General features: G+C 37.0%; 3 protein-coding genes and 3 pseudogenes across 12 annotated transcripts; 4 read left to right on the top strand and 2 right to left on the bottom strand.

Moving 5' to 3' along the window:
- The first annotated feature begins 3,856 nt into the window (after positions 1 to 3,856).
- On the top strand, positions 3,857 to 30,109 carry TMEM19 (transmembrane protein 19). 4 transcript variants are annotated; one of them, XM_037847184.1, is made up of 7 exons: positions 3,857 to 4,185; positions 4,445 to 4,595; positions 6,319 to 6,432; positions 25,819 to 25,956; positions 26,356 to 26,610; positions 27,413 to 27,622; positions 28,943 to 30,109. In XM_037847184.1, the coding sequence occupies exons 2-7, from the start codon at positions 4,466 to 4,468 to the stop codon at positions 29,104 to 29,106; spliced, it is 1,011 nt and encodes a 336-aa protein (XP_037703112.1). In that variant the 5' UTR covers positions 3,857 to 4,185; positions 4,445 to 4,465; the 3' UTR covers positions 29,107 to 30,109. The 4 variants fall into 4 exon arrangements, with proteins under 4 accessions (XP_037703112.1, XP_037703109.1, XP_037703110.1 ...); XM_037847181.1 differs by having other exon boundaries at positions 3,857 to 4,250; XM_037847182.1 differs by having other exon boundaries at positions 3,857 to 4,302.
- A 17,675-nt stretch (positions 30,110 to 47,784) lies between these two features.
- LOC119542647 lies at positions 47,785 to 59,317 on the bottom strand (annotated as a pseudogene).
- A 63-nt stretch (positions 59,318 to 59,380) lies between these two features.
- RAB21 (RAB21, member RAS oncogene family) lies at positions 59,381 to 103,262 on the top strand. The gene is made up of 7 exons (XM_037846145.1): positions 59,381 to 59,808; positions 70,832 to 70,891; positions 71,426 to 71,533; positions 74,862 to 74,925; positions 84,766 to 84,820; positions 85,321 to 85,409; positions 98,724 to 103,262. The coding sequence occupies exons 1-7, from the start codon at positions 59,656 to 59,658 to the stop codon at positions 98,864 to 98,866; spliced, it is 672 nt and encodes a 223-aa protein (XP_037702073.1). The 5' UTR covers positions 59,381 to 59,655; the 3' UTR covers positions 98,867 to 103,262.
- Positions 103,263 to 147,200: 43,938 nt separating this feature from the next.
- On the bottom strand, positions 147,201 to 179,035 carry LOC119542646 (annotated as a pseudogene).
- TBC1D15 (TBC1 domain family member 15) lies at positions 179,004 to 266,293 on the top strand. 7 transcript variants are annotated; one of them, XM_037845671.1, is made up of 19 exons: positions 179,004 to 179,063; positions 196,208 to 196,306; positions 196,737 to 196,811; positions 211,331 to 211,469; positions 217,732 to 217,942; positions 219,974 to 220,033; positions 225,239 to 225,341; positions 226,214 to 226,264; positions 226,562 to 226,759; positions 227,862 to 227,990; positions 228,532 to 228,635; positions 229,563 to 229,657; positions 233,914 to 234,030; positions 250,420 to 250,520; positions 253,975 to 254,074; positions 254,427 to 254,524; positions 263,149 to 263,265; positions 263,788 to 263,874; positions 264,876 to 266,285. In XM_037845671.1, the coding sequence occupies exons 1-19, from the start codon at positions 179,034 to 179,036 to the stop codon at positions 265,092 to 265,094; spliced, it is 2,133 nt and encodes a 710-aa protein (XP_037701599.1). In that variant the 5' UTR covers positions 179,004 to 179,033; the 3' UTR covers positions 265,095 to 266,285. The 7 variants fall into 7 exon arrangements, with proteins under 7 accessions (XP_037701599.1, XP_037701598.1, XP_037701595.1 ...); XM_037845670.1 differs by lacking the exon at positions 179,004 to 179,063 and adding an exon at positions 180,391 to 181,253 and having other exon boundaries at positions 250,480 to 250,520; positions 264,876 to 266,293; XM_037845667.1 differs by lacking the exon at positions 179,004 to 179,063 and adding an exon at positions 180,394 to 181,253.
- LOC119541587 lies at positions 206,422 to 206,771 on the top strand (annotated as a pseudogene).
- Positions 266,294 to 281,568: the final 15,275 nt, after the last annotated feature.

The raw sequence follows: 281,568 nt of genomic DNA, 5'->3' as shown, positions 1-281,568 counted from the left end.
GAAACAAGATTATGTGATTTTTTTCTTCACAGAAAAATACTGTTTTTTTAATACTTTAAAAAAATACTATCTCAACATTTACTAAGAGACATTGAGGAAACTTGCATAAGCCATACATACATGGTCCCTGTCCTTAAAGCTATTGGAAAAAAATATTCCATTTGTTTATTCTCACTTTCACTGCTCCCACCCTCCCCCCATGACCCTTTTAGAATGAGTTGTCTAATACAACAAACTAGTCTTCAAATTCCTGCATAGTCTTAAAATTTGTGCTACAAAAGTTAAAAACAAAACAACACAGAAAAACTGGGTTTAATTCCAGGAAGGCAGATGTGTTCATATCCACTAGAACAGATTTTTCAGCTTAACAAACTATTTAGCGAATATCCCATCCTTTTTATCGATAAGTCTTCCCCATACTCTTGAACTTTCTGTTTTCATGCTCTTCTTAAGCCCCAGACCTTTACAGATACCCTTCTCTAGTTTGGTCACTTATCAAACTTCTCATCATCTTTAAAATCTTAGCTCAGATGCTCCCTTTCTCAATTGTAATGCCTAAACATTACAAAGTGACAATAAATGTTTTTCTCTTTGAGTACTGCTTTATACATAACTTAGATAAAGTCATCTAATTATTATGTAATTGTCTACATGTCTGTTTTCATCTTCTGTGTTCCTTCAAGGCAGAGTCTGGATTTCTTTTTCATTTTTGAGTCTACAGAGCAGACATGTTAATAGTAGCCAATCAAATTCTTTTTTGAATAAATCGTTTCACCTCAGCAGAGTACAGAAACGCTACAAGACTAGCAATTCTAAAACTTGAGCTTTCTGAGGGAAAGGAATTTGTGGTAAGAGATTTAACTGTTGGAAAGAGTTAAACGTGTTCAAGTGCAGATCTTAACTGCAGTTCTCTCAGAGCCTTTATTAATACACTCTCACTGCCCTATGAAGGTACAAAATTTCTCAAGCTTTTTTTTTTTTGGGGGGGGGGGCAATACCTATTACTATCTTGAGGAATATAGTTTAGGAAATGCTTAACCAAAAATTCTCCCCTAATAGAAAATGACTTTTAAACTAAACACAAAAACAGTCTGCTGAAATTTTTAAGATTTACTGGCAAAATCTAAAAGTTACTGGACTTTAATATCACTTTTTTTTTTAGGGAATAAATATATTTTAACTGCATTAATTCCCCCCAAATTATTTCAGCCTTAAACTAAAATGATTTGTTTTTCAGAGAACAGCAATAACTGGATGTTGAAAAAGTAATGGAAGAGAAATATTCCATTGAGTGGTCAGTTCATTGGCAGTTTTATTTAATATGAAATTTTGTCAGATCTGTACTGAGAAAGAGAAAATCATCACTGACATCCAGAAACTGGCCTGACAAAACTAGGCCTCAGTGTTTTAGGAGATGGCCTGACACAGCCAGGCCATGTTTTTCTGTTAGGCATAAAAATCTCTGACTGTGATAAAGTGGGGGTGGGGGTGGGTGGAGAAGAAGAGACTACTGCATAATTGTATCTAAGCACAAACAAAAACAAGGTCAAGGGCAAACCACAAAAATACTACCTTTAATTATTAAAAATAACTTTCCAAAGAGTCTGGTATTGAAATTGGCCAGTCAGGTTTGTGAGAGAATCTGATTATTTACCTGTGTAGAATAGAGACAGAAGTAGGCATATAATAAATTTCTGCATAAAGGCCATATATGTATATAGTCTAGTAAGATAAGGCTACTAGTATCTAGTCCTCCTGCACAGATCTAATTAAATGCCTATCAAAGGAAAGAGCATTTAAGTTGTCTTGGCATGTGTTTTGAAACAAAATAATGTGACTTTTTAAAAGTAATTACTCTTGGAAGGTTAAAAAGCATTTGGATACTATGTCTAAAAATTGTTTGTCTCCAATTCTTTCACTGTAAGCAAAGTTAAGGAAATAAAATGTAACTTAACTTCAAATTGTGAAATCAACCACAAGGCTCAGATTTTTAATGCTAACAAGACATTTTGCTTTCTAAATGAATTGGCTAAATTCACAGACTTTAAATATGAGGGGTGTGGGGACAGGTGTTTCCACAGTGTAGGTGTTATCGTGACAATAATTATTTGAGAGCTCAATAGCAGGAACTATGTCTAGCTTTATTATCTCCAGCAGCCAGCAGAGTCCGGAACATTATGGTGTTGTCTTAAATGAATAATTTTCTAAATAATAAAAAACCATTTTTACAACATAATATATGCCCCTCCACCCCCTACCACCATTCATAATTTTATATGGCATGAACTTTTTTCTTTTTTTCATGCAATTTTATTGAGATATAATCACATAACAATCATTCAAAGTGCACAATCAGTTGTTCACAGTATCGTCATTGTGTGCTTTCATCACCACAAACTGAACATTTTCATTACAAAAAATAAAATGAAAATTAAAATAAAAAAGAATATCCAAAACATCCCATTCCTCTCCTCCCCCCATTGTTCGTTTACTTTTTTTAATACAGTTTAATTGAGATATAGTCACACACCCTGCAGTCATCCACAGTGTACAATTATTCACAGCACCATCATACAGTTGTGTGTTCATCACCAGAATCAGTTTTTTAAACTTTTCCTTACTCCAAAATAAAAATAAAAGCAAAAAAGACTTAATTCTTTCCATCTCCACCATCCCACTCTATTTATCTAATTTTTGTCCCCATTTTTCCACTCATCTGTCCATATACTGGATAAAGGGAGTGCAAGCCACAAGGTTTTCACAGTTACACAGTCACAGTATGCAATCTACATAGTCATACAACCTTTTCTAGAATTAAGGTCCCTGGGTTGCAGTTTCACAGCTTCAGGTATTTCCCTCTAGCCACTCCAACACACTCAAGACTAAAAGGTGATATCCATATAACTCATAGCAATACTCTCCAGAGTGACCTCTTGACTCCATTTGAAATCTCTCAGCCACTGGAACCCTACTTTGTTTCATCTCTCTTCCCCCTTTTGGTCAAGATCTTCTCAATCCCACAGTGCCGGGTCCAAGCTCATCTCCAGGAGTTATTTCCTGCATTACCAGGGGGATTAACACCCCTGGGAGTCACGTCCCAGTAGGCGGGAAGGTAGTGAGTTCACTTGCCAAGAGGGCTTACGGGGGGAGCGGGGAAACATCTAAGCAACAAAGAGGCTCTCTTGGGGGGACTCCTGGGCACAACTGTAAGTGGGCTTAGCCTCTCCATTGCAGCAACTAACCCCACAGGGGAAGGCCCCAAGATGAAGAGCTCCGCTCACTAAATTGGCAGTCCTCAAAGTTTGCCGGAAAATCAGCAATAGCCCAGGTGGGGAAGTCCAACACTTCCGCATTTCTCCCCAGCTCCTAGGGGCGGGGCGAGAAGGGGAGGGGAGGGCTGGGGTGGGGTGGGGTGGTGGACCAGCAAATACACTTTTACTCTCTGCCTATATCACTCTGGATGTGTCAAGATTTCACCCCAGCCTGTAGGAACTCACCAAATCCCACTTCTATATGTCATGAACTCTTCAGAAATTAAACAACATTCATATTATGCTTGAAATAAACCTACTGGGTTTAAGTACACTTGCATTTCTTTAATCCGTTAATACTCTTGTGTTGGTTTCATTTTTCGGCGTTTGGACATATATATGTTACATACAGACCAGAGATCTGTATTCTGAGGAGGACTACAAAACTACCACACGCGGTCTACTGCTATGCCTGATCTAAATAACTACTGCGAGCCCAGCTGCCAGCCGCCTGCCCGGGGTGACGCCCTTTAACGCCCACGTGAACGAAGCGACGTCCTCCAGCCGCACAGTGGCCAGCTGCGGCGCATGCGCGCGAGGGGCGGAGTCGGGGACGCAGTGCGTCGTGTTATGAGCTCCCGGAGTCTTGCCCCTCGGCTGGCTGGACCTGGACTTCGGGGTGATGCTGCCTGCGGTCCGGACGAGACCGTGCTCTACCCTGAGGGTCTGGCTGCTCAGACTCTCCCGGGTTCAGGTCCAGCACCTTACGTCTTCGCGGCCGCGGACGCGCCCCTGTTGGTGTGTGGGAAAGCTTGAGCGGCGGTGAATCGGTGCCCTGGTGCTTGCAGGCAGCTGGGAGCGGAGCTCGCCAGCCCTGGGCTCGCCGATTGGCTGCTTCCGTTTCCGCTTTTACCTTCTTGGCCTCGGAATTCAGGTGTGAAGTGCCAGGCGGCTGGGCGTCTACCCTGGAAGCTCTCAGAGGATGCGCTTTGCTCTCCAGTGAGACATTAACCTCTCCTTTACAAGTTTGAGCTACTCGGCAGCAGTTTCCGTAAATAGTTAGGATTTATATTATTTTTTTCTTTTTTCTCCTCGGCGGAACATGTTGATGTCTATGATTGCCTTTAAGCGATTGTTGTGCTGACAGCTTAAATGACTTTTTCTCAGAAAGGCTATATTATTTTCTCCCCCAGGTGATCATATCCTTGTTTTCCATGAGGGATCTTGACGACAATATATGCAAACGATATATCAAAATGATAACTAATATCGTTATATTGAGCCTGATCATTTGCATTTCTTTAGCTTTCTGGATTGTGTCTATGACTGCAAGTACCTATTATGGTAAGTATGAATATTCTGAGTTGTTTTTCTGTAGTCTGTTTGGGGGAATTTTAAATTACACCATTGCAAATTCAAAGTCTTATCCTCCGAATAGTTATAAGTGGTTGTGTTTACTTAACTTCCACAGACTTAATTTATCCTACCAACATGAAAGCATAAATAGTGCCTTGAAATTTCAAAGCCTTCAATAATGTTTGGTGTGATGATACTAGTTATACCTACTTCAGAATATTTTTACATTTTATGTAATTATTACATCTAATGTTGGTGTAAGGATAAATAAGGTGAAGAGTAGTCTTGTAAAGCGATTATAGTGATGCTTTTAATTTTGAATGAGAATATTAATAATTAGTTTCACGTGTCCTGTAAAAATAACAATGAAAATAAAAGTATAATATTTATATTTGGAGATTTGGAGGATTTGTCTGCAGTCTGGTTACTTCTGAAGAGCAGATTCCTTTTAAAGCCTGGAGCCACTTAGCATAAATATGAGGTACTTATGGCTCAGATCTTTAAGGTTTCAGAGTTGTCTTAGAGCATAAGTATGTCTTTACAGAAACTCTCTTGGTAGGCAAAAGTGAAAAGGAGAATGAGAAAGTTCACTTTTATAAATAGTTGTATCTTAAGTGATGGCCGTTTTATACTTGCCTATTTGCAGAGATAGGTGAATAATCTTGGTTGTTCTCCAAGGGTACAGAAGCTTTCAGGGCTTTTCCTTCATGTGATTCACAGCAGAGAATAGGGGCTGCCAGAGGCAGGAGGCAGCAGGAGAAGTTTCTGGTTAGTGTTAACTGTGACTTGAACTAAAAAGAATAAACTTAGGGCCAGGCAAATGAGTAAAGCTGTCCATTTCTTTGTGTATTAAACACACAGAAATAGTTTTCATGTCCAGAATAGGATTTTTCCCATTTTATGTTAGATGTTTGTCCATTTTATCTTTCATTTTCCCATTTTTGGCAGAGATATGGGCACAAGTGATAGTTCACGTTTTTCTTTACTAAGGAGACCATGCAGAGCTTTGGTGTTTAGGAGTCTGAGGGGGAGCAGTGGGGACTTCTCCCTGGAAAGCCATGGTTTATCTAAAAGAGGCAGCCGCTCTTCACATTCAGTCAGTTCTGCTATGTGTGTGTAGGGCAGAGTTTCCAGTTTTTAAAACAGAAACCAAGAATCTGGATTTTCGTATGAAAGCTCCTAATCTATAAAAATTGACCCAAATTGTTTGAAAGCACTATGCTAGGCAAACATCTATGAACTGGATGCAACCTTTGGAAGAAATCAATTGCTAATCATGAGATCAGACATGTAGTTGTGAGAATGTTACTTAAAAAAAAAAGAAAAAAAAAACTGTGAAAGAGAGAATTAGATCCTTGTTAAGAAAGGAGTCTGTTCTGTGTAGTTGTTGAAGTGTAATACCTGCTTACTTTTAAAAAATGTGCAACTAAAGATTCATTTCATATCTCCTATATGTTTAATATGTATAGAAATACACATTATTATAAATACCTGTAGATGGTTTTTAAAACTTTGACAGGACTTATTCATAGAATTGCCCCTCTGAAAATATGCAGGTCTCAGTGTAAAATTTTAGTTTGTTTACTTCATCTCAGTTTCTTAAACTAATTATGGCAGTATTTTAATCAAGAATGTAGTTATCAAAGCTTAATGCCAAGACCAACCTATGCAGGCTTCACACAATTTGTTCTGTGCCTTTATAATTTTTCAGGAAATTTACAGCCTATTTCTCCTTGGCGTTGGCTGTTCTCTGTTGTTGTTCCAGTTTTGATCGTCTCAAATGGCTTTAAAAAGAAGAGTCTAGATTACAGTGGGGCTTTGGGAGGTATGTTTTTATTTGGAATGTTTAAACTAGCCATATACTGAGTGCTTGCTTGTATAGTTTAAACTCATGTTTTCTAAATTTTGAATATGAGACAACAAATTGTCATGTTATATATTTTAGACCATGATAAAGTTGTACATCACTTACCATTACTAGTCTATCAAAATTGTAGATACTAACATGCATTTTTAGTGTATACATACAAATTTAACTTTGTAATTGATTTCAAATAAATTAATAGGGTAAACTTTTGAGGACCTTGTCCATTCTACTCCATTAGTTGGATTAATTGATCTCCTGCTACCAGAAACATTGGAGCACTCCTCCCTCATAGGTGTAAAATAGAGGAGCAGTTACAAAGCGTAACTCTTGGAAATTGCCCTTAATAACCTCTGACTGAGCAGTCCAAACTGAGTGTTCTAGACTAATTCTTCAGAATTGACTTGAGTACAGGACTTTTTCTCATTTGTTTAGTAAATATATATTGAGTACTTACTGTGTGCCACTGTTCTAGGAGTTGGGGATATAGCTATTAACAAGAAGGATGAAGTTTTGGTTCTCATGGACCTTTCTTTAGAGCAGATAGATAATAGGTAAGATATGAAACATTGCAGATAATGATAAATTTTGTGAGAAAAATTAAAGTATGTATATTGAGGCATGGAGGACATTCTTCTATAGATAGGGTCAAGGATAACCCCTCTCTAAGGAACAGTTTGAACTGGCATCTGAAGAAGCCAGCAGTGAGAAGATCTGAGAGAAGCATGTTCCAGGCTGGTAGAAGAGCAGGTGCAAAGGCCCCAGCATATTAAAGCCTGGCGTATTCAAGGGTGAGAATAAGGCACATTTGACTGGAAAATAGTAAGAAAAGGAAAAGTAGTGAGAGAGAAAGAAATTGGCAGGAGCCAGATTATGTGAGGGCTTGTAGACCACAGTAAGGATTTTATTCCAAACTAGGTGGGCTAACAGCTGAGAGGAGGCATGATTAATGAAATTCTTAGTCCCTGCCATATGTGGGTACCATTAAGTTCTTTGATTGTTGGGTCAAATATTTAGAAGCACTTTCAGTCAAATAAAGTTTGATATAAAAAGGCAGCACAGCATATTGCCAAGAGTGTGAACTCATGCCTATTTTTGAATCACTTACTAGTTAGGTGACCATGGGCAAGTTACATAACTTTCCTTGCCTGTGTAATAGGGTTAATAATAGTATCTACCTCATAGGGTGTCACAGGGAGTAAAGCACTTTGAACAGTGCCTGGTACGTTATAAGTGTTCAGCAAGTGTTAGATATTCAGATTTTTATTATTTTTTTATGCTATCATCACATGCATTAATGGAGAAGTATATAGTTATTCAAAGGTTAATGAGACAGTTGGTGGGTGTTCTAGTTTGCTAATGCTGCCAGAATGCAAAACACTAGAGATGGATTGGCTTTTATAAAAGGGGGTTTATTTGGTTACACAGTTACAGTCTTAAGGCCGTAAAGTGTCCAAGGTAACACATCAGCAATCGGGTACCTTCACTGGAGGATGGCAAATGGCGTCTGGAAAACCTCTGTTAGCTGGGAAGGCACGTGGCTGGCATCTGCTCCAAGTTCTGGTTTCAAAATGGAGTTCTCCCAGGAGGTTCCTCTCTAGGCTGCAGTTCCTCAAAAATGTCACTCTTAGTTGCACCTGGGGTATTTGTCCCTCTCTCAGCTTCTCCAGAGCAAGAGTGCTTTCAACGGCTGTCTTCAAACTGTCTCTCATCTGCAGCTCCTGTGCTTTCTTCAAAGTGTCCCTCTTGTCTGTAGCTCCTCTTCAAAACATCACTCACAGCTGTACTGAGTTCCCTCTGCCCCTCAACTCATTTATATGACTCCACTGATCAAGGCCCACCCTAAATGGGTGGGGCCACACCTCCATGGAAATATCCAATCAGAGTCATCACCCACAGCTGGGTGGGGCACATCTCCAAAGAAACACTCAAGGACATCTAATGAAAACTGATAATGTCTGCCCACACAAGATTACATCAAAGATAATGGCGTTTGGGGGACACAATACTTTCAGCTGGCACAGTGGGGTAATGGGCAATGCAAGCTGCAGAAAATTGAAGTTAACCCTCCTAAAGTAAGATTAAATGAAATATTCTCACTTACAAGGTTATATTGTTCTAGGCTTCTTAGTGCTTAATGAGGCGTTCATATCAGATAAAGTCATTACATTGCTAGCAGCCCCCTATTTATGCTCCAGTTTGATGGAGTTTATCAAATGCAGTAGTAGATGGAACTATGTTGTTAACTTCCTTTTCGTCAGTAACTGGTGGTTCTAAAGTCAAGAAGCAAAAAATAATATGTATGCTTCTAAAAAGATATTCGGATACTGCAATACTTTGCTGGAACTGTTTCAGCATAAACAGTTGACACCTACTGGATTACAAACTACTTGAGGACAGAGAGTGTATATTACGCTTCTGTGTCCCATGCTTTTTTGAATAGTGCTAGATAACTAGTAGGTGCTTAGGAAATATATTTATATTGAGTTTTAACACCTCTGCTCTCTTCCTAAGTGCATTTCATTCTATGTTGGTATCATTTTGCTTGGAGCTTTTTTTTCTTTCTTTAAGAATAAGAAAATGTATTGCTGATTGAAATTTAACAGTCATTAGGAATACGACTGCAAGGCACTTAGACTCTCAATGTTGTTAATTTTCCCATCTGTAAAATGGGAGGGAATAACAATATCTTTAGCATTGGGTTATTGTGAGAGGAGGCATCCTTGTAAAATGCTTAGCACGGTGCCTGGCAAACATAATTAGTACTCCTTAAATGTAATTTATTATTGGTTTCCTTCTACTACTTTTCAGTCATAAGGAATTTTACTATCATTTGCCACATCTTGCCTTTAGTGTGCTTAGAATTGAGAAGTAAGAATTACAGAACTTTGGGGGTAGACAATACAGAGTTAATGCTTAAAATGTACAGAGTTTGTTTTTGGGATGATGGAAAAGTTTTAGTGATAATGGACAGTGGTGATAAAATAGTTACAGAACTTTTCTCAGGATCTGGATACTTGTAGAGTCCTCCTTGACACAGGGTAATATACCTCGGTGATGATAGAAAGGGAAGAGGGATGGGGCAGTGCTTAAGGGAGACACTGAATTGGAGGGCTCTAATCTCCTGGAAAGAGAATATTCAAGAATAAGGAGAGGGTCACAGGAGGGAATGTGAGAAAGCGCTTGCAAACTGTAAAGCGCTGTGAAGGTGACGTTCTTCAAATAAGTGTTTGTTGGATGTGCTCCTTTGAATATTTGTACATGGACATTTTGTCATCATGCTTTGACTTGGCAGGTTAAAATTTTTTTTTAATATTCATTTTACTGAGATATATTCACATACCATGCAGTCATACGAAACAAATTGTACATTTGACTGTTCACAGTACCATTACATAGTTGTGCATTCATCACCAAAATCAATCCCTGACACCTTCATTACCACACACACAAAAATAACAAGAATAATAATTAAAGTGAAAAAGAGCAATTAAAGTAAAAGAGAACACTGGGTGCCTTTGTCTGTTTGTTTGTTTGTTTCCTTCCCCCATTTTTCTACTCATCCATCCATAAACGAGACAAAGGGGAGTGTGGTCCTTACGGCTTTCCCAATGCCATTGTCACCCCTCATAAGCTACATTTTTATACAATTGTCTTCAAGATTCATGGGTTCTGGGCTGTAGTTTGATAGTTTCAGGTATCTACCACCAGCTACCCCAATTCATTAGAACCTAAAATAGGGTTGTCTAAATTGTGCGTAAGAGTGCCCACCAGAGTGACCTCTTGGCTCGTTTTGGAATCACTCTGCCACTGAAGCTTATTTCATTTCCTTTCATTTCCCTCTTTTGGTCAAGAAGATGTTCTCCATCCCATGATGCCGGGTCTACATTCCTCCCCGGGAGTCGTATTCCATGTTGCCAGGGAGATTCACTCCCCTGGGTGTCTGATCTCATGTAGGGGGGGAGGGCAATAATTTCACCCTTCAAGTTGGCTTAGCTAGAGAGAGAGGGCCACATCTGAGCAACAAAGAGGCATTCAGGAGAAGGCTCTTAGACACAATTATAGGGAGGCCTAGCATCTCTTTTGCAGCAACTTTCCCAAGGGGAAGTCCTGTGGTAGAGGGCTCAACCCGTCAAACCACCAGTCCTCTATGTCTGTGAGCACATTAGCAACCATTGAGGTGGGGGAGCCCAACACCCCTGCATTCTCCACCAGCAACTCAAGGGGGCTCTGCATATTTTTTCCTTTTTTTTTTTTGTTTGTTTGTTTTTAAACTTTTTTTTTTAAATCAACCATATAAAAAATTTAAAAAATAAAATTAAAAAAAACATACAATAAAAGAACATTTCAAAGAGACCATAACAAGGGAGTAAGAAAAAGACAGCTAACCTAAGATAACTACCTTACTTCTGACATGTTCCTACTCTACCCAAAGAAAGTAACCTAATATAGCAACATTTCTGTGAACTTGTTCCTACTATACCCATCAGAAATTAACAGCCTATAGTCATTCCTAGGCATTCCCAGAACGTTAAATTTACCCAGGATAGCTTATCTGTTCTTATTGAATTATCATTCTCTCTTCCTTAATTGCTCTCTATAGCTAGTTCCCCTACATTCTACATTATAAACCATTTGTTTTACATTTTTCAAAGTTCACATTAGTGGTAGCATGTAATATTTCTCTTTTTGTGCCCAGCTTATTTCGCTCAGCATTATGTCTTCAAGGTTCGTCCATGTGTATATACCACATTTTATTTATCCACTCATCTGTTGAAGGACATTTGGGTTGTTTCCATCTCTTGGCAATTGTGAATAATGCTGCTATAAACATTGGCATGCAGATATCTGTTCGTGTCACTGCTTTGCGATCTTCCGGATATATACGGAGAAGTGCAATCGCTGGATCGAAGGGTAACTCTATATCTAGTTTTCTAAGGAACTGCCAGACCGACTTCCAGAGTGGCTGAAGCATTATACAGTCCCACCAACAATGAATAACAGTTCCAATTTCTCCACATCATCTCCAGCATTTGTAGTTTCCTGTTGTTTAATAGCAGCCATTCTAATTGGTGTGAGATGGTATCTCATTGTGGTCTTAATTTGCATCTCTCTAATAGCTAGTGAAGCTGAACATTTTTTCATATGTTTCTTGGCCATTTGTATTTCCTCTTCAGAGAACTATCTTTTCATATCTGTTTCCCATTTTATAATTGGGCTGTCTGTACTATCGTCATTGAGTTGTAGGATTTCTTTATATATGCAAGATATCAGTCTTTTGTCAGATATATGGTTTCCAAAAATTTTCTCCCATCGAGTTGGCTGCCTCTACCTTTTTGACAAATTCCTTTGAGGTACAGAAACTTCTAAGCTTGAGGAGTTCCCATTTATCTATTTTTTCTTTTGTTGCTTGTGCTTTGGGTGTAAAGTCTAGGAAATGGCCGCCTAATACAAGGTCTTGAAGATGTTTCCCTACATTATCTTCTAGGAGTTTTATGGTACTTTCTTTTATATTGAGATCTTTGATCCATTTTGCGTTAATTTTTGTGAGAGTGTGAGGTAGGGGTCCTCTTTCATTCTTTTGGATATGGATATCCAGCTTTCCCAGCCCCATTTGTGAAAAGACCATTATGACCTAGTTCAGTGACTTTGGGGGCCTTATTCAAGATCAGTCAGCCACAGATCTGGGGGTCTATCTCCGAATTCTCAATTAGATTCCATTGATCAATATGTCTATTTCTGTGCCAGTACCATGCTGTTTTGACAACTGTGGCTTTATAATGAGCATCAAAGTCAGGGAGTGTAAGTTCTCCCATTTCGTTTTTTCTTTTTTAGAGTGTCTTTAGCAATTCGAGGCATCTTCCCTTTCCAAATAAATTTGATTACTAGCTTTTCCAAGTCTGCAAAGTAGGTTGTTGGAATTTTGATTGGGATTGCATTGAATCTGTAGATGAGTTTGGGTAGAATTGACATCTTAATGACATTTAGCCTTCCTATCCATGAACATGGAATATTTTTCCATCTTTTAAGGTCCCCTTCTATTTCTTTTAGTAGAGTTATGTAGTTTTCTTTGTATAGGTCTTTTACATCTTTGGTTAAGTTTATTCCTAGGTACTTGATTTTTTTAGTTGCTATTGAAAATGGTATCTTTTTCTTGAGTGTCTCTTCAGTTTGTTCATTTCTAGCATATAGAAACATTACTGACTTAAGTGCATTAATCTTGTATCCCGCTACTTTGCTAAATTTGTTTATTAGCTCTAGTAGCCATATCATCGATTTCTCGGGGTTTTCCAGATATGAGATCATATCATCTGCAAACAGTGACAGTTTTACTTCTTCCTTTCCAATTTGGATGCCTTTTATTTCTTTGTCTTGCCGGATTGCCCTAGCTAGCACTTCCAGCACAATGTTGAATAACAGTGGTGACAGCGGGCATCCTTGTCTTGTTCCTGATCTTAGAGGGAAGGCTTTCAGTCTCTCACCATTGAGTACTATGCTGCCTGTGGGTTTTTCATATATGCTCTTTATCATGTTGAGGAAGTTTCCTTCAATTCCTAACTTTTGAAGTGTTTTTATCAAAAAGGGATGTTGGATTTTGTCAAATGCTTTTTCAGCATCTATTGAGATGATCATTTGATTTTTCTCTTTTGATTTGTTAATGTGTTGTACTACATTGATTGATGTTCTTATGTTGAACCATCCTTGCATGCCTGGAATGAACCCCACTTGGTCATGGTGTATGATTTTTTTAATGTGTCTTTGGATTCGATTTGCAAGTATTTTGTTGAGGATTTTTGCATCTGTATTCATTAGGGAGATTGGCTGGTAGTTTTCTTTTTTTGTAGCATCTTTGCCTGGTTTTGGTATTAGATTGATGTTGGCTTCATAAAATAAGTTAGGTAGTTGTGCCGCTTTGAATGTATTATGTCCCCCAAACACCATTATCTTTGATGTAATTTTGTGTGGGTGGACCTATCAGTGTTAATTAGATTGGAATTCTTTGAGTGTTTCCATGGAGATGTGCCCTACCCAACTGTAGGTGATAACTCTGATGAGATAATTTCCATGGAGGTGTGGCCCCACCCATTCAGGGTGGGCCTTGATCAGTGGAGCTATATAATGAGCTGACGGGCAGAGGGAACTCAGTGCAGCTGAAGAGGAGCTATAGCCAAAAGGGACACTTTGAAGAAGGCACAGGAGCTGCAGATGAGAGACAGTTTTAAGACAGCTGTTGAAAGCAGACTCTTGCTCCAGAGAAGCTAAGAGAGGATAAATACCTCAAGTGCAACTAAGAGTGACATTTTTGAGGAACTGCAGCCTAGAGAAGAACATCCTGGGAGAAAGCCATTTTGAAACCAGAGCTTTGAAGCAGATGCCAGCCACGTGCCTTCCCAGCTAACAGAGGTTTTCTGGACGCCATTGGCCATCCTCCAGTGAAGGTACCCGATTGTTGATGTGTTACCTTGGACACTTTATGGCCTTAAGACTGTAACTGTGTAACCAAATAAACCCCCTTTTATAAAAGCCAATCCGTCTGTGGTGTTTTGCATTTCACCAGTATTAGCAAACTAGAACAATAGTGTTCCATTTTCTTTGATGTTTTGAAGGAGTTTAAGTAAGATTGGTGTCAGTTCTTTTTGGAAAGTTTGGTAGAATTCCCTTGTGAAGCCATCTGGCCCTGGATATTTATTTGTGGGAAGCTTTTTGATGACTGGTTGGATCTCTTTGCTTGTGATTGGTTGGTTGAAGTCTTCTATTTCTTCTCTGGTCAGTCTAGGTTGTTCATATGTTTCCAGGAAATTGTCCATTTCCTCTACATTATCCAGTTTGTTGCCATACAATTGTTCATAGTATCCTCTTATAATTTTTTTAATTTCTTCAGGATCCGCAGTAATGTCACCTCTCATTCATTATTTTGTTTATATGGGTCTTCTCTCTTTTTGATTTTGTCAGTCTAGCTAGGGGCTTGTCAATCTTGTTGATCTTCTCAAAGAACCAACTTTTGGTGATATTTATCCTCCCTATTGTTTTTTTGTTCTCTGTGTCATTTATTTCTGCTTTAATCCTTGTTATTTCTTTTCTTCTACTTGGTTTAGGATTGGTTTGCTGTTCATTTTCTAGCTTCTTCAGTTGATCCATTAGTTCTTTGATTTTGGCTTTTTCTTCCTTTTTAATATATGCGTTGAGTGCTATAATTTCCCCCTCAGTACCACTTTTGCTGCATCCCATAGGTTTTGGTATGTTGTGTTCTCATTTTCATTCGTCTCTATATATTTAGCAATTTCTCTTGCTATTTCTTCTTTAACTCACTGATTGTTTAAGAGCGTGTTGTTTAACCTCCCAGTATTTGTGAATTTTCTAAGTCTCTGATGGTTATTGACTTCTAGTTGTATTCCATTGTGGTCAGAGAATGTGCTTTGAATAATTTCAATCTTTTTAAATTTATTGAGGCTTGTTTTATGTCCCAGCATATGATCTATTCTGGAGAAAGTTCCATGAGCACTTGAGAAGAATGTGTATCCTGGTGATTTGGGATGTAATGTTCTATATATGTCTGTTAAATCCAATTCATTTATCAGATTGTTTAGGTTTTCAGTTTCCTTATTGGTCTTCTGTCTGGTTGATCTATCTATAGGAGAGAGTGATGTGTTGAAGTCTCCCACAATTATTGTGGAAACATCAGTTGCTTCCTTTAGTTTTGCCAATGTTTTTCTCATGTATTTTGTGGCACCTTGATTGGGTGCATAAACATTTATGATTGTTATTTCTTCTTGTTGAATTGCCCCTTTTGTTAGTATATAGTGGCCTTCCTTGTCTCTCATAACATCCTTGCATTTAAAGTCTATTTTATCTGAGATTAATATTGCTACACCTGCTTTCTTTTGGCTGTAGCTTGCATGAAATATTTTTTCCATCCTTTCACTTTCAATTTCTTTGTGTCCCTGTGTCTAAGATGAGTCTCTTGTATGCAACATATTAATGGTTCATTTTTTTTGATCCATTTTGCAAATCTGTATCTTTTAATTGGGGATTTTAATCCATTTACATTCAGCGTTATAACCGTGACGGCATTTCTTGAATCAGCCATCTTATCCTTTGGTTTATGTTTGTCATATATATTTTTTCCCTCTCTCTATTAATATCCTTTAATGTACCATACTGAATCTCTTTAGTACTGAACCTTTCTCCATGTCTCTCTCTCCTTTCTTTGTTTCTTTGTCTGTAGGGCTCCCTTTGGAATCTCCAGTAGGGCAGGTCTCTTGTTAGCAGATTCTCTCAGCATTTGTTTGTCTGTGAAAAATTTAAGCTCTCCCTCAAATCTGAAGGAGAGCTTTGCTGGATAAAGTATTCTTGGTTGGAAATTTTTCTCACTCAGAATTTTAAATATCTCATGCCACTGCCTTCTCACCTCCATGGTGGCTGCTGAGTAGTCATTACTTAGTCTTATGCGGTTTCCTTTGTATGTGATGAATTGCTTTTCTCTTGCTGCTTTCAGAACTTGCTCCTTCTCTTCCATATTTGACAGTGTGATCAGAATATGTCTCAGAGTGGATTTATTTGGATTTATTCTATTTGGAGTTCGCTGGGCATTTATGATTTGTGTATTTATGGTGTTTAGAAGATTTGGGAAGTTTTCCCCAACAATTTCTTTGAATACTCTTCCTAGACCTTTACCCTTTTCTTCCCCTTCTGGAACACCAATGAGTCTTATATTTGGATGTTTTATTTTATCTATCATATCCCTGAGGTCCATTTCGATTTTTTCGATTTTTTTCCCCATTCATTCTTTTGTGTTTTCATTTTCCATTCTGTCATCTTCCAGGTCACTGATTTGTTGTTCAACTTCCTCTAGTCCTGTACTATGAGTATCCAGAATCTTTTTAATTTGGTCAACAATTTCTTTAATTTCCATAAGATCATCTGTTTTTTTATTTACTCTTGCAATGACTTCTTTATGCTCTTCTAGGATTTTCTTGATGTCCTTTATATCCTGTGCCATGCTCTTCTTCATATCCTTTATATCCTGTGCCATGGTCTTGTCGTTCATCTTTAGTTCTTTGATTAATTCCTCCAAGTACTGTGTCTCCTCTGATCTTTTGATTTGGGTGCTTGGGCTTGGGTTATCCATATCGTCTAATTTTTTCATATGCTTTAAAATTTTCTGTTGTTTTTGGCCTCTTGGCATTTGCTTAACTTGATAGGGTTCTTTTAGGATTTGTAGACCAATTGAAATCCTTATCTGTAAAATGTCAGATCTACAGCTTCATGGAGTACACTTTTTGTAACTAACCAGCAGGTGGCGTCCACGAGCCACCTGTTCCCCTCAAGCCAGTTCTCCCCCACTTTGTCTTTGTGGTGAGTGGGGGGTGAGTCTTGTGGGGTCCAATTGGTGTACCAAGCTTGCGTATATAGTTGGTGTTGCCCTCCCTGTATATGGGGCGTGTGTCTGGGCAGTCGGGGGGGGGGGGGGAGCGGCTCTAAGAATCAAATCTCCCTGGTGTTCCTGGAGTTTTAAAGCTGCTGCAATAGTCTAATCCTTCAGTTCAGTCCTGCCACATTTTGTCTCTGCTGCTGACCCACAAGTCCTTGGTATTGGCGTATGGCCCCTGAGACTTGCGAGTGGGTCCCTTTTCCAGGCCGTGCACCCCCAGGTCCTTGTTGAAGGATGACTGTGCTGTGTCACAGGTGAGTGCCTTCTCCCCAGGGCGGGTCTGGGCTGCAGGGCTGTGTAGGGAGTCTCCCAGTCTGATGAAAGGATGGCTGAATGGGGCATGTTAATTCACACTGCTCTGCCTTCCCAACTCTGGGACAACCGGCTAAGGGTGCAGGGAAGGCTAATGTCCACGCCCGATTTTGTGGTATGTGCGTGTTTATATGTGTTATTGGAAGCACTTCCATCACACTGGGTTGTCTGGGGCAGCTCTGGGCTATGGGGCCGGCGACTGGTAGGAGTATTCCCTGTCCACCAGAATGATGGCTGTGAGAGGACGCCCCCCTTTTCTTGGGAAGTTGTGGTGTTTAATGAATTTTCTCAGCCACTGGATTATTGCCTTTTGTCTCAGAGCTCTCTTAGTTCTGCTCTTGTCTTGACCTGCCCAAATTGCAAGTCTTTGAGGCTTTCTTTATTGGGGTCTTAGAGTAATTGTGTTAGAAAAAGATAAAAAAAGATTAAAAAAAAAAAAAAAGGGCCCTCCTCACAGATCTAATGGGCTATTGAAATGCTAAAAGACAAAGCAATTAGAGCTATTAAGGAAAGATCCAGGGGGCAGAGAGATCGGTTTTTCTTCAGGATTTGCATATGAGCCTCAGGGCCTGAGCTCTGCCCTTCCCCTTTCTATGTTCATCAGAACTCCAAAAAGCCTCCACTTTTATTTTTGGGTTTTTCTTGCTGTTTTTGCTATCCGTATCTCCTCTCCGCCTGGCTGGCTGCTCCCCGATTCTCTGATGTCTGGTCTCAGTCTGTCTATGATTGGAGTTTGGATTAGTAGAATGAGTTTCCAATAAGAGCCGCCACTGCAGTTCTCCCTCCTCATTCCCAGCGCTGACGGCCCCTCCTCCCATGGGACTGAGCCTTGCAGGGAGGGGCGCAGGTCCCCTGGCTGCAAAAACTTACAGATTTCGCTGATCTCAGCAGTTCCATGTGTTCATGAGTGTTGTATGAAGTATGCCCAAAGTCAAATTGCTCTGCGGTGTCCAGTCCACGCAATTCCTGGCTTTCTACCTACTTCCCTGGAGGAGTAACTAAAACATACAACTCACCACTCCGCCATCTTTCCCCGCCTCTTCCTCTGCAGGTTTAAATTTAATTTCACTTGCCAGTGCTCTTAGGTTTAGTGGTTTATCATTATTTTATTCATTCAGCACATATTTAGTGAGGGTCCCCTGTGTGTTAGACACTGTCTGGACACTTAAGATTTAACAGTGAACAAAATGGATAAAAATCTCACGCTCATAGAGCTTACAGTTCTAACCAGGGGAGACAGATGATAAACAAAATGTGTTTGAGACAGCTAATCCCCAGAAAGAGTTGTTATAAGTGTGCTGGGAACAGCAACATGTGATGTTGCCAGAACAAGTCAGCCAGTTGTGCTCCATGTGTTCTCGTGAGGGCTGCTTTACCTCTTTTGGTTACCATGGTTCAGGTCTGGTTTTCAGTCTTACTGGAAGAGAAACCTCACTCTTTCAGGACCTAGAGTTGATCAGAGCCAAGAGCATTAACACTGCTCAATGTTACATAAGGGAAAAAATATGAACCCAAATGCCACTTTGTTAATCTGGTAAAATTACAGAACTACCAGACAGACCATAATACACACATCATGTTCAGGCATGTGCTATTCTTGTGGTCAGGCCACTTGAGAAGTCAGATTATAATTAGAAGTTTGCTTTGGTGTAAGTACAGAGTCTGTAAAACAGTAATGCAAGTCCACAGGTAAAAGGGTCCCTTCTCTGACATTCCATAATAAGCAAGAGATTAGATTTGAATTTATTAAATTACTATGAAATTCCAGTCTTGCCTTTCCCTTTTCTGCCTCCCAGAAACTACATCCATGTCACCTTGGTTGGAATTTGGGGTATAACTCTACTCTTACAATCAGAAACATTTGTAGACAATGTTGGTTTACTCCTTGGGATGGCTATTTGCATCTGTTAGGTATGGAACTTAAGCAGCAGCCATAATCCTTGAGTCTTCAGGTTCTTTGAGAGCACCCTATGGTCATGCCCATGAACCCCTTAGTCACTTTGGGTGGAATAAGCGTGAACAATAGAGAGCAGTTATTAATCTAAAAGAGTTCAAGCATAGCTGCAAATTGCCAAAAATTTTCCAACATATTTTTAGACTACGTGAAAGAAACCGTTTCTTCAAAGCATGTTGACTTTAATTTATTTGCTTTCATTGAACCTGCCAGCAACATGAACATGGTCGCTTAATGTGGTATTTTAAGGTGGTTGAAGTAGAAAAGATGTAGGTGCCTTTTGCAGCATTTAAGTGTAGGTGGTTGTCTTAAGGACCTCCTGCTTTGGGTTTGTGGAAGGCTGTATACTTTAAGTGCAGTGTCTTTGAGTGATGATTAGTAAATGTGAAGAAAGTGCTGGCATTGGACAATCAGCATTGCAACCATCATAGTAAAGATTAGATCAGGCAAAAATCATAAGTAAATATGAAATCTAGGTGCATATTATGAGGAGGAGCAGGATATTTGTATGGCCTTAAAGTGCTTCCAACAGATTGCTTCTGACTGTAAATAGAAATACAGTAATTAAGTAGTATAGAAATCAAACAATACCTTGACTGAGTGATGAGAATTAATACAGTATTACCAAATCACAATATTCACAATATTACTCACCAAGAAGAGGATGGACATCAGGTGCCTCCAGATGTGACACCCTCAGAAGGACGCATCACTTATATAGTATCTGAGCCAAGAATGCATAACCTGAATCTAATCATGATAAAACTTCAGACAACCCAAGAGGAGGAATATTCTGATTTTTTAAAAATGGGGGGATTGTATTTCTTCAGAAATGACAGTGTCAGAGAAGACAGAGAAAGGCTTATAGAAATCATCCATGCTAAATGAGGCTAAAGAGATGTGGCAGTTACCCAAGGCTGGATCCTGTACTGGAGAGGAAAATGCTATAAAGGACATTATTCAGTCCATTTAAAAAATTGCAATAGAGGTAGATAAAAGTATTGTATCAATTGGAAATTTACTGAAATTTATAACTATATTGTGATTATGTAAGCATTTATCCCATCATGAAGGGCCATGATGTATATAACTTATCCTCAAATGGTTCAGAAAAATATATTTTACAAGTAAATGTATAGTTAGGAAGTATGTGCATAAATTATAAGGTATATGGCTCTTCTTTCTACTATTCTTATTCCTGCAGCTTTTCTGTACACTTGAAATTATTTCCAAATAAAAACTTTAAAATTTTTTTTAAAAGGTTAACTTGGTAAGCATAAAGTCAGAATGAGAAGAGTTAACTAGATAAATTTAATTTCCAGAGACATTAAAACACTGTCCACAATAAATTTGTACTTGATAAGTAAGTCAGATATTGAAACTGGTCAAGCCACCTTGACTACTGGACCATACTTAAGGCAAAATGACAAATTGAAGCTCCTATTTTGTAGTTGCTTTCCAGATTATCTCAATCTGTTAGTAAATTCTTTCTTCAAATTGATGTGATGGTCAAGTTCATGTGTCTGTGAACTTAACCTCAAGCTATGGTGTCCAGTTGTTTGGTCAAGCAAGTGCTGGCCTGATTGTTACTGTGAGGATATTTTGTGGATTGATTGCATCATCAGTAAATTGATTGCATCTATGACTGATTACGTTTGCAATCAACTGAGGAGATTGCCTTCAATGATGAGAGGAGTCTCATCCGATTAGTTGAAGGCCTTAAAAAGGAGAAGGGATGATTTCAGCCGTTAGAAAGGAGGAATTTCCATCTTTACGTCAGCCAGGCAGCTTCTCCTGGGAAGTTCAACGAAAACCTTCCTCAGAGTTCCCAGCTCGTGACCTGCCCTATGAAATTTGGACTTGCTCATCCCCACAGTTGTGTGAACCAATTCTTATTTTAAAAATCCCGTTACATTTAAATCATATAAATATATATATATATATATATATCTTGTCAGTTCTGTTTCACTAGAGAACCCTGACTGATATACTAAGTATAGTGTTAAAGATATTGTTAGGGACAGTCACATTCAGGTCTGACTTCCTGGGGTCACCTTCAATGAATTTTGTGTATTCTGAATAGAATAGTCACACACTTATCTTGTGTGTGTGTGTGTGTGTGTGTGTCATTTTTGTCATTTTACTAATTTCACTCATTATATTATGACTCTAGTTCATTTTTTTTCTTTTTAATTTTTATTGGGATTGTTCAGATACCATACAATTATCCAAAGATCCAATGTTTACAATCAGTTGCCCCTGGTACCCTCATACAGCTGTGCATCCATCACCACACTTAATTTTTGTTCAATTTTTAGAAACTTCATTACTCCAGACAAGAAATAAAGTGAGAGATGAAAAAAGAAAAAGGGGAAAAAAAAAAAAAAAAGGAATCTCGAATCCTTCCATATCCCTAACCAACCCCCCTCAATTGTTGACTCGTAGTGTTGGTATAGTACATTTGTTACTGTTTATGAAAGAACATTGAAATACTACTAACTGTAGTATATAGTTTGCAACAAGTATATATTTCTTCCCCATATGCCCCTCTATTATTAACTTCTAGTTGTATTGTCATACATTTGTTCTGGTTCATGGAAGAGTTTTCTAATATTTGTACAGTTAATCATGGATATTGCTCACCGTAGGATTCAGTTTTATACGTTTCCATCTTTTGACCTCCAACTTTCCTTCTGGTGACATATATGACTCTGAGCTTCCCCTTTCCACCTCATTCACGCACCATTTGGCACTGTTAGTTATTCTCACATCTTGCTACCGGCACCTCTGTTCATTTCCAAATATTTAAGTTCATCCTAGTTGAACATTCTGCTCATACTAAGCAACCACTCCCCATTCTTAAGCCTCATCCTATATTTTGGTACCTTATATTTCACAACTATGAGTTTACATATTATAATTATTTCTTATCAGTGAGAACTGTAATATTTGTCCTTATGTGTCTGGCTTATTTCACTCAGTATATTGCCCTTGAGGTTTGGTCATCAACCCATTTTTTTTTTTAAGATGGTTTTGTTCACACACCATACATTCCATGCTAGGTAAACAATCAATGGTTCTCTGTATGGTCACATACTTATTTGTTCACCACCTTCACCAGTGTCTATATAAGGGCATCTACATTTCTTCCACAAGGCAGGAGGGACAGTCAAAGAGGGTAGAGAGGCAAAAGAAAGAGGAAAAAAAAATGACAGCTAGGAAGTAGCAAAAGAAAAAGTAACCTTAAATCAAAGTAGAGTAAAGAGTCAGACAACACCACCAATGTCAAGTGTCTAACATGCCTCCCCTATCCCCCCCTCTTATCTGCATTTACCTTGGTATGTCACCTTTGTTACATTAAAGGAAGCATAATACAATGATTCTGTTAGTTACAGTCTCTAGTTTAGTTGATTGCATCCCTCCCCCAATGCTTCCCCATTTTTAACACCTTGCAATGTTGACATTTGCTTGTTCTCCCTCGTAAAAGAACATATTTGTACATTTTATCACAATTGTTGAACACTCTAGATTTCACCAAGTTACACAGTCCCATTCTTTATCTTTCCTCCTTTCTTGTGGTGTCTCACATGCTCCCAACCTTCCTCTCTCAACCGTATTCATAGTTATCTTTGTTCAGTGTACTTCCATTGCTGTGCTACCATCTCCCAAAATTGTGTTCCAAGCCACGCACTCTTGTCTTTTATCACTCTGTAGTGCTCCCTTTAGTATTTCCTGTAGGACGGGTGTCTTGTTCACAAAGTCTCTCATTGTCTGTTTGTCGGAAAATATTTTGAGCTCTCCCTCATATTTGAAGGACAGCTTTGCTGGATATAGGATTCTTGGTTGGCAGCTTTTCTCTTTCAGTTTCTTAAATATATCACACCACTTCCTTCTTGCCTCCATGGTTTCTGCTGAGAGATCCGCACATAGTCTTATTAAGCTTCCTTTGTATGTGGTGGATTGCTTTTCTCTTGCTGCTTTTAGGATTCTCTCTTTGCCTTTGACATTTGATAATCTGATTATTAAGTGTCTTGGCATAGGCCTATTCAGATCTGATCTATTTGGAGTACACTGCACTTCTCGGATCTGTAATTTTATGTCTTTCATAAGAGATGGGAAATTTTCATTGATTATTTCCTCTGTTATTACCTCTGCCCCTTTTCCCTTCTCTTCTCCTTCTGGGACACCAATGATACGTACGTTCTTGTACTTTGTTTAATCTTTAAGTTCCCAGAGACGTTGCTCATATTTTTTCATTCTTTTCTCCGTCTGCTCTTTTGCGTGTAGGCTTTCAGGTGTTTTGTTCTCCAGTTCCTGAGTGTTTTCTTCTGCGTCTGAGATCTGCTGTTGTATGTTTCCACTGTGTCTTTCATCTCTTGTGTTGTGCCTTTCATTTCTATAGATTTTACTAGTTGTTTTTTTGAACTTTCGATTTCTGCCTTATGTATGCCCAGTGTTTTCTTTACAGCCTCTATCTCTTTTGTGAAATATTCTCTAAACTTTTTGAATTGATTTAGCATTATTTGTTTAAATTCCTTTATCTGAGTTGAAGTGTACATTTGTTCCTTTGACTGGGCCATAGGTTCATTTTTCTTAGTGTAGGTTGTAGTTTTCTGTTGTCTAGGCATCTGACCTCCTAGGCCACCCCAATCAGGTTTTCCCAGACGAGAACAGGTTCAGTCACAGGAGGAGGAAATATTCAGTATCTGGTTTCCCTGATGGTTTTTCTTAGAGGATTGATACACCTGTGCTTTTCTGCCCGGCAGGTGCACCTGTCAGCCTGTCATCAGCTGGTGTAAGAGGGTGTGGCCTGTGGCTCTCCTCCCCCAGGCTTTGGGGTCTGGATCCAGAGAGGCAGGCAGTAGAGCTCCCTTTCCTCTTGGGAAGCTATGCCCCCTCCAGAGAGGTATTCTGCATATCAATAAGTTCTTTGTTTCTCTGACTCTGCTGATCAGAGTGTTTTGATTTTAAAATGGCTGAGGCTTTCTTTACTGCAAAGCGCTGTGGGCTGAAAACGGCTGAGGTTTTCTCCACAGAGAGAGAAAGAGGTTCACCCATCAGCCAGAGATAGCACCTGATCCTCTGGGCTCCCCATCCTGAGACAGATAATGTCCCCCGACTCTCCCAAGGTCAGTTGTCACCAAAAGCCTCTGCCTGCTTGTTGGGGATTCGCTATCTGTGTTGAGCAGTTAACATTAAAACCCCAGTTGGAGGTGGGCTGAGACAGTGCTGTTCTCTAGCACCGCGAGACTTCTGTGAGGGAGGGTCTCTCGGCTCTCAGCTCTCGGCGCGGGTCTGCAGTTTTACTTACAGATTTCATGCTGTGATCTCGGGCATTCCTCCCAATTCAGGTTGGTGGATGATGAGTGGACAGTCACGTTTGTCTCCCCGTTGTTATTCCAGGTTATTTACTAGTTTTTTGGTCATTTATGAATTGTTCTGGGGGGACTAACAGTCTTCCACTCCTCTCTGTGCTGCCATCTTAGTTCCTCCTCTAGTTCATTTTTGAAGGATTAATTTCAGTCCTTGGTGATAGGGATGAGGGTATTTTGCTCTCTCTACCACTCAGTTCCACTCACAGTACATTTTTCATTATTGTAACAAAAGGCCTTTAAGGATTGAAAAAGCCCATTCCGGCATATTTTTACGCTTTCTCTATAGAATTACATAGAGAGAAGCTTTGTAACTTCTTAGTAATACATATGAAGTTATTTTAAGAATCAAGCATTTTTGACTGATTTAGCAGTTGATGTCAGTTGCCTCTTTCCACATTGCTGTGATATCAAGAGAGAACATTTTTCCTTTTTTAATCTATTGTCTCATGAAATTTAAGCTCTCCTCTTATCTATTTTCCTGATTGAACTGCAGGTTTTATAAGCCTTTCTTGAAAATGGGTGTTCATTGAAAAATGAAGGAAGTTCCCTTCTTTTTTGTTTGCCCAAACGCAATCTAAAGAGAAAACTAAAATTGTGTTCACAGAACATAGTCCATTTTTAGTTTTCACATGAAAGAATGTAAAATAATCCAGGATTAGTTTTCATGGATTTTATGAAGGAAAACCTAGCTAAGAAAAACCGTCTCCATCCCCCTCACATAGTTTGTGGGGCTCAACAAGAGAACATGTGAAAGATTTCTGAAGAACATAAAAAGCTTATCCTTTTTTGAATTTCCTAAAAAATCCCAGGCTATGGGGGATGGGGGATGTAAAAAATAGAAACTGAAAGACTATAATCTTACTTCCCCAGAGAGAAGAGTTACTTTGGAAATTCTTCAGACATCTGTCTAAACATTATGTATAATGCATACTGTTTAATACAAATGAGATCATTACTGTTCATACAGTTCTGCAACTTGATTATGAAAAGGTTGTCTAAAATAATATATTCATATAAAATTGCTTGAAAGGAGAACAAATATGGGACAAATGCATGTCTCAATTTAATCAAAATGGCATTCAGTTTACTGATGGATAATATCTTAGTTGGTAGAATTGTAAAGATATTGGAAATATGCATTTCAGGTTGTAATGTAAAAATAAAAAATTCCACCGTGTGTGTGTGTGTGTGTGTGTGTGTGTGTGTGTGTGTGTATTTAACAGCATTGGTGTATGAATTAAGTATAATTCTGTGTGTATGTGTGTTTCTTTCAGGTCTAGTGGTTGGATTTATCCTAACCATTGCAAATTTCAGCTTTTTTACCTCTTTGCTGATGTTTTTCCTTTCTTCTTCAAAACTGACTAAATGGAAGGGAGAAGCAAAGAAGCGTCTAGATTCAGAATATAAGGAAGGTAAAATGAATTATGTTTGACATTACTTAAAATAATACATTTTGTTTCACCCTAAAGTTATCATAAGGTTTTAATTAGAATGTGTTGTTTAAACTGTTGAATTGTAAATTTTATTTGAAAATTACTTGAAGTAGTACCCTAATTTAGTTTATTATCATTTCATTACAATAGCAAGTAACAGCAAAATTTTAGAAACGCTAAAGTCTATCATTAATTCTTAAACATTTATTAATAACAGTACATAATGTGGGCAAAGATGCCAAACCACTTTTAGTCTTTTGCTTTGTTTTAGTCATTTTTTTCTTTTCTAAAAATTTAAAGCTTAAGTTCCTATAACTATGTATTTTCCTTCTGAGGGGAAAATATTTCTTGTCCTTTTATCTGCTTGTTTGTTTCCAGGTGGGCAGAGGAATTGGGTTCAGGTATTCTGTAATGGAGCTGTACCCACAGAGCTAGCCCTGCTGTACATGATAGAAAATGGCCCCGGGGAAATCCCAATAGATTTTTCCAAGCAGTACACTGCTTCCTGGATGTGTTTGTCTCTCTTGGCTGCACTGGCCTGCTCTGCTGGAGACACGTGGGCTTCAGAAGTTGGCACTGTTCTGAGTAAAAGCCCACCAAGGCTGATAACAACCTGGGAGAAAGTTCCAGTTGGTGAGTCCTGATTTAAGTTTCTCAAAAGAACAAAAGCAAATAAAAAACCTCTTGATATATTGTATATCTTATTTAAAAGCCTTCTAAGAATTTTACTTAGTCTCCTTTACTGGAAAATTGCTAAAGGCTATGAAGTTGGTAATAATAAGTAATATTAAAATAATATTTATCTAGGAAATGTCCTAGGTAAGTGATACAGAACACAGAGATTGACCCATGACCATAACAATGACGAAGGTAAAGGAAGGGGCCAATAGAATACTTATGGAGGGCCTGTTATGTGCGTAATGCTGTAACATATTTCAATTCCCCATTATCATTTTCATCAACTACTATACTGCTACTTCTTTTTCTTCTCCTCCTCCTTTTCCTTCATCATAACTGCTAACATATTTTAAGCAACTATTAAGTGTAAAGCACTGTTCTAACTGCTCTACGTGGATTAACGTTTAATAATCATAATAAACATATAAATTGGTTCTTCTGTTATTTCTGTCTTAACAAGGAAACTAAGGCACAGAAAAGTTAAGTAACTTAAACTCAGTTATACAGCCTGGAAGTCAAAAAACAAAGATTGAAACTCAAGCAGTTTGGCTCCACTGACCATTCCTCTTCATTGCTTAGAATGTCAGAAGTTACTGAGGAAAAAATACTGTTTTCTAAGTAGACCATGGTCTTTGGATTGCATTTTTTTCCTTTAAACTCGGTCTTGATTGGATAGGTACCAAAATTGTTTGCTTTCCTTGACCTTAGGTATTTGCTATTTGTTAACCATATGATTTTGTGCTTGTCTCTTCTTCAGGAACCAATGGAGGCGTGACATTAGTGGGCCTTGCCTCCAGTCTCCTTGGCGGTACCGTTGTGGGCATCACATACTTCCTCACACAGTTGGTTTTTGTGAGTGATTTAGACATTTCTGCTCCCCAGTGGCCAATTATTGCATTTGGAGGTCTGGCTGGATTGTTAGGATCAATTCTGGACTCATATTTAGGAGCTACAATGCAGTTCACTGGTAAGAACATTACCTTATTATTGCAGCTTACTGATATATTTTTTTAATAGGGAAGAAATATGGAAAAGAAAAAAAAAATGTGTCAAGGAAAACAAACCCAAAGATGTAGGAAATTGAGGGACCAGGAATCATAGGGCAACATCTCCTCTGAAATTTTAATTTTCTGATTCTTTTGTAATAAATTAATTGAAAGAGGATTAGTCCTGTGGAGCATTGAGTAAAAGTTGTGTGGGGAGGATACGATGGTGCAGGGAAGAGATGCTTCTTTTTATAGGCCTTTACCTAATCCCAGGAAAATAAGACATTTGGAATCAGATCATTTTAATGTACCCTCTTCCATACATTTTCTAAGTCCAATTAAGAGATACTTATTCCTTTCACCTGATTAACATGCACATGACCTACTTTTCTACATCATGCTTACCCTCCCCCCTTCTGAGTTTTTAGCCCCACCCAAGATATGTAGGACAGTCTATTTTCCTCAAAATTTCCTGTGCTTTGCTTCTGAAGTTCTCCCATCTTGACATATTCTTTTAGGTGTGTATTGGCTCCACACTCTTGTCAAAACATGTTTTCTCCTTTGTTTAACATCCTGAAGAGGCTAGGAGCTTGGAGAGATGCTCCCTGAGCATAGTCCTCCCAATGTTCTCCATGCCCCCAAGATGATCTGCTTGTCCTTCTACAGAATGTTTGTTCTCTCAGTTTCATTAGCCTCATCCAGATACTGAGGAGAAAGAAGTCTGATTTTAATTCACATTAAAAAGCCAATAATTCTACACACAAACAGTATACATGTTTTTAATAGAGCCTAGGTTTTATTCTAAATTGGACTCTAACTGGGTAAGTTTTTGATCATATCGAATGACTTGAAAAAACGCGAGCATTAGGAGATATTGATTTATTGATTTTCTGTGGGCCTTTGTGCCAACACAAAGCTGGGCCCTTGATATCCAGTGCTGGGATGACAAAAATGATCCCTACTCTCAGGGGCCTCACAGGTTGATCCAGGAGGAGAACCACTAGAAAGGCAGGCCCAGCCTGCCAGTTCCATGCCATCTCTGCTTTTCACGCTCTCCCTTCTACTTCTGAAGGAACTACAGAGGTGTTGAGAGTACAATAGTGAGATGTTGTGAAGCCCATTTATTCAAAGAGGTTATATGTAATTAGGGGGTTCCATATATAACACCATATAAATTATTCACTAGAGTCATCTACTTTAATAGATGGTCTCCTTTGGAGGAGAAAAGCTAATTTGCTCTCTTTTTTTTTTTTAATCAAGTCATTTGGATTTTCTGCTCATTTGCTCCCTTTCCACTCCAGGTTTGGATGAAAGCACTGGCATGGTGGTCAACAGTCCAACCAGTGAAGCGAAGTACATAGCAGGAAAACCCATTCTTGATAACAATGCAGTGAATCTGTTTTCTTCTGTCCTTATTGCCCTCTTGCTCCCAACAGCTGCTTGGGGTTTTTGGCCCAGGGAGTAAATCCTACTTCGTTTCCATAGGCTGAAACCTAAGTGAGTTCAGCTAAATTTGCAATTCCAAGTTCAATCTAAGAATAATTTTAATCACGTAAGTAGAAATACCAGCTCCTCCCAGATTCCATTATGATAGAATTCCACAATTTTCTTTTCATCATCTCCCTTGTAACAGCTAACATCTTTCTAGAGAAAAAGAAAAGTGCATAGAATTTATACATATTTTTCTTTTGATGGCTCTTCTTGAGCAGTGAAACTATATTGTTCCCCCCAGAACTGAAAATTATACATGGTAGATAGAAGTTTTGTTTTATTTAACAGTGTAGGCACTAAAAGTGATGGAATTTTAAAATAGTTCTCTGTTGTGGCAGAGAAATGCCACTGTGCCAGCTTCCCAAATGTTGTATCTGTTTTCAGTGGCTTAAATTGATGTGTGTGGAAGCCTAAATAAGTGTAGTATCCTGGACTTTTCCTGTTACTTTGCCATTCTCAATTGTGAAAAGTGTTAAATTTGTTTCCTAGTAAGCTATGTAGCCTACTCCATGCTTGTTCTTCCTGCCTCAAGGTTAGAGGTGGTAAATGTCCTTTTCATATGACTGTTAGAATTTGTGAAAAATTATTTTTAAATAAAAGCAAGAAAGATTTATCTTATGTCTAAAAAAATCTGTACTTTCTGTATATTTCAGCTGCTCTCTGAGCACAAACTATCTAGAATTTAATATTTTGATTGTTTTCTTGAAATACGTATAGGAATCTGGTTGAACATTGGCATCCTGAACAGTTAAAAAGTCACTGGAAAATTATCAGGATTATTTTTTATTTGCTATCCTAAAAGTCACTGGAAGATGTTATGATTTCCTATTATATACCTTCTAAATTGTGCTGCCTTTAAATTGTAGCTTGTATAAAGTGAATTTACTTTTCAGTCTTGTTCTTCACTGTCATTTACTGTATGCTAAAGAAGTTTTGACATGGTGTGGATTGTTTTACTAAAAGTGTTTTAAAGTGTTTATCATGTGATTTCTATCATTCTCCCTCCTTTTTTTAATTAACTTTATCAAAAAATTAAAAAAAATTGAAACGAAACAAAGGAATAAGAAAAACAAATATCCTAAAATAACTTCATTACTTTCAATATATTCCTATTGAAAATTAACAAACTATAATCATTCCTGAGCATTCCCATATCATTAAGATTATCCTCAATATCTTATCTGTTCTTCTTAGAGTATGATTGCCCCTTTCCTGTTCTTAAATTAGAGAATGATTCCATGAATAAGCCCCCATCAGATTGGGTAAAGCTTAGACTTTCTTATTGATGACTCAGACTGTATTACAGTGATAATCTAGGACTGACTTGGTTCATGAAGAAGAAAAACAAAACAAAACAAACAAAAAAATGTGACACCCTTAATCCTTAAACCAAGCAATTAACTGGATCTGAACCAGTGGTTTTCAACTTTGGCTGCATATTGGAATCATCTGAGCATCTTTAAAAAAAGTAATTTTGTCTGGGCCCTAAAGATTCTGATTCATATGGTCTGGAGCACATTCTGGGTTTTAGCTCTTCGTAAAGCTTTGTCAGTGCATTAGAATCACCTAGGGATTTTTTTTAAAACACTTGCCAGAGCCTCTCTAGAGCAACTAAATCCAAATGTCTAAAGGCATGGCCCATGCATGGGTATTTTCAGAAGTTCTCTGGGAGAGTCTAATGTTTAACTGGCTTGAGAACCACTGAATAAGAATATCCTACAGCATTACACTTAAAAGAAGCTTCAGAAGAGGGGGACTTGTCATTTTTAGGCAGACAACTATTAGTACTAGCATGACACACTCTCCATGGAATCTGTTAGTTATGCAATATCTTGTAGCTATATCACTTGCCAAATAATTCCTGTGGCAGTTTTTTGTGCAGCCTGTTTATTGTTGCAACTGTTGTAACATGCCTTTTCTCTTTTCCTGGGGACTCATCCTCATATCACACTGTGGAACAAAAATATATTTATTGGTACCATCTTTGGTTGGTAGAAACACCATAATCATTACTAGTTCAGGGAAATACCATTTGACAATCCTGTATTTGAAAACTCAGGGCTAGTTGTGTTTGGGAATCAAAAATTTTCAGATTTTAGAAAAGTTACAGGGTACATATAACATGCTTTAATTAAAACTCTCAAAATGGTATAGAGAAACACCTCATGTTCAAACATACTGTCATTTCTGTGATGAATGTAGGAATAGCTTCACTAAATGCAGTAACTAAAGACACATAAAGAGTGTCCGATCAGGTCAGGTTTTGCCTATAGATAAGCCTCCATTGAACGTATGAAGAAACTTTATTTTCAGAGCTTTTTGAGTATGAGAATTGCAAATAAATTGTGGCTGTGTCCTTTTTTCCTTCTTTTTAAAATTTTAGATGTATTTTACTGTAACTTCTTTTGTAATTGGATATTTAACTACTTCAGCCATGTATTCCTTTTTGCAAAGTGAGCACTTTATGTAAAAAAAAAATACTTTTTATAGAAAAATCCTTGGAACAGTATAATAAAACAATATGCACTGCCCACATAGGCAGCCTGAAGGGGTATGGTGTCTTATCATGCTGTCACACAGTAGAGGAGAGCAAGAGGTATGTGGCTCAGGGCAGCTCCTAAAGGAGACCTGAAGACTTGAAGGAGTGGCATGTTGAAGGAACATCAAACCCAGCACTAGGAGAACAATGATCTGATACAGCAGATCTTTCCATTCTTAGCATTTCTCATTTCTTGGGTGAGTATATGCCTCAGCTGAGGGCATGTATCTTTTTTTGTTTGTTTGTTTCTAACTTCTATATATATGTAGGATGCTGGTTGCAGAAATACCAGCACCACTCCAACTAGACTTAGGCCTAGTAGAGAGAATCATCACATGAGATGAGATATTATAAACTCTGCCACATGCCTGCAAATATGAACAGCTGCTGCTGCTTATGCAATGAGTATTCTGTGGCCCAATTACAACTGGTTTTATCTGATGTTCCTGGTACCATCACAATGAGAGTGAACTGTACTAGCATCCTAAAAGTGCCATCAAATCCCAGGTGAATTGTGTGTGCTTTAAAAATGAAAACACAATCATGCAGCTTAATTATGTAATCTCCTCATGGAGTATCTGTTGCTGTAACTCCAAGTGGTCCTGAAATTTTTATAATACATAAGGGTTCAATATGTGTTTGTTGAATTAAATGAGTCTAATCATTGTTTTAAGAATCACTGAAAATTGATAATGGGGAACATATTTCTGAAGGGAAATCAAAAATGAAAAACTAGTTTGACTATCTGAATTTTTGAGTACTATGATGAATCCAACATTTCTCAATCATATGATGAAGTATTAATGGTATTTGAACTGATAAACTAGGAAATGATTGTAAAAGTAAGGGAGAGGCCATTTGTGGGGCAGTGCTTCTGATATTATTTTCCCTGCCAAGACTAAACATGTTAATTCTCTACTGTTTATTATAACCAGCCCCATAAAAACTTTTTTTATAAATGTAAGGACTCTCTTATATTTGGATTTTTTCATTTTTATTAATGTTCACTTGAGTAATACACTGAATCACTTCTTCTTTTTTAAAAAATTAGAACATTAGCGATAAAGCTAAAATATCCTTTTGTCCTACCTCTTCTAACCTCCCCAAGATAACTACTGCTATAAATTGGGATATTTTTACATAATATATGCTTTGAATATGGTATCTGGTATGATTACAGATGATTCTTATTTTTGTTAAAAAAGTCTATGGTATGTAAATATGTCTCAACAAAGCTGTTATGAAAAATATGCAAAAATAATTTTAATTTTCTGAAAAATCAACACTTGCATTTCATTTACAAGTCAAAAAAATGCGCAAAGTAAACAAAATAATCTCTGGGAAGACCCCTCTTCCCTATCTCCTCCCCACACCCCCAAATCATTGTTTTAAATGGTCTTCCTTCTCTTTATAAGCATCTTTTTAGCAATGAACTAAAAAAGTAAAATAGGGCTTTAGTATCAAGGGGAAAATAATGACAAGTAACACCGTGTGTACTCGGAGGAATCTTTTGATACATACTTTTGGAACCTTACCAAATTAATATAATTATCATAATTCTTCATGAATGTGATATTGTAGTGAATCTTGTTTGAGACTGGATTATTGGCATATTTTGCAAATTCTTCTAAGCTTGCTTAACTATTTGCATTTAGAATTATACATGGTAAACATTACATGACAAAATTATCAATACATTGTTACAGAATTCTAGAACAAAGGACCTTAAGGCATCTTCTCAGCCTACTTCCCAGACTTGGAGTTAAAAAACACATATACCCTCTTATATGAGTGCATATAATCTTTTCTAAAACTCTTTGATGCCTCCCCACTTTTGCATGCACTGTCCCCGCTGCCTAGAATTCCCTCCCTTTCACCTCATTGATCCTTCAAAAACCAACTCAGCAGCACTTCCTCTTACAGGCTGTCTCAGACCCTCTCAGATTGTATTAGCTAACCCTTTAGCTATACTTGAACTATTATGGTTATCACACAATGAGTGTTTGTTGAATAAGTGCCCTCTAAATTAATACCTAAGGTAGTTCTTTAAACTGCAGATCTCCCTATTATACTGCTGGGTGGCAATTGTAGAAAGCACTCTGAACATTTCTTTGGGACTAAATACGGTTTTAAAGTCCATTTGGGTTGCCATAGTAATAATAGGGATTCTTAGTTATTTCTTCTTTGTTTCATCAAGCTATAATTTTTAAAATGATGATACTATATAGTATTACCAAAGAATAAACTGATTAGAGACTGTATGCTGCAGATACAGGTCCCCACATTTCTGTTGTGATCATCTGTGTGAATGTTGGCATGTACCCAATGTAGTTCTAATAAAATTCAATCCTAAAATCAGTCTTTATAATGGACTAATATGATATCACTGAACAAGACAAATTCCTCAATTTTCTCTTAAATCGATACACTAAATTATTTTGGATCTAAACACTGGCCTTTCACCACTGTGCTTCCTAAAAGAATGACAAGCAACTTTTCTCATAGTTATATACCCTATGATCTGTCATATGTAGAAATAAATTTTAAAATACCTTTCTAATTTTTAAAGTAATACATTCAGTCATAAATAAAGAAGTAGAAGCGAAAAAAGATTCATATCCTTACCATTCAGAGACCAGAGACAAGCCTAGTTCATATTCTAGTATAAGAATTTTTCCCATCTTTTTACTTTTTTTTTTTATAATTGGGATCACACTGTAATTAGTTTTACATCCTGTAAAATGCTTATGGTATAAGCGTTTTCTCTTGCCGTGAAAAATTATTTGAAAACATTACTAATGGCATTTCCAGTTTAGAGATCTCTGTACTTTAATTCCTTATTTGGAGGCTTTCAGTTTTGTTTTTTCCAAATGTGTTATAATAAAAATACAGTGATGACTACCTTGTTCAAGGTCTGATTACTCTGTGCAACTACTGGGTTAAAGGCTATTGAGAAACATTGCCTAATTGCTCTTTGGAAAGATTTTTACATTTTCTAACACCACTACCAGCGTATAAGAGTGATAGTCTCCTGAACCCCCTGCAGCACTAGGTATCACTAGTTCCTTAGTCTCCATCATTTAGGGAAAAAATGGTGTCTCACTATTTTAAGGTATAAGAAATGAATCTTAATCTATGTAGTCTTCCAGAGGGAAAGCATTTTGGAAATAATGGTAGTTTATTCCTTGCCAGAGACTGTGTGTGCATTTCCTTCCTTCCTTCCTTCCTTCCTCCCTCCCTCCCTCCCTCCCTCCCTTCCTCCCTTCTTCCCTTCTTTTCTGTTTTATTAGGGAAGTTGTGAATTTACAAAATAATCATACATAAAATACAGGATTCCCATACATCACCTGTTCCGGTTTGCTAATGCTGCCGTTTTGCAAAATAACAGAAATGGACTGGCTTTTATAAAGGGGATTTATTAAGTTACAAATTTACAGTTCTAAGGCCATAAAAGTGTCCAAACTAAGGCATCAATAAGATGATACCTTCAATGAAGGATGGCCGATGGCCGTCAGGAACACCTCTGTTAGCTGGGAAAGCACATGGCTGGCATCTGCTGGTCCCGTGTTGTGTTTCAGCTCCTGTGCGCTCTGGGTTCTTTCTCCCAGGATGTTTCTTTCTAAGCGCCTGGGGGTCCTGTCTTAGCTTCTCCCCAGCACACAGGACTTCTCTTAGCATAACATCTCCAAACATCCTTCTGTCATCTCCAGGAATCTCTTAAGGGTCAGCATCAGCAAGCATCTGGGCCTGTCAGCCCCTTTTAAAGGACTCCAGTAAAGTAATCAAGACCCATGCTGAATGGGCAGGGCCACACCTCCATGGAAACAATTCAATTAGAGTCATCACCTACAGTTGGGTGAGTCACATCTCCATAGAAACAATCAAGAGGTCGCACCCTAATCAAAAAGATTAATCAATCTGCTCCCACAAGATTGCATTAAAGAGCAGGGCTTTTTCTGGGGGCCATAATATATCCAAATTGGCACACCACTCCACCACCAACACCTTGCATTGGTGTGGAACATTTGTTAGAATTGATGACAGTACATTTTTATAATTGAACTATTGATTAAAATCCATGGTCTAACTTAGGGTTCACTGTGTAGTGTAGTTCCATGGATTTTTAAAATTTTTATTGATATGTATATATAATGTTTCTCCTTTTAATCATATTCAGATATATTTTTCAGTGCTGTTAATTGCATTCACAGTATTGCCAGTACTGTTTTAAACACTGCAGATTTTAACTCATTTAATCCGCAGAACAGCTCTGTGTGGTAGGTACATTATACTTTTTGTTCCAATTAAGGAAACAGCTCAAAAAGGTTGTGACAAAGTCGAGGTGATAGACAAGATTAACTAAAGATGGAAGAGAATAGTAAAGAGTTTGGGGAATTATTATTCATGCTGTGATAACAAAGCTACAGCTTGTTCAGCCAGTGTGGTAAGATTCTTGAAGGGAAAGAAGAAAACCAATCGGGTAGTTGTGCTAAGTGGAGTAACAGGAGAGTTGAGCTTTTGCCAATCAACAGCCACACCAATTGCTCTCTGAAGTTCTTGTTTTTTCTAAAGTGGTTGGCAACAGGTTTAAAAACTTTCACATATGAGATTTGTGAGTCTAAAGTTACACATCTTTTTAGAAGAGGAAAGGCCATGAAAAAGCCAATAAATGTCAAAATAAATATATCTTGGGCAAGTGTAACATAAAATGGAATACTATTTAGCTATTAAAATGTTTTAGATGCATATTTGTTGATACCAAAGATATTCATGATATTTTAAGTGAAAAGCAGTTTAAAAACCAGAATTGATAGTATGGCCACATTTTGGTTTGAGAAATATTTAAGTATATAGCTATAGAAAAATGTCAGGATGTACATACAATAAAGTGTAAATAATAATTATACCTGGGAGGTGGGATTGTTAGAGTTTTAACATTTTTATTTTCAAAACCATATTTTTAATCTGTAATGAATATACTTGTTTTTAAATTAAATAATGTAGTTATTTTTGTTAAAATCAGGGAGGGAGAAGGAAAGTAGTCATCTGATTTATCACAGTACAGTAAAGGGGTCATGGTGATCTTTTCAATAAATGGTGCTGGGTCATTTGATATCCATATGAGGAAAACTCTATCTTGACCCCTTCCTCATGCCATAATAAATAATAAAAATCAATTCCAGATGGATTATAGATCTAAATGTGAAAGATTAGACAGTAAAGCTTTTGGGAAAATCATGGAACAACTTTGTGACCTTGGAGTAGGCAAAAAATTTCTTAAATAGGACACAAAAGTGTTAATTGGAAAAAAGAACTGTGGACTATATTAAAATTTCTTTTCATCAAAAGACTATTTGGAGTGAAAAACAACACACAGAGTGGTAGAAGATATTTGCAGGATATACACCCAACAAAGGATTCATATTAAGAATATAAAATAAACATCTACAAGTCAATTTTGAAAAGACAGAAAACCCAGTAGAAAAATGGGCAAAACACTTAAACAGTCACTTCATAAAAAAGGATATCCAAATGGCCAAATAAACTCCTGAAAAGGGGCTTAACTTCTTCAGTCATCAGGGAAATGCAAATTAAAACCACATTGGATACTAGACCTACATGAATGGCTAGTGTGAAAAGGACAGAAAATACTAAGTTTTAGAAAAAATGTAGTGCAGCTAGAACTTTTGTACTGCTAGAGGGAATATAAATTGGTACAACCACTTTGTAAAAGTGTTTAGCAGAAATCTACTGAAGATGAACTTACACATAATTTGACCCATTAATTCCATGGCTATGCATATACCCAAAAGAAATATTCACAGCAGCTCCAAACTGGAACCTACCCAAATGCCCCTCAGCAGAATAGATAAATCGTGGAATATTCCCACAGTGGGAAATACTGTATAAAATGAAAATGAACAACCTACACCTACACCCAATATGGATGAGCCTCAGAAACATAATATTGAATGTCAGACACAAAAGAGTACATACAGTATAATTTCATTTGTATGTGGAACAAAAATGTATAAAACCCATCTATGTTATTAGAAGCCAGGAATTGTGGTTACCTTCATGGTGGAGAGTAATGAGTAGAAGTTTCATGAGAAGAGTTTCTGAGGTGCTGAAAATATTTCCTGATCTGGGTGCTGGTTATGTGGGTGTGTTCGGTTCTGAAAATATATTGAGCAGAACATTTATATGCATTTCTTTCAATAAAAAATTACAGGTGAAATAAATATCACAGTGAATTAAGTGTTCTATTTGATTATTACTACATTAGAAAGGAGGAAAGAAAATATTTAAATCCTGTTGTGAGTCTATCAGGGTGCAGAGGAAACCATGATTGCTGAGGGGTCTGGTGCCAGGCATACCATTATGTTTAATGTTTCTCACTATTTTTTTTTTTCCTTGTCCTGTATCTGAAGAGTGAAATAATGTGATGGAAAGAGGGTTTACTCCTGAGGGTAGGGAAACCTTAGGTTTAGTTTCTAGTCACCCAGTAAACATTGATTTGGTGCCTCTAGCTTTAGGTACTGCATTCTGAAGCTGGTGATACAAAGATGAAGAAGACAAGGACATTGATCCCCTGGTCTGAGAGAAAAAAAAGGAAAAGTGGTGAAGACAAATGTGTGTAACTGGCATGTTGAATAAATATGATATGTTGACTGTGATTTTTAAAAGTGACTTTGTTTTTAAATTTCCCATGTCCCCTAAATAAACACTCCAGCAAGCCCCTGATTTTTCTGCTTACTCTTAGAAGCTGGTGGGAGAGGAGGTGAGCTATGAAAGAATAAGAGAACCATGTTCCCCCTTCTCATATACAGGCTTCCAGCTGGAAGTAGGCCCAAACCGAGCCAAGGGAGAAGACTAAGTTAAATTTGATGTGTTTCTTACTCAGGATTGGCTATTATAAATGCTAAAGTGCTCTGTCGATGATTTAAATGTTTTGCGTTAAGTGGGAAGGGAGATGGAAGCAGGAAGAAAAGAGATAAGTAAAGGTGGATTTGGTTCTCTGGCCATGGCAGATGATTAAAGCTAATCTTGGATGGACCTGATAGATACTGAAAACGGGGTGCTTTTGTGGGCTCTGTGAAGATTTGCTGAACTGCTCCCCACAGTTCCCCTTAAACCAGTAGATGCAGCTGTAGTCCACCTGCCTGCCTGGATAACTTTCTCTTTTAATGTAAGCCACCCCCAAACTTAATGGTTTAAAGCAAAAACCATTTATTTGCTCACAATTTTGTGGTTGGCAGTTTGGGCTGGGCTTAGTCTGGGCAATTCTATTCCATGTGTTTTCAGCCAGCCTCACTCACTCAAGAGTTTACAGTCAGTTGGCAGGTTAGCTGGGCTGCTGGTCCTGTATTACCTCATTCATATTTCTTGAGATGGATGCTGGTTGTCAGCTGGGCTCTCAACATGACCTATCTGTCATTCTCTTATTAGGCTACACTGGGCTTTTTACCTGATGGCACAAGTGTTCCAAGAAAGCAAAAATGGAAGCTGCCAGTCCTCTTAAGCCTAGCCTCAGAAGTCTCATGTGTCATTTCTGCTGCAGTTATTGATTAAAATAGTTACAAGACCAGCCAGATTCAAGGGGTGGGGAAATATGCTCCACCTTTTAATGAGAAAAGTAGCAAAGTTACATTGGAAAGGAGAAATGAAACAGGGATGTCTGATACAACCCAGGCCATTATTGTAACAGTCTATCACTCTGCTTACTTCCTCAGTGTTGGGGCTTCTATTCTCTTTCTGCTGAGATCTCAAACCTGGTGAACAGAATTCAAGACAACCTCATGATAGGGCTCCCACGGGTGGACTACACATGCTCCATGGGAAAACTCCCTCATTTTGACAAGTTTCCCTTTAACAGGAGAGCAGGAAAAGCAACTGACTTAAGAGGACATATGGTTTCGTGAGCCATCTTTGTGTCAGGCTTGCTATCCCACTTGCCCTAAGAGATGGAGGTGGTTTACCAACTTTATACATAACTAATATGACAGGATAGAATGGGCTGGAGGATTTTCTCACTACTTTTCCTCCAGATTTGTGTCTAACCAGTTGTAATCAGGTTTGTTGAGATGACCTGACCTGTTGTACAATGCATAATGCAGCCTTCAGAAGATAGATAATCTTTTAATTAGCATTGTAAAATAAAAGAGAAGATACTCTTTTACACAAAGGAATTGGAAGCTTATTACACAAAACACTTTGGTTTTAGGTTTGTTTGTTTGACTTTTTATTGTGGAATTTTAAAACATATACGAAATAAACAGAATAATAAATAAGCCTACATGTATCCATCAGCTAGCTTCAACAATTATCAATGTTCTGCAATTCTTGTTTCATTTATACTGCTACACATTCCCAACCCCACTTGATTTATTTTTTTTTAGTTCTATTTTTTGAGGTACAATTGTCATACATTGGAATACACAATTATTTTTAACTTGTACAACATACAATTAATGGTGCAACACAAATGATGCACCTGTGTAAAGCACACCCCAATCAAGATATAGAACATATCCATCACCCAAGAAATTCCTTTGTATCCCTTCCCTGTTAATCGTGACCCTTCCCAGTTTAGCTAGGGTTTAGCTGTTAAACCAATAACCATATATAAATACATAATTACAAATTGTGATAAAGTGCTATGATGGAAACAAAAGTGTTGATGAATGATTGTGGCAGAGGGATCTGATTTCACTGGTGGGTCAAAGGATATTTTTCTGAGGAACTGAGAGTAGACAGTGGTCAGGTAGAGGGTAGAGAGGAGTAGAGAGCAAGGAACAGCCATCAGGAAAAGCTCTGAAGCAGGAAAAGACATTGGCCAAATAGAAGCTGGCTTGACTGGAGCCTAGTGAGCAGTGGAGAGGGTGACACAAAGAGGCTGGAGCAGCAGACAGACAGGGACCCCAAAGAGCCTTGTCTTGTCAGAATTTGAGATTCTATCTTAAGTACAAAGGAAAATCTCTGAAAAGTTTTAGCAAATTCCCTTGAATGTAACATTTAGCCTTACTCTCTGTCCTCTCCTTAAAATCTGCTTCTGCAAGCTCATCTAAAATGACTAAAATGCAGGAATAGATTAACAGGAAACACAGGATTTTATCTGGTGTAGGGGTTAACAGTGGTTGTCACCCATGGCTGCAAAGTAAATCACCTGGGGAGTTTTTTGAACACTCCTACTCTCTTGGGCCCCTCTCCAAAATTTTCTGACCTAACTGGTCTGGGGTATGGCCAATTGTTCTATAATCATTTGTTGAAGAGACCAATATTTTCCCCACTAAATTATTTTGCCATATTTGTCTAAATTCATTAAATCTTTAAGTCTGTGTCCATTTCTGGACTCTATTGTTTTCCATAACATGGATATGAAAATAAAGGAACTAACTATTCATCTTAGGAAATTGTAAAATTAACAAAATAAAATAGAAGAAAAAAAAGCAATTTAAAAGTTGAAATCAATGAGGCAGAAAGCAAATAAAAAGAATAGAAAGTAAACATAAATAAATAAGCTGGTTTTCTGGAAACAAAATAGATAACATGAGTCTGAGTAAAAAGAGCAAAAACAGACAAAATTAGGCATGAGTCGTGAACTTTATTTTGGCAAATAAAGTTACTTTTGGAAAAAACTACATCTTTTTGAGATTTGATTTTAAGGGTTTTAAGGTGTGTCTAAAGTAGCCATTACTGTAAAACTAATTTAGCTCTACTACTAAGCTGTGACCCTTCTGGGATCTCTACTGAATGACACATATATTCAGTGAGGTCTCTCCACTCTGTCTGATGGGCACTAGAATGATGCCCAGGCTTGTGTGAACTCAAGGAATTTTCTAGATTACAGCTCCTCAGTAACTGTTCCATCCTCAGCAATTATTTTTTTGTCTGGACTCATTTAGTTTCACCCTTCATACACACAGATTGGAATTTAGTCTCTAAGACTCAAAGGATGGACTCCTAAGCAAATTTCAGGAGTTCTGTTTCTAGTTCCTGCCTCTGCTATTTACTGTCCTACAAATTTTAGCTGCCTTGGCATCCTGAACTTCAATCTCTGTCTTCTCATCTCACTGAGACCTGTAGGCTTTACTTAGATTCCCCTTACTGCACTGTGATCTGGAAATTGTCTCCAGGAAGAAAGCTGGGGATATCATAGTGCTCATGTAGTTCATTTCCCTTTATTCACAGATTACGGTCCTGTGCCGCCGGCTGTCCAGTTGTTTCATTTTTTTCTCAGTTTTGTAATTGTCTATAGTAGAGGAAAATAAGTTCCAGAGCAGTCACTCCTTCATGCTTGGAAGCAGAAGTCCTACCTTGTTTTAATAATCAAGCTGATTCTTTGTGGCAACCCTCATGTATAGTGTCAGCAGCTGAAAATGCTCAATAAAAGTGTCTTTGTTCCTGAATGTGGAAAAAGCATGAGGATAGAGGCAGTAAAGATGCTATTAATGCTATCCAACCCATAGTTCACTGAAAGTTGTTTTTCTAATGAAAACCACACCAGGGAATTACTAAAAGGCCACAAAGAAGACAAAAGGGGTCCTCTTGGGGAAGAGAAAAATGGTTGGGTCTCAGCTAAGCTTCACCTCCTTCTTAATCAATAATCAATAATGTAGTTCATAAAATCTGTGCCTCTGAGAGGTTTTTTGTTTGCCCATGTAGAAGTGGCAACAGATATTATAATCATTACCAGTAAACGGCTTTCAATTATTCGCTGATTTAACAAAATATTTTTTGAATGCCTATAATATGTCAGGTATTATGATGGGCACTGGGTACACAAAGATAAACTAGAAACAGTCTCTGCTGTAAGTGGCTTATGAGACAGTGAGCAGACAGGTTCCTGAATATTTAATTATGATACATTATATAACTGCAAAAATAAGACTATGGTTGGGCACAGTGGGAACATGGAGAAGAGATACCTAATCCAGCTCAGAGGGCAGAGGTTTTTAAAGTCAAATGCAGGAGAGAAGGCCAGAGAGATAACTGAGAAATGTCTACTGGATTTGGCAATATGAAGATCATTGTTAATTATACCCAAGTAGAGCCATGGAAGCAGATAGCAGTGATTTGATGAGTGAAAAAGTAGAGACATTGCACAAACCCTTATCCTTCTTGAAATGTGGGTTGGAAATGGAAGAACCCTTTAAAAAGCTAGAGAGGAAATACAGTGTGAGATTAATGTCTGTAGCCATACGGCTTGGATTGGAAACCTGGTACTAACATTCCTTAGTGTGACTTTGGGGAAGTTACTTAAACTTTTTGTACCTCAGTTTTTATCTGTTAATTGGGTGGTGATACTAATAGTACCTATTTCATACATTGTTATTAGGATTAAATGTTAATACATATAATGAGAAACCTGGCACTTAGAAAATACTTATAATTGTATCCATTACCCTTATTATGAGGTAGGAGAGTTGGAAGCTGAGGGAGAACATACCTATTTATCTAGATTTTAGTGATCTAGGAGGCAAGGTCACCTACTGCGAGTGCATGTTGTGGGTTTAATTAGGAGGAGGAATACCAATTAAGAAAGAGATTGTCAGACTGGATAAAAAAGCAAGTCTTAATCGTATATAGGTTGGAGACAAACCCACAATTGTGGGTGGAGACTACAATATTCCTCTTTCAAAAATTTATTCAAGTTAGAAAGATTAGCAATATTTTTTTATGATCAAGTCCTATTTTAGAAACATAAACAGTGGAAATGGGAAAGAGTGATGAGGATGGGGCCCCAATTCCCTTGACAAGGCCAGACCCAGACCCATAGCCTCCCCCCCGGCCCCGCGTTAGCAGGCTATGTCTGTCTGTGGGATCAAGGCTGACCCAGCAGCCTTGGTCAGCCTTTTCCTGCCAGGAGAGCGTATGGGGACAACCTGCGTAGAGGAAACTCATAGGTATGATGGATTAAAAGTAAAAGGATGGAAAATGATAAACCATGCACAGAGTAATAAAAAACATTATCAAATAGCTAAATTAACATCAGAAGAAGTAGACTTCAAAACAAGGAATAATATCTGTGAAAAAGAGGAAATACATAATAATACAGGGGTCAATTCATGAAAAAGACACAATTCTAAATGTGTATGCATCTAATGACAGAGCTTCAAAACTCATGAAGCAAAAACTGATAGAACCAAAAAGAGTAATAGACAAATCCACAATTGTGGTTGGAGACTACAACATTCCTCTCTCAAAAATTTATACAAATTAGAAAGATTATCGATAAAGATATAGAAGATCTGAATAACTATCAATCAACTTGACCTAATTGGCATTTATAGAAAATTTGAACCAACAACAGAATAAAGATTCTTTTCAAATGCACATAGAATATTGACTAAGATAGATCATATTCTAGGCTATGAAACAAAGTAACAAATTTGAAGAATAAAAATCATACCAATATATGTTCTCAGGCCATAGCAGAATTAAATTAGAAATCAGTAGCAGATATATATCTGGAAGATCTCCAAATATTTGGAAACTAAATGTCACATTTGTAAATAACTATTAGTTTTTTATTGCTGCTGTAACAAACAGCAGCTTAAAAGAACACAAATGTGTTATCTTACAGTTACGTAGATCAGAATTTCAATACTCACCTTACTGGGCTAAAATCCAGGTGTTGGCAGTGCTGCATTCCTGTTCTAGTTTGCTAATACTGCTGGAATGCAAAACACCAGAAATGGATCAGCTTTTATAAAGGGGGTTTATTTGGCTACAAAGTTACAGTTTTAAGGCCATGAAGTGTCCAAGGTAAGTTATCAACAATCAAGTGAAGGCCAGTGGTGTCTGGAAAACCTTTGTTAGCTGGGAAGGCATGTGGCTGGCATCTGCTCCAAAGTTCTGGGTTCAGAAGGCTTTCTCCCAGGATGTTCCTCTCTAGGCTGCAGTTCCTCAAAATGTCACTCTTAGTTGCTTTTGGGGTGTTTGTCCTCTCTTAGCTTCTCCGGAGCAAAAGTCTGCTTTCAACGGGCGTCTTCAAACTGTCTCTCATCTGCAGCTCCTGTGCTTTCTTCAAAGTGTTCCTCTCAGCTGTAGCAAGCTTGTTCCTTCTGTCTGAGCTTATATTGTGCTCCAGTAAACTAATCAAGGCCCATGCTGAATGGGCAGGGCCACACCTCCATGGAAATTATCCAATCAGAGTTATCACCTACAATTGGGTGGGGTGCATTTCCATGGAAACAACCTAATCCAAACATTCCAACTTAATCCCCGCTAATATATCTGCCCCCACAAGATTGCATCAAAGAACATGGCTTTTCCTGGGGGGCATAATGTATACAAACCGGCACAGTTTCCCTTCTGGAAGCTCTAGGGGACAATCTGTTTCTTTGCCTTTTCCACCTTCTATAGTGCACCCACATTCCTTGGCTCACGGTCCCCTTCCTACATCTTTGAAGCCTGCAAAGGTGGATCACATCACTCTGACCTTATTTCTGTCATCAAAGTTCCCTCTCTGACTCTCACTTTCACTTTTAAGGACACTTGCAATTACAATGAGCCAACCTGGATAATCTAGGATAATCTAGGATAATCAGCTCATTGGCAGCCTTAATTCCATCTGCAACCCCAATTTCCCTTTCCATGTAACCTAACATATTCACCAGCTCTGGGGATTAGCATGTAGGGATCCTTGGGGTGTCATTATTCTGCCTACCACAATAACTCATGGGTCAAAGAGGAAATCTAAAGGGAAATTTTAAAAAATATTTCTAACTAGTGAAAGTTAAATACACTATACCAATATTTGTGGATGCTGCTAAAGCAGTGTTTGGGGAAAAACTTTGGAAATATTTAGGGGGAAATATTTATAACAGAAAAGAATAAAGAACTCAAATCAATAATATAAGCTTCTATCTTAAACTAAAGAAAAGCAAATTAAACCCAAAGAAAGCAGAGGCAGAAAATAATAAAGATAGAAATCAATGAAATTGAAACAGAAAAATAATGGAGAAAATCAATAAAACTGATAAAAAATCAATCAGATTGATAGCCAGACTAAGAAAAAAAGACAGGGCATAAATAACCAAAATTAGGAATAAAAGAAGGAATATCACCATAGACCCTCAGGCATTAAAATAATAATAATGAAATACTGTGAACAACTCTGATTAAGACCAGAAGTAGACTGAGGAAAGCTTGTAATAGTGGTAAATGGAAATGGGAGAGGAAGCTGAAGCAGAAACATAAAGGAACTAACAGGTAATCATGAGAATGAAGTTGATGGCTTTGAATCTAGGCAGCTTGGAGACTTTTTTCCAGAGACTCACTTGAAGGTTGATGTTCTGTGATGATTCAGTGGAAATATAAGGGTATAAGAGAATCAAGGATTCTGGTGAGAGAGAGTTTAGATGCTCAACATGGAGTCGAAACCTGGTGGAGCTAGAAGTTGGAAAGATGGAGAAAGATCAAGAGAGGGCTAATAGATGGACTGAGGGGTAGACATTCAAGGAATTGGAAGTTTCTATGAAGACAAAAAAAAAAAAGGTATTGAAAATGAAGTCATAAGAATGCTTATACTTTGGAAGTTTGGTCCTTAATTTTGTATCTACAATATACCAAGCATTATTCTAGACAGAATATACAATAGGAGCAAGGCAAACAGGAGTCTACCAGCAGAGAGCATATAGCTTTAGTACTGATAAATAAATAAATAATTGGATAATTGCAAGAAGTACTTACAAAGTGATACAGAGGTGTGGCATGATTTTAAATGAGAACGTTGTCACCCAGTAGGAAAATACAAACAAGTGGCACTGAATGCTAAAATCCTCATTACATACCTATATTTACAAACTTCCCCTTAGAGGATCCACAACTATCCAAAAGCTCTCCAATCTCAGCATAAGAACTCTCAACCAAATTATTTCACCAGGGCAAAGCAAATTCTCTGTTTAGAGAATTTTCTGTCCTCTGCACTTACTGATCTCTCAAGAGGATGGAAAAGTATAGTCATTCAGGCCTAGTTTAGTTGACAAATCTCTCTAGAATGTCCAGTTCCGTGAAACTATTGGCATCTGGTTTTAAAAAGTGGGATACAGCACAAGCTGACTCAGTGGGACAGTTCCCATTCTGAACTGAAACTTTTCAGTAAAATATTGCTGGTACACAATCCTATTGCCAATCATGTCAAGCATACATTTCTATCTGTAACAAACAATTAGGTCTTACGTGCTGGTTATTTCAAAATACAATTTATAAATAGAAATATAAAATACACATTTTACAATTAAACAATTTTTGGCTTCTTTACTTCTCCTGCCTTTTTTATGCTTGGCCTTTTTTACCATACTTTTAGTAGAAATTGTGAGTAAAGTCTGAGAATCTGAAAGTTTGGCTCCAATTCTTTCTTTGACAAGAATGTGTAAGGTTTCTTAAGACACTTTTAGTTAATATCTATCACCTTAGTCATAAATGGCTTGGGAACAGCCCCCAACCCTGCCCCCCAATGATCTCTTGGAGTATTGTTTTCTACAACTCAAAAGAAAGTCTTCTAATAGTTTCGTTTTCTTTCTTTTTTCTTTTTTTTCTTTTTTTTCTTTTTTAATGCAATTTTATTGAGATACATTCACACACCATATAATCCATCCAAATATATAATCAGTGGCTCACAGTATCATCACAGAGTTGTGTATTCATCACCACAATCAATTTTAGAATGTTTTCATTACTCCAAAAAATAAATAAAAATAAAAAAGAAAACCCAAAACATCCCATACCCCTATTCCCCCTATTATTTTCTTAGCAGTTCTATTCATGCACCGTACAATCCATCCTAAGTGTACAATCAGTGGCTTTTGGTGTATTCACATAGTTAAGCATTCACCACTACAGTTAGTATAAGAACATTCTCATTTCCTGCAAAGGAAAAATTCCCATACCCTTATATCCCCCCTATTATTGCCATTTAGCTTTGGTATAGTGCCTTTGTTACAATTAATATAAGAATATTACAGTGTTACTGTTAACTATAGATCTTAGTTTACATTAATTGTATTTTTCCCATATACCACCCTATTATTAACAACTTGTAATAGTGACGTACATTTTTTCTAGTTCATGTAAGAACCTTCTTTTATTTATAAAATTAACCACCATCACTGTCCCCTCTAGGTTTTGCTAAATTATACAGTCCCAGTTTTTATCCTCTAGCTTTCCTTCTGGTGCCATACACGACTCGAGCCTTCCTCTTTCAACCATATTCACACTCAGCTTTGTTAACTACACTTAACAGAATTGTGCCACCATCATACAGTATTGTGCTGTCCATTGCCAGACCTTTACAATCAACCTTATTAAACATTTTGTACTCCTTAAGCATCTACTGCCCAATCTCTTCTCTCTTTCTATCTCCTGATAACCTATGCTTTCTACTTTAACTCTCAAGTTTTGCTCATTACAGTTAGTTCATATTAGTGAGATCATGCAATGTTTGTCCTTTGACTTCTGGCTTATTTTGCTCAACATAATGTTCTCGAGGTTCATTCACATCATTGCATGCCTTACGACTTCAACAGGTTAGTTTTTGACTGATAGTATTAACTCTTTTAAGGATGACTTTTGTTCTTTGGAGGCCCTGACTGCTTTCCCCTTCTCAATTACTTGAACAGCTCTCAGCAAACCATCCTGCAGAGCCTGGTTCTTTATCATATTAGTGATCATGAAAGTGACATCCCTGATGTACATCTGTCTCACTTTAGCAGAATAGTGTTCTGCTTTGTTACCATGTGCAATAAAAAAAGTACGAAGTGCTATGATATCTCCTTCTTGCAGCCCAAACTCCTCCAGGGCAGACTCCCAGACAACTCTAATGCGCTTGTTCTTGACTTTTCATCTAAGGACAGAAGCTACAGTGGGAAGACCTCTCACAAGATCTGGCAACTTTTCAAGCACACGAGTGTGCAAGCAAATGAGTACTTCAACAACGTAGCTGTATAAAATATTCAGTTCCATTGAAGTGAACTTAAGTGCTAGAACTGCTATCCATATCTCATCTTGGGCTGCCTGGCTTGCCAAAGTCTTGCTGTGTTGTTCAAATTTCTGTGTTAGGTTATCCTTGGTGGAGTCCAGTTCTTTGAACTGTGCTTCTAAAGCTTGGAGTTTGTGATCTACTCTTCACTGGAGAATGGCCATTGGCATCCAGAAAACCTCTGTTAGCTGGGAAGGCACATGGCTGGCATCTGCTTGCTCCCAGGTTGCGTTTCAAAATGGCGTTCTTCAGAATGTCTCAGTGTCAGCTTCTCAGGGCAAACTCTGGGCTAGTACCTCCAAAGCATCAGGGAAACTCTGCTTTCAACGGTCATCTGTGGAAATCACTTTGGTGGTTCAATGTTCGCTGCGATCTCAGCTTTTCCTCCAATTCCAAACTTGTGTCCAATGTGTGACTGGTTACTGGAGACCCCGAAAACACTGTTTCATATAGTTCTTGGGTAATTGCCAGCTGCTCTAGGGGAGAGACGAAATTCTGCTCCTCGCCACTCCACCATCTTGCCCCGCCTCTAGTTTCGTTTTCTTTGTAGTGTTACACAGCCTTGAATGAGCACTGGCTAAGTTTCATTGAGTTGTTGGTGCCTCCGTGTGGCCACTGCTTTCAATTACAGCTCAGTTTTGTCTGCCAATGAGAAGCATTTGAACTGCTTGCTCAGATGGCAAATTGTGCTTTCTGAAGGCTGGAGAGAATCGTAGGGAGATGAGGTCAGAAACCATATGGGCTGCAAGGGAGAGAGTGGATCCCTGAGCAGTAACCAGATTCTGATTAAAAGAAGAAGGGGGGGTGGATGCTGGGTTTGCATCAGACCATGACCACTACACAGTACAATATTGTAATTGATTCTGTGTTGCCTCCCACACTAGAATGAGAGCTCCATGAAGGCAGAGACATCTTTCCTGGCACTCAGCAAAAGTGGTTGGATGACAGTGAATAGAGAAATGAAAGGGTTTGGTTCATAGAAAGTGTGCAGTAGAAAATAGCTATTATTCTTTCTGTGGTTAATTAGTCATATTAGATGCTTGTGATGGAAGGTGCTTTGAGTAAATCTTATTTAACAAAGCCCTACATGCTCAAGAGTATTTCTCAAACTTCGTTTCTAATACACAGAATTTTATAGACTTAGCAGCATTCATTCATTTTTGATTAATAAATATTAATTGAGCACTGCATTCCAGGGCCTGGAGAACCAAAAATGTGGTTCCCAGAGGAGAACATAACAGACTATATAAAAAATCCCTGCCTCACTGCCAAGCCCCAAGTTTTAGCTCCCTCCCCTCTGGCCACTGCAGGAGTCATATCTTTAGTTCCTCTTCATCTTCCTTTATCTTGCTCAGTCTACTCCTGTTTTTGTTTTTTTTTTAAATCTACTTTATCTCCTAATACTCAATTTAGTTTTTTCAAATGATTGCACATTACAGTACATTCAACCCAGACCTCTTATACTTGTAAAAAAAAAAAAAAAAAAAAAAAATCAAACAAAAACCAGCTATACAGAAACATTACATATGCAAGTATCAGAATTTATCATAAGTGGTTATAGAGGTGTTTTTGAATTCTCTTTTCATCCCTAGGGAGAAACCTAATTAGAATAAGAATGTATTCCCTGTTACAGTTGCTAAAAGGACCAATGTTCACTAGAGGATTATAAATGCCTTGGGGATATAAGATGATTGTACATGGAGAAAAGGAGTTGAGAAAATATTTAAATGATTATTTAAAAGACATACATAGATAAAAGTGGTAAAGTTGGAAATAGTATTTCTTGAGCTCTTGAATTTCTCATTCTCTTATTACTTGTTTAGCCATACCTTCTGGCTTCTATTACATACCCAGGGAATTTATAATTATGATGGGCTTCAAAAATACATACATTTTATTAAGCTGTGTGCTGGTTTGAATCTATTATGTACCCCATAAAAGGCCATGTTCTTATAATCCAGTCTTGTGGGGGCAGACCTGTTGTGGGTGGAATCTTTCGATTAGGTTTTTTCCATGGAGATGTGACCCTGCCCAGTCAAGGTGGGTCTTACTCCTTTACTGGAGTCCTTTAAGAGAGCTCATGAGGAGAGAGAGCTCAGAGAAGTTAAGATATGAAATCCAGAGTTTGCCCCTAAGAGAAGAATTAAGGACCCACAGGAGCTAAGACAGAAGACCAGAGACTTTTGGGAGAAAGCCACTGAAACTAGAAGCTAAACCTGAGAGAGAAGGTTCAGCAGAACTAGCCATGTGCCTTCCCGTGTGACAGAGGAACCCTGGATGCCATGGGCCTTTCCTCAGAGTGGGAATCTACCTCTTGATGCCTTAATTTGGACATTTTCATGACCTTAGAACTGTAAATTCTCAAGCTAATAAATCCCCATTGAAAAAACCAATCTACTTCTGGTATATTGCATTTTGGCAGCTTTAGCAACTGAAACAGACTAGATCAGGGTTTCTCAACCTTGGCCTTGTTGACATTTTGGGCTGTATAATTCTTTGTTGTAGGGGGCTGTTCTGTGCACTATAGAATGTTTAGAGGCATCTCTGGCCTCTACCCACTAAAAGCTAGTATCATCCCTCCCCATTAAGTGTGGTAACCAAAAATGGCAATGGATATTGTCACCTGTCCCTTGGGGAGCAAAATCACCCCTGGTGGAGAACCACTGAACTAAATAAACTGTCTTTCATACTTATTTCTATTTATTATTTATTTATTTCAATCCCTACCACCCTATTGAAATTGTTCTAACCAAGGTCTCCAATTACTATCTAAACCAATAGACACCTACCAGTCCTTATTTAACTTGAGCTCTTAACAGCATGTCATGACCCCCATCCCGCCCCCCCCCCACTTTTTTTTAAGATGTTCTCTTCTCCTTGACATCGACTTCTCTTGGTTTTCCTTCTACTTCTCTGGGTGTCCCTTGGCAGCCCCTTTTCCTCTGTGCATCTCTTAAAGTTGGTGTTCTACAGGGCTCTGTCCTGGGCCCCCTTACTCTCTTGCTTTGCACACTCTCCGTTAGTGATCTCATCCACTTCTGTGGCATCAAATTCCCTCTCTCCATTGATGAATCCCTGGTCCTTTTCTCAAGCCCAAACCCTCTCTCCAAAAAGACAATTGCCTACTAGACATTTTCACTTGGGAACCCTTTAGCACTTCAAAATAAAAATGTACAAAACTAAAAATATACAACCCCAAACTTTCTTTTCCTGTGTTTCCCATTTCAGTGAAAGGCATTACCATTTGCCAGTTGCCTAAACCATAAACATAGGATTCATTTTAGATTCCTTCCTTTCTCTCTCTCACCTACAAGTCTTGTTAACTTTATCTCCTCAGTCAGTGTTTTACAAACTTTAGTATGGATAAGAAATACAAGGAAGGCTTGTTAAAATGCAGATTCCTGATTCCACCCCAGAAATTCTAATTTAACACGTCTGGGGTGAGGGGTGAGAATCTATCTTTCTGATATGCTCCTAGCACTTGGCTTTGCTGATCCCTACTCTTTCTTCAACTTTCAGATTGTATATTTATTTTATAGAGGTTACAAAATCTTGGGTCACAAACTCAGATATGTGAGAAACTTCATTTTTCTAAAATTTGAACTTAATTTTTTTGCTCATTCCATTGGGTAATAGAAATTAAACTTCAGTTTGGGTATTCAGTCAATCAGAGTCCCATCGACATTTTTTATCCAGGTTGTGTCTATGTTTGCAGGGACATAAGAAGTTCTAAGATGCTGGTTAGTGGGGGCTCAGCTGTTATCATCTATACTACTGACATCCACCATCTATCCACACCTTCCTACCCACCTGCCTTCAGTGCTTCCATGTCCTTGTCTTACCAACAAAGCCTCAGAAAACTGTGTACCCTCCTTGTCCCAGTACTAAGGTCCCATCAAGTATGGTGACCAACTCTCCCGCTTTGCCTATGACTGAAGGTTTCCCAGGAGCAGGCCTTTCAGTGCTAAAATTGGGAATGTCTCAGGCAAACTGGGATGGTTGGTCACCCTTCTTCCAAGACAACTTCTTCTTCAAATCTTTATCAATGCTTCTTTTCAGTTAGTGAGAAACATTTTAAGAGTCTCTGTAGCATTGGCATGAGGGAAACTTTGTAAGTCTATTTCAGACTTTCTTCCTGGATACTCCATCCAGTCCCCTCTACCCTATGGCTCCTGGTCCATGTAAGACACAGGTGAACATCACAAGGTTTGCTACCTTCTTGGAGTTCATTGGGGAAGGGAGAAATGTTTCCTTTGGCCTTTGATGCCCCCAAACTCTCTGGGCTACTATCATTATGAATATATTGGGCTGCAAATAACAAGACAATTCTACTACAGTGGCTCAAATAAGTTAGATATTTGTCTTACCCAATAAGTTCAGGGAGATGCAGTCCAGGATTAAGCTGTCTACTCAAAGATTCTTCTTTCTGTTTTCTTGTCCTGCCATCCTTAGCATGTGATTTTTATCCTCATAGTTGCAAGATCACTGCTGTAATTCCAAGACAATGAATTCAAGTGCTTCTCTTTTTACCTCTATAGTAGACGAAAGCAAAACGGAAGAGGTTGGAATCTGCCACAGGAACACTCACCAATGTCTAGCTCTCTTGATTTCCCTCTAATTCTCCTTAACTAATATTTATTAGTGAAAGAGTTACTCTATCGTTTATATATTCCACCAAATGTATGGTTTGTGTAAAAAAATGCTTTAAATACAGATGTCTTGGGCTTCTGAAAATCAAAACCCCAAAGCTAACATCTTTACTGCATTCTACCATAACAATCCTCTCTTGATACAAAGGATGCCTCATGGTTCGTGAAGTAATAGGGAATACTGAGGGAAATCCCTTCGGTTAATATATCAAAATATTATTCCATAGCAATTCATTCAACTATTATTTATTGAGTGCCCATTATGTACTGGATACAATGCTAGCCCCTGGAGACTCAAGAGTGTTCCAGACATCAAGACATCTGTTTTCACAGAGTTTATAAACATGGGAACAAATAAATGTTAGGAGTGTGATAAAAAAGTGTGATGAGATCAAAGTCACTTTAGCAAGTGTGGGGAGAGTAGCATTTCTGAGGAGGTGATATTCAAGCTAACATTGAAGGATGAGTTTGAATCAGCCATGAGAAATGCTGAGGGTAGAACATACCAGGTAGAAACAACTACACAAAAGCCTAGAGGAGGGAAAGGGCAAGTCACATAAGAGGAAGAGAATGGAGGCAGGTGAAGCTGGCATAGTGATGGAGGGGGAGAATGGTATGATGTGGAGGTGGAAAGAAAGGAAACATCCTGATCATCCACGATCAAACATCCTTTATAGGCCCTGGTAAGGAATTTGTATTTTTAATTTTATTTTAAGAACAATAGGAAGCTATAGATGGATTATTTTAACCAATGCAGTTATATGATCTGATTTATTTTAAAAATCACTCTGGTTGCTATTTGGAGAATAGATTGCAGGTATAATGGGGCAAAAGTGGAGGTAGGCAGGTAAGTTAGAAGGATAGAAGCCAGGAAAGAGTTGATAGTGGCTTGGACTAGAGTGGTGGTGGAAATGGAGAACAGTTAATGGATTCAAGTTCTATTATGGTAGAATTTAATGGGCAGGATGATGAATTGTATGTTAATAAGAGAAAATGAGGACTGAAAGATGTCTGCTAGATTTTAGCTTCAGCAAATAGATATACAATAGGTTTTTTAATATAGGGAAAACCAGAAGAACAGCTTTTAGAGGGAAATTGAGGGATCCATTTAAAATACATTGTGTTTGAGATGTCTATTTGACATCTGTGCCGGTTTGAATGTATTGTGTCTCCCAAATGCCATTATCTTTGTGGTCTTGTGGGGCAGACGTTTTGGTGCTGGTTAGATTTTCTTGGAATGTGCCCCACCCAGCTGTGGGTGATGATTCTGATGAGATGTTTCCATGGAGGCGTGGCCCCACCCATGCAGGGTGGGCCTTGATCAGTGGAGCCACATAAATGAGCTGACTCAAAGAGAGGGAATGGAGTGCAGCTGGGAGTGATGTTTTGAAGAGGAGCAAGCTTGCTAGAGAGGAACGTCCTGGGAGAAAGCCATTTTGAGGCCAGAACTTTGGAGCAGACGCCAGCTGCCTTCCTAGCTAGCAGAGGTTTTCCGGACGCCATTGGCCATCCTCCAGTGAAGGTACCCGATTGCTGAGGTGTTACTTTGGATGCTTTGTGGCCTTAAGACTGTAACTGTGTAGCGAAATAAACCCCTGTTTTATAAAAGCCTATCCATCTCTGGTGTTTTGCATTCTGCAGCATTAGCAAGCTAGAACAACATCTAAGTAAAGATGTTAAGTGGGCAGTTTCCTATACAAGCCTGGTGCTCTTGGGAGAGAGCAGGAATGAAAAAATAAATTTAAGAATCATTAATATGTAGAGGATGTTTAATGTCATGGGGCTTAGGCAGAGAATTTTATTGAGGAGAGAACTGAGATTCTCTAACATTTGGAAGCTGGGAAGGGGAGGAAGATTTAGCAAAGAGATGGAGAAGAAGCAGCCAATGATACAGGAAAAAAGTAGAAAGTTGTGATGACCTGGGGGCCAAGGGAGGAACAGTTGTTATGAAGGAGAGAGTAGTCAGCTGACTCAAATCTGTTGAAATATTAAGAAAATTAAAGACAAAGGAGTGTGTCCATTGGATTTGACTTATCTTCCCCTGGAAAGACTGGGTTAAGTGCTACTCCTATGTGATGGTATAGTTCCATGTACATGTTTTATCATGCCATTTACTATTTTCTATTGTAACTGTTTTAATTATCTGTGACTCATATTAGATTATCTGCTCCATGAGGGCAGAGGCCATGCTTGATTGGATCACATTTGTAGCACAGTGCCTGACATACAGTTGATGCTGAATAAATATTTGTTCATTGATGAATGAATGAATGAAAAAAATATGTACAAAAGGCCATTCACAAACCTCTCCTTCCCAAACGAACAAATAAGCATTACCTGACTCCTCAACTCTGGATGATTCATCAAAATTCAACAATTGAGAGGGAGACAGTCACATTGGAGATCATGAGATTGGTCTTAATTCACAAAAATGGTGATAGAATAGGGGGAGAAAAGGAGGGGTGATTCAAAGTGCTAAGACTCACATACATAAAAATTAGTTGATAAACCTAAACTTATAACCTCTTCAAAACTGGAAAGATTGCTCTTCCTCTCCTACATATGCTATGGGAGCTGCACATTACCTTCCTGTGGCAGCTTTTCCCATTTGAACTGTGCTACATGCTTATTTTTAACTTGATTTCACCTGTATAATTATACTTGGATTTTGGGGGAAAGGGGGTTGTTTTGGGGGGAAGGAGCTACATGCATTGGAATTTGTATACTACAATGCTTCAACCCTCATCCATCAGGAATCTATCTTTAGTTATCTATTCACTGAAGAGTCTTCACATTTTTGCAGCTCTTCTTATCTAAAGAGTAATTGAAGTTCCAGTTCTTTGTGGCATTCCCTATCAAGTTTATCAGATTAATCACAGTTGACTCCAAGACTGACCTAACCCTTTAAAAGTATAGAGTCTATCCCAGAATTGGCCTGAATTTCTTTCATTACTTGGACTAAGGCAGGCTCCATTTTTCCCCAAATATACTTATGTATGAGTTTCCTATGGCTGCCATAGCAAATGATCACAATCTTGGTGGCTTAAAACAACACACATTTATTATCTTCCAGTTCCAGAAGTACAAAATCAGTTCCACTGGACCAAAATCAAGGTGTTGGCATGGCACCACTCCTTGCAGAAGCTCTAGAGGGAAGTCCATTCCTTGCCTCTTCTAGTTTCTGGTGGCTGCCGGCATTCTTTGGCTTGTGGTTGCATCATTCCAAGCTCTGTCTCTGTGGTCACATTGCCTTCTCCTCTTCTGTGTATGGAGCATCCCCTTTCCTCTCCCTCTTATAAGGACATTTGGATTGCATTTAGGGCCCAACCAGATAATCCAGGTAATATCATCACAAAATTCTTAATTGATTCACATCTGCAACAGACTCTTTTTCCAAATAAAGTAATGTTTATAGGTTGCAGGGATTAGTTCCTGATAATCTTTGGGGACCCTTATCAGCCTACCACAATTTACTTCTAGATTTACCTATTCTGTCTCAAAACTAGGCCAAACTGACTTACTACAATACATGCAAGTTTGCAATACTTTTCATAAATTCCAATGTAAGATAAACCTGTAAAATTGTTAAAAAGTTTTTATTTTTCAATTAAAACATTTAAAATAGATTTTATTCAGGACAAATGCAAAGGTTCTAAGATGACCAGTTATTAAGTGATCTTCAATCCATATCATTTGAACAGTGGTTGAAAGGATTTGCTGTAATGACCTGAAAAAGAGAAGGTCTAAAGAGAGATCATATAGCTTTCTTTCTATGTATAAAGGGATGTCATAGAGAATACAGATTAGATACCAGCTGTTCAGTTGAATCAGGAACAATTAAATGTAGGTGGACAGAGGCAGATTTCAGTCCAATATGAAAAAGAACTCAGAATGGACCTCCTCAAAATGAGGTCCATTCCTAGCTTTGGAAGTGTTTATAAATATTCAGTGGCCCTGAGGGGAAATGCAGAAGGAAGAGGTCAAAAATATATCCTCAGATAACACATTAAGGAGTATATTTTATAAAAACATAGTCTTTTTAGTGGCTGCTTCTAGATAAATCTAAGTAATATCTTTCCCCAAATCATTTTTCAAATTACAGTCAGAGTGATCTTTTAAAAATGCAAATATGATATGTCCTTCCCTTGGATTGGCTTCATTTGCAAACCCTTCATTTACTTAAGGGTCCTTTCAAGCCTGACCCCTGACTCTGAGCACTTTTTCAAGATTTTGATGAAAGCATTCATTGTACTATCAACTATGTCTGTTTTCCCTGCTAAAATATAAGTTCTTTGAGGACAGAAACTGCATGTCCTGTTCACCACAATATCTGGCAGATGTTAAGCACACTCAAGTATTTGTTCAATGAATGAATGGACTGTCTTTTTAAAAATCTGGTTTGAAGCATAAATGGAATCTGATGAAAGAGAGTATGTTTGTGGAGAAGCAAGGCCTTCCTGTAATTGTGCCTGACAGTCTCCTCCTGAATGCCTCTTTGTTGCTCAGATGTGGCCCTCTCTCTCTATCTAAGCCAACTTGCCAGGTGAAATCACTGCCCTCCCCCCTACGTGGGATCTGACACCCAGGGGAGTAAATCTCCCTGGCAATGTGGAATATGACTCCTGGGGAGGAATCTAGACCCAGCATTGTGGGATGGAGAACATCTTCTTGACCAAAAGGGGGATGTGAAAGGAAATGAAATAACCTTTAGTTGCAGAGAGATTCCAAAAGGAGCCAAGAGGTCACTCTGGTGGACACTCTTACGCACAATATAGACAATCCTTTTTCGGTTCTGATGAATTGGAATAGCTAGCAGTAAATACCTGAAACTATCAAACTACAACCCAGAACCCTTGAATCTTGAAGACGATTGTATAAAATTTTAGCTTATGAGGGGAGACAATGTGATTGGGAAAGACATATGGACCACACTCCCCTTTGTTCAGTGTATGGATGGATGAGCAGAAAAATGGGGGCAAAACAACAACAACAACAAAAGCACCCAGTGTTCTTTTTTACTTTAATTTTTCTTTTTTACTTTAATTTTTATTATTATTTTTGTGCGTGTGGTAATGAAAATGTTCCAAAATTAATTGTGGTGATGAACACACAACTATATAATGGTACTGTGAACAACTGAATGTATGCTTTGTATGACTGCATGGTATGTGAATATATCTCAAAACTGAATTTAAAAAAAAAGTGAAATAATACCCCCCTCCCCTTAAAAAAGAGAGTATGTTTGCCTGACACCAGATTTTTAGTTTCAGAAACTACCAGAGTAGATTTCATGAAAGAAATGGGAGGCAGATGAGCAATCATCAAACACGGCAGGTCTATCAAAGTGGAAAGTCAGAAGCTTCGTGGACGACAGAAAAACTGGCGAGTCAGGGCATGCTGCCTTAAGATGCGTCATTTATTCATTCATTCCCAAATAATTATAGGGTGCCTATTATATGTCTGGCACTAGAGGCTAGGAATTCAAAGACAAGCAAGTCAGACACAATCCCGCCTACAACCTTCAGCCAAACGAAAGGAGACAAATACTCAGCAAAGCACCTTCCATGACTTGTAGTAAGCGCTGTTCAAGAAAATACCAGTGTATTTTAGCTAGCTTAGTTGGACAGGTGGAGGACAACGTGGAATTGGTTGGTCAGGTCTTTCTGGTTTAAGCTAAGAACTGAAAAATGTGTAGGAAACGGCAGTCTGAAGAACTGAAAGTTCAGTAGCTATGATTTGGGTTCCTACAAGAAAAGACACACCGTCGAGAGATTCAAGGGCACCTTGGCAGGCTTGGTTTTCAGTGACCTAGTGTGGGAGGTCATTAGCTTACGTTTCAACTTTCCACCTGAGTTGGGTTTGCTTCAAATTACTGGTTCTTTATTCCTGGAGGCGCGCACTAATTGTACAGTGGCGGTGGCCCGCAGGCAGCCTCAGTGTCTTGAAGATTGGGGGTAGGCGATCTACTCGCATCAATCTCCTGCCGCGGAAGAGGCCTCAAAGCCCCGCCCATCTCCAGGCAGTCTTCAGGCCCGGGACCCAGGGGCCGCCCACGGCCGCGGCGATCACGTGACCCGAAGTGTGACGTCGGAGGAAGGAGACGCCATTAGAGGGAGGCGGAGAACGAGTGTTCTTCTTTTCTCTGGTTCTTGACGTGGTGGCTGGGGCCCTTCATTCTCGGACTTTCCCTCGGTCTTTCCAGGCCTCACCCAGTGGAGGGAGTGGAGGCGGCGCCCGGGGCAGGCGGTGCCTGTGCGGAGGGGGCTGCGCCGGCCTCTGTTGTGAAGGTGTTGCGGCGGCTGTGGGGACCTCGGCGCGGCTCTAGGGCTCCGGCGGCCGGGAAGCGACGGGATGGCTGCGGCCGGCGGCGGCGGCGGGGCGGCGGCGGGCCGAGCCTACTCGTTCAAGGTGGTGTTGCTTGGGGAAGGCTGCGTAGGGAAGACGTCGCTGGTGCTGCGCTACTGTGAGAACAAGTTCAACGACAAGCACATCACCACCCTGCAGGTGCGGACCTCGAGAGGGCGGGCCGCAACAACCGCGGCGGCCCCGGGGAACCGGAGGTGGCGCCTCTGCGGCCCGTACCCCTTTGGAGCTGGGAGGACTTTGCTACCCTCGGTCCTTAGAGCTAGGTTTGCAAATCTCAGACCGGCCACATCTGTTTCCGGATTGCCTTTCCGAATTCACCCTGGGGGCGCGCGGGGTTGGCGACGCTTGTCCCGGATGTTGGGAGGGGAGTGGAAGGGCCTTAAAATCCCCAGTGTTCTCCGTGGTGGCTGCGTGCGTTGTGGGGAATCCCCATCGGTGGGCTAGCTCTTCCCCTTTGATGCACTTCTGCCTGCGCCCTAGGTGCCTTCACTCTGACGACACTGCGTGTCGGCCCTTTTTCTTTTCCGGAATTAGGAACTTAGATGCGGATTTGATTTCGCGAACTAGGTGGTTTATAACTTCAGCGCTTACTGATGACTAAGTGTTTATGGAAGTTCCATTTTGTCCTGTCTTCCAGTAACATTCTGATTGGCAAAACATTCGTCTCTGGAGGGTTTTTGAAATGACCGCTTGCTGGTGCGGGTTACTCAGTTTCTTTGCTGCTTGCGTGGATCTGGCTTGTGGGTCACTTATTTTCTGCGAGGTCGGTCGACCACATGGAAACGTCATGTAAATACTCTCCAACAATTGGTCCTCCAAATAAAAGCTTGGCTACTTTGCTTCCTTTATCTGTAATACAGGGCCCGCTTTCTTCTGCACTTACTTTATGGTTAGTCCAAAAAGTGTTAAAATCGGAGTTAATTGGGAGTGAAGCCAGGACATCGAGGGAGTTGTACTCTCCCCCTCCGCCCCCAAGAAATCAGTTTTCACAGGTCAGAAGAAAAAAAAATGCTAATATTCTGACTAGATCACAAAGACAGTAAAGTCTGGTGAATTTTTGAGTCTCACTGTCTAGATTCAAATCCCACCTCTATCGTTTAACCAGCGGTGTGATGTTCGGCCAGTTACTTAACCTCTCTGTGCCTGAGTTTCTTCCTCTGTTAAAATGGCGATAATAGTAGTGCCTAAACTCATAGGGCTGTTGTCTGGATATATGTATATGTAAAAACACTTTAAGGAGTTTTTCCAGTGTAAACTCTGACTTACTATTACTGCTCCAAATTGCACAATAGATTTTAATTAGTGGTTGTGTAGTGTGTTAAAACATAGACACTTTAATAGAATATACAGTCTCCTAATTGTGACATTAGATGTTTTGTGCTATTATTAAATTACTGAGTCTGGAATTGACAAAGATGCTCTGGTTCTGATTCCATGTTCTATTTTTACTCCTCTGTTTCTACTCCTCCAGTGTAAAAGCATGACATCTCCAACAATGAATGTCAGGACATTGGTTTTTTTTTTTCTTCCTTAAATGCTTGTCCAAGAGCACTCAAAATTTCTTAATAATGTGTTGTCATTGTTGAGTATGGCTAGTGAGAGAATCGTATGTTTCGGTTCAAGGAATTTTATAGAAGAAATACCTGTGATCGTTTGGAAACTCAGAATTTCATTTAGGAAAAGCAATAACAATGACTAAGATTTAGTGAATTCTTACTGTGCTAAGCATTGTACTTCTGTCATTTAATTCTTACAGCAGCCTTTGAAGTGGATTAGCTCCTTTTACAGGTGAGGAAACAGGCTTGGTTGAGTTGAGTAATTTGCTGGCGGTTGTATTGCCGCAAGTCATAGTACTTTGGCTCGATTTAGGGTTTGAACCCAGGTCTGACTTCAGATCTTGAGCAATTGTCACACTGCTTTGGGATATTGGTAAACAACCCTTTTGGTTTCCTTTGTTCTACAGATCTAAGGTAAGAGAGAAAGCATTGTAATTGAACTCTTAATGCATTCTTTTAAAGATAATTTAGCCCTTCAACCTAAAAATTACACTTTTATTGTAACTTTCTAAAACATCCTTAAAGCTAAAAACAGGGTAAAGATTTTTAAATATCTGAGAGAAAACTCTGACAGCTACACAAGAGAGGGTGAAATTATAATAGATCTCTGGTATAAAAAAGCAAAGCAGTCCTAGTTTTAATATTCATATAAGTCATCACAAACACTATTTGGCTTATATTACAGAATTGAGGATTTTGTTGCATACCAATGTATGGAAACAGCACCAGATCTAAGCTCTAAGTTCATCTCGTCTTTCCTAATCATTTTTTTTTTTTCAGAGAAATTTAACTTCCTTGTGACTTGTAAGACTTAACCTTGTATCCTTTTATTTCCAAATGAAGGGGCGATCTGTTCTGTATCATGCATCAGAATATATGAGAGGAAGAGTTCTTCTATTTTCTCGTTAACAAAACTACTCATCTTTGTAAAATACGTTGTGTTTCTCAAAGTACACTTTCATACATTAGTAGTTCAAAGAATCGTAGGGCTGACAGGAATCTGAGATAGTTTATGGTTCACTGCTTCAGTCTTTTAATATCCCAGTTAAGTGATTGTCCACTTTTGTTTGAACATCTTGTAGGTGAGATCAATTGATCGCATAAGAAATAGAAAACTCACTATGTTCTGATTGTGCCCATTTCATTTTTAGGCAGGTCTAATTTCCAATAAGTTTTTCTGTGAGTAAAGCCAAAATCTTTTTCCTGTCATAGTTCTGCCCTCTGAATCTTGGTCTCACATGACATCCCTTCTGATAGTTGAAGATAGCTATGACATCCCCTTGAGTCTCTTCTTCTCTTGAGAAAGCAACTCTTGTTTAACTTGGATCTCCTATGACATTGTTTAAATCCTTTCACTTTTCTGACATCTCCTTTCTAGAGACTCTATTTAATTATTGTTCTTTTCTTAAAGTTTGATGCTCTGAACTGTGGAAATGATTCAAGGTGTGGTTTGAATGAGCAGAGAAGTACATGCTGTCACCTCTTCCATTGAGAATCCTTTTCTGATGGTTAAGTAGAGAAGATTCTGTGAGCTTTTTGGTTAGATGTCACACTGATGAATACTGGGCTTGCTGTCAATTAAAACATCTTAGTCTTAATTGCTTCCAAAAAAAAAAAAGTGTTACATCCCTCACATTCTCTTCTGATTGTTGCAGTTTTTTTCCCCTCATGTTTTTGATCCATTAAACTTGGCCTTGCTAGATTTGATCTAACAGATAATCCCGTTAATGTCCTTTTAAATCTTATTTCTGTATTTCAAAAAACATTGATTGAGTTTCTGTAGGCCATGCACTGGCTTGGGTCCTGGGCATGCAGAGAACAAAGCATGGTTCCTATTGTCTGGATTTTAATTTTGTCACCTGGGAATTTGCTAAGAAAGCCTTCAGTATTATTAATAAAGATACTGCAAGAAAAGGGTGATGGCCAAGTACAGAGCTCTGCAGCAAGTCTCACTGTAGTTCAGTGATGCATGACCAGAGGTGCATTTTTTTCCTTGGGAGTGCAGAAGCTTAGAGTGGGGTTTTTCAGACTATGCATGGGTCACAGTCTATCACCTCCTTTCTCCCCCTGAGTGAGAAACGCTTAACACTTAGTGTTGTTCATATTAATGATGTGGAAACAGAAAACAGCTTCAGATTGACTATAGGGGCACTACCTAGTGGACACAGATCCTAATGGTTATTCCATTATAACAAACTCTCCTAACTTTTTTTGCCCTAGTCACATCGGTCTTGCTTGTAGGGGATACCATGAGATGCTTTGCAGAAGATAAGCTGTAATATATTTATGCAGTATCCGTATCTATTAGGGGCCTGTATGATACGGTAAAAAGAGAAGAGTACTTAGAAGTTAGACTTGGTTTTGAAATCTGACTCCCAATTCATAGGCTTAATGATCTTGGTAAGTTACTTAAATGTCTATAAACTGGATCCTTGTCTGTAAAATGGGAATACATCTCATAGGACATCTATGTGGATTAAATAGAGTACGGTCATATGTAAAGCCCTCACACAATGCCTGACACATGTTTGTTAATAAATGTTTGCTGTTGGATGAATAGGTTGTGCTTAATTTGTTTTTTTTCCCCTATGGTAATTAAGCCATAAAAGGCATTGAGATTAATTAATTTGACATGAATTGTTTGAGAATCCATGCTCAGAGTGATCATTACATTTTAAAATTCCTTAGTGACATAATTTTTTTAAAAAAAATTTCCATTCTAGACTTTTGTCTGGAATTGACATTTCTAGACTTCAGCTTCTTTTTTGAAAAACTGTGACATGAGCCATCCTTTGGTGTTTTAGTACTGCCACTTTTCCCAGAGTTCCCTTTAGGTTATTTACAGTCTAGAGTAATCTTGTAGGTAAACTCTCTGTTGAACTCAAGATCTTTTACCTGGCCTGGGAAAGTAGAACTTATATAAAGTACTCATACCTTCTTGTGTGATTTACCCTCCAATTTGAGGCTTCAATAAACTTGGCAGAGACAAGAAAAACAATTGGAGTGAGGAAATTACTGCTTTTTCTTTGACATTTATTAAGGCCATTCTTGAACCAAGCAGTTAAATTGAAGAAACATTTATTTCTTACCTGTTATATATCAAGCCTTGTGCCAGCTGGATGATATAAAGATGTGTAAGGTACTTCCCTTGCTTTCAGGGGGCTTTTAATGAAGGCTGACAGTTTAATAGGGGCACTGGACTGCTTTAATCTTTTGGTTATGAACATTACTTGGAGGGGCTTTTGTTCATAATTTATTCTATCATTACCTTACTTTAGCCATTGGTTTGCTTTTCTGACTTTATTCTTAAATAATTGTGTCATTTGGATTGTCACCACTCCTGTCTTTTGTGTGTCCTTAGATCTCTGCTCCTGTGCAGGTCACTTCCGCCTCTTTAGATGTACCTCTTTTTTCCTTATTTAAAGTGCTTTAAGATTATGTAGTCATATTTAAGTGCATTCTAATCCTTTTGACAGTTTCCTGTATAAAATGGGAAACCAACAATTGTTTTTCATTTTAGAGTTATATCTGTAGAATTCTACCTGTCTGCCTCCTGAAGTCTAGGGTAGGTGCCTGTCATTTGATTAGCAAAGCAGTGCTGTAAGGTTGGCTGGGCAGGTAGTTTGGCAAATGAGGAAACTAAGACGTAGATTAAATTTCTGAGGTCCACAAGTAGTTATGGTGTACCATTTTCTTAAGCCAAGTCTGCTGCCTTTTTTTTTTTAAACACGTTACTCTCCCAAGCAAAACCTGGCATTAAAGGTTCTAGGAGTTGATTTTATACCTTGTGTCATAGTCTTTGATTTAGGAATCTTGGTTTCCTGGTTTTTAGGATTATTAGTTTGAATGTCTGAAATACCTTCTAAATAGCTCTGGAAGCCTGTAAGTGTTGACTCAACCAATTCATTACAATATCTTTAAAATGCAATAGGTGAAATTTGCAAGCATCTCTTCACCACCCCCCCACCCTCCCCCCAGTACTTTACTAGCTTGGCTGTACATCTAGACTATAGAAGGTAGGGTGGCTTTTAAAGAAGAGTTTTTCTTAATTGTGGCTGTGAATCCCTAATATGTTAGTATTCTGTATCTGCCATTTTTTGTTTTGTGCGATAAGCTACTGGTTAGAAATGATTTCTTGACTCTTCTTTTGAAAGTTTTTGTTTGGACGCTAAACTGATTATAATCCCTCTTTTTTAGATACTAAGGACAAGAAATGTGGATGAACTCAAGCACCAACTTGGTTTTCTGATATTATATTTTTATTGCCTCAATACAGAAAACAATTTTATAAAGTATCTGCTTGAATCCTGTCATGTCTTAAGTTTAAAAGTGGTACTAGATACTTTTTAAGCCTGCAGCAGTGTTAGTGAATCTAGCAAACATATTTTAACTAAGCACACACACACAGACACCCCATTGATGAAAGCTTGTTGAACTTAGTCCATATTAGAAAAATCAGGAAAGTATTTTTCCGTAATTCATTTACAGTGTTGTTTTCAACAGGTTCCTTATAGTTATAAGAAGCTGCCTTAGTTTGTTTTGCCAGTAGTTAGCAAGTACAGCAAGTGATTCTGTTAACAAAGAACCAAAGTTGACTAAACAAACAATGAAAAGGCTTTCATTTGGCAGATATAATTTGTTCCTATTAATTCCTATAATCTTGTTTTGATTTTTTTGAACAGTTTTTTTTTAGTCATCCGCTATAATTTCAAATAAGATGTTGGGTAAACAAGCATAGGTGCAAATGACAAATAATAGCGTGAACCAGTAAGATTGTTGGTTTCTTTAAAAGTACCCCTAAAGTTTGGAAGATGAAATCATTAGGATTAGAAGAGGTAGTGGTGCCGTTTCTTAGGGTTTGTAGAAATAGGGTAGAAAACATATCATTACCTGATCCTCGTTACTTTGTACCTTTCTTGAGAATATTTTGGGAGGTGACTTGGTGTCCAGAACACTTGCTGTCCCGGTGGAGAAATGTCAGGTTAGGAAATGGTGCATTGTTTTGGAATAGGTAGTTTGGTGCAGTGGAAAGATTGCAGCACCCTCACTGTAACACCAGACTGAGCTGTCTGACCTTGGGGGAGTTACTGAATATCTTCAAGCTCCAGGTTCACAACTTATGGAGTGAATTGCTCACTTCACGGGGTTGTGAGGTTTAAGTGAGAAAGCCCTAAGCACAGTAGTTGGCCCATACTGTTTTTTTCCTAGAACCTTTTGAATTAATATATCAATTTAATTGATACAAAAATGCCATTTTTACCTTCCCTTTCTAGACTGAGGGGTTTCTTCACTGGGAGGTTGGCAGGGATTTTTAAATCCCTTGGGAATGTGTGTATATTGTTTTTGATATATGCATGAGCAGTTTTCTTGGGAGTAAGTTCGTTTATAGCTTTCATCAGATTCTCAAAAGTGTTCATCATCATCCCCTACCCCCACTACCACGTAACAGAATTAAGAACCATCGTCTCAGAGTAAACATTATAATATAACTACACATGGTCTCACTAGTCTGGCCAAATTAATTAGGGGTGATTAAAAAAGAAAAGACATTTCGGCCTTTTGATTGTTTGCTACTATCTTGATGTTCTATAAAATCTTCCAGCCCTATTCTCTAGTATAATTGTATTTTTTAAAAAAACAGAAGATTTTTGTCCTTAAGAAAATATCTATAAAATATTTAAAACTTAGGGTGTAATATAAAATGAGATGATTTTTTTAATAGGAGGAATTTTTCCATAAAGTTGGGCTTAAATTTTTCATTATACAGAGGGGAAAAAAAACATTTAGGAGGGATCGTCCTTTGATAATGTGCTTTACCAGTGCATCAGATATTTGAGTTAAAACAATTTGGTTTATAAGGAAACTTTAAGGAGCATATCCCTTACGTAAATTGATATTATGGATGAGTTTATTTACAATAACAATATTTGAGTGTCTGCTATGGGCAGGAGCACTATGACTATTCCGTTCCTTTCCCCTTCTGCTAGAGAAAAAGTATTAGAAAGCTCAGAGCTCAGTCTGGGAGATACTGTAGCATAGTGATTATGAGTCATGTCTGGAGCCAGACCATCTGGATTTCATATCCCACTCTATCACTTACTGTGTGATCTTGGGCAAGATCCTTAACCTCTCTGTATCTCACTTTCCACATCTCTAATATTTGGATAATAAATATATCTGCTTCACAGGGTGTTATGAGAATTAAATAAGTTAAAATTTGAAAAGTTCTCAGAACACTGCCTGACTTGTAAGCTCTATGAAAGTGTTAAATATATAAGAAAAATGTAATCAATTTGAACAGAAGACTTATACCTCTGAAAGATAATTTGCAGTACAAGACAGTATATACTGTGTATTACAAGATTAGGGTCCCTAAAATTCTTCAGGATAGAGAGATTCAGTGTGGATTGTGTAGGTGGTATAAGAAAGCTTTAAAATTCAAGGAATAAAAAAAGGGCATGAGCTGGACTTGGATAGGTGGGATTCAGAAAGAGAAAACAGAATAGGGTCCAGTTAGCTTGGAATTTTATGAACAAACATATATTGGAGGAAATGTGAATAGACCATATAAGTTGGAGAGTAAGTAGAGAAATAGTGGAAGCTATTTTAGGAAGATAGGCACAGCTTATATTGTGGAAGTCCTTGGATACAGAGATAAAGCTTTGAGACTTCTTTGTGGCTTAAGATTCCCCAACTTTTACCCACTTAAAGGAGAAGCTTATGAATGGTTTTCTAAAAAATACTTAACACAGTATCTGTCACAAAGTAAGCATTCAATAAATGTTAGCTACTACTAGTAGTAGTAGAAATAATAGCTGTATGTTGTGTCACTGTATGGATAGGTGTATTTGTTTATTTTTAACTCAATTCCATATTGATTCCCTATTTTAATTCCCTATTGCTGCACACCTTTATTTATTTATTTTATTATAATTAACACTGTGAAGAGCACCTTTAACACTGTGAAGAGCACCTTTCTATCAGATCGTTTTGTACATCCATGGTTCCCTAGGGAGACTTAACACTGTCCCTTAAACTCACCATGGGATAGAGGGTAGGGATAGGTTTCAGAGGGGGTGGTATATAGGAAGTAAGGGAACCTTACTAGCTCTGATGTACTCCTCTCTGCTGAGAAATCCTTACAACACTCATAACAAAAAGATTATTATGGTAGTAGCTGCCAGCAGGGATATTGTTCATATACTTATTAAAAATTATAACTTTTTAGAGAACCCGTATATGCGAGTAAGATTTTTTTTATCAGGGAGGCTTTGGGCGTTGAGATGTTAATTTGGCATTGGGGCAGAGCAGTGTGTGAAAGGAGACTAGAAATTTTTACATTATGACATAAATTGAGACTGTTGGTGATGGAAGCCTAGAGGAAATATGGAAACTAGACAAGTTTTGTGGGTTTGGGGGGCTATGGAATGACAATATAGGAAGAAGACTTGATGGACTTTCTAAGACTTTAAACTTGAATGACTTGGAGAATGTGATCAAAATACTGAAGGGAAAGTCACTTTTGGAGGGAAGGTCAGTTTAATTTTAAATATGTTTGAAAGAAGAGAGGCATTTAAGTTAACCTATCCATTACATATTTGGATAGGATTCAGATTTTGATTTTCTTGTGTATAGCATTGTTATTGAAACCTTGAAAATAGTGGAGGTCAAATAAGTTACATAGCTAGCAAATGGCACAGCTGAGATTCAAATCCAGTTCTGTCTGCTCTAGAGTGCATATTCTTGGCCCCTATACTATAATGAGTGGGAGAAATCCTTTATTCACATTTATCATAACATATATTTGATCTTCTCATTTTCCAAATTATTTTTTTTGCTATTTAATTTATCTTTTACCCTTTCTTTGTTTCATTTAATAAAATATCCTGAGCTGGTATACTTTGGACCTTGAAGGCAGACATTCCTGGATTTGATCCTAGCCCTGCCATTTTTTATTTCTCTCTGAACACTAGTTAATCCCTAAATCCTGTGGCTTTTTCTTAGTACTAATTTTCTTTAGTGTGCCCATAGCAAAAAGCCCTTTCTAAAGTCTAGCTTCCTCTGTGTTTCAGTAGTAATCCACCATCCTAGTTTTTCATGTGTTAACTTCTTTGCACTTTCTTCTAACAGATACATCTAAATATGACTATCTCTACATAACTCGGAATTTGGCTGTTTTTTCTTTTTTTTTTTTTAAAGACGTCAACTGACTATTGAGAATCTGACATTTCCTCTTTAATAGCTCTTGATTCGTTTCCCTCTATTCCATCTTTGTGGTCTTCAGGCCCTTTTGTTTTTCTTTTATCTTGTAATAGCATTGTGTCTCCTGGGTTTAGTCCTGGCCTTTCAGGTTCAGCCTCTCTTCCTTTCCCAGAGTCATTCCCCTAAAATAAAAATCTTAAAAACCTTAATGATTCTCCATACCAACAGCAGTATTTCTTAATAGTTCTTTAGTATGTAATAAGTATTTCTCCAGGGAAAAAGATGCTCTGTGATCAAATGAGTTTGGAAAATATAAACACAATTAGTCAGGCTTCCTTTTGGTAGACCTGCACAGAACCTCGATGTGCTGATGTGCATTTTTAATTTACAAAGGGGTTACAAAGCAATAGGCAGTATTTCCCGAATGTATACCTGACCATTGTACACTTTTTAAAAAAAAATACATGTATCTTGAAACAGGTTTCATTAAGACCCACAAGGTAAAGTCCATGCTTGTAGACATGGAATTCTAGGACCTTTTTGAATTGGCCTTTGCCTATCTTTGTGGTTTCATCTCTGGCACTGACTATACCAACTTGGAGTTCCCCATAGGGTAGCAACAGGGTAGGATGGGGTGGGGTGGGATGGGAGAGTATGTATTTCAGGTTTCAGTGGTTTCAGCCTCTGTCAGGAAAACCCCCATTACTCCTAAAGGGGAGGTTATCACCTCTCTGAAACCTTTGACTCATCCAGGCAGGCTTTGCACCTCCTTTCTCAGCACTCTCCTTACAGTATACTTGGCAGGACCCTCCATTTTAGCAAGTATTATGTGATATTGTAATTCTCTTTACATTTTATTTCTCCAGTAGACACTAAGCTCCTTGAAGGCTGGAGTACTTCCTTTCATTTCTGTGAATTAATACCTAGGATAATTATTAAATATGTTAGACAATTGAATTATAAAATAATTGCAGAAACATTTTGAATAATATTGGCATTCATACAGTTAAATAATCACCAGTAAATATTTCTTGTTTCTTAGAAATGTCTTAGAATTTTTCTTTTTATAATAAGTTCATAAGGTGGCATGAAATGAAATGTTCTAAGAAAAATTTTGTTTCACATATATAGGGAGAGAACTAAGTAAAAGCACTTAATTACCATTTTTCTTCATATTTTTCATGAGGTGTGTTCATAAAACAAAATATCTTTTTCATAGATAAGTAAATAATATTCTGTCATCAATGAAAATAATGCTTGGTCATTCATAAAAACTGAATGATTACTTTCTCTTCCAAATAACTTTATTTTCCCATTGAGATGATTTGTTCATATATAGTTGTCAAGATAAAAAACATTATTTTATGTGAAACTCCGTTTAACGTATCTTTCTCTTTTCTTAGGCATCTTTCTTAACAAAGAAGTTAAATATTGGTGGGAAAAGAGTGAACCTTGCCATATGGGTAAGTTAACCTTTTCAATTACAGGAGTGGAGGCCTTTGCCTCTTCTTGGTGGTCTAATAATTAATAGACTCAGGGAATACAGAGCAATAGGCAGTATTTCCTGAATAAAGCTGACCATTGTACACTTCTTAAAAAATACATGTGTATTTTTTGAATTTGAATATTTGGATTTTTCACTTAACTGAAGGTTAGACAAACTTTTTTTTTTTTTTTAAAGCATTTTTTAAAATCTGGTTAAGCATTGTATCTTGAATACAATTGAATACTTGAATATTGCTATCATAACTTTTCAGTTGGGGAAGGATTAAACTCAGTGGAAGGGGAGAAGTGACATTTGTATCACAATGGAGCATTAAATTTCAATTATACTTTGACTTTTTAAAAAGTTTGTCCTGTTCTGTTCCTTTTAACTGTATTTTGGGGTTATCTGTGACTCCATGCTGCACTTCTCAATTAATAAAAAGTTCACTGTAGTTGCAATATCAGATGTATTTTTTCCTTCTGATCTAATATATGTTCATTGCTTTATTTAGGACACAGCAGGTCAAGAGAGATTCCATGCATTGGGTCCAATTTACTACAGAGATTCAAATGGAGCTATTTTAGTTTATGACATAACAGATGAAGATTCTTTTCAAAAGGTATTGTTTGCTTATGGGTAGATGACTTAATCAGAAGAACACTGATTTTTCAAGTCTCCATTAACATGTCTTTGTTCACTGAAGTGATTAGTATTGGTTTTAAAGGTAAAGGTAGTAGCTGGTGGTGGATACCTGAAACTTTTAAACTACAACCCAGAACCCATGAATCTCGAAGACAGTTGTATAAAAATGTAGCTTGTGAGGGGTGATGGTGGGATTGGGAATGCCATGGGGACCAAACTCCACTTTGTCTAGTTTATGGATGGATGTGTAGAAAAGTAGGGGAAGCAAACAAACAGATAAAGGTACCCAGTGTTCTTTTTTACTTCAATTGCTCTTTTTCACTCTAATTATTATTCTTGTTATTTTTGTGTGTGTGCTAATGAAGGTGTCAGGGATTGATTTAGGTGATGAATGTACAACTATGTAATGGTACTGTAAACAATCGAAAGTACAATTTGTTTTGTATGACTGCGTGGTATGTGAATATATCTCAATAAAATGATAAAAAAAAAAAAGGTAAAGGTAATAGTTTTTGCATAAATGGTGACTACTCATATTTTTAAATGGAGTATTTCATTCATATTAGGGTTATTAATAGTTTATCACTTGGGTTTCTCTGATAGTACTAAAGAGAAATAATCATATTTAGAAGTAAAGCTTCAGAAAAATGCACAGGCTTTTTTCCTCCCTTGAAGGAAAATCACATCCATTTCTTTGATTCAGTACCACTGGGTACCTGAAAACTTTGTGTGACTACATGGGCTTCTTTATTATGAAGATGAAAATGGAAGAACTGAGTCAAGTTTAAACTCTTTCTCCTCATTAAATGTTAAGTGTACAATGTACATTTAAAAAGCACAGGCTAGGTAGTTGTTTTAAAGCTCTTGCATTTTTTTGCCCTTCTTCCAACGTACACCTTCTTCCAGTACTTTTAAAGTTTGTTCGAGACCAAAAATGAATTGCCATTAAAATTATCTCTGAATTCTCATCACAATCAGAATCAGTTGATTGTTTCTTTGACCTTTCCTCCTAAAGCCCCTCTTGGAATAAATTTGTCAGAGATGTGTAACTAAAGGTGTAATTTCCAAGACAGAAACTTTTCTTGCCTGAGTTGCAGGTCTGTGCATGTTGAAATAGCTTTTTTAGTTTTTTTCTTTTTTTTCTCTTCATGTTTTTTTCCAGTTGAATATAGTGAAGCCAGTACAAAAGTTAGTCCTTGGATTATAAATGATATGAAAAAACAGTCCAAGGAATAGGAAAATGAAATGATAGGTAGCTTGCAGATTTAATAATTTTTAAAAATATTTTTGGAGTTGCTGTTTGCTGCCTTTTTTTTTTTTTTCATAGAAAGGAATAGTATAAATATTTTATTGATTAAAAGAAGGAGGATTCTTTTAGTTTGAAAAGTGATCAGTTATATATTGCTGCATAACAACCCCCCCCCCACACACATACACACACGAAACTTGGTGGCGTAAAACAGCAATTTATATTTCTAATTATTCTGTGAGTTGACTGGGTATGTCCTTTGCTCTATATGGTGTCAGTGGGGTCACTTGTGCAGCTGCATTGAACTAGAAGCTTGGCTGGGACTGGAATGTAAATGAAGGCCTGGTTCCCCATGTGGCCTTTCACTCCATTTGGTGTCTCATCTTCAAGGGACTCCCTCCTCATGCTTTCTTGTTATTCCATATCTAGCTGAAGCTTCTTATATAACAACAGGAGCTCAAGAGTGTAAAAGTAGAAGGTAAGGTATCAGGCGTTGTTAAGACTTAGGTCTGGATCTGCATTGCATCACTTCTGCTACATTGTCTTGGTCAAAGCAAGTTACAAAGCTAGCCCAGATTTAAAGGGAGGGAGAATAGACTCTACCTCTTTATGGGAGGAGTGGCAAAGAATCTGTGGCCTTCTTTATGGCATCACAAAAAGTGTGGTAAATAAGATGCCTGTTAAGGGAAATCTAATTGGAGATTTTTTTTTTTTTTAATGATTAGATTAGGAGGTTGTGGTACAGGGAGTAGAGTAATACATCATTGGATTCTGGCATTTCTTTTGAGCTGATGAGATGTACATTTTATACCAATACTGTCAAAACTATATGTGAAATCAATGAGGGATAGAAGTGAAACGGTTCTCTGAAAACTCTATACGTACATGTAAATGAAGCAAAAGGTGGGGCTGTACTGAGAAAACTTTGATTCATTGCTTCTGTAAAGTTAAGGTGGTGGTACTGATCATCTTTGCTTTTATAAGGATTTTGGATTTACTAAAGACACTTCCTCTGCATTCTTGCATAGCATAGGAGTGTGGAACTGTTACATTTGTACCATAGAACCAGATGCACAGTAAGTGCTTATGACCACACGTCTATTGTGGTTTTTGTAATTTGCAGATGTGTGTATTTTTTTAGGAAGGTACGTAAGTTCTAGGAAGGTATGTAAGTTCTATCTGATTTGATTACATACAAGTTAAATTCCATTACAAAAAAATGAAAAGCGTCCAAGTTTTTTCTTTATCCTGGAGTTTTATTATACTCAACATATTTAAAATCATTAGTTTGAAAGATCAGTTTACTTAATCACCGTTTACTCCTAACTGTGCCTGGTGGTATGCTTGGTCCATAATGGGAATCAATTTGTTAATGGAGATATCGTATACCAGCAGTTCTCAACCAGTGAGTAATTTTGCCTCCCAGTGGACATTGGGCATTCTGGAGACATGTTCGGTTGTCTAAACTGGAAGAGTGCTACCGGTATCTAGTGAATGGAGGCCAGGGCTGCTGCTAAGCATTGTTTCTTGCACAGCACCATCCCCAAAACAAAGAATTATCTGCGCCAAAATGTCAGTAGTGCTACAGTTGAGAAACCATGTTGAACACTAAATGATGAAAACGTCTTTTGCCACTCTTTTTTGGTGCCCACATATAGGACACAGAAGCTCATATATCCTGTAATTAGGGTTCAAAAGATTGTTTTAAGTCCATGAGTTCCTAAATCTGAAGTGACTATACAAGCATCTCTTATGCAAAAGCTTTGCTTGGATCTATAGAAGATTTATGAAGATACATAATTAGAGGTGTTTCTGTGTATACCCATATGGAGATAGAGATCTTTTCATTGTGTGTGTGTGTGTGTGTGTGTGTGTGTGTGTGGTTTGCAGTATGATCTGGCAATAAATGATCATACAGCAAATCGTTACTGGTAATAACTAAATATTTGGGCTGTTAGAAAAAATTCTGAGGTATTTTGACAGTGTTAAGTTTTTGGATATTGTAATGGTACACATAACAAGATTTGTCTTAATTCTTGTTCTTTTGCATACACAGGTGAAAAACTGGGTCAAAGAATTACGGAAAATGTTGGGAAATGAAATCTGTTTATGTATAGTTGGTAAGCATCATTACTTTTTAAAAGATCATCTTTTGTTTTCTGAATGTTTTACTAAACAAATAGTAAACAAGTAATTCTCATTTTGAAGTTAAATGAGAAAGGAAGAATGGCATTTAATATTTTAGAAGACTTGACGATTTGGAAAAGATCTTCCAGGAGAGTCAAACTCTGTACTTCACAGAATGCCTTGAGAAGCAAGGAGGAAGCTAAAATTGTGAGGTTTCAAGTCCTATAGACTCATTTCAGTTGGACTTTTTCACCATAAGATTTATTTAGGAAAAAAAGAATTCAGGAACTACTTTAAAATAAAATTAAAACCAGTGGGACTTAAGCCAGTGCTCTTGTTCTATATAGTTGTTCACATTTTTAAGTCAAGAACAAATTTGACCCCAAGGATACAATTATATCATACACTAAGTTGAGGAATATTCTTAATGGGAAGAATAAAGGAACTCGAGAAGTCATCCTTGAACTTCTGGAATTTCTCTTTTTTCTTTATTATTTCTATAATATAACAATTAATTATTGAGCAATAAAAGTGTAGTAGACAGTGTACTGTGTACTCAACAGACATTATGTAACCCTTTTAGGGCTTAGTAGAGGAAGCTGCACCTTGGAGATACTTAATAACTTGCCCAGTATCAGACGGCTATCAGAGATGGGATTTGAACTGAAGTCAGTCTGACTCCTCTGCCTGTATATGTATTTTTTAATTAAATTCAGTTTTATTGAAATGTATTCACATACCATACAGTCATCCATGGTATACAATCAGTTGTTCACAGTACCATCATATAGTTATGCATTCATCACCCCAGTCTATTTTTGAACATTTTCTTTACATCAGAAAGAATCAGAAACAGAATAAAAAATAAAAGTAAAAAAAGAACACCCAAACCATTCCCCCATCCCACACTATTTTTCATTTAGTTTTTGTCCCCATTTTTATACTTATCCATCCATACACTAGATAAAGGGAATACGATCCACGAGGTTTTCACAGTCACACTATCACCCCTTGTAAGCCACATTGTTATACAATCATCTTAAAGAGTCCAGACTATTGAGTTGACGTTTGATAGTTTCGAGTATTTACTTCTAGCTATTCCAGTACATTAAAACCTAAAAGGTGTTAGTATAGTGCATAAGAATGTCCACCAGAGTGACAGCTTGACGCCATTTGAAATCTCTCAGCCACCGAAACGTTATTTCATTTCATTTCTCCTCTCTCTTTTGGTCAAGAAGATACTCTCAGTCCCATGATGCTGGGTCCAGATTCATCCCTGGGAGTCATGTCCTGCGTTGCCAGGGAGATTTACACCCCTGGGAGCTCTGCCTATATTATTAATCCTTATGAAGTATATTGCCTCATACTGTCTTCTCTCCTCCCTAGTAAGAATAGCCTTGGGGAAACCAGGCTAGTGGAGGATGAAGATGGCATTTGGGGAAATTAAAATTCTGCTTTTTAGCCTTAAGAATGTTTGTTTCTTGCATCTTGTCACCATTAGATTGGTAAAATTTACAGTATCAGATCGGGGTGCCAAGTCTAGTGGAGCAAAGGCCAAGGAGATGATTTGGCTTTTTAGTATAGATGCTGCAAGGTGTTAGGCTTGATGGAGGGAATATTTCTTACCAGAATACTAGGCCAATACTTCAGTAGTCATTTAATGAGTTTTACCTGGCTTTGTCTGGTTTCTGAGACTTGCTGGGTGTGGAAGGGGCCACAGTAGGTGAATGACTGAAGATTTGATTATTTTGGATTCTGATCATCTCTCAAAAGAGAAAAAGAAAAATGACTAACATTACTTGAGAAAGTTGAAGTCTCAGGGCCTTGTTACTTGACTAGGGTCACAAAATAACATTAAAAACTTAGCTGTGTTAAATAAGCTTACGGATTTTACTTTAATCTTCATGTTTCTTTACATTTAAACTTCATATTCTCCATGTTCATAGTATAAAAAGGTTTAGGAATAGCTCTCAAGTAGGGTCAAATAATCCTCAATTTGTTTAATGTGTATTAATGATTAGTAGAAGTATGAACAGCTCTCTCTCACTCTCTGTTTCTATTGGCAAGTATAACATGGAATTTTAGTTTCAAGTTGGAGTAGGAAGTAATTTGAGAGCTCATTTTAGTTCATTGTTCCCAAACTTAACTGATTGTAAGGATAATGTAGAGAACTTAAAAAAAAAAGTTTCCCAGGCCTCATCCCAGGTATACTAAATCAGAATCTCTGTGGATGGGACTAGGAATTAATCACTTCTCTCTTTTCATTCCACCTTCCTTCCTTTCACATATATTTTTGAATGGCTCCTTGATGCCAGGCATTGTGCTGTAATGCTGATGTCTAATGGTGTTTGGAAACAACTTATCTAGTTTAATGTAATGCAAGAATCTCATTTAGGTCATCATGTTACTGTTGAATGAAGGCTTGTACTGTCTTGACTCAATGTTTTTGCCAGAAAGGTTGCTACACTTAAAAAAAAAAATTACTGTGGTAACATGTATATGTCCTAGAATTTGGCATTTTGATCATTTTTAAGTATATAATTCAGTGGTATTAATTGTGTTTACAATGGGCTACCATCAACACTGTGTATTACAAAGTGTTTTCATCGCCCAAACTGAAACGCTGTATCCATTAAGCAATAACTCCCTATTTCCCCTCTCCCCATCCTCTAGTAACCGCCAGTTTACTCTATGACTCTACAAATTTGCTTTTTCTAGATATTTCATTTACGTGGAACCATATTTGTCCTTTTGTGTCTGGCTTATTTTGTAATATAACATATATACATAAAAGTGTTAACTTTCCAAGTACAATTTAACAAGTAGTTAGCAAATTTCAAAGAATATTATAGGTTACAATTGCAGTTTCAGTTATGTTCATGTTGAAAATGTCTAACTTACTTTACTTAGCATAATATTTTCAAGATTCATCCATGTTATATCATGTATCAGACATTTATTCCTTTTTATTGCTGAATAATATTGCATTTTATGTTTACACCATATTTTGTTTATCCATTCATCTGTTGATGGATATGTGGGTTGTTTCCTTCTTTTGGCTATTGCAAATAATGTTAAGAACATTGGCAGTACAAGTACTGTTTCTGAGTACCTGCTTTCAGTTCCTTTGGGGATCTACTACTTAGGAGTAGAATTGCCAGATCATATGATAATGCGATGTTTAAATTTAAAAAGAAAAAAATTTTTTTAACCAGAAGTTGTAGATTTACAGGAAAATCATGCAGAAAATACAGAATTCCCACCCCCCTCTATTATTAACACTATGCGGTAGCGTGGTACCTTTGTTAACAATGGATGAAAAAATATTATAATTGTATTGTTAACTATAGTCCATTGTTTACATTAGGGTTCACTATGTTACAGAGTGTGTGTTTTGGTTTTTTAAAATACTTTATTTCTACTAACACACAACCTAAAATTTCCACTTTTAACGACATTCAAATATACAATTTGTTAGTGTCGGTCATATTCACAGCGTTGTGCTACCGTCATCACTATCCATTACCGAAACCACAAACAGAAATGCTACGCTGGTTAAGCATAACTCCCCATTCCCTAACCGCACCTAACCCGGATTCTAATTTCTGACTCTACAAATTTGCTTATTCTAATTATTTCATATCAGTGAGGTTATTTATTTGTCCTTTTCTGTTTAGCTTGTTTCACTCAACATGATGTCTTTAAGGTTCATCCATGTGTTCACATGTATCAGAACTTTATTTCTTTTTACAACCAAATAATATTCCATTCTATATGTATGTCACATTTCGTGTGTTTATCCATTAATCTGTTGATAGACACTTAGGTTGCTTCCATCTTTTGGCTACGTGAATAATACCACTATGACCATCAATGTGCAAATATCTATTTGAGTTTGCCTTCAGTTCTTTAGGGTATATACCTAGAAGTAGAATTGCTGGGTGACATTGTAATTAAATACTTAATTTTCTGAGGAATTACCAAGCTGTTGTCTGCAAAGGCTTCACCGTTTTACATTCCCACCAACAATAAGTAAATGTTCCTATTTCTCCACATTCCCGCTAACATTGTTATTTTCTGTTTTTTAAGAGTAGCCTTTCTAATGGGTGTGAAATGATCTTATTATGGTTTTGATTTGCATTCCCTAATGGATAATTGTGCTGAGTATCTTTTCATGTGCTTATGAGCCATTTGTGTATCTTCTTTGAAGAAATGTCTATTCAAATCTTTTTCCCATTTTTAATTGGTTGGTTTTTTGTTTGAGTTGTATGATTTCTTTATGTATTCTGGATACTAAACTCTTACTGGATATGTGGTTTCCACATATGTTCTCCCGTTTAGTAGGTTGTTTTTGTCTTTTACTTTCATGATAAAGTCCTTTAATGCAGAAAAGTTTTAAATTTGGATGTGGTCCCATTTATCTATATTCAGTTTCGTTGCTTGTGCTTTAGGTGTAAAGTCTTAAGAAACCATTGTCTAACGTAAGGTCCTGAAGATGCTTCCCTACATTTTCTTCTAGGAGTTTTATAGTTCTGGTTCTTATATTTAGGTCTTTGATCCATTTGAGTTAGTGTGAAAGAGTCCACCTTCATTCTTTTGCATATAGACCTCTGGTTTTCCCAGCATCATTTGCTGAAGACCTTTCTTACCCTATTAAGTGGACTTGGTACCCTTGTCAAAAATCAGTTGGGCATAAATGTGAGGGCTGCTTTCTGAACTCTCAGGTCGATTCCATTTGTCTACCTGTCTGTCCTTGTGTCAGTACCATACTATTTTGATTACTGTGGCTTTGTAATAAATTTTAAGATTGGAAAGTGATTCATCTAACTTTTTTCTTCTTTTTCAATATGGCTTTGGATATTTGAGTCCTTTACTCTTCCAAATAAATTTGATGATTGGCTTTTCCATTTCTGCAAAGGTTTTTGGAGTTTTTATTGGGATTGCATTGAATCTGTTATTTACTTTGGGTAGAACTGACATCTTAACAAAATTTAGTCTTCCAGTTCATGAACTTGGAATGCCCTTCTATTTATTTAGGTCTTTTTTGATTTCTTTTAGCAGTGTTTCGTAGTTTTCTGTGCACAAGTCCTTTACATCTTTGAATTTATTCCTAGATACTTGATTATTTTGGTTGCTATTATAAATGAAATTTTTTCTTGATTCCCTCTTCAAATTGTTCATCACTAGTGTATAGTAACACTATTGATTTTTGCATGTTAATCTTGTACCCCACCACTTTGCTGAGTTCATTTATTAGCCCTAGTAGCTTTGTTTGGGATTTTTCAGGATTTTCTATATACAGGATCATGTCATCTGTGTTAGAGAAAGTTTTACCTTTCCTTTCCAGTTTGAATGCCTTTTATTTATTTTTTTACTTAATTGCTCTGGCTAGAACTTCCAGTACAACATTGAATAATAGTGGTGACAGTATGTATCCTTGTCTTGTTCCTGATCTTAGAGGAAACACTTTCAGTCCTTCACCATTGAGTGTGATATTAGCTATAGATTTTTCATATATGCCCTTTATCAAGCATATATTCCTTCCATTCCTGGTTTTTAAGTGTTGTTATCAAGAAGGGGTGCTGGATTTGTCAAATGCCTTTTCTGTGTCAGTTAAGGTTTTTTTCCTTCATTCTATTAATGTGGTGTATTACATTATTTTATATATATAGAGAGAGAGAACCACCCTTACATACCTGAGATAAATCCCAGTTGATCTTGGTGTATAATTCTTTTAATGTGCTGTTAGATTCCTTTTGTTAGTGTTTTGTTGAGGCTGTTGTATCTATATTTATAAGGGATATTGGTCTGTAATTTTCTTCTGGTATCTTTATCTGGCTTGGGTATTAGGTTAATATTGCCCTCATAGAATGAGTTAGGCAGAGTTCCCACCCCTTCCATTTTTTTGGAAGAGTTTCAGCAGAATTGATGTTAGTTCTTCTTGAAATGTTTGGTAAAATTTGCCAGTGAGGCCATCAGGTCCTGGGCTTTTCTGTGTTAGGTTTTTGATTGATGTTTCACTTAAGTCTCTGTTGAGATTTTTCTCTTTCTTTTTGAGTCAGTGTATGTAGTTTGTGTGTTTCTAGGAATTTGTTTCTTCTAAGTTATCTAATTTGTTGTTGTGGAGTTGTTCAAAGTATCCTCTCTTAATCTTTTAATTCTGTGGGGTCAGTAGTAATGCCCCCCCCATTCATTTCTGATGTCAATTATTTTTGTCCTCTGTCAATCTAGCTATAGGTTTGTCTGTTTTCTTCATCTTTTCAAAGAACCAACTTTTGGTTTCATTGATTCTCTGTATTGTTTTTTGTTTTTGTTTTTGTTTTGTTTTGTTCTCTCTTTCATTTATATAATCTTTATTTCCTTCCTTCTGCTCTGTTTGGGTTTAGTTTGCTCTTCTTTTCCTAGTTCTTCTAGTTTTGAAGTTAGGTCCCAGATTGAAGTCTTTCTTCTTTTTTAATGTAAGCTTTTAGAGCTGTAAATTTTCTTCTCAGTACATCCCTTGCTGCATCCCCTAAGTTTTGACATGTTGTGTTTTCATTTTCATTTGCCTTAAGGTATTTCCTAATTTCCCTTGTGATTTCCTCTTTACCCATTGGGTGTTTAAAAATGTGTGGTTTAATTTCCACGCATTTGTGAATTTTCCAGTTCTTGTGTTACTGATTTCTAGCTTCATTCCATTGTGGTTGGAAAAGATATATTATTTTTTAATTTATTGAGACTTGTTTCTGACCTAACATACATTCTATCCTGGAGAATGATCTGTGTGCACTAGAGAAGAATATGTGTTCTCTTGCTATTAGATGATGTGTTTTGTGGGTTTTAATTCTCTCATAACAGTATTGCTTTTCCTTTGATCAGTCACTGTGATGAGTATGGCTGATATTAATAACTGTTCTTTATTTAATATGTGCTATAGCCAGACCTTTTACAGATGTTGTATCTTATTTTCATATCAACCCTGCAAGGTTTGTTAGCTACAGCTTTACATAAGCGAAGCTAAGAGAGGTTAAGTAATCTGTCCAACATCTTACAGCTATGAATGAAGTGGGTCAGATTTAACAAGTTTTGTCAGAGGTAAAAGCCTGTTGAAAGCTTCTTTCTACTGTGCCAGTCTAAACCAAATATGCTTCTCTTTATCACTATTATACTGTTTGCCCTTATGCCCTTCTCAACGGGCATGTTCCTTTCATGTTCCTAATGCAAATGTATATTTTTACAGAATATAAACTTTTTATTATTTTTGGGCAGGAGGTTTAGCCCCATGCCTCCTCCCTACGCCTCTTGCCTCAGCCTGTTTGGCTTGTTTATAATCTTCAGTACTTACTATACATTCAAGTTGGGCCTTTGATGGTTGTTCTTGTTTTCAGGTGTTTAATACCTATCAGAAATTTCCCTATGTATTTGCATAGTAGTATTGAAACAGATTTGAGCCTCAAAGCTCCCTTAACTATCTTGCTTTTAAAAGAATATGGGAGCTACACTAAGTTTATGCTTCAGAAACTTAAATCCTCCTGAGAGCTCCCATGCCAGCTAAGCCCCTAAACCCAGAGGCAATAGCCTCTTCAAGAACATTAACCAGATGCATCCCCTTTTCCCATAATGAACACCCCTTTTCAACATGAACAGTTTAGGGTGGTCACTGGCTAGACATCCCTGAAGATTGGAAAAGTGATTAAACTAGAGGAAGGGGTAACAAGACAAGATAGAATTTAACAAAGGATTAAGAATACTGGATCTCTATAATTTTCTTTTTCTTAGTTAGAATAGCTAGAAGGAAATACCTGAAATATGGAACTGTAACCCATAACATTCCTGGAAGTTTCCTGTATAACTACTTGTTAAATCGTACTTTGAAAGTTATCACATTTTTGCATATATGTTATGTTTCACAATATGGCAATAACTGAAACTGGAAATGTAGCTCCTAACATTCTTTGAAATTTGCTAACTAGTTAAATTGTACTTGGAAAGTAATTACTTCTATGTTAATATGTTTTATTCCACACACACACACACAAGAATACAGGAGCTAATAAAAGTTTTTGAGCTTCAGAAGGATGTCCATTTACTAATAGGTTAGTTTTCTGTGACTTTGTTGGTGCTAACAATCTGTGTGAACACTGGTTTGTACAAAGAAGCACTAGTTAAAATTTAGTAGACGAATTAAAAAAATTTTTAATAGAATAACAGTTGTTATTAAAAGAGCTATTTAATAACCTAATAACTTATTAAAATAGTTAAATTTAAAATATTATTAAATAATTTGTTATGTCTGAATAATTTCCGCTAAATGTTCATTTGAGGCAGTAAAGTGATTATCTACTTTCCCTATTGTCATTCTTTTTATAGCTGATTCTGGTGGAATTTTGAAAAAGAGGAATTAAAGATCTAAAAAAAAATTTTTAATAGGGTTTTGGTTAATTCGAACAAAAATCTCCTTGCTATTTATAAGGGGCAATTCTCTTTTACCTCTTTTAGTTGCAATATATTGTGCCTCAGTCTGCTCAAGCCACTGGCCACTAGGTGGTGCTTTTTGCATTCTTTGGAGCATAAAACAATCTGTTTTTCCTCTGGTGACTATCAGAATTGACTGTAATATTTAGCAAATTAAAAATTGAATTGGAAAACTATAATGTAGGAAATCAAAACTAATATGGAACTTCTTGCTGAGAAAAACAAATAGATGTTTAAAAAAGGAAAAGTTCATTACTTAATTTGCTGGTACACACTGAGTTTTAGTATAGTCTGCTTTCCTCTCTGTCATCCTGAGACTATGGGTTTTCAAATAGTTCCTGCAGATGCTAGCAGTTAGTTGCTGAAATTATTTGAGGTCTTTAATTTACAGAACCTCTGGGTTCTTTCATTGGGTGTTTACTCCATTGCTTTAGGAAATGTATATATTTGAAATGGTCTTCTAGATTCTAAGGACTCAAGAAAAAAATGACCTTATTTACAAGGTTTCTTTTTCTCCCTATAAGTCATAATAGAAGAAAAATAAATATTTTCTTAAAATGTCTTTCCCTAGTGTATTTCTCCCACATTCCTATCTGTTACTTCCATTACCTTGAGCAGTCTGTATTTTCAGCCAACTCACCTTAACTTCTGTCCTGTATTCCTTAAAGAATCTAAAAGCAGTTTCTTCATTTTTGTTCTGCTGGCTTTTTAGTGTAAACCCAGTTTGGTTCCATTGTTTAAGGCGAACGAAAGTTATTTGCTGTAATCTTGAATGTGCATGCTGTAAAATATTAAGTTCTCTTATGTTTTTAAACAAACAGCACAGTTTTCTCCCCATGGTGGTGGAGTACTTAATCCATACATTCTGATTCTTATGTTAATCAGTATACGTCAGTCAGGAAACCAAAATATTCTTAAGATCCAAGAGACTAACCTAATGTATTTTAGTAATAAGTAAGATAACCTTTCTCAGTTATTGACTATCTCTTAAGTTGATTGTGAACTATGGAAAATTTTGCTGTCACTTTTGACCATTTAAATTGGTGAAGAATTCCCTAGGGGTTCGTTGTCCATAGTGTGTACCCTAAATCAAAGAATATTGCCCTCTTTGGAAAAGTTGTTTTCTCTGACTGAGGATGCAACTTCAGGGGGGATAGGCCTTAAATCATTTGAGGGAGGATGAGACATTCATCTTGACAGCTATGATCAACCCTCATATCATAGGGATTAGCCTTATAGTTCTAGGACATTTATAAGTTGAACAAGGATTTGTAATATTTTTCTTGGTGATCAAAATGGTAATTGTATATGGTGAGTTGGCTTAATTTTGTTATGAAAATGAGTCTATTAAAAATTGATATTTATTTTTTCCGAATTAGGTAATAAAATAGACTTGGAAAAAGAGAGACATGTTTCCATTCAAGAAGCAGAATCGTAAGTGTTATGTTCCCCAGTCATTCCCTGGTAGAAATTAAGATCTTCCTGTTTGTACAGCATGCTTCACCATTTAGATATTATTCCAACCTCTTAATGTAGACTGAGCTATTGGATTCAGTGAATCAAATTTTACGTCGGTAATTTCTGGGTTTCTAACATATTTAAAGACATTCTACTCTCACCCTTTTTTATTTCAGTAAAAAATATATGAGTGATATTAAACTGTGATGATTAAATAGGCAGTCACAAAAACTTTTAAAAGTATTTGAGCTCCATATTAACCTGTAAGAACTTCAAATCTTGTTAGATTTGTATTCTTACGTAAAATTTGATTCAATGTATAAAGATATTAAGCAGCAATATAATCTTAATTTCACTAAACTTGGGTTAATTCATAATCAGTCTCTAAAATTGCTACTATAAAAAAATTCAAATAACGGTCATGACAAAAACATGAAAAATTTTTATATCAATCACTAATGTTCCATTTTTTTTAGGTATGCAGAATCTGTGGGGGCAAAACATTACCATACTTCAGCCAAACAGAACAAAGGAATTGAGGAACTCTTTCTTGATCTTTGTAAAAGTAGGTATATTCAGATCTAGTATGTTTCAGAATGGCTCCTTTTTAAAATATTGGCGATATTTATAAAGTAATGTTTTACTAATCCTTGTTAATGATCACATTGATCGATTTTTACTTAGTGTCTATTAGAATCTATGATTATTTACTTCACAGTGTAAAATTACTCACTTTAAATGTGAGGATCACTTTTTAAAGCTTGAATAACTTACTTTAGCCCCTGTTTCAAGCAGTAACTAATGGCTATGAAATCATATATATATATACTATGTTCTAAATACACATTAAAATAAATGCAAAACTATTAAAAGTAAAAATGGAAGTAGAACTTATAGACCAAAACACATTTTAGAGATATAACAACCTGTTGCAATCCATGGACCTTATTTGGATCTTGGTTTGACAAACCAGTCAAAAGAACATGTATGAAACAATTGAGAATATATTAATGCTTACTGTATATTTGATATGAAGAAATTATTAATTTTTTAGGTATGATTTTGGTATTGTGGTTATGCTTTTTTAAAGAGTTCTTATCTTTTAGAGGGACATATTAAAATAATTTTCAAATAAAATTAAATGTGTCTGGGATTTGCTTCAAAATAATGCTGTGGGTGTATGGGTGTAGAGAAATAAGAATTTGATGAAACTGGTTTTTCTCTCCAGAAAAATGTACATATACACAAATTTTGGAGTAAATTATAGGAGTTTTACAAATTTCAGAAGGTAATTCATAAGTCTTGTAGAAAAGTGAATCTCAAGGTGAAGTCCCCTGAACCAGCAGCATCAGCATCACTTGAGAACATGTTAGAAACGCACATTCTTCAGCTCTCCCCCAAACCTACTGAATCAAAATCTCTGTGGGTGGTGCCAGAATCTGTGTTTTAACAAACCCTCCATATGATTCTGATGCAAGCTAATATTTGAGAGCCACTGCTGTAGATCATTGCTTATTCAACTTTAATGTACATGTGAATCACTTGGAGAACTTGAAATGCTGATTTTGCTTTAGTAGGTCTGGTGTGAAACCTTAGAGACTCATTTCTATTAAGTCCCAAGTGGTGATGATACTGGTTCTCAGATCAGATTTTGAGTAGCCAGGCTCTAGATTAGTGATCTCCAGATGTCAATAAATCTCACATCTTCACTGAAAATTTTTTGAGTATTCCCTAGATTTTATTAAAAATTATATAACTCATACAAGTATTAATTTATTTTGTACCTGTGAAATATATATAAAATCAGAAATTTTGAGAAAAAATTTCATCACAGGGGATTACACTGCACACTTCAATTTTTAAAAACCATTGTTTTAAACAATGTTTTAAGATGTTTTAAACAGTCTCTGTACCCAAATTTAAGAACCCTTGTTCTGTCTTAAGTACTTCTTTTCCTCTGTATTTTTTTGTTTGTTTGTTTGTTTTTCCATTTTTTTTTATTGAGATTGTTCACATACCACACAACTATCCAAAGATCCAAAGTGTGCAATCAGTTGCCCATGGTACCATCATACAGCTGTGCATCCATCAACACAATTTTTTTTTCAATTTTTAGAACATTTTCATTACTCCAGAAAAGAAATAAAGACAAAAAAGGAAACTCCAATCCTCCCATACATCTAACCACTCCCCCTTCATTATTGACTCATAGTTTTGTAATAGTACATTTGTTACTGTTGATGAAAGAATGTTAAAATACTACTATCTGTAGTATATAGTTTGCAATAGGTATATATTTTTTTCCTATATGCCCCTCTGCTGTTAACCTTGTAGTTATAGTGTCATACATTTGTTCTAGTTCATGAGAGGAATTTCTAGTATATGCACAGTTAATCACAGACGTTGTCCACCACAGGATTCACTGTTTTATACATTCCCATCTTTTAACCTCCAGCTTTCCTTCTGGTGACATATGTGACTCTGAGCTTACCCTTTCCACCACATTCACACACCTTTCAGCACTGTTAGTTATTCTCACAACGTGCTACCATCACCTCTGTCCATTTCCAAACATTTAAGTAAACCCTAGTTGAACATTCTGCTCGTAATAAGAAACCGCTCCCCATTCTTTAGCCTTGTTCTATGTTCTGGTAGCTTATATTTCAAGTCTATGAGTTTACATATTATAATTAGTTCATATCAGTGAGACCCTGTAATATTTGTCCTTATGTGTCTCTTATTTCACTCAGTATAGTGCCCTCAAGGTTTCTTCATCAACCCATTTTTTTTTAAGATGGTTTTGTTTATACACCGTAGATTCTGTCCTAAGTAAACAATCATTGGCTCCCTGTATAGTCACGTATTTATATATTCAGCACCATCGCCACTATCTATATAAGGACATCTCCATTTCTTCCACAAAGAAGGAAGAAGAGTCAAAGAAGGTAGACAAAAGAAAAAGAAAAAAGAAAGAGAAAGAAAAAAACATGACAGCTTGAAAGCCACAAAAGGAAAGATAGCATTAAACTAAAGTAGAATAAAGAGTCAGACAACATCACCAATACCAGGAGTCCCATACCCTTCTCCTATGTCTCCCCCCGCCCCCATATGCATTTAGCTTTGGTATATTGCCTTTGTTACATTAAAGGAAGCATAATACAATGTTTCTGTTAATTATAGTCTCTAGTTTGCATTGATTGTATTTCCCCCCCAATACCACCTTATTTTATTTTATTTTTTTAAATCTTCATTTTATTGAGATATATTCACATACCATGCAGTCACACAAAACAAATCGTACATTCGATTGTTCACACTACCATTACATAGTTGTACATTCATCACCTAAACCAATCCCTGACACCTTCATTAGCACACACACAAAAATAACAAGAATAATAATTAAAGTGAAAAAGCAATTAAAGTAAAAAAGAACACTGGATGCCTTTGTTTGTTTGTTTGTTTGTTTCCTTCCCCTATTTTTCTACTCATCCATCCACAAACTAGACAAAGGGGAGTGTGGTCCTTATGGCTTTCCCAATCCCATTGTCACCCCTCATAAGCTACATTTTTATACAACTGTCTTCGAGATTCATGGGTTCTGGGTTGTAGTTTGATAGTTTCAGGTATCTACCACCAGCTACTCCAATTCATTAGAACCTAAAAAGGGTTGTCTATATAGTGCGTAAGAGTGCCCACCAGAGTGACCTCTTGGCTCCTTTTGGAATCTCTCTGCCACTGAAGCTTATTTCATTTCCTTTCTTTTTTTTTTTTTTTTTTTTTTAATCTTCATTTTATTGAGCTATATTCACATACCACGCAATCATACAAAACAAATCGTACTTTCGATTGTTTACAGTACCATTATATAGTTGTACATTCATCACCTAAATCAATCCCTGACACCTTCATTAGCACACACACAAAAATAACAAGAATAGTAATTAGAGTGAAAAAGAGCAATTGAAGTAAAAAAGAACACTGGGTACCTTTGTCTGTTTGTTTCCTTCCCCTATTTTTCTACTCATCCATCCATAAACTAGACAAAGTGGAGTGTGGTCCTTATGGCTTTCCCAATCCCATTGTCACCCCTCATAAGCTACATTTTTATACAACTGTCTTCGAGATTCATGGGTTCTGGGTTGCAGTTTGATAGTTTCAGGTATCCACCACCAGCTACCCCAATTCTTTGGAACCTAAAAAGGGTTGTCTAAAGTGTGCGTAAGAGTGCCCACCAGAGTGACCTCTCGGCTCCTTTTGGAATCTCTCTGCCACTGAAGCTTATTTCATTTCCTTTCACATCCCCCTTTTGGTCAAGAAGATGTTCTCCGTCCCACGATGCTAGGTCTACATTCCTCCCCGGGAGTCATATTCCATGTTGCCAGGGAGATTCACTCCCCTGGGTGTCTGATCCCACGTAAGGGGGAGGGCAGTGATTTCACCTTTCAAGTTGGCTTAGCCAGAGAGAGAGGGCCACATCTGAGCAACAAAGAGGCATTCGGGAGGAGGCTCTTAGGCACAACCATAGGGAGGCCTAGCCTCTCCTTTGCAGCAACCGTCTTCCCAAGGGTAAAACCTGTGGTAGAGGGCTCAACCCATCAAACCACCAGTCCCCTATGTCTGTGGTCACGTTAGCAACCATCGAGGTGGGGTAGGCGAATACCCCTGCATTCTCCACAGGCTCCTCAAGGGGGCACTACATCTTTTTTTTTCCTTGTTTTTCTTTTTTTTTTTTTTAACTTTCCCTTCTTTTTTAAATCAACTGTATGAAAAAAAAGTTAAAAAGAAAACAAACATACCATAAAAGAACATTTCAAAGAGACCATAACAAGGGAGTAAGAAAAAGACAACTAACCTAAGATAACTGCTTAACTTCCAACATGTTCCTACTTTACCCCAAGAAAGTTACATAATATAGCAACATTTCTGTGAACTTGTTCCTACTATATCCATCAGAAATTAACAGACCATAGTCATTCCTGGGCATCCCCAGAATGTTAAATAGCTTATCTGTTCTTCTTGGATTATTGTTCCCCCTTCCTTAATTGCTCTCTATTGCTAGTTCCCCTACATTCTACATTATAAACCATTTGTTTTACATTTTTCAAAGTTCACATTAGTGGTAGCATATAATATTTCTCTTTTTGTGCCTGGCTTATTTCGCTCAGCATTATGTCTTCAAGGTTCATCCATGTTGTCTTATGTTTCACGAGATCGTTCCTTCTTACTGCCGCGTAGTATTCCATCGTGTGTATATACCACATTTTATTTATCCACTCATCTGTTGAAGGACATTTGGGTTGTTTCCATCTCTTGGCAATTGTGAATAATGCTGCTATGAACATTGGCGTGCAGATATCTGTTCGTGTCACTGCTTTCCGACCCTCCAGGTATATACCGAGAAGTGCAATCGCTGGATCGAATGGTAACTCTATATCTAGTTTTCTAAGGAACTGCCAGACTGACTTCCAGAGTGGCTGAACCATTATACAGTCCCACCAACAATGAATAAGAGTTCCAATTTCTCCACATCCCCTCCAGCATTTGTAGTTTCCTGTTTGTTTAATGGCAGCCATTCTAACCGGTGTTAGATGGTATCTCATTGTGGTCTTAATTTGCATCTCTCTAATAGCTAGTGAAGCTGAACATTTTTTCATGTGTTTCTTGGCCATTTGTATTTCCTCTTCAGAGAACTGTCTTTTCATATCTTTTGCCCATTTTATAATTGGGCCGACTGTACTATTGTCATTGAGTTGTAGGATTTCTTTATATATGCAAGATATCAGTCTTTTGTCAGATACATGGTTTCTAAAAATTTTTTCCCATTGAGTTGGCTGCCTCTTTACCTTTTTGAGAAATTCCTTTGAGGTGCAGAAACTTCTAAGCTTGAGGAGTTCCCATTTATCTATTTTCTCTTTTGTTGCTTGTGCTTTGGGTGTAAAGTCTAGGAAGTGGCCGCCTAATACAAGGTCTTGAAGATGTTTTCCTACATTATCTTCTAGGAGTTTTATGGTACTTTCTTTTATTTTTTTTTTTTTTTTTTTTTTTTTTTTTAGTTTTTTGTGTTTTTTTTTTTTTTTTTTTTTTTTAACTTTCCCTTCTTTTTTCAAATCAACTGTATGAAAAAAAAAGTTAAAAAGAAAACAAACATACAATAAAAGAACATTTCAAAGAGACCATAGCAAGGGAGTAAGAAAAAGACAACTAACCTAAGATAACTGCTTAACTTCCAACATGTTCCTACTTTACCCCAAGAAAGTTACATACTATAGCAACATTTCAGTGAACTTGTTCCTACTACATCCATCAGAAATTAACAGACCATAGTCATTTCTGGGCATCCCCAGAACGTTAAATAGCTTATCTGTTCTTCTTGGATTATTGTTCCCCCTTCCTTAATTGCTCTCTACTGCTAGTTCCCCTACATTCTACATTATAAACCATTTGTTTTACATTTTTCAAAGTTCACATTAGTGGTAGCATATAATATTTCTCTTTTTGTGCCTGGCTTATTTCGCTCAGCATTATGTCTTCAAGGTTCATCCATGTTGTCTTATGTTTCACGAGATCGTTCCTTCTTACTGCCGCGTAGTATTCCATCGTGTGTATATACCACATTTTATTTATCCACTCATCTGTTGAAGGACATTTGGGTTGTTTCCATCTCTTGGCAATTGTGAATAATGCTGCTATGAACATTGGCGTGCAGATATCTGTTCGTGTCACTGCTTTCCGACCCTCCAGGTATATACCGAGAAGTGCAATCGCTGGATCGAATGGTAACTCTATATCTAGTTTTCTAAGGAACTGCCAGACTGACTTCCAGAGTGGCTGAACCATTATACAGTCCCACCAACAATGAATAAGAGTTCCAATTTCTCCACATCCCCTCCAGCATTTGTAGTTTCCTGTTTGTTTAATGGCAGCCATTCTAACCGGTGTTAGATGGTATCTCATTGTGGTCTTAATTTGCATCTCTCTAATAGCTAGTGAAGCTGAACATTTTTTCATGTGTTTCTTGGCCATTTGTATTTCCTCTTCAGAGAACTGTCTTTTCATATCTTTTGCCCATTTTATAATTGGGCCGACTGTACTATTGTCATTGAGTTGTAGGATTTCTTTATATATGCAAGATATCAGTCTTTTGTCAGATACATGGTTTCTAAAAATTTTTTCCCATTGAGTTGGCTGCCTCTTTACCTTTTTGAGAAATTCCTTTGAGGTGCAGAAACTTCTAAGCTTGAGGAGTTCCCATTTATCTATTTTCTCTTTTGTTGCTTGTGCTTTGGGTGTAAAGTCTAGGAAGTGGCCGCCTAATACAAGGTCTTGAAGATGTTTTCCTACATTATCTTCTAGGAGTTTTATGGTACTTTCTTTTATATTGAGATCTTTGGTCCATTTTGAGTTAATTTTTGTGTAGGGGGTGAGGTAGGGGTCCTCTTTCATTCTTTTGGATATGGATAGCCAACTCTCCAGCCCCATTTGTTGAAAAGACCATTATGACTCAGTTCAGTGACTTTGGGGGCCTTATCAAAGAACAGTCGGCCATAGATCTGAGGGTCTATCTCTGAATTCTCAATTCGATTCCATTGATCTGTATGTCTATCTTTGTGCCAGTACCATGCTGTTTTGGCAACTGTGGCTTTATAATAAGCTTCAAAGTCAGGGAGTGTAAGTCCTCCCACTTGGTTTTTCTTTTTTAGAGTGTCTTTAGCAATTCGAGGCATCTTCCCTTTCCAAATAAATTTGATAACTAGCTTTTCCAAGTCTGCAAAGTAGGTTGTTGGAATTTTGATTGGGATTGCATTGAATCTGTAGATGAGTTTGGGTAGAATTGACATCTTAATGACATTTAGCCTTCCTATCCATGAACATGGAATATTTTTCCATCTTTTAAGGTCCCCTTCTATTTCTTTTAGTAGAGTTATGTAGTTTTCTTTGTATAGGTCTTTTACATCTTTGGTTAAGTTTATTCCTAGGTACTTGATATTTTTAGTTGCTATTGAAAATGGTATCTTTTTCTTGAGTGTCTCTTCAGTTTGTTCATTTCTAGCATATAGAAACATTACTGACTTATGTGCATTAATCTTGTATCCCGCTACTTTGCTAAATTTGTTTATTAGCTCTAGTAGCTGTATCGTCGATTTCTCAGGGTTTTCTAGATACAAGATCATATCATCTGCAAACAATGACAGTTTTACTTCTTCTTTTCCAATTTGGATGCCTTTTATTTCTTTGTCTTGCCGGATTGCCCTGGCTAGCACTTCCAGCACAATGTTGAATAACAGTGGTGACAGCGGGCATCCTTGTCTTGTTCCTGATCTTAGAGGGAAGGCTTTCAGTCTCTCACCATTGAGTACTATGCTGGCTGTGGGTTTTTCATATATGCTCTTTATCATGTTGAGGAAGTTTCCTTCAATTCCTACCTTTTGAAGTGTTTTTATCAAAAAGGGATGTTGGATTTTGTCAAATGCTTTTTCAGCATCTATTGAGATGATCAATTGATTTTTCCCTTTTGACTTGTTAATGTGTTGTAATACATTGATTGATTTTCTTATGTTGAACCATCCTTGCATGCCTGGAATGAACCCCACTTGGTCATGGTGTATGATTTTTTTAATGTGTCTTTGGATTCGATTTGTAAGTATTTTGTTGAGGATTTTTGCATCTATATTCATTAGGGAGATTGGCCGGTAGTTTTCCTTTTTTGTAGCATATTTGCCTGGTTTTGGTATTAGATTGATGTTAGCTTCATAAAATGAGTTAGGTAGTGTTCCATTTTCTTCAGTGTTTTGAAAGAGTTTGAGTAAGATTGGTGTCAGTTCTTTCTGGAAAGTTTGGTAGAATTCCCCTGTGAAGCCATCTGGCCCTGGGCATTTATTTGTGGGAAGATTTTTGATGACTGATTGGATCTCTTTGCTTGTGATGGGATGGTTGAGGTCTTCTGTTTCCTCTCTGGTCAGTCTAGGTTGTTCATATGTTTCCAGGAAATTGTCCATTTCTTCTGCATTATCCAGTTTGTTGCCATACAGTTGTTCATAATATCCTCTTATAATTTTTTTAATTTCTTCAGGATCTGCAGTTATGTCACCTTTTTCATTCATTATTTTGTTTATATGGGTCTTCTCTCTTTTTGATTTTGTCAGTCTAGCTAGGGGCTTGTCAATCTTGTTGATCTTCTCAAAGAACCAACTTTTGGTGATATTTATCCTCTCTATTGTTTTTTTGTTCTCTATGCCATTTATTTCTCCTTTAATCCTTGTTATTTCTTTTCTTGTACTTGGTTTAGGATTGGTTTGCTGTTGATTTTCTAGCTTCTTCAGTTGATCCATTAGTTCTTTGATTTTGGCTCTTTCTTCCTTTTTCATATATGCGTTTAGTGCTATAAATTTCCCCCTTAGCACTGCTTTTGCTGCATCCCATAGGTTTTGGTATGTTGTGTTCTCATTTTCATTCGTCTCTATATATTTAGCAATTTCTCTTGCTATTTCTTCGTTAACCCACTGATTGTTTAGGAGTGTGTTGTTTAACCTCCAGGTATTTGTGAATTTTCTAAGTCTCTGATGGTTATTGACTTCTAATTGTATTCCATTGTGGTCAGAGAATGTGCTTTGAATAATTTCAATCTTCTTAAATTTATTGAGGCTTGTTTTATGTCCCAGCATATGATCTATTCTGGAGAAAGTTCCGTGAGCACTAGAAAAGTATGTGTATCCTGGTGATTTGGGATGTAATGTCCTGTATATGTCTGTTAAATCTAATTCATTTATCAGATTGTTTAGGTTTTTAATTTCCTTATTGGTCTTCTGTCTGGTTGATCTATCTATAGGAGAGAGTGATGTGTTGAAGTCTCCCACAATTATTGTGGAAACATCAATTGCTTCCTTTAGTTTTGCCAGTGTTTCTCTCATGTATTTTGTGGCACCTTGATTGGGTGCGTAGACATTTACGATTGTTATTTCTTCTTGTTGAATTGCCCCTTTTATTAGTATGTAGTGGCCTTCTTTGTCTCTCAAAACATCCCTGCATTTGAAGTCTATTTTATCTGAGATTAATATTGCTACACCTGCTTTCTTTTGGCTGTAGCTTGCATGAAATATTTTTTTCCATCCTTTCACTTTCAGTTTCTTTGTGTCCCTGTGTCTAAGATGAGTCTCTTGTATGCAACATATTGATGGTTCATTTTTTTTGATCCATTCTGCGAATCTGTGTCTTTTATGTCTTTTAATTGGGGAGTTTAATCCATTTACATTCAGTGTTATAACCGTGGAGGCATTTCTTGAATCAGCCATCTTATCCTTTGGTTTATGTTTGTCATATTTTTCCCCTCTGTCTATTAATATCCTTTATTGTACCCATACCGAATCTCTTTGGTACTGAACCTTTCTCCAAGTCTCTCTGTCCTTTCTTTGTTTCTCTGTCTGTAGGGCTCCCTTTAGTATCTCCAGTAGGGCAGGTCTCTTGTTAGCAAATTCTCTCAGCATTTGTTTGTCTGTGAAAAATTTAAGCTCTCCCTCAAATTCGAAGGAGAGCTTTGCTGGATAAAGTATTCTTGGCTGGAAATTTTTCTCACTCAGAATTTTAAATATATCGTGCCACTGCCTTCTCGCCTCCATGGTGGCTGCTGAGTAGTTTCTACTTAGTCTTATGGTGTTTCCTTTGTATGTGGTGAATTGCTTTTCTCTTGCTGCTTTCAGAACTTGCTCCTTCTCTTCTGTGTTTGACAGTGTGATCAGAATATGTCTCGGAGTGGGTTTATTTGGATTTATTCTATTTGGAGTTCGCTGAGCATTTATGATTTGTGTATTTATGTTGTTTAGAAGATTTGGGAAGTTTTCCCCAACAATTTCTTTGAATACTCTTCCTAGACCTTTACCCTTTTCTTCCCCTTCTGGGACACCAATGAGTCTTATATTCGGACGTTTCATATTATCTATCATATCCCTGAGGTCCGTTTCGATTTTTTCAATTTTTTTCCCCATTCTTTCTTTTATGCTTTCATTTTCCATTCTGTCATCTTCCAGGTCACTGATTCGTTGTTCAACTTCCTCTACTCTTGTACTATGAATGTCCAGAATCTTTTTAATTTGGTCAACAGTTTCTTTAATTTCCATGAGATCATCCATTTTTTTATTTAGTCTTGCAATGTCTTCTTTATGCTCTTCTAGGGTCTTCTTGATTTCCTTTGTATCCCGTACTATGGTCTCATTGTTCATCTTTAGTTCTCTGAGTAGCTGCTCTTGGTGCTGTGTCTCTTCTGATCTTTTGATTTGGGTGCTTGGGCTTGGGTTATCCATATCGTCTGGTTTTTTCATATGCTTTATAATTTTCTGTTGTTTTTGGCCTCTTGGCATTTGCTGAACTTGATAGGGTTCTTTTAGGATTTGTAGACCAATTGAAGTCCTTATCTCTAATTTATCAGATCTACAGCTTCGTGGAGTACACTTTCTCTAACTAACCAGCAGGTGGCGTCCACGAGCCACCTGTTCTCCACAAGCCAGTTCTCCCCTGCTTAGCCTTTTTTGTGAGTGGGGGAGTGAGTCTTGTGGGGTCCAATTGCTGTACCAAGCTTGCGTGTGTAGTTGGTGTTGCCTGCCCTGTATATGGGGCGTGTTTCTGGGCAGTCAGGGAGGGGGGGTGGCCCTAACAAACAAATCTCCCTGGTGATCCTAGAGTTTTAAAGCTGCTGCAATAGTCTAATCCTTCAGTTCAGTCCTGCCACAGTTTGTTTCTGCCACTGACCCACAAGTCCTTGGTATTGGCGTATGGCTCCTGAGACTTGCAAGTGGGCCCCTCTTCCAGGCCGTGCACCCCAGGTCCTCTGTTGAGGGATGACTGTGCTATGTCACAGGTGAGTGCCGTCCCCTCAGGGCAGTTCTGGGCTGCTGGGTTGTGTAGGGAGGCTCCCAGTCTGCTGAAATGATGGTTGTATGGGGCTTTGTTAATTCACACTGCTCCACTTTCCCAACTCTGGGACATTCAGCTGAGGTTGCAGGGAAGGCTAATGTCCACGCCCAGTTTTGTGGTGTGTGCCTGTTATTTGAAGCACTTCTGTCACACTGGGTTGTCTGGGGCAGCTCTGGGCTATGGGGCTGGCGATGGGCAGGAGTGTTTCCTGTCCACCAGGATGATGACTATGAGCGGACACCCCCCTTTTCTTGGGAAGTTGTGGTGTTTAGTGAATTTTCTCAGCCACTGGATTATTGCCTTTTGTCTCAGAGCTGTCTTAGTTCTGCTCTTGACTTGACCTGTCCAAATTGCAAGTCTTTGAAGCTTTCTGTATTGGGCTTCTTAGAGTAATTGTTTTAGAAAAAGAAAAAAGGATTAAAAAAAAAAAAAAAAAAAAAAGTGCCCTCCTCAGAGATCTAATGGGTTATTGAAATGCTAAGAGACAAAGCAACCAGGGCCATTAAGGAAAGGTCCACAGGGCAAAGAGATCAGCTTTTCTTCGGGATTTGCATATGCGCCTCAGGGGCTGAGCTCTGCCCTTCCCCTTTCTATGTTCACCAGAACTCCAAAAATCCTCCGCTTTTATTTTGGAGTTTTTCGTGTTGTTTTTTTTCTATGCCTGTCTCCTCTCTGCTGGGCTGGCTGCTCTCAGATTCTCTGGTGTCTGGTCTCAGTCTATCTACGGTTGGAGTTTGGATCAGTAGAATGAGTTTCCGATAAGGGCTGCCACTGCAGTTCTCCCTTCTCCTTCCCGGAGCTGACAGCCCCTCCTCCCACGGGACTGAGCCTGGCAGGGAGGGGCGCGGGTCCCCTGGCCGCAAAAACTTACAGATTTCGCTGATCTCAGCAGTTCCACATTTTCATGAGTGTTGTATGAAGTATGCCCAAAGTCAGATTGCTCTGTGGTGTCCAGTCCACGCAGTTCCTGGCTTTCTACCTACTTTCCTGGACGAGTATCTAAAACATACAGCTCACCAGTCCGCCATCTTGCCCCGCCTCCTTCCTCTGTATTTTGCATATAATTTCACCCAATTTGTTTTACATTTTCATTTTTCTTAACATTGTCTCTCAAAGAGCAGAAGTTTTCAATTTTGATGAGGTCCTATTGATACATTTTCTTTTATGATACATGTTTTTTTGTGTCTTATATGAGAACTCTTTGCTTGACCCAATGTTGCAAAGATTTTCTCCTAGAAATTTTATGTTTTAGGTTTTTCATTGAGGTCTATAATGCATTTTTGGTTAATTTGTGTATATGGTGTGAGGTATGAGTCAAAGTTTATTTTGGCATATAGATGTCCAGTTCCAGTAGTATTTCTTAAAAATATTGTCCTTTCTCTATGAATAACTGTAACATATTTGTCAAAAGTCAAATGATCATACATATGTGGGTCTATTTCTGGACTCTGTTTTCTCTTCCACCAGTCTCTGTGTGTCTCTCCTTTAATCATTACCCACTGCCTTGATTAGTGAAATTTGATACTATCTTAAAATCAGATAGTAAGAGTCTTCTAGCTTTGTTCTTCCCTCATCTTAAATGCTTTCATTCTTTTCAAATAACATTTACTTAAAAGTGTTAAATTTCTGGTAGAAGAAAAAAAAAAATTCTGAACCCTAAAGTCACTTTTAGCTTGGACTTAAAAAATCATAATGATTAAATGTCTGTACTGTTGTTTGTTAAAAGCAAAAATTATTGTTCCATATTGATGTCACTGTGGCCATTATACTGTTGGATAAATACACTTGCTGCTTGATACTAATTTTTTGAAACTTGCAAGTAAATCTATTTAGTGATTTGACAAAATGTTTTTTACATGTAGTTTCTTTGCTGGTTGACACTCAGAAATATCTACTGTTGTGCTATATTGAAATAGAAAGAGAATACTCAAAGATTATGGTACTAATAATTTCTGGTTTCTCCTTCTTGCAGGGATGATAGAAACAGCACAAGTGGATGAAAGGGCAAAGGGCAATGGTTCCAGTCAACCAGGAGCTGCAAGGCGAGGTGTACAGATTATCGATGATGAACCTCAAGGCCAGAGTGGTGGTGGAGGGTGCTGTTCTTCTGGATAACTATTCATGCATAAGAAATTTAAAAAAATCAAAGATAAAAGAAAAGAAAAAAAATACTGTGGATCATTGCTGTCAACATGAAGACTGCCATATTCCAAGTCACATTGTTTTACCAATGGAGTTATAGAATTAACAGTATTTTAAATTACGTTTATAACACTGCAGAGACCTTAAGTGCTAAACTTAGTGAGTTTGTGACCAGAGAATTGGCATTTTCTACGGATGTTAAAGCAATTACCAATGGCCTTTTTACATATTTTTTTTCTTTAATGAGGAATAATATGCATGTAGAAAAGACCTACTTAAAGGCTTCATTTATATTCTTTTAAATCAATTCTTTATTTAATAACTTATATATGTTGTTGAATGGTATACATTTTTGCAGCCCTTTGTATTTTGTGGTAGTTTGAATTGTATCACTTCTAAACACAAACTTTTTTTTTTATTTTTAATTAGCAGATACCTGAAGTACTATTTTTGCAGGGTTTGCACAGGTCCCTAACTGTCTACTACTTTGATATAATCTATATACATCCTGTATGCTAAGCTGGTAAAATACAGTGTAAATTACATATTAAATATTTTATCTGCTTTTCCAAGCGCAAGGTGCAAAAATATATACAATAGTCTTATTGATGACTGTAAAGTGAATTAACATTCAGTGATAATGCCTAAGCTTTTTGATTCTATCTGATAAGATCATAAATCCCCTTCACTTTTGTCTTAACTTGAAAGTGAGTGTGTTTAAATTTCCACAAATACTTTACTTGAACTACTGCTGTTGTCACATTTTTTTGCCTCTGTAAATCCATCTGATGACTGGGTAGCAGCATTTGCCTTTTTGGTTGGGTTTTTGTTTTTTGGGGGAATAAAAGAGATGACTTTTACAATGGTTACGTTAGAAGTTTTTAAGTGGAGCATGCTGAGTTTCACTTCTGTAACAGCTTCAGTTTTCTTTTAGGCTTTATATGAGATGGGTTCACTGGTGTGAGGAGAGAGAAAGAGGTCCTGCACTCAACCAAGATTCATTCATACAGTATGTTAGTGGTAGCTTATGCTCCTGAGGCAGCACTTTTACATCTTTTTGTAAGCAAGTGGTGTTTGTTCATTGCTTGCCAGAGATGAACACAGAAGTTTTGTTTCATTTTGTTTATCCTTCTGAGTTTTTATGAAGGGAAGCAGTTCATGTAATGCAGTTAAAGCAAACACTGGAAAGATTTATTATAAAATTATATTCTTGTATACTTTGTAAATTAGTCCCTCTTTTTTTAAAGCATAGGACTGAACTTTAATTTTAGTAGAATCAGGCACTGCTCACAGAAGGAACACAGATTGTGGAAATTAACAGAAATTGTTCTTGTTGTAATATATATATTTTTCCATTTTCTGTCATGCCTGGAAATCTAGTAAATGTTATATCTAAGATAAAGTGGAATGGTCCCTGGATTTACTTGTTATAAAAAACAGTAGTATGCAAGAAAGCTGTTAGCATGAGTAATTAGGAGGTTAAAATTACTGAAAAGGTATTACCATATTTTAGAAGTAATAGCTTAAACTTTCTCAAATGGGTTAAAAGTTAAATAGACAACCTTGGTGTTATGATGTTAGAATTTCAACTTAGTATTAAGTGTTCCATAAGCCCTTACTTTACTTTCTTTAAGTATTGTCCTTGCCAAACTTAACACACTGACCTTTCTAATTTTGGGAGGGTGGGTGTGGAAAGAGTTAGAGAAGGTAAGTTAAAATTGTCTTCTTTTATGGGATGACTGTACTCTGCATAATCTCTTGGTTTTCTGTGAAGTGGGGTGGGGGAGGGGGAGGCAGCAAGCATCAGAAGTACAGAAACAGAAACTGTTTTACCCTTCTGGTTCTTTCACAGAGAGAAAAGAGTTTTGCTAATCCTTTTGGTATAGGTGGGAAATAAGCTCTTCTCCACTGGAGTGAAATACATTTTTTATAACAAGTTAGAGATGAAATTGAGCTTTATTCCAAAAAACTCATGGAACCTGAAAGTTGGAGAGCTGTACACTCAATATTTGACCCTATTTTAATGGTATAAAGTTCAAATAAGAGACTCTGCTCCAGAGGTGCCTGATGATTATTGGTGGGGCCCAACCACTCTCCATACATATCCATATTTTTTCTTTACTCTACGTTGGATTCTGTGTATCTTAACCTCAAGGATTTCATTCTTTTTTCTTCACCTGTAATTTAGGCTAATTCGAGAGCACCAGTACATAATATGGTATACCTGTTGTTGCCATGAGGCTCAAATTTCAGGTCTTTAGACAGGAGTATGACAAAAGGGTACTGAAAGAAAACCAATCAACTGTAGTATATAAACAAATGATAAATATAAACCATGGCTGAGGAAAATTTTCTGATACTTTCTTCAATTTAATGTGTGTTTTGTGTTTCTGTCCTTACAGTTGTGCTATTAGAAGACACAAATTGCTGTGTTTTGTAATATAGGTAGTAAGTAGTTAGGTATTTTTTTCAGCTATTAACTGTATACATTTAACATGTATTATTGAAAATTGGTTTAAAGTTGTCTTTAAAAATACTGAATAGTACTATGTTAAAATTACGCAATCATTGCTTCTGTAATGATGGTGGGTATTCTGCTTCTTGTTGGGCTTTGTGATTACATGGGAAGATTACTGTTTTAGAAAATGTATATTGCAACAATTTGGGGGTAAAACATAATCCTAAAAAAAAAGCATCACATTATTCTATGAAATATTTGTGTTTGAATTTGTTTTGTTCTAGGGTATCTCCCTAGAATACTCTAAAGCTGTGGCTGTTACAGCAAAATTGAAATCCTTTAATATTAGCCATATATTATTAGTGGAGTACTTTTAATTTGGCATTAAAGTAAGGAAGAGGAATGATACTTAATGTTTAGGTTTGCATTGATAGATAAAATTGGGGAACTAAGGAAGGAGGATAGTGAGGAGTGGAATGAAAGGTCAGTATAAAACCTTAGAAGCTGGCAATTATTCTTAATGCTTTGAAAAATACATTGCTTTTATCAGATAATTTCTAAATAAGACAAGCTATGCATTGTGCCAAATATTTAGAACATTTCAAAAAAATAAATTGTGATACTCATATATTATTTGTAATTTTCTATATTTAAATGCCATCAGGAATCTGGAATGTTGATCTTATGTCTTGATAATGTAATTTACCCTTATAATTATCACTTACATTGTCTCCAGAAGTAGTTTGATTTATGCCTCCAAGTTTTGAAATTTGTCTTTTGACTTCTGTTGGTCATTTGAGAATTTTCAGTTTTCTTTATAGGTATAGTGTGACAAAGAGGTAATATGTAATTTGTGCCCATTTGAGATGCTGAGATCTAGCAAAGGGTTTAGGTAGTAGTGATCAGCAGGAACTTCACATTAATGTCTAAAGATAGACTGAGGAGGTCCTTAAGGACTCTTTCTGAATTACAAAATATATTATGTAAATTTTAATCATTAAAAGCCAGAATTCATTGAGCATATACATTTACTTGATTTCATAGTAGGCATTGATTCTAGTATGTTGATGATCTGTTATTTTTAACCAGCTATAGCAGAGTAATGTATTAGGTGTTGTGGACCAAAATTCATGCTATACATGTGTCTGATTTTGACTTTTCTTTTTTCAAGAAGACAAGTTAATCACATATTTAGAGCAAAATTTTAGTATTATATGCAATAAAAAAATGTAGAAATACTCTTTTTAAAGAGTTTCCAATTTGAAACAGAAATGCTTCTCTTCTAAACAAATACTGCTTTCATTTGATAGACCTTTAGTGCTGCTTTTCTGTCCAGGATTTTTATATCACTTCTTTTCTGAAGAGCTCAGTGTGCCTTTGAATATTAACTTTTCTACTGCAACATTTTCTTTGCAGTAGATAAATGTGAACATAGCCAAGTTATTGTTACACAGCACACCCATCAAGAACCTTACTCATAAAGCATCTTATTCTCTTCAGAATCGATACATATTTCCAAATATATCACATTAAAGACACAAGTTAGGAGATAGGGCTTAAATGGCCTTTATTCCTCCTATACCAGTTCTCACCACTGATTTTGAAACTTTCTGGCAACTCATAACTTTCTGAGTGTTATGAAGCACTCAGAAAAGCTAATAGGATTTCCTTAATTTGAACATGTATAGAGCAAAGAGAGAAGGGTGTGGGATAGTAGAGATAAAAGGATGATCATGTTGAAATTTAAACAACAGTTATGTTTGCCAAACTTCAGTAGCAAGCTATTTTAAGGAAACCATCACATGTTAGTACTTCCTAGAAATGTAAAAATTCCTAATTTTATATTTAATTGTATAAGAAAAAATAAGACTAGAAAGAAAATAAAGATATTCTAAAATTGCCCCCTCCTAATTGGTGGCTATTGTTTTCTGATACACTTCAATTACCTTTTTTCTATGTATTTATATTCATATATATTTGCATATGAAAATACATAGTTTTGCAGGGTTTTTTTTTACATAAACTGTGTCTTACTATGCATATGATTTGCAAGTTGTTTTTTTTCTCTTGCCAACATGTTGAGGAACTCTGTTAGTAAATACAGACTTTTTCATTTTCTTTTCTCTCACATCTCTTTGGGTGTTTTATTTTTTGTTTGTAATAGCCTCTGACTCTGTATGAAACCTTATCAAAAGGAACCCAGTCCTGCATTCATTTCCAGGAAGAAAATAAAAGAAAAAAGAAAAAAAAAAGGATCAGTCGGGTGGATTTCAGTAGTAGTATTTAAACGCAAGCCAATGCTTAGCTTCGAAAGAAATCAGGAACTGTCTTAAGCATGTGAATTGAGGAAACTAAGGCATTTGCTTACAGTTCATTTGAAGCTCATTACTTTTGGTCTACTGTTGACTGATTGTAAAATCCAGGGATTAGCTTTAGCAGATTCTTTATTCAGAATAGGTTTTTATTTTAAAAAAATAAGGAAAAAGAGGAAAAGTGTAGTTGATGGATAAAGAGGTTCAGAGCAAACTAAAATGAAGTCTTCATACAACTTTGAGTAGTCATAACTGTTACATAACAATGGACTTCATGCTACCAAAACTTCAAATTTCTATTTGGTTTGTGCCTTTGATGTAGAGTAAAAAAGATGAAAGTCCCTTTAACAATTTTCCTCTCTCCCAGCATCCCACATCCCGCCTAGTGGTAATATTGCTAACAATTTGGTGTGTAATCTGTATCTCCATTACATATAAATGTTTTATGCTTGGCTTCTGTAGTTTTTCAGTTCCCTGAAAGAAACTTCTACCATGTATTAAATTCCATCCTCAATCAGCTGACCACTTTACCAAGAACAAACTGGAATCATACTTCTTTAAAGAAAGTTGAATCAGTGGTGACTAATCTGGAACTAGAAGTTAACTCCCTAACTCTTAAGATGTTTTTCATTGATCATAAATCAAGCTTAAAGAGTAATTATAACATTTTGGGAAAGTTAAATCAGGCTTTTTTTTTTTTTTTTTCCATTTTTTAAATTGTGGAATACAACATATATAAATAAAAGTGATAACTTTCCAAGTGCAATTTAACAAGTAGCAAATTTCAAAGAATGTTAGGGTTACAGTTCCAGTTTCAGTTATTTCCTTATTATGAAATAAATACACAAAAAGGTGAAACTGAAAGTATGATTTAACAAGTAGTTATATAGGAAATTTCAAAGACTATTATGGGTTACAGAACCATAGTTTAAGTTATTTCCTTGTTGAAATACATACAAAAAGGTGATAACTTTCAAATTACAATTTTAACAGGTAGCTATATAGCAAATTGCAAAGAATGTTATGAGTTACAGTTCTACCACTTCAGTTTTTTCCCTCTAGCTATTCTAATACCCTAGCAACTAAGAGAAAGAAAATTATATAGAGATTCAGTATTCCTAATTCTTTGTTAAATTCTGTCTTGTCTTGCTACCCTTTCCTCTAGTTTAATCACTTTCCTGATCTTCAGAGATGTCTAGCCAGTGACCACCCTAACTTGTTCATGTTGAAAAGGGATGTCGACATTATGGGAAAAGGGGATACATCTGGTTAATGTTCTTGAAGAGGCTGTTGCTCTGGGTTTTGGAACTTATCTGGCGTAGGAGATCTCAGGAGGATTTAAGTTTCTGAAAAATAGTGAGTGAAACTTTTATAGATTCTCAGGGACCTGAGCATTCTTTCAGGTTTTCAGGACTACTGTTGACTTGGGCTTATCATACTGTGGTCATTTGGCATATCTAGCTGAAGCTTGCAGAGAAGTAACCTCCAGGACAGCCTCTCGAGTCTGTTTGAAATCTCTTAGCCACTGAAACCTTATTTTGTTGCCTTTTCCCCCTTTTGGTCAAAAAGGCATTGTCAACCCCTTGATGCCAGGGTCAGGCTCATTCCTGGAATCCGTGTCCCATGTCACCAGGGAGACTCAGCTCACCTGGGGGTCCTGTCCCATGTCACGGGAGGGGTTGATGAATTTATTTGCAGACTTCTCTCTCTAAGCCCAAGTCTGCAAATAAATTCATCAGGCTTTTAAAAAAATTTTTTTATTAGAAAAATTGTAGGTTTACAGAAAGATCATGCAGAAAATACAAAGTTCCTTTGTACCTGCTCCCATTTTTAACATTTTACATTAGTGTGGTAACTTTGTAACAATTAATGAGAATATTATTATAATGTACTTCAGTGGTATTTCTTAGACTTTGCTAATACAAATTCTCTGAACTCTTGTCTGAGCTTTGGGCACACAGCATCCTGCCAACTGCTCAACTGCTATTGTCACCTCTCCATCCCTCTGTCAACTTGCTATCCATATAGCTTTAGAACCTGAATTATCTTTCTAAAGCCTCAAGCTATCTCACAGTTTGTTCTTTACCATCCAGTGTCACGACTAGCTTTCAAAATTGACATTCCCAGTCCTGGTTCTACTTTGCCCTTTTGACACTCACCAACATCCTCAATTCTCTATTAAAACATTCCTCTTGCTAATCTCTAACTCCAAATCAGTGATTTGTCCAGTTCTTTTTCTTCTACTGTTAAGTTGATAGGGTTGCTGGAAAAAATCCTTCAATAATGAGCCATATTACAAATTTATGACAGGAAATCTTAACCTAGCTTTTGATGCTGTTTGGTAGTTCTTTCATTATCCTATTCCCCATAGCTTCTGTTCCAAATCTTTATACTCTTCTCAAGTCCTCTCCCTTATCTGTGATGTCTTCATTGCCAGCAAAGTCCTATCTTCTAATTCTCCCAGAAAACAGAATCTAGGCTGTTGGTTTTTATTCCCTGTAGAAATGGGGTTGGGAAAGAGGAGAACACAATTCCAAGCTCCTTAATCCCCATGTAACTCTGGCTTGGGCTCTTTCTCTTGGCATATTTTCCTATCCAGGAAGCATTGCAGTCTCCCCAACACTTTTTAGGTGCTTCTCTATACTCTCAAGGCTATAGCTTAGTATATGAGAGCTGTGACACTAAGTTAAATATGTGAGTCCCAGGATAAATACATCTATTCAAATTTGACTTTTAATGAGAATTCACAGAGCAAGTTAAGCACAGGATTACATTATTTTGTTGCTTCTGTATAGTCCTTTAAAGAATGTAAAACGTCTGTTCATTATGACTACTGTTTATCAATTTCACTCATTAATTCATTGTCTGCTATGTGCCCAGGGCAGATAAACAGGGGAACCAGACAGCCAAAGTACCTTTTTATATAGGTAGAGCTTAGAGATGGAGAACTGACCACTACCCAAGATGTAAGTAGTTAGAAGTAAAATCTTTATCTGCACATACAGTCAACTGTGCATGCATATTCCCATTCTGTATTTGATCAGATATGTACCAGTGAAAACTTCAGGGGTGATGGTAGTTAGAATGACAATAGTTAAAGTTAACAGTGAATTTGAGGGAAAGCTATGCAAAATGTTTTTGAATCTTGCAAATAAATTTCCAAGCCAGAGTAAAACAAAATAACTGTATTCCAGCTTTAAAAGGCAATTAAGTGATTCTCTAGCTGAGACTGTTTTCCAAATTTTATGGGAGCAGTGAAGAAATAGATGACTTTTGCTTATTTAGATAGCTGTTTGTTTTTTAAACATATTTGTACCTTTTTATTACAATTGTTGAGCACCCTAGGTTTCCCTGAGTTACATAGTCCAGTCTTTATTCTTCTTCTTTTGTTCTGGTGTCCCACATGGTCCCAACCTTCCTCTTTCATCCATACTCACAGTCATCTTCGTTCAGTGCACTTAACATTGCTGTGCTACTATCTTCCAAAATTGTTTTCCAAACCTCTCATTCCTGTCTTTTCCTTTCTGTCTGCAGTGCTTCCTTTAGTGTTTCCTGTAGAACAGGTATCTTGTTCACAAATTCTGTCATTGTTTGTCTGAGAGTGTTTTAAGTTCTCCCTCATATTTGAAGGACAGTTTTGCCCAATATAGGATTCTTGGTTGGTGGTTTTTCTCTTTCAGTATCTTAAATACTTAATACTTAAACTCCACTTCCTTCTTGGCCTCCATGGTTTCTATTGAGAAATCCACACATAGTCTTATCAAGCTTCCTCAGTATGTGATGGATCACTTTTCTCTTGCTGCTTTCAGGATTCTCTCTTTATCTTTGATGTTTGATAATCTGATTATTAAGTTTCTTGGCATAGGCCTATTCAGATCTATTCTGTTTGGAGTACGCTGCGCTTCTTGGATCTGTAATCTTATGTCTTTCATAAGAGATGGGAAATTTTCAGTGATTATTTTCTCTATTATTGCTTCTGTCCCTTTTCCCTTCTGTTCTCCTTCTGGGACACCAATGACACATACATTCCTGATTTTGATTTTGTCTTTAAGTTCACAGAGACGTTGCTCATATTTTTCCATTCTTTTCTCTATCTATTCTTTTGTGTGTAGGCTTTCAGGTGCCTTGTTTTCCAGTTCCTGAGTGTTTTCTTCTGCCTTTTGAGATCTGCTGTTGTATGTTTCCATTGTGTCTTTATCTCTTGTGTTGTGCCTTTCATTTCCATAGATTCTGCCAGTTGGTTTTTCAAACTTTCAGTTTCTACATTCTGGATACCTTGTGTTTTCATTATATGGTTCATCTCTTTTGCCATATCTTCCCAAAACTTTTTGAATTGATTTAGTATTAGTTGTTTCAATTCCTGTATCTCAGTTGAAGTGTAATTTTGTTCCTTTGACTGGGCCATAACTTCATTTTTCTTAGTGTAGGTTGTAGTTTTCTGTTGTCTAGGCATGGTTTCCTTGGTTACCCCAATCAGGTTTTCCCAGACCAAAAAGGGCTCCAGTCTCAGAAGGAAGAACTATTCAGTATCCGGTTTCCCTGAGGATGTGTCTTAGAAGATTGGTACACCCTGTGAGGCCTTGGATCACTGTACTTTTCTGCCCAGCAGGTGGTGCCTGTCAGCTTGTAACTCCAGACTGGTGGAAGGGGGTATGGCTTGTGGCTGTTTTCCCCCAGGCTCTGGGGTCTGGTTCTGAATGGAAGGTAGGTAGTAGAGCTGGGCACCACTTCTTTCCTCTTAGGGAAGATAGACCTCCTAGGGAGAGGTCATTAGCATTTCAGTGGTTTCTCTCTGCCTGTGCTATCTCCACCCTTGTCTGGGTCAGAGCACTGATAACTGAAAATGGCTGAGGCTTTCTTCACTGAGCCAAAACAGGAACGGAAAGTCTCCTTCAGGGCCAGTCTGCTGCCACCCTCCGGCTCTCCAAGTTCAGTCTTCACACAAAGTCTCTGTCTCCTTGCTGGCGATTTGTATTGAGCAGTCCACGCTTGTTAATTAAAACCCCAGTTGGAGCTCAGCTAACTAACCAGCAGATGGCGTCTGCAAGTCACCTATTCCCCTCAAGTCAGTTCTCCTTTGTCTTTGTGGTGTGTGGGGAAATGATTCTTGTGGGGTTCAATTGGTGAACTGAATTTGGGTGTGTTGTTGCTGTCCGCCCTGAATGTGGGGCATGTGTCTGGGTGGTTAGGGAGGCAGGGCAGCTTTAATAATCAAACCTCCCAGGTGTTCTGGAGATTCAAGGCTGTTGCAAGAGACTAAGCCTTCATTTCAGTTTTGCCCCAGGTTTTCTCTGCCACTGACCCACAAGTCCCTGGCATTGACGTAGCATCCCTGGGTTTTCCGAGTGGGCCCCCCTTCTCAGCTGTGATCTTCCAGGACCTCTGTTGAGGGAAGGCTGTGCTAATGTCACAAGTGCATGCCGTCCTTCAAGGGAAGCAGACGCTGGGCCATGCAGGGGCGCTCCCAGCCTGATGCAAAAATGGCTGAGGAGCATCTCAACCCCTCCCCTGCCTTTTCGCACAGCTCCACCTTCCCAGCTCTGGGACAACTAGCTGTATATGCACCCAAGGCCACTGTCCACAACCAATATTATGGCGTGTGCATGGTGCCATGGGATACACCCCCCATCACACTGGGTTTCCTGGCGCAGCTCTGGGCTGTGGGTATGGCCCCGGGCAGGAGTGTCTCCAGCCCGCTGGGGAGCCAGCTGCAAGCAGTATGGTTTCTTTCTTTCTCCTTTTGGCTTTCCCCTCTGCCCCCCTGGTCCTGAGGGAATCAGTAGCGGTCTATCTTCCACGCCAGACACCGAGAGGTTGGCACAGCCCACTCCTGCCGTGTTTCACTGCACGGTTCTCACTGTCATAACTGCAGCCGCTCCTGGGTTTTTTTTTTTTTTTTTTTTTTTTTAAAGAACTAGTCCATCTCCAAATGCCAACCCCCAGTTTCCCCACACTGCAGCGTGGCCGCAGGACTTTCAGCCGGCTTACTCACTTGTTTCAGAATTCAGACTCCCGGTTTCACCAAGTGCATGGTCCCTGTGGTTTTAGCAGACCTTGTCCAGCTGGTGCATCACTGAAACTGGTGTTCTGGGTCACTTTCTGGTTTTTATCTAGTATTTTTCACGGAGATGTTTCTTTGCCCTGTCTCACCTAGCCGCCATCTTAGGTTCTCCTGTAATAAGTTTTAAAATTAGGAAGTGTAAGTCCTCCATTTTCATTCTTCTTTTTCAATGCAGTTTTGGCTATTGGGGGCCCCTTACTCTTCCATATAAATTTCATGGTTGCCTTTTCCATTTCTGCAAAGAAGGCTGTTAGAATTTTTATTGACATTGCACTGAATCTGTAAATTGCTTTGGGTAGTATTGATATCTTAAAAATGTTAAGAGTTTCAATCCATGAACACATATGTCCTAGGTCTTCTTTGATTTCTTTTAGTGCTTTCCATTTTTTAGGTCTTGTTTGATTTCTTTTAACAATGTTTTGGAGTTTTCTGTGTGTGAGTCCTTTACAAACTTGGTTAGATTTATTCAAAGATATTTGTTTCTTTCAGTTGTTATTGTGAATGGAATTTTTTTCTTGATTTCTTGTTCTGATTGTTTATTGCTTGTGTATAGACATACTACTGATTTTTGCATGGTGATCTTGTACCCTGCCACTTTGCTGAGTTTGTTTATTAGCTCTAGTAGCTTTGGAGTGGATTTTTCAGGATTTTATATAGGATCATATCTGCAAATAGGGAAAGTTTTCATTCTTCCTTGTCAAATTAGATGTCTTTATTTCTGTTTTTGGCTAATTGCTCTGGCTAGAACTTTCAGTACATCATTGAATAACAGTGGTGACAGTGACCATACTTGTCTTATTCATGATATTAGAGGGAAAGCTTTCAGTCTTTCACCATTGAGTATCATGTTAGTTGTTGTACTTGTAACAAATTATATCTTTATATATTGTATGTCCCAAACTATAGATTTATCATTCATTTTAAGCATTTGTATTTTAGAACCTGTAAGAAGTAAAAAGTGGAATTGCACACTAAAAAATACAGTGCAATATTACATGACATTTTTAATACCCATATGGCAAGTTTTACTGGAGGTCTTTTTTTGTCAACAAATCACAATATTTGTAATTGTGCTACAATAAGAAAGGAGCCCCAAGCTAAGAACTCCTTTTTAAAAAACCTTGTATTAAATAACTTTTGCTCTACCATTTTAAGTCAGCTTAAATATCATTAGGGAAGGTTAGGATTGGTTCTATGACTAGTCATGTAAGTGTAAATATTTCTTTCAGAGTCAATGAAACAAAAAAAAAAATGGGCCTTATTCTATTATTAACAAATTATACAGAAGCTTCTACTTCCTGCATTTATATAAAGAATTCCAACTCCTTCATTTGCCACAATTTTTGCTGAATTCCCTACCATCTTTGCTCTCTGAAACATTATCTAGGTAACTGGTATAGTTTAGAAATATTTTAATAAGTTTCATAACTCTAATGTAAGGAGACTGATTTTCTTGCATAGTTTATAGAATTCAATCTTCTATTTCATGCATATAAAAAGATTTGAGTTGGGTTTTATTTCATTTTAAGCTTTAATGGCCATTTCCCCCCTCACCTTATGCCTAATGTTTGTAATTTTAAAATGAAATCATAAATAGCTTCAGGAAAACTGCTATGGACAATATATGAATGTCACCAAGAATCCTTTAGCAAACATGAAGACTAAAAATTTTAGTTTTTGCATATAATCTCATGTAAATATTAAGAAAACCTTAAAAGCTACACAGCTTATTTTGTTGTAAAATATGTATATGACAACTTAAAAGATTGTATTGTGAGAAGGAAAAATAATTAGATGCTATGAAAGCATAGAATAGATTAGTCTCTTTTTAGAAGAAAATCATTTTGGGATGGAACCTGACTCATACTATAAATAAAAGAATCAGGCAAATTCAGAACTTAGCAGGCACTTGTGTTTCTATTTTCATATAGGGGTTAGTCATAAATCATTCTGTGTAGAGCATTTTAATAGGGCATTTTAAAAAATAAACTAATTCATGTCCTCAAGGAACTTAAAAACCTACAGAATTATTTGAAAGATATGAGATTTTCGAGGTTCTAAAAATGGAGAGGAGGAGGTAAAATCTCTTAAAACTCATAAAGATACTGGGTATAAATTTAATTACAGAAAACAAAGTGCACCGTTTGCATAAAAAACAGCGATTTAGAAGATATAGTGGAAGAAATAAGTAAAAACAAAGGAGAGTAAACATCTAATAATAAACAAGAAATATACAAGTCTCCAAAGAGAAAACTTTATATTTCTCCTGAAAAGAAGGTTCAAATACCTGGAAAGGGACATCGTATTCTTGGATAGGAAGATTCAATGTCATACAGATGCCGATTCTTTGTAAATTAATCTATAAATTTATGGCAATACCAATAAAAACATCAGGATTTTTAAGCCTAGAAACCAGATTCCAAAGTTCCTATGAAAAAGAAGCAAGTCTAGCCAGGAAAGTTCTAAAAAAGCAATGAAGGCAGACTAGGCTTATGAAATATTAAAATAGAAAACTACAATAATTAAAACAGTTTGGAACTGGCATATGTTTAGACAGATTATTAGAATATAATGGAAAGGTAAAAAATAGACCCAAATATGGGAGTTTAGAATAAGATAAAGATAATATTTCAACTCAGTTGGGAAAATATGATTTCTCCATTAAAAAGCATTAGGACACCTGGATAGCTATTTGCAGGAAAGAATAAAGTTGGATTCATACCTCATGTTATATCAAAATAAATTCCAGTTCTAAAAATTTAAAAGTAAAAGCTGAAATGTTTAAAGTACTTAAAGAAATCATGGGAGAATTTTAAAGAATTTTAGTGTGATGAATGGCTTTCTAAATTTGATATAAAATCCAGAAACAATAAGAAAACATAAATTTCACTATGTAGAAATAAAATATATAATCATGGCAAAACCCACCATAAGCGAAGTCTAAAGAAGACTGAAAATTTTGGAAAAAATATTTGCAAATCATAACACAAATTGCTTAATATATAAAGAACCCCTAGAACTCAGTAACAAAAAGTTAAATCCAAAGGAAAAAGACCAAAACTATAAACAGAATTTTCATAGAAAAAGATACAAATGACTCAAATTGGAGGGAAGAAATACCAAAAAACTCAACCTCACTTTTAAGAGAAGTTTAAAATAAAACTATACTGACATTTTTAACTCATTAATATGTCCAAAATATTTTTTTAATGGAACACAAGTTCGGAAAAAAGGATTTTTGCTGTTACAGATATAAATTGAAAGAATCAACAAGGATGGTGTGGTATGTATTCTGGATTTACTCACTGTTTTGGTTTGCTAAAGCTGCTGAAATGCAATATACCAGAAATGGGTTGGCTTTTAAATGGAGAATTATTAATTTACAAATTTACGGTTCTAAGGCCATGAAAATGTCCCAATTAAGGCATCAACAGGATGATACCTTCTCTGAAGAAAGGCTGCTGGTATCCAAGGTTCCTCTGTTAGATAACAAGGCACATGGATGGTGTCTGCTGGTGCTTCATTCATGGGTTTTGTTGCTTTCAGCTCCTGATTCCAGTTGCCTCGTTCTGTGGGTCCTCTCTTAGCATCTTGGGCTTTTCACTCTCTGCTGTCTCCAAACTTGTCTGGATATTTCTTTCTGAGTTCTCTGGGCTTTTTCTGTCTTTTATCCTCATAAAGGACTCCTAAAAGATTAAGACCCACCTTGAATTGGATGGGTCACATCTCCGCGGAAACAACCTAATCAAAATGTCCCACCCAGAATAGGTCTGCACCCACAGGAATGAATTAAAAGAGCATGGCATTTTCTGGGTACATTACAGCTTGAAACCAGCACATTCACTCAACCTCCAATCTACCCTCTATCTAGTTGAAAAGATTGGAAAAGAAATATCACATTTCCCAGATTTTTTTATGCAGCTAGGTTTCTGGATGCTAATTAAGTTTTGCCTGTTATATCCTCTCCTCGTGATTTGAAAGGCAGATATGAGGCAGACATCTTGTAGTTCTTGAATATTATAAAGTTGTGGGAAACATGTTTCCATGAAGCAGTGATGAAGTGTCCCTCCTCCAGTTTCCTGGGTATGGAGAAGCAGTAGTACTGGCAACAGTTTCTTAATCTGCCTTTTTAATTCCTGAATTGCAGCTTTGGGTATCCCTTCTCCAGCTTCCCAGGAGTGAGAGGTCATGATGGTGGCTCTGGCTTCTAGTGTGACTCCATGATGGCCCCAGAAGTAGAAGCTCCCCTAGTGAATCAGTATGTATCATTGTGAGAATCACTCCAGGAGGCTCAGTCTAGATTCCTAGACCCTGCCTTTTCAGCCCTTCTAATGACTTTGTTAGCACCAAATTCCCTATTATGATTGCCTTCCTGTTGAAAATATTTAGAATATTTTGTTTCCTACATTGAAAATTGACTACTCTAGGGAGCAATTTGGCAATAGGAACCAAAATAGGAAATGCATTTCCTTTTGACTTAGGAATTTTACCCCTAGGAATATATCCTATAGATATGTTTACATATGAGGGAAATGAGTATGCATAAAGCTTTTCAATACAACGTCATTTGTAAATTGGCATCAAAAGAGGAATAGTAAAAGCAATTATAGTGGATGTATATAATAGAATCCTGGGTAGCAATAGAAAAGAATGAGAAAACTCTATGTTTAAAAGAAATATTCAACAAGGTATATTAAGTTAAAAAAAAAAGCCAATGTATATACTACTTTTTTTAAAAATTTAACAGCTTTATTGAAGTATAGTAGACAAAAATAAATTGCACATATTTAAAGTGTACAATTGGATAATTTTTGACATGTGTATACATCTGTGAAACCATCACCACAGTCAAGATAATAAACATACCCATCACCCCCAAAGGTTTCCTCGTGCCTCTTCTTAATCCTTCCTTCTTCCCATCCCTGCTTTCCCTTACTAGGGATTAGTTTTTATTTCCTAGAATTTTATATAAATGGAATCATTCAGCATGTATATGTTTAAGTCTGATTTCTTCCACTCTGCATAATTATTATAAGATACAGCAGTTGTTGTGCATACTGACAATTCATTCTTTTTATTTGCTGACTAATATTCCATTATATGGATATACCACTTTTTGTTTATTAATTCACTAACTGATGGATAGTTTGGTTGTTTTCAGTTTGAAGCTATCATAAAGCTGCTGGGAACATTTGCATACAAATCTTTGTAAGGACAAGAGCTTTTATTTCTCTTATAACTACCCAGGAGTAGAATGGCTGATTATTTGGTAGGTGTATGTTTAAGTTTTTAAGAAACCGATAACAGTGTTTTCCCAAGTAGTTGTACCATTTTACATTCCCACCAGCAGTACGTGAGAGTTTCTGTTCCTCCACATCCTCACTAACACTTGGTGTGTTCAATCTTTTAAATTATAACCATTCTAATAGGTGTGTATCTCATTGTGGTTTTAATTTGCCTTTCTCTAATAACAAATGATGTTGAACATTTTTTTCATGTGCCTAGTTGACTTCTGTATATCTTCTTTTGCCCATTTTTATTGTTTTTTTAATTACTGTTGAGTTTTGCACATTCTTCATATTTTTTGGATACAAGTCCTTTTTCAGATATATGATTTGCAAATATTTTCTCCTTGTTTTCCTTTTCTTTTTGTCTCTTAACAGTCTTTCAAAGAGCAGAAGTTTTAAATTTTGAGGAAATACAAGTTGCCACAGTTTTTCTTTTATGGTTTGTGCTTTGGTGTTATTTCTAAAACATCTTTGTTTTAGTTCTTAGTTACAAAAATTTTCTCCTATGTATTATTCAAAAAGTGCTAAGTTTTAGGTTTTACATTTAGGTCTATAATTCATTTTGAGTTATTTTTTGCTTATGGTGCAAGGTAAGCATTGGAGTTAAATTTTTGTTTTTGTTCCAGCACCCAACATTTGTTGTAAAACTATCTTTATTTACTTCATTGTCTTTTCATCTTTGTTAAAATTCATTTGTACATATACCAGTGAATTCTAATTCATTACATTGATTTATTTGTCTATCTTGATGTCAGTACTGCACTGTTTTGATTACTGTTGCTTTAGAATGTGTCTTGGCATTGGGTAGTGTTGGTTCTCAAACTTTGTCCTTTTAAAAATTGTTTTGGCTATTACAAGTTTTTTTCATTTCCATATGAATTTTAGAATCATTTTATCAATTTCTACAAAATAATAAAAAGATCTGCTGGTATTATGATTGGGATTGCATTGAATCTATAGATAAGTTTGGGGAGATTTGACATCTAAAAATATTTAGTCTTCTGACCTATGAAGACAGTACAGCTTTCCATTTATTTAGGTCTTCTTTAATTTCAGCAATGTTTTGTAGATTTAGTGTACATTCTGCACATAGTTTCTCAGATGTATTTCTAAGTATTTCATATTTTTGGTGTTATTGCAAATGGCATTTTTAAACTTCAGTGCCTGGATGTTCATTTCTAGTATATAGAGATATAATTGATTTTTGCATATTGATTTTGCCTCCTACAACTTTGTTAAACTCACTTATTAGTGTTAGTAGAATCTTTTAGAGTAAATAGAATTTTTTACTTAAAAATCATTATTCACAGAATCAGTGAATAATGACAGCATGAATTTTTTTTTCTAATTTGGATGTGATTTGTTTCTTTTTCTTGCTTTGTTGCACTGGCTATAATCTCTAGTACAATTCTGAATAAGGGGTGATGTGAGTGAACATTCTTGTCTTATGTTTTTTTTTTTTCTTTTTTGATTATGTCCTTATTTGGTTAAAGTATATATTACATGTGCTTTCTGTGAAAGAGTACATAGGAGGTAATTTTTCTTTTTTTTAATTTTACTGAGATATATTCACACACCATGCAAACCATCCAAAGTATACAATCACTAGCTCACAGTATCATCACATAATTGTGCATACATCCCCATGATCAATTTTAGAACATTTTCATTACTCCAGGACAGAAATAAGAATAAAAAACAAAACCTTAATCCTCCTATACCCCTTCTCTCCCCTATTGTCAACCCATGGTATTGGTACAGTAAATTTGTTACTGTTGATGAAGGAATATTAAAATATTACTATTAACTACAGTCCATAGTTTGCAATAGCTATGTTTTCCCCATATACTCCTCTATTTTTTAAAATTTGTGGTATTTCATGCAAGAACTTATTTGTATTTGTAGTGTTAATCATTGACATACATGATTTTAAACAACCACTTTGAATCAAATTCAACTGCAGTATGGCACTATTACTTATATCCCAATAATAAGCAACCATCAGCTCTATCCATTCCCAAACATTTAAGTTAAAACTCATTAAAAATTCTGTACATATTAGGTAACTGTTCTCCCTCTTTAGTTTCTGTCTATCTCTAGGTACCCTATATTCTACATTTTAAGACTCTGAGTTTAAATGTTCTAGTTAGTTCATGTTAGTGAAACCAAACAATATCTGTCCTTTTGTGTCTGGCTTATTTCACTCCACATTATGTCCTCAAGGTTCATCCATGTTGTCACATGCTTCAGGACCTCATTACTTCTTACTGCTGCATAATATTCCATTGTATGTATATACCACATTTGTTTATCCACTCATCTGTTGATGGATTCTTGGATTGTTTCCATCTTTTGGCAATTGTGAATAATGCTGCTATGAACATTGGTGTGCAAATGTCTGTTCGTGTCCCTGCTGTCAGATCTTCTGCATATATACTGAGTAGCAGAACTACAGGGTCATAGGGAAACTCAATATTTAGTTTTCTGAGGAAACTCCAAGCTCTCTTCCACTGTGGCTTTACCATTTTACATTCTTACCTACAGAGGATAAGTGTTCTTATTTTTCCATATCTTCTCCAACATTTCTTATCTTTGTTGTTGTTGTAGGAAAAAAAGGATAACTCGATGTACATATTTGCTTCTATAAACATAGACTATTTCCAGAAGGATACATAAAAACTGATTATATTTATTGCCTCTGAGGAAAGAAATAGATTTGGATGGAGGAAAGAGGTGGAGAGCAAAATTCTCATTGGATACCTTTTTCTATTTTTTGAAGTAGGCACTGTGGTGGTTTGAAGCTGTATGTAACCCAGAAAAATATGTTCTCAAATTTAATCCATGCATGCGGGTGTATACCCACTGTAAGTAGGACCATTTGATGAGGTTACTTCAGTTAAGGTGTGTCCCACCTCAATCAGGGTGGGTCTTAATCCCATTACTGTAGTCCTTTGTAAGAGAATGAAATTCAGATACACAGAGAGAAAGTCACAGGAAACAAGAAGCTACATTAATGGAACCCGGAAGAAAAGGGATAGAACAGGAGATGCCACCATGTACCTTGCCATGTGACAGAGGAGCCAGTGATGGTAGCAGCCAGCTCCAGAATGCCATAGTCTTCAGGGAGAAAGAATTGCCTTGATGATGCCTTGATTTGGATTTTCTTTTAGCCTCAAAACTGTAAGCTAATAAACTCCCATTGTTTAAGCCAACTTATTTCATGATATTTTCTTGAACAGCCTAGGAAACTAAAATAGGGACCATGAAAACATATTGCCTTTTCCAAAAAACAATTATAAAAGGAAAAAGAAAACCTAAGTGTGCAGACAGAGCACACACTAAATAATGGAATTTTTTTTTTTTTTTTTGGAAAGAAACATTTCAAGAACATGGGACACAAGTGATCACAAAGTAAGAAGTTAAATGTAGATTTAATAATTTAAGAATACATGGGAGTAGGAAGATTTGCAATGGATTTTGAAAGGGGAGAGACACGAATTGAGGGCTGAAGTAGACATTTCAAGAGAAAGGTATATGCAAAGGCATGAAAATGAGAAATGGCGAATTTTTGTAAGCAAATTAACTTGTCTGGTGCTTTGGTCTTGGCAAGGGAAATCATGAAAGGTAAGATGGGGTGAGTGATTTACAGAGATTAATCTATGACAATTTCGTATCGTTCAACCTAATACCTCAGGCGCATTGTTCTGGTTTGCTAAAGCTGCCAGAATGCAATATACCAGAAATGAACTGGCTTTTATTAGACTACAAGTTACAATTCTAAGCCATGGAAATGTCCAAATAAAGGCATCAACAAGACAACAACTTTTCTGAAGTTGTTACTGGTGACTCCTTCTTCACATGGGAAGGCACATGATGACATCTGCTCAGTTTCTCCTGGGTTTTGTTGCTTTAGCTTCTTGCTTTTCCATCTGTTGCTTTTCCTCTAAACTTCTCTAGGTGTTTCTCTGTGAGCTTTTCTTAATTTCATCTCTTATAAAGGACCCATTAAGGAGATTAAGACTCACTGTTCTAGTTTGCTAATGCTGCAGAATGCAAAACACCAGAGATGGATAGGCTTTTATAAAACGGGGGTCCATTTCACTACACAATTACAGTCCTAAGGCCACAAAGCATCCAAGGCAACACATCAGCAATCGGGCACCCTCACCGGAGGATGGCCAATGGCCTCCGGAAAACCTCCGTTAGCTAGGAAGGCAGCCGGCATCCGCTCCAAAGCTCCGGCCTGAAAACGGCTCTCTCCCAGGACGCTCCTCTCTAGCAAGCTTGCTCCTCTTCAAAACATCACTCACAGCTGCACTCTCTCTCTTTGAGTCAGCTCATTTATATCGCTCCACCGATCAGGGCCCACCCTGAATGGGCGGGGCCACACCTCCATGGGAACATCTCATCAGAATCATCTCCCACAGCTGGGTGGGGCACATTCCAAGCAAATCCAACCAGCACCAAAACGTTTGCCCCACACAAGACCACAAAGATAATGGCATTTGGGGGACACAATACACTCAAACTGGCACACCCACCTTGAATGGGCTGGGTCACACCTCAATTGAAACAACCTAATCCAAAGGTCCAGCCTACAAAAGGTCTGCACCCACAGAAATGGATTAAAAGAATATGGGAACCTAACAGCTTCAAACTAACGCACACACTTATTTACCTTCAATTATCTTAATTCAATCAACAGATTTTTACTGAATGCCTTTGTTCACCAGGTACAGCACTAAGTGCTGCAAATGTACATGGTGGTGAACAAAATGGACACAGTCCCTGACCTGGTGGAGCTTTTAGGCTAGTGGGCACCTCTGGGCCTCCATAAAATGAGAAACTTTCATATTCTCTTTTGGTTCAAAATTCTGGCTACTTACACAGTCTGACAATTTCTCTGAAAATCCCTAACCCTTTGCCCATCCCTAGACACTTCCACCTTAATAAAAATTCAAGCCATTCCTCAAAACATTTGACCTTCCTCCTCTCCCTTTGCTCTTATCAGTATGGCATAAGAATTGAGATTGAGGACTCTTAGACCAGATGCCTGGGTCTGAAATCTTACTCCGCAGTTTTCTGCATGACTTGGGCAATTTGCTTAATTTTCTGTACCTCAGTTTCCTCACTTATAAAATGGGGATAAGAATAGTATGTACCTTAAAGTTGTGGAGAATATTAAATGTTGTTACTTATAAAGTGATTATTTAGAACACCCTGGCACATAGTAAGTGCTTAATAAATGTTAGCAATTACTACTATGACTATTAGCAGAAGATTTTGGGTTATCCCTTTCCTTTAGGCTCATGCTTCCCACCACTTGCATTTTACGTCCTTCCACCTGGTGATCTTTTTATAGATGATTTCATTTTCCAAACAACATTTTCTGTACTGGCCCTTTTCCTTGATTTATAGACATGATCAAGTTCCTCCCACTTAAAATAAAATCCTTCTTAAGCCTCTCTTCTTTCCCCTTTTCATAGTAATACTTTATTTAAAGTCTACACTGGTCCTTCTATGTTCTTCTGTTCCCTTTACTCCTCAATCTACCGTGATCTTCCACCCATGCCATCACTCCACTAAATTGCTTTTACCTTGGTCCATTACAACTTCTTTTTCTGAAAATGCCTCTCCTATGTCTTCCCATTGTACCCCAGGTCTTCTTGTCCACCCTTCTTAAAATTTTAACTCCCTCACCACTTCCTGTCCTTTCTAGCAGACTACAATTCTTATTTGTGTTTAATTTTCCTGGTTAAAATGTAAAATCAGAGAGGACAGGGATTTTTTTCTGCTTTGTTCACTGCTGTGTTCCTAGCATCTAGAACAATGCTGGGCACATCATAGGCACTCACTAAAGGTTTGCTGAATGAATGAACACTGAATTGTAATTTATCTATTTTCCTGTCTTCTACATTAGACCAAGAACTTGAAGGCTAGACCTGTTATTCTTATCTCCTTATTTCCTGTTAGCATAGAGCATGGGTAGTCACTACAGTACCAGTACTATAAAATGTTACATCAAGGCCTGAGAAAGTGGATTTTAAATTGTACTCTGCAACCCTAGAGGTCCAATGGGCCAATTCTTCAATTTTGCAAACAATGGAGATTTTGTGTGCATAATGAAACTGTCTTTCCCTTTACTTTGTATTAATTTTTGGGGTTCTTGGAAAGATTTCTGCTGCTAAAATAAGTTTGAAAATGATAGGCATAAACCAAAGATAGGGGAAGAAAAGTGTAAAGAAAGAACACAGGGCATAGTTTTCACTTCTGCGTTCACATTAGAATCATTTGGGAGTTTCTATACCGATACCTGGATCCTACCCCCAGAAATATTAATATTAATCAGGGTAAGGGACTGAGAATAACTTTTTTTTATTCATGTTATTGAGATATATTCACATACCATGCAGTCATACAAAACAAAGCATACATTCAGTTTTTACAGCACCATTATATAGTTGTGCTTTCATCACCAAAATTAATGTTTGACATTTTCTTTACCACACACATAAAAATAATAAGAATAAAAGTTAAAGTGAAAAAGAACAATTAAAGCAAAAAAGAACACTGGGTGCCTTTTTTTTTTCTTTCCCCATTTTTCTACTCATCCATCCAAAGGGGAGTGTGGCCCATGTGGCTTTCCCAATCACATTGCCACCCCTCATAAGCCACATTTTTATACAATCGTCTTCAAGATTCAAGGATTCTGGGTTGTAGTTTGATAGTTTCAGGCATTTACTGCTAGCTATTCCAATTCATTAGAACCTAAAAAGGGTTGTCTAAAGTGTGCGTAAGAGTGCCCACCAGAGTGACCTCTCGGCTCCTTTTGGAATCTCTCCGCCACTGAAGCTTATTTCATTTCCTTTCACATCCCCCTTTTGGTCAAGAAGATGTTCTCCATCCCACGATGCCGGGTCTAGATTCCTTCCCAGGAGTCATATTCCACATTGCCAGGGAGATTCACTCCCCTGGGGTCAGATCCCATGTAGGGGGGAGGGCAGTGATTTCACCTGCCAAGTTGGTTTAGGTAGAGAGAGAGGGCCACATCTGAGTAACAAAGAGGCATTCGAGAGGAGGCTCTTAGGCACAGTTATAGGCAGGCCTAGCCTCTCCTTTGCAGCAACAGTCTTCCCAAGGGCAAGTCCCATCAAACCACCAGTACCTGATGTCTGTGAGCACATCAGCAACCATCGAGGTGGGGAAGCCCAACACCCCTGCATTCTCCACCAGCTCCTCAAGGGGGCTCTGCATTTTTTTCATTGTTTTTTTTTAATTAACTGTTTTTTTTTTTTAAATTAACTATATCAAAAAAAATAAAAAATAAAAAAAAACACATACAATAAAAAAACATTTCAAACAAACCATAACAAGGGAGTAAGAAAAAGACAACTAAGATAACTACTTTACTTCCAACATGTTCCTACTCTACCCCAAGAAAATAACCTAATAGAGCAATATTTCTGTGAACTTTTTCCTACCATACCCATCAGAAATTAACATGACCATAGTCATTCCTGGGCATTCCCAGAACGTCAAATTACCCACGATAGCTTATCTGTTCTTATTGGGTTATCATTCCCCCTTCCTTAATTGCTCTCTATCACCAGTTCCCCTACATTCTATGTTATAAACCATTTGTTTTACATTTTTCAATGTTCACATTAGTGATAGCATATAATATTTCTCTTTTTGTGCCTGGCTTAAAAAACATTCTTTAGATGATTCTAACGTGCAGCCAGGTTTGGGAATTGATAGAGAAGGGTAATCCTTGAGAAAATGGGATGGGCTACAAGAGAATACAAAAGTAATCTGGGAGAGAGGTAGATAGAATGTCCTCAACAATTGATTAAGGTCCTCTTAGAATACTGGGCCACAGACGATTGTTGTTATTGGTTTGTAGCCACGACTTGTAATTGGATCCAGACACTTGAGGGGATGGAAGAGCAAGACCAAGTGCTTAATGGTTAGATTATGGGACAATAATAGCAACTAAAAAATCAAAAAACATCCATATTCCTTGAAGCTTTCTAAAAGGTTAATTATCAACCAGCTCTTCCAACCTTTAAATTACTTTCTGTGAGTGAATTAGAAAGAGGGGCCTGGAATTCTATTAGGAGATTGTGGTACCACTGTAGATTAATGCTTATTAATGGTACTCTGTTGTTCATTTCTCACCACAAAGAGCCTAACTTAATCCTTGTTCTGAGAGCTTGCATATTGAGCAATTCTGGATAATTGCATGTAGAATGATAACCTTTATAACAGGCACAATCCAATACAGAAAAAAATACATTCTTAGAATGCAATTTCAAATTCATAAAGTGAAACTTATTGTCTTGAAAAGAGAGGATATAGGTTTCATGGCTCAGTATTATTATTCCCAAGGGAAATTTACAATATTATGCAGTTCAATACAGACTCAGAATAGATATCTGCTACCAGTACTACTTGAGGCATGCTAACAACTTAGCCACATTGGACTTGATAGCAGATAAGTATGATTAGTCAAAGCTTATATAATTTTGGTCACAGTTGCCTTGCTTTTGTTAATGTTCTCTTTATGAAGAATACCTTTCAACAACAGAAAAAATCACCATTTAACGAACATTATAATCCAGTTCTTTTAAAAGAGTAAAGCTGGTTTAATAGGATATATTGGAAGTTCTTTTTCCCCTTCAAATTAACTAATCCATATGAGTAAATCTGATGAAATGGTTTACAACAAGTATTGCTTTTTACAGAACAATCATGCATAAAATACAGGATTCCCATACACCACCCCACAACCAACACCTTGCATTGGTGTGGAACATTTGTTGCAATTGATGATAGCACTTTTTAATAATTGTACTATTTTCTTTTAATAGTAGTAGCCGAAATTTATTGAGAGATCCTATGTTCTAGGCACTGTGTAAAGCAATTTACATGGATTATCTCATTTAAAACACCCAATACACAGGCTATGAAATATGTCCTATTATTATTTTTTTAATTAGAGAAGTTGTAGGTTTACAGAAAAATCATGTAAAAAATACAGTGTTCCTATATTCAACCCCCCCTCCCCCCCATTTTTAACACTTTGTATTAGTCTGGTACCTTTGTTATAATTGATGAAAGAATATTAAAATAGTACTAGCACTAGTCCATAATTTACATTAGGTGTACTTTTCCCCCATATATCACCCTCTTATTAACACCTGGTTTTATTGTCGTACATTTGTTATAATTCATGAATGAACAGTCTTATACTTGAACTATTAGCTATTGTCCATCATCTACAATAGGGTTCACTGTGTTATACAGTCCTCTGTTTTATCTTTTAATTTTTAGTTTAGTAACTATATGACCTAAAATTTCTTCTAACCACTTTTCTGGCTTGCTAAAGCTGCCATTGTGCAAAACATTAGAAATGGATTGGCTTTCATAAAGGGGATTTATTAGGTTACAAATTTATAGTTCTAAGGCTGTAAAAGTGTCCAAACTAAGGCAAGAACAAGAGGATACCTTCACTGAAGAAAGGCTGATGGCATTTGGAACATTACTGTCAGCTGGGAAGGCACATGGCTGTGTCTGCTGGTCCTTTGCTCCCAGGCTGCATTGTTTTCAGCTTCTGATTCCTGTGGCCTTCTCTTTAAGTGTCTGTGGGTTCTCATTTAGCTTCTCTGGGGCAAACTCGGGGCTTCATCTCTTAGCTTAGCATCTCCAAACGTGTTCTTGTCTGCATCTGCAAGCATCTGGATCTGTGTCAGCTCTTAGCTTGTCTCAGGGGCAAACTCTGGATTACATATCTCAGCTTCTCTCCAAAATGCCTCTCAACTTCTTTGAGTTCCTTCTCTCTGTGAGCTCTCTTAAAGGATTCTAGTGGATCTAATCAAGACCACTTGGAATGAACAGGGTCACACCTCCATGGAAATGATCTAATCAAAGTCTCACCTATAGTTGGGTGGGTCACATCTCCATGGAAACAACCTAATCAAAAGATCCCACCCTAATTAAAAGACTAATAAGTCTGCCCCACAAAATTGCATTAAAGAAAATGGCTTTTGTGGCAGACATAATAGATTTAAACCAGCACAACCACATTCACATATATAATTCAGCACTATTAATTACACTCACAATAATGTGCTACAATCGCCACCATCATTTTCCAAACCTTTACAATCAATTAAATAGAAATTCTGCACAAATTAAGCTTTAACTCCTCATTCTCTACCCTCAATCTATCCCCTGGTAACCTATATATTATATTCTAACTCGACATTTACTTGTTAAAATTAATTCATATCACCTGATACATCTCAAAGTAATTTGGGCAGAGAATAACAATATATATGCAGGGGCCCTCTGAGGAACTGGGGAAAAATGTGGAAATGTTGGACTTCCCCACCTGGGTTATTACTGATATTCTCACAAACAACAATTTAGTAGGCTGAGCCCTCAATCTTGGGGCTCGCCCTTATGAAACTTGTTGCTGCAAAGGAGAGGCTAAGCCTACTTATAATTGTGCCTAAGAGTCTCCCCCAGAGAACCTCTTTGTTGCTCAGATGTGGCTCTCTCTCTCTCTAAGCCCACATGGCAGGTGAACTCATTGTCCTCCCTGCTATGTGGGACATGACTTCCAGGAGTGTAAATCTCCCTGGCAATGTGGGACATGACTCCTAGGATGAGCCTGGACCCAACACTGAGTAATCGTGGGATTGAGAAAATCTTCTTGACCAAAAGGAGGAAGTGAAATGAAACAAAATAAAGTTTCAGTGTCTGAGAGATTTCAAAAGGAGTTGAGAGGTCACTCTGGAGGGTGTTCTTATGTTACTATATAGATACCCCTTTTTAGTTTTTAGGGTGTTGGAATGGCTAGAAGGAAATAACTGAAGCTGTTGAACTGCAACCCAGGAGTCTTGATTCTTGAAGACAATTGAAAAACTGTGTAGCATACATGGTGTGACTGTGCAATTGTGAAAACCTTGTGGCTCACACTCCTTTAACTAGTGTATGGACAGATGAGTAGAAAAACGGGGACAAAAATTAAATGAAAAATAGTGTGGAATGGGGGGATAGAATGTTTTGGGTGTTCTTTTTTACTTCTATTTTTTTTTTTTTTGGAGTAAGGACAAGGTTCAAAAATTGATTCTGGTGATGAATGCACAACTATACGATGGTACTGTGAATAATTGATTGTTCACTGTGGATGATTGTAGGTATGTGACTATATCTCAATAAAACTGTATTAAAAAATTAAAAAAATAAAAAACTAGTTCATATCAGTTGTTCTGGTTTGCTAATGCTGCTGTTATGCTAAATACCAGAGGTGGATTGGCTTTTATAAAGGGGATTTATTAGGTTACAAATTTACAGTTCTAAGGCCATAAAATTGTTTACACTAAGGCATCAACAAGACGATACCTTCACTGAAGAAAGGCTGATGGTATCTGGAACACCTCTGTCAGCTGGGAAGGCATGTGGCTTGTGTCAGCTGGTCCTTTGCTCCTGGCTTCTGATTTCTAAATGGATTTCTCCAAAATGTTTCTGGGCTTCTCTCTCTCTTAGCTTCTCTCAGTTCTCTGCTTGGTTCTCCTGGGGTGTTTCTCTCTAATCATCTGGGGGTCCACTCTTAGCTTCTCTGGGGCAAACTCTGATCTTCATCTCTTAGTGTAGTATCTCCAAACATCTTTCTGTCTGCATCTCCAAGTGTCTCTGAGCATTTCTGTCGGTTCTGGCTCTTGTCTCTCTTCCTGAGCATTTTAAAGGACTTTGGTGATCTAATTAAGACCCACCTTGATTATTACTAAAACCCATACTTCATGGAAATAATCCAATCAGCAGGTCACACCTTAATCAAAAGACGAATAAGAGCAGATGTATTTAGGACTAGGGCAAATCTGGTCAAACGGTAAAGGACGATACTGACTGCATTTTAAAACTTCAAATTCCATGTGAGACCAACAGAAGATGTGTTTAGTGGGTGCAAGATCTATATTTCCTAAACAATTTAACACATACAGTTTGTTCAAATACCATAATTACATTGAACTTTTAATAGGAAGTGAGACCTGGTAGGTTTGAGTAGGTTAGTGTGAAATAGAGACACATACTAAAGTAATTTGGACAGAGAATAAATATATATATATGTAGGGACCCCCTGAGTTGCTGGGGGAAAATGCAGTGTTTTTTCCTGGATTTTTGCTGATGTTCTCACAAACATTGAGGATGGGCAGTTTGATGTGCCAAGCCCTCTATCATTGGACTTGCCCTTATGAAGCTCTTTACTGCAAAGAAGAGGCTAAACCTGCTTATAGTTGTGCCTAAAAGTCTCCCACTGAGTACCTCTTTGTTGCTCAGATGGGCCCTCTCTCTGTAGCTAAGCCAACTCAGTGGATGAACTCACCGCCCTCCCCTCTACATGGGATCTGACTCCCAGAGGTGTAAATCCCCCCTGGCAAGGTGGGATATGACTCCCAGTGATGAATCTGGACTGACACTGTGGGATTGAGAATGTCTTCTTGACCAAAAGGCAGATGCGAAATGAAATGAAATCAAGTTTTGGTGGCTGAAAGATTCCAAATGGAGCCGAGAGGTCACTCTGGTAGGCATTCGTATGCACTATATAGGTAACCATTTTTAGGTTTTAATGCATTGGAATAGCTAGAAGTAAATACCTGAAACTACCAAACTTCAACCCAATAACCCAGTAGCCTTGACTCTTGAAGATGATTGTATAACAATGTAGCTTACAAGGGGTGACAGTGTAATTGTGAAAACCCTGTGGATCATACTCCCTTTATCCAGTGAATGGATGGATGAGTAGAAAAATGGGGACAAAAAACTAAATGAAAAATAGGGTGGGATGTGGGGGATGATTTGGGTGTTCTTTTTTACTTTTTTTTAATTCTTATTTTCACTTTTTCTGGTACAATGAAAATGTTCAAAGGATAGATTGGGGTGATGAATGCACAACTATATGATGGTACTGTGAACAACTGATTGTACACTTTGGATGACTGTAAGGTATGTGAATATATCTCAATAACATTGAATTTAAAAAAAAAAGACTAATAGGTCTGCCCCCACAAGATTGCATTAAAGAACATGGTTTTCTGGGGGACATAATAGATCCAAACTGGCACATCAGTGAACTCATACAATTTTGTCCATTTGCATCTGGTTTCTTTCCCTCAGCATAATATCCTCAAGTTTCATACATGTTGTAGCATGCCTCAGAATTTCATTCCTTTTTTTGGCTGGAAAATATTCCATTACATGTGTATACTACATTTTGTTTATTCATTCATCAGTTGATGGACGCTTGGGTTGCTTCTGTCTTTTGGTAAATGTGAATAATGTTGCTATGAACATTGGTATGGAAATATTGTTCAAGTACCTGGTTTAAATTTTCTGGGTATAGACCAAATAGTGAGATTGCTGAGTCATATGGTAATTCTATACTTAGCTTTCTGAGGAACTGCCAAATTTTCTCCACAGTGGCTGCACCATTTTACATTCCCACAAGCAATGAATGAGTGTTCCTATTTCTCCACATCCTCTCTAACACTTGTAATTTTCTATGTTTTTTTAAAAAATAATAGCCATTCTAGTGGGCGTGAAGTGATATCTCATTGTGGTTTCAATTTGCATTTTCCTGATAGCTAGTGATGTTGAGCATCTTTTCATGGACTTTTTAGCCATGTTTATATCTTCTTTGGAGAAATGTCTATTTAAGTTTTTTGCCCACTTTTTAAATTGGATTGTCTTTTTATTGTTGGGTTGTTGGATTTCTTTGTATGTTCTAGATATTAAATACCTTATTGGATATGTGGTTTCCTAATATTTTCTCCCATTGTGTAGACTGTCTTTTCACTTTCATAAGTATTGCTTTCTAAGTTCTAGAACAAAAACATTAAATGAAAATTAACTTTAACAGGAATACATACTGTGTTATGTCTTCTGCATGTGCCTGAATTTTATTTGTGATGATTTGTGTTCCTTGATATGCTTTATCTCACGCTTCACTGATTACAAGTGTGAGGGGGGTTAAATGTATTTGCTACTGGCAATTTTGTATTAATTGTAATTCACTGTAATCCTAATTACAATCTGTCATTTCTAGTCAAATTGTGAAGCACTGTAATTGTATTTTAGAGTTTTATTGCCATTGATTATAGCTACCTCATTTGTGTTTTAATATACCATGACAAATTTGTGAATGGAAAAACAATCTTGTAACAAACCAGGAAACCATATTGTTCTTCCTATAGTAAGAGCTAGAAAATAGTTCCTTAACGAATGAAAGGAGAAGAAGATAAGACAGTAAAGAGAATTCACGAAAAGATGAAATAGTCAACAAAAAGAAGAATTCAATTTTCTAGCAAGTGCATAAAAATAAATGAACCATGGATTTAAAACAAATATTTTTAAACAAAAATTACAAAAATATTTTTAAAATAAAATTATTTTAAAAAATCTATCCATACTGGTACAAATAGCTCTAGTTTATTCACTTGAATTGCCAAATAGTATTCTAGAGTTTATTTGTCCATTCCCTTCTTGGTGGTCACTCAGGTTGTTTATAAATTTTCACTACCACAAATAACACTGCAGTGTATGTGACTCTTCATAGAAATACATGACTCTTTCCACTTCTAGGGAATAAACTTAAAAGTGGGATTTCTGGGTTGTAGTGTATTCATAACCTCAATTTTACTTGATGTTGCCAATTTGCTCCCCAAAAGGTTATACCAATTTATACTTCACCAGAAGTATAAGAGAATTAATTTCTCCAAATCTTTGCTTTAGTCAGATTTTAAATATTTACCAATCTGATGGCTGTGAAATGACATATGGTTTTGGATTTAATTTGCTTTGCCTAATTACTAATGAGTTTGAACATATTTTCAAACATTTATTGGCCATTTAGGTCTCTTCTGTGAATTGCCTATTATATTTATATTCTCTTCCTATTAGATTATTTGCATATCTTTTTTGATTAGTGAAAGTCTTTTATCATTTCTGGTACTAATCCTTTGTTGGTTATGTATATTTTAAGTATATATTCATTCAAATCATTTATTGTGCTCCTATTATCTACCAAGTTCTGATTTAGGTGCTGGGGACACAGCAATTAAACACAAAACAAACAGAATCCTTGCCTGTCTGAATTTTACAGTCTAATTGGTGTGACAAACTTAATAGAAATATAATATGCAGATAGTGGTATAAAGGAAAATTAACCAGGTCAAAGGCAATTGAGATTGATAGAGTAAATAGGAAAGTTCCCTTTAAGGAAGTGACCTTTTGTGTAGAGACCTGAATACAGTGAGAGAATTAGTTATGCAACTATCTGAGGGACGTGGACTCCAGGCAGAAGGAACAGTAAGTTGCAGAGCAGGTGTTGGGACATATTTAACAGATTTGAGGAACTGCAAGAAGGTCAGTGTAGCTCTCAACCAATGAGCAAGAGGGAGAGTGATAGATGAATTTGGAGAATGAGCCAGGTGAGAGATATACTTAAGAAAATGGCAAGGAATTGGGACTTTGAGTGTAATGGGAAGTTCTTGGAGATTTTTGAGCACAGGAGTGGCAAGATTTGTCTTATATTTTAAAAGGACCTTTCTGGCCTATATGGAAGCAAGGCAGGAATGGCAGTAGAAAATGGGTGAGAGACTATGATACTTTGAATTAGTATGGTGGCAATGGAAGTGGTGAGAAGTAGCTAGTCAGAATATATTTATTTTGTAGTAGAGCCAACAGGATTTGCTGATGGAAGGGATAAGAATCATGAGAGGAAGAGTAATATAGGATAACTCCAAGGTTTTTGGCTTGAGCAGTTGCATGAATTTTGGTCCTGGAAATATACCATATTTCATCTATTGAAAGACATGCATATTTTCTCTGAAATTGGAAGGCATCTTACAAATGATGGTGACTTACCATTGTTGTCAGCCAGGTGGTAATACCGTATCGTTGATTGTGTTTGTGTGAGTTTAGTTATGGCTGCTTACATGTCATCACTTGGACTGAGTTATGTACCTCATTGTTATTACAAATGTTGAGTTTAATTGCTATTTAAATGTCTTTTTAAAGGTGTGCTATGACTCATCATTGAAACTAAAAGTGATTTGGTATCTAGGCTCAGAAACAAGTCAATGAGGCATAAATTTAATATTATTGAAGAAGATATTTACTCTTGTAGGACTGATAATTCTATATTTTCTCACAAAACAAAAGCTAAGGGCTTTATAGAGATCTAAGAAAGGAAGTACCCACAAGGGGATGAAGTTGTGTTATGTTTTGTTTCTGAAGTATGGGCTCAACATTTGCCTACCATATGCCAAATTATACAACTGAAGGTGGAAGATATTGATAGAGTGGTGGGAGAAAAAGCAGGACTGTGGGGTGTCTTGGGAAGCCAAGTGAAGACAAGTGTTTCAAGGAAGAGAGAATGATCAGTTGTAGCAAGTGCTGTTGGCAGGTGGAGGAACATGAGGATCCAGAGTTGACCATTTAATCTGGTAACATGGAAGTCACTGGTGGTCTTGACAAGAGTGGTGCAAAGGCTATGGGTTAAGAGAGAGCATGGCAAATTCAAGATTTATATATTTGAGACACAAGACCATTTGGCCTTCTGATTTCTAGACCTTATTAATCAAGATCTCTCAGGGTTGAAAAGGTCCCCAGAGATCTTCATTAACAACCTTTGGTTTTCTGTCTTTGAATTAGTCTGGGATCTTTGCCTTGCCTGTGTGGCTTTTTCCAGGTCCATTGCTGTTCATGTTCTGCCACAATAGTTTTCAGTCGAGCTCTTTCATAGATGTGACACACTATTGATTTAGAAAATCTGAAAAACATGTACTGCCTGATTAGTTTTAATGTGTAGAACATATTCAAGGATAATACTAATATACAGGAGGAGACAAAAATTAAATGAAAACACTTTACCTAAAAGATGCTATGTTCAAAGTGTATAAAATGTAGGGATGACAATAGAGGAGCACACTGCCCTGAGTAGAGCTGACCATTATTTTCTAAAAGCCACATCAGGCCTTTCCCTCTTCTTAAAATTGTCAAAATGGAGATAAATAGGTTTTAACTTTTGAGGTCTTCATAATCATGTTATGTTATCTTAGTGATTGTTTCAATGAGTCTCTTTCATCCAGACAGCTTTATCAAGCTGAATCAGAGTGGTAGAATATTATGCTTCTATGCTCAGAAACTGTTACCAAGGTTCAGAGGGAAGTGAAAAGATTCCAAATGGCACATCCGCTGAAGTGGAGTGACAGAGCTGCCTTTCAATAGACAAATGCAATATAAAAAAGATAATAATCCAAGGTTACTACCCCTAATTCTGTGTGCAAAAGCTCCAGTTTTCTTATTTATCATTATGACTGGAATTGCAAAATCATTTAGATCATGCTTTATGTAATAAGGGTTTTAATCAATCTGATGAAAAATTTCAATGTGACTACAGAAGCAAGAAGAAAAATGGTTGAAGATGAATAGATTATGTGTTTTATAACAAAGTAGAATTTATTCAAAACCCAACATAAAAAAAGAGGAAACAATGGAAAGCCCCTTTCAGAGAGTAACAGTGGATCAATAAGTAAGTCATTGTAACAATAATAATCATAACAGGACATTAAAAATCCATTTTAAGAAGACAAAGTCAGAAAATTTCATCATTTTTCAGAGTTGTAATAAACAAAAATAGCAAGTTAATAAAAATACACTCAGTTTATGGAAAGCCTTGGAGGAAGAAGTATTTATAATTTCACGATCAACATTTATTGAGTGCTATGTGGGTACAATGTTAGGCACTAGTGGTATTAAAATTTTTCTACCATTGAGTATTTTATAAATCAAATAAGATTTAAAGATTCTAGGCATCTGGTTCATTTGACAAATACTAAAAAACTCAAATGAGGTTTGAAGGAAGTGGTTGTATCTTTTTTACTTCATTAACAAGGTATTCATGAACTTTGAAACACACATAAGAGATATGACAGTGTCTGTTCTCCTTGTGGTAATGAAATAGCAATCGAATATGTTTGCACATCTCCAATGATAGGAAGAAAGCTTTCTGCGATCAATCCACAAAAATTGAACCAATGCCTAACAGAATTTCTCTGAGGACTACCTCTATATACCCTTATGGAGTGAGCACCAGGATATATTATTAAATGAAAAAAGCAATTTTTAGAGTTGTATGTATAGTTGCATATTCTCATTTTTAAAACTAGAAGCATGAACAAAAAAATTTTGTTTAAATATTTATCCATAGGAGAAGGAACAGGATGAGAACAGAAGCTAGAATTTTCAGAATTTATCTTGATTTATAATCTGCAACTATGTAAACAGTTCAGGTAAATCTAAAACAAAATAGAAAAGATTTAAAAAACCAATACCCAAACTGAAACCAAAATGAAACAAATGAAGAGAAGACAAAGTAAATTGATTATATGTTCCTAGTGGGAAAATGCAAAGAAATCTTAAACTGTTTTCATAAGTGATAATGTTGATAGTGTTTTTCTGAAACTAGGATATATTTTCTAGGATAAAGAATATAGGTAACTATTTTCATGATGTTAGGAACCAAGATTTTTATTATAAGAGAAAAGATACAAATATAAAATTAAAGAAGTTAAATAGAAACTCTGGAATAGTAAATTTGAATGGGAAATGCCAGTGTGAACTCATGGTGCTATTATCTTAATTCCTAGCTCTGTCCATTGAAAAGGCATAGAAATAATAATGATCAACTAAGTAGCAATGTGTACCCATAGAATTGGTGGTCTATAAAAATATTCTTTTCCTCTAAAATGAGCCAGAAGTACTTGGAGAAAAGGTTGATTCCAGGCTTAGGTCAGAAAATGTACAAGATAAGCCTTGAACATCTTGTTATCGAGAAAGCAAGAGAGTGAACAATAACTGCTTAGGGTTATGTCACAAGGATTCAGGACACAACTTGAAGGGGCTCTTACTGGCCAAAGATGGGAAAAGCTGAGCCCCAAAATGAATAACTGCAGTGGACTGAACCACATGTAACATGTTAAAGCTCATGAGTTAATAAAAATAGACAACAAGGAAAAAAAAAAGCTAATTGCCACATTTGGAAGATAATAGAGAATCAAATCATAATTCTGAAAATTGGGTAATGCAGGAGTAGATTCAAGCATATATCCTCCTTTCTTGAACAACCTCACAGGATCTAAAAATTTGGGGTGTGCTAGTTTGGATGCATTCTGTCCCCTAAAATACCATGTTCTTTGATGCAGTCTTGTGGGGGCAGATGTATTAGTGTTGATTACGTTGGAATCCTTTGATTGAGTGTTTCCATAGGGATGTGACTCAATCAACTGTGAGTGAAACATTTGATTTGATACTTTCATGGAGATATGGGCTCTGTCCATTCAGGGTGGGTCTTGATTTAATCACTGGAGTCCTATAAAAGAGCTCACAGACAAAAGGACCTCAGAGCAGCTTAGAGAGACATTTTGGAGATGGCTATTGAAAGCAGACTTTTGCTGACAGTTTACTCCGGAGAAATTAAGAGAGGACAAAACACCCCAAGAACAACATTTTGAAGAATGCTCAGGAGCTGAGAGAGGAGGTGGAACACAACCCGGGATCAGCAGACATCAGCCATGTGCCTTCCCAGCTAACAGAGGTTTTCTGGACAACCTTGGCCTTCATTCGGTGAAGGTATACTTGTGCTGATGCCTTAATTTGGACATTTTCATGGCCTTCAGACTGTAAATTTGTAACCAAACAAACCCCCTTTATAAAAGCCAATCCGTTTCTGGTATTTTGCATAATGGCAGCATTAGCAAACCATAATAGGGAGTGTTACAATTGGGTGTACAAGACCAACAACAAGGGAACTCACCAATCAATCTTAATCTCACAAGAGTGACAATAGACATTAAGTACCTCCTGATAGAAGTATAGACAAAATTACCTATGGTATATTCTTGCCAAAAATTCAAACCTAAATCTTACCAAACATGTCTATGTATCCACCAGCTACACAAAATTCAGGGGATAGATACACATTATGAGTATGCGAGCTGTAAAAAACAGAATGTAGAAAAATCTACAGGATAGAATATTGGTTTCTTCAAAAAATGAGTAGCAAGTTAAAAAAAAAAAAAGAGGAAGGAGGAACCTATACATTAAAAGAGATTTAAGAAATGTATCAACCAAATGCAAAATGTGGATCTCATATATAGATCATTTTTTTTTGAAAAATGTAAAAAAAAAGATGAACAATTGGCATATTTCAAAATTAACTCGATATTTTATATTAAGGACTTGTTAATTTTTAGGTGTAATGATACTGAAACTATGTTAATATAATAATTTTTAATTTAATTAGACGTCATGAGTTGCTCAAAGAATAAAAAGAAAAAACCTAGTAACTAGATAGGGCATAGAAGAAATATAGCATTTTTGTATCTAACCAAAGGTTGGTAGATATAAATTAAATATATATTAGAGCTGTTCAACAGACAGGATGCATAAATTTCACATTATGCAATTATGAGTTAAAGCCACAAATAACTATCACTGATATTGTAACTGAGAAATTAGGATTTAAGGACCGATTATGATTACTGAATCATTATATTGATATTCCTTTTTACTTTCTGGTATATTAAAGTAGACAAAGGGAAATACCTGGAACCTGAATTGTCATCCAGCTGCCTTGATCTCTCATAATGATTGTATAGCCTTTATCTTGTGCCCTTGTGATCGTAAAAACCTTGTGACTAAAACCTTCACTTGTACCCATTTATCCATTTGTTTTACTTCAAAGTCTTATGACTAAAGACAGCCCCTAGTGTTTATTAATGAAGGGTCTTGGGTCAGCCCAGAACTAACTCACCCCAGGTCCAAAGTTATCTTGATAACCGAAGCTGGATCTAACCAAAATGGGCCCGCCTGACATGTGCAGTAGGTTCGACTTTAACCTACAAGTCACCTAAATCTCATTATAATACTAAAAATCATGCCCATCATCATATTAAGGCCTCCATTTTCTTACATATGTTCTGTGACTAAGCATGTAATCAATCTGTGCATGTTCAATAATTAAATCACTTCTAATTACATAATCTGGGGACATTGTACTCATTATCCCATAACCTGTCCTTCTTTTGATGCTTTAAAACTATCAGAATAACTGTAGTTTAGGGAGACAGATTTGGGACCTGTGCTGGTTTGGATGTATTATGTCCCCCAAAACGCTGTTATCTTTGATGCAGTCTTGTGTGGGCAGGAAACATATTGGTGTTGATTGGGTTGAAGACTTTTGATTGGATGTTTGCATGGAGATGTGATCACTCAACTGTGGGTGGGGTCTTTCATTGGATACTTTCCATGGAAGTGTGTCCCCCCCCCCCATTCAGCATGGGCCTTGATTAGTTTACTGGAGCAGTATATAAGCTCAGACAGAAGGAGCAAGGTTGCTACAGCCAAGAGGTACAGTTTGAAGAAAGCACAGGAGCTGCAGATGAGAGATAGTTTGAAGACGGCTGTGGAAAGCAGATTCTTGCTCCAGAGAAGCTAAGAGAGGACAAACACCCCAAGAGCAACTGCGAATGACATTTTGAAGAGGAGCTGTGGCCTAGAGAGGAACATTCTGGGAGAAAGCCATTTTGAAACTAGAACTTGGAGCAGACGCCAGCCACGTGCCTTCCCAGCTAACAGAGGTTTTCTGGACTCCATTGGCCATCCTCCAGTGAAGGTACCCGATTGTTGATGCATTACCTTGGACACTTTATGGCTTTAAGACTATAACTGTGTAACCACATAAACCCCCTTTTATAAAAGCCAATCCATTTCTGGTGTTTTGCATCCTGGCAGCATTAACAAACTAGAACAGGACCGACAGGCCGTCTGTTCTCCTGCTTCATGCCTAGCAATAAAACTCTTTCTCTTTTTGAAACCCCGATGTCTCAGGAACTGGTCATTTGAGTGCATCAGGCAAAAGAATCCACCATATTGGTCTGGTAACAGTATGCTGGAACATTTGCTCACTGTGTATTAAAGGCACAATTTTTTACAATTCAACTTGTACAAACAGGAACAACCTCAGACTGAAGCAGCACCTTATCATATAAATTTTATGTAATGACTATCTGTGTCAAATTCTTTTCTTTTCCATAATGTAAGTTATTCAGGCTCATGAACCCTGAACATTGATTCACCATTATGTGTCTTGTATCATCTTTCCACTGTTATGGTTCAGTGACAAATCTAGTTCCACAGTATAATTGTCTTTGGGTTCTCTCTTTGCTTTTCATATTTGTTCTATCTTTTTTTTTTTTTTTGACTTTTGGTCTGTTTTAATATGAAGTCATCCATTCACTCAACAACTATTTATTGGATGGTACTATGTATTAGGTGCTGGAGATAAAGCAGTGATCAAAATTGATTGGATCTGGCAGAAAGGAGATAGACAATATATTCACAAATAAATAATAATGTCAAGTGGGATGAGGGAAACAGAGAAAGACAGTAAGGAACTGTTTTTATATAAGGTGGTGAAAAAAATCCTCTTGATAATGTTACATTTTGAGTAGAGACTTGAAAGAAGGGTACAAACCATATGAATATATAAAGAAAGATCATACCATGCAGAGAAATTAAACAATTTCAAAGGGCTTAAGGTGAGTGCATGCTTTGTATATTTGAGGAATATAAAGGAGACCAGTATGGCTGGAGTGAATTGAGAAAAGAATAGAATTGCATAAGATGGTCAGAAAGTTAATAAATATGTTTATAAGCATCTAGCTTTCAGCAGATTTTAAAAATAAACTTTTTGGTTTTGAATAATTTTGGATTTACAGGAGAGCTACAAAGATCATATTCCTGCATACTCCATACAGTTTTCCCTAATGCTAACATCTTACATTATCATGGTACATTAGACAAAATCAAGAAACCAACATGGGTGCATACTATTAACGCAACCCCAGACATAAATTGGATTTGACCAGTTTTTCCACTAATGTCCTTTTTCTGTTCTGGGGTCCAGTCCAGGATCCCACATTGCATTTAATCATCATGTCTCAGTCTCTTCTTGTCTATGACAGTTTCTCAGTCTTTCCTTCTTTCCCTTGACTTTAACAGTCTTAAGGAGCTCTGCTGTTTTTTTTTTTTTTTGAAGTTAAATTTTTTTTTTTTAGTTTGCCATCACATTTAACAAATCATTGTGCATTTTCCTGTTACACTTTTTTTTTTCATTTTTATTGAGATTGTTCAGATACCATAAAATTATCGAAAGAGCCAAAGTGTACAATCACTTGCCCCTGGGTACCCTCATACAGCTGTGCATCCATCACACTTAATTTTTGTTCAATTTTTAGAAACTTTTCATTACTCCAGACAAGAAATAAAGTGAAAGATGAAAAAAGAAAAGGAAACTAATCCTCCCCTATCCCTAACCAACCCCCCTCAGTTGTTGACTCCTAGTATTGATATAGTGCATTTGTTACTGTTTATGAAAAAATGTTGAAATACTACTACCTGTAGTATATAGTTTGTAATAGGTATATAGTTCTTCCCTATATGCCCCTCTATTATTAACTTCTAATTGTATTGTCATACATTTGTTCTGGTTCATGGAAGCGAATTCCACTGTTTGTACAGTTGACCACCATAGGATTCAGTTTTAAACATTCACATCTTTTGACCTCCAACTTTCCTTCTGGTGACATATATGACTCTGAGCTTCCCTTTTCCACCTCATTCACACACCATTCGGCACTGTTAGTTATTCTCACATCTTGCTACCAACACCCCTGTTCATTTCCAAACATTTATGTTCATCCTAGTTGAACATTCTGCTCATACTAAGCAACCACTCCCCATTCTTAAGCCTCGTCCTATATCTTGGTACCTTATATTTCATGTCTATGAGTTTACATATTATAATTAATTCCTATCAGTGAGACCCTGCCATAATTGTCCTTATGTGTCTGGCTTATTTCACTCACTATATTGCCCTCGAGGTTTTGTTATCCACTCATTTTTTTTTTTTTAATATGGTTTTGTTCACTCACCATACATTCCATCCCAAGTAAATAATCGATGGTTCTCTGCGTGGTCATACATTTATGTGTTCACCACCTTCACCATTATCTAAATAAGGGCATCTACATTTCTTCCACAAGGCAGGAGGGAGAGTCAAAGAAGGCAGAGAGGCAAAAGAAAGAGGGAAAAAAAAAATGACAGCTAGGAAGCAGCAAAAGGTAAAATAACCTTAAATCAAAGTAGAATAAAGAATCAGACAACACCACCAATGTCAAGTGTCTGACATGCCTCCCCTATCCCCCCCTCTTATCTGCATTTACCTTGGTATATCACCTTTGTTATATTAAAGGAAGCATAATACAATGATTCTATTAGTTACAGTCTCTAGTTTATGCTGATTGCATCCCTCCCCCAATGCCTCCCCATTTTTAACACCTTGCAAGGTTGAAATTTGGTTGTTCTCCCTTGTAAAACAACATATTTGTACATTTTATCACAATTGTTGAATACCCTAGATTTCACCAAGTTACACAGTCCCAGTCTTAATCTTTCCTCCTTTCTTGTGGTGTCTCACATGCTCCCAACCTTCCTCTCTCATCCATATTCATAGTTATCTTTGTTCAGTGTACTTACATTGTTGTGCTACCATCTCCCAAAATTGTGTTCCAAACCACGCACTCCTGTCTTCTATCACTCTGTAGTGCTCCCTTTAGTATTTCCTGTAGGGCAGGTGTCTTGTTCACAAAGTCTCTCATTGTCTGTTTGTCAGAAAATATTTTGAGCTCTCCCTCATATGTGAAGGACAGCTTTGCTGGATATAGGATTCTTGGTTGGCGGTTTTTCTCTTTCAATATCTTAAATATATCACACCACTTCCTTCTTGCCTCCATGGTTTCTGCTGAGAGATCCACACATAGTCTTATTAAGCTTCCTTTGTATGTAATGGATCGCTTTTCTCTTGCTGCTTTCAGGATTCTCTCTTTGTCTTTGACATTTGATAATCTGATTATTAAGTGTCTTGGCGTAGGCCTATTCACATCTCTTCTGTTTGGAGTACGCTGTGCTTTTTGGATCTGTAATTTTATGTCTTTCGTAAGAGACGGGAAATTTTCATTAATTATTTCCTCTATTATTGCGTCTGCCCCCTTTCCCTTCTCTTCTCCTTCTGGGACACCAATGATAAGTACATTATTGTACTTTGTTTCATCCTTGAGTTCCTGGAGACGTTGCTCATATTTTTTCATTCTTTTCTCCATCTGCTGCTTTGCATGTAGGCTTTCAGGTGTTTTGTTCTCCAGTTCCTGAGTGTTTTCTTCTGCCTCTTGAGATCTTCTGTTGTATGTTTCCATTGTGTCTTTCATCTCTTGTGTTGTGCCTTTCATTTCCGTAGATTCTACTAGTTGTTTTTTTGAACTTTTGATTTCTGCCGTATATATGCCCAGTGTTTCCTTTACAGCCTCTATCTCTTTTGCAATATCTTCTCTAAACTTTTTGAATTGATTTAGCAATATTTGTTTAAATTCCTGTATCTCAGTTGAAGTGTACGTTTGTTCCTTTGACTGGGCCATAACTTTGTTTTTCTTAGTGTAGGTTGTAATTTTCTGTTGTCTAGGCATGGTTTCCTTGGTTATCCAAATCAGGTTTTCCCAGACCAGAACAGGCTCAGGTCCCAGAGGGAAGAAATATTCAGTATCTGGTTTCCCTGTGGGTGTGTCTTAGAAAATTGCTCCACCCTTTGATGCCTCGGGTCACTGTGCTTTTCTGCCCAGCAGTTGATGCCTGTTAGCCTATAATTCTTGACTGGTGTGAGGAGGTATGGCCGTGTTCCCCCAGGCTCTGGGGTCTGGTTCTGAATGGAAAGGGCCCCACCCCTTTCCTCCTAGAGAAGACAGAGCCCCCAGGTGGAGGTCATTAGCATTTCAATGGTCTCACTCTCTTTCTGCTTGTGCTGTCTCCACCGTTCTCTGAGTCACAGCCCTGGAAACTGAAAATGACTGGGGCTTTCTCCACTGAGCCAAAAAAAAAACAGATAGTCCCCTTCACACCCAGTCCAAGGCGACCCTCTGGCTCTCCCAGGTCAGTAATCACCCAAAGCCTCTGTCTGTTTTTGGGGGATGCGTACCTGTAGTGAGCAGTTCACACTCACTACTTAAAACCCCAGTTGGAGCTCAGCTGAGCTATATTCGCTTGCTGGGCGAGAGCTTCTCTCTGGTATCATGAGGCTTTGCAGCTCAGGCTATGGGGGAGGGGGTCTCACGACTTGGATCCGCAGGTTTTACTTACAGATTTTATGCTGTGTTCTTGGGCATTCCTCCCAATTCAGGTTGGTGTATGATGAGTGGCTGGTCTCGTTTGTCCCTCCGCAGTTATTCTGGATTATTTACTAGTTGTTTCCGGTTTTTTGTAGTTGTTCCAGGGGGACTACTTAGCTTCCACTCCTCTCTATGCTGCCATCTTTCCCCGCCTCTGCTCTCACTATCTTTTTATAAAGATATTTCTAGGTAAGTTCAGCTACATTTATTCATTAATTCAATAAACATTTACTGTGTGCTATTTAAAAGCACACACTGGTTTAGGTTCTGAAGTTTCTGTGGTGAAGAAGGCAAAGTTTCTGCCCTTTAAGAGAATATAATTCTAATGTGGAAAGGCAGAAAAGTAGTAAATTAGCAAATCAACAAACAGGGTAATGACAGAGGATGATAAGTGCTACAGTGTGTAGGTGGCAAGTGGTAACAAATAGAGGAGTTGGAAGAGGGTTGGTCTTTAAGATCGAATGGCCAATGGTGACATCTCTGAGGCGTTAAGCATTTATGCTGAAGCCTTGATAATGAAAGCGAACCAGGCATGAGGTGAGCCAGGGGAAGAAAATTCTAAGCAGTAGGAATTTCAATGCAAAGACTTCAAGATGGAACAAGAAACTGAAAGAACGCCAGTGCCCTGGAGCATCTTGAGCAAAGGGGCAAGTGGTAGGAGATAAGAACAACCAAGATCAGAGCAGTTGAAAGAAGTTTTACTTTTATTCCAAGGGCAATACAAAGTCTCTGGAGAGTTTTAAGTGGGGGAAGGACATTATCTTTTTTACATTTTTAAAAGACCATCTTTGTAGCTGTGTGGAGGATAGAGTGAATGAGAGCAAGAATGCATCTGAAGACAGGAAACTATTACAGTTTTTCCTTCAACTAGGATGGTAGCAGTGGACATGGAGAGAAGTGGATGGAGTCGAGATACATTTTGGAGGTAGAATTGACATGAACTGATGATGGATTTGATTGGGAGAGAGTGAAGGAAATGGATCCTCTATTTCCTAAGGAACTTCTAGGCATTATTAAGCTGAAGTAGGGCAATATCCCTGCAGATGGAATTTTATGATTTAACCCTTCATGGTTCCTTAGATTTGTGTTTATAGAACAGGTTGTTTTAAAGGTTATTCCACAAAAAGTAATTTTTATTTTAATGATAACTGGTGGTTTGCCCTAACAATATATAGCAAAAGCTACAAAGAAGCTCAAAAGATGTAAAAATTCCTTTCAACAGTGGCAAGATGAATTATGGAGAGCAAAAGGGAAAGAATTCAACCCTGCTCCTCATTTGTCTTCCTCCTCCAACCCACCTTTAGCTTGACATTCACTGCAGGTATTCCATATCCTATATTCATTCTCAAAGGTTTTGTCAAAAGCTTGTAGTATTCCTCCAAGAAATCCAGAATGTACTTCTTAGGAGAGAGAGTTTTGCAGTGCTATAAGGAGAAGCCATTCAAAAAGAAAACTGGTATTCTACTCCCTTACTTTGCCCGTGTTCCATTTTACCTTCTTTTATATCATCTTGACTTTCAGAGATCAGAGAGTGGGTGTTCTAATTGCCTGCAAGAGTAAGGAGAACAAGAAAACTGATAGAAATCAAGAGAAAATATTGAACATTTTTCTCAGCAACTTTTTCACATCAGGGAAAGTGAGCAGGCACTATTAAACCAGAAAGGCTATTAAACAGGAACTTGAAGGTTTACAGTGTAATGCTGATGTGTAAAGGATGCGTGAACTGCTGTGAAGTGGCTGAGGTATATTTTTATTGTCACCTCCTGGGCCTTTGACATATCTAAACCTACAGATTGCTGCAATCATTTTTGTTCTATAAAACTGGCATTCCAGTTCAAATGCTATTCTATAAAATGAGAGTTTACTATGGATTTTATGAGGTAATCTTAGTGATTCTAAGTGTGTCAAGTATCAAAATTTTTGGAGCATGGGAAGACTCAATAATTGTCCTTTATTTCTGGTCATCAAATGTTACTCAACTCTGGACACCACAGAAGATGATGGTGAAAGGAAATCTATGAGGGTAATTGTAGAAAAATGTAGTCCAACATTCTCATTTAAAACAACAACAACAAAGACCTAGAGAAATAAGCTCTTTGATCAAGGTCTCAGCTATTATTCAATTCTTTTTTTGGAATGAAAGATATTCATAAATAGCCAACCCTCTAGATGGTGGCAGAGCTGGGACCACGATTTAGGTCTTTTAGTTTCAAGGGTAAGCTTCTTTGCACAACATCACAATAAGTTATTCCTGCCATCAAAACACTCATGCCCTGAAGGTGAACTGGAGGACAACATAATAATTAGATTGTCTCTGTACTCTCCTACTGTATTGCGCTGATGCCTTCAGTAGAGAAATTCTACAGCCAAGAAATAACAAGGCTGGACCATATGTAATTTTAGTTATGTTATAACTTCCATACGGTATTACTTAGGACTCCTTGGTTCCAGGTGGAGGGGAGGGATCATCTCAAATTGTTAAACAAAAATGATAATTTGTAGGTTTATATAATTGAGAAGCCCAAGGTCCCCAGGATCTGGTCTTTCTCCATCTCTCATATCTGACCACCAGTCTGGCTTTATTCTTGGACTGAGCAGCCATGGTTCTAACCCAATTTTCAACAGATTCAAATTCAGCAGAAAAAATTGGGCGTCTTCCCAGTTACACTTACACCAAGTCTCAAGAGTCACTCTGTTTGGGCAAAACTGATTTATGGCACATAACTCATCTATGCAAAAAATCCTCTAATAGCTCCTTATCTTCTTGAGAACAAAAGCCAAAATCCCTATAATGGCCTACAAAGTCCTACAAAATCTGACACCTCAACATTCTCTGCACTTATCTCCTACTATTCTCTCCCTTGCTCTTTCTACATAGTCACATTTGATTCCTTGCTATTCCTCGAAAATACCAGACATATGTCTGCTTTATAGCCTTTGTGCTAGCTATTACCTCTATCTCTTTCCTTAAATATCCAACAGTTATTGCCCTAGAATATCTGGCCAAAGAAGAGATGCTTTTTCACTTTTCTCTATAGTTGTAATATCTCTTCCAGGCTCTTACATTCAGCCTCCAAAACCCCCAAGCTTGTCAAATAAACTTTTGGATGTTTGGTTCAAGTAGGTTTTTTCCATGTGTAATGAGTGTGTTCATGAACCACTGTTCCAGCTTGGGGTCTTTGGCTTGCTTAGTTCAAGCCTCTTCCTTACCACCCTGCTGAGTATCCTGAATCATGAGAGGTCCCCACATGGGATAGACCAACACAGAAATAGCAAGATCCTGTTGTCTCACTGGGCAGTCAGCCAGCAATTATGTGCAACATAATTCTCCAAATGTTAAGACTGACAATGATATGGCCTAGGCTCATGGTGCCTCAATGGGAGATTCTCACGCAAATGAAACCTCAATCATCCACTGGTGTGGACTGCAACTAATTAGCACATTTCACCTGGCACTTTCTGGGCAGTGTACCTCTTTGTCTTGGGCAATTTTGTAGGATCTATTTCCAGGTTTAACTATCTGCAACCATGCCCTCGCTCACCCCTACTTCAGTATTCTCCTGAGGTCTTGCCCCACAGCGTCCTTATTTTTATCCTGCAACACAAAAGCCATATGCTTGTCTTTCCTTATAGATCTTGAAGGTCCATTAAAGCCAGAATCTTGTCAACTTCCCCCAAAGACCTATTGATTAAGCAAAGTCAAGTTTATTACGTTGCAGCAAGGGAGGCTACTGCCTTTATAGAGTCATGGTAGGATCTTCAGAGGGAGAAGCTGAAGGTAGATGTTTTTAGTTTGGGGAGTCTAGTGGGGTCTTCCCTGGGATTGGGAAAAATTCATATTATAATAGTTTAATATTGGTAGACACAGCAAGGTGAGGGTTTTGAAGGGGGTCTTAAAAAGTAAATAGTAGTTTGTTAAGTGAATAGGTTGTCAAGATGAGCATCTTATGATCCCAAGAGAGGGTTTGTTGAACAGTCTACTGTTGCAGTTCTTAACCCTATTAAGTATATGGTTGCAGGCAAGTTGTTTTCATTCCAAATCTTCAGAGACTCAAAATCCAAGATCTTTTTTGCAGGAAAGACTTAGCCTTCAAATCGTCTGTGGTGGATTCAATTTTGTACATGTTTAGACATGTTCTTGATCTTGGTCTGCATTTCGGTGGGTGCGGAACCCCTGTAAATAAGATCTCTGCAAGATGTTACTTCAGTTAAGGTGTAGCCCAACTGAATCAGATTGGGCTTTAATCTGGATTACTGGAGTCCTTTATAAACAATGTGAAAGTCAGATGGAGAAAGAAATCATGGGGAGTAAACAGAAGCTGGAAGTCAATAGAACCCGGAAGAGAAAGAAGACACATCCATGTGCATTGTCATGTGATGAAAAAGCCTAGGAAGCCTCAAAGATTGCTGGCCAGCTGGAGATACTGACTGTGGGAAGAAGCAAGCCTTCTAGTCAATAAATTCCTGTTGTTAAGCCAAATCACGGGATGGTATGTGTTTTAGTAGCTGAGAAACAAAAATATCTCCCTTGGAGAAAAGATGCTTGCATTTTGGAGGCTGTGTGTAGGGGATTAGGTGTCCCCCTCATAAAGAAAGGGAAAGGGGGAAAAAGGTAAATTTCCCATATTAAAAATGGGACATAGGTTAAATTTATATTCCACTATACATAACTGAAATACGACCATAATGATTGTCCCCTAAATAAATGCTAACAGTTTATCTCTGGGAGATTTTTTTTTTCTTTCCTTCTGTTTTTGTTTTTTTTTTTGAAGTTATTTTTATTTTATTTTATTTTTTAACTTTAAGCTTGCCAACTGCTTCCTTCCTTTAATAGCATTTGTCTTCTGTTTGATACCTAGTTGTACTAATATTAGAAACTACTTAGTAATTCCACTTTGAAATTATAACCATATGATTAAAATGTTTTGAGGATATGCCTGTACATATATACCAGATAAATTTAGGAGTTCTTAACGTCTCTTTTTTTAAAAAAAATTTACCTCTATCTGGATATGGTTGGGTTGATCAAAAAAAATTAAGGGCTAAGGATCAGAAAATTAATTTCCTTAAATGAGACAAAATGAAAGGCTTTTCCAACTACTTCTGTACAATAAGAAATCTTTCTTCTAAATATTGAAACAATTTCCTTGAGTGTTCAATGAATTCTAATTTGAAGAAGTGTTTCAACTGTGATATAGTAAAGATATGATAAAATGAAGATAATATGAAAACAGTAAATGGAATAAATAATTAAAAAAATAGGCTAAAAGAAAATTATACCCATAATGGGTCTGGTAATTGGTGTATAATAATACATTTAAATTTTACTTTACATACATAAGATCAGAGTCAAGGAGTTTAAACACAATTTAAAATTTTATCACCAGCTACTTTCACTATTTCATCACATTTGAACATCTTCATTCATCACTTCACTTCAAGCAGTGACTTATAAATTTGGTAAGACAACAACAGTAAATAGAGTACCTTTTCTATTTTTTTTTCTAAGGTAATAATTTTTAAAAAATGATGTGCTGAAGGTAAAATACCACCTATAAGTATTTCACCTTTGGATTACGGTCTTTGCTTTGAAGGTCTGTAGGAATTTTTCCAATTAGCTTTCAAATCTTCCCAACATCTTTCTGTTTAAAGAAATATCATATTTGAAATAATTTATTTTGAGTGACTGCTTTACAAATCGAAAGTTGATACACAAGTTCCTATTACCACAATTGTGAAGTAATCACTAATTTTAATAAGTCCTCTTAATATGTTCTGTATCAGTTGTCTTGATTTTAAGACATCAATAATATGGAAACATTTTTAATAATATACCAGAACATTTAATTACACCATTTTCCCATCAACACACCGAAGTTATTTAATGATGATTCTATTGGCCATTTCCACTGATTGGTGGGAGTTTCTTCCACTAAAGGCTCCCACGGTTTCTATTGTTCATTTTTCTCATCAGACTTAGTTCACTTTCAGCCTGAAGAGTCACCTCTTCTATTTGACCACTCTGAAACTGGTCTTCTAATTTTTTGACATCTGGTTCTGCTTTAACAAAACCCAGCTTCTCATTTTTAATCTGTTCTGTATACTTTCTATATGCTGCATTTTTAGGGATTTGCTCAAGAACATTAAGGATCTTTGTGTACAATATTCTTAGCCTCTCAAGTGGACTATCACTTACAGCCAATACCACAAGGCCAATGGCCTTCTTCAGCACACCCGCCGTGAGAGCGCAGATGAACCAAAGGCTCCTTTATTTTCTTTTTTAACCTCTCAAGCCTTTTTCAAAATGTCTACAAATAATATTCATCACTCTGGGAATCAAAACAAACTAACCAAAGAGAATTTCTATTTATTACTATAGTTGATTTGTTCACAAAATTTAACAAATCTTGTATGACTGCTTCTCCTACTGTAATTACATGTTCTAACTGAGTGGTTACATATTGTAACTCTGAAGACATTCATATAATTGAATACAGAAGAAATTACCTTTCAAAACTGAAGATAATATATCCTTTTCTCTTATCTTCCCCATCACTCTCATTACCAAACACAATATGCAAAAATATGCGAAAAGAATTTTAGAAGAAGTAGAAACAAACAAGCAAATAAATCAAAATAAATAAAACCACAGTACGACTTTGCCTTTGGCTGTCCCAGAGATGGCAGTAGAGGAATAAGGACAAATTATGGGAAACAAGAACATTTTCCTTTTGGATCTTAACCTTTTATGTCAAATCTTTAAAAGTATTTGTTTTTTATATGTATTCTACTAATTGAAGGTTACATACCTGGTAAGGCTTTAAAAAGTATTGTTCCAGAATAATAAGACCAGATGGTTATAAAATATGTAGTGTCCTCATGATGTTTCTTCCTCATTTGTTCTATTAGTACTACTTACTTACACTAGAAGAGTAGTTAAGAACTACTAATTTCCTTAATATCTGGCCCAGGGGTAACACATTTTATCAGCAATACATTTTTTTCATTATTCATTTACTCAATATTTCCAAAAAGGTATTCATGGAACACTTTTTCTATGGGATGCTAAGGGATATTCCATAAAGAAAGTTTCCTACAGAATTTTTTCAGTGCATAGTAAATCTCTATGGCAGAAATAGTGTAATAAGAATTTCCCAAATTTATTTGACCACCAAACACTAGTGTTAGTGGAATACATTATGGGAAAATGTGTTTCTCTGCACCGCTGATAAAGATTTATTTTTTCAGTCAAGCACTTTTTATCTAACACTTAATTCCCAACATAACACTGCTTATACAGTAACTGCTTATCTGTTACTCAAAGTCCTCCTTAATCTTGGCCACTGTTACATGTGGATAGTGAAGAAGAGAAAAATTAACCAAGAACCCCAAATTGCTGCAACTGAGACTAGAATTACAGTTTTCTATCCAAAATGGCCATTAAGGTATACATTTTCTTAAATCAATAAGGCTTTAAATCATTTTATTTTTCATAAACTTTTGCTAGACCTTACATGGGTTGGGGGCAGCTGCCTTTGCAAAATAAGGCCACTGCACAAAGGCACATGGCCAAGGACATAAGTAGGGGCTGAAAAACAACTTGCATTCTGTTCACTTTGCTCTGTTCCCTGACTTGGAGCTCCATGTCAGGGAAATGCAATCTTCTAATATGCATCAAATCACTATATGGGCTAGCAGCAGCACAGTCTCAACTGGAATAACAAAATCTAAAAAGTACTGGATTTTATTTTTAAGTCTTGAGAGAAAATAAACTGTTAATTGAGAATTATGTATTCATGAAGAATGAGGGCAAAATAATGGCAAAAAACATCGAACCAAAACCAAATCAACCAACCCAAAAAACAACAAAGAAACCACAAGCACAATAAAAGAAAAAGACAAACTGGAGAAAGTGTTTGCAACTGACTTCACAGACAAAGGTTTAATATCCCTAAATATAAAATGTTTCTAAAAACTGTGACAACAAAGGCTAACCCTATTAAAAAAGCAGACAGAAGATTTGAATAGACAGATCATAGAAAAAGAAACACAAATGGACTTTAAACATATTGAAAGATGTTCAACCTCATTATAACAAGAGAAATGCAAATTGCAACTATACTTGGATACCATTTCTCTTCTATTAGACTGGCAAAAATTCTAGATTGACAATTGTGTGAGTCAGGGTTCCATGGAGAAACAGAACTAGTAGGATATGAAAATGATTATGAATATATATTATGGAATTTATTGCAAGGGATTGGCTTACATAGTTGTCAAAGCTAGTCAGGCAAGTCTAAAATCTATAAGGCAAGCTGTCAGGAAGAACAGGTTGGAAATTCTTAGTGGATGTTGCAGTTCACAGGTGCAATTTCCTTTTCCTTAATGCAAACTTCAATTCTGTTCTTAAGGTCTTTCATCTGATTGGATTGAGCCCAGCCAGATTATCCATGATAATCTCCTCTACACAAAGTCAGTCAGATGATTATAGATGTTAATCACATCTGCAAAATATCTTCAAGGCAACAAGTAGATTAGTGTTTGATCAAATAACTGAGTATTATAGCTTAGCCAAGTTGACACACAAAACTGACCATCACAACATATACTGTTGGCAAAGTTATGGGGAAACAGGCATTCTTATATATTATTGGGAGGAATACAAAATGGTATAAGACCCTTATGAAGGGGAATTTGACAAATTCTAATGGAATTACATATTATTTACCTTTTGATCTAACAATCCCACTTCTGAGGTTATATATATACCAAAGACACAATGGCAAAAATATAAACAAGATGTAAGCCCAAGGCCATTCAATGCAGAACTATATATAATAGCAAAAGACTTTAATCAATCTAAATATCCATCAATAGGGGACTGGTTGAATAATGATAAATAATGGTATCTACAACATGGAGTATAAAGGGATGATGACGACGATGATGTCTTAGAGTTAAAAAAAAGAAACAATTGAAATATTGACAAACAATATGTGAATTGTCGGGGCGGGGGTTGTGGTGATTTGAAGCTGTTATGTACCTCAAAAAAGGCCATGTTCTTTTAATCCACTCCTGTGGGTGCAAACCTGTTGTAGGTAGGACTTTTGGTTAGGTTATTTCAATTGAAATGTAACCAAGCTCATGCAAGGTGGGTCTTACTCCTTTTACTGGAGTCTTTTTTGAGAGGGTAAAACACAAACAGAAGCAAAGAGATGAATTTTAAGAGAAGCTCATGGAGAAAAGCCCTGGAGAAAAGCCCTGGAGAAGCTAAGAGAGAACCCATAGAAGCTCAGAGAGGAAGCCACTGGAACCAGAAGCTGAAAGCAATAAAACCCAGGAGCAATGGGCCAGAAGGTACCAGACATGTGCCTTCCCATGTGACAGAGGTGTCTTGTATGCCAGCAGTTTGTCTTTAGAGTCCAGGTACTGTCCTGTTGATGCCTTAAGTAGGACATTTTCACAGACTAAGAACCCTAAATTTTAAGTTAATAAATCCACATTGTAAAGGCCAACCCATTTCTAGTATATTACATTCTGGCAGGTTTAGCAAACCAAAACAGGGGTCAAAGATGAAGTTTTCTGAAATTCCAGTAATGCTTAATTTTTGACTCTGTTAAGTTAAATATGCATGGTAAAAGTTTAAGGGTAACCAAAAAAAAAAAAAAAAGTAGTAAAATGTATAACTCTCAAACCAGTAGAGAGAAAAAAAGCAAGGGAAAAAAATTAAAAAAAAAAAAAAGGACATGGCAAGAAAGGAGAAAAAAGAAACAAAAAAGCAGTACAAATAGAATTAAGAAAATAAGACAGTAGAAAAATGAACTAACCTTGCCATTTAAAAGACAAAGATTATCAGATTGATTTTTAAAAATTAATAAGCCACATTTCAATTATAAGATACATATCTAAAGCATAAGAGTGCAATAAGTAAAGAAAAAAGTATGAGAAAATAAATATCTAGCAAATACTGAACAAAATGAAGCTGGTATATGCAAATTAATATCGAGAAAATAGATTTTAATACAAAGCACCTTATAGAGAGGATCATTACATTTGGATAAAAGTTCAAATAAGCAAGAATATATATTTATCAATTTTAAACATAGGTTCAAACCTAATAAAATAACCTCAAATATATATAAATAAAAAAATTATTAGAACTATAGAGAGAAATTGACGAGCCAACCATAAAAAGGTAGTATTTCAATTACTGGTAGGTCAAGCAGACATTAAAATATTAGCAAAGTTTCAAACACACAGTTAATATACTTGAACAAACGAAATGACACAGAATTCTGCATAATTAGGGAAAGCACATTTATCTCAAACATACAAGGGGCATTTGCAATAATTGGTTATGTACTATGTCAACCAATTTCAAAGGATATGTATCAAAGACACTATGTTTTTGACCATAACACAATCAAAATAGGCGTCAATAGCAAAAGATAATATTTTAAATGCAAAATTTAAAAACACATGCAAAATAATTCATGTGTCAAAGAAGAATTCATACTGGAAACTAAAATTAGAACTGAATGATAAATAAAAAAAAACTGCATATCAAAACTGGTAAGATGCAGCAAAAGTGGTTCTGGGAATTTATGGCTTTTAAGTATATATTAGAAAAGAAGAATGGCTGAATATTAATGAGATAAGGGTTTAACCTGAGAAATTATAAATACAACTCCAGAATAAATACCAAGGTAAGAAGAGGGATGGAGATAATAAAAATAAGAACAGAAATGAATGAAAGCGAAAACTAAGGTACAATAAAGAGAGGCAAATTCAGAAGTTGGTTCTATGAAAATATTAACAAAATAAACAAACTTTTGGAAAAATTGATAAAGGAAAAAAGAAAGCACAGATAAACTATATAAAGAATGAGAAAGAAAACCACCTATGTCAACTTGACTTGGCTGTTGGTTCCAGGAAATTTTGCCTGTAAAGGATAATACTGTAATAAATAAATAACTTCACTGTTCACTTAAGAAAATTCCCACAGATCAATTTATCTGACACAACAGACTGCTTTCATAGGCAAGTAGCTTGTGGGTACCAACCACAATTTACTTCCCAAGTAAATTCAAGATCCTCTCTTCTCTGTACCCACCAATCCGAAACAATTGTTATCACACACTTTGCCCAATACGTCAGTTTCCTGCCTTGAAAGACCCATCTTTTTTTTTCACTTCCAAAGCAGTTAATGTGTATATTTGTGACTTTTTTTTTAATTAAATTCAGTTTTATTGAAATACATTCACGTACCATACAATCATCTGTGGTATACAATCCACTGTCCACAGTATGATAACATAGTTATGCGTTCATCACCACAATCTATCTCTGAACATTTTCCTTACATCAGAAGGAACCAGAACAAGAATAAAAAATAAAAGTGAAAAAAGAACACCCAAATCATCCCCCACATCCCACCCCATTTGTCCTTTAGTTTTTATCCCCATTTTTCTACTCATCCATACACTAGATTAAGGGGGTGTGATCCACAAGGTCTTCACAATCACACTGTCACCCCTTGTAGTCTACATTATTATATAATTGTCTTCAGGAGTCCAGACTGCTGGGTTGGAGTTTGGTAGTTTCAGGTATTTACTTCTAGCTATTCCAATACATTAAAACCTAAGAGGTGTTATCTATATAGTGCGTAAGAATGTCCACCAGAGTGACCTCTTGACTCCATTTGAAATCTCTCAGCCACTGAAGCTATTTCGTCTCATTTTGCATCCCCCTTTTGGTCAAGAAGATACTTTCAGTCCCATGATGCCGGGTCCACATTCATCCCCGGGAGTCATATTCTGCATTGCCAGGGAGATTTACAACCCTAGGAGTCGGGTCCCACGTAGGGGGGAGGGCAGTGAGTTCACCTGTCGAGATGGCTCAGTTAGAGAGAGAGAGGGCCACATCTGAGCAACAAAGAGGTACTCGGGGGGAGACTCTTAGGCACAATTATATGCAAGTTTAGCCTCTCCTTTGCAGTAACGAGCTTCATAAGGGCATGACCCATGATCGAGGGCTCAGCACATCAAACCGCCAGTCCCAATGTTTGTGACAACATCAACACCAGACCAGGTGAGGAAGTCCAACACATCTGCACCTTCCCCCAGATCCTCGGGGCTGGGGAGGGGGGAGGCTGTAAATATATTTTTTATTATCTGCCCAAATTACTCTGGGATGTGTCACTATGAAAGACCCATCTTAAACCACTTGAACTCAGACTGGAAAGCCATATAAATATTCCACTCCTGATTTCCCCCTTCTGAGACACTGCTAAGATTTTGTCAAGGTAGTGTTCCTGGCTGCAGTAGGTTCTAATAATAGCTTTGCTTTAGTAACAGTTCTGGGGATATTTGTAGAATTTCAAAAGGATAAATTCCCTCTTTTTTTTTTTTTTTTTAACTCATTCTATTAAAAAAAGTTACTTAAAAAAGCTTGTTATACATTTTTTATATTTAAATTATATTTATATTTAAACATAAAGGTTTTTATATTTACCTTTTCTAGTGATCTTCAGCTTTTCTGATGCAGTCTATTTATCGGCCAAAGCTAGACCAGATTCAAGAGGTAGGGAAATAGATTCCACCTCTTGAAGCAAGGAGCTGCAAAGTCGCCTTGCATAAAGGGAAGGATAGAGAAGTGTGGCTATTTTTGCAATCTACCATTGGAATGGAGCAGTCATCTAACTCAACCTCTGTATTTCATGGGTGAAGAAACTGGAGACACTAAATTAGATGTTAGATGATTTGGTAAAGGTTATACAAGAGTTAAATGGTAGTGCCTCTTAAGTATCGTCCTAGGTGTTCTGATAACCTTTTGAGGGCTTTTCCCACTTCACAGATGTTCTTGACTCTCACACTTCCTGGCACAGTGTATTGACGCAGTAGGCACGAAGCAATTATAGAATTAATGAATATCTACATTTTTTGGGGGAAGGACTAAATCAATTATTTATAAATTCTTACACCAATATCCCACTTTCCATGTATAATATAATATAATTGAATCCCTCACTTGTCCTCATAAAAGAAGATGTAAATAAGTATGTGAAATGATGCATTAGTGATTAGGGAAATACAAATCAAAACTACAGTGAGAAACCACTTCATACTTACTAGGATGGCTATTATTAAAAAAAAAAAGTAAATGTTGGCAAGGATGTGGATAAATTGGAGTCCTCATACATTATTGTTAGGAATGTAAAATGGAAAACAGTCTAGCAGCTCCTCAAAAAGTTAACCATAGAATCACCATGTGATTCAGTGATTCCACTTCTAGGATTATAACCAAAAGAACTGAAAACTGAGACTCAAGCAGATACTTGTATGCCAATATTCATAGTGGCATTATTCACAATAGCCAAAACAACCCAAGTGTCCATCTGCAGATAAATGGATATTCAACAAAATGTGGTATATCCCTAAGTAGAATATTATTCAACCATAAAAAGGAATGAAGAGCCAATACATGCTATGACATGGATGAACCTGGAAAACACTATGTTGCATGAAATAAGCGAGAAACAAAATGATAAATACTGTATGGATTCAATTTATATGAAAAATCCAGAATATGTAAATTCACAGAGCTAGAAAGTAGATTAAAGTTTACCAAGGGATGGGGAGAGCTGGGAGGGGGAATTATTGCTTAATAGGTACACAGAGTTTCTGTTTTGGGTGATGAAAGTTTTGGTAATGGGTGGTGGTAAAGGTTTCACAACATTGTAAATGTAATTAACACCACCAAATGACACACTTAAAAACGGTTAAAATGAGAAAATTTATGTTCTATATTTAACAATAAAATTTTTAAAAGATGACAGAATCACCAAGTATAATGTCTTTAAAATATTCTGATTATCTGATAATTTTGAAAGTAATATAGAGCTAGTGCCATAGGGGAGAGCTAGATTCTCCCCATCCTGTGACTCTGTGGGAGCCTGGTGGGGTTTCTGAAGGAAAAGCCAGCAGGAAGGTGGGAATCCCCCATGGCTGTGGCCCCCAGGGGCTTTACACTCTGGAGCTGGTCCACTCTGTGCCTCCAACAATTCACCAAGATTTCTAGTTCTGTCTTCCTACTGGCTTGTGTAGCAACTGGCAGCTTCTGCCAGGTTAAGCTGCCAGCCTCCTGACTCATAAGAACAGAAGTTCAGGCACGAATGGAGATGAAGTTTCTGACAAGCTGAGGAAATAGAAATTTAGGCGAATTAGGTCACCTCCTAAGTGTTATTGCCGGTGAGGAGTCATCCAAGATTGTCTCCAGATACCATACTCTTAATTACCACCCTCCGCTGCCAGTATGAACCAGATTTTAGTATAATACAAGGAAGAACTTCCTAACAATGAGGGGAAAGTAATATAGACTGTTAAAAGTCTAGACAAATTGCCTAAAGTAGAGAGTGGAATTATTCTTACAGTGTTAGAATTTGTTTGGTGTAGAATCTACCCTGTAGATTCTTAGTTGTTGTTATTTTTTCTTTTATTCTGTTAACAGGAAGGATAGCAAATAGGCTTAAGTAATTGGCTCCAAAGCAATCTTAAGTTCCAACAACAGGATGAGAAAGCACGATTCCTGAATCTATTAGCTAATTGCATCAGGTTCCATGAGGACTGTTCATTGCTCATCTTAATATTTAGTATTGGCTCAAGGTTCGGGGTGTGAAGTAGGAGAAACTACCCTACTTACATATGTACATACCATTATGTAGGGAGCTTTCACATATAATGCTTAAATAGCTTTATTAGGAAAACATGCCCCCTCAAACTTTGGATGGAGTGATTAGACTAACAGCCGTTATTTTCAAGCGTTTGACTTATGCAAATATTTGAATTTGCTAGTTTTCTTTTCCATTAACATCATCAAAAGATGAAAGAGAATGCTGTAGATTCATGTCAACATAATTTTAAATGATTATTACATTGATATTCCTTTTTCTCCCCAAATAGCTTATAAATTTCTTTCTTCATTTTATGAAAAGTGAAAGAAAAAAAAGCATTTAGCATAAAGCTTCATGGAACACTAAAAGAGAGAAAAATGTGAGTGGGTAAGTAATGAAGCTGAGAAGGAAACATTTGATACTAGGGAATATATGCCTTGATAGAAGAAAACAAGAAAACCTCCTCAGGCTTCAACAATAACTCGATTTCTCAATAGTTAGCTATGTTATGATTCAGAGATAAATGGAAACATTTCATGAATAATCAGCAGTTTGGGAAGCTATTTTTTACTATTTGCCTAACAGGACTTTCATTTCCAAAGCATCACAGCCTCAGAGAAATAAAAATATGGTATATACAGACTGTCACTGAGATACAAACAATTGACATTCAAAAACTCCCTACATACAACTATGCCTTGGGTTTGGAGTTTTTGATTATTTGTTTTTTCAATAGCTCTTTATTGCTTCTGTAGCTCACTCCTACAATACTCATACTATAGACTTTTTGGCCTATCATGACTATGATGCTTGAGGTATATAGGATGGAGTATCTTTCCTCTTCTGGGAAGGGGAGTAGAGATGATGAAAGGATTCTTATTTAAAGGCTGGGATTGTGATAGGAGGAGATATTTTTCCTGAAAATCACATTTATTCTAGTCTTCCATTCATTTTTTTCAAATATATATTGAGCTTCTACTGTGTGGTTGGCATCAGGATAAGAAACCTCCACCCTCAAGGAGATCAGAGTCTATACAGCAGAGATATAGAGACTGGTTTCCAGATGTTCTCAATTAAAAATACCAGACTATGGTTGGAGTTATGGAAATTCATATATATAATTTGTATTTATTGTTTGGCTAGGCTTTTATAATTTATTTTTTAAGAAACATTGTATTTCAATGTTGTTTGGAATGTTGAGAAACTCAACGATTTGCATTTTAAAATGCTTTACTGCTGAGGAAGCAAATATACCATGTCTTCACTTCATCACTGGAGCCTGGCAACCCTAATGAAGATAGGCACAGGGCATGATGGTGGCTCTGAGGAGGAGCACATGATGCCATCTGGGGTCCATGGCACCAGAAACCTTCCAGGAGAAAGACATGATGTCCAAAATGACTCTTCAAAGATGAGAAGCAATTTGTTAGATGAAATGGGTAGGTGCAAAAGTGGAAAGCAAGGGCATCCCAGGCTGAAGGGTCTTCATAAACAGAGTAAGAAATAGTATAGAGTTTAGAGAACAATAAACAGCTAGGGGTCAAGTATAAAGTTCTGCAGGAAATGGTGGAAAATAGGCCAAGGAGTTAGACCAAGGACTTCATCCTGTTGGGGTTGACAGAATTAACGAATGATGTTAAGTGGGTTAAAGACATCGTCAGTTGATGATTTAGAAAAGAAAAAGAAGATTATGATAATTCAGTGTAAAGAAAGGATTAGAAGGGAACCAAGAGTGGGCAGTTTTAGGACAAAAGCAAAAATTCTGGGAATGAAAGAGCATAAAGATGGCAAGAACCTTGGTCCTTGGTGACTGTTCTGGTTTGCTAATGCTGCCGTTATGCAAAATAACAGAAATGGATTGGCTTTTATAAAAGGGAGTTTGTTTACAAAGTTACAGTCTTAAGCCCATAAAGTGTCCAAGGTAAGGCATCAACAATAGGGTACCTTCACTGAAGGATGGACATTGGTGTCTGGAAAACCTCTGTGAACTCCGAAGGCATGTGGCTGGTGTCCACTTGCTCTCAGTTTGTGTTTCAAAATGGTGTTCTCCAAAATGTTGTTCTTGGGGCATTTTGTCCTCTCTTGGCTGCAGCTCCTCTTCAAAATGTTACTCTCGGTTGCTCTGCATCTGGGCCTTTGTGCCTTTTTTTAAAATTCAGTTTTATTGATATATATTCACATACCATACAATCATCCATGGTATACAATCAGCTGTTCACAGTACCATTATGTAGTTGTATATTCATCATCCCAATCTGTTTTTTTAATTCAGTTTTATTGAGATATATTCACATACCATACAATCATCCATAGTGTACAATCAACTGTTCACAGCACCATCGTATAGTTGTGCATGCATCACCCCAATCTATTTTTGAACATTTTCCTTATACCAGAAAGAATCAGAATAAGAATAAAAACTAAAAGTAAAAAAGAACACCCAAATCATCCCCCCCCGAATCCCACCCTATTTTTCACTTAGTTTTTGTCCCCACTTACCTACTCATCCATCCATACACTGGATAAAGGGAGTGTGATCCACAAGGTTTTCACAATCACAATGTCACCCCTTGTAATCTACATTGTTATGCAATCATCTTCAAGAGTCAAGGCTACTGGGTTGGAGTTTGGTAGTTTCAGATATTTACTTCTAGCTATTCCATACATTAAAACCTAAAAAGGGTTATCTATATAGTGTGTAAGAATGTCCACCAGAGTGACCTCTTCACTCCATTTGGACTCTCATAGCCACTGAAACTTTGTTTCGTTTCATTTTGCATCCCCCTTTTGGTCAAGAAGATGTTCTCAATCCCATGATGCCAGGTCCAGGTTCATCCCCGGGAGTCATACCCTGCATTGCCAGGGAGATTTACACCCCTGGGAGTCAGGTCCCACGTAGTGGGGAGGGCAGTGAGATCACTTGCCAAGGTGATCGTAGAGAGATAGGGCCACATCTGAGCAACAAAGAGGCTCTCAGGGGAGACTCTTAGGCACAATTATAAGCAGGTTTAGCCTCTCCTTTGTAGTGACAAGCTTCATAGGGGCAAGCCCCAAGACAGAGGGCTCAGCATGTCATGCTGTCAGTCCCCAGTGTTTGTGAGAACATCAGCAACAATCCAGGTGAGGAAGTCCAACACCTCCGCATCCTCCCCAGCTCCTCAGGGGGCACCAAATATATACTTTTATTCTCCACCCAAATCACTTTGGGATGTGTTGCTATTTCACTCTAACCTGTACAGACCTACCATATCTCACTTCCTATTCAAATTCCATGTAATTGTGGTGTTTGAACAAACTGACTGTAGAAGTTACATTGTTTAGAAAATATAGATCCTACACCAAGTAAACATTTCTTCCCTTTGTCACACATGGAAGTTGAAGTTTTAACACACAGTCGGTTTCAACCTTTACCCTTTGGCCCAATTTGCCCTAGTCTTAACCAGATTTGCCTCATTCATATCTCTTACTGAAGTCTGGGCTCTTTTTCAGCTTTTTTTTTAACAGTTGCTGTATGCATTAATACTGACATTCATATCTGCCGAGCTCTAGTTCTGAGTTTCAGGTGTCACACAAATACCCAATGTTCCAGAGACCAATCAGGTTATACACCAAGGGATCAATATCTCAGAGTCTGGAGATAGCCATTACAATTCAGGAATAGATTTGACTGCTCTAAGAGCTTACAATCTAGGGACCATTACAATAATCATTTCCCTGTTAGGCTGTGCTCTAAGATTCAATTCTGAGTTTACACATTGTAGTTAGTCCATATTGGTGAGACATTATAGTGTTTGCCTTTGTTTCTGGTGTACTTCACTCAAAATGCTGTCTACAGGATCCAATCACTTTGTGGTTCTTTTTAAAGTACTCCAGTAATCCAATAAAGACCCACTCTGAATGGGTGGGGCAACACCTCCATGGAAATAATCCAATGAAAGGTCCACCCACAGTTGACTGAGTCACATCTCCATGGAAACACTGAATCAATAGGTTCAAACCTAATCAACACTAATACATCTGCCCCCACAAGACTGCATCAAAGAACATGGATTTTGGTGGACATAATACATCCAAACAGGCACAGTGACCATTCTGAAATGGTGAATTAACCAACCCTAAAACTTCTCTGTCTCTTGCATTCTTTAGTGAGACAGAAAAAAAAAAATTACCTAATATTTTTTATATGTATTGTCTTTTACTTGCAGCCAAAGGCATGCTAATGGATACATTTATAAAAATAGGTAACTGAATTTTCAAAAATATGATATAAAATAAACTTTGGAAAGCCAGAAAAAATACTACAGGGTGGTTCCATGTACCTTTCATCCAGTTTTTTGCAATTGTAACATCTTATATAACATAGTACATTAGCAAAACCAGGAAAGTGACTTTGGTACAATCCACAGAACTTACTCAGGTTTCACCAGTTTTACATGTATTCATTTGTGTGTGTGTATAGTTCTATGCAATTTCAATTCATGTGTAGATTCATGTAACTATCACTAAATTCAACATACACAACTGTGTCAGTACCACAAGGCTCCCTGTGCTATCCTTTTATAGCCACACCCACCTCTTTTCCCCATCTCTCAATCCCTAACCCATGACAACCACTAATATGTTATTTATATCTGTAAGTTTGGCATTTCAAGAATCTTATATAAATGGAATCATACAGTATATAACCTTTTGGGATTTTTTTTCTTTTTACTGAGCCTCATTTCCTTGAAATCTATCCAAGTTGTTGCATGCATCAATAGTTCATTCTTTTTATTGCTGTGTAGTATCCCATAGTATGGATATACCACAGTTTGTTTAACAGTTCATCCATTAAAGGACATTTGCCTAATTTCCATTTCTGCCTACTACAAACAAAGCTTCTATGAATATTCATGAACAGTTTTCTGTGTGAACATAGTTTAGGTTTCTCTGGGATGCCCAAGAATCAACTGTTGGATAATATGGTAAATGCCTGTTTAGTTTAGTAGGAAACTGCAAAACTATTTTCTGGAGTGACCATACCATTTTACATTCATACCAGCAATGTATGAGTGTTCCAGTTTCTCCACATCCTTGCCAGATTTGGTGTCATACTATTTTTTATTTTAGCCATTCTGATAGATAAGTAGTAACTTATTGTGGCTTAAATTAGCATTTCGCTAATGACTAAGGAAGTTGCACATCTTTTTATGGGGTTATTTGCTATTTTTATATCCACTTTGGTGAAATTTCTATTCATGTCTGTGGTAGGCAGAATCCAAAGATATCCAAACCTAATCCTGAGAACCTTACATGGCAAAAATGTTTACTTATAAAATGTTGTTTTTAAAAATTACATTACTTACATGGCAAAAAAGGCTTTTGCAGATGTCATTAGAGGTATGGACCTTGAGATGGGGAGGTTATCTTGAATTATCCAGGTGGGCCCAATCTAATTCTATTAGTCCTTAAAAGTGGAGAACCTTTCAGGGCTGTTGTCAGAAGATGTGACCATGGTAGAAGGATCAAAGAGATGCAATGTTGCTAGCATTGAAGATGGTGGAAGGGAATGATGAGCCAATGAATGGAGGTGGCCTCTAGAAGCTGGAAAAAGCAAGGAAATGGACTCCTCCGAGAATGGCAGAAAGAAATGCAGCTCTGCCCACCTTGACCCTAAGCCAATGATTCCTGTGATGGACTTCTGACCTACAGAACTGAACAATCACAAATGTGTTGTTTTAAGACACCAAATTTGTGGTAATTTGTTACATTAGCAATAGAAAATTAATGCAATATCTTATGTCCATTTTGTAATTGGATTGTTTGATTTTTTAGATGTGGAATTCTGAGAGTTCTTTAAATATTCAAGATACTAGTTCTTTTCTGGATATGTGGTTTACAAACACGTTATCCCAACCTGTAACTTGACTTTTCATCCTCTTCACAAGGTCTTTCAGAGAGCAAATTTTTTAATTCTGATAAAGTCCAACTTATCAATTTTTCCTTTATTTTTATTATAGTTCCTATCTGATAATTACAACATCTGGGCAATCTCATGTCTCCTTCTACTGATGGTTTCCTTTCTTGCCCATATCTGTTTCTTATTTGTGCCTTGCATGCCAGATATTTTGTGCAGAAGAATATCACATACTTAAATAAAATATTTTCCACCAGAAATAGTCATGGCACCTCTTGTGTCAGGCTTCTAGGTAAGTGGTCTTAGTCAGTTTGATATGTAGTTGTGCCAGTTCTGGGGTAGTTTAATTCAGTTCACTGCTGTATTAAAATGTTTTGAGAGCATCATCAAAACTTTAACTTCTGTGGGGTTTAGGGTCTGAGCAGTCATTAGGTACTGGATATCTTTTTGTGTCACTAGCTTGCTAAACCACAGGATATCTCACTTTATTCTTTACAGCCCAGATACTAACTTTTGGATTTATGGGGAATTTTATTTTCTCTCTAGTTCTACACTAGATATTCTGTGCCAAGGGAGATCTCTTAGCACAGCCTGCCTGCCTGTGGGGGATTTCTTTCAGGTATTCTACCCTACCTCCTTTCCTTGGCAGCTAAAAGTCCAAATGATGTCTCTCAGTTCTACTGCCTAGCCTTCCACCCCCACCTCAAAGGGTGACTGCATTGCACTTGGAGTGAGTCCCCATGTATTTTCAGATGAAACATGGGCATAAATTTTCCTCAATTTATTTAATTGCTAAGGCAAGAAAGCATTTAATTGATGTGGTATTTGTACAATGTTGGTACTTTACTCTTATTTGAATTTAACATCTAGATATTTATTGAGTCATCTTGTGTCATAAAAATATAAGTTTCCTGGCTGTTAAGACAAATACCATACAATGAGTTGGCTTACCAACAGGAATTTATTGGCTCATGGTTTTGAGGATAGAAAAAATCGAAAATTGAGGTATAAGCAAAGTGATGCTTTCTCTTTGAAGACTGTGGCATTCTGGGGCTGACTACTGGGGAACTTTGGGTCCTTGGTTGTTCTGCCACATGGTGACATGTCCTCTCCTTTCTTTTCTGGGTTCCACTGACTTCCAGATTCTTCCTTTGGCTTTCTCTCTCTGTGTCAGAATTTCATTCTGCTTATAAAGAACTCTAGTAATCTGGATTAAAGCCCAACTTGATTCATTTGGCTAAACTAAGAGGGGTGCTGGTAGGAGTGGCTTCTCTCATTATTAGATCTAGTAACCCACTCTTTTTTACCTTTTGTTTCAGCAAATTTGAGTTCTGCTGTTTGGAAATCTTAATCCCAAAGGAGGGATACATCCAGGAGACACAATAGTGATTCACTGAATTGAAAGACAAGACTTCAGTCTGGCCATATGAGGCTCCTTATGCCAATGAAACAAGAGGTAAAACAGGGGGTTAATATACTGACTCGAGTGATTGACTCTGATTACCAAGGGGAAATTGGGTTGTTTGTACAGGATGGGGGCAGAGAAAAGCATGTCTGGAACCAAGAAGATTTTTTTGTGGCACCTTTTAGTATATACATGCTGTCGGAGGCTGAATAGTGTCTCCCCCAAATTCATGTCCTCCTAGAACCTTAGAATGTGACCATATGGAAATAAGATCTTTACAGATGTAATTAGTTAAGATGAGGTTATACTGGATTAGAATGGGCCCTAAACACAAAGATTGGTGGCTTTATAAAAGAAATGAAAGGGAATCTCTCAGAACTTCCAGGAAAGATGGTGGAGTAGGGAGCTCCAGAACTCAATCCTTCCACCAAAACTTATTAGGCAGGCAAGAACTGCCTGAATCAACCACTTTGAAATACCAGAGACCAGAAGAACACTGTACAGCATCCAAGGAGGAAGAAGCTGATAAATTATGGTAAAGAACTGTAAATTGCTCTCTCTTTGCAGTGGCTACTGGCACCATTTCCTACTCTCACAGCATGCTGCCTCAGGGTCCAGTCCCTAGCTAGCTGCTAATGACAGAAAGGGACATAGAGGTCCTCTTCCCCAAGAACAGAGGTGTGCACAGCTGATCACTAATCATGGCTTTTAATTAGCAAATTCAGATCTCTGGGTCCCGGCTCTGAAGGCAGCCATTGTTTCAACCCCGCCCAGACAAAGGCAGCAGCAACCATTGTTTCAACCCACCCTGGACAGGGGCAGAAGTGGACACAGGACTTCCTCACAGCTGTGGGGGAAAGTTAGCTGAAGGGCTGCATTTTCTGGGTAGGAAAATTCACCTCTGGGGAGATGTCAGAGAAAATTTGGGTGCCCTACCTGACCTCCTCCCTACTTGTTCTAGTTTGCTAATGCTGCTGGAATGCGAAACACCAGAGATGGATTGGCTTTTATAAAAGGGGGTTTGTTTACTTACACAGTTAAAGTCTTAAGGCCATAAAGTGTCCAAGGTAACACATCAGCAATCGGGTACCTTCGCTGGAGGATGGCCAATGGTGTCCAGAAAACTCTGTTAGCTGGGAAGGCATGTGGCTGGTGTCTGCTCCAAAGTTCTGGTTTCAAAGTGGCTTTTTCCCAGGACGTTCCTCTCTAGGCTGCAGTTTCTCAAAAATGCCACTCTTAGTTGCACTTGGGGTATCTGTCCTCTCTCAGCTTCTCCGGAGGAAGGGTCTGCTTTCAACAGCTGTCTTCAAACTGCAGTTCCCCTCTCAGCTTATGGGAGTTCTTCAGAGTGTTCCTCTTGGCTGTAGCTGCTTGCTCCTTCTGTCTGATCTTACACAGTGCTCCAGTAATTTAATTCAGACCCACCCAATGGGCTGGCCAACACCTTCATGAGAATTATCCAATCAGAGTCATCACCCACAGTTGGGTGGGGTGCATCTCCATGGAAACACTCAAAGAATTACAATCTAATTAATACTGATAGGTCTGCCCACACAAGATTACATCAAAGATAATGGCATTTGGGGGGACATACTACATTCAAACTGGCACACTACTCCACAGGGTACTCTGGAGCAGACCCGTGTCCCCTTCATGGTTCCCTGGCCCTGTTTTTCCTGGGAATGATGGAATTGGGAGAGTCTTCCCCCAGGTGACCCTCCTCCCAGAATTTTCCCTCCAGGCAAAAGCAGCATGAGACAACAAAACTATACAGATGAACAGTCTGGGACAAAGGTCTGCTGGCTTCAGATACTCGGAGGAGGTTTGTTCCCTGGAAAGCAAGGGGACAACCAAACTCCTGTAAACAGGGGAACTAAAACAACTAAAAAGCAAGATCCCAGGACAAGACAGAGGCCTAGTAAGACAGGGAAAACCCTGCACAGTGCGTTCACCTCAGGTAGACCTTCCTGATAAGAAGGCTGAATCTCAAGAAAATCTCTGTCTATCTCCAGCTGGTTAAAAAACCAAGAAAAAAGATGTCCCAGGGAGTAAACCTCAGAGTTAACATTTTAAAATATTAAAATGTGCAATGTACAACAAGTGTACAAGACAAACAAAGGAAAAGTAAATGATGGCCCATTCAAAGGAATAGGATAAAAATAACAGAAAACACCAACAAAGAAGATGAGAATGTGGACATACTGAAAAAAGCCTTTAAAAAATGATCTTAAAAATGCTTAAAGATATGAAGGAAAGTACAGAGAAAGAACTACAAGATACCAGGAAAACAATGAATGAACAATATGAGAATCTAAGTAAAAAGACAGAAATTTTAAAAAGGAACCAGACATAACACTGGAGTTAAAGGTACAATTACTGAAATGAAAAATGCCCAGGAGGGTTTCAAAAGCAGAATGGAGCTGGCAGAAGAAAGAATTAGTGAACTTCAACACAAGACACTTGAAATGAGTCAGGCTGAGGAGTAAAAAGAAAAAAGAAAGATTAAAAGTGAAAATAGCCCAAGATACCTCATAAAGCACACCAATACATGCATTGGGAGTCCCAAAACGAGAAGAAAGAAAGAAAGAAAGAAAGAGAGAGAGAGAGAGAGAGAGGCAGAAGGAATAGTCAAATAAATAATAACAGAGAACTTCCCAAGCTTAGCAAAAGATGTGAATATGCACAGCCCAGAAGCTCAGAGAACACCAAACAAGGTAAACGTAAAGAAAAATATACCCCCCATCATATACTGATTACACTGTCAAATGCAAAGACAAGGAGAGAGTTCTGAAAGCTGCAAGAGAAAAGCAACGTATTACATACGAAGGAATCTCAATATTTGTTCCTCAAAGGACTTCATCGTGAAAGTAAAAAGACAACCTACACAATAGGATAACATATTTGGAAACCACATATGCAATAAAGAATTAATATCCAGTATATATAAAGAAATCCTTCATCATAACAACAAAAAGAAAAACAACCCAATTAAAAAATGGGCAAAAGACTTGAACAGACATCTCTCGAAAGAAGATATAGAAATGGGGCTAGAAAGCACATGAAAAGATGCTCAACATCATTAACAATCAGGGAAATGCAAATGAAAACCACAATGAGATAACATTGCACACCCATTAAAATGACTGCTATTAAAAAAAAAAAGATGGAAAATACAAAGTGTTGGAGAGGATGCAGAGATATAGGAAAACTCATTCACTGCGGGTTTGACTGTAAGATGGTGCAGCCGCTGTGGGAGACAGTGTGGTGGCTCCTTAGAAAGCCAAGTATAGAACTACCATATGACATGGCAATCCCACTACTAGGTATATACTCAAAACAATTGAAAGCAGGGGCTCAAACAGATATTTGCATACCGATGGTCATAACAACAATATTCACATTTGCCAAAAGATGGAGGCAACCTGCGACCATCAACCAATGAATGGATAAATAAAATTCCACACAATTGAATACTATTAAGCTGTAAAAAGGAACAAAGTCCTGATACATGTGACAACATGGATGGACCTTGAAGGGATCATGTTGAATGAAATAAGCCAGACACAAAAGGACAAATACTGTATGATCTCACTGATCTGAAATAATTAGAATAAGTAAACTCATAGAGTCAAAATCTAAAATATAGGTTACTAGCAGCTCAGGTTGGGAAGGGAATGGGAATTTACAGTTTAAAATGTACAGAGTTCCTATTTATAATGATGGAAAAGTTTTGGTAATGGATGGTGGTGATGGCAGCACAATATTGTGAACACAATTAACAGCACTGAAATATAAATCCGACTATCATTAAAAGTGGAAAAAAATTTTTTTTAATCCATGGAACCACATTACTCTACCCAGTGAACCCTCAGTTAAACTATGGACTTTAATTAATACTGAAATTGTAAAAATGTGCTATCATCAATTGTAACAAATGTTCCACACCAATGCAAGTTATTGGTGGTGGGGTGGTTTATGGGAATCCTGTATTTTATGCATGATAGTTCTTTAAAGCCACAACTTCAATAAAGGGGAAAATCAATCAATAAATAATGTTCATTAAAAATGAAAGAGAGATTCAGATATATAGAGAGGCACAGAGAGAGGGCCATGTGAAGACAGAGGTGGAGATTTTTATGATGCAGCTACAAGCCAAGGAAAGCCAAGGATAACAAGGAGCCATCAGACGGTAGGGACAGAAGGATTCTTTCCTACAGCCTTTAGAAGACTAGCCTTGTTAACACCTTGATTTTAGATCTCTAGCCTCCAGAATTATGAGAGAATAAGTTTCCATTGTTTTAAGACACCCAGTTCATGGTAATCTGTTATGGTAGCTCTAGAAAATGAACACACATGCATAACGGTAAATGTTAGTGGAAAACTACAGCAACCAAAAAAGGCAAGACAATTGAAGACGCATTCTCCCTGGGAATGTAAGTGAGGTATCCTAACCAGCCGAAATTCTGGATGAGGGTGTGGGAAATATGGAATGGGCAATGGAACAAGGAAGCCATAGTTAGTGCTCTATGACCATTAGAGAAATGAGGACTGTAGTTGCTTTGCGTATTTTCATTTGTTTGTTCTAAGTGTATGTTTATTTGTATAAGCTAACAATTTTCTTCTCTTTCCTTTTTCCCATTTTTAATTTATATACAAATTACTGGAAGTTAACATTACCATTTATGTTTAGGTAAAGATAAACGTATAAAATTTTATGTTTAAAATAGTGACCAAATTTTATGGAGTAATTGATATAGAAAGGGACCAATACTGTCACTCTCAGGACTGTGTTTCTCCTCAGGAAAGGGTGAGAACTTCCTCATTTAGAAGAATAGCTGTACAGGGTTGTTTTTTTGTTGTTGTTGTTGCATGGGATTTCAAATGTGTGTAGAAGGATGCATGTGGAAACTGAGTAGTCAAAGGGTGGACTGTACCTGTTTATCAACTTAATGTCACTCAGCTTGAAATTCACCCTTTTTGCCTGCTCTGTGAAAATGTATCTAGGCTCTTTAAATATTTTTTCTTTGCCAGCTGGCTTAATGTTTAGCTTTGTCAGTAGAGGATATAGGGCTTCTGCAGTGCCCAGCTCCTGGAGTCAGCTGTTTCCCCTGACACTCCCCTCAGGTGGTTTTGTATTAGAGTGCCTCCCATGAGACACCTCCTGGTGAACAACTTTCCCCAGCACCCCAGATTTCTGGCAAACACAGAGGTTGGATTTCTGGCATGGTGTCACACATCGCAGCAACTTTTCTGCCATCCAGTGAACCACAATGTGCCCTCCAACGAGGTCTGGCTCTCAGCCCTGTGGGGGCCTTTTTCATGTGCTTGTATCCCAGCCCTAGGGTAGTGACCGCTGCTTTTATCTACCATTCCTATCTTCTTTTGAGTTCTCTTTACTTCTTACAAGCCAATCTCTCTTTAATTCAATCCCGTTACAGGTAGTAATTATTTAACTTTCCTTGTTTCAATTACTATGTGGTTTATCTCTCCTGAGTAGGCTTCTTTTTAAATTGAATTTCGATTGTTATAAAGGTGTACATACTAAAGTAAAAGACTGTATTTTATAGATTTTTTTTTTTGTTTCATAGATTTTAAGACACCCTTTTCTAACATTTTATAATCTCTGAAGTCAGGATGCGTCTTACAACCAATCTGAAAGAAAACGTGTCATTATTTAATTGGAAGTATTTTCTTTCTTAGTAGTCCATAAAATAATAATGAGACTTTTGACTTATGGCACCTGAGATGTGATGAAAACAGTAGCTCTATATGACTTGTAATGAAAAAGAGCAGTCACCAGACCTTCCCTCTCCCCACTGATTTCTGCTCCTCAGGGGCAATCATTTTCAATTTGTTTTGTTGTTACTGCTGTTACTTATCTTCACATTTATAAACAACATGATTATACTGTTATTCCTTGATTTTCCAGTTTCAGATATTATCTATTAACATTTTGGAAGATGATTTAGCTCTTTTATTTTGCCCAACCCCAACACATAGATGCATTTTTCCTCCCTCATTGTCCAGTGTATTTGTTCTTCATTTTTATTAGATTAATATTTGTTTGTATTATGACTCTGGTAATATTGTTTACAGCTGAGCCATGTAGCACATTATGAATACATTTCTTTTCTCCTTTATTTTTCCAATTTAAAAGTTGTCTTGGTATCGATTTGCTTAATTTTCAGTGTAACTATCACTAATTCATTTCAATATTCTCTGCCAAAAGTGTAAATATCTCAGCACACTCAAATTCATAAACTTCTTTTCTTTTCTTTGATCTTGGTGACATCCTTCTTGAAGCCTGTATTAGTTTCCTGGGGTTTCCAAAACAAATGACCACAAATTGGGTGGATAGACAATAGAAATTTATTATCTCACCATTCTGGAGGCCAGAAGTCTGAAATCAAGGTGTTGGCAAGGCCAAATTTTTTTGAAGCCTCTAGGGAAGAGAACTTCCTTGCCTCTTCCAGCTTCTGGTGGTTGCTGGCAATCCTTGGCATGCCTTGGCTTGCAGCTACATGAATCCAATGCCTCTGTCTTCACATGGCTGTCTTCCTTCTGCGTATATATCTCTGTATGTTCATAAAGCATTCTTTTCTCTGTATGCCCCTGTCTAAATTTCCCTCATCTTATTAGGTCATCAGAGCCCACCTAGTCTAGTATGACCTCATCTTAACTTGATAACATCTGCAAAGACCCTATTTACAAATAAGGTCACATTCACAGTTATTGAGGGTTAGGACTTCAATATATTTTTTTGGAGGACCCAATTTAACCCACCACAGAGACCTTCACATTCCTGATCCAATTTAGACTGGTTTCTAGGCCTGCTGTCCAGCTGTTAGTTAGGAATCTCCTTTTGCCATTGTCTTCAAGATCCTTGTCTGCATTTACCCCCTCTGTATGTTTCCCCTCTTTTCTAGTTTCCATATTTTGCTTTCAAGGCAAAATACGTCACACAGCCTCCAGTTGCTACCTGAGAAAGTGTGTATAAGAGATACAATTTTTTAGCACTTACATGTCTGAAAAGGAATTATTTTATTCTCACACTTGATTATTTGACTGGGTATAACATTCTAGGTTAGAAATATTTTCAACTGCTTTATTTACTCCATTGTCTTCTAGTTTCCTGTATTTCTATTGGGAAGGCCAAAGATATCCTTACTCTTATCCTTTTCATGTAACATGCGTTTGTTTCCGTGAAAGTTTTTACATTCTTTCAGCTCCTATTGTCCTAAAATTTCACAGATATGTCCCATTGTAGGTTTTATTCATGCATGTGCTTGGCACTTGGTGGGCTGGTTCAATTTGAAAACTCGTATCCGACAGTCCTGGGGAATTTTCTTGAATTATTTGATAATTTCCTTTCCTCCTTTTTCTCTGCTTGTTTTTGCTTTTTTTGGATGTTGGACATCTGGACTAATCCACTAATTTTCTTAGTTTTTCTCTCTTATTTCCTTATCTTTGTCCTTGTGTTCTAATTTCTGGGAATTCTCCTCAGTTTACCTTCTAAAGCATTTATGGTTTTTTTTCATTTATGCTATCATATTTTTAATTTCCAAAAGCTCACTTGTATTCTCTGAATATTCCTTTACATAGCCTTCTGTTGTTTCATGGATGCAACATCTTTTCTAATCTAAAGATATGTATTATAATTTTAAAAAGTTTTCTTCTGTTCTCTGCATTGTGTGTATTAAATTGATTCTTTTGTTGGCCTGTTTTGGATTCTACACTTCAGCTTAAAGGTTTTCGTTATATGTGGAGTGTTACATGGTTATCTGCTCATATTAAAGAGACAGGCACCAAAAGCTGATGGGGAATTCTCAGCTTAAAGTGAGGCTTGTTGACTTTTGGTCTTCACTGTAGGATGATGTTTTTGGGTCATTTCCATGGGGAAACCCCAACTGTCAGAAACTACAGGGCTAATTTCTTTAGCTGGTCAATTTCTCCAGGATGAATCCTTTAGTCTCCTGGCTGTCAGCAAAGTCTAAGGACTCTCTATAAAAAGGCTATGTTCTCTTCTAGTATAGTTAAGCCCCAAAGCAAAGTCTGTAGTTTGCTTTAAGAGTTCAGGAAAGGTAGAGATCAATTAGTGGAAAAGTCTGGAGAATCCTAATAGATGAAGTAGGACATGGGATAAGACCCAAAAGACAAATTGGTCAGTCCAAACTTTAAGTGAGAGAGAATCAAATGCTGTATCCAGAAGGAAATGATTGCTTTCAACTGACAGTGCAGTACAGCTGACTAAGACAAGTACCTGGAATGAAGTCTCCATTCAGCCATAAAGTTGCTCAAGACCTTGGCAAGTCATTAATGTCTAAAAGACTCAACTTTCTCAACTGTAAAAGCTTCCGGAGGGAGGAGCTAAGATGGCGGCATAGAGAGGCGTGGAAGACTGCTAGTCCCCCCAGGAACAATTCATAAATGACCAAAAAGCTAATAAATAACCTGGAATAACTGTGGGGAGACAAACGTGATTGTCCACTCATTATCCACCAACCTGAATTGGGAGGAATGCCCGAGATCGCAGCAGAAAATCTGTAAGTAAAACTGCAGACCTGCGCTGAGAGCCGAGAGCTGAGAGCCGAGAGCCCCTCCCTCACAGAAGCCTCACGGTACTAGAAAGTAGTACTCTCTCAGCCCAGCTCCAACTGGGGTTTTAATGTTAACTGCTCAATACAGACAGTGAATCCTCAACAAGCAGACAGAGGCTTTTGGTGACAATTGACCTTGGGAGAGTTGGGGGACATATCTGTCTCAGGACAGGGAGCCCAGAAGATCAGGTGCTATTTCTGGCTGACAAGTGAATCTGGGAGCTTTTCAGTCCCTTTCTCTCTATGTGGAGAAAACCTCAGTCACTTTCAGCCCACAGCGTTTTGCAGTAAAGACAGCCTCAGCCATTTTAAAATCAAAACACTTTAATCAGGAGAGTCAGAGAAACAAAGAACTTATTGATATGCAGAATACCTCTCTGGAGAGGGCATAGCTTCCCAAGAGGAAAGGGAGGGGCCCAGCTCTACTGCCTGCCTTTCCTGAATCAGACCCCAAAGCCTGGAGGAGGAGAGCCACAGGCCACACCCTCTTACACCAGCTGGTGACAGGCTGACACGTGCACCTGCCAGGCAGAAAAGCACAGGTGTATCAATCCTCTAAGAAAAACCATCAGGGAAATCAGATACTGAATATTTCCTCCTTCTGTGACCTGAGCCTGTTCTCATCTGGGAAAACCTGACTGGGGTGGCCTAGGAGGTCAGATGCCTAGACAACAGAAAACTACAACCTACACTAAGAAAACCCAGTCAAAGGAACAAACATACACTTCAACTGAGATACAGGAATTTAAACAAATAATGCTAAATCAATTCAAAAAGTTTAGAGAATATTTCGCAAAAGAGATAGAGGCTGTAAAGAAAACACTGGGCATACATAAGGCAGAAATCGAAAGTTCAAAAGAACAACTAGCAGAATCTATGGAAATGAAAGGCACAAGAGATGAAAGACACAATGGAAACACATAACAGCAGATCTCAAGAGGGAGAAGAAAACACTCAAGAACAGGAGAACAAAACACCTGAAAGCCTACACGCAAGGGAGCAGATGGAGAAAAGAATGAAAAAATACGAGCAACGTCTCTGGGAATTTAAGGATGAAACAAAGTACAAGAATGTACGTATCACTGGTGTCCCAGAAGGAGAAGAGAAGGGAAAAGGGGCAGAGGCAATAATAGAGGAAATAATCAATGAAAATTTCCCATCTCTTATGAAAGACATAAAATTACAGATCCAAGAAGCACAGCGTATGCCAAACAGAATAGATCTGAATAGGCCTACACCAAGACACTTAATAATTGGATTATCAAATGTCAAAGACAAAGAGAGAATCCTGAAAGCAGCAAGAGAAAAGCAATCCATCACATACAAAAGAAGCTTAATAAGACTATGTGTGGATCTCTCAGCAGAAACCATGGAGGCAAGAAGGAAGTGGTGTGATATATTTAAGATATTGAAAGAGAAAAACCGCCAACCAAGAATCCTATAGCCAGCAAAGCTGTCTTTCAAATATGAGGAAGAGCTCAAAATATTTTCCAACAAACAGACAATGAGAGACTTTGTGAACAAGACACCTGCCCTACAGGAAATACTAAAGGGAGCACTACAGAGTGATAGCAAAAGACAGGAGTGCATGGTTTGAAACACAATTTTGGGAGATGGTAGCACAGCAATGGAAGTACACTGAACAAAAATAACTATGAATACGGTTGAGAGAGAAAGGTTGGGAGCATGTGAGACCAGAGGAAAGGAGGAAAGATAAAGAATGGGACTGTGTAACTCGGTGAAATCTAGTGCTCAACAATTGTGATAAAATGTACAAATATGTTCTTTTACGAGGGAGAACAAGCAAGTGTCAACCTTGCAAGGTGTTAAAAATGGGGGGGGCATTGGGGGAGGAATGCAATCAACATAAACTAGAGACTGTAACTAACAGAATCATTGTATTATGCTTCCTTTAATGTAACAAAGGTGATATACCAAGGTAAATGCAGATGGGGGGGATAGGGGAGGCATGTTAGACACTTGACATTGGTGGTGTTGTCTGACTCTTTCCTCTATTTTGATTTAAGGTTACTTTTCCTTTTGCTACTTCCTAGCTGTCATTTTTTTTTCCTCTTTCTTTTGCCTCTCTACCTTCTTTGACTCTCCCTCCTGCCTTGTGGAAGAAATGTAGATGCCCTTATATGGATAGTGGTGAAGATGGTGAACACATAAATATGTGACCATACAGAGAACCATCAATTGTTTACTTAGGATGGAATGTATGGTGTGTGAACAAAACCATCTTAAAAAAAAAAAGGGTTTGATGACAAAACCTCAAGGGCAATATACTGAGTGAAATGAGCCAGACACATAAGGACAAATATTGCAGTTCTCACTGATAAGAACTAATTATAATACGTAAACTCATAGACATGAAATATAAGGTACCAAAATATAGGACGAGGCTTAAGAATGGGGAGTGGTTGCTTAGTATGAGCAGAATGTTCAACTAGGATGAACTTAAATGTCTGCAAATGAACAGAGGTGTTGGTAGCAAGATGTGAGAATAAGTAACAGTGCCGAATGGTGCGTGAGTGAGGTGGAAAAGGGAAGCTCAGAGTCATATATGTCACCAGAAGGAAAGTTGGAGGTCAAAAGATGGGAATGTATAAAACTGAATCCTTTGGTGGGCAATGTCCATGATGAACTGTAAAAATATTAGAAAACTCTTCCATGAACCAGAACAAATGTATGACAGTACAACTAGAAGTTTATAATAGAGGGGCATATAGGGAAGAAATATATACCTATTGCAAACTATATACTACAGTTAGTAGTATTTCAACATTCTTTCATAAATAGTAACAAATGTTCTATACCAACACTACGAGTCAACAATTGAGGGGGGTTGGTTAGGGATATGGGAGGATTCGAGTTTCCTTTTCTTTTTTTCATCTTTCACTTTATTTCTTGTCTGAAGTAATGAAAAGGATCTAAAAATTGAACAAAAATTAAGTGTGGTGATGGATGCACAGCTGTCTGAGGGTACAGGGTACACTTTGGATCTTTGGATAATTGTATGGTATCTGAACAATCCCAATAAAAATTAAAAAAAAAAAAAAGAACCTAAAAAAAAAAAAGCTTCCGGAGACCATCTCAAAGTTCTCTCCCAGGTCTAAAGTTTATTTATAGTAGGTATTATGAAGATTCTTTTGGGTCATATGATTTTTGAGTGATAAATTATAATTAGTGAATGACTATACAGTTGTTTTTTTGGGGAGGGGGAACTGAGAATTATGAAATTACTCAGTCCCATGACAACAGTAATTATTTTAAGTTATAGTGGAACTCAAGGACATTAAATTTTATATGTATGCTGTTTAAGTAAAAAAAAAAGACCAAAACATGTCTACTTGCTATATGTAAGTATACTCTGATTTTTCCCCACTAATATAGTACAAAACTGAAACCTGAAACAAAGCACTTTGAAACCGTGGTATGTTGAATTATGTGCCCCAGAAAAACATGTTCTTAATCTTAACCCATTCCTGGGGGTGTATACCTATTGTAAATAGGACCTTTTGAAAATATTTTTAGTTACAGTACAGCAAACTGATTCAGGATGGGTCTTAATCCTATTATTGAAGGCTTAATAGAGAAGGCCACAAGGAGAAAGCCATCAGGGAGGAGGAGAAGCTGGAAGCCAGTGGAACCTGGAAGAAAAAAAAGAAACTGTTATGTTGCATGTAACATAAAGCCAAGGTCTCAAGAATCACTGGCAGCCAGACCCAGACTACCACATTCTTCACGGAGAAAGCATTGCCTGGTTGACACCTTAATTTTGGGCTTTCCTAGCCTCAAAACCATGAGCCAATATATTCCTGTTGTTTAATTTAAACCACCCCATTTCATGGTATTTGTAATTGCAGCTGGGAAATTATGAAAGAAATCCTGACCTTGTATGGTGGTTTGGAACTGTATGTAACTGTTCCAGTTTGCTAATGCGGCCATTATGCAAAATGCCAGAAATGGATTGGCTTTAATAAAAGGGACATATTAAGTTACAAAGTTACAGTTCTAAGGCCATAGAAGAGTTCAGACTAAGGCATCAACAAGATGATACCTTCACTGAAGAATGGCCAAGGGTGTCTGGAACACCTCTGTCAGCTGGAAAGGCGCGTGGCTGGCATCTGCTGGTCCTTTGCTTCTGGGCTTGTGTTTCAGCTCCTCTCTTGGCTCCTGTGGGTCTTTGCTTCTTTCTCCCAAAGTGTTTCTCTCTAAAGTCTGGGCTTCATCTCTTAGCTTAACATCTCCAAACGTGCTTCTGTCCGTATCTCCAAACATCTCTAAGCATCAGCCTCTGTGTTGGCTCCTAGCTTCTCTCCAAAATGTCTCTCTCATCTTCTCTGGGGCATTTTTGTCTCTCTGCTCTCTGTGTGAGCTCTCTTTAAAGAACTCCAGTGAACTAATCAAGACCCACCCTGCATGTGTGGGGCCACACCTCCATGGAAATAATCTAATCAAAAGTTTCCAACCTAATCAAAAGACTAATAAATCTGCCCCCACAAGATTGCATTGAAGAACATGGCTTTTCTGGGAACATAATAGATCTAAACTGGTACAGCACCTCAGAAAAATCACGTTCTTAAAGCTAATCCATTCCTGTGGGTATAAGCCTATTGTAAGTAGGACCTTTTGATGCGGCTACTTCAGTTAAGGCATGGCCCAGGGTAGGTGTTAATCCTTTTACTAGAGTCCTCTAAGAGTCTCAGCCTCAAAACTGTAAACTAATACATCCGCATTGTTAAGCCAACCGATTTCATGGTGTCTGCTTTCTGCAGCCTAGGAAACTAAACCACCTTGTTTCTTCCCTTTTCATGTAGAGAAGATATCATTTAAGAAGGTAAATAGATCTCTTTCATCTTCAATGGAACTTGGAACTGTTACATTAGAAAATCTGCCTTTCCTAAATGGATCAATGATTCAAATAAATGATTTCAACAAACATTTGTTTTATGTCCACTATGTGTCAGGCATTGGTGCCAGGTGTGGTTGTCAGAGATGGAAAGCATAGTCCCTACTTTCAATAGTTCATAGACTAGTAGGAAAAACAGTTCAGTAAACCACTAAATCTTCTACAGTGTGATAAAGAGTATAGGGTGCTATGGGAACACATAAATGGAATCTCTGTAATTGAAGTCTGTGTTTGCTTTCCCAGCAGCCACTCTGCTTTTCTTTCTAGAATAGTACCTGGATTTTTCTTTGGTGAATTACTCCTCCCCCCAGTCCATGTTGAGTAGAGTAGTGGACATACAATTCAAACCTGGGCCATAGTGATTAGCTCAGGAGTGTCCCCATGATCCAAGTGAAGTCAGTCTGAAGCTGATCTGGGACACAGCATAGTACATACAGGGAACAGCAGATATTTGGCTATGGTTGGTGAATTGGGTATGAATGGGGAGTGCTGGGAGATAAGGCTGAAATAGTAGGCAGAGAGTTTATGAAGGGCCTTGTATGCTATGCTGGGGAATTTGGACTTTTCCTTGAAGAGGTGAGAGCATTAAGGGATTTTAAGCAGAGAATTCACATGACCACATTTATGCTCTAAAAAGATCTCTCTGGTAGAACTATGAATAATGGATTCAGGGGTAGATGAAGCAAAAAGCAAGGGATTGAATTAGGATGCCACTGCAGTTGTCCAAACCAAAGGTAATGAGGAACCTGAACCAGGTGAGTAGCAGTGGGGACAGTGAAGAGAGGGGTTGTCAAGATGCTTTCCCATTAGTTTTCCAAAGGACACATCTAAAAGGGGTAACATGACAGCAACACCTTTCCATAGCTGTCTTTAGTTCAGCAAGGGTAGTAATTTTCAGGGAATAAAAGCAAAATTCAAGTTTCATTTAAGACTGTACTTCTCAAACTTTAATGTGCATACACACCATCTGGGGATCTTGTTAAAATGCAGATTTTAATTCAGTAGGCCCAAGGTGGGCCCTAAGATAGTCTGCATTTCTAATAAGCTCCCAGGTGATGCTACTGCGACTGGTCTGCAGACCCCAATTTGAGTAGCAAGGATGCCACACATCCATTCCCATCTAAAGTCCTGCCACCTCCCTCAGCCATTAAGTTTCTGGTAGTCACAGAATGGGCAACCCTCCATTTCTGTTGTTCTGTTTGGTTACCAATTACCTCAATCAAGGTCAAAAACCTCTAACCTCTCTACTCTGTAAAGATGTAACAGAATCACCTCAGTGGGCACAGGTGTTTTTGGTGAAAAGGGGCCTATATTCTGTCCAAAATCTAGGGAAGTCCTGGGGAAATCTTATGCCAGAGCTATCAAGAAGTGTATCCAATCATTCTAATGGATTCTTTTACAGCATTGAGAATAAATTAACATCTTAACAAGTCATCTTACCACACATGCTTTGTCCCATGTGATCCCTACAATCACTTCATGGGTCACTCACATTTTACATCCTGCAGCTTGAATGAATTTAGAAACTTGTTTAAATAGCTGTGACATAGCTATTAAGTAATTCTGTAGGAGCAATGAGCTATCTGTGTTGGACTCTGGAGCAGTGAGGGAGTGGTATTATCACTGTTCTTATCAAAATACTTTGTTCAAGGTCATGAGTGAGAGGCAGTAACCAGATTTAAATTCAGAAACTTCACATATATAAGGGAAAAGTCTCAGTGTGTGTTTCTCGGATAGAGTGCTGGGGTTCCTTTAACCCTCACCACAACCCTACCATCCCAATTTTCCAGATGAAGAAACTGACGTTTAGAGGATGTAAGTGACTTGCCTACGGCCACAAAGGACGATGCTTGCTGGCTGCCAGTACCCGGTTCTTTCCATCATTCCAAGCTAAAGTGGCCGGGGAAAGGCTCGGTGTCTCGCCTCCAGGAAAACCTCAATTCAAATACATTCAACATAGGTTCCTAACCAGGAAAAATAAATTGGCACATGCGCAGTCCTGAGCCAAAGACTCCACTCTAGCGACGTAGGAACTCTATTCAGCACGCATGCGTTAGGCCGCTCCCCCGCACCTCTTCAGCCCCTTCCCACCCCTTCCCGGCCCGGATGCCCTCTTAATTTCGCCGGATGTTGTTGTGAGTCCGAGAGACGCGTGAGGCGCTGCTACGTCATCACAGGCAGGCGCAGGAAACATGGCGGTAGCGGGTGTTGTAAGCGGGAAGGTAAGTAACGGCCCCTGGGAACTCTCCTGCTTTTTTCTGGTACTTGGGTCTTTAGTGCCTGGGAACGCGCCGCTGAGGAACGCGAGGGCCTTTCTGCAGCGGGGACAGGCCGTGGCGGATGTAGGAAAGGAAGATTTGGTGGTGTCAGCTGTTCTCCCAAGCTTCCCGGCTCTGCCCGGGAATTAGAAGCCGGGTTTCTGCTCCAAGGCCAGCTAGGCCTCGTTGCACTTCTGCTCCACTCTGTTCTGCTCTGCTCCAGAACTGGAGGGCTTTTATTCGTTTTACCTTTTCTAAGGGATAGGTGGTTAATAATAGTTTATTATTACTAAGTGATAGATAGCATTTCTTTTTTTTCTGGCTCACATTTTCCTGACTCTAGTTCCTTATGTCTACTCTTCTGACTCCAGCGTCTTTTTTCTCTTCATCTGAGGTATTAAACCTGACTTGCCCCTGCCTTCATTTGCTCCATTCTGGTGAAGTCATCCATGTTCCCTTCGCGAGGAGCTGAATAGGTGCTATGCAGTTGTGTGCTTAGGAGAAAAGAGTTTATTGGACCCATCTTACCAGACAGCTGAGTTGAGTGGTGGTTGTGAGCAGCAGGGCATATTTCCCCTCCGGAGCTGGAGGTTTACACCACTCCATGCTGGTCTAGGAAGGCGTTTGTTCAGGGTATTTCCTGGACAGCTCCGTGATGTTTCCGTGGTGGTATCGGTAGTGCAGTTTACAGAAGTGATGAGTGACCCTCCCCCTGGTTCGTAGGGAACTAAAATTGGATACAGAGGAGATTTCATTGTGTAGTGTCTATTCACGTTCCTAGGGCACATCTTATGCCTATTCTTTAGGTCTGTCAGCTTTCTGACGTGCACCTGGCAGCATTTCCCAGTGCAGGAGTATTTGGTAAACAGCTGGGACTGGTGATGACTCATCGAACATTAAGGTTTGTTTACTCTTCGCAGATAGCTTCCCCTCTTCCATTAGTTTCATTCACATTCTCTCTACACATCCCCCCGCCCCCTTCCCCGCTCCACTTAATTATTTGATAGCGTTTGTGGTTTGGTTCTAGACTGGTAGACTGAGTGACAGAATAACAGATATGGATATGGTCCTGTCTGGTTTTGCTAATAATCTGAAGTGTGGCCTTGGAAATTGGGCAGTTGTGTGTCCTATTTATCTACAGAACAGAGGCGATTCCAGTCTTTCTTTCTTGTAGTTGTAAGGTTTACATGGAATAATAAAGGCTTTAAAAAAAGGTTACATACTTCTACATCCTGGTTATTTTAAATTATAAGTTGGTCATCCTTTTTTTTTTGGATACTAATGTTCCTTGGTTTCCTGATAGTTTTATATTTAGGGTGGATGTTGATCTTCTTCAAATATGCTCACTACATATTTGAAGGCTATCCTGTTTGATTTTTAATCTGAAATCATCCAGATGGGATTCTTTCCATTTGAACTACACCTCCCCTTTCTTTTGAGATTGAATTTGGAAGCCCTTGAGGTGATGAAGTAGAGTTTTGAAATATAAGACTTTCACTCTTTCCTCCCAGTCACTATCATTCAGAGTTTGATTTCTTAAATGTACTCTGTTTCATAACTCTACTTCTTCATCTCATTTATTCTCACTTATCACAAATTCACACCCCTTTCCCTCACTCCACTGAAACTAATTTTCCATGCCAAAGACTGCCTCTCTTCAAAATAGTGCTATCATGACTAGCAAAAACCACTATTCCTCCCCTCAGTAAGATTTGTTTAATGGCATCATCGTTCACCTGGTTGCAATATAAAACACACTTGGAGGCATCCATTTCTATGACATATCTAATCAATAACAAGTCCTACCAGTTTTACTTTAAAGAGGTTTCTTAAATTTGTTGCAACTTCTTCATTCTCATTGCTTAGTTCAAACTTTTATTGTGCCTCTAATCTTGAGTTCTTGACTGATTTTTCTCCTTGTCTACAGTTTCTTTGTCCACAGTTCCTTTTCTGATGCACAAAGCTGATTGTCTCCTTCTTTAAAAGACAAAGAACCTTTACTTTGTCACTGTCAACGTAAAGATGATGAAGCAAGTTTACACAGCATAAACAGCCATGTTATCTTTCTGTCTTTGTATTATGCTTCCTTACTTTCCAATCTTGTTTCCTTGGGAGAGTGGAATGGAGGAGAGTGGAATGGGGAAGAATATATATGTAAGTATGTGTATGATGTAGATGTGTCACCCATGGCATACTGACATATTCTCAGCCCTGCCCACAAAGATTCAGCTATCTGTTAAATCCAGGGCAGTAGGTGTTAGCCAAGGTTGTATAAAAGAATAACTTGTGATGCTTCTAAAAAATACAGATGCTGGGCCGCATCCCAGGTCTGTTGAATTAGAATCTCTCAGTGTTGAAATCTAGGATGTGACTTTACTTGCTTTGAACTTTGAGTGTCAGGAAGTAATGGAGGAGGAAGTTAATCTCTGTCTTGTGGAGAACCAGAGTAAAGTAGGGGTTCAGAGCTTGGCCACTGGAGCCAAAGCAATTTCAAAAACTAACTTCATCATTTACTAGTTGTGTGACTTCAGGCATATACTTAACCTCTCTGTGCTTTAGTCACCTCCTCAGTAAAATGGGAATGATAACAGTTCCTACTTCATGGAATTGTAATAAAGATTAGTGGGTAAATATATTAGAACAAAGCCTGGTGCGTAGTAAGTACTGTGCAGCTGTTTCCCTGTAAATCATTGTTTGGGTATTATAAGAATCTTAAAGATTTTGGTTGGATGTGGACTTTTTTGAGGTTACCTCTGGTTCTACTTCTCATTGCTCTTTTGGTAATTGAAAAATACCTTATTTTAGAGTATAGTATAATATAGTAGATAGAATAGTCTTTTGATGAATGAAGAATCATCACCATAGGGCAGTGGTTAAGGAGATGACACCTGATTGCCTGGATCCATGCCCTGCCTTTTTTTTTTTTTTTTTTTTTTTTAAATCTTCATTTTATTGAGATATATTCACATACCACGCAGTCATACAAAACAAATCGTACATTCGATTGTTCACAGTACCATTACATAGTTGTACATTCATCACCTAAATCAATCCCTGACACCTTCATTAGCACACACAAACAAATAATAAGTATAATAATTAAAGTGAAAAAGAGCAATTGAAGTGAAAAAGAACACTGGGTACCTTTGTCTGTTTGTTTGTTTGTTTCCTTCCCCTATTTTTCTACTCATCCATCCATAAACTAGACAAAGTGGAGTGTGGTCCTTATGGCTTTCCCAATCCCCTTGTCACCCCTCATAAGCTACATTTTTATACAACTGTCTTCAAGATTCATGGGTTCTGGGTTGTAGTTTGATAGTTTCAGGTATCCACCACCAGCTACCCCAATTCTTTAGAACCTAAAAAGGGTTGTCTAAAGTATGCATAAGAGTGCCCACCAGAGTGACCTCTCGGCTCCTTTTGGAATCTCTCTGCTACTGAAGCTTATTTCATTTCCTTTCACATTCCCCTTTTGGTTAAGAAGATGTTCTCCATCCCACGATGCCAGGTCTACATTCCTCCCTGGGAGTCATATTCCACGTTGCCAGGGAGATTCCCTCCCCTGGGTGTCTGATCCCACGTAGGGGGGAGGGCAGCATGCCCTGCTTTTATAGCTATGTAATCTTGGGCAAATTTCATAACCTCCTTGCACCCCAGTTTGCCCAATTGTAAAATGGGCATGATAATTATACTTCTGTCATGGAGTTGTAGAGAGGATTAAATGAATTAATATTTGCAAAGCATTTAGACTAATCCCTGGCGTAAAGTATGTGCTCAATGAATGTTAGCTACTGTTACTGATATGTTTAGGAAGGTCATTCAGACTGTGTTAGAATGGAAGGTTAATTTGATTTGGAAGTGGTTGTGTATTTATGCTGGCATTTTTCCTCACAGAAATTAAGGCTGCTCAGAAATATAAAAGCAAGATAGGGGAAATAAATTGGAGGGGAAAATGAGGCAAAAGGAAAGTAAATAAAGGCAGAAAAGGTAGAGAGAATTGGAAGTATTATTAAATAAACTGTAGGCTTTAGTGAGCTACAGTTTGGATGTAAGTTTTCTACTAGTCAAAGTAAAGAAGGAAACATGATCAATTATAAGAATTACAGGATCCTTGGTAAAACAAAAAGGAAAAACCCAAAAAAGTAGTTTCTGAAGATTAGGCCAGTCTCCTGTGGGTTCTTTCTACTATATAATTAATGTAACTATACAGCATATCGTATGTTGCCTTTTGGTTACTAAAAAAAAGAACCCTATATTGTATTGCATTGGTTTTATGCCAATGAGTAGTTCAGTCAGTAAAGGGTATCAAATAATGTATTCAGTTCTCTGATGATTTGGCTAAATTCAAGGGTATGGTTTGATTAGCATGAATGGATGGATTTAGTTCTGTATATATATTATTTTTCTTAGTTGAGCTTTTGAAAGTGGGCTTGAATTTGATTATAAACTCTGATTTCTTTCTTGCAGTTCAGCTATTCTGTATTGCTAATATAAGTGCAGAACCATATGTTTTAGCAGGCAACCAAATGGGGAGAAGGATTGACATCCTCTTGTGACTATTTAGGGGAGAAATTGGGACTCTGCCTGCAAAGGTCATCCTGTTTCTGTTCTAACAGTGAACAGATTTGAATTAATGGTATGAGTTGGATTTACCTATTACAGAGATGGGGGGAAGGAGATTGCCTGAAATCATTTTTGGCATTTTACCAGTTCCCTTGATGGTGGCAGTTTGCTTTCATTCATTCATTTAACACATATTAAGCGCTTGACATGTTTAAGACACTATATTAGGCATTGGAGATTGACCAAATAGCCCCTGCTTTTGGAGCTTATAGACATCAGTTCAGAAGGAAAACATTCACTAACAGTCACCCCTTTACCTTGTCTAAATAAGAAATGGAATATGAGTTTCAAGTTCTTCATGTGGTTGCTATTTTTAGAGAATGTTTATATTTTGAAGACCTGTAGACTGGCTATAATTGACATGGGGGCGGAGCATGGAATTTTTCACCTGCACCTAGCATAGAGTCTGACACATAATAGGAATTAAGTGAAGAAGAAAGAACAAAAAGAGAAAATGAGAGGGGACTAGAGTGAGAAAGATGGTTCCACTAATAGCTGTCTGTTTATTGTAGTACACTTCCGTCTGTGCTGTTTTTTTTCCCCCTGTGATTGTATTAGAATTTTGTTCTATTGAAAATAACTTGGAACAGTTGGAAAATCAGCTGATGTTTTTCTTATCGTAGTTTGTTTTATTGGCATTTTTATTTCGGTGGCAGGATTTATTTTGTAGCTTAAAATTGGCCTCTTGTAATTACATTTGGATGTGTTTCTGAGTCCTGAAAATCTCTTGTGCTTTAGAAAGATAAAGAATATGCTTGTATCTAGTAGATTTTTCTGGGAGAATTTTTTTTTTTCCTAGCCTGGATCTTATAACATGGTAGTACCTTCTTTACCTAGGATATAACATGAGTTTGGCACACTGATGTCCTTAAGAAGCTGCCTGCCTTTCATTGAGAATTCTGCCATCCTCTTTTTCTCAAAGGCCCCCTCCTTCAACTGTTAGAATTTCTGTGGTATGTTACCCTCAAAACCACCTAAGTTCTTTTCTGTAAACCTATGACTTCTAAAATAAACAAAACCAACCAAAACCTAAGTTCTACATTTTTTTTAGTTGCACAGTCATTATTGACTAACATATCCCAAACAAAATGCATTCTTTACTTTCTTCCCTCTGTATTCACTATCTCTGGAAATAGCCTCATTGATTCCATTTTGTCCTTGACTCTTCTCCCTTTCACCCCCCACAGCTAATCGGTCACAATGTCCTATCATTTCAACCTACTAGGAATCTCTAAGCCATCTGCTTCTTATTCCCACTGCCACTTCCTTAGTTCAGGCCACCATGAATCTCTCCCCCCCTGGATTCCTGCAGCTGCTCATTCTTGGCTCTACAGCCAGCGTGTTGGCTCAGAAAAGACAAGTTTGACTATGGCATTCCCCTGCTAGAACTCTCCAGTGTTATTCTTTGTCTTTAAGATAAGTTCCAAACTTCCAGTTTTTGAACATGGCTTAAAACCCTTCATGATCTGATGTGGTCTCTTCTCTCTCACTTCTTTTGCCTATACCCTATCCCTATGATGTTTTGGTTTCAGCCATGCACTGAAATTCTACCTCCTGCTGTGGCACCCTATTCCTATATATGTTATAATTGTTTTCTTGTCCTGATTCCTAGTTAGACTCTAGGTGCTCTGAAGACAGTGACTGAATTTTATTTATACATAGTGTCTTGTTCTTATACCTGGCACATTTTAGGCATTCAATGTATATTTATTGAAGAAAATCTAAAAATGGCATCTTGTTTGGGATCCTGTGCATACCTTCATTATACTCTTCTGCTATGACTGCTGATTTACTTGTCCACATGACAGCTGCTGGTTTATTCAGATACTTTTTTTGGTGTGTGTATTTTTTCCATCATCACCTTTTATCCCAGCATCTAGTTGGTGCTCAGTAAATGTGCTTGAATTTATAAGTAAAGAAACTTCTAAATTGGGTTAAGTGGAGTGGAGATGGGTCAAACAGTTTGGGCAGGCTACTATTTGTGCTCTTTTGAAGGACTTAGTAGAAGTTATCTGCAGAGAGAAGAGGTAAAAATGTGTTCCAGATAGAGGGAACAGAATACACGCAGAAAAATTTACAAGGCTTTCCGGGAACAGGTGAGTTCAAAGTAGCTCAAGGCAGGAAGGTTGTGTGTCCTGAGTGTCAGAAAGTGTAGCTGTAGTGATGAAGGGTGGAGTCAGAAGGAGTTTAAACTTAGGCATGGCATAATCAGATATGCATTTTATAAGTATTATTCTTGGCAGTGGTTACATGCTATACACTTTACACAGGGTATTGGAAGGGTAACTGGATTGAGAGAATTGGGACCAGAATGTGAGTTTGGAAACGTAGGATAGAAATGATAAGGGGTCAGTGTCAGAGGGGAAGGTTTGGGGGATTTAGGAGATTAGGTGGGGAGTGGTGAAGGAGACATTTAGGGTAACTGGTTGGATGGAATGTCTTTGACAGAGTTGAGAGTATCAAAGGAGCAGATTTAGGATAGAACAGACTGAGTTTAAGGTGTTCATTGCTTATTCAAGTGGAGATAATTCAGGAGTTGCTTAGATATTTGGATGAGAACTTACTAGAACAACTGGACTAACATTGGCATTTTCTGGGGATACGTCTCTAACCCAAAAGCTTAAATTATCATCTATGTGCTAAATGGTTTTAAAGAAATGGAATTTTTATAAGTTTTTTGTTGTTAAATGTAGTTTATTAAGTTTTTTTGTTATTGTTAAATGTAGTTTATTTTTGTAGGTTTGTTGTTATTGTTAAATTTAGTTTACAAAGTTCTCATAGTTGCTAAAGTTCAAAAATGTATGTTATGTGTGGTAGGTATTGTGTATCCATGTTTGAATAGAAATTTAGGGTAGGAATTTAATCCCTAAACTTTACCAATAAGTAAATTTAAAGTATTGGGTTGAATGTTTTCATTTATCTTTAATTTTTTAAAATGAAGATGATAATAATCAAAATAGAAATAAAAATCCAGCCCCACTTAGTTGTACAAACAGTATAAAACTGACTTACTACTATATTGTGCAATTTCTTTATCCTTTTCAGCTCCTTTCTGTGTCAGGAAGCAGCATGGTCTTGAGTTGGAGGGGGAGAAAGTCTATTTCATAGGGAGTAGAGGGGACATTTGAATTCCTGTAGATAGGGGAATTCTAAGGCCAGAATCAAGCACGAGCCTAGAACATGACACAGATTCAGAAAAGACAAAGAGGACTCTGCTCTTCACAGTGGCTTCAGACTGATTTTCTTGATAGGATGGCTAAACTTTGAAGAAGAGTACCAGCTAATGTAGAACCAATTTGTGAAGACTGTGAAAGGTGTTTTTCTTTGTCTTGTTTTGTTTGTTTTTGTTAGCTCCTGCACTCAAAGAAATCTCTGTCACATTACCAGCTGGATACAGACTTAAAGAACAGGCAGCCTAGGGACTAAATCCCAGAATTAACATTTTAAAATATTAAAATGTACAGTGAACAACAAAATCAGAGAAACAGGAAATGATGATTCCTTCAAAGGAACAAGATAAATATCCAGAAACCATTGACAAAGAAGACCAGACTTTGGACGTACTGGACAAAGACTTTAAAAAATTATTCCTCATGCTCAAGGAGATAAAGGAAAACAGAGAAAGAACTAAAGGACATCAAGAAAGCAAGTAAATAATATGAGCATCTCAATAAAGAGGCAAAGATTTAAAACATTTTGGAGTTGAAGACCAACTACAGTAACTGAAATGAAAAATTCCGTAGATGGTTCCGGTAACAGATTGGAGCTGGAAGAAGAAGGAACCAGTGGTCTTGAAGACAAGACAGTTGAAATGATTCAGAATGAGGAGCAGAAAGAAGAAAGTGTGGGAAAAAGGTGAACAGTTAACAGAGCCTAAGAGGCTTGTGGGCTACCATCAAGGGTGCTAATATACTCATTGTGGGAGTCCGAGAAGGAGAAGAAAGAGAGAAAGGGGCAGAAGGAATATTCAAAGAAATAATGGCAGAAAAGTCCCAAATTTAATGAAAGACATGAATATATACATTCAAGAAGCCCAGTGAACCCCATACCAGATAAACTCAAAGAGACTCATCCCCAGACGTATACTAATCAAACTGTCCAGTACTAAAGAGGAGAGAATTCTAAAACTTGCAAGTGAAAAGCAACATATGTGTAAAGGAGTCTCAATAAGATTAAATGCTGATTTCTCATCATAAACCATGGAGGCAAGAAGGCAGTGGTATGAAATATTTAAAGTGCTGAATGAAAACAATTGCCAACCAAGAATTTTATATATGGCAAGTCCATTTTTGAAAAAGAGGGGGAATAAGGTAATTTTTATCCTGAAAACAACTATTTAAAAAATATTTTGCAACTGAAATTTTAAAATAAACATGTTAAATATAGTTGGAAGGAAAGTAAGATAAGCATTATACTAAACAGTGGATTCTTTGATATTTACTGAAGTTTTTTCTTAGAGGTTTAAAATCAGAAGGAGACCATATTGACTTATGAAAACTGAAATAGCAAAGGACACTAAATAGCTTTACTGGAGATACCATGTTTGTAAATCTACACTGGAACCTTATGAAATATTTCTTGGGCTTGAATAATGGTTGTTGCAGAAGCCAAATAATTAATATATTACTAAAAAATACAAATGACAAAATTTTTAACTGAAGGTTTTTTTAGTTGGCAAATAGACAAGCAGCCTAAGCCAGAGAGGTCCTTTTTTTTTTTCTTTTTTCTTTTTTTTTTTTTTACAATGGGGTTTATTGGTTCACAAATTTACAGTTCTAAGCCCATGAAAATGTCCACGTTAAGGCATCAAGAGGTAGATACCGTCTCTGAAGAAAGGCTGATGGCATCTGGGGTTCCTTTGTCACGTGGGAAGGCACATAGCCAAAGTCTACTGGTTCTCTCCTGGGTTTAGCTTCTGGTTTCTGTGGCTTTCTCCAAAATGTCTCTGGGCTTCTGTCATGGCTCCTCTCTTAGCTTCTCCTGGGGGCAAACTCTGGATTACATACCTTAGCTTCTCTGACCAGAAAGATCTTTTTAACTGAAGCTTTAATAAACTTATTTTGGGGAGGCTCTATGCCCTCACTCATTCCCTATCCTGAAAAATAAGATACTTAGAATCAAAAAAACAAACAAACAAACAAAAAAAACAAAAAAAAAAAACTGACTTACTACTATATTGTGCAATTTCTTTATCCTTTTCAGCTTGTTTCTGTGTCAGGAAGCAGCATGGTCTTGAGTTGGATTGTCCAAAGTACATCCCTTTCTATCTAGAAAGTTGAATTTTTCTGTTTGCGTGCCTCATTTTTGCTTTTTAATTCTAACTTTTGCTGAGTTAGAGGTAAACAAATTTGTTCTAAAATATTTGCTGTGATCCTCCAAGGCTCTTTGTAATTGACATTTGATGTAGTTCCTTTGCTGAAAGAAGAAAAAAAAAATCTGCAGTTCCTGTTGCCATTAGCAGGCCACCATTGGAAGTTTTATAAATATACTTATCTGATTGGGTGTCTGGCAGGTATTTAAGGATAAAAGAAAGTCCAGAAGACTTAAGGATCATTTTATGCCAAGTGAAGAACTCGCCTTTCTTTGGTACCTTAGCACATTGTTCCTTTTTTTTTTTTTTGGAGTGGGGAGGGAAGAAGATAGGATCCCTTAGAATATTCTTTTTAAAAAAAATTTTATAAATGCAATTTTATGGAGATATACTCACACACCATATAATCCATCCAAAGTATACAATCAGTGACTTACAATATCAGCATACAGTTGTGCATTCATCAGCACAATCAATTTTAGAACCCTTTCATTACTTCAAAAAAAAAAAAAGGGAAATAAAAACAAAAAGGAAACCCCAAAACATCCCATACCTCTCCCCCCCATTATTATTATTTTTTTAAACAGTTTTAGAATATTCTGTCTTGTGTAAAAATTTTATCAGTGGATGTTGGATTTTGTCAAATGCTTTTTCTGTGTTTACTGAGATAATCATTGATTTTTCTTTAAGCTTTACCATTGTGATAAATTACAATAATTGATTTTTGAATGTTAAACCAACTCCAAGTAGGGCAAACCCCATTTGGTCATGAGGTATTTTCATTTTCAGATATTGTTAGATTCAATTTGCTAAACTTTAAAAAAAAATTGCCTCTATATTCATGAGAAATATTGGTCTGTAGTCTTATTTTCTTGTAATGTCTTTGATTGCCTTATAGAATGAATTGGAAAGTATTAATCCTGTTCAATTTTCTGGAAAAATTTGTGAATTGCTATTATTTTCTCTCTTAAATGTTTAGTAGAATTCACCAGTAAAGCCATCTGCACCTGAAAATTTCTTTGTGGGAAAGTTTTGAACTACAAATTCAATTTTCCTAATAGATACAGACTACTCAGGCTATCTTTTTCTTCTTGCATGAACTTTTTTTTTTTATTAAATTCAGTTTTATTGAAATACATTCACACACCATACAATCATCCATGGTATACAATCCACTGTCCACAGTATGATAACATAGTTATGCGTTCATCACCACAATCTCTCTCTGAACATTTTCCTTACATCAGAAAGAACCAGAACAAGAATACAAAATAAAAGTGAAAAGAGAACACCCAAATCATCCCCCACATCCCACCCCATTTGTCCTTTAGTTTTTATCCCCATTTCTCTACTCATCCATACGCTAGATAAAGGGGGTGTGATCCACAAGGTCTTCACAATCACACTGTCATCCCTTCTAATCTACATTATTATATAATTGTCTTCAGGAGTCCAGACTGCTGGGTTGGAGTTTGGTAGTTTCAGGTATTTACTTCTAGCTATTCCAATACATTAAAACCTAAGAGGTGTTATCTATATAGTGCATAAGAATGTCCACCAGAGTGACCTCTCGACTCCATTTGAAATCTCTCAGCCACTGAAACTATTTCATCTCATTTTGCATCCCCCTTTTGGTCAAGAAGATACTCTTAGTCCCACGATGCTGGGTCCACATTCGTCCCCGGGAGTCATATTCTGCATTGCCAGGGAGATTTACACCCCTGGGAGTCGGGTCCCACGTAGTGGAGAGGGCAGTGGGTTCGCCTGTCGAGATGGCTCAGTTAGAGAAATAGAGAGGGCCACATCTGAGCAACAAAGAGGTACTCAGGGGGAGACTCTTAGTCACAATTATATCTTGCATGAACTTTGATAGCTTGTCTCTCTCAAGGAATTTATGCATTCTAAGTGATCAAATTTACAAGTATAAAGTTGATAAATTTTCTTAGTATCTTTTTAAAATTTGCATAATCTGGAATGATATTACGGCTGTAATTCTTGATATTGTTTGTCTCTTCTCTCATTCTTTTTTTTTTTTTTTTTTTTTTTTTTTTCCTGATCTGGCTAGAGTTTTACCAATGTTGTTGATCTTCTCAAAGAGCTAGCTGTTGGTTTCATTGATTTTTCTCTATTTTTCTGTTTTTTTTTTTTTTTTTTTTTTTTAATAATTTCTAGTCTAATCTTTTTCTTTCTGCTTACTTTGGGCTTAGTTTACATTTCTTTTTCTAGTTTCTTTAGGTAGAAGCTGAGGTTATTAATTTGAGACCTTTCTTCTTTTCTTACAAAGGCGTTTGGTGGTATATATTTCCAACTAAGTACTGCTGTAGCAGCACTCCACACTTGTTCATATACTGTGTTTGCATTTTCATCCAGTTCAGAATACTTTCTAATTTCCCTTTTCATTTCTTCTTTGACCCATGGGTTATTTAGAAGTGAGTATTAATTTCCAAGTTGATGAGAATGTTCTCAGGATAGTTCTACTAATTTATAATTTAATTCCATTGTGGTCACTGAACATAACTTGAATTTTTTTAGATTTATTGATATTTGTTTTGTGGCCCAGCATATGGTCTATCTTTGTTTTTCTGTGCACTTGAAAAGAATGTGTATTCTACTGTTGGATGGGAATGTTCTATAAGTGCCAATTAGGTCAAGTAGGTTGATAATGTTGTTCAAGTCTTGTATATCATTACTGATCTTCTGTCTACTTTTTAAAATGAATTATTGAGAGAGTATTGAAATCTCTGTGGATTTCTCTATTTCTTTTTGTATTTCTATCAGTTTATGCTTTATATATTTTGAAGCTGTTGTTAGTTGCATAAACATTTAGGATTGTTGTGTCCTCTTGCTGCATTGACTTTGTCATTATGAAATGATCTTTATACTTACTGTATTTTTTGAACCAGAAGCCTACTTTTGTCTGATATTTATATAGCCATTCCACCTTTCTTTTGATTAGTGTTAACATGGTATATATTTCCCATTTTTAAAATTTTTAACCTATTTGTGTCTTTATTTTTAAAATGCTTTCCTTATAGATTGTGTAGAGTTTGGTCTTATTTTTTTATACAATCTGACAATCTCTTCCTTTTTTAAAAAAATAGTTCTTGAAGGCTGTTTTATTTAAATGTATGAATGCTGTTATGAAAATCAATTTTACAAAGATTAGATAGATGTACTCTAATATCTAGTATACTGCTTTGTGTTTTTCTTATTGTCCTACTTTTTTTTTTAATTAGAGAAATTGTGGGTTACAGAACAATCATGAATAAAATGCATAAAATGCATAAAAAATCATCCATATTCCATGCTATTAATGACACCTTGCATTGGTGTGGAATGTTTGTTGCAACTGATGAAAGCACATTTTTTTATAATTGTACTATTAACTATGGCCCATGCTTTATCTTAGGGTTCACTGTATTGTGCAGTTCCATGGATTTTTTTTTTTTAATTTTTATTCTAGTACCATATCTATAGCCTAAACTTTCTCCTTTGAGCCACATTCAAATATATAATTCAGTGCTATTAATTACATTCACAATTTTGTGCTACCATCACCACCATCCATTACCAAAACTTTTCCATCATCCCACTAAAGTAACAGAGCTATGCTAATGTTAAATAGGAAATTTGAAAGGAAATAAAAATGGAATAATTGAGAATAGTCAGTCATGAAAAAGAAAGGGAAACAAAGAAGAAATGGGAGAAATAGAGAGCAAATAGCAAGATGACAGACGTAACCTTACCAAAAATCACATTAAATGTAAATAATCTAAAGATGCCAACTAAAAGGAAGAGATTTGTCCCAATCAAAATTCTAGTAACCTGCTTTGCATAAATGGGAAAGCCAGTCATCAAATTTATATGGAAGGATATGGGGCCCTGAATAGCCAAAACCATCTTGCAAAAGAACAAAGTTCATCTTAAAACTTGTTGCAAAGCCACAGTCGTCAAAACAGCATGGTACTGGTATAAGGTCAGGCATACAGACCATTGGAATTGAAATGAGAGCTCAGAGCAACACTCACACTTAAAGCCAAGTGGCTTCTGACTAGAGGGCAAAGACCACTCAACTGGGAAAGACTAATCTCTTTAACAAATGGTGCTAGGAAAACTAGACCTCCGTTTGCAAAAAAAGAGAAGGAAGACCCCTACCTCACACCTTAAACAAACAGCAACTCAAAATGGTTCAAAGACCTTAATATAAGAGCCAGGACTATGAAATTCCTAGAAGAAAATGTAGGGAGGCATCTTCAGGACCTTGTGTTTAGGCAATGGTTTCTTAGACTTTACACCAAAAGCGGAAGCAACTAAAGAAAAAAATAGATAAATGGGACCTCATCAAAATCAAAAACTTTTGTGTATCAAAGGACTCTTATCTTTTCTGGCAGAATTACTAATCTGTATTTGCTAACATCACATCCTTCAAATTAGAAAGTAAAAAAATGACCGCTTCCTAAAGACAGTACAGATGTGGAATTGTGAGTTTTTGGACATGTAATTCGTCCCTTGAATAGGTGATGAAGAGTCAAGGGGCAGAAAGAACATGAAATGAATGCAGCTTTGACTTTTCATAAGAAGCTTGCTGCCTTAATGCATTTTACATATCTTCCCAGCGAAGATACTTCAGAAGCTCGACTTTTTAGTAAATGAAAAAGAGAACTTGACCAACATATATATGGGAAAGAGAGTTGCTTAATATGCCTCAGTTAGGTAAATTGTTCATTTGATTCCTTTGGGATTTGCTTAACTTCATTAAGGTTCCAGAGTCTCTTTAATGTTAATAAATGACAGAACCTTATATTGCATAGTTAAGGATACTAAACTTCTTGGCAAATGGATGCCCCTTTTTCTGCTCTCAGAACTATGTAGTTCTTGGTTACACTAATGACTGCGCCTTAGGTGAAAATATGATAATGTGTTGTTTCTGGGTATGTCTCTGATCTGATTCCCACAAATGCTTGAGATTTTAGAGGATTTCTTTTCCCTAACCTTTTCATAGTTCCATTTTGTGACCCTATTTGTGATCATCTAGTTCAGCCTCCTGTTTTACAAATTGATAAACTGAAGTCCAGAAAGGTTATAGTTTATGCTGCTGAAATTTCCTTTTCTTGTTTTATGTTTTCTCTTAAAAAAAAACCAATTTTTAAAATTACTTTTTAATTACTGAACCAATATATCACTATATTTTCACTTCGAAACATTTTAAATAATTTACAGGCACTAACAAAAAAAGTTACAAATTCTCCTTTAACCACTCTATCCATCCATTCTTCCAGAAGTAACCTCTGTTAACAACTTAAGGTGTGTCATCCCAGAACTTGTTTGATGTGTTTTACACGTACATAAAGATAGAGAGAAACTTTTAAAAAAATATTAAATGTCATCATATTATATATAATTGGGGATTTTTTCACGTCTGTCTGCTCCTCCATCCATCTAATCTACCTCATCCCATCTTAACTCCTAAACAGTATAAAATGGATGTACCAGGATCTGTTTGATCATTTCCCTATTTTTGGACATTTAGATTCCCTTCCCTCCTTTGCTTCCTCCCCCTCCCTCTCTCTCTGATATTGTAAAGACTGCTGCAGTGAATATTCTTATACATATCTGTGAGCATGTGTGAATATATCTGTATCCTTTTAAATTTTTTATCTTTATACAAACTGTAGAATTGTCTCCCATACACCAAATTCATCCTACCCCACCCTTTGCCTTCTGCTTACTTACTTATTTGGTGCTTAAAAACTGTCCTAATGGAGGCCATCTTGGGCTTTTGAAATCACAACTTCCTGGTGATCTTGACTCCTAGAAGGGCTCTATCTTGATTGATGTAACCTTATATCATTAAATGGTTCACATAATCACGCAGGTGAGGCAGTAAACGCAGTGTGGAAGCTATATAGTCCCATGGCTAAGAGCACAGTTGTGTGGTGTCAGACTGCCTGGGTTTTGATTTCAACACCACCCGTTACTAATTGCATCATTGTAAGTGATGAAATAACTTGGACAAGTTATTTAGCCTCTCTTTCCATTTTCCCATTCACACAAATGGGCTCCTCATCCCAATTCTGAACTATAATAAAATATAATTATAGAACTTATGGTTTAAGATTGTCAGGATTAATTTATAGCATGTAGGGTTCCTGGTGCCTGTCTTCCATAAATGCTAGCCAAAAACAGGAGGATATGTGCCTGGTTACGTTCATGAACTATGGAGTGATGGGCTGGTATGGTGCAAGACAAACATTGTTGGTCCAATTGTTTTGTGATTATGTTGATTAAAAGTCTACATAAATAAGAAGTATACTATTTTTCCAACTTACAGATGTCAAAAGTACTTAGATCTAGAAGTGACTTTTATTTTCGTTTTACTTACTTTCATAATTAAAATTTTTTATCATTTGACATGTGTCCCAGGAATGGAGTCTTACACACTATGCCTATAGAAAATAAGACTTAACTTTAAACATTTCAACTTACTCAGGAAATTATTTTCTCTACATTCCCATAAGACTTTGTTTAGAGACCATGTCTTAATTATCTCCATATACCTGTAGTTTTTTACATGCTTTTGCTAATAGAAACACTTAGTAATATTTGTAAAATTGAATTGAATTCATTTTAAACTAATCCTTCCTAAGAATTCTCATCTGTACTCGTTTAAATTCTCATATTATTCCCTGTGAAATACAGGAACACACCAAAATGACCTTACAATAAATACTTGCTGTTTTGGGAATAGTTTGAAAGCATTGATTCCTCTGTGTATTTCATGTGTTTTTATTTTTGGATATTTTCAGGTCCATTTTCAGAATTGAGCTTAATATTTTGCTTAATGTTTGTTAGAATTGTAAAATTTAAAAGGAATTTGAATTTTGAGACACTTAGCAATTTGACAAATTTGTGGAGAAGGTTATGGAGAAGGTTAAGATTGTGATTATCCTTAATCAAAACAAACTTTTATGCAGAACAAAGCAAACTTCATTCCAGTTTATTATTATTTGAAGTTCTCTTAAATCTGAGTGATGTTTTTAAAATAGTACATTTATATATGAAATAACCAGTTACTTGGCCAGGCATTAGGGGTAAACATCTCCTAATTTTTTTAAAAGCAAGTTGAAATAGCACTGAATAAAAATGGTGATTAATCTTATTTTTGTGGTTCCAGATTATATATGAACAGGAAGGTGTATATATTCACCCATCTTTTGGAAAGACCAGTGACCAGGACAGCTTGATTTCAGGAATATTACGTGTTTTAGAAAAGGTATGCTTCTAATAAATGGTTTTATTGGGTAAATGTTTATGTTAGTGGCTCATTTTTGTTTCATTACCAGAAAGTTTGAATTTCATACGTGTGGTACATTTTTGTAATTGAACAGTGGTTGTAAATTTAATGTGGAAATGATTGTAGAAATAACACACTTTGGATAAGCCTGTAAAATGGCATGAAATAATTTAAAGCTTATGCTAGAAGCTGCAACAATATAACTTTTTTATAATGGAAAATAAGCAAAATTTAGAAGCTTATGTATTATTTGTTGTCAGACACTGGTTTACATATGATATATTTTTAAAGTGCTAATATTTAAGGGATTAAGCATTTATTTCAGATTTAGGGAATGAAAAATATATATGTACCCAAGAATGTAAGATATAATTGAATAATAAATTGAATTCATTATTTCTTTCTCTAGGATGCTGAAGTAATAGTGGACTGGAGACCATTGGATGATGCATTGGATTCTTCTAGTATTCTCTACGCTGGAAAGGTATTTAGGGAAAAAAAATGTGTGACTAAGAGAAGGCCATTTTTTAGTAATAGCTTTTATGAGATAATTGACATAGCATAAAATTCTTGCTTTTAAAATGTACAATTCAGTGGGTTTTAGTATATTCATAGAGTTGTGTAACCATCACCAGTAACTCATTTTAGAACATTTTCATCACAGCAAAAAAGAAACTGTACCCACTCCTCATTCTTCCATATCTCCAGTCTCTGACAGTCACTATTCTACTTTCTGTCTTTAAAGATTTTGTCTATTCTGTACATTTCATATAAATGGGATCATATAAAATGTGATCTTTGTGACTGCCATCTTTCACCTAGCATAATGTTTTCAAGATTTATCCATGTAGTATTATGTATTTGTACTTTATTTTTTTATATTGTTGAAGAATATTCCTTTCATCAATGTTTGTCCATTCCTTAGTTGATAGACATTTGGATTGGTTTACTTTTGGGCTATTATGAATGATGCTGCTATAAACATTCACGTGTAAGTTTTTGTGTAAGTTTCTCTTGGGTGTGGAATCACCTAGGAGTGGAATTGTTGGGTCAAATGGTAATTATGTTTAACATTTGGGGAACTGTCAAACTATTTTCCAAAGCAGTTGCAACATTTTAGAATCCCACCAGCAACATGTGTTTGTTCCAATTTCTCCACATCCTCATCAGACAGGAAAAAGTTACTGTCTTTTTTTTCTTTAGTAGGTATGAAGTAGCATCTCATTGTCATTTTGATTTGTAGTTCCCTAATGACTGATGTTGCTGAGTATCTTCTCATGTACTTATTGCCTATTTGCATATCTCCTCTGCAGAAATGTCTATCCCAATTTTTTTGCTTGTTTATTTGTCTTTTTATTGTTGAGTTATAAGAGTTCTTTATATATTTTCGAAACAAGTCCTTTAACAGGTTTGTGATTTATAAATATCTTTTCCCATTTGAAACAAAAGTTTAAGTTTTGATTGCGTCTAATCTACTTTTTATTTTGTTGTTTTTCCTTTGGTTTCTATGATGAAGCCATTACCTACCTCAAGGTTATGAAGATTTACTCTTACGTTTTTTCTAAGAATTTTGTAGTTTTAGTTCTTACATTTAAATCTGTGGTAGATTTTGAGTTAATTTTTGTATGTGATATAAGGTAGGAGAGGGAATACCATTTTGTAATGGGAACATATTTTTTATTAAATCGTGCTTTCGATTTTCTCTTTTTGTTCTTTTTGTAACTCCATTTTTATATATATAGATATATGTATATATATATAATTTTTATAGGTTTATAATTTCTAACATTTATGTTTACCCTAATTATACATTTCCTACATAAGATATTTTAAATTTTACAAGGCTTATTATGAAAAATAGAGACACTCACTTTCCCACCAAATTTTCCATTTTCCAAGGCAGTCACAAACCTAGTAGCTCTTTCTTTGTTTAATTGAAGCCACATGTCTAAATAACATTTTTGTAATGCTACTATATAATTTGTTTCCAATTTAAGTATTATGTGTCAACTTCTCACTATAGAAGATGGGATTTAGCTGTTTCTTATCTCTAATTCACCTCAATGCTCTTGTTCAATTGTCCACATTTCTCAAAACATTTAAAGACATAGAAATCTATTAATTTCATCTTCTTAAAGACACTTCTAGAGCCTTCTGACAAGCTCTGAATGGATTGTTATTCTCTTGGATTGTGGTGCAGCAATCATTTTGGGGATTCTTTTTGCCTCTTTTCTATGTTTAATCCTCCTTTTTCCTGAATCTCATGCCATCTTCTGTTTTCGCTTACTCTGTTGTTTTGGTGGAGTTCCGGTAGCTTCCTGAGAAAAAGGGTACATGGGAGCAAAAAAAAAAAAAAAAACAAACAAACAAACAAAATTCCATGTTCTTTAGATTTTTCTATGTTTATTCTAAATTGATAATTTGGCTAGCATAGAATTCTAGTTTGGAAGTATATTTTCCCACATATTTTTAAAGGTATTGCCCCAGATTGTCTGGTTTCTTTTATTAGTGTTGTCTAATGCCATTCTGTCTCCTGGTCCCTTGTATGTGTTTTTCCTTCTCTTGAAGCTTTTAGGATTGTTTCTTTCTTCCCAGTATTCTAGATGTCCTGGTGATGTGCCTTTGTCATCTTTTTTTTTAATGCTGGGTACTTGATGCGCTCTTTGAACATAGGACACCTGTCCTTTAATTCTGGGAAATTTTCTTGAATTATTTCAGTTATAATTTCTTCTTCCTCTTTAATTCAGTTTTCTCTTTCTGGAGCTCTTTAGACCTATACTGAGCTGGTCCTATACTTTTTTTTTTTTTTTTTTAATTTTATTCTGAAGTAAATTCAAAGTTAAAGGAACAGTTGCAAAAACAATACAAACCCCATACACAGAACTCCAGCATACCCTGACCCCCCCTCCCCTGATACCCACTCCACCAACTTTAACATGCTGTCACACCACTGTTTCTTTCCCTCCCTCCCTCCTATCTATCATCCGTCATCTATTACTCTGTCTTAACATATGAGAGCTAGCTGTACACATCCTTGAACAAACACTATAATTCATGTATACAATTCCCATGAACAAGAACATTCTTTTATGCAATCCCACTAAACACCGCTAAGAAGTACAAGAGATTCAACATTGATACAAAGCTTAGTCTATATTTCCTTTTTTTTTTTTCCTTGCTTATGTCTCAACTGTGTCCTTTGAGCCTTCTCTCCTCCGTCCTCAGATCCCATCCAGGATCATCCTTGGCATTCAATTGTCATCTGTTTTTTTTTTTTTTTCCAATTGTGGAAACATATATACAGCCTAAATCTTCCCATTCCACCCCCTCCCTAGCATTCCATTAGTGGGATTAATCACATTTGGAATGTTGTCATGTGGTGACCTTCCCACCATCCATTACTAGAAATTTCCCTTCACCTCAAACAGCAACCCTACACTCATTTCTTTTTTTCTTTTTGTTGTTTGTTTTATTGAAATACATTCACACACCATTCAGTCATCCATGGTATGCAATCCACTGTCCACAGTATGATAACATAGTTATGCGTTCATCACCACAATCTATCTCTGAACATTTTCCTTACATCAGAAAGAACCAGAACAAGAATACAAAATGAAAATGAAAAAAGAACACCCAAATCATCCCCCCATCCCACCCCATTTGTCCTTTAGTTTTTATCCCCATTTTTCTACTCATCCATACACTAGATAAGGGGGGTGTGATCCACAAGGTCTTCACAATCACACTGTCACCCCTTGTAATCTACATTATTATATAATTGTCTTCAGGAGTCCAGACTGCTGGGTTGGAGTTTGGTAGTTTCAGGTATTTACTTCTAGCTATTCCAATACATTAAAACCTAAGAGGTGTTATCTATATAGTGCGTAAGAACGTCCACCAGAGTGACCTCTCGACTCCATTTGAAATCTCTCAGCCACTGAAACTATTTCGTCTCATTTTGCATCCCCCTTTTGGTCAAGAAGATACTCTCAGTCCCACGGTGCCGGGTCCACATTCATCCCCAGGAGTCATATTCTGCATTGCCAGGGAGATTTATACCCCTGGGAGTCGGGTCCCACGTAAGAGGGAGGGCAGCGAGTTCACCTTTCGAGATGGCTCAATTAGAGAGAGAGAGGGCCACATCTGAGCAACAAGGAGGTACTCAGGGGGAGACTCTTAGGCACCATTACATGCAAGTTTAGACTCTCCTTTGTGGTAATGAGCTTCATAAGGGCAAGTCCCATGCTCGAGGGCTCAGCACATCAAACTGCCAGTTCCAATGTTTGTAACAACATCAACACCAGCCCAGGTGAGGATGTCCAACACATCTGCACCTTCCCCCAGATCCTCGGGGCTGGGGAGGAGGAGGCTGTAAATATATTTTTTATTTGCCCAAATTACTCTGGGATGTGTCACTATTTCACTCCAGCCTATACTAACCTACCGTATCTCACTTCCTATTCAAAGTTCCATCCAATTGCTACACTCATTTCTTAACTCCCCATTGCCCCTTCCCCCACTTCTCTTAACCCATACTCTACTTTTCATCTCTATGGCCATATTCTCTGATAATTTCTTTGTGTTTACTGTGGGACTTAAAATTAACTTCTTAAATCCATAACAATCTTGTTTTTCTTTGATACCAACTTAACTTCAATAGGACACATAAACTATGTACCTATACTCCTCCATTCCCCCACCTTTATATAGTTCTTGTCAAAAATTACATATTTTACATTGAGTTCAAAACCACTGATTTGTTGTTAGAGTTTGTGTATTTTATCTCATGTAGGAAGTAAATAGTGGAGTTACAATTCAAAAATTATTGACTTCTATTTGTATTCCATTGTGGTTGGAGAATGTGCTTTGAATATATTCAATGTTGTGTTTTTTTTTTTTTTAATTTATTGAGGCTTGTTTTATGTCCCAGAGTATGGTCCATTCTGGAGAAAGATCCATGATCACTAGAGAAAGATGAGTGTCCTGGTGATTTGGGATGTAAGGTTCTATATATGTCTGCTAAAGTTCTCTATATCTCTTTCTCCTTTCTTTGTTTCTTTGTCGGTAGGGCTTCCTTTAGTATCTGAAGTAGGGCAGGTCTTTTATTGGCACATTCTCTCAGCATTTGTTTGTCTGTGAAAAATTTAAGCTCTCCCTCAAATTTGAAGGAGAGTTTTGCTGGATAAGATATTCTTGGTTGGAAATTTTTCTCTCTCAGAATTTTAAATATGTCACGCCACTGCCTTCTCACCTCCATGGTGGCCGCTGAGTAGTCACAACTTAGTCTTATGTTGTTTCCTTTGTATGTGGTGAATTGCTTTTCTCTTGCTGCTTTCAGAACTTGCTCCTTCTCTTCAGTATTTGAGAGTCTAATCAGACTGTGTCTTGGAGTGGGTTTATTTGGATTCATTCTATTTGGAGTTCTCTGGGTATTTATGCTTTGTATATTTATATTGTGTGGAAGGTTTGGGAAGTTTTCCCCAACAATTTCTTTGAATACTCTTTCTGGACCTTTACCCTTCTCTTCCCCTTCTGGGACACCAATGAGTCTTAAGTTTGGACATTTTATTTTATCTATCATATCCCTGAGATCCATTTCGATGTTTTCAATTTTTTTCCTGCTTCTTTCTTTTGTTCTTTCATTTTCTGTTCTGTGGACTTCTAGGATGCTGAGTTGTTGTTGAACTTCCTCTAATCTTGTGTTATGGGTGTCCAGAGTCTTTTTAATTTGGCCAACAGTTTCTTTTATTTCCATAAGATCTTCTATTTTTTTAATTTACTCTTGCAATTTCTTCTTTATGCTCTTCTAGGGTCTTCTTTATGTCCCTTATATCCTGTGCCGTGGTCTTCTTCATGTCCTTATATCCTTTGCCATGTTTTTATTCCTCGATTGTAGTTCTTTGATTAATTGTGCAAAGTACTATATCTCTTCTGATATTTTGATTTGGGTGTTTGGAATTGAGTTCTCCATATCGTCTGGTTTTATCATATGCATTAAGATTTTTTGTTGTTTTTGGCCTCTTGTCATTTGCTATGGTTGATAGGGTTCTTTCAAGTTGTAAAAAAAAAAAATACCAATCTAGTTTTTCAGAAATACAAATTGGTGGCATACACTTTCTCTAACTAACCAGCAGATGGCATCTGCGAGTCACTTATACCCCTCGAGTCAGTTCTCCTCAACTTTGTCCTGTGGTGTGTGGGGAAATGATTCTTGTGGGGTTCAGTTGGTGAACTCAGTTTGGGTGTGTTGCTGGAGCCGTCCGCCCTGAATGTGGGGCGTGTGTCCGGGTGGCTAGGGAGACAGGGCTGCTTTAATATTCAAACCCCCCAGGTGTTCCCGGAGATTCAAGGCTGCTGCAAGAGTCTAAGCCTTCATTTCAGTTCTGCCCCAGACCCTCTCTGTCACTGACTCTGAAACCACTGGCATTGATGTAGCATCCCTGGGTTTTCTGAGCGGGCCCCCCTTCTCAGCTGTGATCTTCCAGGACCTCTGCTGAGGGAATGCTGTGTTACATCACTAGTGCATGCCATCCCTCAAGGGAAGCCCCAGGCCGTTGGGCCATGCAGGGGCGCTCTCAGCCTGATGCAAAGATGGCCAAACGGGGCGTCTCAACCCCCCCCCTCCCGCACAGTTCCGCCTTCCCAGCTCTGGGACAACTGGTACGGCTCTGGACTATGGGCGTGGCCCTGGGCAGGAGTGTTTCTAGCCCACCGAGGAGCCAGCTGCAAGCAGCGGGGTTTCTTTCTCCTTTGGCTCTCCCCTCTGCTCCCCTGGCCCTGAGGGAATCTGCTGCGGGCTGTCCTCCACGCCAGACACCGAGAGGCCAGCTCAGCCTGCTCCTGCCGTGTTCCTACAGTCGCAACTGCAGCCGCTCCTGGGTTTTTCCCCTTTTTTTTTTTTTGTCTGTCTCCGAACGCCAACCCCTGGCTTCCCCACACCACAGCATGGCCGCGGGTCTTGGGTCTTTCAGCTGGCTTACTCACTCGTTTCTGAATGCAGGCTCCCAGTTTCACCAAGTGTACGGCCCCTGTGATTCTAGCAGACCTTGTCCAGCCAGTGCATCGCTGAAACCTATATTCTGGGTCACCTTCTGGTTTTTATCTAGTATTTTTCACGGAGGTGTTTTTTTTGCCCTGTCTCACCTAGCCACCATCTTAGATTCTCCCTGGTCCTATACATTTTTAATCCTTTCTTTCCTTTTTTCTACTTCTTTTGTCTTTTTTTGCATGTGTGTCTGTATTATTTTCTAGAAAATTTCCTTAACTTTATCTTCCATTTCTTCTATTAGCTTTGTCATTTCTGCTGTATTTTTAATTTCTAAGACGTTTTCTTGTTTCGAGTGTCCCCTTCCCCCCTTCTGTATAGCATCCTTTCCTTCATGGATATAATATCTCCTCTGTTTCTGAGGAGTTAAGTGATAACTTTTTGAAAGTTTTTATCTCCCTGTATTGTTCAGTTCCTCTGAATTGCCTTTCTTTTTTTCTTATTTCATTTGGACTCTGTCTTTTGTGTAGACACTTGCCTTTGATGTTTGGTGATCTTTGTGGTGTGGTGCTCATATTAAACAGTAGATACAAAAAAAAATGGTTATATTCTCTGTAGGTATGGGCAGGCCTGATTATATCAGGGCTCTTCTTAGGGTGACCTAATTAAACTGTTTCCTTGGGGAATCCCTGATGTTGGACTCTAGCTCTTTTCTCTTGGGTTAGTCAGATTTGCCAGAGAAGAATCTGCAGATTTCTGCCTGAAGAGGGTTGCCTGTCTTCTGGGAACTGAGTAGAAAAAGAGCTGAGAGTCTTGCCAACTTCTTTGTATAGGTGGACTTTCAGTTAATTCTGCTGTTTTTCGTTGTAATCTTTCTGCTCACTGTGCTTAGTTTCCCCTAATCTAGAGATGTTCAGTTTTACCTTCTCAATTGAATAAACCCCCAGCCTTCTGGACTTTTGTTAGTCGTCCTACTTTCAACCAGTCTTCTTTATCCTTCTTTCGAGAGTGCCTAATCTATCAATTAGTAAACTTTGGTAGTTGGAGTGGGGGGACTGGGGGAGCAGGTAGGGAATGGGGAGAGTTCTGTGGATGTTTCTTTGCTTTCCCCCCTACTGTCCTAGGGCTCAGCTTTCTCATGTCTAAGTTAATTCATTCATCAGCTTTCTTATTTCCAGGTGTTTTTTTCCCCTCCTGTCTTCTGTTTTTTTGTGGTTTTATTATATTACAAAAATTCCCTTTGTGATTATTTTGGTGGAGGTTTTGGGAAGAAGCAGAGATGTCTTCAATTTGCCATCTTTATACTGGATTAAAACGGGCTTTATTTTTATCTTAATTGTGCACTTCATTCAACAATAATTGGAATGTTTAATATGTGCCGGGTATTGTTCTAGGTTTTAGGAATATAGCTGTGAACTGAACAAATCCCCACTTGTCTTGAGCTTAATGTTTAAATGGGTATGGGAGAGACAGTATACAAGTAAGCAGAACATAGTTTGTCAAATGATGGTAGAGGCTATGGAGAAAAATAAACTAGGAAGGGGATTGATTGTAAGTACTTTGTAGGGATAGCTGTTGGGATTGCATTTTTTAAATTGGGTGGTCAAGGAGGGCTCCCTGAGAAAAAGACACTTGCATGAAGACTTGAAAGAAAAAGCACTCCACTCCTTAATTTCTTTCCTTTTAGTTCTTCCACCTATCTTTTAGTTTGTTCCCATTTCTTATTTCTCAGTTTTTGTTGTGCCTTTATAGTATTTTCCTGTTCTTAAAAATTTTCCTTTTTAAAAAGAATTACACCAGCAACACATGAATACATTTTTGTTTAAAATGTATTTTAAAGAGAAAGTTGAAGTTTTTCTTAATGCTACCCTGTCCCTGCCCCTTTTTAGTATATATCCTTCCAGACCTTTATTTGTACATTTTTCATATATATATATATATGTTTAGGAAGACCTAGTTTTTATCTCTGTTTTTTAATTGCATAATTATTATATTGTACACATTACTTTGCAACTTTTTTTGTTTTATTTACTTTTAGGTATTGTATATCTTTAAATATTAAGATACATCAAGTCTTTAAACTGATAATATTTCAGTTCAGCAATTTAATTGGTTGCCCCTTAATTTATTTACTCATTCCTCAATTGATGGATGTTCCAGTTTTTCACTATTACAAACAGTGCTGCAATGAAAATTATTTTATATTTCTCTTTTTGTACATATGTGAATACATCTCTAGGGTGGATGATGAAAAGAGAGTTACTGTAGTGAAATTTAGTTTATTTTGAATTTTAATTAATAGGGCTAAATTGCCCTTCTAGGGTCAGTCCTAGTTAGTCCTCGTGCCTGCACTGCCATCAACAGTGTGAGAGAGCCTATTTCCTTATACTCTCTTATATATTTAACATTGTCTTTGTTTACTTGAATGTGGAGAATTAAAGAAATCTCATTTTGATATGCTATTCTGTCATTGCTACTCAGGTTGGATACATTTCTATATGTTTGGCACATTCTATTTCTTTTTTGACTTGCATTTTTTATACCATTTGCTTATTTTTCTGTTTTGATGTTTGTATATTTCTAAATGATTCATAGGAGTTGTTTTTGTATTCTGGATGTTTTTCTCTTGCCTTTCTTATATTTTGGATACATTTTCTATCAGTCATGCTTATCTTTGACTCATTCAAGGTGCTTTGTTGTATAGAAGTTTTAACTTTTTGATTTAGTCAAATTTTAAATGTTGTCTTTTAGATTTTTGGTCTTACTCTGCTTTAAAATTCAAAGTGCTATAGAACTATAAATGCAGATGTGTTATTTGTAGTTTTTTACCAATTTTGATTGCCAGTAAGAGAATATACAACCAATGATGCCTTAAATAAATAACCCACATTGCCTATTTTCTTCCAACAACTAGAAGTCTGGAGTTGGGAGGTATTTGCAGTGGTGCTCTTTTTTTTTTTTTTTTTTTTTTAATAATAAATTTTATTTTGATATACGTTCAATCTTACAGGAACAGTTGCAAAAACAATATACAAACCCCATATGTAGAACTCTATCATACCCCAACCCCCCCTCCCCCAATACCCAGATCCATCACCTTTAAGATCCTGTCACGCTTTCCGGCGGTGACGACCTCCCTATGCGAACAAGCCTCTCGCAAAGGACCTCCTTCATCCCTCTCCAGAAGAGGAGAAGAGGAAACACAAGAAGAAGCGCCTGGTGCAGAGCCCCGATTCCTACTTCATGGATGTGAAATGCCCAGGATGCTATAAAATCACCACGGTCTTTAGCCATGCACAGACAGTAGTTTGTGTGTTGGCTGTTCCACTGTCCTCTGCCAGCCTACTGGAGGAAAAGCAAGGCTTACAGAAGGATGCTCCTTCAGAAGGAAGCAACACTAAAAGCACCATGAAGCAAGATGAGTGGGACACCATCCCAATAAACATTTTGGATACATAAAAAAAAAAAAAAAAAAAAAGTTCCTGTCACACCACCGTCTCTTTCTTTCCCTCCCTCCCTCCCTCCCTAACACCCATCATCTATTGCTTTGTCCTCTGAACATATGAGAGCAAGCTGCACATATCTTTGAACAAACAATATAATTCACATACCTTTCCCATGGACAAGAGCATTATTTTATGCAGTGTCATTAAGCGCAGCTAAGAAGTTCAAGAAATTCAACATTGATATAAAGCTTGCATTCTATATTTCCCTTTTTTTTTTTTTTTTCCTTGTGTCCCATCTGTGTCCCTTTGAGCCTCCTCTCCTCTGACCTCAGATCCTATCCAGGATCATCCTTGGCATTTAATTGTCCTCTATTTAGATTGTCTTTTTTTTTTTTTTTTTTTCAATTGTGGAAAGATATATATAGCCTTAATGTTTCTATTCCACCCCTCCCTAGCATTCCATTAGTGGGATTAATCACATTTAGAATGTTGCAATGCTATCACCTTCCGACCATCCATTTCTAGAAGTTTCCCTTCGCCCCAAACAAAAACCCTACTCTCACCTCTTTGTTGCTCAGATGTGGCCCTCTCTCTCTCTAACTGAGCCATCTCGACAGGTGAATTCACTGCCCTCCCCCCTACGTGGGACCCGACTCCCAGGGGTGTAAATCTCCCTGGCAACGCAGAGTATGACTCCCGGGGATGAATGTAGACCCGGCATCGTGCGACTGAGAGTATCTTCTTGACCAAAAGGGGGATGCAAAATGAGACGAAATAGTTTCAGTGGCTGAGAGATTCCAAATGGAGTCGAGAGGTCACTCTGGTGGACATTCTTATGCACTATATAGATAACACCTCTTAGGCTTTAATGTATTGGAATAGCTAGAAGTAAATACCTGAAACTACCAAACTCCAACCCAGCAGTCTGGACTCCTGAAGACAATTATATAATAATGTAGATTACAAGGGGTGACAGTGTGATTGTGAAGACCTTGTGGATCACACTCCCTTTATCTAGTGTATGGATGAGTGGAGGAATGGGGATAAAAACTAAAGGACAAATGGGGTGGGATGGGGGGATGATTTGGGTGTTCTTTTTTCACTTTTATTTTTTATTCTTGTTCTGGTTCTTTCTGATGTAAGGAAAATGTTCAGAGATAGATTGTGGTGATGAACGCATAACTATGTTATCATACTGTGGACAGTGGATTGTATATCATGGATGATTGTATGGTGTGTGAATGTATTTCAATAAAACTGAATTTAATTAAAAAAAAAAGATCAGAAAAAAAACAAAACAAAACCCTACTCTCATTTCTTAACTCCCCATTGCCCCTTCCCCCATTTCTTGGAACCCCTACTCTACTTTTCATCTCTTTGGTCATATTCTTTGATACTTTCTTTGTGTTTGCCATGGGACTTAAATTTAGCATCTTAAATGTATAACAGTCTTGTTTTTCTTTGATACCAACTTAACTTCAATAGGACACATAAACTGTGTTCCTGTACTCCTCCATTCCCCCACCTTTATGTAGTTCTTGTCAAAAATTACATATTTTACATTGAGTCCAAAACCACCAATTTATCATTACAGTTTATGTATTTTAGATCCTGTAGGAAGGAAATAGTGGAGTTATAAATCAACAATACAGTAGTATTGGTATTTATATTTACCATGTGATCTTTACTGGAAATCTTTATTTCTTCATGTGGTTTCAGTCAGTTGTTTAGTGTCCCTTCCTTTCAGCCTGCTTAAGACTGATCTACTGGTAATGAAGTCCCTCAGCTTTTGATTTTCTGGGAATGTTTTCATCTCCCCCTCATTTTTATCCTTCAGGTGTTTGTGAATTCTCCAAGTCTCTGATGGTTATTGACTTCTATTTGTATTCCATTGTGGTCAGAGAATGTGCTTTGAACAAATTCATTTTTTTATTTTTTATTTTATTGAGGCTTGTTTTTACGTCCCCGCATACAGTCCGTTCTGGAGAAAGATCCGTGATCACTAGTGAAGAACGTGTGTCCCAGTGACCTGGGATGTAATATTCTATATATGTCTGTTGAAATTCTCTATATCTCTCTCTCATTTGTTTGCTTCTCTGTCGGTAGGGCTCCCTTCAGTATCTGAAGTACGGCAGGTCTTTTATTAGCAAACTCTCTCAGCATTTGTTTGTCGGTGAAAAATTTAAGCTCTCCCTCAAATTTGAAGGAGAGTTTTGGTGGATAAAGTATCCTTGGTTGGAAATTTTTCTCTCTCAGAATTTTAAATATGTCATCCCACTGCCTTTTTGCCTCCATGGTGGCCGCTAAGTAGTCACTACTTAGTCTTATGTTGTTTCCTTTGTATGTGGTGAATTGCTTTTCTCTTGCTGCTTTCAGAACTTGCTCCTTCTCTTCAGTATTTGAGAGTCTAATCAGACTGTGTCTTGGAGTGGGTTTATTTGGATTCATTCTATTTGGAGTTTGCTGGGCATTTATGCTTTGTGTATTTATATTCTGTGGAAGGTTTGGGAAGTTTTCCTCAACAATTTCTTTGAATACTCTTTCTGGACCTTTACCCTTCTCTTCCCCTTCTGGGACACCAATGAGTCTTAAATTTGGACATTTTATTTTATCTGTCATATCCCTGAGATCCATTTCGATTTTTTCAATTTTTTTCCCCCTTCTTTCTTTTGTTCTTTCATTTTCTGTTCTGTGCTCCTCGAGGAGGCTGAGTTGTTGTTCAGTCTCCTCTAATCTTGTATTATGAGTATCCAGAGTCTTTTTAATTTGGCCTACAGTTTCTTTTATTTCCATAATATCTTCTTTATGCTCTTTTAGGGTCTTCTTTATGTCTTTTATATTCTGTGCCATGCTCTTCTTCAAGTCCTTTATATCCTGTGCCATGCTCTCATTGCCTGTCTGTAGTTCTTTGATTAATTGGGCCAAGAACTGTGTCTCTTCTGATCTTTTGATTTTGGTGTTTGGGTTCGGGTTCTCCATGTTGTCTGGTTTTATCATATGCTTTAACATTTTCTGTTGTTTTTGGCCTCTTGGCATTTGCTTTACTTGATCTTTAATTTGTTAGAATTGCAGCTTGGTGACATACACTTTCTTGAACTAACCAGCAGATGGCATCTGTGAGTCACTTATTCTCCTCAAGTCAGTTCTCCCAACTTTGTGGTGTGTGGGGATCTGATTCTTGTGGGGTCCAGTTGGTGCACTTAATTTGGGTATGTTGTCAGTGCTGTCTGCCCGCAGTGAGAGGCGTGTGCCTGAGCGGTTAGGGAGGAAGGGCAGGTTTAATAATCAAACCTCCCAGATGTTCCCGGAGATTTAAGGCTGTTCTCTGCCGCTGACCCAAAAGTCCTTGGTATTGGCGTAGGTTCCCTGGGATTTCCATGTGGTTCCCCCCTCCCTGCTGTGCTTTTCCAGGGCCTCTGTTGGGGGGAGGGCCGTGCCACGTCACAAGTGAGCGCCGGCCTCCAGGGAAGCCCTGGGCCGCCGGGCTGTGTAGGGGCGTTCCCAGCCCGCTTCAAAGATGGTTGAATGGGATGGGTTAACTTCCCCCTTTCCACACAGCTCCGCCCTCCCAGCTCCGGGACAATCAGCCGTGGGTGTATTCAAGGCCACTGCCCACGGCCAATATTGTGTCTTGTGAGCAGTGCTGCGGGAAAGACTCCCTGTCAGGCTGGGTTTCTCGGCTCGGCTCTGTGCTGTGTGTTCGGCCCCGGGCAGGAGCAGCCCCGCCCGCTGGGGAGACGGCTGCAAGTTGTGTTTTTTTTTTTTTTTTTTTTTTTTCCTCTCCTTTTGGCTCCCCTTTGCTCCCCTGGACCTGAGACAATCAGCAGTGGGTGTGGTAAGGGGTATCCTCCACCCCAGACACCGAGGCGTTAGTCCAGACCACTCTCATCTTATCTGCAGCTGTTCCCGGGCTTCTTTTTTTTTTTTAAAACGCCAGCCCACCGTTTCCCCACACCGCAGCGTGGCCGAGGGACTCAGCTGACTCGCTCACTCGTTTCAGAATGCAGACTCCTGGTTTCACCAAACGCACGTTCCCTGTGGCTTTAGCAGACGTTGTCCGGCTGGTACTACTCTGGAAGTGGTGTTCTGGGTCACTTTCTGGTTTTTTATCTAGTGTTTTCCACGGAGATGATTTTTGCTCTGTCTCACCTAGCCGCCATCTTCCCCTTGCAGTGGTTCTCTTTTCTTTTCTCTTACCGCCGTAAGATGGCTGCCATATTTTTAGGCATCTCAGCTGCTTTCAAAACTGGAGAAAGGGGAAAGGAGACAAGGCTTTTATTAAGAAAGTGGGAGTATTTCTAGAAGACCCGCAGTTGTCTTCTCCTTATGTTTCTCTCATTGGCAACCCTAACTGCAAGAGAGATTGGGTAAGCTTTCTTTTCTTTTTTTTTTTTTTTTGACAAAATTGTGTAAGGGAGAAAAGGACAGGAACTAGTGTTCAATTTTCCTATCCAGAGTATCTGCTACAACCTACAAACTTAGTTTATGTATGATCTGAGAAGATGGTATGGATTGAAATTGAATTCTAGTTTTAAACCTTAAATGTTTTATATGTTATCATTATTTTAGGACTCCAGTTCAGTTGTAGAATGGACCCACACCCCAAAAGAAAGAGCTCATCGTGGATCAGAACACCTGAACAGTTATGAAGCTGAGTGGGACATGGTTACTACAGTTTCATTTAAAAAGAAACCACATACCAATGGAGGTAGGATTAAATCTTTTGAAATCTTAAACTGATTTGCTACATATAATGTGTTATTAAACTGAAGTGTAAAGAATAATTTTTAATGTTTTACAGTCTGAAGAAGCGTGGTTTGTGCTTCAATTAATACATATAACTCCCATATTTTTTGTTATATTCCTTTTTCATCTCTTTTGTTATTATTGATTGTGACTTCAAAAAGACTTTAAAAATGTTTGTTCTGGTTTGTAGTTATTAATGGCAGAAAGTAGATAGAATTAAAGATTGTTTTGACTGACTTGCATGCACATTTTTCTTAATCTGTTAAACTAACTAATCTTGTTATGTCATCTGAAAGCACTAGGGGGAGATGGAGTGTATCACTAAACCGTATCATTCTAAAATTTCAGTGCTACTAGGATTTTCACAGCTCATTGCAGTCTCTCCTTTATATATGTTCACTGACTATCCCCCTCTCTCTATTAAATTTGTATTTGCTGTATGGTGATTATCTAGATGTAGTTAATAAAGAAGAGCCAAGCTAACAGCCTGACATTTTAGTGAATGCTAGCTCAAGGGATGGTTGTTTGTATATCATATACCACATATCCTACCCCAAATATGATTTAGCTAGACTGTCTATAATGTGGCCTGCTATTTGTGATCTATTTTTAAAAATTGAGTACTTATCTAGAGTTAAATTTGTTTTATTGATTCCTTTGTGTTTCATAACTAAAAGGAAATTTTCTCTCTTGATCTCGGCCTGAAGTTAGGATTTATTTGCATATTAACAGATTGAAAAAGGCTGTTCAAAACTTATTGTGGCATATATTGCTTCATTTACATAATATTATGATTAAGAAAAGCTGATATTTATGTATGGCCTGTGGAGTCATTCTCATATACAATAGTTATACATTGTACTTTCCATTTCTAGGAAAAAGTGGCAATTAAAAAATAAGCAGTAGTTCATAAGCTTTTGAATCAGCTCATGCATGTGTCTTTTTTATGCATAACTTTTATTTTGAAATAATTTCAGACTAATATGACAGTTTCAAAAAATAATACAAAACTCATACAGAGAAGTCCAACTTGCCTCCCTCTCAGGTACCCAATTCACCAACTTTTAATATTTTGTCACATATGATTGCCATTTGTCACATGATTGCCATTGATATGGCAAATATCATTCCGTCCATCCGTCCATCCATTCATTTCTCTCTCTCCCTCTCCCTTTTTATCCCACACTCCCTCCCTTCTTCCCTCACTCTAATTTCTAAACATTTGAGTGTAGGTTGAATACATAATTTTCCTTGAACACTTCTTAATACTTCCATGTACATTTACTAAGAAAGAGGACATTTAGAAATGTAACCACCTTAAGTAAAGTTACCAAGTTCAAGAAATTTAACATTGATATAAAGCTTTCATTCTTTTATTCCATTTTATGTCCTATTAATGTCATTTGGGGCATTTTATCCTCCAGTATCAGATCCAGTCCGGTATCATGTATTGCATTTAGTGTTATTGTCTCTGTAAGTCTTTTTTTTTTTAATTGTAGAAACATGTAAAACATGAACTTTTTCATCTCAACTATTCCTAAGCATACAGTTCAATGGGATTAATCTCATTTTTCTTTTCCTTCTCTTTCTTTTCATTTCCTTCCTTCCTTTTCTTCCCTCTCTTCCTTTCCTTTCCCTCCCTCCCTCCCTCCCTCCTCCTTCCTTCCTTCTAGGTTTACAGAGAAATCATGCATAAAATAGAGTTCCCATACACCACCCTATTATTAACACCTTGCATTGGTACGTTTGTTACAATTCAGAATAATTGTACTATTAACTGTAGTCAGTAGTTTACATTAGGGTTCACTGTGTTGTACAGTCTTTTTTTAAATTTATTTAAATTTATTATTTATTTTTTTTTATTTTGATTGAAAGGCTTTATGGAGAAGTCCCCACTTTCTCTGGAGAAAGAACCATACTTTGCCATCCTCCCCACCCCAGCCACCCCACCCATGATGCTAACAACACACAGCTGGTTCAGGGAGTGTCTCAATCTGGCAGATCAAGGGAAATTCCAGGAACCTTGGGGCAGCCCTGTCCCCCAGTACCAAGCCCCAGGATTGGCAGGCATCAGGGAAAGGTGCCAACCACTTGGGAGACCACGAAGTTCTCTTTCCTCTTCCCTTTCCTTCTGAAATCCCTTAATTTCCTATTGGGTAGAAGTTGTAATTAGCCCAGTCCCGGCACCAGGCCCCAGCCAGAGGCAGAACTGCTAGGATAACTCCAGGAAAACTTGGAAACCAGTATTTTTCCAATTAGAAGGATTGTACAGTCTTTTGTTTTGTTTTATATTTTTATTCTAGTCATATACATATATTACATGTTACTATACACACACACACACACACACACACACACACACACACACACACTTTTTTCCTTCCTTTTCCTACCATGAGGGAAAGTTTGTACCAGAAGAATGCAAAGTGTGAAGGAAAGATGAAATCACAGGATTTTAGGTTTATGTCACACAAGAGGTGATTTTTTACTTTACTCTAGACTAAATTTTCAGCACTGTTTTATGTGAATTGCTAGTTTTTGTTTGTTGTTGCCTAATATTGTTAAATCCTTGGAAATAAAATCTGACAAGCTAAAGGAATGTGTAAAAGGAATGAGTTTTCAGAATTTCATAAAAAAATACATGGATGAGAAAAGTATAATCTGACAAAAAAAGTTCTCTTTAAATTGGTGGTTCTCAATCTTGGTTGCTGTTGAAATTTTTTAAATTGCTGGGGAATTAAAAAAAATTTATTAGACAAGTTGTATGTTTGCAAAAAAAATCATTCAGAAAATACAGAGTTTCCATTTACCGCCCTCATATGCACAGTTTTCCCTATTATTAATACTCTGCATTAGTGTGGTGCCTTTGCTACGATTGATGAAACAATGTTCTTATAATTATACTATTAACTGTAGTCCATAGTTTACATTAGAGTTTACTGTTTGTGTCGTACAGTCCTGTGGTTTTTTAAAAACTTTTTTCCAATCACATATATACAACCTAAAATTTCCCCTTTTAATCATATTCTAGTATGTAATTCAGTAGAGTTAATTACATTCATGATGTTATGCTACCGTCACCACTATTCATTACCAAAACTTTTCCATCACCCCAAACAGAAATTGTGCCAATTAAGCATTAATTCTCTATTCCATATCCCTACCTCAGCCCCTGGTAGTCTGTATTCTAGTTTCTGATTCTGTGAGTTTGCTTATTCTAATTATTTCCTAATAGTGACTATACAGTATTTGTTCTTTTTTGTTTGACTTATTTCACTCAATACCTGGGGAGGTTTAAAAAAAAAATGACAATACTTAGGTTTCATGCTGACCAATTAAATCAGACTCAGAGGTGAAGCCTTGGGCAGCTGTAGTTTCAAAAGTTCTCCAGGTGATTTTAATGTGTAGTCAGGATTGAGAATCTCTTTTAGTCGTGTAGCTTAGCAAAAACCCACACATGTAAATACTGCTTTAGTAGTTTGACCATACAGAATGATTTATAAAGTGAAGAGCCTTTATTTTATAATTATTAAAAGTTAAGGAGACATTTTCTGAGTTAGCTTGAGGTTTTAGAATTCAAATTTATGCCATTATGAGACATTTAAAAAACATGTTTAAAGAGCATTTTTTCCCAAAGAAAATGTTTTAAAATTTTGACTACGAAAGACTTAATTTTATACTTAATATGAGTTTCTATTGCCAAGTCCTTTATTTTTATATACCAAATCAAATGTTTTGAAAATATTTCTCCGAGATAACAGACTGCCGTCATGTTCTAGAAAGCCATCCAAATAAAATGTCCTTGTCCTTGATGTTAATTCAGTTTAACTCATGTGGACACTTACTGAACTATTCTGTTCTACTTGTCTTCTGTTATATTTGGTTTTCCTGTGTCAATGTGTTGGAGGTACTTTTTTACATATAGTTGGTGACATAGTTGGTGAACTAATCAAATTTATTTACCTTTAAGAAGAAAGAAGGAAATTTTGAGTTAATGCTTAGACTCTATTTTTCCTTTGTAACCATTTCTATTTCTGACTAGTTATTGGCGTAGACTAAATTGCAGATTCATTTTATGTGAACTTGGTGCTAGGCTAGTCATTCATTCATTCAACACATCTTTGAGTCTCTGTTATGTGCTCAGCTCTCTTCTAGGCAGTGGGGGGATATAGCTTCTGCTCTCATGAAGCTTATATTCTAGTGGAGGGACTTGTAGAATTGACTTGTAATATTTTTCTCATTATTTATCATAGTTTTTAAGAGTTGTATTGTGTGAGGCTTTTTTTTTTTTGTATTTAGTATGTAATGTGTATTTCTGTGAAGAAAGAAAAATCTGTAAAATCTTTACTCTTGAATATTCACAAACTCCTGGTAACTCATATAGCCTTCATGTAGTACTTAATATTCTTCATGTGATTTTTCTTCCATTAATTTGGAGTAAATATTCTTTGGCTAACTTAAGAATTTAATTTAAAAAATTGACTGTATCTAGTTTTTCATTATTGTTTTGCTGTGAAAATATTTTTGATATTTGCAAATAATCTAGTAGCATGTGTTTTCAATTTATATTTATCCCTTTTAGGTAATTCAAGTACATTCATACTTAAATAATTCATGGAGAAGTTGAAATTCTAGAATTTTTCTTTACTTTGGTATCAGTTTGTAGGTGTATAATATAAATACTAGTGCAACATGATATAAAGTAGGCAAGTGGGAAAATGGCACTTAAATCTAGTATCAGTCTTCAATATGAGTTCACCATCCAAACTGGTGTGGAAGCTAGGCAGATCAATGTATAGGTAAGTTACTTCAGCCTTTCTGGACTTTCTTTAAATGATAGCAGTTCAAGTGTTTGTGATATAGTGACAGTGCTTGTATTCCTTGCATGTGAATGTTTCTGTAAGCTGTAGATTTCACTGTGTCATTTTAGGAGACCTTGTTGCAGATGATGGAGCTATCTAGTTAGGAAGATCACGTATATTCAGGTCCACACCTGCTGTCTTTAATCAGGTTTTACAAGCAGCTGTCTTCTGTGTAGCTTGTCTTTGTGGAACTAATAGCATGCAGTGGAATTAGTGAAGTTCTTGAATAACAGGATACTGCAAAATTTTATATGAAATAACATTGGAGGAAAGATCTTTTAACATTTCAAAGACATCATCCTACTTATTCTGAGTTAAAATGTTAGAGTGTCAATTTTAGATTAGAAATTAATTATAACTGTTAGTACATTAGTGAGAAGAAAGGTAACATTTTTTTCTTTTGTTCTTTAAATTTTTATTTAAGTAGATAATCTTTTAGGTGCTTGTGATCAAGTTGATATTGTTCATGGATGTAGGGTTTTAAGCTTCAATAAACAGGTCACAGACTCAGAAAGTGCTTTATTTTATGAAATTTTACTTTGGTTTGAGTAGAGGTCTTAATTTAGTAGAAGGTTGAACTAGCAGGAAGATTGGATGCATCCATTGTGTTTGAACCATTCACAATTTAGTTATCTTTTTATCCTCAATCCCCCCCCCCCCTTTTTTTTTGCTTTCTGCAAATAAAATGTTGGTGTGACTGTATTTTCACTCCAGGGTTATTTTTTATACCAGTATGCTTACCTTCACTCTCAGTTTACTCAAGTAAACATAATTGCAAAAAAGGAAGTTGAGAAACAAAGTTGTTTTTTTTGTTGTTTTTTTTTCAATGACTGTTAAAGAGCATCATGGTCATTCTTGTTTAGGAGGTGGGAAGGAAAGATTAACATTTATTGAGCATTTTGCTATATATTGGCACAGTACTAGTTAGTTGTCAAGTAATCTCATTTAATTCTTAGAAAAACACTGGGAGGTAAGTATAATGATCCCTATTTTACAGAAGAAGAAACTGAGTCTCAGAGATTCAGTTGTTTCCCCAAATAATTCATTTAGTAGGATGGTAACACTGCAGTTTGAATCCAGCCTGGCTGCCTGCAAAGCTGTAGTAATTTTAAGACAAACTTGTATTTTAAACAAGGGTAACATATTTTGAATTTGTATGGGCTAGGATAATTACCTAAGAAAATCATTCTTCTAAGGTAATGTATGTTGCCATTTCTAATACAGGCAGAAAACCATAGTAATACGAGTGCTACAGTGATTCCATAGGTTCAACAAATTTCTCTTAGGCAGTCATGAAGAGCGCTGTCAGTACCTTTTAAAAAGGTGAACAAAAATATTTTGCCCCACTTTCTTGTTTTTAAGATGCTCCAAGTCATAGAAATGGGAAAAGCAAATGGTCATTCCTGTTCAGTTTGACAGACCTGAAATCAATCAAGCAAAACAAAGAGGGTATGGGCTGGTCGTATTTGGTATTCTGTCTAAAGGATGACATCGTTCTCCCTGCTCTGCACTTTCATCAAGGAGATAGCAAACTACTGATTGACTCTCTTGAAAAATATGTGGTATTGTGTGAGTAAGTATCAAATTATTTTCTACTTATTGAAACTGGATTGTTGTATTAGTCCCAAGGCAAACTGTTTTTGTCATTGGGCATCAGTGACCTATGTGCATGTGAGGGCATAAGCAACTTTTGTTTTTTTTCTGGGGTATTGACTTATTTGGATCAATAACTGAATAAAATTTTGCCATTTTAGTAATTTGTATCTGAGACTTACTGCCTTATTACTATTTCAAAGAAATGAGTAGTCTAATATTTTTATGTATATTTAAATGAGTGATACAGTAGTGACTTGTGGAATATATATCTTATATTTACCCAATTTACTTTTTATTATGTACTTTTCCGGTAAACATATTTTTATTTGTCATGTTGCAAATTTAAGTTAGGCAAGTCTAAGTCCTTTATAAAGTAGTTTCTGAGTAAAGAAGACAAGGCTTTTTCATTTTCCAAAAATCTTGTGTCTTAAATTTATTACCTTTGTGCATTTGCGCACACACACTATTTCCTGCTCTCATTCTCAATATATGTTATTTGGACATCAATTACATGCCAACCACTGTGCTAGTTACTTGATATTCAGTTATGAACAAAATAGGCATGTCTTGCATCTCTGAGAATTATAGTTTTGTGAAGGATGCCAACAAGTAAATGGCAATTAAAACTCAAGAACCAAGACAGAGGAAGTGTAATGTGTTTTGGGAGCTCCGAGGAAGGGAGGGAACTGATACCTAATTCAGATTAGGGATGGAATAGAGCTCAGAGAAGACTTTATGGAGAAAATGGTATCTAAATTGAGCCCTGACAAATGAGTGAGCATTAGCATGAAAGGGAGGGAGACATTTCAAGGGAGGAATGTTTTAGGGAGAGGGAGGAGCACAAAAGTGATATGACCAAAGAACAAAGTAGTTCAACATCACAGGCCTGTAAAGTATGGGAAAGGGAAAGTCCCAAAATTAAAGATGAGGCTAAAGAGCTGAGTAAAGGCCAGAACATGAAGGATTTTGTAAGTCATGTTAGCAGGCTGTTGTCATCCAGGGAGGTTATGGTGGTCTGTCTTCATATAGAATGACAAGAAAGATAGAAATATTTAGAGTCAGATTTTGTGATTGATTGGATATGTAGAGGTGGGAAGGAGGGAGAAGTCAAGGTTTTTGACCTGGGGAATTGTGGAGGTTATTGTTTAACTACATTAATGATGTCCTCACCTTAGAGTAGAGTGACACGTTGCCTAAATTTAGATTACATAAAGCTGGGAGTGATCCAAAATTTGAAAGATTTAGTAGTCTTAAGCCTTCTAAAACTTGTGTTTTCTTGCATGAGATTCTCTCCCCTACCACATTTACCACCTCTGGTTGGCACCAGGCATGGTGATCAGTACCAGTAACTGTAAGATTGTCAGGCCTAGTTGTTGGTATGGGTCCTAAGTCTTGAAGCTGGAAGCTGTGAATCGGCTACCACCCAGGAGGTTAAGTAGATTTCAGGAGGGGTAATGGCCATGCATTGGGCAGAAGGTTACAGCTGTTGAGTAGCAGGCGTTAAAGACTTAAGGGCTTTAACATTGTGGCAAGCTCAATAACAATCAGTGTTGTGATGTAACTGTCACAAAAGGCTTTTTTGAGTTGAGACCGTTGATTAACGTGTAGTGTCTTGGATGAGGGAAGTGGTAGACTGTATTCTTTGCTGGTCAGATCATACTTCAGAGAATTAGATTCTGTTTTAGGCACTTTTAAATGTGCTAGATTAATTCATATTGCATGGAAAAGTGTAATGAGAGGGATCTAAATGGTCACATGAAAAATATTTGTAGGAGATGGGGATTTAACTTGAAGAAGAGGAGTCTCAGTGCAACCTTAAATAAAATCCAAACTTCTTATTATGTCGATAAGGGTCTGCCTTATCTCTGTTCATCTCATGCCATTTTCTTTTACATTCTAGCCACATGGTTTTCTTTCAGTTCCTGAAATGCCCTAAGCTCTTTCTCGTCTTAGGGTCTTTTACACATGCTGTGTCTTCTGCCTGTAATGTTTGCCTTTCCTTTCTTAGGTCTCAGTTTAATATAACTTCTTCAGAGAGGATTTCCTGGATGACCCCCTCCCATCTAATGTAGGTTCCCACCCTCATACCCTGTCCCTATGTCATTCCCTTACTTGCTTTCTTCATGGCTCTTACAGCATAAAATATTTTGTCTATTTACCTTTTTGTATTCATCCTCCAGAATATAAGCTCTGTAAGGGCAGGGATTGCATTTATCTTGTTTACATTTCTCCCTAGTTTGTAGCCACAGTGCCTAGCACATAATAGATGTATAGTAAACACTAGTTGAATGAATATATGGCATGGTAGTTATCAATTTGATAAATATTTTTGAAAGTGTTATTATGAGAAATAAATTGTGTATTTGTTTTGCACGACTCCAAAGAGAGAAGTTAGAAGGAGACAGGTTTTTGCTTAGAAGATAGTTTTCTGTCCTGGATGGATTCAAGGATAGGCTCAACACCCACTTAGGCAGATGTAAGGATATGTGTAATTGGAATATGTGTTGTTGGTGTTTTAACGAGGGGATGGTAAGTGAACCTTTGTTTCCTTTTCTGAATTTGTAAACAACTGAGAATATAAGAATCAGGCAGATGTTGATAAAAATATCTTCATTGGTGAGGCTTAGACATGTGGTTTCATAATAATTCACACCAAATTAATTTTGATCTCACCCAGTTATTGTCACTTTTGGACAACCGCAGGCTGCCTCCCTAGTGAGGGAAGACTGCTTACGATATGTGTGAGAGCAGAGTAGAAAGCACCTTCTCTGTTGGCAGGCAAGAGAGAATGCAAGAGAAAGCCTGGAAGGGGTTGTACCACACGTGTACCTTACTCTTTCCTAGCCTCAGCAATCAGATATGTTCTGAGAAGAAGGAGAGTTTCTTTAGTAGAAGTGTGTATTTCCATTTGAAAACATAAGGCCAGCTCAATTTTGTTCCTCCCTACGTACTTTTTCATTCAACAGGTATTTTTCTGAGGGCCTTCTGTGTCCTAGGCACTGTGCTAAGTGCTGGAAGACAGTAATCATAAAAGATATTGTACCTGCCTTCATGGAGTTTATAATATTGTGTGAGAGATGAACATTAATCAGTCACACAAATAAATGTAAAATGTCATCTTTATAAGTACTCTGAATAAAGGAGATATAGCACTCTGAGAGCATATAACATGTAAGTGTTCTAGTTTGCTAATGCTGCCGGAATGCAAAACACCAGAGATGGATTGGCTTTTATTAAATGGGGTTTATTTGGTTACACAGTTAAAAATCGTAAGGCCATAAGGTGTCCAAGGTAACACATCAGCAATCAGGTACCTTCACTGGAGGATGGCCAATGGTGTCTGGAAAACCTCTGTTAGCTGGGAAGACATGTGACTGGCATCTGCTCCACAGTTCTGGTTTCAAAATGGCTTTCTCCCAGGACATTCCTCTCTAGGCTGCAGTTCCTCAAAAATGTCACTCTTAGTTGCTCATGGGGTGTTTGTCCTCTCTTAGCTTCTCCATAGCAAGAGTCTGCTTTCAATGTCCATCTTCAAACTGTCTCTCATCTGCAGCTCCTGTGCTTTCTTCAGAATGTCCCTCTTGGCTGTAATAAGCTTGCTCCTCCTGTCTGAGCTTATACACTGCTCCAGTAATCAAGGCCCATGCTGAATGGGTGGGGCCACACCTCCATGGAAATTATCTCATCAGAGTTATCAACTGCAGTTGGGTGGGGTGGATTTCTATGCAAACAACCTAATCCAAACATTCCAACTTAATACCCACTAATATGTCTGCCCCACGAGATTGTATCAAAGAATGTGGCTTTTTCTGGGGGACATAATACATTCAAACCAGCATGATAAGTCTTCTGTGTGTGGGTAGTAATTGAAGCTCTGGGAGAGAATGAGATCCCTGGAAGATCTGAAATGTGTAAGAACATGTCATCAAACATTTTATCTCCAAGGCTGAAAACAGATATTCCATAATATCTTTCCCATCACAAATTATATCCAATTACATTGTGCCATATAGCTCACCAGAGATTAGCTAATGAATTAGCTAATGAATCCAAATGGTTGAATATACTCCAAATAGTCACCAATATTTTTTTTTAAAAGTCCCAAATTTATATAAGCCATCTCCCATTATCAAATTCTTAAGGAGAAATTAAAGGCCCTTATTCTTGTTGGTTGTGATCCAGTAAATGGTATTTTCAAGTTAAAGTCCAAAGAAATAAGAGTTCCCAAATATCCTCAGTTTTTTCTTCTACTAGGTGTTACCCACAGGGATCTCACTTTCTGTCCCTAGAGCAGTGATTCCAAGCAAAATGATGTTTCCCAACTCATTCCTGTGTTCAGAGGTCATTGTAGACACCAGGATGGAGAGTAGTCAAGGAAAATCTTGGTTTCAGCTTCACAGGGATGCCGGCTAATCCATGCCAGGGTCACCCTTCTTGTCTTCTTTTGAGTTTAAAACCAGTTGAGAGAGATGTAAGAATCAGTCAGACTAGGTATCTTCATTTTTCTTGATTTAACCAAATTGAAGAGTTTGAATTGCATCCATGGCCACATTGTTTTTCTGATACTTTCCGTACTGAATTACGTTTTCCTTCCCCAAGAGTAGGACTCCTTGCAAGAGTGAGCTTTACCAAGCAGATGAGCAGAAGTTGCACCTGTGCTGGGGTTGGACAGCCTTACAACAGCAAGGAAGGTGCTGGGCCAACCAGGCATAGTTCCTTCTTTCCGTCTTAGCAATTGAATCAGTCAGTGCAAAGTAAGACAGCTTCTGAGACTTAATATTTCTCAATCATTTTCTTATCTACCAGGAGAAAAATTGTAGTTATTGATATTTGTTAGTGGTCCTTGATTTCTCACTATTTAAAACATGGTATTCACTTGGGTAGAAGAATGGGCCACAAATAGATTTTTCTTACCTTTCTTGAACCAAGTTGGTTACTGGGATAAGAAGGAGACCTATTGATTCTGTTAAAATTATTTTGTGTATTTGGTAATTTTTAATTTATACATAAATATTCAAGCAGTAAAATATTCTTCTAAAAAATCAACTTGTTTGTATCATCATACAGCACCAACCAATTAAAATAGGTTCAGCCCCTCGCTTATTCCTTTTGTTAACATATGTAATTTTCTTACTGTAAATATTATGGACCTTTTTATTTTTCATTCACCTTTTCTGATTAACATCTTTTGTAATATTTTATTTATTTACTTAGCTTTACATATTGGTCATTCTGAATAGCAATATAAGATAGTTACTACTAAATCACAGCACGCAAATAATGTTCAGCCGTTATAATTTCTGAATTTATTTTGAGGTCTTTGGAGAAAATCTCACTCCAAAGTCAGGAAAGTACTTTATAATTTTTAGAAGATGTGCTTTTATAGTCTTGATGAGACCATGGTTGTCTTTAAGCCTGTTCGTAGGCTCTAGTAGAATTACTGGTGTTAGTATCATTAAAAGTTATAACTTACTGCTCTAATATGTTTGAAAATCTTGAATAACGTTGGCTTGAGAGATCAGCTTCCTGAAATCCATGATGTTTATAGATTAAATCAATTCTGTAATCTAGCAGGTGGACACATAACATTCTGGGAATGCCACCACTCCTTTTGGTGAGCTCTGCAATGCCTGGCAATATACTACTTGTCTCTCAACTGATGTGCTTTTTTCATTTTTTGTTGATTTCCTTAGGGGCAATCAAGTCTAAATTTCCTCATATCTCTCCTCCTGGGGCTTCTCTCCCTTCCCTACCACCAGACATTGGGTATAAAAAAATGAAATACACTACTACCTTTTTAAAAAAGTTTTTGTTACTGGTTGGTTGGGCAGTCATTTCTTCTCTCCGCCTCCAGTTTAGTGGCCACCGTTTTAGACATGGAGCCACAATAATTCTCTGAATCCAGATAGCTGAAGTTTGCGTATTTATCCCCTCTCTATACACATAGCCAGTATTTTGGCTTTCATGACCATTTCTTTTATTTGGATTCTAAAGAAGAAATTTGCCTTAAATTATTGGTAGAATCAAAATAATAATCACAGCACTAGCAGTACTGTGCTAGGGGAAAAAATGTATCTATAGTGCTACTTTTCTTTTCTGGTGCTACATTTAAAAGTTAACTATCATCAATAAAATGCCTTGTGATAATGTGTGGCATCACCCAAAAAATGTTCAGAAAATGTGTTTAATGACAATTGAATGTTTTAAAAGGTACTGATTTTTTCCTACGTCAGTTGACTCAACCTTAGCTTCTTTTAAAAAGTAAAAGGGCTTACTAGCTACTATTGCCTCTGAAGATTGAGTGCTGTTTCTAACTGTGTAAGAATAAGATCCTGTTTTGGATTTCATATCCCACTAGCATTGCTTTTACATCCTGTTATGTTAGAATTGGGAAGAGATAACTGTTATTAAAGTTCTTATCTCAAGCATTTATAATAAACTAGAAGTAGATAGCAGCAAAATAACTCATTTAATTTTTATTTTAAGGACCGAAAATGTGTGGATTTATTACAGCTGACTTACTAGGTCATAAAACTCATTGAGTAGGAAAAAAGACTGGATAATTCTTCCAATTACTTGAACTTAAGCAGATGTCTATTTGGAAAACATTTTGTTTATTTTCTAGTTATTGACAAATGTGAAGAGACTTGCTTCCAGAACTGAAGAAATAAGAATTTAAAGCATACTGTTTTCTGAACTGTACATTACAGTCTTGTTAAGTATGTTCATGTGTGTGTTTGTAACAATAGCTTAATTAATGGTTTTTAAAAATTATTAATGTATTGTATCTTATATTTTTTAACAGTTTATATGGCAATACTGCCAAGCCATGGAATGAAGTTGGTTTCAAAATAAGAAATTTTTCCTATAAGTTGTATATGTGTGTATGTATACTGATGAATTCTAAAGTGTATTTTGGATTTCTTTAACTTGTATCATAATAAAGGCAGATACATTTAAGTTTTTTGTACAGTAATTCTAAATGAGAACTGGGTTTTCATTATAATTTAATACTCTTGGTTTTACCAAGGATAAGAAGGCACCTCAACCCTTTTACATTTGTTAGTGTAGTATTTGATGTTTTGTGTAGTTTTTAAACATTTAAAGTAGTTACTAAAAATTTGCTAATATTCATTAATGAGAAATAGTTCTAGAATTAGAAATTAAATTTTTTTTTTTTTTGTTATGAAAGCAACTATGCATTAGTAATGGTTCAGGTAGTAACTGATAGAGTATGCTAGTATTTTCTACTAATCCCTTCATTTTATTACAGGTCTCCACAGGATAAAAGAACACTTCTTGTGAATTGTCAGAATAAGAGTCTTTCACAGTCTTTTGAAAATCTTCTTGATGAGCCAGCTTATGGTTTAATACAAGTATGTTTCCTAAATCTATCTTGTATTAATCTAATTAATCTGACTCCATTATATTAAATACCTCTTACCTCTCACTTTCAAGAGTACAGAAAATGAGGCAGGTGCCTGTGGGGTGGGAGTGGGAGATGAGGGTGGAACTTTATGGAACCAGTTTCTGTGATATTATTCCTAAAACTCAGAAGCTTCCTTGGTTCGTAGTTACTCTTGAAGCAAATTTCCCTCTATCATAATACTGAAATTGGATATTAGTAGACTTTCATTTTATCATAGCTTTCATTGACTAGTTGTAGAGTCACTGGGTAAGCCATTTTGACTTCATTATTGATTGGTACAGGCAAAATCTGGTTTGAATTTTTACTTTCCATTTAAGTAGGTTGTTTGGGGGTCACAATAATCTAACACTCCTTAAGGTATTTGAGTGTGTTCTTACATTTGGTTAAAAATGTGCACTTAACACAAACAGAACTAAAATTTAATTTATTTTTCACTCAGATTTCCATATAAACTGGAGAGTTGTTTAATTTTTCATTTATTTGCTTATTCTGATTCAGCAAATGCTTGAGTGCTTACTATGTCCCAGGTACTTTCTTCTTGGATCTGAAGATATAGAGGTTAACAAGAAAAAGAGGGAATATTTAGGAGGGCAGACAAGAGAGCTAAATATTATTTAAAATAAAAAGTGAGGGAACTAATTTTCTTATTGTGAAAATAATCATTTTAAAGATTGGCCTTTAACAAGTAACATATTTTTGCTAAATATTTATGAGCAGGCAGTAATACTTAAATATCAGTTTTGAAATTTAGCTCTCAGATATTTTGTGTTAGACTAGTGTGATACTGCACATTTCAAGAAATTTTTTTTTTTTGTGAAGGTAGGACTGCTAGACAGAAGAAAGCTGTTGTGGGCCATTCACCACTGGAAAGTAAGCACTGCATATATTTCTAATGTATGCAGATTTAAAGAAGCCTGCAAATCATTTGTTTATCTGCAATTTAATCAATAGCATTAACTTTTCATTTATTATATTTTAACCAAATGAAAGGTTAACTTAGAGAATTTAAATTTTTCTTCCAAGCAAACAATAAAATTTTTAGATAATCTTAGAACACTCCGTTTTAGTTCTGATTCCCCCTTTTAACTTTGTCCTTTTGCCTATTATGGGATATTTGTATCCTTTATTTGAATTAATAATGCTAACCATTTTCTTTCAACTACATAGAAAATTAAAAAGGATCCTTATACAGTAACTATGGGAGGATTTTCCAAAGTCACAAACTACATTTTTGATAGTTTGAGAGGCAGTGATTCCTCTACTCATCAACGACCACCTTCAGAAATGGCAGATTTTCTTAGTGATGCTATTCCAGGTCTAAAGATAAATCAACAAGAAGAACCAGGATTTGAAGTCATCACAAAAGTGAGTAGAGATTTATATTACCACAGTTCTTACATTTTCAACAAAAGAAATGCTTTTTAAATGTGTAGAGTCCTGTAGAAATAGAAACTCAGTTTTGTTATCTGCCTGTTTCTCATAATCCTTTCTTAATTTTTTGCTAATATCTCTTACAACTAATGCTTGTCCTGTTATCAAATTCTTAATTTGTTCTCTGTTGATTACTGAAATTTTCTTTACTTCTGTCAGTTCTCTTTTCTTGATTACTTTCTGATAATACCAAGCAAGTTGTTTATTTCATTTACATGCACAGAAGTCAGTAAATAATGAGCCTTGCTCATAGTCCTTAGTTCTGTTCCAAATTTGCATGTTTCCTCACTAGACAACAGAGGTAACTGGTCAGGACACTGCTCTGGGGCTTTTATTCTTATGTGCATTTTTTCTTTTTTGAGTAACATAGGTTTTGGCTCTGAAGTATGGCAAATTTTTATATGTGTTTAAAGACACTTGAATTTGCTACAATTCTAGGCTTGCACATAGGTAGAAAAAGATGAATACCAAATTGTAGTGCTTGATTAAAGGACATATCTTGAAAGTAGTATTTATAAGTTACCAATATCTGTTAACTGAATCAAAAATTGTAGAAAATGCCAAGTAGAGGCTAATGGATCATGAATTAATTCTGAGAAGTACAAATTTTAGTTTGAAAGAAAAACTAATTTTAGAATATGACTAATGACATAATTATACATTCTCTCTTTTTAAGTAATGTACTATATCATTTAGTTTGAAGGGTTTGTTGTAGAATTTACATGTTGAATGTTCTGTACTTACGTAATTGAAACCCAAAATAACAAAATTAAAAAGAAAATAACAAATGATTTTAATTTATAGGAGTTCTTCTGAATTTATAATCCAGTTATTGGTGTGTTTAGTAGGAGGGAAAATGTATGTAATGTTAACTATTATAGTTTATCAACTAAACATTGGAAAATAAAGGATGATATTAGAAATGTTAGAACTTATGTCTGAGGAAGTGGATTTTAGGTTTAATTTTTGTATATTTTTATTTCACTTCATTGGTTAAAGGTATACTCTTTATTGATTGCTTGTCTTCTTATTTTAGATTGATTTGGGAGAACGACCTATTGTTCAAAGGAGAGAACCAGTATCACTGGAAGAGTGGACTAAGAATATTGACTCTGAAGGAAGAATTTTAAATGTTGATAATATGAAGCAGATGATATTTAGAGGGGTAATTTAAATACCCTAATATGAATTGTGTTATAAACCGCTGGTATTCAGTTTTTAAAAAATATTTAAAATTTATTTAAGGGAGGGAATGAGCTCCCTTATTTCTTTGATAACTGATGCCTTCATACCCCTGGGTTGAGTGAAACAGAGTGAGATACTTATGATGACCCTTGGGATGGACTGGGGGATACCCATAAGCCCAGGGGAAGATAATCTTCCTTACTTGAAATCCTGGGGGTTGGGTGAAGGATGCATGCACTGTGGTGGCGGTCACCTTATCCAGTAAGGTTGAACTGAGAGTGATTCATCACTACCACTGTCTCCTATATAGTCTACTGAATTTTTAAAGCTTTTTGGCAGCTGCTGATGTACTTAAAATCTGGAAGTCAAAAACAAGATAGTATTCACTGAATTGAGCTAGTTTTTATTTATAAAACCATCTCTTAAATATTAGTCTTCCTGTTTATTTACATGCAAGTTTCATGAATTTGCAGTATCACGTTCTTTTTTACTAACGCATCTAATATGTGTATTTTCTACAGGGACTTTGTCATGCATTGAGAAAGCAAGCATGGAAATTTCTTCTGGGTTATTTTCCTTGGGACAGTACCAAGGAGGAGAGAACTCAGTTACAAAAACAAAAAATGTAAGTAATAGCCTTTTGTGTGTTCATCAAAGAAGTTCAAGTAACTTACTCATTCAAATTAGTATAGGGTTTCTAGATGAGGAATTGGAATAGGGTAAGGATTGGGAAAATAATTTTATTTTCATCTTCTTAATTTAAAAATTTTGAGCACTGTAATTATTTCAAACTAGAAACACCTTTTAGAAAGACCTCATTACAGTTATGTTGTAAATATGTAAAAATGTGGTGATTGTTTCAGTTACCCTGTACAAGCCTTTTGCCTACTGAAAGACAACTAATTATTCATACAAGATTTTTAAATATATCTCATTCATCTTGACTCGTAAGAAGTGTATTTACTATTTAGGTTAATTACTTTTAAATTATTTCCCTGGTGCTCTTGTAGCATAAACTGGTTCTTCATTTTTTTTTTTTTTTTTTGTAAGAGTGTTTCTATGACATTATTTCTCAGACTTGAAAAGAAAAGAAACACTGACCAACTTTCCAGGTATACTTCTTATTCCCATTTTGTCAGTTTAGCTGTTTTGGTTTAAAGCCACGCTCCACCATTATATGCATACTCAAACTCTGACAGTCCTTTCTTTTCTCATGTTTACCAGTTTCTCTGACATTTTCATATTAGCTAGTTGAAACTCATATGTCACACTAAGAAAAGTTGTTTACATTTGTATTTATAATTATTCAGGAACTTTAGTGGCTAAAGTATTTAATGACTAGAATGATTTTAGGTATGATTTTCAGGGTCGAGGTTAATGTTTACTATGGAAAGTTTGTGGTATGTTTTAGTTTATTTTATTTTCGGTTGTTTTCACTTATTTATCATAACTTTAAATAAATGTTTTTGAAATTCTTTACAGAAAACTTGGTTAAAAATGTTAAAGATGAAGTGTTCTAATAGCTTTGGTGTAAAACTGTTTTCTTCCTTAGTGAAGAATACTTCAGGATGAAACTACAGTGGAAATCTGTTAGCGAAGAACAAGAGAAGAGAAATTCGAGATTACGAGATTATAGAAGTCTTATTGGTAATTTTTTCTTAACAATTTTGGAAATGTAAGACAAGTTTACACTGAGGTCTTCTTGGTAAGATTTTAGAGGCGAAGATATATGCTACAGAGTTAGGGCTCAAAAGAGAAATCAGAATTGGAAAACATTAGTATGTGTGTTTGGGGTTTTTAGTTGTTCCTCTTCTGATAAGAATATGAATTTAGTCATTATATTTGTAAGTATTGATATATTTAATTTTCATTTCCAAAAAGTGAATTTTTAACTGTATTTGCTTTTAGAATTAATTTCATTAATTTTCTCTTTAAAAACATTATTTTCTGCCTTATTACAGAAGTAGTTTGTGTTATAGAAAAATTAAGAATTATAGATAAGCAAAAAGAAGAAAAAAAATAGTTTTGTTCCCATCACCCAGGTAAAACTGTGGTTAGGCTGATGTTTATATCCTTTCAGACCTTCTCTAAATATTTGTATATTTCACTTTTTTAATTAAATAAATGACTGGATAACTTTCATCAGTATTTGAAAAAAGAATAACTATTCACCTGGTGTCATCAGTGAATGATGTAAATTCAGGTGATGAAACATCTCTAAAAAAGGGTGCTAACAAATTTTAATCAGTTTGTTAGACTTTTATCATCAAAGTGTTAGACTTATTTCCAAATAGTATTGGGTTGTCTGGCTTTTATGATAAAGACCAAGTTGATATAAGTTATTGAAGGAAATGATGATGATTGTTGTTATTGTTCAGCCATGTACCTTTATCTGTACATGAAGCTAGTGATTTAGGGTACTGTACTATTTTTAGGAGTGCATAGTTACTTCTGTATAGTTGTACCTGACAGGTTTCATTTTCAGAAGCAGTACCATTTAGGAAGTTTGAGTACTGAGAAGTCTGCGCATTTATCTGAGGATGAGAAAAGTGGAAGAGGGAAGTTTTTTTTTTTTTTTTTTTTGGATCCAGATTGTATCGTGTCCTTTGAATATAAAGAGAAGAGACTGATGGTAGATTTTGTACTAATGCAACTGGAGAGTAGTTTGGTGGAAAGATACTACACTTGGTAGCAGAAGGGATTGGGTTCTAATGTGTGTTCTACTTTGTATCTTGTATCCTTGGACAAGTCAAATAATCCCTTTAAATTTTTGTTTTCTCATTTCTTTTAATGCCTACCTCAAATGAAACACTGATTGAAACATCCCATTTTTATAAAAAAATAAAATAGTATCATTATACAGCATGGGTACATTTAATAAACTTAGAATTTAGAAAAATTTTTTTCTAAATAAAATTCCACTTTTAAAATGTTTGCCCCCTTTTTAAATTCAGGGAATGTTTAACATCTAAAAAGAAAATTTGGGTAGTCTTGAGAATGGTTGAATTCATTCACATGTTGAAGTGGTCCCTTTAGAGCGGCAACTTAGTCTAGTGAATAAAGTGGAGCGTTATTCCACACAGAGCTACATTCAGGTTGCTTTTTCTTATGGTTCTCTATATACAAATCATACACATCCATTGTATTGAATTGCATGTGTTAACTCTGAAAATAATCTCATTTTGAAGAAGATTGAGTTTTAATGTTAATACTACAGTTTTCCTTCTGGTAGCAAGAGGATGCCTTATGTTTTACATAATCACTCTGGCTGCTGCTGTCTGGAGAATAGCTCTACTTGAGATGCCTATTGGATTACCACAAGTCATGTAGAGTAGGAGGTAGATATATATAGATATATATATATATAAGGTTGGAATTCGGGGGAAGTACAGGAGTTAGAGGTATAAAGTTAGGAGTCATCAGCATCAGGATGGTAGGAGACTAGATAAAATTGCCAAGGGAGTAAACAAAGAGAAGAGTTCCAAGAACTGAGCTCTGAGGCACTTGAACTTATTATAAGTAGGAAAAATTAATAGAAATTAGTGAAGGAGACTGAGAAGCAGCAGCCAGAGAAAAAGGAGAAACGTGAAAATGTGCTGTCCTAAAAACCAAGTGAAGAAAGTATTTCAGGAAGGGATGACTATCAAATGTTGCTGAGATGTCAAATGAAATGAAGACTTGTCTTCACCTTTGCTTAGAGCAGTAAGATTGGGCATTTTGATTAAAGAGGAGTTTTGATGGAGTGGTAGAGATGATAACCTAATTGGAATGAATTCAAGAGGAAATTAGAGGAGAGGACTTGAAGACAATTTATACAACTCTTTTAAGGAGTTTTGTTCTAAAAGGATGTTGAGAAATGGGGTAGCAATTAGGGGAGAAATTGGGGTTAAGAAAGGTTTTTATGATGGTGAGAGAAGCAACAGTATGATAGAATGCTGTTGGGAATGACCAAGTAGAGAGGAAAAATTGATGCTCCTGGAGAGGGAGACAATTACTGGAGCAAAGCCCTTGGGCAGCCAAGAGGGGCATTCATATTTGCGGGAAGGGGTTGGTCTTAGCCAAGATCATGAAAGCTCATTTATAGCGACAGTAGATAAGGAAGGTTTTATGGACACAAAGTTATGTGGTTAGAGTAGTGGAAGCCTGTGGAAGTTCTCTTTGGATAGCCTCTGTTTTCTCAGTGAGATAGGAAGCAAGATCCTCATCTGAGAACTAGAATGAGGGAGAAGGTGTTGGAGGTTGAGGAGAAAGAAGATGATATAGATTATATGAACAGGAAGAGTGAATGGATGAGGGAAATAGAGTGTTATTGCTGAGCAGCATTAATGGCCCACTTGAGGTGAATGTAAAGTGCAATCAGACAGCATAGTGGGTTTTTTTTTCAGCCTTTTTTTGGCTACATCAAGTTAGATAGATGGAGAGTTGGATTTAACTAGGGCTTTTTTTCCTAACTTTATTACTCATTTTCTTTCTAGAAATAGTTTCTAGAAATACTTCCCTAATAATATATCATTTTTATATATCATTTTTGACTCCTTTTCTATTTCTACCTGACTTGTCATTACTAAATATCTATGTAAGAGGAAAGAAATATTGCTAGTTCATGAGAGTATAAACTACTTTTTACCATGTTTATATAGTATTTATTCAGGCAAATATTCTATATTGACATAATAGATATGTAAATTGTATTGAAAATTAAATTTTATTTACATCTTTATCAATTAAGAAGTGAGAATGGAACATTTTGACATTTTTAAATGAAATTTTACAGTATGAATTATTTTGGTAGTGTGTTTTTGCTTATTTGTAAAAAAAAAAAAAAAAAGTATTCACAGTTCTATAGATAATATGTTCACTTTTTAAAAGTTCCAGTGTATGGTACCTTCATAGCTAGAGTGCTGTTCTAGTAATTTTTAAAATGCCCCTACAAATGAGTAGAATATAAACTACTCATGTCATTTCTTGTTAGATTCTACTCTTTTGTAAAATACCTTCCCATTTCTTTGCAACCCAGTTTTGAGAGTGTTTTCAGATTATTTAGTTTTATGTGGAGCAATTTTAACTTTTAAACAGAATTGATTATAGAGTAATCATTTGGAGTTTCTTTAAATGATATCTTCCTAATTTACTGAGGAATTGAAGTTTAGGGAATTCCTTTCCAGCTGTAAAGTCTGTATAACAAGTGTTGTAGACTATAGATTAGACTAAACTGGTAGACATCAATATTTGTGAATTGATTTGTTGATAGAACTTTGAATACACTCATTGTGATGTTTCCAAATATGCTTTTAATGTCGTTTCCAAACAGTGGATTCTGTCTTTCCAAAATTAAAATACATTTCTTAAAATAATATCTAAACTGAATGATGCATTTATGAGAATAAAGAAGTAATTTGTCATGAAGATGATATGGAACTTGACAAAGAAGTTGATAATATTTCTCATAATGAATGAAGCAATTGTGTATGAAAAAAATCTCTGATTATGCTTGATTGCATAGTAATTTTTTTTCGTTACTGTTTTCAAGTAACACTGCCCATTACGTGTTCATGACTGGCATTTTTATTGCTAACTAATGTGGATATTACTTAATGTTGCTTTTAATTCATTGAAATTGTTTTCTACTGTTCATTTAAAAAGTTTTTATGTTTAGATAAAAATGGAAAAATGTTTGAAAATCTGCCCATAAAGAGGTGGCCTGATTTTTGAAAAAATACTCCAAAAGGTTATTTTATTGCATATCTAAAATGGAATTTGATGAATTTTTTTCTTTCATTAAGTATATCATTGAGAAGAGAGTAAAATAGCAAGAAAAATAATTCTGTACTTGTTAGAATATGCGCTTTATAAAAATCTGATTTTTGAAAGGTTTTCAAATATGTGATGATTTTCCTCTTCAGAAAAAGATGTTAACAGAACAGATCGAACAAACAAATTTTATGAAGGCCAGGATAATCCCGGGTTGATTTTACTTCATGACATTTTGATGACCTATTGTATGTATGATTTTGATTTAGGTAAGTTCTCCTCTAAAGCCTTTTTTTTTTTTTTGGTGTGTTTCTGTTTTTGTTAAAATGCAATTTTATTGAGATATATTCACATTCCATAAAATCATCCAAAGTGTACAGTCAGTTATTCACAGTATCATCATACAGTTGTGCATTCATCACCACAATTTTTGAACATTTTCTTTACTGCAAAAAATAAAAATGAGAATAAAAATAAAAGTAAAAAAGAACACTCAAAACATTCTCATACTCCTCCTCCTCCCCTGTTATGTATTTACTTTTTGTCCCATTTTTCTAGTCATCTGTTCATTCACTGGATAATCCTCTAAAATCTTAATTTTAAAAGATTTATATATATTTATTTTAACATTTAAATTGATCAACCAGTTAGATGTATGTAGTAGCCCAGTGGCCTAAATTTTATAAGGGCTGTTACACAGGGGACTGGAATGAGGCTGTGGTTCCCAAATTGTGTACCTGGGAGCCCTGGGAATTTTTGAGATACATATTGTAGCATCTGTATGACACTACTCTATTAGCTGCAGTAGTTCAGGGTTTCACCAGTTGATTGCTACATCCTTTCAGGGAAGTTATATCTTTGCAAAGCTGGGATTTTGGTGGTTGCTGTGATAAGCAAGTACTGTGTGAAAATAAATGAGAAACAGGAAATGAGGATGGCAGTGATACCAAAGTTTTAGAAGTAGTGTAGTACCCAACAAATGCTGAGTTCATAGGACCAAAATACTTGAGTTGTTTGACCTAACTACTTAATAAAAAAAAACTTTTAGTTATTCCTTTAGTGCTAAAAGTGGCTTGGAAAAAAATTATTGAGACATCAAGGATACCACGAACCAAGAAAGTTTGGGAACCTTTGTAGGCTTTCTCTCATATCAAGAAAAATACTGTTTTTTTAACCTTAGACAAGTAATGCAGATAGTTATCTAGAGTATGTAGAACTTGCTCCCTTTTCTTGGTCTGTTTCCTCCTAAGAATGGGTTGGAAGGAGTGGGGCTGGAGATGGGAGTGGGGAATTTTGCATGGGGAAAGCACATTAAAGGGTAGAAAAATACAGAACCAGTATTTTAAGGGGCATGCGAACTTCAGCAGTTTCTTTAAAGGTCCGACAAATTCTCTAAGTATCAACCTTTAAATAAGGGTAAACAATGGAAAAGAAAAGATTCTGAGTTATCTACCATGTGAGTGGCTCCTGATTAGAGGACAATGAAAATAAATGTTCTTTGCTTCTGGCAAATTTTCAGATTTCTTTAATAGAGCTTGAGACAGTTTTTGGAGAAGATGATTAGATACTCAGCACATTAAACCAAACAGATCTGTGATTAAGGGTTTATTTTCTTAACTGTTTGATCTGTGGAATACTAAGTATATTTTTACCCAGTGTAGAAGCCACAATTTTAGACATACTTTAAAGTCTTATCCCTGACAGTCTGACTTTTAAAATCATGGAGGGCAAGACTGACATCTATCGCCAGATAACAAATTTCTCTTGGCTTCTTATAAGTAAATTAGAGGAAGGTGTAAACTCTGTTGTGGATCATGAAGTACTAACCTTTTTAATGACAATAAGTTGTAAGTCACAGATTTCTCTTTAAAATAATGTGAAGCTCAAATTGCATTATTGAAAGCATACTGTAGAGAGCTTTTCAGATTACAGAATGCTGTTGTCCTTGATCTGATTTTTAATTCTAATAGCAGCCTTATGAAAAAGGTAGGGAAATAACCCCCCCTTTATGTGTAAGGTTATATCGATTCAGAGAATGACTCAAGGTCACACAAATATTAAATAATTGGGCTGGGCATAGAGACCTAGGTTTTTATTATAGGCTGGCATTCTTAGCTCTACATCTTCGGCAACTTGATCCATTGCCATCTTAGTTTCTTTTATCACTATAGGGAATTGGACCGTGGTTCTAGGGAATACAAGGCGTTGTCCTAGTCTCTCGGATGGTTGTTTTGAGATAGGAATTCATGCATATTCTATAGCAGTAGTCTCTGAATATTTTGAGGACATAATCCCACAGCAGCTTTCTGGATAATTTGCCATCTCCATTTACCCCATGCCGTTTCAAAAGGTTACTTCTTCAAGAATTTCGGTTATCTGAAACATATCCAAGGTTCCCACTAATAGCTAAGGCCTTCTGAGAAGCCAAGATAGTTTTTGAAAAGCAGTGGACCAAATTTCTTGCCCTTTAGTTATAGGAGACATCTCTGGTCTCTACCTTTAGTCTTGTCTTATACTTGATTCCATCATATTGTATTGTTTGGCTTCTTAGCCCATAGGAAAAGTATAGGTGTGTTTGCATTGAATATAATTACATTAATATTTAGGAAAGAGACAAAAATTATCAAAAATGGACAGAAGAACTCGGGGAATAGTAATTTTTAGCTAGTGCAAATGCACTATATTTCAGGATGTTTCTGCAGGAGGTGTCTTTCTTTAGTGTATGCTCATATGCTCATGATGATGATCCTGAATAATCTATAAAAGGTTAAGTTATACTCAACATACTGTATGTAAGAAGGCAAGATCTTTTAACCCCCCCCCCCCCCTTTTTTTTTTAATTTGGTGCTCAAAGGGATCAGCTTAAGTTACCTGGGAAATTGACCTATATGTAGCATCAAAATTTTCTTTTCACTCAAATCCAACAGCATATTAAAAAAGATTATCCACTATGACCAAGTAGGATTTATCTCAAGAATGCAAGGGTGGTTCAACATATGAAAATCAATGTAATACACCACATAAATAGAATGAAGGAAAAAACCCACATGATACTCTCAATAGATGCAGAAAGGGCATTTGATAGAATCCAGTACCCTTTGATGCTTTCAGATTCTTCTTTATGTTCACCCATTGTCTTCTTAATAACCTTGATCTCTTTGCCATATTTTTCTTCATATCCTTGAATTGATTTAGGAGATCTGTTTGCACATCAGTGATTAGTTGTTTCAAATCCTATCTCCAGAGTTTTAATTTGTTCCTTTGATTGAGCCATATCTTTCTGTTTCTTAGTATGGCTTGTAATTTTTTGCTGTTGTCTAGTAATCTGATTTTCTTGATGAGTTTACTCTGGAGGTCAGTTTCTCTCTTTTTTTCTAGGGTTTTCCTATTGATTGGCTTTGTGCTAAAGCTCTTCTTTGACATTTGGTTCAACTTAGTCTCAACCTGTAGAATAACTGATGTTTAATCTGATTTTTTTCAGCTTTTATTCATCTGTTTCTTGCCCTAGATATACGGTACAATTTTTGAGATTACACTATTTGTGCAATTGTTTCACCCTCAGGAGAAAGCTCTCTTTCCCCTGTTCCTCCTCCAGGAGTGTTGATCTGTTTGTTTTTGATTTTTCTCTCTATATTTTTAACACTCCTTTTGTTATCTCTAGCTGCTTTACCTGGGGGGCTAATTCTGGGAGGAGGGTCCTCCAGAGGAGAAGACTTTCCCAAGTCAGTTTTTCCCAGTCAAAACAGGCCCAGGGACCCACAGAGGGGGTGTAGATTGGTTCTAAAGTACCGTGGGGAGGAGACCTGGAAAAATCCAATCTTTTGATAGCTCCCCGAATCTGTGCTTTCCTAGCAAGCCTAGCAGATGGCAGTCTTCAGCCAACTCTTCCTGTAGTCCTAAGGTGATACTGTGCCTTTAATTCTCAACTGACTACACCCCTGCTGGGGCCGTGGTTGAGACAGAAGCTGCCAGCTGCTTTTGCCCAGGCAGGTTGAAACTGTTGCTCAGATTCCAGATCCTGCAGTCTGAGTTCTCTAATCAAAAATTGTAAACTGCTCTGGGCTTTTCCCTGCCCTCCACATACACCACCCCCTGCAACCCACCTTTCCTTGGGGAAGAGCTGCCCTTCAGTAAACTGTTACATGCCCTCCCAGAAAAGTTCTTGTGTCTCTAAATAAGCTCTGCTTCCTCCCCTGACAGGGACAGAGTTGAAACAGAGGCTGCTGGCTGTTTTCTGTCCTGGGCAGTTTGGAACTTTAGCTACCCTCGGTGTTGGAACCCAGCAATCTGAATTTGCTAATCAAAAGCCACAATTGGGACACACACACACACACACCCATTTCTTGGGAAAGAAGACTTCTATTTCCAGCCAAGGAGTGGCTCCTGAGGTGGCCTGCCATACCAGTGGGGGATGGGTACCAGCCTCTGCAGCATGGAGAGATCTACTTACAGATTTTCACCACAGTTTATCAGTCTCTTTTTTCTACTCTTCTCTGGATGATGTATGGTTTTCTGGTCTTTGGAGCCCCCAAACAGTTGTTTCAGATAGTTCCTGACTGTTTACTAGCTGCCCTGGAGGATGAACTGAATCCTAGAGCTCTCTGTTCTGCTATCTTGGCTTCCCCCTTTTCTTTATAACACCCGGAAAATTGGAAATAGAAGGGAATTTTTCAGCATGATAAAGGATATTTATGAAAAACCAGCAGCTAATATCATACTCAATGATGAAAGATTAAAAACCTTCCACTTAAGGTCAGAAACAAGATAAAAATGTCTCCTTTCGCTACTGCTATTCAGTATTGTACTAAAAGTTCTAGCCAGGGCAATCAGGCAAGAAAAAGAAATTAAAAGTATCCAAACTGGAAAGTGTGATGGTTTGAAATTGTATGTACCCCAGCCAAAATCATGTTCAGAAAAGATTAGCTAATCCATTCCTGTGGTTGTAGACCTATTGTGGGTGTGACCTTTTGATTTGGTTATTGCAGTTGAGATGCGAACTACTTCATTCAAGGCGGGTCTTAATCTTCGTATTGGAATCCTTTAGGAATCCTTTATAAGAGGATAAAAGACAAAAGAAAGCCCCAGAGAAGTTGAGAGAGTAGTGTACACAGATGCTGAGAGAGGAAACCACTGAAGTCAGAAGCTGAAATCAATGAAATCCAGGAGAGAAGGACTAACAGATGTCACCATGTACTTTGTTATCTGACAGAGGAGCTCAAGCTCATCGACAGTGGGTCTTTAGAGTCCAGGTATCATACTATTGAGGACTTAATTTGGATATTTTTCTTAGCCTCAGAACTGTAAACTTGTAAGTTAATAAATCCCCATTGTAAAAGCCAGTCCATTTCTGACTTACTGCATTTTGTCAGCTTTAGCAAACCAAAACAGAAAGGAAGACATAAAAGTATCTCTATTTGCAGACAACATGATCTTATACAGAGAGAATTCAAAGGAATTCACAAGAAAACTATTACATCTAATTAATGGTTTCAGCAGCATGACAGAGTACAAGATAACATACAAAAATCATTTATTCTATATAATAGCAGTAAATATTCTGAAGAGGAAGTTGAGAAAACAGTTACATTTACAGTAGCCTCGAAAACAATGAAATATCTAGGAATAAATTTATCCAGAGATATAAAAGACTTGTACACTAAACTGTACAAAGCATTGCTGAAAGAAATTAGACACCCCACAGACATGGATTAAGAAACTTAATACCGTTAAGATGTCAGTATTATCCAAAATGGTCTACACATTTAGTGCAGTTGCTAACACAATTCTAGCAGCATTTTGCAGAAATGGAAAAGCTGATCCTCAAATTCATGTGGAATTGCAAGAGGCCCCAAATAGCCAAAACACTTTTTTCAAAAGAAGAGCAGAGTTGGAGGACTCACATGTTCCAGTTTCAAATTGTGCAGCAAAGCTACAGTAATCAATACATGTGGTATTTGTATAAAGATAGACGTATAGATCAATGGAACATAACTGAAATTCCCAAAATAGATCCACACATCTGTAGCCTATTGGTTTTTCTTTTTAAATTTAATTTTATTGAGATTGTTCACATACCATACAATTATCCAAAGATCCGAAGTGTACAATCCCTTGCCCACGGTACCATCATACAGCTGCGCGTCCATCACCATAATTATTTTTTTTTTCAATTTTTAGAACGTTTGCATTACTCCAGAAAAGAAAGACAAAAAAAGAAAACTCAAATCCTCCCATCCCCCAACCAACCCCCCTGCATTATTAACTCATAGTATTGGTATAGTACATTTGTTACTGTTTATGAAAGAATGTTAAAATACTACTAACTGTAGTATATAGTTTGCAATAGGTATATATTTTTTCCCTATATGACCCTCTATTATTAACTTCTGGTTATAGTGTCATACATTTGTTATAGATCATGAAAGAGATTTCTAGTACTTGTACAGTTAATCACAGACATTGCCCACTGCACAGTTCACTGTTGTATACATTTCCATCTTTTAATCTCCAGCTTTCCTTCTGGTGACATACATGACTCTGAGCTTCCACTTTCCACCCCATTCACATACCATTCAGCACTGTAAGTTATTCTCACAATGTGCTACCATCACCTCTGTCCATTTCCAAACACTTAAGTTCAACCAAGTTGATCATTCTGCTCATAATAAGTAGCCGCTTCCCATTCTTTAGCCTCATTCTGTATCCTGGTAACTTATATTTCATGTCTATGAGTTTACATATTATAATAAGTTCATATCAGTGAGACCCTGCAATATTTGTCCTTATGTGTCTGCCTTATTTCATTCAATATAGTGCCCTCAAGATTTCTTTATCAACCCGTTTTTTAAAGACGGTTTTGTTCACACACCATACATTCTGTCTTGTGATGGTTCCCTGTATAGTCACGTATTTATGTATTTACCACCATCACCGTTACCTATATAAGGACACCTCCATTTCTTCCACAAAGGAGGAGGAAGAGTCAAAGAAGGTAGAGAAACAAAACAAAAAGAAAAAAGAGAAACAAACATGACAGGAAGAACAAAAGGAAAGATAGAATTAAACTAAAGTAGAATAAAGAGACAACATCACCAATGCCAAGGGTCCCATACCGCTCCCTCATGTCCCCCTCCTGTATGCATTCAGCTTTTGTCGATTGCCTTTGCCACATTAAAGGAAGCATAACACAATGTTTCTGTCAACCATAGTCTCTAGCTTGCATTGACCATATCGTTTTCCCCAGTACTACCTGTTCTAGTTTGCTAATGCTGCTGGAATGCAAAACACCAGAGATGGATAGGCTTTTATAAAAGGGGGTTTATTTGGTTATACAGTTATAGTCTTAAGGCCGTGAAGTGTCCAAGGTAACACATCAGCAGTTGGGTACCTTCACTGGAGGATGGTCAGAGGTGTCCAGAAAACCTCTGTTAGCTGGGAAGGCACATGGCTGGCATCTGCTCCAAAGTTCTGGTTTCAAAATGGCTTTCTCCCAGGACATTCCTCTCTAGGCTGCAGTTCCTCAAAAATGTCACTCTTAGTTGCACTTGGGATATTTGTCCTCTCTCAGCTTTTCTGGAGCTAGAGTCTACTTTCAATGACTGTCTTCAGACTGTCTCTCATCTGCAGCTCCTGTGCTTTCTTCAAAGTGTCTCTCTTGGCTGTAGCAGCTTGCTCCTTCTGTCTGATCTTATATAGTGCTCTAGTAATTTAATTCAGACCCACCCTGAATGGGCAGGTCAACACCTCCATGGAAATTATCCAGTCAGAGTCATCACCCACAGTTGGGTGGAGTGCATCTCCATGGAAACACTCAAAGAATTGCAATCTAATTAATACTGATAAGTCTGCCCACACAAGAGTACATCAACGATAATGGCATTTGAGGGACATAGTACATTCAAATTGGCACACCACCCCATTTTCAGCACCCTGCAGGGCTGACATTTGTTTCTCCCTCATGTAAAAGCATTTGTACATATTATCACAGTTGTTGAGCACTCTAGGTTTCACTGAGTTATACAGTCCCAATCTTTATCTTTCCTCTTTACTTCTGTTGTCCCACATGCTGCTAACCTTCCTCTTTCAACCATAGTCACAGTCACCTTTGTTCGGTGTACTTACATTGCTGTGCTACCATCACCCAAAATTGTGTTCCAAACCTCTCACTCCTGTCTTTTCCTATCTGTCTGTAGTGCTCTCTTTAGTATTTCCTGTAGCACAGGTATCTTGTTCACACACTTTCGCGTTGTCTGTTTGTCAGAGAATATTTTAAACTCTCCCTCATATTTGAAGGACAGTTTTGCCGGATATAGGGTTCTTGGTTGGTGGTTTTTCTCTTTCAGTATCTTAAATGTATCACATCGCTTCCTTCTTGCCTCCATGGTTTCTGCTGAGAAATCCACACAGTCTTATTAAGGTTCCTTTGTATGTGATGGATTGCTTTTCTCTTGTTGCTTTCAGGATTCTCTTTGTCTTTGATGTTTGATAATCTGATTATTAAGTGTCTTAGCGTAGGCCTATTCAGATCTATTCTGTTTGGGGTACGCTGTGCTTCTTGGATCTGTAATTTTATGTCTTTCATAAGAGATGGGAAATTTTCATTGATTATTTCCTCTATTATTGCTTCTGCCCTCTTTCCCTTCTCTTCTCCTTCTGGGATACCTATGACACATTCATTCATGCGTTTCATGTCATCATTCAATTCCCTGAGATGTTGCTCATGCTTTTACATTCTTTTTCCTATCTGTTCTTTTTTGTGTAGGCTTTCAGGTGTCTTGTTCTCCAGTTTTGAGTGTTTTCTTCTGCCTCTTGAGGTCTTTTGTTGTATGTCTCCATTGTGTCTTTCATCTCTTGTGTTGTGCCTTTCATTTCCATAGATTCTGCCAGTTGTTTTTTCAAACTTTTGATTTCTACCTTATGTTCATCCAGTGTTTCATTATACCCTTCATCTCTTTTGCCGTATCTTCCCTAAACTGGTTGAATTGATTTAGCATTAGTTGTTTCAATTCCTGTATCTCAGTTGAAGTGTAAGTTTCCTTTGGACCATGTTCTGGTTTGCTAATGCTGCCGGAATGCAAAACACCAGAGATGGATTGGCTTTTATTAAATGGGGTTTATTTGGTTACACAGTTAAAGTCTTAAGGCCATAAGGTGTCCAAGGTAATGCATCAATAATCGGTTACTTTCACTGGAGGATAGCCAGTGGTGTCCGGAAAACCTCTGTTAGCTGGGAAGGCACGTGGCTGGCATCTGCTCCAAAGTTCTTGTTTCAAAATGGCTTTCTTCCAGGACATTCCTCTCTAGGCTGCAGTTCCTCAAAAATGTCACTCTTAGTTGCACTTGGGGTATTTGTCCTCTCTTAGCTTCTCCAGAGCAAGAGTCTGCTTTCAACGACTGTCTTCAAACTGTCTCTAATCTGCAGCTCCTGTGCTTTCTTCAAAGTGTCCCCTTGGCTGTAGCAAGCTTGCTGCTTCTGTCTGAGCTTATATACTGCTCCAGTAATCAAGGCCCACCCTGAATGGGTGCGGCCACACCTCCATGGAAATTATCTCATCAGAGTCATCATCCACAGTTGGATGGGGCGCATCTCCATGGAAACACTCAAAGAATTACAATCTAATTAACACTGATAGGTCTGCCCACCAAGATTACATCAAAGATAATGGCATTTGGGGGGACATAATACATTCAAACCAGCACAGGCCATATCTTCATTTTTCTTAGTGTAGGTTGCGTTTTTCTGTTGTCTGGGCATCTGGTTTTCTTGGTTACTCCAGTCAGGTTTCCCAGACTATAACAGGCTCAGGTCTCAGAAGGTGGCAATATTCAGTATCAAGTTTCCCTGAAGGTGTGTCTTAGAAGATTGACACACCCTGTGAGACCTCTAGCCGCTGTGCTTTTCCTAACCTGCCCAGCAGGTGGCACCTCTCAGCCTGTTGCTCCTGACCAGTTTAAGGAGGTGTGGCCCCCTTATTTTCTCTTTTGGCTGTTTTCCCCTAGGCTCTGGGTTCTGATTCTGAATGGAAGGCAGGCAGTAGAGCCGGGCACCACCTCCTTCCTCTTAGGGAAGATACACACCCGAAGGAGTTAACATCTACACTTAAATAGATTCTTGGTCTCTCTGACTATGCTATCTCCACCCTTGTCTGGATCTGAGCACTGCGAACTGAAAATGGCTGAGGTTTTCTCCACTGAGCCACACAGGTTGAGAGAGAGAAAAAGGGGCATAAAGCCCCCTTTAGAGCTAGTCCATGGACCCCCAGTTTCACACGTTGGCCAGAGGTAACATGTGGTCTTCTGGGCTCCCGCTTTGAGGACAGCAGAGTTTTCTGTTTCTTTAAGGTCAGTTATCACTAAAAGCCTCTGTCTGCTTGTCGGGGATTGGTAGCTTATATTCAGCATTCCACATTTGTTAATTAAAACCCCAGTTGGAGCTGGAATGCAGTATATTCGCTTATTCAGAGAATGCTGCTTTCTACCACAGTGAAGTTTTGCCATTCGGCCTGCCGTGAAGGGAGGGGGCTCCTGGCACCGTTCTCCGGCTTTTACTTACAGATTTTATGCTGTGATCTCAGGCATTCCTTCCAGTCCGGGTTGGTGTACAATCTGTGAACAGTCAAGTTTGTCCCCCAGCAGTTATTTCAGATTATTTACTAGTTGTTCTTGGTTATTTATTAGTTATTCCAGGGGACTCACTAACTTCCACTCCTCTCTATGCTGCCATCTTGCCGTCCCCACCAGTTAGTTTTTGACAAGTTAGCTAAGTTCATGTAATGGGGGAAAGGATAGTCTCTTCAACAAATGGTACTGGGAAAACTGGATATCCTCATGCAGAAGAATGAAATTAAACCCCTACCTCTCACTTTCTACAAAAATGAGCTCAAAATGGATGATAGACCTAAATATAAAAGCAAAGACTGTCATGCTTTTTGAAGATAACATAGGGTCAGCTCTTCATGACCTGAGATTCAGCAGTGGATTCTTAGATGTGACACCATAAGCATAAGCCACAAAAGAAACAATAGGTAAATTTGACTTCATCAAAATTAACATTTGTGTATCAAAGGACATTTTTAAGAACGTGAAAAGACAGCCTACAGAATGGGAAAGAATAGTTGCAAACTGTATATTGGATAAGGGCTTAATATCTGGCATATGTAAAGAACTTATACTTTGCAGCAACAAAAAGACAACCTGATTTAAAAATGGGCAAAAGATTTGAATAGACATTTTTCCAAAAGAAGATACACATGTGGCCAGTAAGCATATGCAAGGATGCTCAGCAACAGTAACCATTAGAAAAATGCAAATCAAAACCACGAGATACCACTTCATACCCATAGGATGGCTGTTTAAAATGTGGAAAATATGTGGCAAAATGTTAAAATTGGTGGATCTGGGTATCTGCAGGGGGAGAGGAAGAGGGTAAGCTGGTATGGTGGAATTTCCCCAGAGTTTTAAATTATTTTTCAACTGTCTTATAAATTTGAAGTTAATTCAAAATAAGAAGTTTAAGGAATAAAAAACTGAAAAATAGTGTTGGAGAGATTATGGAGAAATTTAAACTCTAGTGCATTGTGGAATGGGGATGTAAAATGGTACACCCAAGGTAGAAATCAAAATGGCAGTGTTCCAGTTTGCTAATGCTACTGTTAAACAAAATACCAGAAATGGATTAGCTTTTATAAAGGGGGTTTATTTGGTTACAAAGTTACAGTCTGAAGGCTATGTAACTGTCCAAGTGAAGGTATCAACACAAGTATACCTTCACCAAAAGGAGGCCAGTGGCATCTGGAAAACCTCTGTTAGCTAGGAAAGCATGTGGCTGGTGTATCCTGATTCCAGGTTGTGTTCCAGCTCCACTTTCAGCTCCTGTGCATTCTTCAGAGTATCTCTCTTGGCTGTAGCACCTCCTTCTGTCTGTGAACTTTTTATAGGACTCCAGTGATTCATTGAAGACCCACCATGAATCGGTGGGGGTAACACCTCCATAGAAATTATCCAATCAGAGGTCTCGCCCACAGTTGGTTGAGTCACATCTCCATGGAAACACTCCATCAAAGGATTCTAACCTAATCAACACTAATACATCTGCCCCCACAAGGTTGTATCAAAGAACATGGCCTTTTGGGAGACATAATACATCCAGACTGACACAGGCAGCTCCTCAAAAAGTTAAGCATAGAATCAACATATGACCCAGCAATTCCCCTTCTAGGTATACACTCAAATGTATAGAAAAAGGGTCTCAAACAGATACTTGTATACTAGTGTTTACAGTAGCATTATTCGCAATAGCCAAAAGGTGTAAACAGTCCAGTTGTCCATGAGCAAATGAATGGATAAACAAAATGTACATACACATAGTGGAATATTACTTAGCCGTTAGAAATAACGAAGTTCTGAGACATGCTGTAATGTGGAAGAAACGTGAAAACATGCTCAGTGAAACAAGCAAGACACATACAGACAAATATTGCATGATGTCACTTACAAGCGATGTCTCAAAATAGCAAGTTCATAGCAGCAGAAAGTAGATTTGAGGTTACTAGGGGAGGGGCAAGGAAAAGGGGGGTTGCATGTTTGGTGGATATGGAGTGCTTGTAAATAAAATTAATTAAAAATTTTCCATTTCAGTATAACAGAGAGTACATTAGGATGATGAGGAGTCTGTTCATTTCTCACATCTCCTCACTGAAACAGATTTTCTCTGAAAATAATTATAGGGAACTACTTCATAAATTGTTGTAGACTTATTAAGATGTGCATCAGTCAGCACTAAGTGCAGAATTTGAACCTTACTGAATGCTGATTTAAACAACTTAAATCTTTCGTTAATTAAAAGGAATTTGTACATTAATTTCACTCCTGCAACCTGCGACACACCCCAAAAAATGTCATGTATAAAATAAGGTTAGATTAAAAGCAACCAAAATATGAGGATTAATTTGATTATTTGCTTCATTAAGACTTATGGAAGAAATATGGTAGTGATCCCATATGAAAACTGAAGAGTTAAAGGATTAAATTAGCTTCTTAAACATTTTTATTCCTTATAACTTTATAATAAAGCATTTTTTTATTCAACAGAGAAAAGGTGCTTCCTAAATCTTTTGGATAGCACTCTTTGAAACATTTCTGTCATAGACCATACATAGTCAGATCCAATAAAGTACAAAAGGTTCTCTTTTGTACTTTTTTGAATTCAGATTAGATTTCCTTCTGGCTTCGGTTGGTTTAGCCTTTATATTTGTCATTGGTTTCACTGAGACAGTGCCATGAAGAAAAGTTTAGATTTTAACAATTTCGTCTTCCTTCCAATATCCTTTTCTTTTTTAAAAAGTCTGCATTATTTTAAAAAGCATCAGTGTATATTTGTAGATTTTCTCTAGATGTCTCGGTAACTCCATTGTCTCATGTTGTAATAATTGGATGCCCTCTTTGGGGTCCCAAGTGTCCTTTTGTACTTTTCCGTAGTGTATATTGTAGGCATAGTGATGTTCATATGGACCATGGACCATGGAGAAAGGCATAGCAGTAGATGATAGGGCAGAGACTCGTGAAATTGAGCTAAACCTTTATTTGTGGGGAGATGCTGAGGAGATCACAATATCTCTATTGTGTTTAATCTGAGTTTTCTCAAGAGATGTTGACTTTCATGCTTCCTGTGCTCATTTTTAATTATTTTTTTCCAAAATAGGAAGAATAATATAGAATCATGTTCATTTCTAGCAAAAATGCCCTCTGCTCGCCTTTTTAATATTCTTTAAATGACTTCAGTGCAGATAGATTTTGGTGAATGATCATAATGTAAGTTTTGGATTTGTACATAAGAGGCCATATTTTGTACAGACTTCTTCAGCTACCATTGGAAAAATCTCTCTGCAACTTTAATATATGTACAAAAGTTATCAAAGTTAAATGATAAATGTTTAAATGAAAAAATCTAATATGAGCTCTTGTTCCTTTATTGGCTCACAAATCTGTATATTACTTAAGTCTGAAATCTAAGTGTAAAAACAATCAAGGAAATTAATGTTTGATAAGATGGAAACTTGACATTTTCAGGTGAAAAGCAAAACCAAGACTTTTTGTTTGTTTTTAAGTTAGGGACCAGATCCTTTCTTTCCAGTTGTTTTGTTTTTTTTTAATCTAGGGCTTTAATTAGTGTCACAGTTGAGAAATTATAACAACATCCAGAAGAAGTTAAAATGGTAGCTTTAGGTACAAAATATTGATTGGATTAAACCTAGTTGCTAGCATTGGTTGGGTATAGAGTAATAAAAGAAACGAGAGAGGTCACAGATACCACTGTTTATTTAAAAGAGGCACATAATTTTGTTTTTGTTTTTTGTTTTCTTTTGTTTTTTCATTGTGAGTCCTCTTTATTGGATTTTAGTTATTTGAATCAACTTACACACAAAGCATTGAGACTTATTTATAGTTCCAAAACAGATGGAAATGTCATAAACCTTCATGATGTTCAAGAGTTTTGAGATGGAAAGGGAACAGGGGCTATGAAAGCACAAGGGTATATATATTCTCCTTTTTTTAAAAAAGCAATTTTATGGAGATATATTCACATACCATGCAATCATCCAAAGTGTACAATCAGTTTTTCACAGTACCATCATATAGTTGGGCATGAATCACCCCAATCTATTTTTGAACATTTTCCTTGTACCAGAAAAAGTGAAAATAAGAATAAAAAAAAAAAAAAAGTAAAAAAGAACACCCAAATCATCCTCCTCTACCCTATTTTTCATTTAGTTTTTTGTCCCCATTTTTCTGCTCATCCATCCATACACTGGATAAAAGGAGTATGATCCACAAGACTTTCACAATCACACTGCCACCCCTTGTAAGCTTCATTGCTATACAATCATCTTCAGGAGTCAGGGCTACTGGGTTGCAGTTTGATAGTTTCAGGTATTTACTTCTAGCTATTCTAATGCATTAAAACCTAAAAAGGGTTATCTATACAGTGCATAAGAATGCCCACCAGAGTGACTTCTCAACTCCATTTGGAATCTCTCAGCCACTGAAACTATATCATTTCATTTCACACCCCCCTTTTGGTCAAGATGATGTTCTCAGTCCCGCGATGTCGGGTCCAGATTCATCCTCGGGAGTCATATGCCGTGTTGCCAGGGAGATTTGCACCCCTGGGAATCAGATCCCACATAGGGGGTAGGGCACTGAGTTCACCCACCGAATTGATTTAGCTAGAGAGAGACAGGGCCACATCTGAGCAGCAAAGAGGTATTCAGGGGGAGACTCTTAGGCACAATTATAAGCAGGTTTAGCCTCTCCTTTGCAATAACAAGCTTCGTAAGGGCAAGTCCTGTGACAATGGGCTCGGCACATTAAACCACCAGTCCTCAGTGTTTGTGAGAACATCAGCAAGAATCCAGGTGAGGAAGCCCAACGGCTCTGCATTTTCCTTCAGCTCCTCAGGGGAGCCCTGTATATATATTTTTATTCTCTGTCCAAATTACTTTGGGATGTGTCTCTATTTCACATGAACCTATGCAGACCTACCAGGTCTCACTTCCTGTTAAATTTCCATTAATTATAGTATTTGAACAAACTGTACGAGTTAAATTATTGAGGAAATACAGATCCTGCACATGGAATTTGAAGTTTTAAAACACAGTCAGTATTGTCCTTTACCCTTTGGCCCTATTTGCCATAGTTCTAACCACATGTGCTTCATTCATATCTCTGGTTGAAGTCTGGGTTCTTTTTCAGCTTTTTTAACAGTTGCTATATGTATTAATACTGACATTCATATCTCCCGAGTTCTAGCTCTGAGTTTCAGGTGTCACACAGATATCCGAAGTTCCAGGGATTGATCAGGTTATACACAAAGGAATCAGCATCTCAGAATCTGGAGATAGCCATTACAATTCAGGAACAGATGTGACTGCTGTGAGAGCTTACATTCTAGGGACCATTACAATAAGCATTCCCCTGATAATCTGTGCTCCAAGGTTCAATTCTGAGTTTACACATTGTAGTTAGTCCATGCTGGTGAGACATTATAGTGTATGTCTTTGTTTCTGGTGTAGTTCACTTAAAATACTGTCTACAGGTTCCATTCACCTACATAATTTTGTTTTAACAAAATTTAAAGTACTAATGGTCTGATTGCTCAAGCAATTGGACCTTTTTCAGCTCTTATTTTACTTGACTTATTCATGGTAGTTTTGGCACTAATGACCACTTGGCCACTCTGGCCTTCTTGCCTTTTATGTAGCACTCTTCTCCCTTGGTTTTTTTCCCTACCTCTGACTGTCCCTTCTCAAATGTTCTTTGAGTGTGTACCCTTATATGTTCCTCTGGCTCTGTTCTCAGCTCTCTTCTTTCACGTAATCCTCTTATACATTATTTTTTGATGATATTACTCTTGACATTGTTGTCTATACTAACACATACTGGCAGTTTTATATCTGCTTAACGTCTCAATCTAAAACAAGTCATCTTTCTCACTTGATTGCTAGACTTCCTCATTTATTTTCTATTTGTGGTAGACATCAATATCTACCAGTTTCCCAAACCAACGAAAAGATGTAATTTTAAGTGAAATGGTGGCCCTATGTACAAAAGGATCCATAAAACTTGGGTTTTTAGAGACTTATTTTTTCTATTCTTCTTAGGGTATGTGCAAGGAATGAGTGACTTACTTTCTCCTCTTTTATATGTCATGGAAAATGAAGTGGATGCCTTTTGGTGCTTTGCATCCTACATGGAACAAATGGTAAGAACAGATGTTCCTTCCTTTATTCAAACTAAGTTTGAACATTTCAATTGTATAACCTTAAGTATAGATGATTTTTTTTGATATTTAGACATACATGATGGAGCTAAAGGAAATTACTCTCTATCTCTTGTTTTCTTTCTTTCTTTCTTTTTTGTAATAGCATTTTTAAGACACTTGGAAATACTAGCATTTGTTATTAATACAAAAGTAGATAGTTAAGTGCCTGCAGTACAGGAATAATCAGAGTTTAATATCAGCAACTTCTTATGTTCTAGAGAAGAGCTATGAATCATTATAGAATATTGATGAAATAGATGAATTCAGTTCTTGTGAAGTAGTTGAACTTTCATATCTTCTGTTTCCGAGATAAAGCCCAGCCATGCCAAGTAATATCCTTACCTTTTGTGAACATTTTTAATTTTGTCTCATTATAGTAACTGATTTTTCTCTAGATGTGTTTGAACTGTTTGTAGCCCTGACACTTTCTTAGTAATTCACTTATTTTCCCAGAAGCATGTGATTATTGGAGTTCAACCATGTTTAGATATACAAATAAATACGAGGAACATTTTATCTATATTCATCGATAAATCTTTGAGACAGAATTTCAGAACAGTAGTGCAGAGACAGATTAATAACAGGGAAATACATTAGAAAAGGTTTCTCAGGTAGTCAGTTATAAAGAAAAAAAAAATAGAGGGTCTAAAGAGTAGGTAAAGACATATGAAAATCCAAAGACCCGACTATATAGGTCCCTATTTTTTTCAAAATGAAACTGATATTGTTTGTTTGGGGTGTTGAAGTCAGATATTGAAATGGCTGGCTTGCAAGGAGAGAGAGACTTGAGATACTTTGAACCTGTAATCATGTAACATAGGGTTTAACTCAGGGCTTTTGGGATACAGATATAAACTGGGAAGTGGTACCTTTTCTTTTTCTTTTAATTCTATTCTGCCTTTCTTTTTTTTGCCCTATTTTTCTTTCTCCCAGTTTTTCCCCCTTTTGTCTTTTCCCTCATAAAGTCTCTTTTCCATGTTTCCAGCTCATCCTCACTTCTAGTCCTTTTCCAGAAGTGTATTTCGTAAGTTTTAATAGTTTTAAAGGGTTCTTTCACTGTTAAATTCATAACTATTCAAATTGCTTAGTCCTTTGTCATGAGTTAATATTTTTGGATTATTTGGAAAAATTGTCAGTTGCAGTAATATAGTAATATCATAGTTTATCTTCCTTACTTTTTTGAGTGAGTGATTGATATGCCTGGCCTTCTTAGTTCCAATTACTCTCAAATGCCCTAGAACCTGAGGCATTTGTTATAAAGGTCTGTACCATACACTTGATACTAATTATATAAAAACTGTCATCTGCCCTCTTTATGTTTTTGTTGTTTATTCTCTTTACATTGGTGATAGTATGTTCTCTGATAGAGGGATCATGTCTCTGCTTCCTTGGTAGCATACCAGAATTTTCCTAATGCTTGACATAAGGTTTTTGTTCAACATATTTTTGTAGAATAAATACATGAATCTTTCCCCAGTGCGTAGTTTATACCTCTCTTACAGTAGGTATTCCAAAAATATTAACATGAACATACGCAAATTTAGCTTCTTGAAATAATAGTTTTCAGTGAAACTGAACCAATATTGACATGTTCAAGTATATTGGCATGTAATGGTAGATACATGTGTATATACATACATGTGTGTATATAGGTTTCAAATGTAAAAACTACTTTCTGAACATCTATAATACACACTTTACTGTCATTTTTTGTGTATGAAAATTCAATTTCTGCTTTCTATCTTTTTTCCCCAATAAATGTGTTTGCCTTTTCCATTAAGAATTGTCTGGGGATTTTTCTAGTCTTTATTCTAAAAAGATCTCTTCTTAGTATATTGTCTAGTAACATCTTTTTTTTTCAAAAAGTGATATTTGAATTAAAAGGTAGTTTGGGGCAATCAGAATAATCTTAATACTTATTTTTCACTGCATTGCTATTGTTTTGGTGTCCTTAAATCTGTGCTGCTGTTGCTACTTGACTCTTTGTTTTTGTTTTACAGCTTTACTTCATGTAAGTTTTTACTTCTTTTGTGATAGCTGAACCTAATGTTCATAATTTACTTTTGTACATATTTATTCACCTCTAAGTAGATCTAGGCATAGACTTTATGACCATTATTATGGAAATATTATGGAAATCTTCACAAAGTATAGATGTTCTAATGAACTCTTATTCACACGATCCATTTTGCCACATAGTTTGGCTCTCCCTGCTTCCCTGCCTTCTCCCCATCTCCCTCTCTCCTCCATGTATATGTATGTATATATATATAAATGTCTAATAAAGCACTATTGTCTTCTAAAACTAAAAAAGTGGAAGGGGGAGGGGTGTTGTCTGAGGCCTTGCACAGGGCTAGGGCAGTAGCTCACTTCAGAGAGGTTGGGGCACATGGTGCTAAAGGGATCAGAAACATCTAAGAAGCCTCTCAATACATTTGTTTTGGTGTGTGCCACCCCCAACTCAGGTAGGGAATCTACTCAACTTTGAGGATTTTTTAAGCATGTAAACCATATCTGTTTCAAACTATGGGGCCTCAGGAACCCTTCACTTTCTTTAATGTTATTGAGGACCCCAAAGAGCTTTTAATTCTGTAGGTTTTATGTATTGGTGTTTACCATGTGAAAAATTAAAACTGAGAAATTTATAAATATTTATTAATTAAAAAATAACAGTGAACCTATTACAACATATATAACATTTTTTTAAATGAAAATAACTTTTCCAAAACAAGAACATTTTTACCAAAAGGAAGCATTGTTTTGCATTTTCTAGTCTCTTCAATATCTGGTTTAAGAGAAGACAGCTGGATTTTCATATCTGCTCCTGCATTCAGTTTGCTGCAGTATCACACATAATATGTATAGCCTTTGGAAAACTCCATTGTACATGTGTAACAAAATGCAAATACTATCTTTAGTATTGTTGTGAAAAGGTTTTGAGCTCATAGACTCCCTTAATGCCATCAAACCTAAGAAGTAATAAGTTAATTATTTTTAGTGAGATACATGTTAAAGATAAATTTTATTTCATACAATAACTTGAAGAAATATTTAACAGGGGAATAATTTGATAAATGTTTATTTTCCGAATATGTTTTCATCAAGTCTCTTATGCTATGCAAGAGGTACGTATATCAATCCGTCTCTAGCTGCTATCCCTGCATTCTTTTTCTAAATCAAATGAATAGAAGGAAAAAGTAGTTCTTAGTTTGATACCAAGGATTCCTATCTTTTTCCCCTTTGTAAATGTTGCTTTAACTTTTAAAATGTTACTTATTTTTTAATTTAACCAGTATTGTTAAGTTCAACATTTGTCCTTAGGTAACATGTTTCAGTTTTAAGTGATTAAAACTATAAATAAAATATTACTTACGGTAATTATTTCCTTTTAAAGCATCAAAATTTTGAAGAACAAATGCAAGGCATGAAGACACAGCTAATACAGCTAAGTACCTTACTTCGATTGTTGGACAGTGGATTTTGCAGTTATTTAGGTAAGTTAAATGAATCAAAACTATACCTAGCAAATTGTAGGGTAAGACAGAGAGGAAAAATGTAAAGAACCCTTTTAAAGGCAGATCTCTACTGCTATTATGAAAATGGTGTGGGGCCAAACTATCTTTGTAAAATTCTGCCTTAAAACAGTTTATTCTAAATAAGAATTATTTCAAGTTAAGCTGCAAACTTACGGCGTTTCCTTGAATTAATTGAAAACAGTCGGAAATATAGAACTTCTAATGGCCCAAAATGCATGGGAAATTTGATTTTCAGATGGGTCACTGTATTCTGACTTAATAAGCATAAGAGTAAGCCATATGTTTTTATGTATTTTTTTCTTCTGTATAGAATCTCAGGACTCTGGATACCTTTATTTTTGCTTCAGATGGCTTTTAATCAGATTTAAAAGGGAATTTAGTTTCCTAGATATTCTTCGATTATGGGAGGTAAGTTCTTAAATTAATATAATACAAATGTATTATTTTTTTTATCTTCATTTTATTGAGATATATTCACATACCACGCAGTCATACAAAACAAATTGTACTTTCGATTGTTTACAGTACCATTACATAGTTGTACATTCATCACCTAAATCAATCTCTGACACCTTCATTAGCACACACAAATGTATTATTTTTGTGGAAAGAAAAAATTTATAATAGTGGATTGTGATAGTCTAACTGAATTTTCTAAGACAAGTGTGTTCCAAACTTCTTAATGATCTCAAACTAAATATGTCCTCTTTTGGAGCTTCTTTCTGCAAGTCGCAGTCCTTGTGAGATTTGGGGTCAAAAGGTATCCCAGAATCAGTTCTCTAGACCTTTTGCTGTCTGTGTTCTTATTTTAAGAGACTGGACTTTGTGTGAGGCTCTGCTGCATTCTGGTATAAATTTGTATCCAGAGTTCAAGGAAATTTTGACAAAGATAAGTCAGTCAGTTGAGATGACACTTTAACTAGTTTGCGTTTTTGAGGTTTTGGGAATAAGTGACTTTGTTTTGCTTTTTTAAAGAAATTTAAGTTAGAGCAAAATACTGATAATAATGTAACAAACATCTCACTATCCAAATTTAACATATGACAACATTTTGCCGTATTTCCTTTTAGTTTTCCTTCTTCCTTTTTTTCCCCATTATCATATTTTTGGTGTTTCCTTCCATTTTATTTTGCCCCTAGAGCAATTTTTTTTTTCATTTTTATTGAGGTTGTTCAGATACCATACAATTATCCAAAGATCCAAAGTGTACAATCACTTGCCCCTGGGTACCATCATACAGCTGTGCATCCATCACACTTCATTTTTGTTCAATTTTTAGAAACTTTTCATTACTCCAGACAAGAAATAAAGTGAAAGATGAAAAAAGAAAAAAAGAAAAGGAAACTCTAATCCTTCCCTATCCCTAACCAACCCCCCTCAATTGTTGACTCGTAGTATTGATACAGTACATTTGTTATTGTTTATGAAAAAATGTTGAAATACTACTAACTGTAGTATATAATTTGTAATAGGTATATAGTTCTTCCCTATATGCCCCTCTATTATTAACTTCTAATTGTATTGTCATACATTTGTTATGGTTCATGGAAGCGATTTCTAGTATTTGTACAGTTGATCATGGACATTGCCCACCATAGGATTCAGTTTTATACGTTCCCATCTTTTGACCTCCAACTTTCCTTCTGGTGACATGTATGACTCTGAGCTTCCCCTTTCCACCTCATTCACACATCATTCGGCGCTGTTAGTTATTCTCACATCTTGCTACCTACACCCCTGTTCATTTCCAAACATTTAAATTCATCCTAATTGAACATTCTGCTCATACTAAGCAACCACTCCCCATTCTTAAGCCTCGTCCTGTATCTTGGTACCTTATATTTCATGTCTATGAGTTTACATATTATACTTAGTTCCTATCAGTGAGACCCTGCAATAATTGTCCTAATGTGTCTGGCTTATTTCACTCAGTATATTGCCCTCGAGGTTTTGTCATCAACCCATTTTTTTTTTAATATGGTTTTGTTCACTCATCATACATTCCATCCCAAGTAAATAATGGATGGTTTTCTGCATGATCATACATTTATGTGTTCACCACCTTCACCACTATCTATATAAGAGCATCTACATTTCTTCCACAAGGCAGGAGGGAGAGTCAAAGAAGGTAGAGAGGCAAAAGAAAGAGGAAAAAAAAATGACAGCTAGGAAGCAGCAAAAGGAAAAATAACCTTAAAGTGGAATAAAGAATCAGACAATACCACCAATGTCAAGTGTCTAACATGCCTCCCCTATCCCCCTCTCTTATCTGCATTCACCTTGGTATATCACCTTTGTTACATTAAAGGAAGCATAATACAATGATTCTATTAGTTACAGTCTCTAGTTTATGCTGATTGCATCCCTCCCCCAATGCCTCCCCATTTTTAACACCTTGCAAGGTTGACATTTGCTTGTTCTCCCTCGTGAAAGAACATATTTGTACATTTTATCACAACTGTTGAATACTCTAGATTTCACCAAGTTACACAGTCCCAGTCGTTATCTTTCCTCCTTTCTTGTGGTGTCTCACATGCTCCCCACCTTCCTCTCTCAACCGTATTCATAGTTACCTTTGTTCAGTGTACTTACATTGTTGTGCTACCATCTCCCAATATTGTGTTCCAAACCACACACTCCTGTCTTCTATCACCCTGTAGTGCCCCCTTTAGTATTTCCTGTAGGGCAGGTGTCTTGTTCACAAAGTCTCTCATTGTCTGTTTGTCAGAAAATATTTTGAGCTCTCCCTCATATGTGAAGGACAGCTTTGCTGGATATAGGATTCTTGGTTGGCGGTTTTTCTCTTTCAATATCTTAAATATATCACACCACTTCCTTCTTGCCTCCATGGTTTCTGCTGAGAGATCCGCACAGTCTTATTAAGCTTCCTTTGTATGTAATGGATTGCTTTTCTCTTGCTGCTTTCAGGATTCTCTCTTTGTCTTTGACATTTGATAATCTGATTATTAAGTGTCTTGGCGTAGGCCTATTCAGATCTCTTCTTTTTGGAGTATGCTGTGCTTCTTGAATCTGTAATTTGATGTCTTTCATAAGAGATGGGAAATTTTCATTAATTATTTCCTCTATTATTGCTTCTGCCCCCTTTCCCTTCTCTTCTCCTTCTGGGACACCAGTGATACGTACATTATTGTACTTTGTTTCATCCTTGAGTTCCTGGAGACGTTGCTCATATTTTTTCATTCTTTTCTCCATCTGCTCCTTTGCGTGTAGGCTTTCAGGTGTTTTGTTCTCCAGTTCCTGAGTGTTTTCTTCTGCCTCTTGAGATCTTCTGTTGTATGTTTCCATTGTGTCTTTCATCTCTTGTGTTGTGCCTTTCATTTCCATAGATTCTACTAGTTGCTTTTTTGAACTTTTGATTTCTGCCGTATACATGCCCAGTGCTTCCTTTACAGCCTCTCTTTTGCAATATCTTCTCTAAACTTTTTGAATTGATTTAGCAATATTTGTTTAAATTCCTGTATCTCAGTTGAAGTGTACGTTTGTTCCTTTGACTGGGCCATAACTTTGTTTTTCTTAGTGTAGGTTGTAATTTTCTGTTGTCTAGGCATGGTTTCCTTGGTTATCCAAATCAGGTTTTCCCAGACCAGAACAGGCTCAGGTCCCAGAGGGAAGAAATATTCAGTATCTAGTTTCCCTGTGGGTGTGTCTTAGAAAATTGCTCCACCCTTTGATGCCTCGGGTCACTGTGCTTTTCTGCCCAGCAGTTGATGCCTGTTAGCCTATAATTCTTGACTGGTGTGAGGAGGTATGGCCGTGTTCCCCCAGGCTCTGGGGTCTGGTTCTGAATGGAAAGGGCCCCACCCCTTTCCTCCTATAGAAGACAGACCCCCCAGGTGGAGGTCATTAGCATTTCAGTGGTCTCGCTCTCTGCTTGTGCTGTCTCCACCCTTCCCCGAATCACAGCTCTGGAAACTGAAAATGACTGGGGCTTTCTCCACTGAGCCAAAAAAGAAACAAATAGTCCCCTTCAGACCCAGTCCAAGGCGACCCTCCAGCTCTCCCAGGTCAGTTGTCAACCAAAGCCTCTGTCTGTTTTTGGGGGATGCGTACCTGTAGTGAGCAGTTCACACTCGCTACTTAAAACCCCAGTTGGAGCTCAGCTGAGCTATATTCGCTTGCTGGGAGAGAGCTTCTCTCTGGCACCACGAGGCTTTGCAGCTCGGGCTATGGGGGAGGGGGTCTCACGACTTGGTTCCACAGGTTTTACTTACAGATTTTATGCTGTGTTCTTGGGCATTCCTCCCAATTCAGGTTGGTGTATGATGGGTGGATGGTCTCGTTTGTCCCCCCGCAGTTATTCTGGATTATTTACTAGTTGTTTCTGGTTTTTTGTAGTTGTTCCAGGGGGACTACTTAGCTTCCACTCCTCTCTATGCTGCCATCTTGCCCCAGTCCCCCAGAGCAATTTTTGATGAAATGCAGGAAATCATTATTTTCTTCTTAAATGTCACTTAATTATTATGTTAACAGATCCAAATGATTGTAAAATAAAATACTGATATAATGACTACTGCCTTATCTTTCTGTAAACTGAGGGATGACAGACTTATTTACAGTGGAACCCTGCACCATCTGAGGCTTTTTTTTTTTTAAATAAATTCAAAGTTATATGAACAATTGCAAAAACAATACTAGCCCCATACACAGAATTCCATCATACCCTGACCCCCCCCCCCCCCGGTGGCTCAATCCACCAACTTTAACTTGCTGTCACATCGCTTTTTCTTTCCCTCTCTCCCTCCCTATCATCCATCATCTATTGCTCTGTCGTCTGAACATATGAGAGTTAGCTGCACACATCCTTGAGCATTCGCTGTAATTCACGTATACCCTTCCCATGAACAAGAACATTCTTTCACGCAATCCCATTAAGCGCAGCTGAGAAGTACAATAGATTCAACAATGATAAAAAGCTTACATTCTGTATTTCCTTTTCCTTATGTCTCAACTTGTGTCCCTTTGAGCCACCTGTCCTCTATCCTCCTGTCCCATCCAAGTTCATCCTTAGTATTCAATTGTCATCTAGTTAGATTGACTTTTTTTTTTTTTTCTTCAGTTGTGGAAACATATATCCAGCCTAAATCTTCCCGTTCCACTCCCTCCCAAGCCTTTCATTAGTGGGATTAATCACGTTTAGAATGTTATAATGCTCTTTCCCACCATCCATTACTAGAAATTTCCCTTCACCTCAAACAGCAACCCTACACTGCTTTCTTAACTCCCCATTGCCCCTTCCCCCATTTCTCTTAACCCAAACTCTACTTTTCATCTCTATGGTTATATTCTCTGATAATTTCTTTGTGTTTACTGTGGGGCTTAAAATTAACCTCTTAAATCCATATCAGTCTTGTTTTTCTTTGATACCACCTTCACTTCAGTAGGACACATAAACTATGTTCCTATACTCCTTCATTCCCCCACCTTTATATAGTTGTCTAAAATTACATATTTTACATTGAGTTCAAAACCACTGATTTGTCCTTAGAGTTTGTGTATTTTATATCATGTAGGAAGTAACTAGTGGAGTTTGAGTTCAAAAATTATTGACTTCTATTTGTATTCCATTGTGGTTGTAGAATGTGCTTTGAGTATATTCAGTGTTTTTTTTTTTAAATTTCTTGAGGCTTGTTTTATGACCCAGCTTATGGTCCCTTCTTGAGAAAGATCTGTGATCCCTAGAGAAAAGTGAGTGTCCTGGTGATTTGGGATATAAGGTACTATATATGTCTGTTAAAATTCTCTATATCTCTTTCTCCTTTCCCAGTCTCTCCTCCAGCAGAGCTCCCCTCAGAAGTAGGGCAGGTCTTTCATCGGCACAGTCTCTCAGCATTTGTTTGTCTGTGAAAAATTTAAGCTCTCCCTCAAATTTGAAGGAGAGTTTTCCTGGATAAAGTGTTCTTGGTTGGAAATTTTTCTCTCTCAAAGTTTTAAATATGTCATGCCACTGCCTTCTCGCCTCCATGGTTGCTGCTGAGTAGTCACTACTTAATCTTATGTTGTTTCCTTTGTATGTGGTGAATTGCTTTTCTCTTGCTGCTTTCAGAACTTGTTCCTTCTCTTCAGTATTTGACAGTCTGATCAGAATATGTCTTGGAGTAGGTTTATTTGGATTTATTCTATTTGGAGTTTGCTGGGCATTTATGCTTTGTGCATTTATATTGTGTAGAAGGTTTGGGAAGTTTTCCCCAACAATTTCTTTGAATACTCTTTCTAGAACTTTACCGTTCTCTTCCCCTTCTGGGACACCAATGACTCTTAAGTTTGGACGTTTTATTTTATTTATCGTCTCCCTGAGATCCATTTCGATTTTTTTGATTTTTTTCTCCATTCTTTCTTTTGTTCTTCCATTTTCTGTTCTGTGGGCTTCTAGGACACTGAGATGTTGTTCAGCTTCCTCTAGTCTTGTATTGTGAATATCCAGAGTCTTTTTAATTTGGCCAACAGTTTCTTTTATTTCCATAAGAACTTCTATTTTTTTTATTTACTCTTGCTATGTCTTCTTTATGCTCTTCTAGGGTCTTCTTTATGTAGCTTATATCTTGGGCCATGGTCTTCTTGATGTCCTTTAAATCCTTTGCCATGTTTTTGTTCCTCGATTGTAGATCTTTGATTAACTTTGCGAGGTATACTGTATCTTCTGATACTTGGTTTGTGTGTTTGGAGTTGAATTCTCCATATCTTCTGGTTTTATCATATGCATTAAGATTTTCTGTTGTTTTTGACCTCTTGGCATTTGTTTTGCTTGATAGGGCTCTTTCAGGTTGTAAAGAAAAAGGGATATCGATCTAATTTTTCAGGAGCACAGTTTGGTGATGTACACTTTAACTAACCAGCAGATGGTGTCTGTGAGTCACCTATATCCCTCGAGTCAGTTCTCAACATTTTTTCCACTTTGTGTGGGGAAATGATTCTTGTGGGTTCAGTTGGAGAACTCAGTTTGGGTGTGTTGCTGGAGCTGTCCGCCCTGAATGTGGGGCGTGTGTACGGGTAGCCAGGGAGGAAGGGCAGTTCTAATGTTCAAATCCCCCAGGATCCTGGAGATTCAAGGCCGCCGCACAAGTCTAAGCCTTCATTTCAGTTCAGCCCCAGCCTCTCACTCTCACTGATCCATAAACCACCGGACTTGGCGTAGCGTCCCTGGGTTCTCTGAGCGGATCCCCCCTTCCAGCTGCGCTCTTCCAGTAGCTCAGCCAAGGGAAGGCTGTGCTACGTCATCAGTGCGCGCCATCCCACAAGGGAAGCCCCTGGCCGCCGGGCTGTGCGGCAGTGCACTCCCAGCCCGAAGCAAAAATGGCCGAGCGGGGCGTCTCAGCCCCCTCCTCCTCGCACCGTTCCTCCTTCCCAGCTCCGGGACAACTGGCAGGGTTTTGGGCTGTGGGCACGGCCCCGGGCAGGAGTTTATCCAGCCCTCTGGGGGCTAGCTGCTAGCCGCAGGGTTTCTTTCTGCTTCCGGCTCTCCCCTCTGTTCCCCCGAACCCAAGGGTATCTGCTGCGGGCTATCTTCCTGGCTAGACAGCAAGAGGCCAGCCCAGCCCCCTCTTGCTGTGTTTTTCTTCGTGGTTCCCACAATTGCTACTGGAGCCACTCTTTTTTTTTTTAAGAAACAGCCAGCTGGTCTCCATACTCTGAACCCTGGCTTCCCCAGCCCGCCGCGCGGCTGCGGGTCTTCCAGCCAGCTTACTCAGTCGTTTCAGAATGCCGATTCCCGGTTTCACCAAGTATACGGCCCCTCTGGAGCTAGGAGCCCTCATCCAGTTGGTGCATCGCTGTAACTGGTGTTCTAGGTCACTTTCTGGTTTTTAGCTAGCGTTTTTCACGGAGGCGTTTTTTTCGCCCTGTCTCAGCTAGCTGCCAGCTTAGTTCTCTGGTCCATCTGAGGCTTTTAAAGGAGAAATTGATTCCCGTGCGTTCTCCCCTATACTGTTAGTAACTGTACTACCAGTAGAGAAGGTGATGCACTGATTGAAGTCATTGCTTTGAGCTCACTTCTTCTTTTCTGCTATTGAAGTAAAATCCATATGTCCTCTACCTGGAATCATATTTTAGTGTTTATCAATTTTATTAAATTACCTCAACTTCTTTAAAGAATGAATTGAGAATATTATTATAACATGGCTAGAGTAACTCTTCAAATTCCACATAAATTAAAACTTTTAGTGAAACTTTTGAGCTTATTTGCTTTGTAATTAAACTTTCGAAAATTGAACCTAGTCTGAAAATGTTTCAACTTGATTTACTTCTGGTGAAAGAAGTAAAAAGATATCAAACATGTTTTATTGGTGTTGTTAATGTAGGTTCTTATCTTTCTGGAAAAGATCCTTTTAGGTATATGCCAAGAGGAAAGTAGGGCTTTATATCTTATAGTGGAGGGTATTATCTATAATTAGGAAGAAGTATAGCCATTGGTCAAACATTTTATTCATGGCATTTTAGGTAACTGATTCAGTTTCTGTTATAATCAGGGATACTCTGAGTTATATAATAGGATGTAATTGTTTTTCCGTATTTAGAATGTAGGGGCTACTCTGGATGTTTTTAATCCCATGCACTACCTAACTGAATTTTTTATTGTTTCCAGGATTTAGCTCCCCTACCCACCCCAGGGACTGGGGATGTAAAATTTAAAAGTGAGAAACAAAGGTTCAGAAAAATATTGAAAATGCTGCTAGCCCTAGAGCTATCCCATTTATACCTTAAAATTTACCTCATGACTGGTTCCTTAATTAAGAACATTTATCATATTGGTTAGGCTCAGTGATTTGTTTATGCAATTATCTAAAGAGCCACATTTGGGATTCATCATACTTGTGTAATGTTAAACTTGATGTTACCTTTGTAGCTAAAGCAAAGACTTTTCTATCCCTCATTTCCAAATCAGAAAAACAGTGGACTACCTCAAGTAGGCAACTTCTCCCCTGCATAGAAGTCATTCAGAGTTTAGCATTGTATCTGTGAGGAAAATAATTTGAGTGTTGATTTAGTTTATTAAATAGTTCTTCTGTTTTTTATAGGTAATGTGGACTGAGCTTCCATGTAGAAATTTCCATCTTCTTCTCTGTTGTGCTATCCTGGAATCAGAAAAGCAGCAAATAATGGAAAAACACTATGGCTTCAATGAAATACTTAAGGTGGCTTTTCCTTTAATTTAGATTTTGATGTTTTGGCTCTTTCCTCTATTTGGTGGTACTGATATATAGGACATATCCTTAGAGCCTTATTGAATCCCTTGAGTAACTTACATTGGGTTAATAAGTCAGTGCTAAGACTGACTGTCATGGCGGTTCAACAGATACATATTAGTCAGTTATTTTTACCTGGCTAATTAGGAAGAAAAAGAAATTCAACAAATTCTCTTTTATGGAGTTTAGTTATCTAAAAAGAAATGGTCTTTTGCTTATAATTTGAGATAGCAGACTTGGGACAGCTGCTGGATTTAATGTTCCATAAGCTTATTAAGCTTTTCTTTAGCTTTAAGACTTAAAATAGTCTAATGAAAGATATATTGAATTTCTGCTTTGTTTGTAATATGAACGCTTATTTTAACGATTTGATTTGCAGTGAAATATAACTGGTAATAAATTGTTTATATAGTAAAATATAATAGTTCTTTCAGTTTCAGATTATCATTGTATTTTATTAATGCATTTTAGCATATCAATGAATTATCCATGAAAATTGATGTGGAACATGTACTCTGCAAAGCAGAAGCAATTTCTCTACAGATGGTAAAATGCAAGGTATACAGTGCTTTAAATAATTGCAAGGTTTTGTTTCTGTTTTTGATGGGTTGCAATCAAGAAAGATTTTTCTTCTTTGAAGTAAAATAAATGGTAGTTGTAGCAAGTTGAGTGCAGACACAAAATATTGGCTAGCATTTTGTTTACCATTATAGATTTACAGCCCTTAATTGGAAACAGTTAACTAATTATTCCATAAAGGAAGCATCTAATAATTAAGCAAAAAAAGGGCAAAAGTAATGAAAATATATCTAAGACATCTGAAGAGGCTACAGAATTTAATGTAAGCATTGCTAATATTACCCAATTGAGTTAGTGAATAGAGTAAGAACTCTTATTAAATAATTCAGGATCTGCAAATAACAACAGAGGCTAATCAGAAATAATTAAATGAATAGTTTAGTCTGTATCATTACATTTTTATCAGTAAAGCCCTTAATTATTTCTAATACATAGCAAATTTAATGTATTATGATCTGAATTCAAACCAAATCATTATACTTTTGACATATTTTGGCTTATGCATTTTCTGTGAGGATTTTAATTTGGTTTTGTGTTATTTGTTCATGGATCCAAGCAGCAGACATTTATTTGATAGCTACTGTGTTCAAAACATGTCAGTAAGAGATTTCTTGCCTTTAAGGAACTTCTATTTATTGAGAACAATAAATGGTATAAATAAGATTGTACTGAAAAGCAGAATAGATAAATGCTAAATATTAGAAAACTATATTTTTGTGGGTGTGGTAGAGTAGAGAGTGATTCATTTGAAAGAGAAGATCAGGGAACCACTTAGGATAAAAGGTAGCTTTAAACTGTTCTTTTGAGTTGTTTTAGGATTTCATTTGGGGTGGGGAAGGAAGGCGTGAGAGTGTACATGACAGTTACACCGTTAGAACAAATGTTGAGATTCTGTGATCAGTGTTGTCTTAAATAGAAGTGTTACCTTGGATTATTTTTCCTTTATAACGAATGATGGTTTGGGGTTTTTTCTTATCCAGGAATTGCCACAAGCAGTTTGTGAGATCCTGGGGCTTCAGGAAAGTGAAGTTACAACACCAGATTCAGACACTGGTGAAGATGAAAATGTTGGCATGACCCGTCCTATGTCTGTATTTCAGAATAACTCATTGCCTGTACATGCTGCCATTGGAGCCAGAGATGTCAGCACCACACAGATATCAGTGTCCCCAAATGTCACCAGATTAACACCTGCATGATCATTCTTCTTGCTTAATTTTTGAAGAGACACTTTGCTGCAACTCTTTTTTTCAAGTACTTGAAAGGCAGAAGTTTAAAATCTTGGTATTGATCATGCTTTGAGGCTTATTGAAAGAAAGTGTACTGTGATGTTCTTGCATTAAAGCTTTACAAAGATTTAAACTAATTATTTTTGTAGTTACTTCTACCAAATAGCCTTTTCTTTTCAATAACATTCCTTAGTATTTTTTATAGCCAAGTACATTTTATTTTCTTTCCGATGAACTAGAATTGGATAATATTACAAGTGGATGAGTTGGAAATTATGCACTTTGAAAAACATTCACTTTGTTTACTCTGTTTAGTGGATTTTGAATTTGATTAAATTAAACATTGAACTTTTGTTTCGCTTTTTAAACTGAGAAGTAGATTGTTACCCAGTGCCGAAATAAAAAAGAATTTTTCTCTGTCGTTTACAAACTCAGCTTAAATATTTATGCTGGTTGAAGGTGGTTTAAATTGGGCATTTTCATCAATTCAGTTTAACATCTACATAAAGAACTATTTCAACCATAAGTGAATTGGCAGTGTATTTTCTACATTGAACTTTTCTTCACTTGTATATACACTATATATAAGTACTTATTTATAAAACGAGTATAAGAAAGGATGGGCATATTTTCGTTAACTGAATAAATTTGACTTGATTTATACAACCTGATTTGACGGAATTAATATATAACTTAAATACAAATCTTTTTCAAAGCTATTTTCTTAACCAAACATTTATTTCATGAGAATACATTCAACCCTGTACCTGGTGTAGTTTTAAAATCAATGCTTGTAACCTCACTTTACTAATAATGTTTATTATCTTTCCTAATAATGCATCGACTGATTAATCAAGTCTTTAAATTTTTATAAAATATTCTCTGAAAAAAGCTTATGTCAAAAATTTCAAGATATTATAACGTCTCAAAATTTTACTTTTTTGTATATGAATGAAGCTGTTGTTTTTACCATGCAATGTTGCATGATTTTAAGTTATGTGGAATTAACAATAACGATTCTGTTTTAATTGTAATTTGTTCTCCTGTACATATCATTAAAATAAATTTGAAGTTGAAGTAGTGTTTTCAGTTAAATTACACTTGGAAATAATTTGCTAGTTCTTCATCGGGGGAAGAAAAAATCCCAAGATATGGACCTCAGTACAACTCATATTTTTATGTTATTTTAACAATAATTTGAATAATTTGTGTAAATGAGGAAGACAGATGAACCCTTGCATAACTGAACAGAGTTCTTCATCAGCATGAAAATAGGCGTAGTATTGTCTCATAGGATATAATTGTCTGACTCAGTAAAGCAACATAGTATAACAGATGCTAAGTAGTTTGTGCAGTTCTAAAATGGTCCAGTGGATTTTTTTTTTTTCCCAGAAAGTTAGGCAACTAAATTAACTTTATTTTCCATAGTTGAGCATTAACTGACAATCATGAGAATAGAACCATTAGATTTTAGTTTTTAATATCATATGTTTTTTATCTTTTATCAGTTAATAATGAGTAAGCCTATTCAGGAAAGGAAAAAAAGTAAACTGATCAAAAACTCACCATCTCCAGTTTTTCATTTCCTGCTATTCAGGAAATTGCTGGGAACATCTTGATGTCCTTGTTCTTTCTGGACATGCCTTCTTTTGGGGATTTTTTCTAAAACTTAGTCTGATATCTACTTTGGATTTTTTTTAAAATCTTAATACATTTAATAAGTTGAACTTCTGTCAAGTTTTATTATAAAACTACTTGTTAAAACATAATTTCTACTAAAAAAAGTGTGCATTTCTCTGTAGCATATTTTTGATAATGGAAGTGATGATAATATAGTGCTAGAAAAAGTTCTTATCAGAGTTCACAAAATCCAGTTAGCAAATACTACATAAACTGTAGCTACTGAGATTGGTAAAATAAATAGTTCAGACATATTTGTTAGTCTTAATTTTTAAAGGTTTGTTACAATTTTCACAAAATGCTCTGTCAGCACCCTTATATAAAAATATTTTTTGCTGTATTATGTGATATTTAAAGTTGTTAAAATGCAGGTAGTTTCTAACTTAACTGTTACAGTATATTCAATTCTGATATGAGTCTTTGAAAGCCTTTTTGTATTTGAGATCCTCCCTGTTTTGATTGTTTCACGTGTCTGGGATTCTTCATATCTTTATATGTTTGGAACTTTACCCTTGGTGATTAGAGACTACAGCTTTTTTGAAAAGTGGGGGAACATTTCAGCCTTTTGGGATAGTGCGTCATTTTTGCTGAGATTGATATTTCCAAGGTCTTTTATGAATGCTAACTAATTCTTATAGGAAATCCACATAATTGTGTCCATTATTAAAGATAGTGTAAAATAACCCAAGATGTTTATTGAAGAACCTAGAACTTCAGTGGTATACTCTGATTTGTGTCCAACAATATAACAGGGAAACCTCATTCCATCTTGGAGCTCTTTATTTGATGTTTTCAGAGGATGCATGAACTTCTTACCATATGAATACTCTTGTGTGCATGTATTCATGTTTCTGGGAAGAGAATACATAATCTCTCAGAGTTTCTCTAATTTTCCCCAAAAGTTAAGAACCATTAAAAATTTTTAATGTGTGAATAGTAATATAATCTATCATACATGTTAATGATTTTGTGTGCTGAATATCCATTAACTAAAATCTCTTCAAAGTGCTCATTTCCAGATCCTTGGTTTGTTTTATCAAAAAACATGTCCAGATTCTACTGTTAGGCCTGCTGAATCAGAATCTTTGGAGGTGAGGTCAAGGAATCTGCATTTCAACAGGAATCCAGGTGATTCTTGATTCCTCTGAAGTTAGAGATTTACTATTATATATTGTATTTCATATGTTAATATTTTGATTTATGGTTAGGGAGACAAGTCCCTACGTTTTTAAAAGTAGTTCCTTGATTTTCTAAGGTGGATTTGCTCTAGGTCTGTTCATAATTTTTAGTAGAAAATGATGATAGTCATCTTAGCCTCTCTTATGTAGATTTCCTCCTTAATTATTACATTTTGAAGAAAATAAAACTCAAAGTGTCACTTTGCTTTTGAACATGAGATAGAATTAAATTATTTGAAGTACATCTGAAAGATTTCCATCAGTATCTAATGCCATTACCTATTGCTAAGCATCTGTACTTATTTGTTCTTCTAATGTGCATACACTGTCATTTCAGTGATGCTGCTGTATTTGGCCTGATTCTCCCTTTGGGACCTTATAATATGGGAATTTTAAATTGTAAATTTGTGAGGATTGCTCTAATTACAGGTGCTTTTTTGGTTCTGTAAATACATTCTTATCAGGCTCTCAATCTTGACCTGAGGGGAAACTGCATTGTCCTTAGATGCAAAGGTTGGGGTCGGGAACAGGTTGGACACTCTTCTACCTCTTTTTGGATATGCAAAGAACCTCCTTAAGCCCATGTGAAATTACACTGTTTATGAAGTCACCATTAAAAAAAAATTCCAAATCTCTGGTACATTTATTACTGTTGATGAAAGAATATTAAAGTATTACTGTTAACTATAGTCCATAGTTTGCAATGCATACATTTTTTCCCATATACCTCTCTATTATTAACTCCTTGTAATAGTGTTGTGCATTTCCTCTTATTCATGAAAGAACTTTTTATATTTGTACAGTAAATCAAGGACATTGTCCACAACAAGATTTACTATGTTATACATCCCCATGTTTTAACCTCCCATTTTCTTTCTGGTGTCATACATGACTCTAAACTCCCCCATTCCACCACATTCACACACCATTCAGCACTGTTAAATCGTTCTCATGATAATCTGCTACCGTCACCTCATACATTTCCAAACATTTAAGTTGAACCTTAGACATTCTGCACATATTAGGCAACTGCTCCCCGCTCTTTGGCCTCATTCTACATCCTGGTAACCTATAGTCTATATTTTATGTCTATGAGTTTACAAATTATAATTAGTTCATATCAGATCATTCAATATTTGTCCTTTTGTGTCTGACTTATTTCACTTAATGTAATGTCCTCAAGGGTCATCCATGTTGCCACATGCTTCAGGACTTCATTCCTTCTTACTGCTAAATAATCCATTTATGTATACACCACATTTTGTTAAGCCATTCGTTGTTGATGTTTCCATCTTTTGGCAATTGTGAATGCCAATATGAGCATCAGTGTGCAAATGTCTCTTCATGTCCCTGTTTCGGTCTTCTGGGTATATCCTGAGTAGCGGAATTGCCAGGTCATAACGCAACTCTATATTTAGCTTCCTGAGGAGCTGCCAAACCATCCTCCACAGCGGCTGTACCATTTTATATTCCCACCAACAGTGAATAAGTGTTCCAGTTTCTCCACATGCTCTCCAACAGTTGTAGTTTCCTGTTTGTTTAATAGTAGCCATTCTATTAGGTGTGAGATGATATCTCATTGTGGTTTTGATTTGCATTTCCTTAATAGCTAGTGGAGCTGAGCATCTTTTCATGTTCTTTTTAGGCATCTGTATTTCCTCTTTGGAAAAATGTCTATTCTTTTGCCCATTTTTTAATTGGGTTGTTTGTCTTTTTATTGTTGAGTTGTAGGATTTCTTTATATATATTCTGGATATCAGATCCTTAACAGATATGTAGTTTCCAAATATTTTTTCCCAGTGAGTTGGTTGCATTTTCATCTTTTTGACAGTCCTTTGAAGCACTGAAATATTCAATTTTAAGAAGTTCCCATTTACCTAATTTTCTTTTTTGTTTGTGCTTTGGGTGTAAATTCTAAGAAACTACCACCTATCACTAGATCTTTTTTTTTTAATAATTCAATTTTATTGAGATATATTCACATGCCATGCAGTCATACAAAGTGTACAGTTGTTCACAGTACCACCATATAGCGTCTATCACCAAAATTAATTTTTGAACATTTTCATTACCACATATACAAAAGTAATAAGAATAAAAATTAAAGCTGTCACTAGATCTTGATGATGTTTCCCTACATTTCTTCTAGGAGTTTTATGGCACTAATTCTTACATTTAGGTCTTTGATCCATTTTGAGTTAATTTTTTATAAGGTGTGAGATAGGGGTCCTGTTTCATTCTTTTGGTTATGGATATCTGGTGCTCCCAACACCATTTATTGAAGAGACTGTTCTGTCCCGGTTGAGTGGACTTGGGAGCCTTATCAAAAATCAATTGACCAAACATATGAGGGTCTATTTCTGAACTCTCAATTCAATTCCATTCATCAGTATGTTTATCTTTATGCCAGTACCATGCTGTTTTGACCACTGTGGCTTTATAATATGCTTTAAAGTCAGGAAACGTGAAACCTCCCACTACATTGTTCTTTTTCAAGGTGGTTTTGGCTAATCAAGGCCCTTTACCCTTCCAAATAAAATTGATAATTAGCTTTTCCATTTCTACAAAGTAGTCTGTTGGAATTTTGATTGGTATTACAGTGAATCTGTAGATCGATTTAGGCGGAATTGACATCTTAATGACATTTAGTCTTCCAATCCATGAACATGGAAATCTTTCCATTTATTCAGGTCCTCTTTGATTTATTTTATTTTATTTTATTTTATTTTATTTTATTTTTTTTTTGTTATTATGACTGGATAAATTTGCATACCAGACATTTGCCCAAATCTGCATCCTTCTTCCCAGATTAAAAATTATGAATGGCAGGAAGAGAGTAGAGATTATCTCAAATACTGGCATGCTTGAGACAGGACATCAGCATAGTTACAGTGGAAAAGGTAAAGTAAATAGGTTTCTTTCATGTACATATAAACAATTTTAGAAAGAACCAGATGTGAACATTTAAACAGCAGCCTATACTCCAAATATTTTTATAATATTCATCCCTGTTTAGAAAATTAGTCTCCCTGAGAACCTGCCTGATATGATAGAAATGTCACTAAATGTATGTCCAACCTTATGTATAAATGAAAATCCTTTTTTTTTCTTTAAACTTCATATTCCAATTAGACATGAATTAAATTGGGATTGCATTGAATCTGAAATTCAGCTAGTGGTTTCATTATGGGTCTTTTAATCCATGAATATGTTGTGTGTTTCCATTTATATACTTCTTACATTTATGCTTTTTTTTTTTAATCATCATTTTATTGAGATATATTCACATACCACGCAGTCATACAAAACAAATAGTACTTTCGATTGTTTACAGTACCATTACATAGTTGTACATTCATCACCTAAATCAATCCCTGACACCTTCATTAGCACACACACAAAAATAACAAGAATAATAATTAGAGTGAAAAAGAGCAATTGAAGCAAAAAAGAACACTGGGTACCTTTGTCTGTTTGTTTCCTTCCCCTATTTTTCTACTCATCCATCCATAAACTAGATAAAGTGGAGTGTGGTCCTTATGGCTTTCCCAATCCCATTGTCACCCCTCATAAGCTACATTTTTATACAACTGTCTTCGAGATTCATGGGTTCTGGGTTGTAGTTTGATAGTTTCAGGTATCCACCACCAGCTACCCCAATTCTTTAGAACCTAAAAAGGGTTGTCTAAAGTGTGCGTAAGAGTGCCCTCCAGAGTGACCTCTCAGCTCGTTTTGGAATCTCTCTGCCACTGAAGCTTATTTCATTTCCTTTCACATCCCCCTTTTGGTCAAGAAGATGTTCTCCATCCCACGATGCCGGGTCTACAATCCTCCCCGGGAGTCATATTCTACGTTGCCAGGGAGATTCACTCCCCTGGGTGTCTGATCCCACGTAGGGGGGAGGGCAGTGATTTCACCTTTCAAGTTGGCTTAGCCAGAGAGAGAGGGCCACACTCTTTGATTTATTTTAGCAATGTTTTGTAGTCTTCTGTGTACTATTGTAAATGGAATTTTTTTCTTGATTACTTCCTCATCTCATTACTAGTGTATAGAAACTATTGATTTTTGTGTGTTGATCTTGTATATTGTCACTTTGCTTAATTTATTAGTTCAAGTAGCTTTCCTGTCGTTTTTTCTGGATTTTCTAAATATAGGATCATGTCATCTGCAAATAGTGACAGTTTACTTCTTCCTTTCCAAGTTGGATGCCTTTTATTTCTTTTTCTTGCCTAATTGCTCTAGCTAGAACTTCTAGCACAATGTTGAATAGCAGTGGTGACAGTGGGCATCCTTGTCTTCCTGATCTTAGAGGAAAAGCTTTCAGTCTCTTAACATTGAGTATGATGTTAGCTGTGAGTTTTTCATACATGCTCTTTATCTTGTTGAAGAGGTTTCCTTTGATTCCTACTTTTTGAAGTGTTTTTGCCATGAAAGGATACTGAATTTTGCCAGATGCCTTTTCTGCGTCAATCAAGATGATTGTGTTTTTTCTCTTTTAATTTGTTAATGTGGTGTATTACAGTAAATTATTTTCTTATGCTGAGCTGCCCTTGCATACCTGAAATAAAACCCCCTTGGTGATGTTTTATAATTCTTTTAATATGCTGTTGGATTCTATTTGCAAGTATTTTGTTGAGGATTTTTGCATCTATATTCATTAGAGAGATTGGTCTGAAATTTTTTCTTGTAGTATCTTCATCTGGCTTTAGTATATGGGTGATGTTGACTTCATAGAATGAGTTAGGTAACTCTTCCTCCTTCTTCAATTTTTTCAAAGGGTTTGAGCAGCAATGGTATTAATTCTTCTTGGAATGTTTGGTATAACTCTCCTGTGAAGCCATCCAGTCTTGGGCTTTCTTTTTTGATAGGGTTTTGATGACTGATTTGATCTCTTTACTTGTGATTGGTTTGTTGAGGTCTTCTATTTCTTTTCAAGTCAATGCAGCTTGTGTGTTTCTGGGAAGTTGTCCATTTCATCTAAGTTGTCTGTTCATAGTAGCCACTTAAGATCTTTCTTATTTCTTCAGGGTCTGTGACCGTACCCCTCCCCATTTCTGATTTATTTGCAGCTTCTCTCTTTTTGTCTCTGTCAGTCTAACCAAGGATTTGTCGATTTTATTGATCTTCTGAAAGAACCAACTTTTGGTTTTATTGATTCAATTTTTTTTTTACATTTTTTATTGTGAAATATAACATATATACAGAAATGTGATAACTTTCAACGTATGATTTAGCAAGTAGTTAGAAAATTTCAAAGAATGTTATGGGTTACAGTTCCACAATTTCTGTTATTTCCTTATTGTGAAGTGTAACATATATACAGCAAGGTGACAATTTTCAAAGTATGATTTAACTAGTGTTCTGGTTTGCTAATGCTGCCAGAATACAAAATACCAGAAATAGATTGACTTTTATAAAAGGGGTTTATTTGGTTACACAGTTACAGTCTTAAGGACTTAGTGTCCAAGGTAAGACATCAGCAGTTGGGTACCTTCACTGGAGAATGGCCATTGACATCCTCTATTAGCTTGGAAGGCATGTGGCTAGCGTCTGCTTGCTCCCAGGTTGCGTTTCAAAATGGCGTGCTCAAAAATGTTGCTCTTGGGGCGTTTTGTCCTCTCGTAGCTGCAGCTCCTCCAGAATGTCACTGTCAGTTGCTCTGAGGTCCTTCTGTTTGGGAACCCCTTTATAAGACTCCAGTGAACTAATCAAGGCCCATGCTGAATCGATGGGGCCACATCTTCATGGAAACATTCAATCAGAGGTCACACCTAACCAATGGTGTCACTCACAGTTGGGTGGGTCACATCTCCGTGGAAACAACCTAATCCAAATGTTCCAACCTAATCAACACTAAAAAGTCTGCCCCCACAAGATAGCATTAAAGAACATGGCTTTTTCTGGGGGATGTAATATAACCAAACTGACACAAGTAGTTATAGAGCAAATTTCAAAGACTTGTGAGTTACAGTTTCTATTGTTTTTTAATTCTCCATTTCATTGATTTCTGCTGTAATCTTTGTTATTTTTTTCCCTTGTGCTTGCTTTGGGATTAGTTTGCTGTTCTTTCTCCAGTTGTTCAGTCGGGTCATTGATTTTACCTCTTTCTTTTTAATGTAGGCATTTAGGGCTATAAATTTCCCTTTCAGCATTGCCTTCACTGGATCCCATAAGTTTTGATATGTTGTGTTCTTGTTTTCATTCATTTTGAGATATTTACTGATTTCTCTTGAATTTCTCCTTTGACCCACTGATTGTTTAAATGTGTTGTTTAACCTTCATATATTTGTGCATTTTCTCGTTCTCTATTTGTTAGTGATTTCCAGCTGCATTCCATTATGATCAGAGATAGTACTTTGTGTAATTTCAATCTTTTTAAATTTATTAAGAACTGTTTTGTGCCCCAGCATATGGTCTATCCTAGAAAAGGTTCTATGAGTACTTGAGAACAATGTATATCCTGCTGTTTTGGGTGCAATGTTCTATATATGTCTGTTAGGTCTAGTTCATTTATCATATTATTTAGGTTCTCTGTTTCTTTATTGATCTATCTGTTGGAGAAAGTGGTGTATTGAAGTCTTTCACTATTATGGTTGAGTCATCTATTATTCTCCAGGTTTTTTTTTTTTCTCCATTTATTCAACAAATATTTATTGAGTGCTACTGAATACTAAACAACAAGGTTGGAGCCGGGGATACAAGAATTTATGTAAAACACAGTCTGTGCTCTCAGAGAACTTATTGTTTATTAGGGAACTCTGAACAATTAAAAAGGCAATTACAATGCAGGATTATAAGTGCTATGGTAGGAATAGGCATAATATGTTACAGGAACACTGAGGAAAGGCACTGTTCCAGTTTGCTAATGCTGCCATTTCACAAAACACCAGAAATGGGTTGGCTTTTATCAAGGGGTTTTCTAGGTTACAGAGTTACAGTCTTAAGGCCATAAAGTGTCCAAGGTAAGGCATCAGCAATAGGGTACCTCCACTGAATGATGGCCAGTGGTGTCCGGAAAACCTCTTTTAGCTGGAAGGCACGTGGCTGGTGTCTGCTCTGGAGTTCTGGTCTCAAAATGGCTTCTCCCAGGATGTTTCTCTCTAGGCTTCTGGGGGTGTTCTCTTAGCTTCTCCTGGGCAAACTCGGGACTAGTGGAAGTCAGATTTCAACGGTTGTCTCAAAAATATGTCTCAGTGCAGCAAGTGTCTGGGTCTGTGTGCCTCTTTTTAAAGTACTCCAGTAAATCAATCAAGACCCATCTTGAATGGGTGGGGCTACACATCCATGGAAATAATCTAATCAACAGTATTACCCACAGTTGGGTGGGTCACATCTCCGTGGAAACAATCAGAGAATTCCAACCTAATAAACACTGATATGTCTGCCTCCACAAGATTGCATGAAAGAACATGGCTTTTTCTGGGGGACAGAATATATCCAAACTGGCACAGGCACCCAATCTAGTCCTGGGTGGGGCAGCAGTTGCAGGTAAGAAAGTATGTTTGGAGTAAATGGTGGACTTGAAGGATAATGGCTGTTAGTTGGGTGAGCGAGAGTTAACTGGGTAAATGTATGTGTGAGTGACAGGATTGATAGCTGGGGCAGGTCATTCCAGGAAAAGGAAACAGGGTTGCTGTGAGAATTAAATGAGATTATTATGTAACCTGCTTAGCATAATACCAGGTACATAATCAGTACTTAGTAAACATTAGCATTCTTATTGTTTTTGTTATCATTAAGACTTGGAGATAAGAATATCATGGTAAGGCTGGCATGTAGTGTGAAGGGGACTGTGAAGACAGGAGGATTAGGGACATGTCAAAAATACCTTCTATGGCATGTTAAGGATATCTTGTTATCTGTGGGGAGACAGTGTAGCCTCTAAGCAAGGAGGAAATTAGTTTGCATTTCAGAAAGGTCATTTTTGGCTTTAATGTGGCTAATGCTTTGGAGACTCCCTTCAGTTTTGCTAGTGTTTGCTTCATATTCTTGGGGGCACCTTGGTTAGGGGCATGGATATTTAGGATTGTTATCTCTTCTTGGTAAATTGCTCCTTTTATTAATAGATCATGTCCTTTATCACGTATAAAATTTTTGCACTTTCATTGCATGAAGTATCTTTTCCATCCTTTCACTTTCAACTTAGTTGTATCTTTGGGTCTAAAATGAGTTTCTTGTAAACAGCTATAGGTGGATCATATTTTTTAATCCATTCTGCCAATGTGTGTCTTTTGATCAGGGAGTTTAATCCATTAATATTCAAGGTTATCGCTGTAAAGGCAATTCTTAATTTGACCATCTTATCCTTTGGTTTTTATTTGTCAGGTCTATTTTTTTTCTCTTTCTTTTTGTCCTTTAAGTTACCCTCACTAATACTCTTCAATTCTGTACCCTCCTCTATACCTCTCTCTCTTGTTTTCTCTTTTAAGCTGGCAGAACTACCTTTAGTAGTTCTTGTACAGCCAGTCTCTCATTAATGAACCCTCTCACCTTCTGTTTATCTGTGAATATTTTAAGCTCTCCCTAATCCCTTCCCCCTTTGGTAATGCTCTCCCTTTTTTTGTTTTTTAAAATGCAATTTTACTGAGATATACTCACACACCATATAATCCATCCAAAGTATACAATCACTGGCTAACGACATCACCATATAGTTGTGCATTCATCACCATAATCAATTTTAGAACATTTTCATTACTCCAAAATAAAGAAAAAAGGTATTAAAAAATAAATAAAAACAAACACCCAAACCATCCCATACCTCCCCCCCCCCTTCTCTCTCTATATATATATGCCATTATTTTAATACTTATCTGCCCATACACTGGTTAAAGAGAGTGTCAGTCACAATGTTTTCACTATCACATGGTCACATGATTAAAGCTATATAGTTATACAGTTATCATCAAGAATCAAGTCTACTAGATTACAGTTCAACACATTCAAGTATTTCCTTCTAGCTATTCTAATACACTAGAAACTAAAAAGAATATGTATATAATGCATAAGAATAACTTCCAGATTGATCTCTGAACTCTATTTGAGATCTCTCAGCCACTGAAACTTTATTCCATTTCTCTTCCCCCTTTTAGTCAAGAAGGCTTCCTCAATCCCATGATGCCAGGGTCAGGCTCATCCTTGGGAGTCCTGTCCCTCACTGCCAGGGAGACTTACACTCCTGGGAGTCATGTCCCACATAGTGGGGAGGGTAGTAAATTTATCTGCAGAGTTGGCTGACTCTCCCTCATTTTTAAAAGGCAGCCTTGCTTGATAGAGAATTCTTGACTGGCAATTTTTCTCTTTTAATATCTTAAATATATTGCAGCCCTGTCTTCTTGCCTTCATGGGTCTGATGAGAAATCAGCACTTAGTCTTACTTGGCTTCCCTTGTATGTGGTGAATTGCTTTTCTCTTGAGGCTTTCAGAATTTTCTCCTTTTTGGCATTTGACAGTCTGATTACTATGTGTCTTGCAGTGGGTATATTCAGATTTATTCTGAGTATGTTGGGCTTCTTAGATTTGCATATTTATGTCTTTTATAAGAGTTGGGGAAGTTTCAGCCATTATTTCCTCAAATATTCTTCCTGGCCTATTCCCCTTCTCCTTCTGGGACACCCGTGATGTATATGTTTGTATGTTTTGTGTTGTCAGTCATTTCTGTGGGACCCTGCTGAAGTTTTTCCATTTTCCCCCTTTTGTTCTTTTGTCTGTTTGAATTCAGTTGATCCATCTTCTAGCTCACGGATTCTTCTTCTACCTCTTCAAATCTGCTATTTTATGTCTCCAGTATATTTTTAATTTCATCTACAGTGTCTTGTTTCCATAATGTCTGTTATTTTTCTATGTACTCTTTCAAATTCTTCTTTATGCTCTTCTAGTATCTTCTTAATATACTTTATCTCTTTATACACATTTTCCATCATTTCTTTGAATTGATTCAGGAGATTTGTTTGCACATTTTTGATTAGTTTTTCCAGATTCTGTGTCTCCTCCGACTTTGGTCTGTTCCTATGACTGGACCATTTCTTCTTGAGTTTCAGTATGCTTTGTGATTTTATGCTGATATCTGTTCATCTGATTATCTTGATGGGTCTATTCCAAAGGTTGGTTTCTCTCTCTTGTCTAGGATTTGGTTGTTGCCTGTGTTTGTATTAGAGCACTGCTTTGTCAGTTGGATAGTCTGTATTCTCAGCTAAAACAGGACTAGGTACACATGCAAGGGGTGTAGACCAGCTATGATGTGCTTGGGATAGGGTCTGGAGAGTCTCTGAAAAGCCCTGTAATTTTCCCCTGCACTTTCTGGGCTGCCTAGAAGATGGCACTCTTTGGTGACTTACTCCTCCTCAGAAGCTGTTTACCTTCTGGAGCCCTGCATTGTCTGACCAGGTGGGGCTAAAACTGCAGGGTTCCTGTGCCCTCACTTTGCTGGCCAAAATCTGGCTCGTGTGGTGCTCTGTCCCCCACTGTACTTGTGCCAGAGGATTCCCACGGCCACCCCAGCCTGCAGCTTTCCCCCAGGCAAGGATTGGGCTACCCACTGTTTTTTTTCCCTCAAGGGTGAGGGTTGGGCACCAGGACCCATAGCTGAAATTACTTTCTCTGTCCATGTTTTCTCTGACTCTTTGTCCCCCACTGACCTGAGCCTTGAGGTGTCCTCCCCTTTACCCTGGGTCCCCAAACAGTTGATTTGGGCAATTTCTGCATGGCTATTTGCTGCTTTTGGGAAATATTCTGCCATTATCTCTCTAATTGTCCATTTTGGAACTCCTCCTTGTTTCCCTTTAATATTCCATCCTCCCTAGTGGTTTAAGTCCTGCCATGGGTCCCCACGGGCATGGGTCTCTGTGTCTGGGTATAGTTGGGGATCTGTCTCACTTTTGTGAGAGATTTTACAGTCTGTTTCCCTGGAGGAAGGTGGGAAGGATCTGGCTTCTGCCTTTGGGCCCTTGCAGAGCTGGATGGGACCAAGTGAGGGGGAGAGGAGAGGAGGACCAAGTGACCAGTCCAGGATGGAATTTTCCTACTCAATCATTTTTTCTTTCTTTGATTCAGCATTTGTGGATTCCTTCTCCAGTCTACACTTCCTTATTTTGGAACAAGTGAGAATTGTTCTTTTTTTTTTTTTTTTTTTTTTTTTTTTTTGCCGAATCTCTGGGGAGAGGTTTTAAGTAGTCCTTACATCACCATGTTGATGATGTCACCTCAGTATCCACTGTACTTTTGATGTAAAACTGAAAGGTTAAACTATGGGTAAGAGCACAGGGTTTGGAGTCAAATAGTCTTGGATTTGAAACCTGGCCCAGTCACTTCCTGTGGTTATACCCTTTTCTGAGCCTTCTATTTCTCATGTGTAGATAGGAACAATACCTACCTCATTGTGAGAATACAGCATAAGACATATGTCTTTTTACTTATTAATGAAGTCTGATCATTCTCAGGTCCACCCTCTTGGTCAGTATAGCAAATTATCATACAGATTAAAAACTACCACAAGGAATGTCTGCATTAAGCATTTTTAGTAGATTGGGAAATATTAGTGTCTATTTGACAGTAAATGAATATTTTATCAGCAAACAAATTGATGCTTAAGGTTGTGGTTAGCTGTTTTTGGTTATGCTACAACATTAGGTCAATTCAGTCAGAACCTGGCACTAAATCACCCTGTGTGACTTAATTTCAGATTGTATTTTTAGATATCTGGATGTTGATACAACCTCCTTGCAAAGTTTAAATCCACTTTTTCTTTATACATTTTCCAAAATGATAATTTCTGTGGTATTTAGGGATGAAAACAGGAATAAATAAATTTCCATAGTGTCATAAACACCTTCATCCATTGAAATATGGTGGAAGTGGAAGCCATTTGAGGACTATGTTCATAAGTTTGGAAATTTCCTTTATGTGAACACTAGTGCATCACACATATTGACTGCCATGACTAATAATCAGCTTTATGAAGACTTTCCACTCAAAGTCAGGAGAAAGACATAAATAGGAATTTTCTGAGGCCCCAAGGGGACCTAAGACTTTTGCCCCCATACTGCTGCCTTATTTTTAAATCCATTTATAGATAAAGTGCCGGTATAGATGGCTACTTACATTAAACTATTTGTGATGATTCGAAGTGTGTGAATAAGGAAAATGGCATTAGGTAGGAGGCTGTTTGAGTTTCCTAAAAGAAAGTTATGTCAGGCTCATTTCATTTCCTTTTATTGTTAAGTTACTATACTACTAAATCAAGAAAATGATATAAATTTAGATCAGTATGATATTCATTCACGTGGTTAAGTTGGAGAAATTCGAGTGTTAGGGAAATCACAGACACTTGTTAAGTGACCGTCACACAGAACTCACCTACCCCACCTCCTTCTCTGGGGAAGTCACAGACTAAGTGGCCAATCTCTAGTCTTCTGCTACCCCCATCTTTTCTGTTGTGTGTCATTCCACAACTTGGGGGAGATGTTAAGTTTAATGAAAAGGCCCAGAAACCTGGAATGAACAACCCTGGATGCTTATCAGAACAGGAATTCTCAGTGGCAGGACCCTCTCCCTGCTGAGGTGGATAAAAACCACACTCAAACAGTAGAGATTTGTCTCTTTCTCTGAGGCGAAGTGGGCTGTGTGGTGGCACCATCTACTGACACCAACCAGAGAAGTCTTGGCTACCCCAGGAGACTGGCGCAATGGGACTTCCCCTGCTCTTTTTTATTCTTTGGGCTATGTGAGTGACAAGGAGACAGTTTGCCCTTCCTGAACTCTATTCTGTGCAAATAATACAGGGATCATCTGCTGAAAGTTTCTGTTGTGCCCTGCACGTGTTCCCACAACATGCCATCATAGCAACTTGCTCCACATGGGTGTGAATGGTAGTGATAGTGAGCAATTCCTGCCAAGGAATCTAAAGTTTACCCCATAAGTTCTAGGAGTCAAAAGTCAGTGAGAAAATAAATAAATAAATCCAGCCAAACTGATTAAGTTAGTTGTGTGCTATAAAGTTCAGCCCTTCCTCTTTTTTGTTGGGTGGTGAATTTTGTGACTTTCTGAAATTTGAATAGTAAGAATATCAATGCAGTTTACATTGTTGGATGTGATCTAGTTACAAGTGGGGAGGCAAAATTCAGTAACCATCAAGGGCATTAAAGGAAAAACTGGTATATAGGCATTTAGTTCCTTTTACTTTCCGCTCAGTTAGGAAAATTCTGGGGCTAGTGTCTGAGCTATATCTTTATGTGGCTTAATCAAAGCCTCATATTTCTTTTGCAATACAATTGCCTGAACGTCACTCTGCATAGAGGCATCACGTGATTGGGAAGCAGTGCCTTTTATGAAAGCCTTCACACACACTCATGCGCATCCACACAATCATTAAACATATCAGATTAGAAAAATCTTATTAACATAAAATAAAATGGCTTAAGGATTTAGTGGTGCTGATATTTCTTAAATTATTTTCCTCCTTTTGGAAAGGCATTAAGAAGAAGAGCGAAATCTTTGAATTCACAGTCACTTAGAAGCTGAGGTTAGCTTGCCAGTAACAAGCTTGAGAGATGAGACGAGTTGAGAGGGACAGATGTTTTGTACAAATA

Source organism: Choloepus didactylus, chromosome 8, assembly GCF_015220235.1.
Source record: "Choloepus didactylus isolate mChoDid1 chromosome 8, mChoDid1.pri, whole genome shotgun sequence".
NCBI lineage: Eukaryota > Metazoa > Chordata > Mammalia > Pilosa > Megalonychidae > Choloepus > Choloepus didactylus.
Note: the sequence above shows the minus strand (reverse complement) of the source record. Positions and strands in the feature narration are given on the sequence as shown.

Excerpts from the sequence above, each read along its gene's own strand:
- TBC1D15 (XM_037845667.1), top strand. The coding sequence starts at position 181,155 with ATGTTATCTTTCTGTCTTTGTATTATGCTTCCTTACTTTCCAATCTTG. Across the intron at positions 226,265-226,561 it reads GGGCCATTCACCACTGGAAA|AAAATTAAAAAGGATCCTTA; the intron begins GTAAGCACTGCA and ends TCAACTACATAG. Across the intron at positions 226,760-227,861 it reads GATTTGAAGTCATCACAAAA|ATTGATTTGGGAGAACGACC; the intron begins GTGAGTAGAGAT and ends TTCTTATTTTAG.
- TMEM19 (XM_037847184.1), top strand. The coding sequence starts at position 4,466 with ATGAGGGATCTTGACGACAATATATGCAAACGATATATCAAAATGATA. Across the intron at positions 6,433-25,818 it reads TTACAGTGGGGCTTTGGGAG|GTCTAGTGGTTGGATTTATC; the intron begins GTATGTTTTTAT and ends TGTTTCTTTCAG. Across the intron at positions 25,957-26,355 it reads AGATTCAGAATATAAGGAAG|GTGGGCAGAGGAATTGGGTT; the intron begins GTAAAATGAATT and ends GTTTGTTTCCAG.
- RAB21 (XM_037846145.1), top strand. The coding sequence starts at position 59,656 with ATGGCTGCGGCCGGCGGCGGCGGCGGGGCGGCGGCGGGCCGAGCCTAC. Across the intron at positions 74,926-84,765 it reads AATCTGTTTATGTATAGTTG|GTAATAAAATAGACTTGGAA; the intron begins GTAAGCATCATT and ends TTTCCGAATTAG. Across the intron at positions 84,821-85,320 it reads TCCATTCAAGAAGCAGAATC|GTATGCAGAATCTGTGGGGG; the intron begins GTAAGTGTTATG and ends CATTTTTTTTAG.